Here is a 250,702-nt window from a genome sequence, read left to right on the forward strand (position 1 = left end):
GACACTGCACTTAGAGAGGGCACAGAGAACATGAAGCGTTCCCTCTGACTTTTACCTCAGCTGCTCTTTATGTCGGGCTGTATATGGAAAAAATGCAGCCGTTTAGCAGCAGGAAAACGTGCAAATACAGCTGCAGCTTCTGTGTATTCAGTCCTCAGCATTTTTATTATTTTTTTGCATTTGCAAGCTCCGGTTTGCACATAGAGGGCACTCTTGGCTCGGTTTTCCTCTCCTGCAGCCCCTCCATGCAATACCACTGGGAAGTTATTTATAGAGGCTGGCTTCAAAGGAGGAGAGAGCAAGTTTTTACTGAGGTGATTTTGCTGTTGTGCGAGACAGAAAAGGACAGCTCCGTGTCTTTTGTGTTCCACTTTACACGCCGCCTTCACGTTTCCCCAATCGGTGTAATTTAGGAAAGAAGATTATGCAAGGCCTGGATCCTGAGACGCCTCTGTTGCAGCCAGTGGAAGTCCAGTCTCTTGATTTAGATGAAGAGGCTCCAAAATGTGCTGTCATCTCATGCAGACTTTTCCCTGCTTTTATTGACAGCAAGTGGGAGGCCAAAATTTGTGGACTCCTGTCAGTGCTGAGGGTGAATTTTTTTTTTCTAGTTTATGGGCAGATTTTTGTGCTGCAGAACTGTCAGCCTGACTATGAAATAAGCCTGGAGTGTAAAAGGCTCCAAAAACAAGAGGAAGAACTCGGCTGTGGTCTGCAGCAGGTTCTCAAATCACTTATTACACTTTAATCTTTACCAACTCGGCTAATTTACACATTCAGTTTTAGGCACAAACAAACAAGGCCGTTGCACGAAGTCTGGCAGCTTCTCCCTTAAAAAAAAAAAAAAAAAGTGTCCTTGCTTGGCAGCATCCTTGTTTTCCATCCACAGTGGGTGTCGGTTCTGTGCTTCGGAAGAAGATTTTGAAGTTTATTAGCTAACGAGTAGATTGTACAACAGAGTCTGACACGTTTCTCATGAAGCCCTTAGCTTCTTGTGTGTGAGAAATTAAGATTACAAATGGGTTTGATCTCTGGTAATTCTGCACAAACAAGCAGTTACTTTCATGTCTTTTTCAATTGTTTTTCATTTCTTATCGAGCAACGCAACAGGATCAGTTTATCATGTTCCAAAGTTTCAATGTTTTACTCAGAGGTGCTATGCAACTAATGCAAGTCCTGTAATTTATACACAGCTGTGAAGTATTTGAATATTTCCATATTACACTGCATTTCTACAGCAAAATCTGCCATTTAAGAGCTAAAAGGTACTTCACCATTAAGACTTTACATGTAACACACATTATCAGCATGTAAATCCTGATAGATTAAATGATGACAGCAATAAAGTAACATTTACAGAGCCTATAGTAAGTATTCTATCCCTTTGGAAATTTCCTACTTTTAGTGCCTTTCAACATTGTTCTTTGCTTATAATGTTCTTTCATGTCAGAGAGAAAACAGATTTCTACAAAGTAATCTCGGTTTATTTCGTGTTTGCAAAAGCATTCGCCCTCTTCAAAGTGATTCACCTAATTCAACACAGATGTAGCCAATTAGTGCAAGAAGTCACACAATTAGTGCAGTGAATGACTGTAGTGTGAAGACTCCTATATCTGGAAGGACCAGTCACTGGTGAATCAGTACTCCTGGATAGAACTACACCATGAAGACTAAAGAACACTGCAAGAAACTCTCTGAAAAGGTTATAAAACAAGCAAAGCTGCTGAATATCCCTTGGAGAACCTGTAAACCCAACATCAAGAAATGAAAGGAAATGGCACATGTATAAATCTGTCTAGAGCAGGTCATCCTCAAAAACTGAGTGGCTGTGCAAAAAAGAAACCAGTGAGGGAGGCCACCAAGACACCTATGACTCCTCTGAAGGACAAGCTTCACCAGCTGAGATAGAAGAGACTATGCAGACAACAATTGTTGTGTGTTCTTCACCAGTCAAAGCTTTGTTGGAGAGTCGCAGAGAAAGCCACTGTTGAAAAAGTTCATGCTAAATCTGGACTAGAGTTCACCAGAAGACACGTGGGAGACTCTGAAGTCAACTCGAAGAAGGTTCTTTGGTCTGATGAGACCAAATTGGAGCTTTTTGATCATCAGACTAGATGCTATGTTTGATGGATACCAAAAACACTGGACATGATTACGAAGACCCCATCCCCACCGTCAAGCATGGTGGTGGCAGCATCATGATGTAAAGCATGGTGGTGGCAGCATCATGATGTGAAGCATGGTGGTGGCAACATCATGATGTAAAGCATGGTGGTGGCAGCATCATGATGTGAAGCATGGTGGTGGCAGCATCATGATGTGAAGCACGGTGGTGGCAGCATCATGATGTGAAGCATGGTGGTGGCAGCATCATGATGTGAAGCATGGTGGTGGCAACATCATGATGTGAAGCATGGTGGTGGCAGCATCATGATGTGAAGCATGGTGGTAGCAGCATCATGGTGTGAAGCATGGCAGTGGCAACATCATGGTGTGGGGATGTCAGACTCTGGAGGCTTGTAAAGTTAGAGGGTAAAATTAATGCAGCAAAGTATAAATAAATCCTGGAGAACAACCCGATGAAGTCTGAAGAGAACTGAGAGAAGATTTGTTTTCCAGAAAGATAATGACCTAAAGCTACACAGAAATGTTTTAAAGACTTTTTACATTTTATATTTTTATTTTATTGCCATTACTTTGTAGAAATCTGCTTTCACTTTGACATGAAAGAGTCTTTTTTCCTGTAAATCCTTATTATAAATTATACTGACTATGATTAAATGTTGAAAAAAAAATGAATTCTCTTAATTAATATTAATTTATTGATTGACTTCTTCCACCACTTGTAACCTTAGGTCTTCCACTGATGGAAATGTTTGCTTAAGTACTGTGAGTACAATTTTGAAGTACTTGTACTTGAGTGTTTCATTCTACTTTATACTTCAACTCCTACATTTCAGAGACTATTATTGTACTTTCTGCTCTGCAATATTTATCTAACAGCTTCTGAGATGAAGATTTATGCAATGGATAATATAACAAGCCTTAAAAATACAACATACTGTTAAAGATTAAACCAGAGCGTTTTGGTTTCTTAGTTTTAAAAAAAAAAAAAAAGAAAAAAATCAGTGTGCAGTGCATGTATCATTTCAGTCTTTTTATTTTCCTTTTACTTTCCACATGGTTTCATTTCAATAAATGGGGAAACCATCAAATATGTCAGAAAAAAATCAGAGTAGAGAGCAAGTGAAAACCAACAACCTCAAAAACTTTTACTTTAATACTTAACTAAAATTTTGCAGCTAATATTTACATCTTTTATGTATTATTCAATGCTGTATTGGTACCTTTTAACACAGATTCAAGCAACCGAGCCAATTGGAAATGTCTCAAAAATAGCTTTTAAAAATATGAATATCTGTTTAAAATAAGAGCGATATCTAAAAAAGAAAACAAAATGAGGGAGACGACACAAGACGGTGTAATAAAAGAATCCTACGACAAACACCAGGGACTGTAGAGAGCAAACAGCAGCGCAAATAAGAGCAGAAACAACAAAAGGACGTCATGAAGACGCTATTAAACATAAAACTCAACTATCTGCTGAAAACACAGAGAAAAAAACTCTACGGAAATTCATTCTCAAATACAATGCAGCAAAAACAATGTTTTTTATTATATTTAATTTAACCTCTGAGTAAATAAAGTAGTAAAGTGCAGCACAAACAGTCAATGCCAGTGTGAGAGAAAATGGGAATAAAGAGAATAAAATAAAAGCATCCCTGGAATCCTTTTCAGCTTGTCTTGCTGCAGCATTTCAGCATCCGAGGTGGACGAGCTGCTGCTTCTTTTTACTAAATTAATTTTAGACAACCCTGCACACAACTGGGAGATAAATCACAGCTGAGAAACCCCCCCTGCTGCCTCATGCACAGAGGAAGAGAAAAAAAACGCCAGCAAACAAACAAAAACAATAGATGACACTGACTTTTGCCTTCGTTTCACGGGGCGATGTCATTAGTCACGTCCTTCAGCTCGGCCACTCTGACTTTATTTGTTCAACTGCCAAAGTTGGGCAAAAAAGTAGGTCACCGGTTTTGGTATTTAATTACAATCAAAGTGCTGATGTTCAAACTAATATGCTGCAAGTCACAGCAGTTTCTCTGACGCTCGTGTCTTTCTCACCAGCGGGGAAAAAAACACCTTGCAATGTCTGTTTCTGCTATAATTTATTATTCACCTGCTTTTACGTAACCACAACACTGTGATCCAGCTTGACTCACAATGAGAAAGATATTAACTGGGAGTAGATGGATCATAATTTACTAAATAAACATCGTGTATTGAAGGAGGAGACTTGAAACTACAGACTGAGACCATAAAGTCATGAGGAAAATGATTACTGAGTTAACAAGTGAAGTGAGAAGTAGACTCATTTGATCTACAATCTGACTTCTTTTTGCAACCAGAGGAGTCGCCCCCTGCTGGCTGTTAGAAATAATGCAGGTTTAGCCATCTGAACCTCAAAACCTGTTTTTAACGTATGAAAGCACAGATGTACTCAGCAATTGTGCACTTTGGTGGTGTTGTACAATAATGAACAAAAAAAGCATTCAGAGAGCGCAGAATCATGAAAAAATTCATGCCAGAAATCACCACAAAATATAGATAAATATAGAATATAGATTTAATAGAAATGTAACCACAAACAAAATGACCTTGCTCTGAGCACAGGCGTGTGTTCTACATGTGTACGTTATGTACAGATACCGGATCATGTGACCTAAATATGTAGCAGGTGGCAGGAATTGATGGGACTCAGAAACACCCCCACAATTTAATCAGTTGTTCCTTGGATCATTTCTGATGGATAAGTCCTGATAAGTCCTCAGTGGTGGATTTGTAGCAGAATCACAATCATGTGATCATCAGCAGGCAGCTGATGTAGTGTTCACTTGTTGTCATGGTTACAGTGACGCCGTGCTGCTATCTGGCAATGATACAGAAATCTTTTACCAATCCGTGGATCCAGACTATAAGCTGCATCACTGCCACAATCTAATCACTTGGTCCTTGTGTCATTTCTGACCGTCCCTGGAAATTTCATCCAAATCTGTTTCTCTGTTTTGAAGTAATGTTGCTAACAGACAGACAGACAGACAGACAGACAGATGCCAATCATCACAGAACTCCGCCGTTCCTTGGTGGAATAATAAACAGATTTTCTAGGAAGGGACACCTCACACCCCTTCAACAAACTGTTTTCCCTCCTGTCCTGAGGTGGACAGTACTGCAGCCTGAGGTTAGGGTTAACCCTAACAGGCAGATTCAGGGACAGCTTCTAGCCAACCGCCATAAGACAGCTAAATACAATACCTTAGAATAGAACTGTGAAATATACTGTAGCATCTGGTAACATCTTCATGCATGCAATATCCATTACTTACTGTGTATACATACACTACTGTCTAAAAGTTTGAGGTCACCTAGAAATATCCTTATCTTTAAAAGAAAATCTTTTTTTTTTCAATGAAGATACCATTAAATGAATGATAAATCCAGTGTAGACATAGTTAATGTGGTAAATGACTACTGTAGCTGGAAACAGCTGGTTTTTAATGGAATATCTCCATAGAGGTACAGAGGAACATTTCCAGCAACCATCACTCCTGTGTTCTAATGCTACATTGTGTTAGCTAATGGTGTTGAAAGGCTCATTGATGATTAGAAAACCCTTGTACAGTTATGTTAGCACATGGATAAAAGTGTGAGTTTTCATGGAAAACATGGAATTGTCTGGGTGACTCCAAACTTTTGTGGTCTAACCCACAACCCAAATATAGCATTACAGTGGCGCTTCCAAAGTTAGACCAAAACTGAAGTGTGTTTTTGTAAATCTAAAGACATTTTAGCAACCCATTTTCCTATTAACCCTCTAAAACCGACAGGCAGGTTTGAAAGGAGTGCTATCTTTTTTAAAAGACTGCTATAATGACATCAATTGTAAGTCAAAAACTGTCACGTATAAATATTCAAGAAAGGTCTCGAGCTGAATCCTGATTTATAACGAGAATCCTGCAGCAGTGGAAGTTCTGGGTTCATTTCAGGATCAGGTGCCATCACGTCTGCAGCCTCTTTTCCATCCCATCCTGCTAAAAACCCATCCGGCTTCACTTAACGTCACTTCACATCATCATATAGTGATTCCTGACCGTGCGCTCTTTGCATGAATTCTGGGTGATTTAATTTTTTAGCTGATGGCGTCCGTGTCTTCCCGAGATGCAAACACGTTTTCAAGCAGGACAGAAGGAAACGCTTTAATCAGTGTCCATTTTTCTTCTGTCTGAGGCCACCTCCTGACCTATCACACTCCAGGCTGCTAGTACTGTAACGGTGTGTTGACTCTGTGTGACAGTGAGGTAAATACAGTGTGACCAGAGACCATAGCAGGGAGCCTTGTTAGCGCCGTAGCCCGTGGAAACGAGACAAACTCAAAGGACAGCCAGCACTGAAGGTGAAAGCAGCAGCAAAAGAAGACGTTTAATATATGCTGTTTGAAAGGCGTCTCTCTCCTCCCCTTCAACAAACTTCCTTTTGTTGTCACAGAACTCGGCGTGTCCACAGGCCAAAATAGCACCACACTACAAACAGGTTCCCTGAAGCCAGCCAAAGTCGAGGGTCTCGGTATTCCTCAGAAAATCTTTCTGAGCTCTGAGAGGCTTCACTTCTGTGTCCATTGTGGAAACATACTATACTTTAACTGCCAATTTCCGTCTTCCTGAAAGATGCTCACTTTGTGCAGCTCCATTTTCTTCTGTGCTCATCAACAAACCCTCCGTATAGCAGCTATCCTCTTATTATAGCTCATGAATAATTTAGGTGCTTTGTTTCCAACACACAACTTTAGTGGTGCAGCTGGGCAATAAATCATCTTTCAGAGAAGATTCATGCTAATGTTATGCTGGTGTTTTTCAGGAAGGACTCGTGTTAACATGCGTGCACACTTTGTGCAAGTCTGGTTCGATGTATAGATTAATCTCACAAACCAATCAGTTTTAATATATTCTTTGTGATTGTCTTTCACATGACTGAAGGTGATGCAGAAGGACTGTTCTTACATGATAACACATGTACTTATGTTATCTTACTTAGATCCTCCAACAAATAACTTCCATTGAGCTTAAACCGGCAGTAAAATGATGATACAAATGTGTTTATGTTTAGCAGGTATAATCTTCTCAACATGTTTTTTTTTAGCATATTAGCAAGAAATAAACATCTTGACCCACTGTTGGCGGTGGAAGAAATGTTAGGAGATCACAAAATTGTTGAGATTATCTATTGTCTGGTAAAAACGGGGCTAAATTTCTCGCCAATTGATCCAGTAGATATGGAGATATGTTAGTCGAACCAAAGATCCAAATTCTTAGATCAGGACTGGGATTAATTAAGGTCATTTTGAACTCTTTTTATTGGTATTCTGTCCACTGTTGCATACGTATTGTAAATTGAATAATCTAATTGCTATGTGCAGCGATATGAATCACTAGTTGATCACATAAATTTAGCACATTTTATTGGTAATATGCTAATATTCCTGGAAAAGCTGTAGAAACATAGAGGTCACCAGAGCAGCCATTACACATGATTCTGGAGCATATTAACACTGCCTTAATTGATTTCAGTTTGATTTAATTCATGTGTGCTTGTTAGAGGTCATTAAGCTTCAACAAAGTCTTTGTCATGATGCCCCTTTATGAGCTAAACCTCCACAATGCTCCCTGATAGCCAACACAAACCTCTGCTGTTTGCTCCAACGTTTAACAGTAAGAAGCTTCACCTGGTGGCACAATCAGGTACAATAGCTAATCTACACTACCTTAAGTGTGTATTATCTAAGAAAATGGTGTCGGGTATTGGCAGGTTCTAAATATTAAATGGCCAGGCCTTCATTTTCATCGCTCTGACCATTGGTTCTGCTGGTTATGATTAAATTTTACTCAACAAAATCTGTTCCTCAGATCCTGAAAGGCTGCAACACTCCTTAAAAAGAGGGAAATCTGATTGGTCAAACACCCATGTTGTAAGCAAGCTAACACTTTAGCCAAATTAGTTTCTACTTTGTTTTGAGATTTAAAAAAGGAGACATAAGGGCAGCTGTAATGTCACTAAAAATATAGTACATGGAAACCCCTTGGTATGCACACCAGTACACATGTATAGTAGGTCAAAGCTGATTTTTACAATGAACAGTTTGACTAGTTTTACCATTAATCACTGTGGTAAAACCCTGAAATACTAGAAAAGGTGACTTCCAAGAAGATTTCATTGACTGGGTGATCCCAAACTTTTGAATGATACTGTGGAAAAATTAATGTATTTTTTTAAATATTCCTAATTTAAAGCTATGAATGTGTTGGTTTTACACCAAAAAGAAGTATGATGGTTGCTTGTGTATTTTTTCAGTTTAGGCTCATATTGTTTTCAGTTATCGGTCAGTTAAGCAACAAACTAAACTTCATCTTGTATTAAAGTTTTGTCAAAACCTGGATTACATTCATGTTAATCTGACCTGATCACAACATCTTCTGTTTGATCAACTTCTCACTGTGGAATTAGACTAAAGTTGGCTCAAAAGCAGTCTGAGATTCTTCTTTTTAAGCTGTTGGAGTCCAGTTAATTGGTTCACACTAACGTTTTAGTGATAGCTTTGATATAAGCCCAAATGAACTGCAATAAATGGATAAAAGCATCAAAAGTCATCTGGCTAACCTGAGAAGAATCGGTAGAAAGCACTAGGAGGAAGCCTGGAGAGGGAAGGATGCTGGAGGCAGAAGCTGAGTGATTCCTCAGTGAACTCTCAGCTGATGTTTGATTGAAGTCTTGCAATGATCCTGTCAATATTTCACCGTATGATGGACACTGGGAAGGTCACAGGCTTCTCCTGGTAACTGAATCTGGTCGGGTTCAGGAACAAGAAGCGCTCAGCTCCTCCATTAACGGCTTCGTAACCCGATCGAGTCACAACTTAACATGCCAGGACTGATTCTGTGATGTACAGGTAGTTCTGTCACAGGAATGTGAGAAGCTAATGAGAAGGAATGAGGCCTCCTTTGATATCCCCGTTTGTTTTTCCACCCCGGTTCACTTTGGTGTTTGTAGCTCGTATTATCGGTCGGTTCTCCATTTCTTTTGAAGTGCGACCTTTTCGTTGGCCTCTTGGATTTAAAAAAAATGTGCTCCTGCAATCTGTTGGCTGTTTTTTCCCTCTCTTCTGGGAAACATAAGTCAAACTTTCTTGCTGATCTCGGAAAGTGTTTTTGAAGAAAGAGGCTGGGAGGGTAAAGGCTTTGATGGAGCGAATGGTTAATTTTACTCTGATCAACAGAATCTGCGCTGAGACCTGAAGAACATCAGAATGGAGCTATGGATTCTTACTGATTAGTAAACAGGAACAATCAGATTCAATTAGGACTGTTAGAACATTTGGGCTGAAGAAAACAACTAAAAGTAAGTGTGCAGAGCTAATTATGGTCTAAATTCAGACCTTGTATGTTCTCCCTGTTATTGTTGACTGAGTTGTTTCTGCTCCATGAACATTTTTTTTTGACAATGCCATAAATAATTAAAAAAAAACAAACAAAAGTTTAGTTTCTTTGATCATCTATTTTACAATACTTGAAAAAAAACATGTACAACATTTTTCCAAGTGTGCACAGGCATTACTAATGTCTCTATATCCTATAGATAGTTTTACAATTTACATTTTTAATTGTTTCCATACTTGTCTCTTATTTACACAGCCTGCAGTTCAAGATAGCTCAACTGAAAAGTCTGTAAATTTTTGTCACCTGACTGTTGGTCACATCTGAGTCACTTGTGGCTTCACGTGTTGTGCCGAGGAGCACAGAATTTTTCATTTTTTACAGAATCATGTGAATGCAAAAGCTTTGTTTTTGCTAAATGTTTGAGTGAGACATGTTGAATAAACTGACTTTGATTAAATATCATAATTTCAAGCTTAGATTTGGATCATTGTTCCAATAAAACAGTGCATCACAGAGTTCACAGACCAGTAGAAAGTTGAAAATCTGATGATTCTTTCTGTTTTTTTTTTTAAATAAAGGGTGTTATTTTGGCTTTGTTTTTATAGTATAACATGTATTTCAAACCTGGTCTGGAGGTTCAGAGGCTTACATTGTGGCGATGGCACAGATCAGATGCATATATATATGATCACTAAAATCTAGCTGAAATCCACAAACTAAAAATGGAACAATAAGAAAGCTTTTCAAATTAATTAAATTTATTAAATTAATTAATAATTAATTCCAAATCATTTCCAATGATCTTTGAACAATTCATCTGTCACCTGCAGTTCCCCTGGAAAGCTTAGACTAGTGTTGTGAAATTGCATTGATTGTTTATTATACATGTCGCATTCAAAGATTTACTAAAAATAAACTTTTCACTGAAGGGATTATGTAAAGAAAATGAACATTTGTTTCAGAACAGCTATGAAGCCATTAGTGGCTCAGCTGCGACCAACAATTGTGACAAAACATCTGGAACTTTCAGGCAGGACGTGTAAACAGAGCAGAGAAAAGACAAATATGGAAACAAATTAAAAATGTAAATAGTATAACATCTACACTACCGTTCAAAAGTTTGGGGTCACCTAGAAATGTCCTTATTATTGAAAGAAAAGCAGTTTATTTCCAATGAAGATAGCATTAAATGAATGATAAATCCAGTGTAGACATTGTTAATGTGGTAAATGACTATTGTAGCTGGAAACAGCTGATTTTTAATGGAATATCTCCATAGAAGTACAGAGGAACATTTCCAGCAACCATCACTCCTGTGTTCTAATGCTACATTGTGTTAGCTAATAGTGTTGAAAGGCTCATTGATGATTAGAAAACCCTTGTGCAGTTATGTTAGTACATGGATAAAAGTGGGAGTTTTCATGGAAAACATGAAATTGTCTGGATGACTCCAAACTTTTGAACGGTAGTGGATATTTTGTCGAGTGACCATCGTTTTTTCCAGCCTTAAAAACACCTGTGGGGACTTGGAACAATGCTGTACATGTGGACATATTAGTAAAATAAATAATTGAAGAATTCTTTTTTATTATTTTATGGCACTGATAATTTCTGCCTACTTTGAGTCATTGTTATTCTGTTTCCATAGAGGTGCAGGACTTTATATTGCAGAAAAAAATGAGCCTACAGTGAATAAAAATATGACAGGAACAAAGAAACGCCCAGATGCTGCTTTGAATTTCAGATTGTTAAAAGCAGCGCCCTGAAATAATTCTAATTCTGCATTTGGATTATGAGCATTATGGAGAGCTTCCTGATGTGAGTCTGTGAGTTTGGCACTTGGATGATGCTTTTTTGGGGAGAATTCTGTTCTCTGTTCTCTCATCCTTCATCCTCCGTTGGCCTTGAAGGAAACTCTCCAGTGTGACCGTTTCAATTGCATCACACACCATGTGGACAGTTGGCATCTGTCTTGTGTCCCAGGCAGTGGCTGACAGCGAGCCTGACAAATGAATCTCCAGACACCACGTCCCCAAGAAGGGAAAACAAAGCCATAGATGCTCACTTTACAAACAGGTATTTACTGTCTTACACTTTAATCTGCAGCACTGAGAGTCACGATCAGGTAGCAGAAAAAGACATGCAGCTTCTTCTGTCCTCACAACATGAAATACGACTAATTCATGGAGTGAAACAGGAGTTCATTACAGTAGAGATTCTGAGTGCATTGTTAAAACTGGAGCATCCAGTATATTCCACAGCCATTTTTTCATTCTACTTGTTTAAAGTCTGTTTATATTCTGAAGTAGTGACAGGTCTGTACAAAGAATTGCTGCAATAATTCCTGCAACACCTTGCACTGCTAAACTTGCTGTATGTTAGTATATTTGTGTCTTTCAGTGCTCTTTGTGGCTATAAACTCTATATAAAACATGGATGAAAGGGACACCAATATGGAAGTACCTTCAACAGCCAGCAGGGGGCAACTCCTGTTTACAAAAAGTGGTCAATGAGAAAATGAGCCCATTTCTCAATTCATTTTCTACCTCAATAAACTTTTTTTCCAATGAGTTTATGGTCTTGATTGCTAGTTTGGAGACTTTTTGAATACAGCATGATGTTAATTTTGTAATTTATTGCCCCATTCAGAATAAAATACATGATAAAGTTTGCTTTTTGCCGTATAAAATGAAAAAAAGTTGACAGAGTGTGTTTCTCAAAAGATTTGAAGTGAGAAATAAGCCATGGAGCTTCTGAATCAATCATTAAACTCAATCTTCAAACTCTGGGAACTTCAGGAGTTTCCACAGGTGGGAAGTGTCGACTTCACGCCTCTGGAATTGCATAAATATGCCTAGAAATAAACTTTATGCAATAAGAAGCTGCCAGTGTGACACTGCCTCTCACAGTGCAACACAAAGCCACCAGGCTGCATAGCGACTTACATAGACAATATATGTTTGACATGGAAATGACAGATCTTGTGGACATTTACCATCAGTCATACTCTCCCTTCGCTCATTGCGTGTCACTTCAAAAGATAACAGGCAAATTCCAAACTAGATACTTAAAAATCATCCATCTGTTATATAGAGTTTATGCTGGTGATCTTCATCCTCCTCCATTATCATTAGGACATTACTAGACATGTCTGTGTGTGTTTGTTACTAGTCTGGATTGTAGTTTAGCTGTGAGCAAGTGTGGTTGGATGGTTTTTATCATGTTACTATTACTGGCGTTGAATGGGACGTGTTGCAAGCGTGTGACTTTTCTTCCATCATGCTTCTTCCCCCATCAGTCCTCCTTGGAGAGTTCATATGTTTCGGAGAAGTGACTTTCAAGGGAGACCTGAACAGATGGGATGGTATTGTCTTGTTGTATGAGGGTTTATTGAAAAGTTTCAAGACTATACCTGATGTTTGTGTAGGACCTTGGTGATACATGTTTCTGCAACCACTGCTAGGTGAAAATTCTTAACAATCCTTAAACTGGAGTAGAAAAGAAAACATGGTCCAACCTTGATGTGGAGGGTCTTTCTGGTTTTAAGAGGTGGGTCTGTGGCTACCGTCAGGAGAACAAACAACATTTTCACAGTGGAAGAGCTACAGTTTATTTCCAAGGCGCATCACAGCCTTATTGTTTTTTATTGTGTTTTTTCCCGCATTCTCAGGGTTGTGCAACGCAAATGAATCTTTCAGGCTGTCAAAGTGGAGTTTTAGTTTAATGTCTTGGGGTGAAGGAAAATATTCTGAACTGAGGTGCCCTCTATGATGCATTGTTCGACTGGCGATTATCCACAACAACATGAACATCAGTCCCTTACTCATCAGATTTGCCTCCCTGTGTATTCTTTGCCTTCCCCAAAAAGAATTTCAAGTTGAAAGGTTGATGTTTTGACACAGTTTGAGCGATTTGGCACAAATTGCAAATAATGCTTGACATGTTTACATGAAAAGACTTTCAAGGAGCGGTGCAATCCATGCACTGAAACAGGGATTTTGATTCAGTTTTAATTCGAATTGGCTGTAAATTTTTATAATCTCATAAAGTTCAGATCAGTTTATTCTTCCTGGTTTCTACAATCCTGCGTACTCCAGCTTTAATGTACGACTATGACAAACTAACATGTCTGACGTTTGATGAAAAAGTTCCAGATGAATCTGATTTTCTTATTTGGATAAAGAAGGAGATTTGGAAGAAGATAAAAGAAGGGCAGACCTTTCATATAAAACTGGTGATTCTAATCTTCCAAACGTAGCAATCTATTTTGCTCTTGCAGGCTCTTGTGACTTTAGATTAAAACAAATCTTGGAGTTCTGGGCCACATTTTTAGCAGTAACATGCACGATGTTATTTGTGGTTTAGCCTGGATCTCTGTGCGGAGCAGCAGAACAAATTTATTGACATGAACATGCCAGAGATTATTACTTTTTGATAAAAGCGGCACACATTCTCGCTGTGATATTACTAGTAATATTGTAGACGTTGTCCCCCTGCAATGTGGCTGAGGGATGAGGATGGCGCTGGCTGGTAATCTGCCATACTCCCCGAGTATCTGCTGTCCACTTCATATAACCTCCCTCCCTCTGCAGGTTAGATCTTCATTATCTCCATGCCACATTAAAGCTCATACTCCTGGGGTGACCTGGCTGCACACACCAGTCCAAATGCACAAAAAACCCACACATAAGCACCTTTATGCACAAGTTTACAGCCACCAAGATGTAAATCCACATCAGAAAAACCAGCTGTAAACACAAAACTTGTGCATCTGACATAAATTGGACATGCTGGAGCTGCTAGCCGTCCTATTTGTCCTCTCTCCCTCCACATACTGTACTATTGCCCTCCCCTCCTCGCTAAAGCACTGCGCCACTCTGACAAGATACATGATGAACGCATCCACAGTGATTTATAATAACTCACTTCACAGTGACGCCATTGCAAAGGAGGAAACTGAACAAACAGGCCATGTTATCTGTCACCAGATGACCCAGTTCAAGTTCAAGAAGCTGCCTGTCAAGTACAATTGACTGCACAACTGATATATTAGACCTTAATGGCAGCAGAAAAAAGAAGCTCTTAACGATTGCCTTTGCTGGGCATGTGAAGGTCCCACAGAGGGGTGGATTGCAAAAAGGAAACAAATGATTTCCTGAAGCAGCATCTTCCTTCCAAAAAAAAAAGGAAAAAATCCATCTGATACAGATGCTAGTGGGACACCGTGATCGCCAGTTAGCCTCCAGTGGATTAAAGGGCATCTCTTGATGAGAGGAATTTGATGGTAAAATGGTTCATCACCTCAGCAGAGGACAGATCCGCTGATTTGTTGATATTGCATGAAACTGGAAAAGTGCTTTATTCTGTCTGAAGAAAAAGATTTATTTCAACTCAAGATTTCTTTTTCACAATGTAAAGATGTTGTCAACCACGTTTTGAGAATAGTATTTTAATGCTATGCTATCATTTAGTAGAAAAAATGGTAGAGTTGTTTATATTAACAGGCTCAATAACAGTTACTTAGTAAAATGGCATACTTGCTAACATTAGCTGATAAAAACATCAACATTTCATCCCAAAATAATGTTTTCTAACATGAACTAGAAAGATAAAAATTAGCTAGTAAAAAACATAGTCGTTTATATCTTATAAATAACATAGTTGTTATCATTAGTTAACAAAATAACATTCACTCATCTAGTGAAGTACCAGTGATGCTAACATGTTAACACTGTAGCTATTAAAATAACATAGTTGTTTGCATTTGCTAGCAAAATAATAAAGTTGAAAATCTTAGCTCGAGAAATAATAGAGTTGATAACATTAGCTAGCAAAATAACACAAGTTTTAACATTTGCAAACCAGATAACACATTTGCCAAAATTTGCCCTCATAATAACATAGCTGCTAACAACTGATAGAAAAATAGCATCGATGCTAATGATAGTTAGGAAAATAATATAGTTGCTAACATTTGCAAGTCAACTAAGAGTTGCTGACATTTACGAACAAAATAAAAAAATTGTCAAACATTACCTAGCAAAATAATATCCTAACTTTTGCAGCTTTTCATTTCGATTTAAGATGTACAGCAACACACCACATATTGTACATGTTTTAACAACTTTACGCATCGCTGAGTAAATTTGTGTATCAGACATCAATGCTTTGATAGCAGCCGAAGAATGTTTGTTTTATCTAGAATCAAAAACTCTCAAGTATGGAGCTATCCTAAAGAATGAGGCTACAGGTGCCTGCTATATTATTATTATTATTATTATTATTATTATTATTATTATTATTATTATTATTATTATTATTATTATTATTATTATTATTATTATAATAATTATAATTATAATTATTATTATTATTATTATTATTATTATTATTATTATTACTATTAAGGGTTAGTTCTGGAAGTTGATGTGTTGAAAGCAGAAAAATGGGCAGCGTAAATGTACCTAAGCTTCATACTACCTCTGGTATAATACCTATGTATAAGTGGTATTTGTCTGACTTTACAGCCTCTCAGAATACAAACACCACTGTCTATTTACATGTTTCCAAGCTCAGATTAAGAGCTGAGTTTTTGGAAAATGTGAGGGAAATTTGATCCCAGATCCCACTGCTGACTAAATTACTGATGATAATTCATGTTTTCCAGGAAAGAAAATCCTCAAACTTCTTCATCTAGTCAGCCCACTAAGAGGAATGAATCTGCAAAGTAAAGCTGTCATGAGCGATTCCTCGTGTGCTGAGAATAAAAGAGCAGTTGATAAGATGTCAGCAACAAACCAAACACAATGCATCGGTGTTATCAAGAAGCCTGTGAACCATATGCTGCAGCATATGGTTCAGAGAGATCAGGATCTGATCTGCCGTCAGACAGTTTAAGTCGTGTAAAAAGTTTGAAAAATATCCCAGCACATGGCTGCTTTTTGGAAAAACACATTAACCTTTTCGCCGAGCGAGGAGGAAGTGAAGGCACAGCTGCGAGGTGAAGGCGCATTCAGATTCGCAGCGCTGCACCTCAGACCACCCCCGACGTAAATAAACCGCTTTCTTTTTTTTTTTTTTTTTTTAAATCCTCTCGTCAGAGTGAATCTAATCATGCACAGGCCTTCCCACAGTGGGAGCAATCTCCACTCGCCTGCAGGGGAGGTAAAATTGCAATCAATCGACATGGCATGCGATCCCCAGTGTTCAGTTTACAGTTTCATTAGAGCTGCAGCAGAGAAGCTTCACGGTGGACTGTGGATTTCACACCACTAAATTATCCCCTGTTTAGATGACAAAACACACTTTGTCTTATCTGCACTGATACCTGAGTGGCCGTCTCTCATCCTGCCTGCAGCGTCATGTTGATATAGACACCAACAAGGCATGTTTAATCACTTTATGCAGCAAATAGTTAACCTGTTGTCATTCCAAGCACATCACATAGATGTTATTTTGTGTTGGTGCCTCCCATTCCAATATTTAACACCAAATGATGCATAGATGTGTGTTTTTTTTCCACTTTAAAAGAAATTCATGAGGAGGTCGGATAGGTTTTTAGTGGTTTAAGTCACAGATCTTCACCCAGCAGACTGAAATTTGCATGCTGTGTTGGATTATTGCTTTGTTCACTTAGTTCTGTGTTATTTTGTGACTTCAATGCCAGTTTTACTTTTTGTTTACTTTTACTTTCACTCCGTTTTTGGATAACATTAGCCACTCTGTCTCAAAAAAATTACAATCCTATACAACTACACTGTATTCGTTTAAATTTGGTAAGAAAAGTATTTTTTGTAACTCTTAGTCCATAAAGTAATTTTTAATCTATTTGCACTACTTAATTAAATGCATGGTTGCAAGAAACATAATATAATTTACTGATTTACATGAACTTTTTAAGTTGCAAACCTATTTTTAATATGTTATGTTGACCTCATATCGCTGGTAATTGCTTCTACCTAATATTATGTGTAACTTCAACTTAAATGTCTGCTTTTAAATCATACTGGCTTGCTAACTTAATTTGTTTTCACTACAAGTACAATATCTGAGATTTGCAATTTACAGGACCTATAATATCTGTGCTTTTGTTTGTTTCTTATCAACTAACTGCAGAACATTAGTTATATTTATTATTATTTAAATTGGCTCAGAGGAGTCACCAGCTGTAGTCGACTGTAATCACTCTTGAGAAGTTAAGAGGTCATGCCATTAAGAGAATTTAATTAAGACACATTGCTGTCACCAAAACTGATCATTAAAGTTGCTGTATGTATATTTTTGACTTGGAAGATTATGTCATATTTCCAGAAGACCAATAATAAATTTATGAAAGTTTTCAGTGATCCCATCGTAGAAAATTTAGAGTTACAGGAGTCATTGGAATCTAAAGACTCTGTGTGTATTGAAACATTTGTTTTCGACTGTATATGTATATATGCATCTCTGATTTCTAGCAGTTAACTCCCCTGTCATAAAGCTGTTATAGTTTACTCATGAGGCTATATGAAGCTAATACTGCTCGTCTAATGGGATCTTAGTTTTACCATCCAGAGTCATGCTGTCCTGCTCTTTAGGCTGTTTAACTATGTTAGCTGCCTCTCTCTCCACTATGTACCTTTTTCGAGATGAGCTGCAAATTAAAGTCAACAAAAGCAGGCGTTGAAAGTCAACAATGAAAGTTTCCAGCAAAAAATATTTTCAGACACGTTTATCAGTTCATTCTGCAGTAGTTGCCTACAGGTGATCTGGGATCTGTGTTCAATGTGTCCACTTTAAGCATTTTCTTTTGTAAATTAACATCATATCAGTTGGTATAAAAATCAGCTGAGCAGAACTGTGTCTCTTAATCTACATAAATAAACCAAAAGCATCCATAAACAGTCAAATACAGCAGAAAAAAATACAACGAAACAGCTTTCATTAGTGAACTGTCAGATATTTACACTGTCAGGACTGAAACATCTGTACAGGTAGGATTTTAGTGTTGTTGAATACTGAGGGACTACATCAGCTCAGTGTTAATATAAATCAGAATAGAACTATGTGTCATATACAGTTCATGGTCTGTAGTTTGAATGTATTCAACCTCCCTGACAGAAAAACGCCATCATCAACCACATAATGAGTGTTCCAATAACAGAGTAAACCTTCAAAATGACATTAACACAATTTAATTCAACTAAAATTAAAAGTCTCTATCAAACATCACATTGTTGAGTCAACAAATAAACCATTCAGCTGTTAGTTCAGATGAGATGTTTCCCATCATGCCCTGAGGCTGTGTATGCTTTTATGACCATTTTTTTTCTTTAGGGTTTAATTTACTCTTGTATTACAGACATTTTAGTCAATCAAATGCTCAGAAATAACAGAAAAATGCACAGATTTCTATTAAATAAAGCCACACAGTACAGACTGATCACGCTTACTGTAAACGAATGGATTATAATCATCAACTCATGTCAAAAACTGTGTAAATTATGTTGAACAACGGGTCAAATCCCCAACAAGACTCACTTAAATATTTTAAACTACCTCATTGCATTTTAAACACTGAATGTCACATTTCAGTCTTTATTTAGAGCGACTTTATTTTCCTTTTTTCTCAGCTTGTTAACACCTTACTTGTCAACGTGTAACTCACTGTTTAAGCATGTAAATATAATGCGGGCGATTTAGAAAATGTCAAGTTATTAACATCAGACACTATAATTAATAATAACTGCAGCAGTATTTGTGGTAAACACTCTTAAAGCTGTGACTGGTAATCGAGCCTCTTGGGGACGTGTGAACATGAGTCAACAGGGCCACGTTTCTACACTGACGAGATAAAAATAAAGATGCAAAATGAAGCCTTGTAAAGCTTTCCAAAGCCGGATCAATAATAAGCTTAAAAAATGAGCTTCCTGTCAACTCTTTTTCTGTCTTACATAATTCTGAAAGCTCTTTAAAGAGAAATAAATGCAGCTGTCTGGGATATTGCAGACACCAGTAGATGCAAATGGGATGTACTTACATTGTTTTACAGTAACGCTGCTATTATTGCACTCATTAGTCTAAATTATTGACTCATAACACAACATTTCTGTGCAGCCATGGCTGGGTTTGGACTTTAATTTATATGTAAATGCATTTGTACCCTGCGTGTTATTTGTCAGCTCATCATTTGTTGAAATGAGATGTGGGATGTTTGGTTTGGAGGGATGTTGATTATAACTCAGATAGTTAAACTCCAGGGAATAAGTCCAGTTTCTTTAAGATTGTTGAAATAAAAGGACAAATATGTTCACATTTATGTGCAGAAAATAGGAAAATGCAGTGATTTTGTGGGTTTGATTGGATTGATGTGGCTCCACTAAACATAGGTGACTCATGAGCTGAATGAACGTTCACTTGTGAAAAGTGGTAATTAATTATCTTCCAGCTGTAAGGGTGAGACACAAATATCTATTTACAGTGTAAATAGTCAATCATTCACCTAATTAAGCCATTCTGTATGGCATTATTCCTGCTTTGCTATGTAAAGACTCCCCAGAGACTGAGATTATACTGCGCTAATCATTAGCAGTCTGAAATACAACTTGTGACAGGCCTGTTGCTGTAAACAATTAGGAACTTTTTAGAGAGAATAAGAAGTGACACTTCAGAACTCGATGCAAAAGAGGGTTTAGCGTTTCAAAACAACCTCAAAAACAAAACCTCTCAGCACTGCAATGTCTTGATGAAATAGAAAAAAACAACGGAGAATCATTAGCTGCTGCATCTTCATCCAGATTTATTAAACTCACAAAAACACCCACAATGAAGCCAAAATCACCTGTGAAATATCTCGTCTGATTCAGCTCCAGTGCCTGGTTGGGATTGTGCTGTTATTTGGTGACCTTTCATTAAACCTGAGTTATTCCAGTCATGTTGTTACCATAAATGAAGCTTCTAGAGAATAAAAAGTACTTCTGGTAAACAAGTAATCACTATCGAACCCGTCATACACTGAAGTCAAGTCAAGTCTGCATAGCATGTTTTAACACAACGAGGCACTGAGCAACGTCCTCCATGAAATCTGACAAAGGAAACTATTAAAAAACCTGAAGAACTAGTCTAAAGCATTCAACAGTTCAACCCTGTGAAACTCGAACCATCAGACAATCAGCCACAGGTGATGTTTGTGCATCATAAATCAGAGAAATATCAGAAAAAGGCTGAGGTCAGTCTGACAATGGATGGGAAAAAAACACCTAACTGAACGTACATGTCTGTATGCAGTTTAAATGAGGACATCAGTATACTTTACAGAAATTGTGCAGAGGTGTCTGTGTAGTTTCTCATTCATCCAGGTCATGGTTATCCAAAGTTGTTTAAATCAATCCAACTGGACTTTAAGAAGGTTCCTTGAAGACGTTTCACCTCTCATCCAAGAGGCTTCTTCAGTTCTGGTGGTGGTTGATGTTGCCTCAGCTTATAACCTCTGTGAGGTGTGGTCAGTGTTATTCACATTCTGATGACCATTGCCAAGGCCCACCTGGCTAGACAGGTCACCAGTCTGTCGCAGGGCTACATATATAGACAAACAATCACTCTCACATTCACACCTACGGGCAATTTAGAGTAATCAATTAACCTCAGCATATTTTTGGACTGTGGGAGGAAGCCGGAGTACCCGGAGAAAACCCACGCATGCACAGGGAGAACATGCAAACTCCATGCTGAAAGATCCCGGGAAAGCCGGGACGCGAACCAGGGATCTTCTAGCTGCAAGGAGAAAGTGCTAACCACTACACCACTGTGCAGCCCCGTCGCATATAAGCCTGATTTAGAAAAGATATGGAAGTGGTTAGTGAAGGGTTGGTGTCATTGTGTGATTCAGTAGTAACAGTTGTGGTGTCTGTTCTTGTGTGAGTCAGCTGTGCCAAGTGATTGTCCATGACTCAGAGGATTGTATTAATAGTGAAAAGCAGGCTGAATGTCTGCTCATTATTGAGCTTGTGTGTAGAAGTAGTCATTAAAAACAAAATGTGTTGAACACCAGTGACATCCAAGCATCTCCCAGACAAACGCCTCATTATGCAGCCTAAATGCAATGGGATTTTAAAAAAAAAGATTTTGGCCTTATCACTTGCTCACTGGTGTGGCAACTATTAAAACGTCACTGGGGCAAAGCTAACATAGGCTGGCTGCTTGGTAACGTTCACATGAAATAACTTACAAATTAGTTTTCTTAGTTAAAATGTGTTGGAACCAGTGGCGCAGTACTGAAATGGGAGCTAATGTTTTTTTAAGGAGATTATTCAGAAACAGTCGCCAGATTTGCTGTCTGCCTTGTCTCCTATGTCTTGCTTGATTGTGTGTTTGCATGTCTTTGCTGTCAGATCACCTCGTGGGCGCCATTTTAAGGGTGTTATATAATTAAAATATTATCATTATGTTATTATTAATTCAGAGGGGAAACTAATGAGGGTTGAATGGTTTGGTGGGACTGTCTGTTGCGCTAACGTTGCTGCTTTGTGCAAGATTTGACAACACAAGACCTACATGGACACAGTGGAATAAAACTGATGCCACAGTAAGGGAAGCCATCATGAAACCAAAAAATGTGCAATCTAACCTGTGCCATGGCAAAAAAAAAGCTGTTTAATTTCATAAATATAGAGGATTTACTGGGGTGTTTTGGCCATTGAGCTGTTTACAGGCTGAATGCAATAAAGTTCCTGTGAGGTTAAAAGTTGAGTAAGATGTTTTAATTCACTAAAGGTGAATTTCTTCAACAGAAATTTAAAAAAACAACAACAAACTGGAATCAACATTTTTGTCAATATTGGAAATGAAATGTGGTCTCTAAATACTATAGAAATGTATTATTTGTATTTTTAGCTTGTTTCCATCCTTATACTACTCTCTGCTCTGTGTAAACACTGCCTGCAGTTCAACCAAAAAGTCACTGAATTTTGTCATGTGACTCAGTTGGTTAGAATAAACGATTTATATCCAGCAAATTGTTAAATGAAACACACAGAATATAGTGATTTCGATAAAATATCTTGATTTTTAGATTAACTTTGGCTGAATTTCTGACAAAGCAGAAGAACAGTTTCTGGTTTTGCTGATTGTATAATTTTTGCAGCATTATAACTTTAAAAAAAGCCAGTCAGAAATTAAATGTGCTTTTAACACCACTCTTATAATATCTGTAGGAGGATTTTTCTATTTGTAATTCATACCTGACTTCACTGCTTTACTGAAAAATGTACACACTGAAAAACTGAAAACCCACACGTAAGTTTTTTCCCAGAATGTTATAATGGATATGGACTGTCAGTGATTTACCATAAAGAAAAGTCCTCCAGCAGCAGACTGAAACTGCTGCGCTGCTCTAAAGTAACCTGCTGGCAGAGAACCAAACCTGGCAACCCTCAGTAATCTGCTCTGACTCTGCACCTCGAGTCCACTTCAGAGAAACACTCCGGAGAGTCAAATGCACAAGAAATGTGTGTTTGTGTAGCGTAGTCAGTGTTTTTAAAGGCTTTTCAGGCGGATCTTCTATATTATATCATATATTATCCATTACTGTCATTGTCATCAGAACACACAGTGTAAAAGGGGAAAAAAGTAATATTCCAGCAGCTGGAGCACCAAAAAATACTCTGAAATAATGAAAAATAACCATCTTATAAAACCGCATACATTTTTCATAATTAAAATACATTTTAGCCTTCATTTTACATGAGTTAATTAATTGTTTAATGTTTAAAAAAGATATTTATATATGTAAAAGCAATAAAATTACCTATAATCTATAACATCTTGCTATGGTCACAGCCTCTAACTGTTATTAGTGGCAGTGCTCTCCCTCCTCTGGTCCTGGGTTTCCTCCTCTCCTAGGTGTGTGTTGTTACAGAGGCTGGCAGCAGGTGTACCTGCTGTGGAATCAGCAGAAGCAGAGCAGGGACAGGTGTTACTGATCCAATCAACTACTCCTACCTCTCCATAAATTCACACACCACTCTTCATTTGAAGCTGGACCGTGAACTAGCAGCAGTTAGTGCTGTGCGCTGTTCAGTCTGAGCCTTTTTCCTTGAACTCTCAGTAATCCTGTTTCTCTTTGTCCAGAACTCCTGCCTGTTCGTGCCACCTGCATCATCTGCTTCCACTACCTCCAATGCTCCAAAAAACCTCTCCCTCCTGGATTCTCCTGGCTTCCTTCTGGTCCATTACATCTCCGTTCCCCACTCCCATTCCCTGGATAAATACCTGCTGCCTTCCTCTCCTACCCCGGAGATCAGTCATGCCTCCACAGACACCATTCTCACCACACACCTGTCTATAACGGACACCGGCTTCTCCAGTCTAACCATCACGGACCCAGCCACACCATTGCTGCCTTTTCCCAGCTGCTGGGTCAACTCATTCCTCTGATTGCTTGAAGCCCGTGTTCTACCTGGACTCATTCTCCGTGACCCAGTCAGCTAAGTTCCTAACCCGAGCAGTACCAGACTAAATAATTTAAGACCAGTTATTGTTAGTCTACGTTAACTATTTCCAGTTGGCTGTGTAGTTTAATACTGTTGTATTATCTCTAGGTTATACTATCCGCCTTCAGGTTCGTAACCACCTATCTCTTGCTTCGTGTAGAATTATCTTGTCTGGGGTTTTTCTGTCTTCAGGATTACAGTTATTCAGGGTTTATAGTTGTTTTGTCTTGTGTAGTTTGTCCTCCTGCCCAATAGAGGGTTTCTCGATCTAGTCCGAGTTTCGTGTTTAACTTCCGGTTTCTAGTTGTAGTTATTGTCTTTATCTCTGCATTTGTAAATAAACGAATTCTAAAATCTTTCTTGTCTGCAACCTCCTTTCCTGCATCGGAGCCTCTGCATCCACTGTAACACAACTTTAATTAGACAGCTGGATAGACAGATGATCTGTATAATAATTAAAACTGTATTTTTTCACAAATTATCAATGCTTATATATATTATTCACTGTTGGAAACAATTTTTTGGGACACTTTTGTTGTGAAAAGATGTGCAATTATACAAGATATCTCTCATTTAACCAACAAATTTGTGTAAAATTTCAGAACTTATGCAATTTTTGATCAATTTGCACTGACTGTATTTAATTGAATTCAATCTAATAAATTTGTAGCGTGGAATTTGAATTTAACAGTTTCAATTAATAAATTAAAATGGAAATATTTGTGAAATTGATATATTTTTTAACATATTTTATTGGTCTTATGTCAAATAATTTTTAAAAAATTATGGTTATTCATTGTTCCAGTTTTTATTTTATATTACTTTAATCATGTGAATTCTGTCTATTTTTGTAATTTAGATATTTTTTGTATAAACATACAGAAAACATGTAGCATAAAAAATATGTAGAATTACATTTTAAAATATTTGCACTGTATGAAAGTACTAGTCTTATACAGCAAGTAATAACAAATAAAAATTAAAATCAATTAGACAAATCAAACAAACAACTGATAGACACAAAACAATGACAGAAATCTCTCTGGAACAAGGGGTGTTTTATATTAGTACTGACAATTACCATGATATATGGAATACATAAATGAAATATTAATACAATCTGCGTAATAATACAAATAGGATTATAACTATTATGAATAATTCAGTGTTGGTCTAGTTATGGTTACAATTTGATAAAACAGACAAAAGACATAGTTAAAGATGAATTAGTTTGGTAGCATTAGAAGTTTTTTTAAAATTGCTGCACTCAACATCAATGATTTGTTCACCAACAGTAATTGTGAAATAATAATCTGGTACAGTGAACAAGTCTGGGCTCATTATTATGAACATTTTCTAATGTGGGAGCAACTGAATTGTCCAACAGGCACAATTTTCCCACTCTGATAAGTCGGTATGTTGGGAGCTTTTTCCACCATCGGCAGCTTTCCTTCTTGTTGCGCTGCTTTCCACTTTTTCTACAAGGCTCGATATTCAGACTGTGACCTTTCAGAAGTTGATAAATGTTGTGTAACGCAGTTAGACAGGGACAGGAGGGAGCAAAGAGGCTCCTGACCTGTATTTGCCCCAAAACTTGTGACTCTCCTGATGCTCCGTCAGCAGCTGCTTGTTATATAATCACTTAGAGAAGCTCAATGCAGCAACCAGCAGCTCTGACTCATAACCCCATGAAGCTGCAAACACCATCAGCTGAACTTAAAAAAGGTCTAAGAGGCTTTAATAGTCGATTCCTTATTGTTTTCTCCCTGACGTATAATCGATGGATGGCCCTCGATGAAAGCTGTAATATTGGCATTGAGAACGTTTGATTATCGCCCACCATGTGAAGGACCTTCAGGAGGCTTCATGAAGGATGGAGCTGTTTTTAAATCAAAGTGGAAGCCATTAGGAAGCGTATGAAACATGAGGTAATGATGCGTTTACTGTTGTAAGAGCAAAGAAGAGGGCAAAAGTCACACAAGACTAACATGTTCCCAAGGATGAATTTTTACATTTTTTTTTAGCTCAGAATACCTCAAAGATGGTTCATTTCACTATGACTTTATAACTCCTGGTTTTATTTATGTTTTAAATGGTCTGTTTCAGTGTCTGTAGCTTTAAATATAGCTGCCTTGCTGCTGTCTCCACCCCCTTCAGGAAGAAGACTCTCTCTGATGTGAATAAGTGTGTGAGAAAAGGGCTTTCGATTACCTTACATGGAAATATCATAGAATTTATGTGTCTGGTTTTCTAGATGATGTTGTGATCATAAAATTAGCAGCTAAGTGGTGCAGAGCAGCAGTTTGGAAAAGAAGCTTGAATCTGCAGTGACTGCTGGTTAACATGTAGTCTGACCTGGTCGCATTCCAGTATTTCATACTTTATTTGTTGAATGACAGCAAAAACAGCAGAATATGTAAATAGCATCAGCTTTATTGTACAAAATAAAGTTAGAAGATTTAATAGATAAATGGAATGTTATAGAATGTTAATAGATAGAAGCTAACCAATGTAAACAGTGTTTGAGTTTAGGTTGGACTGAAGCACAACAGCTGACGTGAAAACACAATAACACACCCAGTCAGTGTTTATTGGTTCCATATAGCTCTGACCTGTGGGCATACCATCAAAGCTAATGGCAACGTTAGCCACATTAGCCACTAACACTAAGGGTTTTCCTGTTGTTGTGGGAACATTGCCACCAATAATAACAGTAATCCACTGGATCTTCAGCTCCTCAAATGCTCGGATGCATGAAGACTCTTGTGTTCACTCTTTCAGACAACTGCAGAACATCTGGTGTTTTTTGGTCGTTGCCACAACATTTCAGAGTTTAGCAGAAGCAGCTGTAGAAAGTGATTAAACTTTGTTGACTGAGATTCCCCTGGTCATACTGTATGGATCATCTCTGCTAAACAACTATTGTAAAGGTTGGAGGTCATCTAGTTGAGGAATATCAGAAATTGGCAGCTTTTCTTTTACACCTCCAAGTTTTTAAAGACATACCAAACACAAGAATGGGTTTTCCCACCATGGGACCTTTAAACCCAACTAGAGTGCTCAATGTGACCGCATGCTTTGTCTTCACTTACAAAAAAACAGTTCTTATTCTTGGCATTCTGTGGCTTTTGTCTGTATTTGGGTTCAACCAAGAGATCCTAGCAGTTTCTGAGACATACAGGACAAAATGTCCTTATTATGAACTGTAATTAACACATATTAGTTACAGCTTAATAAAGGGACTGTTCATCACTCCGTTGACACTTTCCTTCCTTAAAAACACAACTTCATTCATGTTTTATTCATCTTCTGGTACCTACAGTAACGTTTCATAGTTACAGCTCCCTCTAGTGTTCTGGAGGAGGTCGGGGTGGATGGATGGGTCAACAAAACATTGAACTTAATCACACTGATGGAAACATATTTTTAAAACTTTTCTCTGTATTTGATGGAAAATTTAATAGTTTTATAGAAATCCAGGAGTCAGTTAATTCAATGCACTGAAGTCTGGTTTTGCCTAATTAATGAGCTGACTAAAATAAATTAAAATATATTCAGTTTTGTGGACTCAGGATAATGCTGTTGTTTATTGAAAATGAACTGAGAATGCAAAGTGATGTACAGACAATTTGTGGTATTAAGATTTCTTTTTTGCATATTTTTCACTCCTGTTTACTTGGTAACTCATATTTTTATTTAGTGAGTCATCATGTATTGATGAATTCAGTAATTATGATTCATTATGTATATTCTGTTGGCGTTTCCATTTTCCTCTCTTTTAAAGAAGTTATAATTGGTATTGTGTTATATGTTCATGCTGCTGGAAGAGTGTCACTCATTTGTTCTGTGTTTTTATCTTATTAAAGGATGTTTTATAACCACATAATGGAAAGTAGCTGTCTTTAAAATAAAAATACAGCAATTTTTCATAATTAAAATATTTTTCTAGCCTTAATATGGATGGCCTTTTGGGTTTGAAATGTTTAGCAAAAAATATTTATGTGTACAAACAGTAACGTTACCTGTAACACATTAACAACATTGATTTATAGTATATAATTATATAGATGTCATATACGATGAGAAAAGTTGTGTTTTGACAGATTATTAGTGCTTATAGATATTATGCACTGATGAAAAATTATACACAACATTTTTGCTGTGAAAATTATATAAATCTCTCAATAAACTAACAAATTTTTGCAAAAGTGTTGAACACACTTTTGTTTTTCTGCTAATTGTAGAATTATACTTAAATTCAACAATTTTTAAATCAAAAAAGAAATATTAGTGAAAATGTGATACATTTGCAAATGCATTTTAATGTATAAATAATAAAATATACCGGAAATAATAATAAAAAATGAATATTATGTGGTTATTTGCAGTTACGGTTGTCTAATTCAATTAAATTTGTAATTTTAATTATATGATTGTATTCTCCAAAGAAACCGAAAGGATCTGCAAAAAATCAAAAATAAATCAAATTAAATAAATGTGTAGATTTTTGTTACACTGCATTACAGTAAACATCTTATACAGCACAAATGGACATACTCCATATAAAACAACTTCAATTCTATTTTAAAAAGATTAAATAATTAATAAATAAATTTAATAAAATTAAATGATCAATAGAAAGCAATATTATAAAAACATTAAAATAGCAGAATACACTGCTACTGACAACAACCATGATAGCTCTGGGGTTCAGGCATATGGGTTCTGTAAAGCATCTCGAGACAATTTGACTGTAATTGGCGCTATATAAATAAGATTGAATTGAATTGAATTGATATTAAAAATAAAATATATATGAAGTCTATGATAATATGGTAAAAATACAAATATGATCATAACATAAATAATCCAGTAGCAACATCCAGTGTAATTACAGAGAGAATTTATTTTCTCAAAAGAGACAAAGAATAAGTGCATTTGGTTTCATGTGTCATGAGATTTTAATTCCTTTGCTGTGTTGTGTTAATCTTTTAAATCACTTCTGAAAACCCACTTTTATAGAGTTGCTTTTATGTGAATTTTACTTTTAGCTTCATTTAGTTTTAGCATTTTATTTTGTATTATGTCCTGTTTATGTTAAATGTTCTCTCTTGTTTTAATTTTAGCTGCCAGGTTCTTTGGTGTGAGGTCGTCTCACTAATTCTTTAAGTCTCATTTTTTATATTTTTTTTATTTTTAAGTTCTAACTTTAACCCTTTAACTCTTATTCTTAATTTTTTAAACTGCATGCCTAGTTTCTTGGTTTGATATGAGTTCTAATCTAGCTGTGAAGGCTGTTCTTAAGGGTGCTACATAAATAAAGTTTTTGTTATTATTAGATCTATTGAAGGATGCTGTGTAACCACATTCAATGCAATGAAAAAAATACTGAGAAAAAAGCCACACAGGACCTTGAGGGAATAAATCCAAAATTATGAGACAAATGTGTCAAAATGTTTTTATTTTTTCTCAGCAGGAATGTGACTCCGTGAGAAAATGCCCTTTACTTTAGTTTCTTCATCCTGATAGGCAGACGGCATTTTGGTCGTCCACATCTCTGCAGCACAGCGAGGATGGTGGAACCACAATGTATTTTTTATAAAAAACACAAAAAACCAGGAGCAGCAAGGGTTGGCGTTCGCTGACATTCAGTCTGAAGGGCTGCAAATGTGGAGAATTCCCCAGAAGCGACTATAAAACAGGAAGAGGAAACTATTAGCTGACTTTCTGAATGTTTAACCAGCTGTTTGGGTTTGCTCCACAGCTGCCACGTCGGACCAGCAATGTGTTGGACATTTATGTCTCCAAAGTGTGACTGCGGCCCAAATTGAACTTTTCCACTTTTATGCTTCCTTAAAACCACTGGTCCAGTTTATTTTTCTCCTCAGCAGTCATAATATACATTAAAGGTGCAGCTTCTGTCTGCAGGAGGCAAGAAAATGAGTATGAATTTCTGTAAATCGCTCCACAAGAACTAAAAGCCCAGTTAGTGACATCAGGAACCATGAAGATGTTTATTAGAGATACATCGATTATCGGATTGTTCAATTATCATGGCCGATATTTGGAATTTTATTGGTATTTTATTGGCAGATTATTGATACATTTAATATTTCAGGTCTGATCTCTCCGTCTATTTCACTCTGTGGTCTCAGAAACGTCTCTGAACAAGAAACACAAACCAGGAAATTTAGCTAGCGACTAAATTAGAAGACAGCCACAGATTAACCAGAAACAGAATCTGGAAAATAATAATTAATAAAGCTTTAAGATCTGGATCTTAGTGGACAATAAAAGTGATAAAACAGTAAAAGATTGAGAAAATGGAGAAGAACAGCACGAGACAAACTGATCGATCCCACATGATCAGAGAAGGGCATCTGAATTTAATCCCTCCTATTTATTTTTTACATGTTCAGTTATAGTCAGCCTTATTAATGAAGAAGACTATCACATGCTGTTGAAACATCACGTTTAATGTATACTGGATCCATATATTAGTAATCGACCTTTCTTGATAACCAATAATCAGCATCAGTAAAAAACCAGCAGCGTTTTCTTAGTTAAGCAGATTTCCTTCATCACAGCTTCTTTCTTCTGCACAAAATGAAACAATCTTGTTCAGCTGCTTCAGTCAGCAGGTTGTTTTAATGGAGAATGAAGAGGAATATAAAAATGTCTGATGGTAAAAAGCGGCTGTTGCTGCAAATGATGCAAGACAGGAATGCTGGTAGAAAACTGTAAATTGTAATATATTTCTTTTACCCATTAGTGCAGCCAGCACAGGCTGTGTTCAGCGTTTCACATTTAAACCGGCTGTAAGAAGCGTCTCCCTTTAGCCAGATTGTTTCCTGATAGATAGATAGATAGATAGATAGATAGATAGATAGATAGATAGATAGATAGATAGATAGATAGATAGATAGATAGATAGATAGATAGATAGATAGATAGATAGACAGCTGTTTACTTACAGTATCGCACACTGTATGCATCGCGTTGCCATGGGAACATGTATTCAGCTGGTGATGCAGAAATCATATAAATATGTTAAGTTTGGTCTGTTTACACTGTTGGTACTGCAGCTGATAGAACACAGAATAGAACACTGATTGTTCTAGTGGTTTTATTACAGAGAATATTCAATCAGGAACATCAGTTTCACTTTGATTTGGCCACAAATTAAGGTGACTTCCTTCATTATGAGACAGTGTCAGGCCTAAATGCACTTCAGTACAATATCGTAGCTGATAGTTAGAAATAATCAGCTGCATTGATCTGGAAAATAAATATATTAACACATGATTAACAGTTTTCTACCAGCATTCCACTTCCTATCATCATCATTTCTTATATTCTTTTACAGGAGGTCCTCGACTTACGTCGGTGTTCCGTTCCTACGGATCTACAAAAGTCTAATTTCACCGTAAGTTGGAACTCCAACGAAAATGTAACCAAAGCCGTTACATGAATCATGATATCGATCAGTTCCTCATAAAGTCATGCCAACTTTCATGCATGTATGAATCATTTTACTAGAAGACAACAGAATATTGTAACAGACTGATATTGTTGTTGATGTTGAAGTTTCAATGTTTATTGTTCAGTTCCAGATTTACCTAATGTCAGTGAACGTGCCATGTTTAGTTAGCTCACCTCTGATTGGCTGAGAGTCAGCAGTAGAGAGAGCTGGGAACGGCGGCTAATTCTGGAGCTAAGTTATGGGGTTTTTCAAGCTATTCTGGCGTTGGCTACGGTCCACAGTAGCCTGTATGAAGGTTCAATAAACCAGCAGAGAACCAGATAAAGTCTCACTCATTCATCACAGAGGGTCACTGCAATATGTTGACCTGTTTTTACAACTAGACCCATGTTGGTTGGTGTTTCTTCCTGTTCCCAGCGTTTTATTCTATCTAATTTCACTGTCATGGAGACGGCTTTCCTTTTCTTCCAAGCATCAGAAGAGTCTGACTTATGCTGGGAGCCATAATGAAGGACAAAAAGTTAGTGAATGTAGCACAATCCAAGGTGGCATCCAACCAGAGAATGGAAACAAAGCTGTCTGATAGCACCGTGACGACGTATTCATCCGCTCCACTCATCAACTAGTTCCAGTAACCAGTTCTGATGTAACGATGAAACACTGTAGGTCAAGGACGTCGTAAACCGAGTACCTCCTGTATATTGTTCTCCATTAAAACAACGTATTGACTGAAGCAGCTCAACATGATTGGTACATTTTGTGGAGAAGAAGAGTCACATGATGTGTTCAACATCCCCAGTTTGAAGCAGGAAGTCTAAGTTAACAAAGAAAATTGATCACCACCTTTGTGACATCTGTTATCCCTGACTCGGATTTAGTTTTAATCGAGCCGAGTCACACAAAGAAAGCCTGGATATGTTAATCTTGCTTCATAGTGGAGCCCTCAGGTTAGCTCCACAGCATCAGCTACCATGGTGATCTAGAAACCCACCTTCGAGATACTGACAACTTTATACTCAGCATTCCTCACTCTGAAGTACAGTAAAACCACCGGCCCATTTTCCTCCCCAACAGTCTGATATGCAGCTTCCCTCTGCTTGTTCAGGTTTACTCAGCTTAAAAAACACACAGAGACAAAAAGCTGCAACAATCCTCCACGGTTTGACCGTCTCGACCTGCACCAGTCTGTTGTCACATCGTCTCGTTCAGCCGGCAGAAATGGAGTTTGACTCGGCCTGCTCTTGGCCCCAATCCTCCGGGGGCTGTATTAAAAAGGCATCGCAGCAATGTTGACAGGAATACATTTATCGGGATTGTGTCTCCTTTCAAGGAGGGGGAGGCTGGCTGCCACAGGTCGCCTCGGCTCGGCTGGCCGGCCATTTGATCTCCACCTGCAGTGGATGGACCAGTACCAGGCCGGCGTTTCACATGACACATCAGGATGAGAGCACTGAACTAATTCTTTGGCAAATAAATCCACCAGTTTCTCCTCCCTGCAGTAATTGCACGCCCGCGAGGCGTCTTTCGGAATATGAATGTAGCAGCTAATGACATCGGCTTCATAGCTCCTGAAGTTCGCTCGCTGTGTTTTAAAGCGTCTTTGCGGGAGCGTTCTGCATCAGCGGCGGCACATTTCTACCTCCTCTGTGTTTCTGTACCAGCAAACTTTGTCACAGTTTGCAGCACCTGCAAATCCCAGTAAAACGCAAAAAGCAATATTGTCCCGGCGTAACTATCAATCTTTATTTTTTTACTGCAAATGAACACTTCTGCACAATCCCATTTAAACTGGGGATTAGAGCGCGTGCAGGGCTCCGCTGTGTATATAACTTAGGAGGTTTCAGTCCATTCTTTTGATGAGGTTTTTCAGGTGATGTCTTTAATCCCAGCATCGATCATCGCCTCCTTTCTAATTATTCTCTTTTAGAGCCACTCCATCGCTCTCGGCGGGGGAACCCAAACATCTGACAACGTTTTTGCGGCTCGGTGGTGGGAGATTTTCCGTGGTGTTAATGGTTGGTCACATGCAGAGCTGCTGCGAACAAACAGGCTGGCAGATGTGTGGCTCGCAGGAGTCGAAGCAACCGATTGTGTATGAACCCACATGTGTAGTCTATCCCAGCTGACTCAGGTGAAGGCAGGGGACACCCTAGACAGGTCACCAGTCTGTCACAGGGCTACATACAGAGACAAACAATCACTCTCACATTCACACCTACGGGCAATTTAGAATGATCAATTAACCTCAGCATATTTTTGGACTGTGGGAGGAAGCCGGAGTACCCGGAGAAAACCCACGCATGCACAGGAAGAACATGCAAACTCCATGCAGAAAGATCCTGGGAAAGCCGGGACGTGAACCAGGGATCTTCTAGCTGCAAGGTGACAGTGTTAACCACTACACCACTGTGCAGCCCCTCTTTTCTGACCTTCCCTGAAATTTTCATCCAAATCCGTTGATCTGTTTTAGAGTAATGTTGCTGACAAACAGACAGACAGACAAACCAACACCGACCATCACACAATTCTGTTGCGTTCCTTAGTGGAGTAATAATCTGACCCACATTGAACAGAAAACCTTCATCCTCCATCTTAGATAACTGTTGGAATAAAACTTAGTGTTCAAATAAATTGAAGCACATTTTTCATTCAGGATTTCTATAATATTTTAACTGAATACTGAGTTGTTAGACTTTGTCAGAACAGAATGAAGCAGAGAGGAGACACTACCTGTGCAGTTTGAATGTCAAATAGCACGAAACAAACATCTGAAGGTAAAAACAGCAGGATTCAAGTAAATCAGCTCAAACCTTGCTGCTTGTGAACGCACCTCGCCTGCTCTTTGTCGTCTTTCACCCTAAAAGGCCCGGCGGCGTTATGCCAACAAGGCTGGGATGAAACTTGACTGGAACACCTTTTCTGACAGCGGAGTCATTACTGGGAGATTATGAATGAAACATTTAGTCAGGTTTATGAGATGGATAGCTCTTTTGCATTTAAATAACCTCTCATAGCCCACTCAAACTCTCCCCTTTATTAACGTTCACCCAAACTAATGATGTAGAACGCCCCACTAATTGGTGAAAAACGTTGGCTTCGGATCCCCTCGTCACTCAGCCTTCCCACCTTTTTTTTTTTTTTTGCAAGCGAGATATATATTTGCTGACATGGTGATCAAAACCGAGCGCTGATGGCACAACTTGAGTACGAGTTGACGAGGAAGGTTCAGCTCAGGAGGATCACGAGTCTTTATCACAGAGGAAAGCTGCTGAATTCAAAGTGACGCGACTCCGGCTTCTTCTCTCTGGTTCTGCTCGGTGTTTGGTTTTGAATCAAATATCCAAACACGACGTGAGATCCCATAAAAATGTATTGATCCCTGTGGGGGGAAGCGGGATGCTGCAGTGACAAGAGTGATGGTTTCAGCATGAAGGAACAGGACGGCTAGAACATGAGCACAAAAATAACACTGGTATAAACCGTAAATGGCAGCAATACGCAGAAAAGCAGAACACAAGCAGTTGAGGAGTTTGACTATATTTCATTTCCACCTTAAAATCACATCTTTCCTCCTTAAGAACAGCTCAGAATGGAGCTCTTATGAAATATTTACACGAACAAATTAGACACAGCATAAATAACTCATGTAATTATACGGCAGTTTAAGAAGTGATTGGCACCGAACTCGCTGTTATGAAATGTTATTTCATCATTCTTACAGCTGTTCCTATCAGACTTCATTTTTATTTCATAAGCATCCAATTTCACAAGTCTGTTCTTTTCCTGCTATGATGGAATTCCCTCCAATTACATTTTCATTTCGTAACACGTTTTCTCAATTTCATAGTAGTCCTTTGGATTAAATTTGTTAAAGGTCCCATATTGTGCTTCTTTTCAGCAAAATTATTAAAGTCTCACATGTCCCCAGAGTGTTTTTTTTTTCCAATTTTCAGCTTAATATACCACAAGGATGTCAGTCACCATGACTGTACAATTACTGGCTTTAATCCTGTTTCGGTCTGTAGCTTTAAATGTAGCCGAGCTGCTGCTGTCCCCGCCTTCTTCAGGAAGAAGACTCTCTCTGCAATTGGGATTAACAGTAAACATTTTACACACAACTGAGAGCACAATTTTTTGCAGGACGCTAGGGTTACTAATTATTAACAACATCCTTAATAATCAGCAGTGTTGTTAATCAATAATCAACTGGTTGATAACAAACTGATTACATAGAAATTTGTTCTGTGTTCATAGTGTTGTTTTGGTCAATTTATTATTATTTTATTTGGTAGGGTATAGTGTGTCTTAAACACATGATCGCTGTCCGGAGGTCATTAAGCACCACATAAGTCTTTGTCATGGTGCCCCATTGCCGGCCAACACAAAGCTGCCTGTAGTTCAAGTGGCGTCCTCTTTGTATTATTAAATCCTAAAAGGCTCCACCTGGTGGAACAATCAGACACTACAGCTGATCTGTGATACATTTTCTGACATGCATGTAGTGAATACAAGTTTTTGCTGTCTTTAGGAGCTTGTGGAGCCACAGTGCACCCTACCTTCTCCACACTACATTTCACATTGTGTTCCATTGGAGCTTTACAAGATTTGTGACCACCTTAACTATCGTTCAAAAGTTTGGGGTCACCCAGACAATTCCATGTTTTCCAGTAAAACTCCCATTTTTCTCCATGTGCTAACATAACTGCACAAGGGTTTTCTAATCATCAATGAGCCTTTCATCACCATTAGCTAACACAATGTAGCATTAGAACACAGGAGTGATGGTTGCTGGAAATGTTCCTCTGTACCCCTATGGAGATATTCCATTAAACATCAGCCGTTTCCAGCTAGAATAGTCATTTATCACATTAACAATGTCTACACTGGATTTATCATTAATTAAATGTTATCTTCACTGAAAAAAAAAGCTTTTCTTTCAACAATAAGGACATTTCTAAGTGACCCCAAACCTTTGAACGGTAGTGTATGTAACGTTAAGGATGCAGAAATGGACCCTTTTTGCTGTATTTGCTGAGCTGTTCAGCTGCCAAGCATATAAATTGGATTAATTTCAATAACTTTAATGTCTTTAAGGTGTGTATTACGAATAAAAATGGGACTCGGTACTGGCAGAGACTATGTATTAAATGACCCGGATTGGGGTAGGAACAAAAAACTTGATGACATACTGACATTCCTTGTGGAACGTAAATGACATACAACATGTTTTAGAAAAAAACATAAGTCATCAAATCAGGCCACCTTCTTCTATTGATCCATTTATGTTGGTGTTCTCATTTTGACAGCTTTTTTCATATCAACATTAAGGTTTTAGTAATGACACAATAAATAGTTGTTAATCTGTATTTTTTTTTACACATTCTACTAATACATTCACCAGTTTCTATTAAATAATGTCTTTTTCATTTACTCAGTATTGACCTCTTCGGGGCTCCACAGCACTAAAGCAAAAAACTCTGAAGCGGATCAGATACTATTTGAAGCTTTGACTCGGCTGAATATTTGAAATCAATATGAAGGAGAAAACGCTACATAGGTGCTGTATGATCTCAGCCTGCATCCTGATCAATATTACATCCTCGTTAGCGAGACAAATTATCCCCCCGTCTCGGTCGTTCGGCTCGCCCTCACGCTGCCTCTCTTCTCAGTCCAGCTCCTTTCTAATCACACCTAAAAGGGGAATTTTGATCGAGATTAATTGCATCCCTTGAAACCCGCGGCTGCCTCCTGCCAGTTTGGGCTGTTGCCACCCTTCCGGCCCCTGAGAGGATCGGTTTAACCCGGCTAAAACGCCAGGGTGGTGTAACGGTGACGGCGGATGGGGAGTAACGCTGATGGATTTTGGGAATTTGAGCATGTGTGTGTGCTGCTCCTTCATACACTATGCCTGACTGGCTGCCAGATCTGACAGCACAGCTTCCCAGAAATCCCGCGTGGCCGGCCTCTCCAGGTTGGAGGGGTCTTGTTGCCATGCGAACCACACGGTGGAAGGATGCGCCGGTTTACCCGCCGCACCTGCTGTTCATTTGCTTTTTGCTGGGAAAAAAAAAGTTGATTGTGTTGTAGTTTTTCGTTTTGTGTTTAATTTAGTCCGACACTGATCAATTACAAGCCAAGGAAGGCTCACGAACAACTGACTCCAGCTCGTCTGTTGGACAGTTTTAGTCGCAGATGGCCCACATTTTAATTAGATTAACTTGAAATGAATTCTTTGATTTGCATATTGTGTAGGACTTTTTATTACTGACCATATTTCTGAATCCTATATTGTATTTGCTGCGTATTGATGAGCTTCAGATATCTGCAGAATTGCTCATTTTATCAGACTAAGTCAGTTTTTTTTTAGTTTTTCATACAACCTCATCAACAGTAACACACTTTTTCTCGTTTAAGCTACTCTTTTCGTGGATCTCTGATGAATTGAATCGAGGTTTTCTCCAGAGCAAACACTCTTAACCACGGTTTGTGTCTCTGGGCGCCGCCGATCAATGTATCCGTAGCAAATTAAAAATGCAAATGCAGCTTTCCGTGCCAAAAACTAATTTACACAGCAGCATATAATCAGAGCAATGCATGCCTCTGCAAGATTCCACATGTCCAATTACACTCTAATGGATCCATTCTGGATGGTGTTTCTGATGGGGTTTGTTCCTCCAATCAGCCCTCAGCTTAGTTATCGTGTTTTGTTTAAAAGGAAAAATCATCTTTAATGTTTCAGTGGCAGCTTAACATCTGTAAAAGGCCACAGATTTACCTGTTTGGTTCTAAAGATTGACTGTGTTCATCTGCTGTAATTTAGATTTATAGACATCGATGGATGTGTTTTAAAATCCAAATCCAGTGGAGATTTTGTTGCCATTAGTTAATGTTTTCTGAGTTCAGCATCTATTGTAGCTGAATCAGGTCAAATTTTTGCCCATTTTGTGACAGATTTCAGTGACAGCGAAGTTAAATTGAAGTAATAAATGACCATTTGGTAATAAATCATCTTCTTTGGGAGCAGAACTGTGATTATCAGTGCTGTGTCACTTCTGGTACCTACATTTATTTTGTCATTCAAAAGCAAACCAAAAAACTAAACTTGTTCTGTTTCAAAACCACACATGGAAAAACAGTATCAGAAAGCAAAACTAAAAAAAAAGCAAAAAAAAAACAAAAAAAAACAAACAAGCAAATACAGTCTGTTATTGGTTTATGGCAAATCTTGCTTTTCTTTGAAAACCAAGGTTCTTTTTAAAAACAAAGCCACACGGTTTATTAATTTAGTTTGGAAACAAACAAGAAAACCAAACCCCAAAATTACTTAAATTTTGGTGTTTGTGATTTCTTTTTTTCTTTTCTCCTTTGGGACAGATGGTAGACCAGTTGACAGAAAAAAGCAGAATGTCCCAGCCACAGTTTAAGGCTGTGGACTGTGGTAGTGCTTCCTGTTCTCTCTCTCTCCTAGGTGTGTTCATGGTGAAGCTGGCAGCAGGTGTGGTGCATCGTAATCAGCAGATGAGCTGCAGGTGGAGCTGAGTGATTGGTCTCTGAACGTCTCTATAAAAGCAGATGGCACCAGTCACTTGAAGCTGGACCGTCGTCTAATCTCCACTTAGTGCTGGGAGTAGAACTGTCTTTGCCACCAGCCTAGAATTGCCAGTAATTCTGTTTTCTGTGTTTAGAAAGCTGATTCCTGCCTGCTGAGTTGCCTGGGTTCCTTCGTCCACTGGTTTTCCACCCAACCACGGATTCTTAATTGCAATTGCAATAACTGAATTGTATTTCTCCCTCCCCCCATTGAAACAATAAAAATTTGTTTTTTTCAAAGGATTTTCAGATCATTTGTCATCTAATCTCCAGTACCTAAATCAATGTTTTCCATTTCCCTGAGATTAGCTGCAGTACATGGTTGCACCACCAGGTGGAGCCTCTTACTATGAAGGTAGTTGGAGTTCAGGTGTGTTTGCTGACCGCTGTAAGAGCCCTGGAAGCAAACACACCTCCCTGTGTCTAACTGTTCACTGTGCAGCAATAAGTTGTGATAACGATGCCTGGTTTAACGAGCTCCCTTTAAAATAATGCTGATGCTAAAGTAGGTTTGTCAAATGCTAACAGACTAGTTTGAATTTATGGCTGTTAAGCTAATCCTTGCAGTTTGGATTTTTTTTTTTTTTTTTTTTTTTTTGAGTTAAACTTCCTTTTGTTTTTCCAAACCTCAAATGTCCTTCAAATATAACAGCTTGTTCACACAACTAACATTAAGCTGTAGTGGTGAAGATGTTTGCCATTCACTCATCCAGCAGACATTTTCTTGCTCCAGTATACTCCTAAATCCTTCATCATGTTGACCAAATAGTCACTGATTTGTCTGTTTTTGCTACAACAGCTGGACTGAGGCTGGAAAAGAGTGAAACCAGTTAAGCTTTGGTTCATAAAACCAAAACAGCTTACTGACAGGTCCTAAAACACTCCATAGAGCTGTGGTTTGCTGCACAGTCGGGTCATATAGTCTCCAGGATTTCAGGCGGATTTCATTTCAGGCGGTTCCTTTCATGATACATGTGGTACTTTGATGCATTATTAATGCTAAAAATATAGATTCACACAGCTTCAATGTATTTCCACAACATTTAATTCCTAGTTTCTTTTGATATCTAACTAAAAAAATGAAAAGAAATCCACAGACTGTAGGTTGAAAGCTGTCAGACCAGTGAGGTAAATGTCGTCTTCTTGCTCATGTACAACAAAGATTTAGTGTCTAATGAAAATGTATTGATCTCACCTTAAACCTGCTGCCTGTCAGTGAACTCAGCCAGCTCTCCGACATTCTGAGCTCCTCAAAAAACCCAGGATTTCTTTTAAGAAGCATGAAAAAGCTGCAAGAGTGTAAAAAGAAAATATAATAGAACACATAAGCGAGCAAATATTCCACATTTTAAAATTGGAGCAGCTCCGTGAACCAAACAAATCACATTTTTTGCTTCCACCAACCTCTGATTCGTTGCATTTTGTGGATATTTGGGTTGGAACTGCACTCTTCCCTCTAATGATTTAATGAATCACACCATGGTTTCTCTCTTCAATAAGTCTAGCTTTCATTTTGTGGCTCTGCGTTCGCTGGAAATTGCAGCGAAAAGAAAAAGCAGGAAGCACTGCAGAGTGAGCCGCTAAAACCAAACACACAAATGGACTTGCTGAACCCTGACTGACGCCCACAAATGTGTCGTCCCACAGGAATGAGATAAACAGACGTGGCAGGAAGCTAATATGGGATATATCCTCTGCTCAGATTGTGGTTCATGTCTCAGTTATTTGTCACAGTCTCTGTAACCTCTGACCGCCATAATCTTTTAATATCTGGAGATGCGGTGTGCTGTGGTGATGCCGGGTCAGTCCCACTGGAAGGGGACGATGTGAGGTCTTACTGCCGGCTTCGTTTCACCCTCGGAAAATGAAAACACGCGAACGGTGTGCTGAATCCCATCGAGCAGGCCGCCTTTAAAAATCAGATTTTTAATTCTGCAATTTTCATTCATTACAGCACAAAGAGCTCCTAAAAGTTTGAAGCGATTTGCATGTAAAGTGTCCTGACTGGGTTTTTATTTTGGCTGTAGGGAAGGTTTCCGATATCTCCGTCTTCCTCTCACATGGAGATGAATGAAGCTGCCCATCCAGAAATCCAGACTTCTTCTTAAAATTTGCACGTTTCTGTCAAACCTCTGGAGTGGGACGGTGAAGGGGAGCCAGCGTCTCTTAGTGGGGGGGTTTAGGAGCTGATGCTGCTTCCTTTAAGCCTCGTTCAGCCCCGTTCTTATCAATTCTGGGGAGAAACCAGTACAGCAGAAAGAAGCGAACGACGTGAGGAGGACTGATAGGAAAAAAATCACGTTAGCTGGTTTCACAGCTGTGCTTCTAGATGTGATGTGTGATAGTTCTTCTTTTTATACATCTGGCAAGTTTTATTTGGGAACTCTGCAGCACCGCTTTGACAGGAAACACACAACAACTGTTGAGCTCGATTACCTCCGACTTAATTTGGATGAAATAACTGAGCATGAAAGCGGCTGAAATGGCAACAATAACTCCTCAGCACACAACTGAAACTACATCAGGTAAAGCATAATATGGAAGGTCCTGCAAATTGTGATTTGGTCATAATTTTACAGTTTGCAAAAAGGAAGCAAATGTTGACCATTCGGTTGATGGTGGCCTCACAGTCGCACTTGGGACTCCATTTTGGCCACCATTTCTTGTGCTTTTTCTTACATAAATGGTTAAAAAAAAAAAAAAAAAAAAAGTTTTAAATCAATTTTATCAGTTGTGTTCAAGTAAAGAAGAATTTCTTTGTGTCCGGAATGTGGACTAGTTGAGAAAAAGTGGGACAAATCTTGCATTTCAATGAGAATATTCCAACTGCAGTCCTAAAAAGCAAAAACCTCATTTAATGGCTCCTATACTGTTTCCCTTTTCAACAAATGATTCAGTCTCAAAATGATTTTCCATCTTTCAGCTCAAAATACCACTAAGATGGTTCACTTCACTATGACTGTATACCTCCTGGTTTTATTCCTGTTCTAAATGGGCTGTTTCAGTGTCTGTAGCTTTAAATGTGGCCACCTTCAGGAAGAAAACTCTCCATGTCTTTTATCGACAGCATGGTGTGTGAGACCAGGACTTTGTATCACTTCTAACTTTCCCTCTGACTGTTTATTTTACATGGAAATATCACCACTTTCACAACACAGATGGTGTTTCGAACTCATGGTGAGAAAATCAGTTGATGTTCAAAGCTGCAGCTTGGAAATGACTGAAGGGATTTCTGGTTAACAGATATCTGTCACTATTCCATAGTAGTTCTGCTGTCTGACAACAAAAACAGAAAATATGTAAATGAGAACATCTTAATTGGTAATTCAGGTGTATTAAAATACAGTTTAAATTAGCACAGAGAGCAGGACAGAAGCTAACGGATGTAAATAAAAGCTGAGTTTAGGTTGAACTGAAGAACAACAGGCAACATGAAAACACAGTAAACCACCTGGTCCTTATTTATTAGTCTCAAATGAAAGTTTCCACCATTTCTGAATGTCCCTCAGTGTTACAGATTAGACAGAACTTTGAATTGTGGACAAACGATTAAAGCTAATAGTAGCTTTAGCCACGTTAGCCACAGAACATGCTAACACCGAGGAGTTCCCGATTATTGTGATGACAATGCAATCAATACTTTAAGTAATCGGCTGGATCTTCAGTTCCTCAGATGCTGGAGTGCATAAAGACTCTTGTGTTCACTCCTGCAGCCAACAGCAGAACATTTGGTGATTTTTTGCTCGTGGCTGAAACATTTTAGAGTTTAGCAGAAGCAGCTCTAGAATATAAATACACCTGGTGGACTGAGGGGCAGTAATTTATCTTGAAAAGTTCATCTGAAAGCAGTAAGGGGGCAGGATTATAAACATATGTTCATACTCTACTTCCTATCAACACAATGAAACAGGAAACAACATTATTCAACAATTTTATGGTTATATTTAGGAACCGGAGGCACCTGGTTAAGGTTAATAAAAGACTTTGTTCTGGTTTAACACAGAAACTGTCCCCTGTGACTTCAGAATGCATCGAGAAAGCTACTATTTACAGTTTCATCCCTCTTTTCTGCATTTATAGTGTAGTAGGGGGTCACTATTCGGCCAGTCAGGGTGGAGAACCTCACCTTTTGGTAGGGGCAGGTAGCTCAGGTGTATCAGTCTCTGTGTTTTAATTAGTATTATTCAGATTTTTAAGTGAATGTAAGAGTGAAAATCCAGTCTGGGATACTGAATTTTGATGCTTCATAGAAAAAGTGTGGATTAGAGAGAAGTATTACAGGTGAGCTGGTGTGCTTGAGCTGCACATGTAAGACATTTTAAGCCAGGAAAAGATCATTTTCATGGAAAAAACTCATAGATATGTAAACTTCATACACAGAGATGAGCTTTTTTTCTGAAGCGGGAACCCAAACGCCACTTTAAGGAGCCATATGATGCTCACATCCAGAACATGTTTCATTTCATTTGGTGATAATTGCCTCATTTAACCGACTGAAGGGAAGCTGCTACAATTCCAGAGTGTACGGAAATAAACGGTGGCCTCGAGTCTCAAGACAACCAGATCAATTTATTTTGTGGCGTAATAAGGTAATTCAAAAACTAATGAGTGCATTTGTTCTTCAACAACTTAACAACAAAGCAAGGAAAATAGATTCGGGGTTGCGGTGGGAAGTAATTACCCTGTTAGGTTCCAGCTGGTTCTCAGGTGACGAAGGCGGATTAATTCAGGTTCATTTTGCTGTTTTCTAATCAGGGCGAGGATGTGCACAGAGGCACACATCAACCCGGACATCACTAATTTACCGCGGTATTCCACCTGCACTGGAGTATTTGAACAGTGGAAGCCGGAATATGTTAGTGTTGCCATGACAATAAGTAAATCTCATGCAGCTCACCTGAGACGGAGGTGGCAGCGAGCACAGCAGATAAGATGAGAACCATCGGCTTTGCCACTTCTCTCCTGCACCATCATGATGCAGTCATTACTGACTGGAGAAACTAAAGAACAGACAGTGTTGGAGGAGCAGAGGCCCAGCAGGGCAGCGTGAGGACTTCAGCTGGACCGATTCTTCACCAGCACAATTCATGGGTCTGGTGAAGTCTAAACAGAGCAGCTTTACTGTTTGTCACTAAGTTCTCATGTGTTTTTTTTTACTTCAAATCCCTCCCAGCGCCACAGTAAATCTATTTTTACACCCTCAAAGCTTTGGTTAATGTCTGAATCTGGAGGTCATGTTGACTGAAGATTTGCCACCCTGTTCTCATGAAGTTTTATTAAAACGATATTTCCGACATGGAATAAAAGTCGATTATTTAGATTTAAGCCTCCCCCTGCGTTTTCTCTTCGCCTCGCCGGCTAACTCTGGCATCAGCACAAAAAAAAGAAACAGAAAAGCACATTTCATCAGTGGCAGAGCTTTGCCAGGAAATCATTCACCTATATAATTACCAATCGACAAAAACCAATATGTACAGTGTCTGATTGCAGGTGAAAGACACAAAGGAATCGATATCCACCGTCATTCTTTTCTGGTAGAATTAAGGTCTTAGAGGGCTTCTTTGTCCCGGCTCAAACACCATGTGTTCCTTTTCTCTTTCACCCTTTTTTAGTTTATACTTGATTATATTTCTGTCGTCTTTTCAGCTTTTATCCTGCTTATTCATCTGATTTTTGGGGCTTAAAGAGGACAAAGTTTGTGTTCTTTTGGGGGTTTAGGAGAAATAATGAAGAAAACAGGGATTGCAAAATGAAGAAATTATCACAAATGATACAAATATTAAGCGTTGATGACCAAGGAGCTCCAGAAAAAACACAAATGGAAGATATTTAAAATACTTTGGTGCTACCAGATGGTAAATGCACTGTTTAGGGAGCTGCAAGCTAGAAGCCAAATAAATGACGACCAATGTCTCAACCCCTTTTTGAAGTACAAGAACATGCAATCTGATCTAATTATATTTTTCCATTGTGGTTGCAGCCACTTTACTCTTTATGCTTGCTGCTGTATCAACAGAATTTCCCCTTTTCCCCATTTTCTCTTGAATATGTAGTTTGCCATAGCTGAAGTTGACTATTTTTAATATTTTTTTTGCAGATTTGAGGAGCTTCCGCAGCCAAGTTTAGCACGAGTTGACATTAGTATCACTTCCAAGGCCTTAAAGGAACTTTTATGTTCAACAACCCAAAAAAAGTGGTTTCTTTCTTTGGTTTCCACCCACCAAACTCATTTCTGCATCCAAAAAATTGGGGAAAAAGGGTCAGCAACAAGAAACTAATTATCAGGAATCAGTATCTGGCATCGTCTCTGCAGAGATAATTGACATGAACAGAAACAGCCCACGTTTCATAGATGTTAAATAAAAGCCTGTTTTTGTGTGTTTTCTGGTGGCGTGTGAAACTTTAACCTCTGGATATCGCTGAGTTTGTAACGCAGCTTTTTGGGGTTGTGGGACGTCAACAGCTCTTTATGACACAAGACAAATCTCTCTACAAAGATGCCAAAACTGCAGTTTGATGTTTTATCAGAGGAGAAAATCGGGCTTCACATTTGTAACAATAACTCCTCGTTTACTGTAGGTTCTCAAAAAAAACACCAGTTCCAGCAGAAAACAGCAGCAGATACTTTAAATAAGCAGATTATGAGATATAAACTACTTCTTTCTTTGCATAGTTTACATCCCCCCGAGCTGTTTTTTCACTATATGAAATTAAATTTGCTGTAAATTATGTGCTGGTGTTTCCTTCCAGGTGACTGATACCCAGCAGAGAGCAACATTATGCAGCTGCTGATATGAAAGCAGCAGAACCTGGCTCAAAGAAACGAGGATAAAACAAACATCCTTCTTGTTTTCTGTGATTAATTGTCTCCTTCTGCTGCAGCCGTTTTTCATGCTGAACGAGGATATAAAAAGCAGATTCTTCTGGAGGAGGGAAAAGTCCTACAGAAGCGTTGTACAGTATCTCTAACACCAAAACAACCAGCTGGCACCGAGTGTTGTCTCTTAAGATTCCCTCTCAGCTGATTAGTTTCGCTTTATTTATCTGATGTGATGCTGGAATCCGTGGACGGCAGTCAAGTGTCGCAGCCAGATATTATCCTCGACATGAAATCCGTGAAGAATTCACTCGGTCCTCGTGTTTTCTCTTGTTTTCACTCACAGTTTTGCTTTAACTTTAATAGAGTGAAATGTTTCTGAGCTGATTTCCTGACAGACTGCAGCTGCTGCTGATAGCTCCCTGATTCAGAAACTAAAGCAACTAAACAGTGGCAGCAGTTAGACTATACTGTAGAAAATTCATGTTTTTAAACCATTTTAAAGAAATTTTTACATTTATTTTTACAGAATTTAAGGGCTTTATTCAATTAATATCTAGTACAATTATAGAAAAAACATACAATTGTATGTTAATTACAAAAAAAACACAAACATGCACATCAAATATCTGTATTTTCAAAATGATATTTAAAATAAATTAAAAACATAAAGAATATTTATATAATATAAAAAATTATAAGTTCCTCTTTCACGATGTCTGACCATAAATTTATGGTATTTTACTGTATTTAAATGAGCAGAAAACATTCTTATGATACAGATACACTATATTGCCAAAAGTATTGGCTCACCCATCCAAATAATCAGAATCAGGTGTTCCAATCACTTCCATGTCCACAGGTGTATAAAATCAAGCACCTAGGCTGCAGACTGCTTTTACAAACATTTGTGAAAGAATGAGTCGCTCTCAGGAGCTCAGTGAATTCCAGCATGGAACTGTGATAGGATGAGTGTGTGACCTCACAAATACGCTTCTGGAAGAATGGTCAAAAATTCCCATAAACAGACTCCTAAACCTTGTGGACAGCCTTCCCAGAAGAGTTGAAGCTGTTCTAGCTGCAAAGGATGGACCAACATCATATTGAACCCTATGGATCAGGAATGGGATGTCACTTACGTTCATATGCAGGTCAAGGCAGGTGAGCAAATACTTTTGGCAATATAGTGTATTTGCTGTTGTTAAAAAAAATGTATATCAAGTATTAAGAAATGATAAATTATTTTTAAAGACATAATTTTACAGATTTACCCAGATTTGTTTAATTACAGATAATAAGTTGTAAAATTGCAGAAGAAAGTATTAATTTACATGTTAAATCCAAAAAACAGGTCAAAAGGTATCAAATGTCCACATCAAAGATCAGAATTTTTAAAAATGGTAATTTGTTCTTTTACAACCTTTTTACATTTCATATTTACATTAAATTTTACATATTTACATTATTTTTACTGTATTCAAATCTGTATTTTTACAAATGATAATTTGCTCTTTCACAATGTGTGGTCATAAATGTAAACTGGTGTCTCATGTAAGTCAGCGGAAAATATAATTGTTATTGCATTTTTTATTTTAGTTTTTGTTAGAGCTTTGAATGTTTCAGTATACACCATATTTTAACATATTTTTGGGCTCCATTGCTGCCAGACTTTCACTGAGTTGTTTTTTTTTTCAGGGCATTCAAAGCAATATTCCTCAGCAGCATGTTTTTTTCTCTCTTACTACAGTTTTTGAACTCTTTTATGGTTTTCAGTGACAGTTTTATATATATATATATATATATATATATATATATATATATATATATATATATATATATATATATATATATATATATATATATATATATTTACACAGCACTACCACCACCCCAAACAATCTGGAGTCTTGAAAAGTTGTCTCACTACTGTGCTAGAAGGTGGATTGTCCATACCCATCATGCTTTATCGCTCGTCATTACGGACACGCTCTGCGTACATCATGAAGTTTTTTTCTTTTTTTTCTTTTTTTTTGTAATGGTTTCCAGGAATCTAATGATATTGCGGTGTACTGTTCCCCAGCTACACTAGGATGGAGCTCCTCTAATCCCACAATCAAACATCTGTTCTGTTGCCTGTCAGCATTTGGTGTTTACGTGGCATTGTGTGATTGTAGTTTTTAAGTTTTGCTTGTTGTGTGTGTGTGTGTGTGTGTGTGTGTGTGTGTGTGTGTGTGTGTGTGTGTGTGTGTGTGTGTGTGTGTGTGTGTGTGTGTGTGTGTGTGTGTGTGTGTGTGTGTGTGTGTGTGTGTGTGTGTGTGTGTGTGTGTGTGTGTGTATATATATACATACATATGTTTTATTTTTTTTTAAATTTCCACAGTTTTGGTCTTTTTTGTTGTTGTTTTCACCGTAAATTAATCATTTTTTTCACTTATTTTACTACATGTTAGCTGTAGTTTAGCAAAACAGAAAAATATCTGTAAAATAATAGTAAATTCATCATAAAAAATTATTAATGACAGAGCTGCATGGTTATACCAAAAAATAAAATAAACCCAGACAATTCATTCAAAATCCAAAATTAAAGAACACAAAAAACCCCAAAGGAGTTTAAATCTAAATTTTTAAATCAAACATTAGTTTTTCTCAAATACAGCGTTCTAATGTGCATTGTTAACATTTTACCAGACAACTTCCATCGATAAAAAGCTCTGAGCCAGAAAAGTTCGATATGTGATAGTTTGAGTCAAATATCAATCAGGTTTCAGTTCCTTTCCTTCTTTTGTTGAACAGTCCCTAATATCCAGTCGTCACCTGAACCTACATGTGATTTGTGACGCCTCTGGAGCAGCTAGAAGATGAAGAACAGGTTAAAGCTGCCTCAGGTTTACAGTGTAAACGGTTTAGAGCTGGACAGAAATCTGACACTGAGTTCACCGACGTGGGCGAAGGAGGTTTTCCACGATCGACACTCAGCTCGATCGAAATCTGACCTCAACCCGAATCTTTTTCCCTCATGTCAACTTGAATCTCAACCATTAAATCTTCCATACAGTAAGAGACACGGTAAAAATCAAATATTCAGCTGTGACGGCGTAAACTTTCTCCAGTTCAGCCTCTGAGCCACGCTGAGCTCAGGTTTTGTGCTGCAGTCGACCAGCTGACCTTTATCCATTATATCACATATAATCAGAAAGCTTTCTGATTATATGTGATATAACAGCTCAGAGTGCTGCAACGTGGCGCCCTCGTATTGATAAGACAATTTATTTGAGCTAACTTCAGAGCTTTTCTCTATTAAGAGCAAAATAAAAAGTGACTCAATGTCTTCACTGACAGTCCGCTTCAGTTATTGACAGACTGTCAAACAGGGAAAGACTCTGTGGGCGGCATCATTTTTAACTTGTTTTACTTATATAACACTGTAAATATATATATATATATATATATATATATATATATATATATATATATATATATATATATATATATATATATATATATATATATATATATATATATATATATATATATATATATGTGGAAATTATTTTGCTTTGTCTTCCTTTTTTAACAATTGTTTTGTCTTTTATCTATTTATTTTGAACATTTTTAACTGACAATTTACTGCTGTTTTACAGAGTTTCCCTGCTTTGTTAAATTACAGAAAATATCTAGTAAAATCACAGAAAAAAGGGTTTTAATTTATATGCTAATCTCAAAAATACAGGTCAAAATTTCCTACTGTATTTACAACAAAAATATTATTTTAGATATATTTGTTACAGTCAGTGTGCAAACATATATAAACTGTTATTTTACAGATTTCCCTGTTTTGTTCAACTGTACACATTTAGTAAAACTAAAAGACAGAAAAAATATATACATAGATAATTTTTCAGATATTTTCCATCATTTGAAATTGAAAAAAGTGCATTTTCAGCATTGAAAAAGAGTAACCCTGTATTTAAAACAGTAAACAATTTAAACATTTAATATTTTTTGCAAACATTTGCTAGAATTTTCAATAAAAAATATTTTCAATAAATAAATTGTAAATAAATATATGAAAATACATTTTAAAATAGTGAATAATTTTACATGTAATTTTTTTCAGATTTTTAATGTTTGTTTAATTTACAGATAGTGAGTAAAATCACAGAAAAAAAACATATAAAGTTACATGTCAAGTGTCAACATCCCAGGCCAAAACTGTAAATAATGTCCATGTCAACAATCTGTACTTTCAGAAATGGTAATTTGTTATTTCACAATGAATGATTATAAAATGAGACTGTTTTTAACTACATTTATTTTAGAAAAATTTTAAATAAAATTATTTGCCGATATTTCAAAATTGGGTATAATAAGGATTGAAAAATGGTAAATTATGTTTTTTGACTGTTTCATGATAGATTTTTTCCTGTTTTGTTAAATCACAGATACCATCCACCATCGTCCTGCTGTCCTCTACAATGGACATGCTGTGAAATTAAAATAAAAAATATTTTTAAAAAAATGAAAATTGTAAAGTGTTTTTTTAGGCCCAAATGGATACGACATCACACAAAAAGAGAAATTGTAAGACACTTTTTTCCCTTGGTTCTCAGGAGGTTAAATAAGAAAACATTAAGTTTTATGTCTTAAAATGGGTGAAACAGCGCCCCTCTGGGTTATAATGGCTGCTAAGGTTAACCTGCTTTAGTGGCCAAGCGTGGTACTGCACCCACAATCAGACGTAATCACTAAGACAAACCAACTAACAGGTGAAACTGATTAAAACCCCACAAGCCCACTGCGTTGGAAACGACAAACTGAACGGACCAGACTGTGGAAGAGAAACCCGGAGGTGAATTAGAGTAAGTTAGTTGTTCTATGGCCTCGTACCAAACATTAGAAAGTTAACATTTTAAGGACAAGCTTGTTTTTCAGTTATGGACAAGCTTATGGCGTCAGAAGCTGTTGGATATTACAAAAAAGGACCAGAAATATGGACCCGGTCATCTCTGTGGGAAGAAGAATTACCTTCAACCATAAATCAGGTGAGTCAAACACACCTTCTGTCTGAGGATGATGAACGTTAGCGTCCATTAGCAGTTAAGGGGAAAGTTACTGGAAACTCAACCAACAGCTACGTGTTTCCACATTTTAATGATAGAATAATTTAGTTAAACCGTAATTGCTGTCTGAAACCCATTTTCAAATGTGTTGAATATTTATTGTGTTAGTGGAAATGCATTTTTTAAAATGCTTTTTGTCTTAAGTGGACCTCATTAGACCAGTTCAGATCTAAAAGACGTATATTCACATTATACTCTGGTGAAATGTGGACTAAATTATCCCAGAGAGAGTAAAGACACATTGAAACACAGCTTCTAATTTCTGATTTGTGAAACATTGATGCACTTTTTTCTATTGCTTTTTCTCACGTCTGGACCATGTTAGATTTGAAACCACTATAGATAGATGGGTTGAATGTGGAGAAAGGCTAAAGAGTCTTTAAAACACACTAATCTGTAAACTCTGTACTGTATTTGTGAACATGAACAATGAATATTTCAGTGCTTCTTTTTGTAATTAGACCACATTAGATCAGGTCCAAATCTAAAAACCACAGAACGAGTGGTGAAATGTGAACTAGATTAGGGCAGATATTAGACCAGGTACTGATCTGAAACAACGATGTATGTTCTGGTGAAATTTGAAATAGATTGTCTGAGAGAAAAGTCTAGAAATCACAGTTGCTGATTGTGGAACCTTAATTCTATATGTGAAAATGTGGATTTTTCTGATCAGAGCTGCTTTAAACTAGGTCCAGATCTGGATTCACTACTTGTAGGCTTGACAAATCTGAACTAAATTACTTTAGAGATGCTAAATGCTACCATACGGCTAAAAACCACTATTCATACACTATATATAGACTGGTTAAATAGATTTAATTCTTTAAAGTATAATTTCTGATTTGTGAAACCTTATTCTAGTTCTAAAATTGCAAAGAAGTGCTTTCTGTGCATTTTTTTTACATTGTGTATCATATTACCTGCCGAATCAGAAAGCAGTTAATGATCCTCTGTGGCTGTCAGTATTTCATTCATTTCACTGTGTTTGTTATTTTTGTCCCTTTCTATGGCTTACCTGGGCTCTGAGGCTGTTGTGTTGCGCTGATGTCTACTCACAGAGTTAATCATTTAGTATGTTGCATTTCTTATTTGTTGAGTTGTGGAGGTCCATATGAACCTGTGTGATGCTCTAATTGCTGCTTTTGAGACTTGATTGTTGTTCTTAAACTGTGCAGAGTAAGTCATGTATGAGATGCATGCATTGATTCTTTCATGTAAATGTTTACGTCTGTGAATGGTTTTCACTCTTAGTATTCATTACTGATGTTATTTTGCAGGACACTGTATATGTCTTTACATGCTATAAAGTTACACGTGAAAAGAAAGTCATGTACAGTTTTATCATTGGACTGTTACATGGGTTAATATATTCTGTTAACCCAGGACAAAACCACACATATGGATTTATAACTTCCTCTGACAAACTCACAAACACATGAATTAGAAACTACAGCTGTGCTGGGAATTCTGCTATATTTTCATAAAATTTGAAGCTACTACTAAAGTTGGAGAACAACAACACAATAAGGAGGTTTTTTTTTTTAGATGCGTAATGCTTGTAAAAATATCTACCATGTCCATGTTGCACTTTAATACACAGACTTTGCTCAGAGGTATAGTACAAACTCGTATTTCTTTTGGAGTTCATGTTGGAGTTTCCAGTTTAACTCCACAGTTTAGCACTTTAATATGCAACCCTTTTGTTTATATATTATACTTTGCTGCATTATATAAAGACATACAGTTTCAAAATGCAATGAACCTAAATTAAATGTGCTTTTTTTGGAGGAAAACTTGTCATTTATATACTTTTATGTAAAGTGATGGCTCAGAAAAAGCTGTAGGGACTGAGAGAGCAGAGACAGTTTTCTTCCTGAGAGGAACTCATATTTAACAGGGATAGAACCAGGATTACACAGTCGTGGTGGAATTAATAATCTCTGCAGTATTTTGAGCTGAAAATTAAACTGTGGGACCCTGTGAGACTTGAATTAAATGTCTAAAAATGGGAACAATATGGGATGTTTAATTAGTTTTAAATAATACGGTCTTACTGTGTCCTTCTCTGATTCTCCTGCCTCAGATGAATTTACTGACTTCCAAGATAAACACTTTGTTGTCTCGTCAGGACGGATTCAAACAATGTTCTACTAGCTGTCAATCACAGATGCAGAGAGAGTCTTCTTCCTGAAAGGGGCGGGAACAGCAGTGGCTCATTGGTTTTCAGAGCAAAACTTTTAATAGGGCTAGAACTAAGAGTCATACAGGTGAAATGAGCCATCTTTGCAGTATTTTGAGGTGGAAAATGGAAATGTAAGACTTACTTTAATTTGCTGAAAAGGGGCGGAATATGGAACTTTTGAATGAAAAGCTGGAACCAACAGAGGTGGAACCTTAGCTGTAGCTTGCAGCACTTTTGTTTTTGTCTGTTGAATGAGTGGATGTGTAGCAGAGGTGAAGCGGTGTTTGGAACAACAGCTTACTCCTCTCAGAGACATAATTCCTGATTTAAAGCTGTGACACACTTTACATGAGCTGTTACTTTGTCCTTCCCTGCCCGTCCTGCTTCAGATGAATTTACCCGCTCGGGCTGATTTCCACGCTAAACACTTTCCTGTCTCTTGTCAGGACGGATTTAGACAATGTTCCGCGACTATATTCATTTCTCTCTAATCGTCTTTCCTCACCTGTCCTTGTGTTACCTGCCCTTCTACCCTCCCTGCCTGCCTCTCTTTCCTTCCTCCCCCTTTCTTTCTCTCAGCTGAGCGACTCGTTGAGATGGACGTAATGAGACAGGTCCATGCAGGGAGGGAGATGGAGGCAGTGCCATGGAGGAGCCGTAAACAAGGTGAAAAATAATCAGGTGACGGTGGACTGCAGCTCTCTGAGGGCCTCCAGCAGCCGCTGTGCAACAATGCATCACTTTCCCCTTTTAGAAATGACTTTTTTACCTGCAGTCAGTTCTTGTTAGCTCCGTCACACTTTAGCCCCCTTTTTTTTTGCCTCTATTTGTTTTCATGCCTGTCTTGATTTAGCACCGACTCGCCTCCGTACATGTTTGCTGTCAGCAGATTTGATTATTCTTATAAATAATTTCTTACATTTTCAATCTGTGACCTTTTGCGAGTGCAGAGTTTCAGTTTTGGTGTTTAAGATCGCACCTTTTCAGATGCTGTTCTAGAAAATGCATTCGATTTAAATAAGATTGTGGGAAGGATTTTACTATATTTAAACAAACCATATTTCTGTTGTTTAAAAAATTATACTGAGATTATTATTAAAACCCACAGTAGCCGGAAAATACTGATGGATGGATGGATGGATGGATGGATGGATGGATGGATTGTATATTTTAGATTTAAGAAAAACAATGAAACGAATGTGCAAATTGAAGAAAAAAGGTGCAAATATTGCTGGTATTTATTATTGTATTCATTTCTATTTACTCTTTTGTTCTTGTAAAGTTTTGTATCTGAGGAATTTCCATAAAAGCAAAGATTATGACATTTACAATTAAACAATAAACAATACTATAAACTATACAATGCACTCTGAACTACGGGAGCCCAGCGGGAAGGCGTTGGTGGCGGATGTTGATGAGAAAATCAATTTTCATTAAAACAAATCGACATTAAGTACACACCCGAATTAATCGATAAAATCGATTTATCGCCCAGCCCTAACTGTATCTAAACAAGCCATCTGTCTGTTATTTAAAAAATACTGTAGAATTATTTTTAAAAACAAAAATAGGTCAAAAATGCTGAGTTAACCATTAAAAGGACATCCTGTCTTATATAATCTAGTTTATATGAACTGATAAGTCAGAGGAACTTAGGTGAAAACTAAGAATTATGAATATTTACAAGGAAAGAAATGACTCTAAATGATGCAGTGGGATAAATTTCTATTAATCATCTGAGTTTCAAGCAGTGTTTGGCCATTTTAGCCTCCTGTCACATTTGTACTCACTGTGGACTCATTTTTTACTCTACTATCAAGATATGATCATTTTAGATGTTACTGCTAAAAATGCATTAAATTTAAATACTAAACAAACCATCTGTATTATTTAAGGATTGTAGATTATTTTTAAAATCAAAAGTAGCTACAAAATGCTGAGTTAACTTTATAGAATCTAGTTTTATATATGAGCAACTCCAAGGAATTTCAGTAAAAGCAAAAAAAAAAAAATTACATTTACAAGAAAACAATTGACTGTAAATAATACAGTGAGATAAATTTTAATTAATCCTCTGAGCCCCAGGCAGTTTCTGGGCATTTTGGCCTCCTGTCATGTTTTTACTCACTGTGGACTCATTTTTTACTGCAGTATAAAGTCCTGCACCTCTATGGAAACAGAACAACCATAACTAGAAACAGAGAGAATTTAAAAATGCTGTGTCTCCCGATGTGTCGCATGTTTTCTTCCTCGAGCTGTAAGGCAACGGTGATCTGCCTGGGTTGTGGTTTCCTCTTCAGATGGTTTGATGAGCTGCCCTAAAGCCCCCCTAAGGCAATTAAAACTGGCCACTGGGCAGCCTTTCAACTAGCAAACCCACAGAAATGTTAAACTTCAGAAATGTCTCCCAGAGGCACTGTTTCCCTTCGCACTGTGGCAGACGGAGAACGTGGGGAGCCGTGGAAAAAGAGGCGGCAGTGCAACCTCAGACTATTTACACTCATTTAAATTAGTATGGTTTTTAGTTCAAGTTAGCTGAAAAAAAAGGATCTGAGACTTTTATATAAAACTCATGGGAACAAAGTTTCAGAGCAGACTTTGTTTGGCATCGCTTTATTACTTCAATATTTAATAGCTTCGAAATGGTTGTTTGAACTTCTCCAGTGATCAACATATTACAGTGTGATGTGACACAGACTGCATAGTTTGTTAAACACTCACTGTTCTCATTTCCCAGAGAAGTCTGTCTGATAGAACTAAAGGGTTCTTTTTAACTGTATTTACAAGACAGTTTGTTGACATGAAGACTTCGCAGCAAAATGACCAAAGAACAAGAAAGAAACATTGAAAAGGAAGGTTTTATTGCAAAAACAAAAGCAACAGTTGTACGGCTGCATAATTAATGGTCTCTTACACATTATTTTGGCTTCTCACAGTTAACATGATCGACTGTGGTATTGATGTTTATAACGGACTCATATAGCAGCACATGTAGATAAAATGACTTCAGCTTCAATAAATCAGATATTAGAACGCCCTACTACACTCTTTTTAAACTATTTTCCAGAACCTTCCTGTCATGTTGCAGGTCAAACTGAATAATTTTAAAGTAAAAATGTCTAAAAACCTGTTTTTAGTATGAAACTTCTTCTGCTTGGCTTCATAAGTGTGATCAGTATATAAAATAAGAATGGTTCATTTCACACATTCACCCTGAACAGAAGAGGCGTCTCGTGATCAACATCCCTCTAAATATAAAATAAAATTTAAAAAAATCAATATCATGTAAAAATATTGTAACGTATACGTACATCATTCCAATGTACATTTAAAAAAGTTTAAACATGCATTTATTTATGAAAAACAAATGAATTATCCTCATTGAACCATGACCTGTGAGGTACAGAACACCACTGCACTAAATATTAACAGAAATGATTAATAATGGAGTTAATAATGATATAGAAACAATATTTATTAGGATCTTTTGGTTTCTGACATTTTTGGATAGTTAAATATGATCCAGGAACCTCATTGCTGTTCCTGAGAAACCGGCATAACGAGGGTTAAATTCCTGCGATGCTGTAAATGGCTGAAAACTAGAGGTTTCTCTGAGTAGCCGTCTGATCAGCATCCATCCAGCCTGGACGTGAGGCGTTTAAGGAGCGTCTGTAAATTCTAATGTCTACTGATCAGCATCCATCCAGCCTGGACGTGAGGCGTTTAAGGAGCGTCTGTAAATTCTAATGTCTACTGATCAGCATCCATCCAGCCTGGACGTGAGGCGTTTAAGGAGCGTCTGTAAATTCTAATGTCTACTGATCAGCATCCATCCAGCCTGGACGTGAGGCGTTTAAGGAGCGTCTGTAAATTCTAATATCTACTGATAAGGAAGTCTGGGTCCAGTTTTGTTTATGTTTATCATCAGAACAGGCTCTGAATTCAGGTGAGAAGTTCTACTGTGATGGAGATAAAGACAGTAAATGAAATGTAGCACAACATCCAACCTCACAGTCCCACATCCAACCTACATTTCATTAATATTCGCTTGTCCGTATAAATAAACAAGAAAATATCCATACCTGTCAGGTATGAAAAACTGAAAAGTGTGTCTCACTTTGATTGCACTCCGTCTGTGATGTGTTTAGTAGCCTGTAAACCCTGAGAAGTGTTTTGTAGAGGAATCCCATGGGAATGCAATCTTTACTACATAAAATGTTATAGTCTGTTTAGTGACGTATCGGCATCAAATGGTTACTTCACCAGTCGTCATAACAGCTCATCTTTGAATTTTTTGCATAAATTATACAAACAGGGTAAATTGAAAGGATGCACCTGCATTCTTCATGTCAGCAGAACGGCATCATCTTCTGAAGTTCAGTTTGTTAAGCAGAGATCAGCTCACAAACCAGATATTGGAAGATGGTCGTGTTTAGAATAAGAACCCTCAGGTTTTTGGGTCATTCAATTTCAAATGTTTAAATTTCCAAATTTCAGTTTCTGCTCTATTATCTCTGATGGGCCTAAAAATGTTATTGCATAAAATGTGGATATTTACAAAGATATTTGCCATGTTTTGGTTCAGTACAGCGAGCATTTCTGAGATAATTTTTTAAAACTGCCCGTCGACTCACTTTTACACTTTTATGGTTGAATGACGTTATCTCAAACTATTACAGATAAAAGCTGTAAATTTTCACTGATATTCCTCATCATGACATTGATTTATAATCTGTAATGTAGAACAAATAGATTAAATAATCTTTGATTATGCTTGAGTTGAAAAATTAAAAATAATTAAAGCTGTCATGAAAAGTACCATTATTGAGTTCACATTAACAAAAACCTTTAGAATACAGAAGTCAACCAGTGACTGTTTTCTGAACCGTATGTAGCTGTCTGACACATTAATCTAAAGTAAAACAAACAAAATACATTTTAATACGAAATGCTGGGTCACAAGAATGAAAAAAGTTATTTTTGTTGAACTTTCAGAACTGAACAGGTATGACAAGTTGTACCACAAAAGTACTGATAGATAGCCAAACTTAAGTAGGACAGAGGCAATTTCAAAAAAATGTCTCAAAATATTACACTTATCTAGCTAAAATTTCACAGATTAAATATCCACAGTTGATGATAAAGTTTCAAGCAAATCAGAGACTGTCGAGGAGAAGACTTTTCTGAGGGTTTTTTTTTTTTGGGTCAAATAATGTTACGAGAACCAAACTTAGGTACTGGGTGATACCAAAATTCTGAATATATTATTTTCTATTGTACTGAAGGGCCCAGAAACACTGCAGCTGTCACGTGTAGCCTAAAGGAGACTGTGTTTTCTCCAGAATGGCATTGGGAAGTGCAGCTGGACCAACAGGTCTGCTGCTACTTGTGTGGAAAACAGTACCTCAGATTATAAACAATCAAAAGTGTCACATTTAAAACAGAAAGAAAGAGGAAACGCTTCTGAAACATCCTCAAAATGTTCAGTGTTTGTGACCTGTGACAGCTCCACTATTTCACACATAAAGCATTCACTAAAGCTGAAGTTAACTCATTTAGACTAACGCAGCACCAACTCCTAATGTGATGGCTGCAGCTGATAACCGGTTACCAGCATTACTGTTCATCCTGTCAACGTGGAACTGTGTGTTGTTGCTCTGTGGTTTACTTAATGGCTTCTACAATATCAGAATGAGGAGGATGCTGAGCAGGAGAGACGGATGAAGTCGACCAACACACCCACAGCCGGCTATATCTGAAGCTTTTCAACAAAAAAGCTCATTACAGCCCTCAGAAGGAGACTGTATGATGACTTTCATAATACAGTACTGTCAGTTTTAAATACTTGGAGGCTACAGTCAACACTTTATTGTTGTGTTAGAGACTCCATATGTGGGAGTCCATTTCCATTTTTATTGTGCTTTGCAAGAACAAATTTAAGGTGTTTACTACTGGATTTGGTCTTCCAGCTTTACAAGCCAGCAAGAGTTTTAATCAGTGTATAAACAGAAACTGGGGAACCAATAGTCATGTAACACAAACACTGTACAGCCCTACCACCTCGCTCCAGGTGAAACATTCAGGATGAGCAGCTACCTCATCCTCCACCTGGTTTGTTTACTGGCTACAGCTGCTTCTGTTAACCCTGAAATGTCTGTGTTCTCACACAAGAGTCCTCATGCACTCCCAGCATCTGAGGAACTGAATATCTAGTGAATTATTATTAAATTATTATTTTTATTATTATTTTTATTTATTATTTTTATTTTTGATGGCAATGTCCCCACAACAACAGGAAGCTCCTTAGTGTTAGCATGTGTGCAGCTAATGGCTAACATTAGCTTTGATGGAGGTTTGTGAGGTCTGAGACGGTGGTAATTTCAGGAGCCATTTGAAACCAATAAAGAAGCCTGGGAGGGTTAATTTGCTTTTTATCTAGTCTGTTGTGCTCCTAAACTCAGCTGGTGTTTACATCTGTTTGTATCTCTCCTTTTAATACAGATGGATGTGTACAAATAAAGCCGTTCTCATTGACATATTTTTGTTTTTCTGTTGTCAGATAGGAGTATAAAATAGTGGCTGAAACACAACCAATTAAAACTGCGTGTTTACCAGCAGTCACCTCAGAGCCATTTCCAGACTGCTGCACTAAAATACTATTTTATATCAGCAACGTTGTCTAACAAACGGCACCGTGTCGGCTGTGCTGCTCACATCCTGTAATATTTCTATGTAAAATGATCCCTCAGAGAAGGTTAGAAATGATAGAAAGTCCTGGTCTCATACACTCATTCATGTCTGTCCGCTGCTGTGTGGCTAACTGCCAATCACAGACACAGAGAGAGTCTTCTTCCTGAAGGAGCTGTGGACAACAGCAGCTCAGCCACATTTAAAGCTACAAACCATGAAAAATCTAATTTACAACAGAAATTAAACCAGGAGTTATACAGTCATAGTGAACTGAACCATCTTTGTGGTATTTTCAGCAGAAAAATTAAAAGAGGAATGTGCGAGACTTGAACTACTTTGTGGAAGAGGGGCACACAGTATGAGACCTTTAATACGTTTTCAGATTTTTTTTATTGTCCCTAGCTTATTTATTATTTGCATTCTCTTTTCATATATCCAGCAGGCAGACACTGCAGTAATAATTCCAAAATGAAAAAGGCTTTTTTTGGGTCACAATAATGTTTTAAACACCAGTAATGCCTTCTTTCATTACTCAAAAGCTCCCTCCAAGCTCTTTTAGATGTTAAAATGCATTAATTTCATGATTTCTTTTGTTTTAGTAATGGAATTGGTTTCAAGGATCATAGAATTTCAGTGTCATTGGTACCAATTCCCAAATTTCTAGTACTGTAACATCCTTATTCCCCAGACCTGTTGGCTGTAGCTGTTAATTTGGTACTTTTTCCTCTGTATTGTATGAAACCCGTCCAAAGTTTGGTTGCTTTCTAAGTTTAAATGTTGGATTGCATGCTTACTGATGACTGGGATTTGGTCACTCCCCTTCCAATTCTGAGCTGTCTAGTCGGGTTTAATTTCAAAGTAGCAGTTGTGCAAATGCATCTATCCAATGCCTGAATTCAAACAGTTATAAGCGCTTTTGGAAATTAACAGAACAAAAGATGTCAGATGTTGAGAAAAACTAAGTGAAAGGGAATTATTGCTGCTGTAACTTTTGAAAACTCCTGTGTAACTGCTTTGTTGGGAAATTGCTCTAAAGTTTTAAAAAGCAGTGATCACAGTCGGCTGCATTTTGATGCCTATGAAAACATTTTGTGTGGGAAATGTCTATATGTATTTTTCCATGTTACTGTATTTTCTGCAGTGTTATAAGATATACAGTGAGGTGTCAGTTTTCTTCCCGTTAGAGGTAACTGAGCAGTGTGGTCGGCTCTGATCTTCACCACGCTGCTGTTGGCTGTAAGCGATAACGGTAAAGCCTGGCCACTGCTTGGCGTGTCCCGCTGCTACACTGCTGCTTTTTCCTCCAACTCGTGCTATAATCAAGGTTGCGGAGGCAGAATCGATTCAGTCATCCAGTTCTGCTGTAAAACCATTTATTAAAACATCAAATACTCCGCCCTGGTGGATGTGTGCCCACTGATTACCTTTGCAAATCAATTAAGCTACTGAGTAATTGATTGGATACGAGTCCACGGTTCCTGGATCCTTGTGGGTTTTTTGGAGCCAGTGAAGGTCAGCACGTTTGGACCAGCTTTTCCCTCAGATTCCTCTCTTTTCCGTTGAAAGGAGTAGAGTTAACATGAAGGGTGGAATCAATAGAGAAGGGATTCAGTTTATGTTTTGGGCCCTCTCTGCGGGTAGAGGAATGGATTGTGAGGTTGTATTCGGCAATCGAGCTTAAACTGAACATTTCTGCACGGCGAGATTAAGATCTCAGTTTTCTGACTGTAAGAAGACTGTTTTTTACGATCAAAGTAAACGTACACACAGAAAAAAAAACTATATTTGAGAAAGAAAATGCCGCTTAAAGTCTAAACCTGGTGCATTTCCATTGTGACAGTGTTGTGGAAATCAGTTTGACTGAGCGCTATTGTAATGAATTTGATGCACAGAATGGAATTCAGCGTTTTGTTATTCATGTACTGGGTTTTATTTTACAAATACTGATGGGAATTAGTGGTGAGTGGCCTCTATCAAGCTGGGAAGATATTAAAGCAGACGGTCAATGACCCTCCGTCGTCCTCTGGTGTCCGAATTGGCAAAAAAAGTGTCAGATATTCCAGAAAACCTGTTTTAGGACGGCCGAATTCCCGGCAGCATGAAGATGTGAACATCAGTGCAATTAAAGGCAGTCCGTCATGAGTTTCATTTTAAAAAACTGAGCACCGGTTGAATGCCGGTGAACTCGGGCTCCGCATTAGTGGCCTCATCCTCTGAGGCCTTTGCCATCGTACAAGGAGGCAATTATTCATTAAATTAGTGTGGAAACGAGCTTCTGGTGGTTGTGTACTGATGAATTACAGTGGCCAGTAATTTGCACGGTAATTAAAGATTGGAGCTCCTCGCTGCGCTGCCAGCATAAATCACATTTGCAAAGATGTCCGGTGAAATCTGTGAAGCACTCCACCTCATTACTGCCCAAACTCTCTGTGTTTGAACTTAAACCTTTATCACAAAGACTTTTCTGGAACCCAGCACCAGTTTTCCACCTGCAGTAGGATTTCAGGGGGAAGTTTTCATCAGAAAGGAGGAGGTGTATATCTCACTAAATATGTTTTCATACACCAATAATTGCCTGAATTAAAATAACAGTCATTACTGAAGTTGTCACACCAAAGGGGAGGTTCCTGATTAGTCACAAGGAGCTCCTGTACAGTCTCTGATCCATTCATTCATTTATTCACATTTTCATCTAATTTTGTGTTCCACATGTGTAGCTGTCTGCTAATGAGAATGTGTTCATTAGCGCCGCATGGCTGCATTATGAGTGCAGGGATTGTAGTCACACTGGACAGCTTAAAATGCTTTGATAGTGTCGCTGTCTGTTTTAAAAGGAAGAAGAATGAATGAAAATAAAGGCAGCACTGTGTGTAGAACAGCTATTGTGTAAAACTGGCTGCTGCTAGGCTGTCAGTGCAGTCTTTTCACTGAATCTGGCTCCAAGAGGTTGCAAAAAACTGACACTGCAATATTTTGTTTTTCTGTGGTGTGAAAAAATGCGCAAGTTTTCACCAGGTGACTTTAAAAACACTACTGAAAACACTGGAATTAATTAATCATGAATCTAGGGGTGTTCTGTTAGGCTCCCCTAAAACCACCAGCTGCAGCTACATAGAAGATAAAAATAATTTACTTTTACAGCAAAGACCTTTTTTTATTTTGTGCAAACTGTTTTTAATCTTTCTCATTTGGTTAACACTGTTAAAGGTATCCAAATTATTATCTTTTGGTTTTGGAAGGCATTTAAATCTCAGAACTTTGTGGTGCTGATTTAAATGCTCAGACAAACCAGTTGTGTTGCCTCATGCAGTGAAAAACACAGAGAAACAGAGAAACTGTTTTTGGTCAACATCATGTCTGTAGTTGAAATAATTCTAGACCTGCATGATTATGGCCAAAATATTGAGATCATAATTAGAAAATATTTTTAATGCACTTTCACATTTACATAAACAGAGCACTGTTTTCACGTCTATGCTGTGCTACATGCTGCTAATATATAAATCTGTATCAGAGAAAGTCCTAAAATAATCTTCACCTAAATTCAGTCCACTGTATCCGAAACACTATACTTCTGAGTATCTGCTTATTGATTGACTCCAGCAATTCACAGATGTTCTTTAGACACTTCATATGTAGGCTATGAAAGATGCTAGTTGGTTAGCTGTGCACAGAGAAGCCTCTAGTCTCCACTTAGTTACTGCAGGACAGCAGTTTAGACAGGTGTGTGACCTGAAGCTACTCTGATAAGGGTGAAATAAGATGTTTTTATAGCAGATTTATCCCGGTTGAAATGAACTGACCTTATCTACAGAGGCTCTTCAGTAGTTGTTCATCTGGCAAGAAACAATCAGTTTTGTTTTTTCACAAATGAAGATGGTCAGCTATGATCATCAGCATCATAGAGGCTCATCTTCATTTCATTGTGAGAAACCAAAATTGTGATCATCATTAATATTCCATGAAGTGTGCAGCCCTACTCCTGACGTTTTTGCATGTGGAGAATGTCAATAAACTGGTATCTTCTAAATAAAGTTAAAAAAGAAGTCGGCGTATTCAAAAACCCAGAAACAACAGTAAACAACACTCTGTCAGTCGGACTTCTGAAAAACGCAGCGTTTGTTGCCTTACTTTACTACTTAGCTGCTGTTTTTAACTCTCTCAGTGACATTACCCATCAAAACTTTCTTCAACTAAACAAACTCTTAAGTTTTACTTTTTAACCCTCTAAACCTACACAGCAATCTCACCGCCAGCAACCTCAGTCCTTTATCCACCAAAGTAAAGCTCGTTGCCAGAAACCTTGACGTTTTAGTTTACTCAGACCTCAATTTCGCTTCACATATCAAAAAGTTATCCAGTCTTTCTTCCTCCTAATCAGACCAATCCCCAAGAAAAACATATTCATACACTCATCTTTTCCCGTCTCGATTATTGTAACTCCCTCCTTTCTGACATTCCCAATAAGTCCCCCTCTCATCTCCAAACTGTCCAGAAGGCAGCATCTCGGCTTCTTTTAACACACAGCATCACATCACACCTGTCCTGACTTCCCTCCACTGGCTTCTTGTCTGCTTTAGAGTTGGTTTTAAGATGTTGCTGATCACTTTTAAAGCTCGCCAGGGTCTCGCCCTGAGCTACGTTTGTGATCTGCGGACTCCTTATGGTGTCATGTCGTTTATTCCTTTAGTTTTAGATTTTTTAATTTCTAACTTTGAATCTTCAGTCTTATTCTTCAGTTTTTAAACTGCCTGGTTCTTTTGTTTGATATACGTTGCAATCTAGCTAATTATTCACTTAACTTATTATCATTTTTACGATTTATTTCATTTGACTTCTTTGCCTTGACTCCTTTTGCTTGATTGATTGTCTCTGACTGTCAGAGCACCTTGTGATCGCTGTCCTTAAGGGTGTTATATAAATAAAATCATTATTAACATTCATGTAACTGTATTGCACAAGCGCACATCTGAGTATCAGTGCTGACATGACATATCGTGCACTTGTAGTCGAGTAGAGTTAAGTGTAGAGCTCGAGCCAGGAGATGATTAGCTTAGCTTAGCATGAAGCCCAGCAACAGGAGGAAGCAGTTAGTCCTGCCATCCACCTACCAGCATCTGGAAAACTCACTGGAGGTGGCGAAGAAAAATGTGCTGTCTACATGTTGTGGTTGCAGAGGGAATTATGGTCTGTAACCACCATGAGGTTATCAAACAACTAAAATTCCAACCACACAACTCCACACTCAGTTTATGCAATATGTTGACAAATGCTTCCCAAAATGTGGTGTGTATTTGAAGCAACTATAGAACAGTACAAGTAAAGGGATTTAGTTGGTGCTCCGGGGCTCCAAACTGTGACCATTTAGTCGCATTTTGTGGCCATTTTTGAACACAATGCTGCTGAATTTTAGAAGCAGCAGCAACAGTGTGACTTGCTGATATGCTTCTTTTTAAATGTATTTTTGTTATAAAACTGTCGTCATATGTCGTGAAACACCAGGAGGCGAGTGTTTGTGTGTGTGAGACAGAAAGTGATTCGAGTGGAGAGCGAACATCAGGCTCTTGTTGTCATAATAATACAGCATCGACACGATTCCTCACAGATGTCAGCTACCTGCGTCTGGTTTGTGAGTAAACTCACTTTTTCTTGGCCCTTTGTAGAGAATGAAGCAAAGTTTTGATTCATTTTTCAAAAGAAGAGATCTTTCAGACCCTCCTGTGCCACTACAGTCCCAAATTTCTGATGAGAACAAATCAGATGGGGAGTCAGAGGGTTGAAAAAAGTAGAATTAGTCTTTCCAGCTCATGCAGTTTGTGCGGCTGAGATGCTGCAACGAAAGGAACACTGTGTTCTGTATGTGCTGCTCTCAGTGTCGCCCAACATTTGTGGAGAAAACTAAGTCCCCCGACATAAACATGGAAGACTTGTGAAGCAGAACTTATCCACAGACAGCTGCACTGATGTCTCTTAAAGCACGACTTGTGAATTTTTCCTTTAAGATAAAACAGCAAGTTGTACTTTTCTGAAACTGTATTTACTACCAAAGCATTTATCAGTAATGCAGTTCAGGTGGAAGATGGTGCTGCTAAATCTAGTCTGGATTCTTGTATGCTCCATCTGAAAGAAAAGCCTCATTGTTTTTCATGCATTCATTGTTTTTCATGTATTCATACCTTGCATGGCACAGCCTCTGGTCTAGATCACACACAGTCAATCCCAATCCCCCCATGGTGAATAAAAGTTAAAAATAGTACGCCATGATTACTGGGAAAAATAAATATGATTAAGGGGCACAGCGAGCACATTTAGTTCCCACTGAAGTGATGTTGGCATCTGGAAGAGATATCAATACCCAGATCAATTAAATCCTTATGTTAGTGTTTGATTACTATTATTTGTGGTTGTACTAATTTATTTAGACTCCTCCTGTCTTTGCACTTTTGTAAAGTAAATGCTAAACTGGCTAATAAAGTCTCTCTTGGATCGTTGACTAAACCCCTAAAAACTCATCTCGTCTCCTTAGAATTGCACATTTAGAAGTTTTTCTGAGCCTAACAATGACTTTGATGTAACTCTACATCGCTGCATCCTCCTGTATGTGCAGATCTGTTGAAGATTACACAGCTGTCCTCATCTCTACCTCCACACTCACCTGCAAATCAAATACACCTGCACTCCTTTGACGCTTTTCAAAGACTTTACAACTACGCCACGCTGCACAGTGCTAAGCTGTAATACTGGAGTAATTCAGCTGCACGTGTTTGAATTGGAACGAGTTGTTGTGGGGCGCCGACAAATCTGTTATAGAATGATATATGTTTGACTTTATGGGGATTCACAATGATAGCAGCATGCTTTGTGTATCATTCGATATAGGTTTTATAATGAAATATTGGTATTGTACCCCAGTGAACGCAACCCTTCTTAGGCTAGAAATTTACACATTTGATTGAAAATACCTGAAAACAAGTGTGACATGTTTAGTGACAGTTTACATGTCGCTGAAGTAGCTTTTCCATTTCTCCAGTGGTTCTGTATATTTCAAAAGCTTTTCATTTAATGTCTTTAGCTGTCAGTGAGCACCACAAGAAGAACAGAGTAATATGTTAACTGTCTGCAATTAGGTGAACAACAAAGTCTGAGCACGTATATCTGTCTTGATAATCAACCAGAATGAGTTATAGGAGCGTATCAGACACTGGCAATAATTCAAAAGTGTGCATCAATATTAGGAGTCCATCGATATGGTGACAGGGCTGATAGTATATGTGTGTGTGCACACACATACACACACACACATATATATATATATAAATAAATAAAACTTGGGACTTGTCTTCACATATTCAAAATAAATATCTCAATTCATCAGTCAGTAGTCAGTTAATCTGAATAATAATTGAAGAAAATGCTCTAATTTCTCTGCTTCTTAAATATAAAAAAAAAATCTGGTTTCTTTCCTCCTGTGACAATAAACTCAATATTTTTTAGTTTTGGACAAAACAAGATGTTTGAGGATGTCATATTGGGCTTTGGAAACTACTCATTGAAGAAAGTGAATAAACAAGAAAATAATTAAAAGAATAATTCACAATGTAAATAATCATTAGCTGCAGCCTTAATGTGTTTTAATAAAAGACAGTGTCTGAACATTTATCCTTCAGTGTGTATAGGCTACTGCTTTTTGTGTGTAACCAACCATTTAGAGGGGAGGCGCCTGCTTTATAACCAAAGTACCAATTAATGAAGAAGATAAGATCAACAAGGAAGTTGAGTACAATAAACAAAGGTTAGTGAAATATACACAATTACAAAGAGGCTAGTAAATAAATAGAAATCAAGAACAAAACGCAAAATGTCTGAATGTCTGTGCCTAAGTGGATGCCAAGGAATAGTCCTACAAAGAAAAAAATGAATAAATAAAAGTGTAAAATGTAAACTAAATAACAAGACAGATAAACAGAAAGTGAACTCAAAGTAAACAGATGTGTTGCGTAGAAATATGGCACTTGACTATGATAATACAGATATTGAGACTATTGTACCTGATAAAAATTGCAGCAGATAAAGAAAAATACATGTTGAGTGTCAGATCTGCCAATTAGCCCACCTCATAATCAGTCTTTCTTTGCTCTCTGTTGCTTTGTACAACATTAATACTGTAACAGTAACAGACAACAGGAGCCCTCAGCTTCACTACGTTGTCAAACAGCTAATAATGTCGTACGTTATTGGTTTGCATTGTCTTCTCCTGCTGCAGCTGAACATCCAGTAGATCTTCTTCTCTTGTACCCAGCTCACAGACACGTCTGTCATTGTTCCACTGCAGTTTCAACATGGAAACACTCCTCTATTGTAGTGACTGTTTATTTCACTCATGTTGTGTCTTCTAGCATATAAGAAGCACCATATGAGCTCATTAACAAGGTAAAAAAACAAAAAGATTTTCATTGGAGCAGTGTGCTTTGAAGTGGTGAACGTTAGACCATTTATTACATAATTCCGATTAAAAACTGGTTCATTAGAAAAATCACATTACTTTGAACTGCGCAGCATTCAAACACTGTAAACAAAACATAGCTTTAAGCAGATAACTGCCTGTCATTGGGGTATACAGTGTGTGTGCATATTAACGCGCTCAGTGTTGCAGCTAGTTTTTATTCCATGTTGACTGCACTGATAAAAATATCAGGATTGTCGCTGTGTTTGCAGGACTTTGTGTGCATTTGGACTCATGATGACGTGATGTCCAAGTATTCAGAAAGCACAAATCCAACGTTCTCTGCTTAATGAACTTCCATCCTGTGAGATTAGCATCTTTTGAGTGTTTTTATATTTTCCTCCCTGGATGATAAAGTTAATTTCCACCGTCTCCGTCAAACAACATTTTCAGCGCTTGCCATTGTTTAATTAAGAGGAGGTGTGTGCTGCATAAGAGCACGCTACACTCTGGATGGATGAAGGAACTCCTCCGCTGGGACTTCATTTGGTTTGAGAGACTCGCGTGGGTGGAAGAGAGGAGATACGCTTGCCAGAGAAACGTACAGCACTCCACCAACACACTGAACGCCCTGAGGGAGTTAAGGCAAAGAATTCCTCCTGGATTTTTTCTTTCAGTCTCTTGCTCTGTCGCTTTTCTTGCTCTTCCCCTCTTCCTCTCTCTCCTTCTCATTTGGTTGTGGTAATTCATCATGGAATATCAAAACCATTCAAATCTCCAGTGCAGAAATGAAGGCTTCAGAGCCTGCGTATAATTGCTTTCCGTGAGGTCTCGCCATCCCTATTGAACCTTCCTGACTTTCCTGTCCCTTGCAGTGGCACTACGTATGATAAAGAGACAAGAAAAGCTCCCCGGGGACATCGAGATCATGACGTGCACAAAAGGAATGTGAGAGGCCTTTGCTTCGCTGGAACATTCATGAAATTACAAGCTTTTGTTTTGCTTTGGTTCCTTTTCATCTGGTTGAAGAACATGCATTCACACAGCGTCCTTTTTAACACACAGTAGTGGAGATCCTCGAGTCGCAGGATGACCTGAAGGCATGAAATCTGAAAGATGGCCTTTGGGACCAACTTTTGTTATGTTTTTCAGAAGTTCAAATAAAATAAATGATTATAACGAACAATAAGCGTCACATTTTCCATATTTTTCACTGAGTTCAACCTTGGTTAAGCAGGACAGGCAAGTAAGTTCCAGTAAATGCTTTTGCTTTCAATGCTTTAGGACATGCATTAATTTATTCTTCTTCTGTTTCAATGAAAGACTCATAGTGTTCCAGGGTTAAGTTTTGGCTCATTAGCCTGCAGTACATTTTAGCAGAAAACATACCCTGCATTTATATAAAAGCTCAAATGAAGCATCTGTCAAATCTGCCTCTGAGTTCACTTAACCCTCTAAAAGGCATGCTATTTTTAATAAATCACCCAAATTACACCATTACTCAGAGCCAGAAACTGTACAAACAGAATCTTCAGTTTTTCCATTGTCATACTCATCTGTGACATGACGTTTGGTCAGAAACCTTAACTAAACCTGAGCTTAAAATCTTGATATTTCACATGCCTTGTTAAAAATGTTTACCCACAATAAACTGTTAACGGCAGATTCAGTCACGTGGAAAACCTCTGTGTTCCTCGGTGCAACCATGAAGCTTTTAGTGACTCAGCTGAACTTCAGGCTGTTTAGAAACAAATCATGTTATAAGTAATAAAATATCTGGTATGCAGAGCTGCTGTATGTTTCCAGTGTTAGTATCACTGGTGACTACATAAAATGTAGATTTTTTTTTATTTTTGTAAAAATAAATGTTCAGAGAAATTCAACTTTTTTATTTTTAAAAAATTTTTACTCCGCCAAGGTCTGTCTGTCTGTCCGTCTGTTTGTCCATTTCTGAGTAATGTTGCCAACGGATTTGGATGAAATTTCCAGGGAAAGTCATAAATGACACAAAGACCAAGTGATTAGATTTTGGCAGTGATGCGGCTTATAGTCTGGATCCACGGATTAGTTAAAGATTTCTGTATCATTGCCAGATAGCAGCACGGTGTCACTGTAACCATGACAACAAGTGAACACTACATCAGCTGCCTGCTGACGATCACATGATTGTGATCCTACTACAAATCCACCACTGAGGACTTATCAGGATTTATCTGTCAGAAATGATCCAAGGAACAACTGATTAAATTGTGGGGGTGTTTCTGAATCCCATCAATTCCCGCCGCCTGCTACATATTTAGGTCACGTGATCCGGTATCCATACATAATGTAGACATGCAGAACACACACCTGTGCTCAGCGCAAAGTCATTTTGTTTGTGGGTACATCTGTATTAAATGGACACATTCTATGGTGCCGGGATTTCTAATCATCACTAACTAATTAACAAATGCTGCATTTCTAAAAAAAAAAAAAAAATGCTGCATTTCTGGCAATGCCATATGGGGGAATGAGCAGCCTTGGAGGAGTACTGTGCTCTCTGAGTGCTTTTCTAGTTGCATTATGCTATTCTGTACAAAAGACGTTTGAGTTCTCTCTGCTTCTAGAAAAGGTTGTGCTGTTTCCACAATGTTGCAGAACCGATATGATCTGTAAGTACAATTAAACACCCTTGTACACTTGTCTGCTCTTCATGACATTGATGTAAAACTACACCAGACAGTAAGTTTGCAGGTAGGAAAACCAAACTAAAGTTGTGTTTTCATACAATTGAGAAATTCATTTGATGCCAACTTTTGAAATGCTGCATGTTTCCATTAGCTGCTTTGAAGCCAATAAACCAGGCTGCATAGGAATGTCAGAAGAACAAAACCAGTTGTTTACCAACCACCAGATAGCCTTGAAGAAGGAACTAAATTTGGTCCGTCTGTGAGAGACAACTGTAGAGAAGTCTTGTTTTCATTAACGCAAGTTGCTATTCTTCTTTAAGGTTGGGTTGTACTGGTCGTGTTTTGTGCTGTAGAAGCGAAAACAGCTGATCAGTCATGTGATTTGAACATGTCAGAACCTATTGGGAAAAGGCATTTCCATCTCCCAGGAAGTACATCATCCAGTTGTGAAGAAAGAAACCATCTCAAGTATAGTGTAAGAACTTTGTCTTTTAGCAAAACTGAAGACGTTTCTTTTTAAAACTGAAGTTTTTCTCATGTGATCCATCAAAATTTGCAAAATTTGCACAGGAAATAAGGTAAAACATTGAGATGCTAAAATGTTTAATTAACAGAACTCCCTCTGGGTTATAATTGTTTGCGCCGTCAGTGGTCCATCGATAAAACAAACATTTAGACTGGTGCAATTTTAAGTAGCTGGCTTAAAGGAACAAATAAAATCCCTAGCCAGTCAACAAAAGCAGCACAAAGCTAAAAAATAAAAAATCCGTGGAAACCCATTATTTAATTTGATTTAAACTGGATTTAATCTGGTTTTCCCCACAGAAGTTTTTCAAGTTAGACCTGACCAACATGGCAGTAAAGCTGCTTTGAAGTAGCTGAACTGTGTTGTGTAGCTCTGTGTGATTAACTGCTGCCTCTGTATTTAATCACAATAAAGACAGCATTGGAGGCCAGAGCTTCTTGAGCCTTTGTGACTGCAGAGCGCCAATGGCTCCAAACGCCATCTGTAGCTTTGGCCAGACAGTTCCTGTTGTCTGGCGCAGTCACACACATCACACACTCAGCACCGCTGCAGCGACACTTCCAGTCGAGATCCGACAGTCATCTGCAGCCAACAGCCGGATGAGGAAGGGGAAGACCTTCTGGTTTTAACTGAGAGCGCTGCCGAGATGAGAGGGCCTCTCAATTTACCGTGGTATCTGCTCCTTCAGACTGTCCACGTTCAGCCTGCAGGCCAACAAACCAATCCATTCCCTTCTCCTGGACAGGTCCAGTTATTAGAACCTGACCGGAGAAATGTCTTGCTCGCTAGTGACACTTAAATGATAAAAGTGGAATCACCGATGGCCGAGTCAGAAGCAGAACTAACTGCAGATTGATGAATGAATAAATAATTGCTGAATATCCCTGAATCAGTAGATAACGACCAACAGGCTCCAGGATATGATAATGAACACAAGACTAATGATTGGAAGCCGCTGGTGAATCTGCATAGTAACCACTTTCTAAGGAATTGTTTCTGATTCCCTTTGAATTAGTTGTGTAAAGGCACATATCCGATATCCAATCATTGCTACTGACTAGATTTGTTCTCCACTTTTTCGGACAAATACGGAATCTTTTCTCTCCTATGCTGCAAGTTCACACCTTGTAGGAACTAGCTAAAAGTTCATTTTGGTGAGTTAACTGTTAAAAACCAACTAATTTAATTTGTTTAATCCAATTCAATCTCTTATGATTTCACTAATTGTCGCTGTTATCTACATTAATGTCCTCATCTCTGGAAAACAACATTAAAGATCCTGGTTGTTGATAGCTGATTGGAGTTCTGAACCTGGTGTTGGACCCAAAAGGACCGAAAATCCTTGAACTCATAAAATGGTGAAAACAAGGGTTTAACTTTTTGCTGCTTTTTTTTTTTTTTTTTTTTAAAGTTTTATTTTTGTAAAGTAAGACATTAACCTCCAGCCAAGTCTCTCTCTAGTGTGGAAATGATGCTCATGTTTGCATTTTCTAGTTGCAAATGTATATGTTCAACATGAACCAAAAACATACATGATGTAAGGGTTAAAACATGCTGAAAGTGGGTTTTATGCCTGAAAAATGTACAAATACCGTGACAGATAGTCATATTTTATGCTAGAAATGAAATATCAATTGAGGGTTATAAATGTAGAAACTGCTTTGAGCCGTGTTCAGGCTCAACACTGCAACTGTCAACGTAGTTTTTTGTTGAAATTTAGCTCCAGCGCTACATGAAAACGTGGAAGACTTAAGTCTTGCACTTTGAGAAACAAATCTTCAGCCATTTCTGACACTGATTGTTGTTCCTTTCCATCTTCGCTCATAGGGAACCCAAAGGCAGCTGTGGATTGTTGGGTTTATTGTTCTCCGTTTATAATTCGGATGGTCTATACCGTACTATGCTAAGCACTGTAAGATGACATATGTTGTGAATTTGCGCTATATAAATTAAATTTAATTGTTGGCTACATTAACAATCGATGAATTGTTAAAATGAACAAATGGAAATTGGTCCATTTGCTGATTAAAATCATTTTTAACCACGGTGTTATCAACATGATACCGCAGTTACCTTAGGAGATTGAAGAACAGATGAAGTCAACAGCAATTAAACAGCAACGCACAACAGGTCACTGGAACTATTAATTAAACTGCAAAAACAAACTATTGTTATTCAATGACTGGCCTGACAAAATCCAAATGATTAAACCCAACATGCTGTAGAATGAGGTGATTTTGATGAAATATCACAATTTTAAGCTTAGATTCTCAGTGGATTCATGTTTGCACTGAGGAACACAGCATATTTTTATTTTTTGCATAGGCAAACACTTTATTTTTGGCTAATTTTTAAATGGGGCATGTAGAATAAAATGATTTAAATGAAATGTCATTTTTTTAAGCTTTGATTTGGCTAGGTTTTCTGATGGAACGAATGACCCTAACCCTAGACTGTAAGAAAGTAGAAAATGACATTTTTTTTGTGCTTTTACAGTCCCTATCTCTGATAAAGGATGTCATTTTAGCATTTAAAGAAAAAGATAGCACACTTTTCAAAGCTGCTGGTGAATCTTTCGGGTCCAGAAAGTTGAATGTGATGTTACCACCACCAACATAGCACCAGTATTTTATGTTCTGCACCTCGTCCATCTTGCATGTCAAGGTCACCTTGCAGTTTGCTGCAGCTGGTTGCATATAATTTGACCAACAGGTTTACAACAAAACAAGCAGCGATGGTTTGTGCTTCAGCATAGTTGTTACACGGACTTAGACGAGTGCCGGGGAATTGGTGTCATTTTCACAGGTTGTATTGGACGAATCCTGGTGAGCTTTATGGAGATGGTAAACCACCAGAAGGCGTTTTGGGAGGCCAGGTTAGTTGCTGGTGTTGGTGTATTTGTGAAGATGAGGGGATGTCCGGTGATTTGGCCGATGCTCGCAGACACTTATCAGGCAGCACTCCAGCCTCCCAGTGAGAGATCCTCAGTGGGAGGCTGCCCTCTCCACTCAGTGGAAATGAGCGGTCATTCATGTATCGCCCTGGCAACCTGGTGTCCACTCGAGCGCCGCTGCTCGCCAAGGTTTCCTGTCAGCTAAACAAACGGGCTGTCTGCTGGAGCGAGGTGATCGGCACGCCTCTAATAAATCCCACGGCTTCACGCGCTCATGAATACACGGCAAACAAAGGGTTAGTGAGAAGGGGTCGGGATTTACTGTCATTCCCCCATATGTTGATTTGAGCAGCAGGGGACATGTTCATTAGCAGCCCTTTTATCTGACTCATCCAGCACTGTTAATGAGGTGCTGCCTGTTACATGCTTTAAATAATGGCAAACATACTCTCGCTGGAGTGCGTATTCATGCTGACATCAGTGCGGCTCTTCAAATTAAATGTGTGAAAATGCCGTGCAGTTCCATGTGGGTGCAGCGCAGACTTTAAAGTGCATGATGGTGTTTAATGGCATTTATGCAGTAACAGCATAAATGACTAATATACAAGTAAGTTGTAGCATTCAGTAATATTTGTTCAGCAACATGTCACTGAGTTTCGAGCCTGCAAACACAAACGGTGATCTGAAAAAGGAAAATTTAGGCCTTATCATCTTTAAACAAGAAAATATTTTAGTCAGACATCATTTTAAAAAGATATAAGACCAAGAAAGTGAAAAAAAAGTAAAAGAGAATTTGACATTTTCAACATTTTATCCATTTTCACAACAAACTTCTGCAGTAGCGCTGTCAATTAACCTATGGGCTGTTTTACCAATGAGCTGAATAATCTAAATGATCAGTTTTCCTCAGTAAAAGCAAAGTGATAGTTCCATTTCAGTTAGTTTTATTTTATCATTTTAATTTGTCAAACTGTATGTCTTTGTGTAGCACAGTACGAAAAAAAATGTTTACATGTTAAAATGCAAAACTGTGGAGTTAAACCGGCATCTCCAACATGATGAAAATCAATTAACAGAGGGCTTATTATTCAAGTCAGTAGTGCAGCTCCAAAAGAAATCCAGCTTTCTATCAAACCACTTAACAAGAAAAGGTTTGGCCTGTATATTAAAATGCTCCATGGGTGGATTTTTACAAACACAGAGCAGCTAAAGTACCTCCTTTTATACTTATTCTATAATTATTCTCTGACTTCAGCATAATTCTATGAAAATACAGTCAAATTTGAGTGTATGCCGAGTTTGTCAGATAACTGGGTATTCAGCTGCTCAGATGTTGGGAGTGCATGGAAACTCTTGTGTTCACTCTTGCAGGCCACAGCAGAATATTTCACCTGTAAAAATGCAACGGCTTACTGTAATTTCTTTGAACAACTTACTGTTATTTTACGGATTTCCCTTGTTCTCTTAAAATACAGATACTAACTAGATCATGACTAAAATAACAGAAAAGATGTATATAATGTTCACATACATTTTTTACAAATAAGTTGTTTTACAACGCTTGACCATATGTTTTTTTTTTTTTACTGTTTTTAAATTAGCAAAACACATTATTTTATGGATAATTGCATATATTCAAAAGAAAAATTGATATTCAGTGCTGGAAAATTTGTAAAATTTTCTAACTTTTTTTAGATTTTCCCTGTTTTGTTGAATTACAGCTATCTAAAAAAATTACAGAAAAAAGTATTGATTTACATGTTGGCTGTAAAAATTTTTAAAAATGACCCAAACTGTAGACAATTCCCACATCAAAAATATGTGTATTTACATATAGCAAATTAAAAAGACACTACTGTTAAATGAATGTTACTGTATTAGAATCAGCTAAAATAGCATTATTTAACAGATATATGCCATTATCTTTTACCAGTTTCGAATGTTTTTCTGGCACTTTGCTGCAAAGATTATCACTTTTTTCCAGAATTCTTTTTTATAGCCTGTGCTTTGCTCAACAAACCTCAAAGCTGCATGCTCTCACCTTCCCTTGTCTGCTTTTTTTGTCAGATATATTTCATTTACCCAGCAGGAGTCAGTGATTAGGCACATAGTGAACTTGATTAAGTGCTGAAGTATAGCTCACCTCTTTCCTTTTCACAGGCATAATGAACACTTTGGTAGAATTAACTTTATATTTTACAGCTCATTCTCATGCTATAGCTTGTTTATGTTACATTTAGTTAGTCAGGCCTGTGAAAACAGCTGATCAAAGTCCCAGTCCACTGGGGTCAACAGGATGATAGCAGCAGTGTGTTCCTTCAGAGGATGTTGAACCTCAGCTGCAGCATCCTCAGCCCTCCCCTCAGCAGAAACCATCTCTGCGTCCAAATAGAGTTGTAGAAACAGGAGAATCCAGGGCTTAAAGAACAAAAGGAGAGGCCAAGTTTGAGTGAGACGGAGACAGTTGGCGAGATTAGAGCCGTCAATCCCAGAATCTTTAGCGCCAGCAAGGCCTCCTTGTGGGATCAACCACAAAGTTGTAATAGAGGCGAAGGAACTTTTCTAGTCCGCCGCCACACTCGGCCGGCCAACCCACTCCCCTCCAGCGCTCAGCAGCACCGGGGCTGGAGGTGAGAGGGGTTTAGGCAGGGTGAGTGGGAGGGAAGGTGGGGCGCTGGAGAACTTTCCCTGAACTCTCGCTGGCTTTTCGTCTCCTACTTTCATCTCAGGTCACTGTCAGTAGAGGGTTTATCTCACTAAAAGCCGCCCAGAGATAAAACAAGGACTGCTGCTGCTGAGCTCTAAGGGCCAGGCTTCCAGCGCTGCTTTTCCTTCTCCAGCTGCCTCAGAGCAAAGTTTTTCTTTGTGTTAAATATGGGCCATTTAGTCCTGAGATATACTAACCCCGGCGTCGCTACCTAATTAATTCACTCGTGACTGAAAAAGTCCACAAAGCATGAAATTGTAAGGAATAAAATGGACCGTGCACGGTGGAAAGGGATCCCTGGAAGTTTCTAATTCCATGTTTTATTCTTTGTAATTGAATAACTAAATAAGAAAAGCCACCGCAAGGGAATACAGAAAGAGAAAACTCTATTATGATTCTGCAGCCCGCAGATAGAGCAGCCAGGCATGTTGGGAGAAAATATGCCAGCTGGGACTTGATGAATACAAACGCATACCTAGACAACACGTTTGGATCCATCAGATAAAGACACTGTCAGGAAACAAAGACACTGACAAAACTGAAAAAAGACACATTTGTTCAGTTCTGATGTACCACCAGAAATCTGACAGTTATTGAAATGACTTGCTTTCACCAAAAAGCCTGTGTTTTCTCACTCGTGTTATTTGGTTATTGTCAGTCCCCTCATGCTATTGTTGTCGCAGGCCTGGTTTAACGATAGCAGATTCATCCAAGGCTGCCAGATCATAAAACTGTAGCAGCGGAGCGACAAAGCAAAAGACTATCAGAGGTTTTATGCAGCGGCTGCCTGCCTCGCCGAGCCGCACAGGTAAGTCTGATGACACCGATGGCTCACTCAAATCATCAATGCCATCCATTTATCTGCTCCGTTGTAGTCAATGTAATGCTCAGCAGCATCTAATTTGCTGCTGCTTTTACCAATTTTCAACCAGTTTTTAGCTTCACAATGGAATCAGAAATTTGTGTCAGCAGCAGACAATGAAGAGACAGCTTGGAGGGAAAATGATTTCTGCAGACATTATGTAGCGCCAGATGCCTTGGTGCGCATTGTCTCTTTAATTTGGTTGCTGAACCTTGCTGGAACATAATGCAGAGCTGTTCACTTGTTTGAAAGCAAGGCTTTGACAGCTTTTTCCCCCTCACAAACCAGTGCTGATATGAATAATTGTGTGAAAAAATTAACATTAATGGTGCTCTAAATTTGCTGATTTAGTCACCAAAGCACAGTCAGTGTTTGAGTTCAGCTGAAAGGGCTCAATGCTCATGTTATGTCGTAAATAACAAAATGGCTGTTTACAGTAAAGAAGAAGAATATATTCAGATCCACCCAAAGAAAGTGAGACATGGTTGGTGCTTCACTTCATGATGCTGCCACCACCGTGCTTCACATCATGATGCTGCCACCAACGTACTTCACATCATGATGCTGCCACCACCGTGCTTCACATCATGATGCTGCCACCACCGTGCTTCACATCATGATGCTGCCACCACCGTGTTTCACATCATGATGCTGCCACCACCGTGCTTCACTTCATGATGCTGCCACCACCGTGCTTCACATCATGATGCTGCCACCACCGTGCTTCACATCATGATGCTGCCACCACCGTGCTTCGCATCATGATGCTGCCACCACCGTGCTTCACATCATGATGCCGCCACCACCGTGCTTCACATCATGATGCTGCCACCACCGTGCTTCACATCATGATGCTGCCACCACCGTGTTTCACATCATGATGCTGCCACCACCGTGCTTCACTTCATGATGCTGCCACCACCGTGCTTCACATCATGATGCCGCCACCACCGTGCTTCACATCATGATGCTGCCACACCATTTATTTATACCATAATTATTTGAGCCAGGCTCCCTGCACTCAGATGATCTCCAGTTCACTTATTGTGTAGCCTCTAGCACCAACTGACTGCACCTGTGTTGAATTAAGTGAGTCAGTTTAATGGTGGCGAATACTTGTGCATTCATTTATTTTACTTTTTTAAAATTATCTGGTGTAACTTTGTAAAAAAAAAAAAAAAGTTTTCAGTTACACATGAAAGTCCTCTTTTAAAATTTGAAATTCTTGTCAGAAAAACCTAATTAAATTGACAATAATAAAATAGGAAATCTTCCAAAAGGGCTGAATATTTCTTTAAGGCACTGTAGCTGAAAAGTCTTTAAAATAATCCTGATATTTTAGTTCTGGTTAATTTTCAAGGATGCGATTACTGATGGGAAGAATGAGTTCCTTTCAGAGTGACATGTTCGTGAATTACTGGTAGCAGAAAAGTACTTTCAGCAGCTTATCTGTTAAAATTACAGCAGAACAAGACAATAAACTCGTGTTCATTATAAACCATTATAACCATCCTTGTAATGATGCAAATGTATTTGATTTGAAAGTGTCTTGAAGAGGCTCCTCCAGACTACACCTTTTCATATGGTTTATGTTCTCAGATCAGCCACAACAATAAAACTCTTGTGGTTGTATGAATTAATGTAATTGCTACTTACAGCCTTGGTGCACATCCCTTTATTGGACGTGGTGATGCAGACTGTTGGGTTTGTTGTATGAAGTGAGTCTCTCCTGGTGTTTGAGAGAAGTAGCAGCAAGCCTGTGCAGTCACAACATACCTTAATAAGTATAATTACTGAAAATCGGTGTGTTGTGTTTGCTGTCACACAAGAGAAATGAAGTCTTCGTTCATGTAATGCTACTACGGCATCCTCTTTTATTCTTCTCTTGTAAAACATTGCTTACCATGTTAGGAGAAGAAGCATAGATCTGGATGAAACAGTTATCTTTGGTTTATATTTTTCTGTTTACTTCTGCGAGTCCAGAGTTAATAATGGACTTGATACTGTCTGTGTTAAACACAGCATTTGCTACATTAAGGTAAAGGTTATTAGACAATCACTTGATTTGTGCTGTTTACCTGCTAATCAAGTAATTCTGCATCAGATCAGTAGGTTATAGTAGTAGTGTAGTAGTGTTTGCACTACAGTTTCTAAATGAGCGTGAATGAGATTTGATTAGAAACCGGTGAGCAGAAGCCTAAATAAACTTTCTTCATGATTCATTTGGAATCGGAAATATGGAACCAGCTCTTCAGTTGGTCAATGATTTCATTACAGTGCAATGTTCTGCTGGGAAACCTCAAGTCTTGTCATTCAGAGGAACGTGACAAAGAGCCCAAGATCTCCCCAGATCCAATTAGGCATTCATGGCAAGCACTGAAACAAGGCGGGTCCTGAGAACCCAAACGATCTGCTGCTAACATCCTGGTGCCACCACAGGACACCTCCAGAGTTTCACTGTGTTTTCCTTAAAAAATCACAGATATTTTGGTGGCAGTCAGTGTACATGCAATGTGAGTATGTTTGGCTTTTGCGTATTTATTAAATAAGTGTACACTGTGTGAATGCACCACATAAATAGCGATTCCTTCCACCAACAAACAAACTGGTATACAGAGACGTAACCAATCAGTGTAAATACATTACATTGGTAGTAGGGGTTTAGTTTCTGATAAACAGTGTTATAAGCTGGGATTGATTGGGGATCAAAGTAATTTCCAACAATCTACAGGTACCAATTTAAAACAAATGATAAATGATCACTGCTGTGGCTATGCCCAAGTTAACTCCAACCTCAGCTAGATGCTAACGGTTGCTGGTATACATCATCTGTTATGTAGGGTGCAGCTCCAAAAAAAAAACAGAATATGAGAGGAATAATATAGTAAGTTCTGCATATAGTAAACAAGTTTGGAACTGATGTTGCTCTGAATCCATTTTTTTGTCATTTGAACACCAGTGTTGAGGTGTTATATGATTCTGGCCATTTAAATACAAGTATAAGGACCAATCCATTGTTTTTGTTCAGTGTGGTTTTTATGGTTGCTCAGGCAAGACAAGAAAAGCATTCACATGAAAGTAGAACTTGCTCTCAGCAGGTCTTTTTAATTTGGAGGTGTGATCACCTTTGGTTTCACGTCCAGGTGAATGATTTCGCCATAGAGGGTTTGTTGTCTGATTGCTGTATCTTTGTCCTGTTCCATCCTGTTGTTGTAGCAGAGGTGGCTCATGTCCAGATTCCTCCAGTTGATGTGTGAAAGGTTATCATAATCAATAGGAATGATTTGACTCATGTTTAACCTTTAACCGTTACTGCTGATGCCTGGGGTCTTTGACATGAAGGAACAGGAAGCGAAGCCTTGTATGAATCACTGGGCTGAATCCCTGCTGCTTCCTTTGTCTTATCCATGTGTAATCCAAGCCCTTGCTGGGAGGGATGTTTCAGGGAGCTCAGGGGAACACGGCAAACAGGCGTGATCCATCTTGGTGCTAATTAGAGACGTCCCGGTTTCATTGGCGAGAGAAGGACCGGAAAACGTCAGCTCTGGTCGGCGTACGTGCTCGGGGATCTATTCCTCATCAAATTTCCAATAACTAAATACAGCCATAATGCCCTGGAGGGCAGTCTTAATGACATTAATGGACACAACAGTGATGCATCACTGTAGCACCTATAATAACGGCAAAAAATATCCTCAGGGCGGTTCAGCATTTATGCAGCGGTTACCAGTATGTGTGGTCTGAATTAAAAGTTTTCTGTTGTGCATGGCAAACATCACAATGATGAACACGTCTTTACCAATTACACCGACTACATGAAACCACTGTAGACACCTGTTGATTTAACAGAGTAGTGCCTCAGATTTTTTGCAGTTACAGTAAGACTTCATTTGCTGCTACAGCATAGACTACAGATTCAATAGTGTTGATTTAGGTTTTTCTAATTTTTTCTGTTGACAGAAATTCAGTCTTATTCACCACAAACTTTTAAGTAAAATATCAGTCCCACTCTTCCATTTGAATTCTGCAACATTTAGTGCAGAAACAGTGACAACAAATCATAAATCAGCTTACAGAACCCATGAGTAAAATCTCAAACTTGTTTTTATCAGATTTTAGAAAATCTCAAACAGAAAAAGTTCTGTTCAAGTCCACATAAATCCACTGCATCTGCCAGAGGTAATTACAAAGTGCGAAGTAAGTGTTGTCATTTTGGCACACTAATTTGCAAGATGTATGATGTGTCGTATTAAGAATTCATTACTGAAGCTGTAGTTTAATATATATAATATAACCATTTGTTTTGCATTGAAAGCATGTAATGAAAACAGACACCGTATTGATTTGCTTTACTCAGATACAACCTGTTACAGGAAAGAAGTGATTTACAGGATTCTGCAAAAGTTTTTAAACTTGTGGATGTGTCTGAAACAGCTCTACGGTGTCTTCTAATGCGTGACAACAACTGCACCCCAAACATTTGTTAAAATACTGCAAATATGTGTGATTTCACCATGACTATAAAACTCCTGGTTTTAGCCCTGCTCTAAACTGGGTGTTTCAGGAAGAAAACTCTCTCTGCATCAGCGCTTGTCACTGTGGGGCAAAATAGGGCTGTTGACACAAACATGAATGACTGTGTTTTTACATGGAGTTATCACCAAATTAAAGCACAGATGTTTAAACTCATGTTTGGTCAGTTTCTCAGATGATGATGTGGTGATACAAATCAGTATTTTAGCGACGTAAAGTGGTAGGAAATTCCTCAGAAGTAACTGCTCATTAGCTTGCGGTCTTAATTGATTGTATTTAATGAAAACTGTTTAATTGGGAATTCATTTGTATTAAAATCCAGTTTTATGTGAGCACAGAGAACAGGAGAGAAGCTACCAGTGACCATCCAGTCCTTGTTTAATGGTTTTAAAGCACTCCTGAAGTTTGCATCATCTCTGAATGTCCCTCAGCTTTGTCGTTTCCCCAGAGCTCTGACCTGTGGACATACGGTCACAGCTAACGTTAGCCACATCGACCACAGAACATGGTAACACTAAGGATTTTCTTTTTGTTCTGGGGACATTACCATTAAATGTAAAGGTACCACTGGCTCTTCAGTTTCTCAGATGCTGGGAGTGCATGAAGACTCTTGTGTTCACTCTTGCAGCAGAACATTTAGTGTGTTTTGCTCTTGGCTGAAACATTTTACAGCTAGCAGAAGCAGATCTAGAAGGTAACTAAACCTGGTGGACTGAGAGGCAGCTGTGCTTCTAGAATAGATCATCTAGAAACAGTGAGGGGGCAGAATTATGCTAAATCATTCCTCAGGTGAAACGTAACATTTTTGGAAAATTCTTACTAGACTGTAAACCTGGGAGGTTATCTAGTGTTGTATTTAAGGACTGGCAGAAAAAAACATCTTCATATCGTATATCTAACAACTATTGCTTGACACCTTCAGGTTTATAACCACAAAACACAATAAAAATGGATTTTTTACCATATAGGACCTTTAAATTTAAGAGAGAGGGAGAAGTGATAACATAAATTTAAAAGAAAGCCTTTGACCTAAGATTCAATAAGCTGCTGTTAGCTTGTATTCTGGTCACGACTTGAGTAGCTGTAGGTTAAACAGCTGAGACAAAGCAAAGTTAGAGCTGCAGTTCCCAGGCTTTACTTAAAGGGTTTCAACTCACAGCAGAGACAGGACTGCTGTGAATCAACACTTCTCACAGCTATAGCCTTTATTAAACCCACGGAAACATATAAATAATTCCACTACAGCGAGTGTCTCTTTTGTTTTGATGGCTTGATGAATGCTTCAGAGGGTTGCTGGATGCGAGGCGCATCAGTAAAAAAGCTGCATTCATTAGTTGTATATATCACGCATGCACTGAAATGTCACACAGACTGCTACACTGCACCGGGAAAACAAATTACATGATCAGATGAAACATTTCCTTTATGCTGGCACCTTGACAAGTTACATTCTCCACTTTTTTTCAGTACATCTCCTCTTTGTGTGGAAAGTTTTGGAAGATTCCGTATCAGACGATTCATATTCACAACTGTAATTCTCTCTCAAACATGTATTTCTGACAAGTCCTTTTGTTACGTAAAACGATTAAATGAATTTAAAGTACAAAGCTGTTGATAGCATCAGTGGGTTTACAGTGGGCCCGTGTAATGAAATTTCTTTTCCCAGAGAATCGATGAGCTCCATTCCCCTAGTGGACTGTGTAATTACAAAACCCTCATTAGATTATGAAATATACAGCATATGGAGAGAGGAGGAGATTCCTTTGATGTGCTCTTGTAATGACTGCAGCTAAAAGAAGAAGAAGAAAAAAAGAAAAGTGAGAATTTCCTGCCTTTTACTTCATTTGAAAGAAATCAAAGCTTTGAAAGTGAGGTTTTTCTGTATTTGTTGCTCCCCTTCCCCCAAATCCTGGACACTCGGATACCAACAGGGAGTTTGGGATTGACCCTGGAAATTTCAAACAGTTTTGACACACTGAGGCCAGCGGTGTCACGGCCTTTTGATTCACAGCCAGCATTTTTTCATTTTGACAAAGGATGCCTTTGGTGGAGAAGAATGAAGCTTGATGTTTGAAGGAAGCACTCATTCCTCGCAGAACATGAGAAAGGCGCTTTAGGCGGCGCTTGTCTTCTGTTCTCGCTGTGTTTCACAGACTCACTGTTTGGAAACGAATAGCAGTCATTCAGTGTAACTATGTTTGACAGCAGAGACAAGCAACAGCGGCTACAGCAAACGCAGAGCATGTAACAAAATGAAAACTGAGGTCTATTTAAAAAGCCAAATACACAAGGAATATCCCCTTTTTCAAATTGTCTACTTTGTCTGGTAAGCATCTGCGGCTCAATAACCTCCTGATTACACTATCTTCTCTGTTGTGGAAACATTTTTGTCTTTCCAAGGAAAAACGGGGAGATGTCAGCAATGCATCAAAAATAGTGTGGAAAATCCTGAGCAGTTATCTGGAGCAGTGCCGCTTAAACTGTGGGTTGAGATCCAAATTGACTTACAGGCTTGTTGCTGGCGGGTCCCTTTATGACGAGGATATGAAATTTTTTAATAAGTCTGTTTCCCAGAGCAGGGAAAACTAATTTCTCACTGGGGTCCTCAGCTAAAAACATTTAAGAACCTCTCATCTAGACAACAAAATTCAGTGTAATATTGGGAAATCTGTGGTAGAGATGCTGTTAGGAGCCATATGTTTATCTAAAGGAAGAATTTAACATTGACATTTTTATATGCACAAGACTTTATATAGTGTTTCCCAGTTCAGAGCTGGATCAGGCTGCAGGTTCTCTCTAAATAATCTCATCCAATGTTGTTCTCTTGGGATTCTTTGCTATTATTGCACTCAGTTTAAAACTACCGTCAAGCAAAGGCACCATGGACAGTAATTTAAATGATACACAGCCATACTATCAATGATTAGATAAACTATGAATGATAACTGTGCAGCGACAACGTCATAAATGAGAGGTTACAGAAACATTTGATTTACTGTAGTCCGGGGGTTTTCATTGTTGTGACACTGTTGCTACAAGAGTTAATTCACATAGTTTTGCAAATAATTGTATTTTTGGACAAATAAACTAGATTAAAAGTATTCTAAATCAATGTTTGTATTGTACACGTGCATGTACACATCCACCACCGTTCAAAAGTTTGGGGTCACCCAGGCAATTCCATGTTTTCCATGAAAACTCCCACTTTTATCCATGTGCTAACATAACTGCACAAGGGTTTTCTAATCATCAATGAGCCTTTCAACACCATTAGCTAACACAATGTAGCATTAGAACACAGGAGTGATGGTTGCTGGAAATGTTCCTCTGTACCTCTATGGAGATATTCCATTAAAAATCAGCTGTTTCCAGCTAGAATAGTCATTTACCACATTAACAATGTCTACACTGGATTTATCATTCATTTAATGCTATCTTCATTGAAAAAAAAACTGCTGTTCTTTTAAAAATAAGGACATTTCTAAGTGACCCGGGACTTTTGAATGGTGGTGTAGGGTGGTGTAGTTATCACGGAATTGCTTTGATCATGCCTCTTCAACTTCTTCACCTCTTTGTTTGGAGTTCTTTGCAGTAGCTTCATTATTTGTGTGTGTTACAGGCTTCCAACCCTAACTGGAAAGGGTTGTGAGCTAAGCTAGCAGTTACAAACCAAAGCTCCAAAACACCAAGATTGCAGTCGTGTTTAATTACATAAGAAGCTACTTTTAGAAATATATTTATGTTAGATTTTATTCACACAAATTCTAAAATGTGTTGCTGTTGGCTGCAAGAGTGAACACAGTAGTATTGATGCACTCCCAGCATCTGAGGAGCTGATTGTCCAGTGGATTACTCTAATTTTTGTTTGCAATGTCACCACAACAATAGGAAAAGTACTCACATTTTGTGCGACTAATATGGTTCACGTTACCATTAGCTTTGATTTTATGCCCATCGGTCAGAGTTCTGTGGAAACTGTAAAACTGAGGAACATTCAGAGTTGCTGAAAACTTTAATTTTAAATCGATAAACAAGAACTATATGGGTTGTGTTTTCATGTCACCTGATGTGCTTCAGTGCAACCTAAATTCAGCCACTGCCACATTCTGGAGACATGTTGGAGAAGGTGCACATATGGGACCTGTGAAGAAGCAATTTGATTCAGAAAACGGGAAAAAGTTAAGGGTGATGTCACTCCTAATTACGCTAATTTTATGCTGACCTCATTTCTTTTGTTCACACAGAGAGGGGTCAAGAGGGGTCATCCATCAAAATTTTGATGGATGGATCCTTTCCATGACCACAGGATATGTCTTCCACCATGGTTGTTTAGAAATAAGAAGCTCCTCCCTGCATCAGCTAGGGTTAAATAAGTTGTTGTCATCACTGCAGTAATTATCCAATGGAAGGATCTTACCTGTTTGCTACCTGTTCTGCAGCCATGTGTGAGGTTATGTGTTAAATCCAGGTGGAGACTTTCTTTGGACAGACAGTGCATGTTAGGCTTGGTCAGAGATGTTAGATATAAAGATCTAGTTGTTGGTAACTTTAATAATGTGTCTTTTCAGTGTAATGATACTAAAACCAACCTTCCAGTTTATTTACTACACATAACTCAATCCAATCCAAGAGCCTTGCAAACCCTTATCAAGGCTATCACATTCGGGCTTGGATGAGATTGTTTCCCCTCTTTGGTCCTATTAACAGTAAAATGTGTTTTCCAACATTTTTAGCCACCGTCATATTAGAGAACAGCATTCAGTGCAAATCAGTTCTGTCAACAGTGTTGGTGGAGCTTCCACAATTACCAGCTGAATCAACACCTCATTGACACAAACAGCGACAAGAGCCGAACACAATAAACTTTATGAAACGCTGAATATATTGCAAGGCTGTTGTACTGGATTAGAGTAAGATACATTAAGTTTGCTTAATAACCCGGCAACCTGGAATGAATTACTTAATTTGGCACTGTGAAAGACAAATAAAAACAGAATATAAAGCGTAAAAATCCAGATTTAAATGCAGAGCAGTTCTTCATAACAGCATGGAACCTATAACCTGTGCCCCCATCCCACACTGGTGGAGTAGAGATTTTTCATACACATTTTTTGCCACAGCAGGAAAAGCATAACTGGAATAAATAACATTAATGATGACTCGGTTTGTTTCAGGAAGCCATGACAGTGAAGCAGCGAGCCAAATTGCAGGATTTCCCTCTAAGTGGGACGCAGCCATTAATAATACAGCCGATGTATTTTTTCTGCTGTGACATGTCAGAAATGTCAGCTGTGAAAATGGCTTAAAGCCCCAGGATTTCAAATCAAGTCTCTTCCAGTTGAAAGTAGGTCTTAAACATACATTTTTTAGCAAGTCTGCAGCCATATGTGAGGTTGTGTTGTGGTTCAGTAGAGCTTTGAACTCAATGATGCTGCAGGCATGTGAGCAGTTTAGCTTTTAGCTCTACCGACATATGGATATTGAACAGGTGTGATGGTTTCCTTGTGCAACATTTTAATGTCAGTCATTGGTCAGCTGCAGTCAGCGCTATGGTTTTAGCGAGTGGCGGTTGCAGCTAAGACTCAGTTCAGGGAGTACTTCTAAAACAAAAAGGTGGTTTTTACACTGTAAAGTTTCAGATGCCTTTATCACATCAGCACAGCACAACATGAACAGCTAAAGACAGAACACAAGCTCTTTTTAGCATGGAGGCACTTTATATCTATTAGCTTCTCTCCTGCTCTCTGTGCTCACAATTACTGTATATTAATGCAGGCAAATCTGCAATAAAGCTGTTCTCATTTAGATATTTTTTCAGTTTCTGTTGTCAGACAACAAAGCAAATATAAAATAGTGACAAATTCGTCGTAAACATGAGTTAGAAATGGCCATGTTATGAATTTGACTATAGTTTCATAGAGTTTGAAGCTACTACCAAAGTAAAAGCTGATCTGTCTGTGTAATTTAAAAGTCCTCTTTGTTATTTGTGTCTATCTGGTTGGAGTTTCCAGTTTAACCCTATAGTTTTATACTTAAGTATATAAACTTTTATTTACATTTTGTACAATGCTACTCCATATATACAGATTGACAGAATAAAACTAACTTAAAGGAAATCTTAGAGGCACATTCATTTAGAATAGTTGACTAATTAGTGAAATTGACAAAATATTCAATAACATAAAGAGTCATTAGTGGTAGCCCAAATGTAGAGTATAGCTAAGGCAATGGTATTAGATTTGCAGGAATTTCGACATACATAAGTCAAACTAAAACTTTGACCCAATGATGGTGCTGGACACAAAGTCAAGGAATCACCAAGGTTATTTGACTTAAATCTGAGAGGTTAGTAAATGTTCAAACCAAATTTAATGGGAAGGCAATGCTTCCAACCATAAATGTCAACCTCATAATGTCTGTGTAGTTTGTCATTCATCCAGGTCATGGTTATCCAAAGTTGTTTAAATCAATCCAACTGGACTTTAAGAACCTCATGGCGGCACAACAAAAAAACTCAGGATCACCAAAGTAATAAAAATTACTCCTCTCGGAACCGTCAATGTCAACATGGGATGTTCAACCAATTAATTTAGTAGGCGTTGAGACATTTCACTGGAAAAGTTGAAGGTTTGCTCTGCTGAATCCACCCTCTGGGATCGTTGTGCTAAATTTCATAGCAAAACAAAAGAAAAATCCAGAATTCATTGGTGCACAGATGGTCAGAAGACTGGAGGCTTTAGTCACACAACCATAGTTTATTACTGATGTCATCACTTACACAGACGAAGGAGGTGTCAGCGATACCTGCTGAGAGGTGATCAGCAAATCATCCTGGAGTAACTAGTTTGAAAAACAGTTTTGGGAACGATGCTGCCATCACCCAGCCGGTGCCCAGATGCTGTGCTTTTAATTTGCACTGCTCTTGTCAAAAAAAAAACTGAACTCCGGAGCTGCAATACAAAAAAAAAAAAAAGTCTGAAAAAAGTGGCAGAGAGTGATTTTCAGGGGGAAAATAGACCATAGCTGGATTCAACTTTTCAGTCTGTTAACAGCTGGTAGGTTTGATCAGTTCACACAGCTTTCAGTAGCGGCTTAGTCAAGCAGTCCTTGAATTCTCAACAGTATCTGAGTTGAATGGAACACCTAATACACAGATAATGATGAATGTTCCTGTATTCCTTTGAAAATCACTCTGAATGCCTGCTACTCGGCCGCACATTTTCACCTGTATTTGAACTTTTTGAAAACAAGACTTTGTTAGAGAAGAAAGCCACAAACCGACTGATAAAACAAAAGTCACATTTTGTGTTTGAGTATCAGCAATTCTTACACCAGATACTGACCTGCCGTTCACCCTGGACAAAACTTGTGATGCAGAATCCCTCCTGAAGGACATATTACTCTAGAAATTAACACTGAGGCAAAGTTCATTGTTGTGTTCCACTACAAGTAAAGTCAGAGATTAAATCTTGTCCAGTAAGGCTAACCATACGTCGAGTCCTTCAATGAGAACTCCACTTGTTGATGTCCATAGAGTTCAGGAAGAAGCATTCAGAGTTTTTTCCAAAGAATAATTGCAATCCAGAAGAAAGGAAGGCTCTATTTACAGGAAGGTCCTTTGCATTATTCTTCTCCTTTTAAGATCCGACAGTCCAGAGCTGTTGGTTCATCTGCGTCAAGAAAAAGATTAAATCAATAAAAAAAGTCATGAAATCTACGGCAACACCACAATACAATCAAAGAAAGTCACACACAAGTATTACAGTAACAGCATTTCCTGATTTCTTGTACAAAAGCGTCTGCATAGCATGAAAAAGCACAAATGGAGCTGTGCATTCAACGTACGCAAAGAAAACAGAAAAACAAAAGGGCACGGCCTACAGTAGCAAAACTGAACTTTATCAACCGAAAACTCCCGCCTACACTGACTGACAAGTCAAACATGTTGGCAGAGCGGCTACAAAATCAGATGCATAATTCAACACTGAAGCCCATTTTCGTTCTTGCAGTTTTATGCTGGCTACAAAACTCATTATCTTCATAGGAAAAATATGACTAAAGGTCTAAAACCCCCACAAGTGACCCTCAGATGAGAGAAACTGTAGAAATGCTGGACGAAACAAAGAGTATGTGGGCAGTTTTGGCTGTTTGAAGAGTCCTAACAGTGGTTGGGTTTGGAGCTAAAGTTTATCAAAAGGGTTTATCCCACAGGAATCATGAATATTTAGCAAATTATCTCCCCAGTAAATAGATTGTGTGAAGTTGATACCCTGAAGGTGACACTGAGGGAGAGATTCTCTCCAGGCACCAATCTCTGCTCATGAAAATTACATATTTAGACGTTTTCTCCATAAAAAATATTCCCTTCATGCCTTAAAATATCTTAAATGTGACTCTGCCTCCTCCAGTGTGTGTCGATCTATGAATATGTAATTTTCGCTCAAAGACTGTAGAACTGCTCTGAACTACACAATGGCAAGTTGTAATACTGAAGTAATTCAGCCTGTTTAAAACTAATTCTAAAGAAGAATAATGGAATCTTGCAAATTGACAAGATCAATTCCTTATGTTTATTATGTGTGAAACCCCTGCTGTCTGATTTAGAACCTGACTAATATACCAGTTTCACCAGTATTAAAGGCCGCAGTGGTGCAGAGTCAAGTGGCATCTTCACAGTAGCCTGCTAAGCTAACGAACAAGAACCCCATCATTCTCCTTTCTTTCTTACTCTAACCTACAGTCATTAACAAAAGTTTACATACACTTGTAAAGACGATCACCAGTCTTGAACTTCCAGTGACTCCTATTACTCTATGACAGAATCCTTGAAACCCATGATGTGTGTTTGGGGTCACTGTCTTGTTGAAACACCCATTCTGGCTGATGATTTTAGGTTTACCTGAAGGATGTGGAGGTAATCCTTCTCCTTCATTGTTCCATTTACTTTGCGTAAAGCTCCAGTTCCACAGAGCATGATACTACTACCACCATGCTTGATGGTAGGTTTGGAGGTTTGGTGTTTTGGGGCTTAAAAGCCTCACAGTCTTCCCTTCACACTTATCTGTGGTCATTGTGGCCAAATAGCTATTTTTTGTTTCTTCTTGCCACAGAACTTTCCTCTAGAAGGCCTTTTCTTTGTTCATGTGACCAGCAGCAAACTTCAGATGGGTTTTAAGGTGCTGCTTCTAGAGAAAGGTTTCTCAGCTCATACTAAAGTGAAACATCATGGACACTGATTGTTGTGTTCTTCTGATTTGTTACTGACCTACTTTTCGTGACTCTTGGTCGACTCCTAACCATCCTGACTAGTTGTCTCTCAGCAGCAGATGATAGTTTGTGTTTTCTTCCTGATCGCTGCAGTTCCACAGCTGTACCATGAACTTTATACTTCCACTTTATACCATAGTTTTGGGATTTGTAGCTGCTTTGAATGGCATCAAGTGACTTTCCTGACTTGTTCACATCAACAATTTACTTTTTCAAATTTGTGTTGTACTCCTCAGGCTTTTTCCCTTTGTAGTGCTTGTGGCTGAGTATGAGTGGATCAAATGGGCCCTATTTAAATTGGCTCAGAGGAGTCAGCAGCTGTAGTCAATGGTAATCGCTCACGAGAAATTAGGAAGCCGTGCCAGTAAGAAAATTAGATTAATGCAGCCTTCTACATCACCAAAGACTGGTAAAAATGCAAGTTACTACCAAAGTCAGGTAACGTTTAAATAATCAATTGTTTAATATAATTAAATTGTAGTCTTTGTTAGGGGGTTTAATATTGGCTTGGATTTCTTTTAAAGTTGCCCCACTGACTGATATAATAAGCCCCCTTTTAAGCCCCCTTTTAACTCTACAGTTTTGCTCTTTAATATGCAAACCTTTGTTTAAATTTTGCACTGTGTTGCAGTATACAATAATATACAGTTTGTCAAAATAAAATAAACTTAAATTAAATGATGATTTAGCTTTTTCACAGCAAACTCAAATGTTTAAATCAATCGACTAGTCAGTATAATAGTTGATAGGTGAATTGATTTAAAAGAGAGTTTTTACTGGCAGCCCCTGTTATGTAATAATATTGAATAATCCAGCAGTTTTAATGAAAAATATTTTTCTTCTTAACAGACCGATATGTTTCAACTGACAAAAAAACACTTCAGTGGCTCTTTTTGACTCTGAGAAAAACAATAACTTTACAATTAAACTAGGTTTTGTAAAACACGTGGAATTCTTTAAGATTCATCTGCTGAGTAACATCATCACGTATCCGCATATTCTCTACCCATTAGAACTCTGTACAGTATTTGGGATGAAGGTTTGTGGTCCACGCTGAGGCTTTTCCTCTCTGAGTTCGCTGCTGTCAGACACTCTGTAGACCTCCCTTCTCCTTGAGATTAAATTGCCTGTCATGAAGCTCCGTGGCTGACTGGCAGCTCCTCTGCTCTTCTAAAAGTACATTCTGGAAAAGACTCTCGAGGAACGTAATGCAGAAACCTTCATAACGGCGTCCGCTATCGATTCCAGCTGTCTGTCAGCCGCATGTTTGACGGACTGAGGGAAGCCATCGGCAACCTTGTAAGGCCCCCATTATCGATGCTAAACTTTTGATAGAAAACAGACAGTTCTGATAGCTGGTTAGATTAATTCACAAATGGGCTTTTTGACACACAGTGGGGCAGAGTAGCAGCATGCCAGTGCATCTTGTCATATAAATCATCCTCAATTATACAGAGAAGAAAACAATCCGCGAACCATCAGGCCATCACTTGTCAAGAAAACCTGCATAATCATATCAAACGCAGGGTAAAGAGTCTTCATAAATTTAGCTTGTTGCTGCACTTTGCTGGTCGCTGCACAGGCTGCAATAAATTCCTCCCTTTACAGAGTCATTTACATTCAGAGCTGTCACTGTGATTAATGTCGTACCAATTTGAGAATAATTTCAGGCTGAAAAGACAAAGAGCAGTGCCGCTTCTTGTCAGAAGAGAAAATGTCTTCAGAGATGGATCTACGCTGTGACTCACTTTAGGAGGGGGGGTAATCATTAACAGTATTTGAGTGACTGTCTGAAACAAAGCTAAAAATACTGGGAGGAAACTCGAAGTCTTCCCCGGGTGTTGCATTCGCCTAATTGGTGGCTGACAAGTGCTGATTTAACTGGCAAAGGCTTCATCTCCATTTAGTGCCTCCAGTAAGGTTGGCTGAGAGATGGAACAGCAGGTGCAGGGCTTGTGTTTGTGTAATTCAGCCGTGTAATTGGCACACCGCAGTGTCCTTCTCAGCAATATGTTTGGTGTTAGAACTACCACGCCTGGGCCTTTCTGAAGATGCACGGGGCAAGATTTTTATGTGTGAATGCGCTGGTAAAATCAGCAAAAGCAGAAAAGCAGAGGCACCGCAGATATGCTTTTCTCCAAATTAAGTTTTACAGTCTGGACTAAAGCGTTTTTTTTTTTTTTTGCCACAATTCAAAAACATAATATTTCTGTTCTTCTGGAATATTTAGAGGTGAGATGCTGCTGTGCATTCATTTGAAACTGGTGTATAAATATAGCAGATTAGCATCACAGAAAAAGGAAAGATCGCAGAATTTATTCAGTGTTAAAGTGTCGGGTGTATCTGTGGCATGAAAACCTCCATCTGCTCCAAACAGGTTATCCAAAAAGTTTGAATTGTAAATACTGGATGCCTGAGGTTGTTTCTTTTTTGTCCATATTTCTTCAGCTCCTTTGCTAGCAAATCTATCATCAAAACTTCAATCTCCTTTTAATTTCTCTTGAACAACATAGAAAACATTTTGGAAAGAGGGATCTCATTTTCAGGGCTGCACAGTGGTGTAGTGGTTAGCACTTTCGCCTTGCAGCTAGAAGATCCCTGGTTCACGTCCCGACTTTCCCGGGATCTTTCTGCATGGAGTTTGCATGTTCTCCCTGTGCATGCGTGGGTTTTCTCCGGGTACTCCGGCTTCCTCCCACAGTCCAAAAATATGCTGAGGTTAATTGATTATTCTAAATTGCCCGTAGGTGTGAATGTGAGAGTGATTGTTTGTCTCTGTATGTAGCCCTGTGACAGACTGGTGACCTGTCTAGGGTGTCCCCTGCCTTCACCTGAGTCAGCTGGGATAGACTCCAGCCCCCCCATGACCCTAGTGAGGATTAAGCGGTGCATAGATGATGGATGGATGGATGGATCTTATTTTCATTGAGGCCTGAATGTTGCTTTCAGGGGTCAAAGTGACAAAAATCCTACAGCTAAATGTGCTTAACTCTGTTATATCACAATTATTTTTCATTGCTGATCAAACTGTGCATTATTTACTCGGGGGGTGGGGGGGATATTCAGATCTCAAAAAAAATATTCAGATACCACCGTCACGACCGCATATTCAGATATTCAGGTCCAGCCCTACTGCAAAGTATTAACATTACAGGAAGTTGTTCACATCTGCTTCCCTTTGAGATTAGGGGTGTTGATGATTACTGGTTAAGCGTGAACAGATTAAAAATGTTCTGTGCATTAGCTGTAGTACCTGGCTGAGCCACCAGGTGGAGACTTTCTGTTTGAAATGGTAGCAGATAAAGAGGTCACCTGGACTACAGGTAGCTCTGTGTTGGCAAGCAGAGATGCATTGGTGGAGTTTAACTAGTAAAGGGCCACCATGACAAAGTCTCCTGTGATGATTAACGTCTGCTGGCCTGAACTCTCGTATTTTAGAGCTAAAGTGCTCTAAAGTAGCATCACTGTGGTCCAGTTGTTGATCAGATATGCCATTTAAGTGGCCAGTGACCTGTGTAGTTGAGTATGTTATGTTCCTGTGTTCAGATCGGCTTCATTACTGAGCTCGTTTTGTGTTTTATTATCAATTATTGGTTGATTGAAGGCTGCTATGGACTGATTAAGAAAATCTGCATCCCTAATTAAGATCACATGAGGTGATGCACTGCTCCCTGATTGCTAACTCGATAATCTTAATTATATCCTCTAGTGTTTGATGCGCCATTATTTTCCAGTCTTGTAGTCATGTCTGAGATTACAGAAAAGAATATCTGTGAAGTTTCTCCCTATATGAGTGACGCAACTCGATTTCAAACTCTGTCAGGACTTTAAAACTCCTGTAGTGTGAGCCTGGCCTTATTGCAACTTTAGGAGCAAAACACAAATCTTCCTGAGGAATAGTTCTCCCCGAGCTGAGACTTCCTCATCTGCTCAAACTCAGCTGTGAGTCTGGTATGAGCAGGTTATAAAACTAGCAGAAGTACAGTCTAATAAAAAGCAGCGCTGTGTACACACCAACATTAGATTTTTATTCTCTCTCATCCCTCACAGACAGTGCAGGTCTCTGATGTACCTCTGAGAATTCCTGTATTTATCAGTCTAAAAGACGTTGTTTAAACTGTTAGCTCTGGCTGCCGTTTGTGGCTTCAAATGTACAAAACTCAGCAGCTCAAACACTTTGCATGTCAGGTTGCTCATCACGCTGAGAGGCGCTCCACACGGACTGTATTCCCTGCTGTGTCCCGGGCTTTATAGTAGCCACTCTCAGCTCTGTTTACACCTTCGGTCCTCGGCATGTTTGTATTGAGTATGGATGCATTTCCGATGTAGCGCCACAAAGGTCAGTGTAGCAGGGCTTCCAGCTTTCTGTTGTTCTGTTTTCCCCCCAAAGCTCAGCACAGGTGAAGAAGAAAGTGCGACCCCCCCCGCTGCTTCAAGCAGTCTGCAGAAAGATTTGAAACTTAAGAAGCTTGTTTCTCTGGCTGAGATCAAAGGTGTGCAAGATAAATCAGCTGGGTAATGCTAGATGCTTTGAACAGGCTGCTGTAGTGTGTTTGAATTGTATCCCTCTTCTCGCTTGTCTTTCCATCTCTGGTGTAGCTACACTGCTGGGAAATGCAGTTAATAATACCCTTAGACAATGAAATAGCAATAAGCCGATGATTCATGTTTCTGTATGTTTCAAACACTAAACCTTGAAATTTGAACATAATAAGAACAGATTAATCACCTGGACTCCGCTGTGAAGCATCTGACGTTACCAAAGCTGGTCTCTGTCAGCAGAAATCTTTCCAGACGTTTGCGTTAAAGAAAAGAGAAGACAGGTTTAGTTTCCTTACTTTGAGGTCTGATAATTTGCAAAAATCCGTTCCCAGACATCACTAGACGTTCCCACTAAGCCTCCTCGGACCACTAAAAGAACAAAACGATTATATACAGATATATATGCATCTCATTTTGAGGTCCCGACAACTGCCCTGAATCAATAGCCCCAGACTCCCGGCTCCAGGCAGGTGTGGTGCAGGCAGTTTAAATAATTAAGCACATGGAGAGAGACACAGCTGAAGTCTACGGGTCGTCATAACACAGGGAAGGATACGGGCCTCGGGTTACAATGTTAAAAGCAGGTAATTGGAGTGAGTAATTGGCCAGTTTGGGTGCTCAAAGTGGCCTGAAAGTGCTAAGGAGACATGACAGCCCATTGATTCGAGGCCCCTGAGGGTCCAGCTGCAAACATTAGTTTTTAGGTAAAGTGGTAACAGAAGCCACAGCCTGTTGACCTTGCGGAGCCGGAGTTGTGTCAGGTCAGACTCAACAGGTTTACAGACGATGAAAGTGACGGATGTGTTTGTGAAACTTACCTTCGTAGTTTTGATCTTGTTCCCCGTAGCACAGCTCCAGCCCTTCAGATCAGGAAGAACTTTGCATTCCTCCCCATCAAGGCACGGATGCATCTGACACCACCACTTCTGTTCCACTATCGAGGCTGGCAAAAGGACGGAGAAGGTCAAAGAACAAACTGTCAGAAATGTCTTTGTTCACGCTGTCGGCAATGTTAAAAATCCCTAATACATTCCAAAGACAAGGCCAGTTTCCCAAAACCCACGGTAACTTTGATCACTGACTGAGCATCGACGTTTAATCAATGATCAATACAGTAATCTGATCAGGTGAGATCGTATAAAGAGCAACAAAAGGCTGTTGTAGACTGTAAAAAAATGTGTTTAACTCAAATATTTTTGAGTTAAGACAACATTTAATGAAATTATGTTCAACAAACAACAAAGTTAAGGGAATTAGCTTTTCTTCTTCAGTCTCAGGTATTTTTCCTACTTACCTAATGATGGACAGTACAGTCAGAAGGCGATAAATGATTTACTAAAATTAAGTTGTTCGGAATAGTTTTATGGGCAGAGTTTGGGAGTTCACCTAAATTATTTACCTACAGTTGTCTCACAATTTTATCTACAGGTACAGAGTATAGTTCATAGTCTGTATTAAGCTCAGAAAGAATTCTTCATTAAATATTTCCTTCAATAACCTGGATATTAACACAGTAAAACATCCAAAATCTGGATAATAATGCATCAGATCATTAAAAATCACCAAAATTTCAATAACCTGTCGAGACAACAATCTAGATATTGACGCCCCAAAACATTTAAAACCTGCATATTAACACATCACAACATCAAAACCTGCATATTAATGTATCAAAAAAGGGTATTGGCAGACCAAAACATAAATAAAATTTGGATATTAACACAGCGAAACATTCAAATCTTTCATATTTACATTATAAAACAAAACAAAACCTGAACAATAACACATCAAAACCTCAAAAACATGGATATTCATTCATCAAATCATTTCAAACCTGGATATTAAGATATCAGAACATCAAAAACCAAGATATTAGAGCACCAAAACCTTAAAAAACTGGATGTCAATGTGCCAAAACATTAAAAACCAGAATTTTCAAGCACCAAATCACAACCACCTAGATATTAATGCACCAAAACATTAAAAACCTGGATATTAACATGCCCAAACATTCAAGTCTTGGATATTTACATTATAAAACATAAAACCTGGATATTACCACATCAAAACATCAGAAAACCTGGATACTGATGCACCAGACAAAAATGTGGAAATCAAGACTTCTTCACCTCCAGATCAAGTGAGATGGTATCAAGAGCACCAAAAAATAAATCAATGCAACAGTTTACATATTCTTTTTTCTTAATGAAATTATGTTCAACCATCTATGTTGAGTCAGATGACTTTTCTTTTTTTTTCTTCAGTCAAATCCATAAACCCAAGTATTTAAGGTGGAACCAAAGGACTTTTTTCTTTGTTATGTACTTATTTACCATAATTATGAACAGAAGTGATGTTTTTCTCCTGACATTTGAAAAATTAACTTGCTACAAGTAATGGATTCACTGATGATCATTCCCATCCTTAGAAAAGCATCATCTGGAGCCAGTGAGTTGTTAGAATTCTATCATGGAAAGTGACTAATTGATTTTTCACCTTGTAGTTTCAGCTCTGCACCAGTTAGTTGAATTTAAATTTCCTCTTGACGTGAAGAGCCTGAAATGAGGCGTCTCCTCAGATATCCGTCAAATCGTTGCCGCCGTGTCTCATCGGGCCCCATCACATTCTGACAGATGAGTGATGTAAGATTTGCTTTTTGACTGGTAATGCTCTCATCTATTTTGAGGATTCAAACGGATGAGAGGATGGGATGTGGAAACAGGTGCGACTCCACTCACAACCTTCAGCTGCAATAAAAACACTGCCTCAGAAAACATCAAGCCGCTGCAATGTACAAGACACGAAGACATTTAAATTTGGCATATTACAGAGGTCGTTATCCACATCTCCCTCCACCCGCATTAGGGTTCCTCCTAATGAAGAGGATGGTTATTATAATCCACACATACCAGCGGAGCCTCACTGGACTAAACTGCTCAGAATGAAGACTTTATGACATGAGGGAATCAGTTTGTTTTATACAGCCGTGGTTATGGCAGCGGTGCGGTGTAAAAAGTGCATCAGGTCAACTGCAAGCAGATGGTGGTTGTATAACAGCGGCTATTAAAAAGCCACAAAGGTATCTCATGAAATGAAATGGACTATTGATGACCAAACATACAAAAAAGTGCATGGGATTCATTCCACTTAACGGTTAATGATGCTTTAAAAAGGGCAGCTCAGGCTGAATACATCTGGGAGCAAGAGGTTGACTTATGCTCTCATGTATTTATTTTAATGTTTTATTTTTTCAACTGGAGCTGTAAAACCTGCCGCTAAATCTTTGCTTTGACCTTGAGCTCATATTCATAAACGAGCTGGAATGTTTATTTTGCATGTCTGTGGACGTTCAGTTCTTATGGGGCCAGTACATGATGACAGCACATTGATATAATCTGTTCCATACTTAGAATAAAAGGAACTGTTGAAATGTAGAATAATGTAGAATGTTATGACTCCATGTTGGAGTCACAACATTAAACGCCTTAATTCTGCTTATGTGCCGGTAAGAAAGTGAGATTTTTCAGGTACTTTTTCTTCCCCTGCCATGAAAGAAGTGCTTCCAAATGCAGAATTGCAAGATAAAAACACACTACTTTTGTTTAGTTAAAGTAGATAAATCATTCACTTTGCAAATATGAGTTTGATGGGTTGACTTGACGTGATAATGTTGCATCAACTTAATATTTTGTGTAATTTCAACTTGAATTTCTGCATTATAACTAAACTCAAGATGTAGTAACAGAATGACGGTTAAGGTTGTGAGTTAGAGGACCTATAGTCTGAACAAGCATGATACAAAGGACATTTCATAGTGACTATAATGTCTTTTTATCTTTTTTTTTTTTTTTTTTTTTTTTTTTTTAACAAGTAAACTCCATGAAAACAATGAATTCGGTAATATTTTCAATTGTTACAGTCCTGGCTGAAATTATTGGCACCCCTGGAATTTTTCCAGAAAATTGTTGCAATTACAAATGTTTTTGGTGTACACGTGTTTATTTCCTTGGTGTGCTCTGGAAAAACACAAAAAAGCAGGGGGAAAAAAGCCAAAATTGACATAATCTTACACAAAACTCAAAAAATGGGCTGGCCAAAATTATTGGCACCCTTTTAAAACTGTGGTGAAATCATTTTATTTCAAACGTGATGCTCGTTTAAACTCACCTGTGGCAGTAACAGGTGCTGGCAATATAGAAATCCCACCTGAAGCCAGTTAGAACGTATAAAAGTTGACTCAGCCTTTGTGTTGTGTGTCTATGTGACTCACACCAAGCATGGAGAAGAGAAAGAAGAGCCCAGAAGTGTCTGAGGACTTAAGGAGCAAAACTGTGTAAAAATATGAACAATCTCAAGGTTACCAGACCATCTCCAGAGACCTGGAAGTTCCTTTGTCCACTGTGCGTAATATAATCAAGACGTTTATAACCCATGGAACTGTGGCTAATCTCCCTGGACCAGGACAGAAGAGAAAAATTGATGAAAGAATGAAACCCAGGATAGTCTGAATGGTGGATAAACATCCTCAGTCAACTTCCACACAGATCCAGGCAGATCCTGCAGACTCAGGGAGCAAAGTGCCAGCTGGGACCATACATCATCATCTGAATGAGAAGAAGATCTATGGCAAGAGACCCAGGAGAACCCCACTGCTGACAAAGAGACATAAAAAGCCAGACTGGAGTTTGCAGAAATGTACCTGAGTAAGCCTCAGTCCTTCTGGGAGAACGTTTAGTGGACAGATGAGACTAAGGTGGAGCTTTCTGGAAAAGCGTGTCATTCTACTGTTTACAGAAAATGGAATGAGGCCTACAAAGAAAAGAACACAGAACCTACAGTCAGACATGGTGGAGGTTCAAAGATGCTCTGGGGTTGTTCTGCTGATGGTGTGAAGGAACCATGAAATCTGGAGACAATCTAAATATTTGGGCCGCATTATAGGGCCTAGTGTCAGAAAGCTGGGTCTGAATCAGAGGTCATGTGTGTTCCAGCAGAACAATGACCCCAAACATACCTCAGATACCACCAAGAAATGGTTGGAGACAAAGTTCTAGAGAGTTCTGAAGTGGCAGCAATGAGTCCGGATCTAAATCCCATTGAACACCTATGGAGAGATCTCAAACCTGCTGTTGCAAGAAGGAACCCTTCAAATCTGAGAGACCTGGAGCAGTTTGCCAAAGAAGAGTGATCCAGTATTTCATTTGAGAGGTGTTAGAAGCTTGTTGATGGTTCTAGGAAGCGACTGGTTTCAGTTATTTCTTCCAAAGGGTGGCAACCAGATATTGAGTTTAGGGTGCCAACAATTTTGTCCGGCCCGTTTTTTGAGTTTTGTGTAAAATTATGTTAATTTTGGCTTTTTTTGTGTTTTTCCAATGCACATCAAGGAAATAAACACGTGTATACCAAAAACATTTGTAATTGCAGCAATTTCTGGGAGAAATAGTGGATTTTCTGGAAAAATTCCAGAGGTGCCAATAATTTCGGCCAGCACTGTATATGACCAGTCTTGGATTCGGATACGCCTGTTCAGTACACTTACTAATACAGTTGATGGAATATGTTGTACTACACCATTTACTTAATGCTAGTTATCTTTAGCAGTGAAAGTTGTCCACTTTTACCCAACAGTTTAGCAAACTAGTGAACAAGGATCATAAAGCTGCATTTGCTAGAGGGCCTTTTTTCAATAGTTGATATCATGTTGATTTACCCATTTTGTTGTTGAAATAAGTAGTTTCTGCAAAACTACAAAAACAGGAAGGGGCATAAAAGTACTGAAGAAAATCCAATCTAAGCAACTTGTGTTCATAATTATGGTAATTAAGTACGTAATAACCACAAAGAACCTTCTCAATAATCTGGAAAACATGTTGGGGCAACTCAGTTTTTATGAGTAATGACCTTAAATGCTACCAATCATTGGGTAAGTGGCAATTAAATATACCTTTGATTGGAGAAGAAAATGTAATTCAACTAACTCAATGCAGTTTGTTGGTTGAACATAATTTTGTTAGATGTTGTCTGAACTCAAGAAGATTGATGCAAGCTGTTGCCTTGATTTTTTTTTTTTTTTTTTGTTCTTGATATTATCTCACCTGATCTTGGTGAAAATACTTCTGATTAAATCTGAAAATAGAGTCAAGAAGACGTAAAGAAATCTAGTTTCCTCTCGGATCACTTGAATTACAATATACTGAAGAACCCTTCATTATTAAGGATTTTATTCAGGATATTTTGCCCAAAAGACACTAATAAAATACTGCCTACTACAGCTTTAACCCTTCTTCGCTGTCATCACATGACTGTGACAGTAGAAGCCCCATGATTGTACAAGAAGTTGAAAACTTCATTCAGTAAATTTTGCTTGTATTTTCTGTGGCTACAACTCATTCAGATCACTTCAAGTTTTCTCAGATGTCTGGAGGTTCATTTATCTTCATAGATAAAGAGGTTGTCTCACACCGAGTGCAGCTAAATGTAATCCCTGGTTGTAGAAGAAAGAATAATTAAAAGGTTAAGTGCTGATCTTTTTTTTTTCCTGAGATCACCCGTGGAGCTTTAAACCGAGGCCAGCGGCTCACAGCTCTAATTTGCAGAAAATGTCAATAGGAAAATGTCAAGGAATAGGTCAAACATGCCTGGGTCTAGAGTTTAGCCAGAAATCCGCACTTTTCAGACCAAAGTGAAGCAGCCACTTGTTGTAGCCAGAGGTCTGACATCAGCATGCTAAGAGATCTTCCAGGTGGTCGACTCTACCGTCTGCACCGGACAGCCAGTCGTTTATCTGTGAATTAAAACCCTCCACGAGCATCTTTTATCACACAGCTTTCAGTTCTGTGTTCATAATGGCAGATATAGTAAAGCTGTTGCAGACTGTCGTCACAGAGGACAGGGAGTACTTCTTATGCTGCAGTATCACTTAAATTAGTGTTCGCACTGATGCAGCTGCTTTAGTGCTGAACAAGACGTCACTTAATTCTACAACTACTTCTGCTACGTTGTGAGTCTACAACTAGTTCTATGCCTTCTGGCAGTATTAATCACACTGTTGTACATTTTAAAAGGACAATAGCAATGAAGAATTAAGAAAAACTAGAACAGCATAAAGCTGTACGTTTAGATAAGCTGGAATTCTGGAATTATTTGACTGATTTTTGAATTCTGAAAGCCAGTTGTGGGGAGGTTTGAAGAAAATCATATCTGTGATGAATTTTTTAAAGATTCCAATTTGGGAGTTTCTCTCAAAATATATTTAAGTATAGATGTCTAACAGTTTAATATATATATGCAGACCTGGATGTGGACATGCCAAAACATCCAAAAACTGAATCTTAACAAACTAAAACATACATAGTATGGATATTAATACACTACAACATAAAACAACTGGGTATGAATGCATCAAAGCATATAAAATATGTATAATTATACACCAAGATACCAAAAACCTGTCTAGTAATACACCCCAGGGTACCTAAAACCTGGATAATTATACACCAAGGTACCAAAAACATGGATATTAATGTGCAAAAGCATAAAATAAACTAGATATCAATGCTTAAAAACATCAGAAACATTTATCTTGACATACCAAAACATAACAAACTGGTGATTAATGCCCAAAAACATTACAAACCTGCATATTAATACACCATGACATCATGAACCTGGATGTTAACACTATAAAACATCAAAAACATGGATCTTAACATGTCTAAGAATCCATAAATTGGACAATAATGCACCAAAACAACAAAAACTGGGTAGTAATTCAGAAAAACAATAGAAACATGGAAGTTAATGAGCCAAAACATAAATAAACAGATTAATAAACCACCAAAATATAAAAAAGCATCAATAACCTGGATATTATTTTACCAAAGTATCAAAAAACTTGGAAAATTCCAAACATACTCTGGCTCCAGACTCTCTAATGTGGAGATATGCTCTTTTTTTCAGTCTTTTATCATTGTAAACGTATTTGGGTGGTGTTCTTCGGACAATACAAGCAATATAAACAGTCCAACTGGGGCTACATAAAGTAGTGATGGACATTAACCAAGGTTTCCTGACTTTTATAGAGGCTGAAAAGAGAAGAAGCTCGTTTATCTTCTCATCTTCTCTCTGCATTGTAAACGTTGTCCTTCGTAGGACTGCAGCATGTTTTCATGTCAGGGATATAGGGAATAGCTATTAATTAATCAACAGATTAATTAAAAACCCACAGGGTAGCAAGATTTCAGTGAATAATTTAGGTATTTAGATGTAGATATTTAAACGGGAATGGCAGTTATCACCAGCCCCTTCCTTTCATTACTACTTTATTACCTTTTTTGGATTCTGTCAAACAATAAACTCCATTCAGTTTTAGTTTGATTTAAAATACCTAAAAAACAAAAAATGTCAATTATAGCACCTTTTAGACATCAAACTGTGTGTGTGCTGACACTTGCTGGTGATTTCAGCAAAACTATTCCCTAAGATTGGTGGAAGGGAGTATCAGCAAAAAAGAAGAAGACAGACAGGAAGGATCTGCCGTGAAATATCCTGGTGTCTGGGTCGTACCATCTACACATGACGGGGCCGCTCTGGTGGTTCCGGCCACTTGTCCAGGGAAGCAGGAGCACTTCACAGTTTGCGATCGTTCCTCGATTTTGTTCTTGTTGCAGCAGCGGTGCAACGCCACGACCTCACAGGTGCCCGTTCGGACGTAGTGCGCTGCTGGAGAGAGAAAAGAAAACACAAATGGGATAATCAGCTGTAGTTGATAACCAGCCGTAGTCGATAACCAGCTGTAGTCGATAACCAGCTGTAGTTGATAATCAGCAGTAGTTGATAACCAGCTGTAGTTGATAACCAGCCGTAGTCGATAACCAGCTGTAGTCGATAACCAGCTGTAGTTGATAACCAGCTGTAGTTGATAACCAGCCATAGTCAATAACTAGCTGTAGTTGATAACCAGCCGTAGTCGATAACTAGCTGTAGTCGATAACTAGCTGTAGTCGATAACCAGCTGTAGTCGATAACCAGCCGCAGTTGATAATCAGCCGTAGTCGATAACCAGCTGTAGTCAATAACTAGCTGTAGTTGATAATCAGCCGTAGTTGATAACCAGCTGTAGTTGATAACCAGCCGTAGTCGATAACCAGCTGTAGTCGATAACCAGCCGTAGTCGATAACCAGCTGTAGTCGATAACCAGCTGTAGTCGATAACCAGCTGTAGTTGATAATCAGCCGTAGTCGATAACCAGCTGTAGTCGATAACTAGCTGTAGTTGATAATCAGCCGTAGTTGATAACCAGCTGTAGTTGATAACCAGCTGTAGTCGATAACCAGCTGTAGTTGATAACCAGCCATAGTCGATAACTAGCTGTAGTTGATAACCAGCCGTAGTCAATAACTAGCTGTAGTCGATAACCAGCCGTAGTCGATAACCAGCCGTAGTTGATAATCAGCTGTAGTCGATAACCAGCTGTAGTCGATAACCAGCTGTAGTCGATAACCAGCCGTAGTTGATAATCAGCCGTAGTCGATAACCAGCTGTAGTCGATAACCAGCTGTAGTCGATAACCAGCTGTAGTCGATAACCAGCCGTAGTCGATAACTAGCTGTAGTCGATAATCAGCCGTAGTCGATAACTAGCCGTAGTCGATAACCAGCCGTAGTCGATAACCAGCCGTAGTCGATAACCAGCCGTAGTCGATAACTAGCCGTAGTTGATAATCAGCCATAGTCGATAACCAGCTGTAGTCGATAACCAGCTGTAGTTCTGATCTGCACCCATGCTGCTGCTGAGTGTCCGCGATGATTCAAAACATGTCCAGAATAACGAAACAAAAATGTCCAGAATGATCCAAACTGACTCAAATATTGTCTACGCAAGTCCAAAATTACTTTAGAATAGTTGAAAATTATTCTAGTCGTGTTTGAAAGACAATTTTTGAGCCGTCATGAACAAGTTGATCTTGGTTTGAAGTCTGTGCATATCAACAGTAGAAAGATGTTTCACCATGAACGTATCTTCCAACATCTTCCATCCATCACAGAAGGTTTAACCTGATTTTTCTCTCTTTACGTGTTTATACATGGAACATTCTGTAAAGTTGTTGGACTGAGATAAAAGCAGATTTATTAATTTAACCTTTATTCAAATGTGTAGGAGTCACTGAGGGCGTGCACTCATTGGCAATAAAGTGGAGCGTGCATCAAAACAGAATACATAGGAACAGAATAAATAGGGCAATAATGAGAAAACAAATAGTTTCAAGAGTGGAGTAGTTTGTAATAATGGATTTAAATTAGTGCAGTCTGTTAATGTTTGTTGGAAAATGTAATTTAAAATGAATTTTCACAGTGGAGGCAGCAGAGGCCAAAATATCCTGAGTTTTAGTCTGTAGTATAGGTCCAAAAAATGCTGGATCTGACCCTGTAAAAAATAATGCTAAATGCTGGGGCACCACCTAATAAATCATCATGATAATGCAGCAAGTTTCCATTTTTTTGTTATGTTTACAATTATTAGACTTAGTTTTACTTGAGATCATACATATTTCTTTAGATTTTCATGTTTAATCAAGAATATTTGCACCAACACACACATCAGTGAATCACAGGAAAAAAATCATTATGAATTTAAATGTTAACTGAAAAAAGCAACAAAAAACAAACAAATAAACAAACAATACAAACCAGGCCAAAACTTTAAATAGCATCCACATAAAAATAGACTTTATTCCACATGGCAATTTATTTATTTTACAAAGTTTGATTGTAAAATCACATTTTTTTTGGACTGGTTTAAAATAAACAGGAAACTGCATTATTTTACAGATGTTTGCCGTAATCTAAAAGGACCATTTTGTGCCTTGAAGACTGAAAATTGATTTTAAAATGTTTTTCTTTTTCATATTTTCAATATTTTCTTATTTAATATTTCACACATTGACTAAGAAAAATAAGACTGCAGCCAAAAGTGTACATAGGATCCACATCAAAATCTGAGTTTTTCCACATTTTTTTGCAAAGTTTTATTGCAAAATCAATGTTTTTTGAAAGGCAAGAAACACTGATGATTTTACAGATAATTTTGCTGTAATTTTAAAGGAAAATTTTGTTTACTGAGGACTGAAAGTTGATACATTTTTTTTGGTTTTTGTTTTTCAGATTAAAAATGTTTCAATGTTTTCTATTTTATTATTTCACATGTAGACTGTTAAACAAAAAAATAGAAAGCAAGCCAAAACTGAAAATAGCATTCAACATCAAAAATCTGAGTTTTTCTACATTTTTTTTTCAAAGTGCGACTGTAAAATCAGTTGTTTTTTTTTACTGGATTAAAATGAACCAAAAATTTCATTATTTTACAGATATTTGCCGTAATTTAAAAGGAAAATTTTATGCCTTGTGAACTGAAAAATTGTAAATAATTTTTTTTTACAGATTTTGCGACACTTTATTTATTATTTCAGACATTAACTGTAAAACAAAAAAATAATAAAACAGCCAAAGCTGTAAATAATGTCGACATGAAAACAGTATTTTGCTATTTCATAATGTGTGAACATAAAATTCCTGCTTGACTCCATTTAAATCAGCTAAAATGAGAATTCTTTTACAGATATTAGCTGTTATTTTTACAGATTTTTACAGTTTATGAGTGTTCCACCATTATACACACTGTTAAGAACTGTTTTTATCACAAAGGTGCCATTTAAATGAATAACTCCTCAAGTGTGATTTCAGATTTCTCTCAACAAGCAGCAGCCTTATAAAAAGAAACAAACCCTCAGATATGTGAAGGCGAAAGTGCAGCGCTGCAGTATTTAGAGCCAGTTTCCAGATCATGCTCCATTGTCTGAATTATTTAGAGCCTGAGGTGCTCCATTCTCTTTTAATTGCATGTGACATTTTCATGAGGTGTCCTTCTGCAGTAAACAGTAAATCTGAAATGACTGCATGAAAGCGGTGCTAACTGTCTGCACTGGAGCAGCTCCACTACACACACTTCATTTCACTTTCACAACAGTTTCTGGCTGCCGTAACGAGAAACTACTGATACTAAACAGCTGCTTTTTGAGACCAATTGATGTTAAATGTGATAGTATTCAACACAAACATGCACATCTTTCATTTGAGCCGTGGAACTCATTATTTTTATATCCAGATTAACTGGAAATCTAATATTCTTTACACCCTATTGTAGGTTTTCTGCTGTGTGACTGCATAGCATCAGATATTTTGTCTTTCACTGCTGCTAGAATATGAAAGAAGTGAACAGCAGGTAGGAGAATACAATATAAACAGCTGAGAAACATGCAAAAAAAACAGAGAAAGGATGCTAAGTTCTGATTATGCAACCTTTGATAGCTGCCACAGTCCCCCGTCCTTCCTCATGCATCAGAAATAATGCAGTTTGTGGACGCTCGCCGCCGCTCTGCCCCGAACAAGCAAAGATATGAAACACAAACCCACAGCAGGCTGAGCTGTGTTAGAGGTTTGTGAGGGAAGCTGCTGCCAGGAGCTTCACACTGAGAGTCTGCAGCGTTGCTGACTGGATTTGGAGTTCTACTTGGACGCCTGCTCGGCCTCCCCTGCCAGCGCCGACAAAGAAAAACATTTCGCCCAGAACTCAGTCAAACCCAGAGTCCATCTTTAAACCCGCTGCCACTGAGGGGATCCTTCCTGCCCTCAGCTGCTGCAACAGTTGTGTTTTGCTGCTTCAAAGTTTTATAAGACGCGGTGGCGTGAAATTTGAATAACAGGATGCAGAGGCACCCTGGTGGCAGAACATGACGTATAACTGCGACAGCCCCGGTTTAATTCTGAGTGGGGAGCTTTTGTTGCATGTTGCAGCCTTTTCTGCTTTTCCCATCTTTACTGTCAGCATCTCAGCTGTCTGTAGACACAAAAAGCAAAATAAAAACTTCCCTGCATGAAAAATTAAGGACATATTTTGAAGAAAGACACTTAAAAGGGAATTTTATTTCTATGCAAAGATGCCTGAGCTGTCAGTACTGATACTGAACTGATATCACAGCAAAGAACTAAAACTATACAGGGTTTATGATCTAATTACTATACCAAATAACCCATGGCCTGTCGTATTTTAAAAAGTGACTAGATTGTCTTCCCATCACTTCCGACTGTGCTCCTAACAACTCATTTTGTTCATTAAGAACACTTTTTTAAAAACTAGAAAAGCACTCAGAGGCTGTGTGTGTTCTGCATATGTATGTTATGTACAGATACTGAATCACATGACCTAAATATGTAGCAGGCGGCAGGAATTGATGGGACTCAGAAACACTCCCACAATTTAATCAGTTGTTCCTTGTATCATTTCTGACAGATAAGTCCTGATAAGTCCTCAGTGGTGGATTTGTAGTAGGATCACAATCATGTGATCATCAGCAGGTAGCTGATGTAGTGTTCACTTGTTGTCATGGTTACAGTGCTGTGCCACTATCTGGCAATGATACAGAAATCTTTATCCAATCCGTGGATCCAGACTATAAGCTGCATCACTGCCACAATCTAATCACTTGGTCCTTGTGTCATTTCTGAGCTTCCCTGGAAATTTCATCCAAATCTGTAAGTCTGTTTATGAGTAATATTGCTGACAGATGGACAGACAGACAAGCCAGTCGTCACATAACTCCACTGTTCATTGGTGGAATAATAATATTAAAAGTATTTTTTGTTATTGTGTTATTTGCGAGGTGACCGGTCCGTAGAAAACTGTCTTGCTTAAAATCGGTCTGTAGAGCAAAAAAAGGCTGGAGACGCTGATTTAGGAGATGAAAGTTTATTTATCTTCAGTTTATGGAACATTTTGATGATTTTTTTGAAAGTAATTGGACACTGTTAATAGTAAAAAAGGGGTAGGGATGCTCTGTGTAGTTTTTCAGACTTTCTCAGACTGTTGAGTATAAATCATGGATGTAACGGTGTTTATTACTGGAAGTGGACCAGCGCTACACAACATCTAGTTTGACACCGTAATGTTTGTTGAGTACAATATGAAGTCAGACCAATTACCTCAGACTTCACCAACTGTTTTTGCTATTTAATGCAAAAAGAAAACTCGTTTCCCATTTTCCGTAACTAATCGGAACATAATTTACTCTGATTTAAGAGTCCTTTGATACACAGAGTTGTTCTTTTCTTTTTAAATTTTATTCAGAAGACTTCACAAGACTTAACTCCACGTGCACCGAAAAATGAGCGAGAAAAGGAAGATTTGAAGGCAAAAAGAAACACAATGTCACTTGTATAGAAACAGATGGAAATATTTCAGCTACAGAAAGCATGATGTTGAAAAAACAGGTACTTTTCCTGCAGTGTTGTACAGTTCTAAATTATTTAGTATTTTCAATGCAGATGCACTACAAAATCACACCAATTATTCAAGAGTAATTATTCTTTCCAATTTAAGTCAGCTAGTGAAAATTCCTGTTATTATATATATATATATATATATATATATATATATATATATATATATATATATATATATATATATATATATATATATATACACATATATATATATATATATATATATATTGCTATTAACACATTATATAACACATTATATAACATTTATTTGATCTGTACAATAAACTAAATGTAAACATCTTTGTGAGGCTGTGAGGTGTTATTTCAGGTCATTTAAACCCCAACAGCAGCTTGGAATCAAAATTACTTTCAACCCTGAGATCCAACTCCAACGTGAACTCTCGACACTCAATGTCGACGATCAGACGACATTATGTTATTTTTGTTAACAGCCGTTTGTTTCTTTTAGTGAGTCTTTGGAACCAAAGCTGCTTTCAGTGTGAAGTGATGGGCTTTTTCTGTGCCGACCTGAAATTACTTTGCTGGAGAAGCGTTTATACGTCGGCCTCTGGAGACGCAGAGGAAACTGCAAATGATGCATGCTTTGTATCATTCATGAAGCTGTTGTGAATGATAATGTAATCATTGTGTGGTTGTATGCAGCCAAAGGGAAAAAAACACCACCTCCCATATATAGAGAAATTATCTGTGACGATGAACTCGCTGAGAATAATTCCCTCTATACAATCGTACATAATGAGGAGTGGAAGCGTCGTGTTAATAGTGATGAACAGCTTTTCTACTCAAAGTATTTGTTGTTAGCCGCACTTTGGGGAGTGACAGATGCCGAACCACTTCAGTCGATCTTTTCAGCCGCCATCACAAATCAGATCCAGCGAGCCAAACCTGGTGGATTGATTGTTATATTTAACATGGGGCTCCAGTAGTGTCTCTGACTTTTAGTTACTGGCGCTCTCAGGGATGCAAGCGGTGTTTTCCTTTCTTGGCAAGATGCTTCTTATGCAACGTATAAGTCATTTTTATTGCAAAGTGCAGAAAAGTGGAAGGTGCAGAGCAAGCAGCAATCTGAGGTCACACGTCAGCGTAACATTTACAGTGGTACGGGAAAGCAAATGATGTACTGCAAACTGAATGTGCACCTGAACCACCTGCATGCTGCCGCCGTCTGAAATTACAGAGTTCGAGCTGTGAAAAAGTATTTATTTCATCTCAGGTTGAAGTTGCCCCCTTAGCAACACGTGTGCTTTGATTCTTGCTAAGTGGTTTCCCATTGTTGATGCTGCAATTCAAGGCTGTAATGCGTCTGCAGGGATCACGCTAGCGCACCGTTTCAAGGTCAGAATTTAAACCTTCTGCACCCACTTGAGCACCTGTAAGTACTGCGAGCAGAGCAAAGGAATAGAAAGTTTAGGTGGAGATGTGCCCCTGCCGTTTCTCTGATAAAGCTGTCAACGTCACAAAGGGGTTTTTTTATACGAATTATTTAATATGTCTTCATTGACTTGGAGCTTCACTGAGGATTAACTCTTACTCAGACCATAGTCCAAGTGACCGCCATAGATAGATAGATAGATAGATAGATAGATAGATAGATAGATAGATAGATAGATAGATAGATAGATAGATAGATAGATAGATAGATAGATAGATAGATAGATAGATAGATAGATAGATAGATAGATAGATAGATAGATACTTTATTCATCTCCTTAAGGAAGTCCAAGAAATTGTCCAGAATGAGATGTTTAACTCCGTTCTTGGCCCGTTGTAACATAAGCAGGTCGCCCTTTGTGTGCGCTATTCTTCTCCCAACTACACACAGGGTTTCCAGTAAACTAAAAACTACAGACACTTTAAAACATTTGAGAAAACATTCAACAATGCAGCTAGGTGGACTTGCTGCCACACAGAGGGGTGTACAGGAAGAGCTCTGCTATGTTATTAAACGATAAAAAACAGATATTGCAGCTAATCTGCAATACATTTACCATTAAATCGGTTAATTTATTAATGAAAATGAATCGATTAACTGTTAATAACATCCCTAGTTAGCGCATGAGGGGGATTAGGCAGGTGGTTTTATTGTTGTGGCTGAATGACATACATTTAAAATACCAGTCGAACCCGCTGAATCTGGAAGAAGTGTGTAGAAGCACCTGAAAAAATAACTCTAGGGATCAGTTACAATAGACGATAGTTGCAAGTATCAAACGTCCCCTCAAACTTGGAGCCAAGCCGCTCTGAGACTAATCCCTGCCGGATTCCTGCCTCTGCTCTGCTTCTTCCTGGTCAATAAAGGACAAGCGAGCAGAATGACCACAGACACTTATTAAGTTTGTGTTGTAAACATCCCACTAGTAAAGGATGAACTCCTCTGGCTGTGTCGCTGCCTGACAGGAGAGTGCAAAGGCAAACTTTTCTTTTCTTCCTTATACACCAGAGGGGAAAACAAAGTGAATTTACATAACTGTCAGAGGAGAATGTTTGATGGTGAAGACATGATCCATCTTCACTGACACAAACAGAACTTATAGAAGCTCACATGTCCTTGTTGAAATGAACTAGATTTGCCCTCTTCTTCTTCCTTTTTCTTCCTTTTTTCTTGTTCTCGCTGTGAAGAAATACATTTTCTCTGTTTTGGACATGTTCTGGGTTTGTTTCATCTCTTGAATGATAACAGGTTTACAGCAACAGAAATAACACCCGGGGGAAATTAGAGGTTTGTGGTGGCTATCAGAGAGAAATTGAATGTGTGCGAGACTATTCTGATCCACTTCCTGCTGAAATGATGAGCACCTTGAGTGGGAATCGCTGCCAATCAAAGCCACGCAGCATCAAAGCGCCGCACTCCCGTCTAATTGGTGGACAAAGGGAACAGAGGTTTGCATGATTTCTATCATGCTTACAGTTGGATGTCCAATCTGGTGGCAGCTCTGACTGTACTCCACCAATTACCTCAGGCTTTTCAGTGGGACTTTTGTTGATGAAACACGTGGGCCGGACTCTATTTGTAATGTTGCTGAGTTGCCATAATTGATCTCGGTGGGTAAAACCCACCGAGATTGGGTAAAAACCAGTGATGACTCAACAGCATTTTTAATTAGACACCAAGTTTGACTCGTACTCTTCAAAATAGCTGCTTCCATCCAATCACTCCTTCATTTACTGCCTTTTTTTGTGATGCAGAATGTCAAGAAACACCTCACACGAAAAGTGGCAGCATTCCTCGATTTGCCCAAAACACAGTGACACCTAGCTAGCAAAGGGCACCATGACAGAGTCTTATGTTTCAACTAATGCCCGTCAGCAGGAGCTCAAGTGTCACCGTGTTTTGGGAAAATCAAACAAGCCTCTGTGGGTCTAGCTGCTTCCTGCCAAGCCGAGCGAACAGATGGAATGAAACTTGTGGAGAGGGAAATGTTCTATAAATGTTGGCATTGATGAAGACTTTATGTTGAGCCTGTCCGGGCCACCTGGCTCTTTCTTTACCACAGTCTAGTCTCCATAAAAGTACGATTCTCTACAACGGAACAGCAGTCTCAGTTACGTTAGAGGGAAACTATTGATGACAAACATGTTTCTAGTCAACAGCATTGATTTTTTTATTTTTATTTTTTTGCTTTGCTGTTGCTTCTTTTCAGCCAATCAAACAAATATTTGAAGTTTTGGTACTAGAGAAATTAGGAAAATAGATTTCCTGTTTCTTGTTGTTTTCTTGCAACATAAACGTTTAATTTTTTGCTATTCCCAATCCAAAAGAACATAAATGATTTAAGTAAGAAAACAGATGAAAATGTTTTGTTTTAATGTCATTGGCATCAAGAAAGGAGTTTTATTTTTGTGATCTCCATTTAAAGTGAGTAAAATTAATGATATTATACCGTCATGCTTCAGTAGTATCTTTATTTAAGGGGACTTCAGGTCAGTTTAACCTGACAAATTTCACATTGATGTGGCAATTTTGGCTCCAAGTGTCAAGCAGCTAATTTTTCCTTCTTCCCTTCTGTTGTAGAGACTCAAGGAGATAAGAAATCACACAAATTATCTTGAAAAATGGTGGTGTTTCTGCGCTAACTGCTGCCAGATGAGGAGGAAAGCTGCTGCAAACAGTTGACAAGCCAGGAAAATTACATGGAACTGCAACTGATGAATCTGCAGCTTGTTTCAACTCCCAAACAGAAGACCATCCAGTCTAGACGCTCAACTCTCCATACAGTAAGTAAAAGCTAAAATAGTTTGTTACACGTCTGTTCAGGCAACTGATTTCTGTGTTTGCGTTCCATCTGGCTCCAAAATACATACAGAATCTGCTTTATTTGGAAAGTTGCAAAGAAAAAACATTTCAATAAGCTCAGTTTTCCCGAATCTGTACAATAGAGGTGAAGAATGCCAAGTTAGCAAGAAACTTAAAGCCAGGTTAATGTGAAGTATGCAAGTTTAAAATGTACCAAAATCATCCTTTTAAAGAGATTTTGCAGTGAATTGCCCTCATGCATCGACCATACATCAGCAAACAGCAGCAGGTCTATTAGTCTACGTGTCTAAACACATACGAGGAATTTAACTCTGCTGTTTTATTTGCTCTCGAAATATTAAAACACTGGAAACAACGGCAGCAAATTAGAGGAAGAAAATAACTAGTATGTACAACCATTGACGTGAGTTGAAAGAGTATGCTTAAAGTGAACCGGAGTTTTACTGCAAAGTACAGTTATTACTAAAAACGCAGGATCCATGATGACCAAGATGCAGAAAAATAGCTAACTATTTTAGAGGACTTCCACCCCAAATATTGTAAATCATGTTTTAAGGGGAACTTATATCCTATTGAGAGAAGCTCAGTTCCTCGTGACATCTCTGTAGTTTCACTTTTATTCTTACAGTTATTTTTCACAGTCAGAGGAACCTTTGCATGTTTCTGAATGTCCAAGAATCTGTACAGTATCAGAAGTATTTAACTATATTTATTATATATTTTTTTTTTTTAACATTTTTTCTGATGTTCACTGCATTTTTACGCGCTGCAAATCCCGCTGCTGTGGGATCAATAACGTCTCTTATTGTATCTTGCAATAAAGCAGTAGTTATATGTGTAAACCATCTATTTAATGCCAAAGCATTTATCTCTGATACAGTTAAGATGGAAGAAATACGAAAGCATTGTGTTACATGTTGATCTACGCAATGCTTGTGTGATTTGTGCTCCTAAAGTTTTCATCATTGTTAACTTTCTGGAAGAACACTTTGTCAGCTTTAAATTGCAGTAAATGACCAACTTTATCCTGTAGTACCACGAAAGAGGAAACAAAATCTGCAAAAAATGCATAATTTTGTGTAAATATGTTTGTTGTTTTGATGTAAATCTAAGTCACACCTCTACATATTGAAGAAGTGTGAAAATTCATCAAAAGTGGCACAAACTGAGCTGCTCCCTATAAATAGGCAGTAACGTAGCCTGATAAACAGGTTTATAGGAGACAGTGTCCAGATGTTGACATCCACAAGCACTTTTAGCTGCACCTGAGAAATCACAGCAACATGAAAGCAGATGCAGCTTTTGTCTCACCTGTCGTTCCTTCTGTCGGTTCGGACATCTCGCAGACGCTGATCACGAGCGCCATTAGAAGTAGAGCTGCTTTGCTTCCGATCTGCGTGTATCGCTCACTCATCCTGGAAGTAAAAAGAAAGAAAAAGAGAAGCTGTGAGTGGAGCGTTAACACCAGTTGGTAATTATCTCCAGCTACATTTTTTGTCCCAATTTGAGGTGAAGACAAGAACAAGAGCACAACATCACACTTTGGTTTATTTACATTTACAGCCGGCAGCACCTATTAGCGTCTCTGTCAGCTTTCACTTTCATTTTGTCACGTTGAGAGCTTGAAGGCTTCGTGGCACGGAGCAGGTTCCACTAACTTAGCGTGTTTGCTCTTATAAAGTATCGATACAGGATTTTATCCTTCTTCTTGCCTTTCCAAACAAACTTCAGCTGAGAGTGCACCCTGAGATCATCGTCTCCAAATCTTCCCCTGCCTCTGCTGAGAACCCCCCTCCACTGCTCCTGCAGTGTGAACAGAAGGTGAAGACCCTCCAGCGGCCCACTGGGCTTCAGGAGCCTCTCCAGGAACTCCAGTGCAGGGTGGGCGGCCTACAGTTCTAATCCGTCCCTCCGCAGTACCTTTTCTCTGCACTGCCTCTCCCTAATGAAGTGGTGGAGCCGAGGCCACACTGGATCAACCGTCAGTGTGTTATCACTGACAGACGACGGTCGGGTTTCAAACAGGGGATGCAGGAGCGCTACAGTAATTACTGGAAGAGGCCCCGGTATCGTATGGCGGCAGCGTACAATGTTACCAGCTGCGTTTACGCCTTATTTACAGCCTCCCGCCTCTTATCTGCCTGCCGCATTGACATATAGATTGGCTAAACCTCATCGGGGAGCTCAGATTATTTGTGTAATTAAGTTTATTTTTGCAAAGCAAACATGACCTTTATGGAGGTTTTGTTATACCTCCCAGTGTCGCAGAGGAATTAGAACCCAGCGATGTGGCAAAACAGCACAGACGAGACTCGCATGTTTAGTGTGTCCTCTAGAATTACAGCTAGATTCTATCATGAAGACATGCTGGGTACATGGACACAAGGAGAACAGTTTCTTATACAGACCCTGTTCCTGTTGATATATTTATCTGGAAACTGTTGGCTTTTCTGACATAATTAGAACAGTGCCTTTAGATAGATATGACATACTTCAACAACACCATGAGGAAAGTTCACTTTCCAATCATATATTCAACAGAAATATCAATAGATGCAATATTTTCTTATGGAAAATATGAAAAACCAGCACTTTTCGGTGCAATCATGAAGCCGTTGTTGACTCCCAACAGTGACTTTTTGTTTGAACTGGGTTGAACTGCAGGCTGTGTTTGCACAAAACAGCTAGAGACAAGTAGGGAAATAAAATAACAATCCAGGGAGTGACATATCTATCGTATGCATAGCCAGCTTTTTTCCAGTATCAGTAACATGTGTGGGTACTTGGAAAAATGTTGTATATGTTTAATTTTCACTTTTGTACTATAAATAATCAACAAAATCTAACTTTTTTAAATGATTCATAACAATATAACTGTGAAAAAACACTCTCTCAACGTCAAGGACTGAACAGGACTTTATATCAGTCAACAATGAAACAACGGTGAGGAGAAATGAGCTAAAAATGCTCAGAAACTGCCTGCAGTTTAATCATGCATGTTACAAATTACTTAGCAGTTATTTGGATTAGAAGGAGGAGTTGAAGCAGTAGATGCAGTTTTAAGAATTGTGAAATAAGTTGTTTTATTTGTTGAGTATCCCTGCTTTTTATTTTGTGTACCTCAAAGTATCTGTAGTTGCAGAATTAAAGTTACATATTTTGAAGTTTTATCCATCAAAATGATCCCTTACTGCCTTTAAATGTCTCAGTTGTAACTCTTGCTTTCTCTTAAATGGCAGCTCAAGCATACCAGCTCACCTGTTAGTCTACTAAAACACTGCATTGCACAAAAGACATTTTTGAGTTTTCTCTGCTTCTAGCTATAGTTGTGCTGTTTCCATTGAGGTACAGGACGTAAACATGAGACACAAAGTGGCAAAAATGAGAAACAAAATAACATGAGACACAAAATGACAGTAATGAGACAGTAAATGGCAAATATGAGGCACAAAATGACAAAAACCCATTGTCCCGTTGTCCCATTGTCCCTTTGTCCACCAGTTAGACGGGAGTGCGGCGCTTTGATGCTGCGTGACTTTGATTGGCAGCGATCTCCACTCAAGGCGCTCATCATTTCAGCAGGAAGTTAATCAGAATAATCTCGCACGCATTCAATTTCTCCCTGATAAAAATGAGTCCGCAGAGAGTAAAACTGTGGTGGGAGCAATAAAACAACCAGAAAGTGTTTGGGTTTTAGAGGTTTCAGACATATTTCAACATGAACAGTGTGTGTTTTGTAAAGATGATAAAATCTAAGCTGTGCTCTGGACCATTAGGACTCAGTCACATATTGAAACAGATGAGCATTTTGTCTTTCGTGCAATCATCCTGCTGCCTCCAACAAAAAATACAGCAGCTTGAAAACCTTCCAGTGGACAAAGCCGACTGCAGCGGAGCCTGTAAACACAATTAAATGTTGTCTTCCTCAGCTATGAAACAACATCAGGTGATGAAGCGTTGAAATTAGCTTCATTTTCCCAACCTGCCTCGCTTCCATTCCTATGTTTCCCAGAACACTGGCTGAGCCTGATGGAAACATCTGAATGTCAGGTCATTACGCCACTTATCCACAGGAGGAATAACAATACATCAAGCGGCTAAACGGACCCGGGCGCTCCATTATAGCTTCACAGTGGGTTTTTTCTGTGACATACGGCTACGAGAGGCAGCTCGGTGTCACTTAACGGGGAATTCAAGGCATCCGGAGAATGAGATTCACTCCAACGTTGAGTGTGATAGCCGTGTAATGGTGAGCTTTATGTATTTCCTCAAATGGAGCTCAGATTGTATGCCCAGGTGCTTGTATTAGAGTGCTGGGTGCTAATGTTCACCTTCAGCAGGGCAGATTTATCGCCGCTGGTTAGCCGAAGAATTGCAGGCTGGGTTGAAACGGTGGCCAGTCGACGTCGCTGCCACAATTCACAGCAACCAGCGTGTGAAAAAAGGGTCATTGGTGACGGAGAGTGGGCCACAGCACTACAGCATCATTTGCTGGCCGCTGTCTCAGGGTGCAGTTCCATAAACGACACCTCATTGTCCCTGAATGCAGCGTGTTGTCATTGGTGCAGCCGTGTGCTCGGCAGAGCAGAGCGCTGAAGATTTGTTACAGTTTGAGGCCGTTTCTTGACCTTGACTCGGAGGTCTGTGGCAACTTCAGAGAAAACAACAAAAACCATCTCCAGTGATACAACACAACAAAGCCATCCAGCCTGTGGTCCCCCTGCCTCTTTAAACAGCGCCTGGTAATTATGGAAGTGGTCGGATGTTATAAAGGTGATTGATGTGACAGTGTAAAGTCATTTTAGTTCAGGGGCCACAATCAGCCCAGTTTGACCTCCAGTGGGCCGCACCAGTAAAATCAGAGCAAATTAACCTAGAAATAAAAACAACTCCAAGTGTTTGTTTTAGTGCAAAAAAGTACATTTTGTGTCTTTTTATAAAACATTATGAGTATCCTGACATTTCTTAAGAAAAACAAGTTAAATTTGAACAACATTCAGCCTCAGTTTATCATTTCCACATTACAACTTCCAGATCACAGAGTGTCTACAAAGGAACACAACATTCAGTCACAGATACCTGGAACTGAACAATCTAGTATTTTAATTGTATGTATTTTTGTTTAAATAGAGGCTCAGAGTCCCAAACCCATGTAGAGTAATCATCCAGTTTCCTACAGAATATTTTAAAACTAGCTCATTCTGGGTTTTTACAACCTTCTCATGGTTCTGGATGAGTTTTACAGTACTGTATGTTACCTGTTCAGCACAAAAAAGCCGACACTTCAAGCTTTAAACTTCATGAACTGTTTTAGAGCTAAAGACCAAAGCGAAACAGGAACATCACGTTACTGATAATGTTATTTCATGACGGCTAGCGTTGCTACTAGCGACCGTATTGATTAATGCGTCTCTTTTACAGATTAGAAGGTCAATCCAAATGATTAGTTTCCCAAGAAAAAATCATAACAACCATTTCATTTAAGTTCATTTAATTTAAAAAGAAAAGTATGTTATGGTATAATGTCCAGGATGAAATTTTATTGTATAAAAATGCAAAGCTGTTATACTGGAAATTTCAACACGATGAAAATGGATAAAACAAGGGCCAAGTTTCTATTAAATCTCTTAAAGTGAAATATTTCTGTCATGTTAAACACCCGGCAACATGAACATTCATTGTGCTCCAGTCTTGGTAGTAGCTTCAATTTCTATAAAAATACAACTGAATTCACGGTTCAGATGTTTTTTAATCTGGAGTGTATAGTTAGTTTATCAGACGGATATAAAATCTGGACCATGAAACAGTGTAGGTGGTGGACGTAGTAAACCCAGGACCTGGTGTATATTGTGCTACGATAACACAGTACTTCTGTTCTATTCTATTGCTGTGTGCTGCTGTACACAACGATTACACAGTGATACTGAAGAAAAACACTCGTTTGAATTAACTAATGTTAGTAAAAACACATTTGTCTGATAAAAATATTTCTGTTTGCATTTTGAGCGTCTACTTCATTAATTATGCAGAAAAGCTGTAGCCACTTATGTCTGCTGGATGTATAATTTAGTCATTTTTTGCAAACAGGATCAACTTAACAACATTTTACTGTAATAATACGTCAGCCTGTACAATATGTGACAATTCCTGCAAGGTGTGATAGCATCATTCAGTGCGTTCGCTATAAGTCTTTCTGCTTTAATCAGTACAGAATTGACAGGTTGCAGACTGTAACTGTAATGAATAGAATCACATATTCCACCTTTAATGCACAAACATGACATTAATATCAGTGTTTCATCTTGATATCGGCAAGAAAACAAGAATATTTTCCCAAACTGTAGAAATATTTGTTTAACTAACAACAGCATCTGCATCACACATTTTCCTTGAATATTCCCTGAAATTTCATTAGCCAAAACAATAAAGAACAATAAAGATGATTCCCTCAACAGTAATCGCCCTCAGCTTTAATTCTTTCATTTTATACCTGTTCTGCTGGTAGAGCTTTTATTGGCAGTGGAGATTTTATATAGCAGATTATAACTATAAGACTCAGATGGGCATTCAAGAAGAAGCAAAGTCTGACTTGGAAACTGTGTGCAGTGTTTGGAAGTTTTCATTATCATTAAGTCTGACAATATTTTATGTAAAATGTCCGCCTTTAGCCACAGAATAGGCCCTGCGGTGGAACACATAATGTATGCAGATGAGTGCCATGAGCAGGAAAAACTGCACAGCTAAGTTACAAAAGACAAAAACCAAATGCTAATAAACTGGAGCTTAAATGAAATTGTGTAATTATCCTCTGATTGTCTGGAGAGCTTTATTCCTCCTTTGCCAGCAGAGACGTTTTCCTATCTACTGTATATTGTGCAACCACACTTGAGGATGCTTTCAAATGCAAATGAAAACCTTTTATTGAGGAATAATGCATATTCTTTTCGGTGGCCACCCCAGTCCTTCTCCTGGATTTGTGTGCTCAAATTTATCCGGAGATTGGACTTTTATCCCTTTGTTATGAGTTGGCTCTGTTGTGTGGCGTGCGAGCCCGCCGAGTAGATCATCGGATTTCCTTTTTCAAGAGCACAAAGTGAATTTGTTTAAAGCCGAACCAAGCAAGAAATCCCCGTCTCTGACCAAAACTCCTCTCCTCCTCCCACCAAAACAGAACAGAGTGAATGGCATCAGATCAATGAGCCGGATTTTAAAAAAGGCTCCACTTTAGGCCTGACCTTGGTGAGAGGACACACCAACTGAGGAACCTTGGCTTTTAAAAGACCCACACAGATGAAAACAGCTTCAGTACAGTAGTGTTAGCATGTTAGCAGCATAGAGGCTTCAGAAACGTAATCCTCAAGAAGCAAACCGTAAAGACTGCATCCATCTGCTGATATCCCTTTCTCCTGCTCCTGAAAGCCACATTAGAGCAGACTACAGCATTAACTGTCACCTCTTCTTCCACACTTAACATAAAGTCAGAATCAGAAGAACATTTCTTTTTTCACATCGTGTTGATTTGGTGCCGTACTGAGAGTTTTTAAAAAGATTCAAAAAGAAGTATCGCTCGTCAGTAGACACTAAATGTTCCGAGACAAATAAACAGCAAGTGGACCAAATCCAAGGCTATACATAGGGCTGGCAGATATGGCTGAGAAGTTTAACCCCACTAATTTCTATAAACCAGATGATATTGATAATTATTACAATTTAATACCATAATCATTAAACCAATAAATGCAAGGAGGACAATGGTTTAATTTCAGTTTAACCACCTTACACTGATTTCAACTGGAGATGTCCTGATCTGATTTGTGTTATTTAATATCTAGTATCTGCCAATATCCAATACCATTTTCTGAGATGATACACACTTAAGTATCATAAATTAGCTGTAGTACCTGGTTGTGATACACACTCTATAGCGACCACAGGAGGCAGGCAGTCCTGAGAGAGCATTGTGGGAGGTTAGCTGGTAAAGGGGCACCATGACAAAGTCTTCTGTGATGCTCAATAACATTCTGCCAGAGCTTAAGTGTGACAATGAGCCAAAATCGATTAGAATCGTGTTCCCATACCCTGATGGAACGACAGCCTTTGCAGCTTATGTGTTTGCTACTTAAAACATCAGTACAGGACAGGTTAATAAATAATGACTGAAAATGCTGTAAAAATTATTCAAATTATGACCGATGTTGACAAAGGTTCAGGTTTAGCAGCAATACCGATCAGTTAAAGTTTGCCATGATTGGTTCATGAATTTAACCATTTATTAGCCCCATTTATTCAGGTACATAATTAATCATTTTAATGGTAATACAGAGTCATCTACCTTCTGAAATAATCTCACCTGGCTGTTCTATACAGACACACCGTGACAAGCTGCTCAAGCCAACGCTCTGTTTCTAACATAATACAATAAAAGCCATTTTCCACATATTTTCCTGCTGGACGATTTCTGATGTGTGTTTTCAGGCAGGTGAGAGCTTAAATACGAACACAAAAAGCTTCAACATCTCTAGCATCAGTGTTGAAAGAACAGTTACCATCCTGATTTGGGATTGTGTCAAGACATGAAAAGAAAAAGTGACTATAAAGCACATTGGATTTGGCAGAACAAGGCTGAGCACTTTAGTGAAATCAAGGAGTGGAAGTAGATTCTGACCCGTTTTCTCCTTGTTGTCCCATTTGTGTCACTTATTTTTCTTACTTTGATGGGCTCGCACAGAGACACAACACTTTTCATTAGCGAAGTGAAGGACTCTATCGACCTTGGCCTATTAATAGCAAATGTTGTTATCAAAAGAGGTGCAAAAAAAGGAGAAAAAAACGTGTGGAATTAATTTTCTTCACCTGCTCTCTGCTGGCTCAGAAAGAACAAATTGTCCAACATGTTGACCATATGTGAGTAGATGAGGAAAGGTTCTCGCTAAAGTCAAACAAAAGACTAAACAACAAAAACATAATATAGAGACTTTTGGACTAAAGTCACCAGTAAATAAATGTAACGCAGCATTAAAATGTTCTGTATTTTCTTTAATCGGTGCTGCAGATCAATTTTGGCAGATTTTTTCCACCTTTAGTAAACTTTGTAGAAACACTCATGATTCGGTCTGTACATTACATTACATAAAGTAAATATTCAACATCTTCAACACAAAAAGGTCACTCTGAACTGAAACCCTGCAGATCACATTCTGTTTATTTAGTGCTCTATACAGAAACAGCTCAGCAGCAGCCATGTAAACATACTTTATGTCACTTTAGATTAAACTTGAGAATAATCTACATCTTTCTTAACAGTTGCATTAATGCCTGAACTCGTAAATTTGAGTTCTAAACTCTCCTCACCCTCCTGAGCTACATGTCTTCTCAGTGTGGAGGTGGTGAAGAAGCTCCAGAGTTCAGCTTTCTTTTTCGTCTTATTGAGGCGACTATTCAATAGCTTTCTTTAGAATAATAGTTTAGGTGTAAGTTTAATGTTGCGGAAGTAAAAAAAAAATGATAAAGATCTAAGTGAGACATCTCTTACAGATGTGTTTCCATGACCCTTTCTGATGAAAATTAAGTGTTTCACCTTGTTAACAGTGTCCACATTTGTTACCAATACTGGGGGAAAAATACCGGCTGTACATTCAGTATATGTTTATATGTTTAGCTGCTTAAATGTCTAATTTGTTGTCATGCTTGTTTCCCATTTATCTGTAAACACTGCCTGCAGGTCAACCAAGAAGTCCTTGAATTTTTGTCATGTTACTGTTGATCAGTTCCATGGTTGCACATAGGTTTTTTTTGTTAGTTTGTACAGAATCTGATAAAAAAAAGAGTATATTTTTGTCAAATTTATATATGAGAGGTAAAATAAGGCGATTTTAATTAAATTAATTTAATTTGAATATTTATTTTACAACATTTTAATTTTAAAATTACACAATTTTTACTGTATTTAAGCCAACACTAAATACAGGTATTTTACAGATATTGGCTGTAATTAAGCATTGAAAAATGATGAATTATTTTTTGATTATGTTACAAATTTTCCTGTTTTTTAAGTTACAAATATTTAGAAAAATGGCACAAAATAAGTGTTGCTTTAATGTCTATTTTTCTTAAAAGGCCAAAACTATGTTTGATCTCTGCATCAAAAATTTGTATTAACTGGAAATTAATTTAGTTAATGCATAACTGTAAAAATGTTTTTTTTACTCTATTTAAGGCTGCTAAAATATTATTATTTTGCAGATAATTCCCATTATTTTCATACATTTTGCAATTTTTGAAAATTACAGCTGGCAGATTTTCACTTTTTTAATTTAGTTTATGTGTATAATCATGAAATGTTTCTAAAAATACAAATATGCAAACTATAAGGAGACTACAATGGAAAAGTAAGAAGTAATGCTGAATTACACACAAAATGGAATATTGCACATAAAAATCTAATGACTGATCAAGAAAATAATCAACAAATGAATCTAGAATGCAGCAGGATTCCAGATTTGGATTCAAGGTGAACGCTGAGAAACTTTCCTCATTCCAAAGATGACTGTCAAACCAAATTCTGCACTTTCCTCGTTCACGGTGAAGGTCAAACATTTACTGAAGAAACACATTTTTTAACCGAGACTCCAAGTGTCTCTTTGTTGCTCTGTACTAAATTCTGTCCTGTTTTGGACACTTTAAGGCTCATAAGTCGGGTGTATTTCTGCATAAACATCCAGCATGTAAGCAGCTTTAACATTTCAAAAAAAGCTATTTTCCTTTCATGGCAATAATCATTTTAAAAGATTCAATTTGCAGTTTTTGCTCCGTTGCAGTGAGTGTGTAATCCTCAGTATCACAGAGATTGCAGTTGGGGCCGAGGAGTGTTACTAAACCATGAAGAGCTGGACTTCCTCAGTGTTCCTGCAGCTGGATTGGATGCAGGGATTTACTCCCCTCTCCTTCCCCTCCATCTCCATCTAACTCTTTACTTAGACCGTGACAGAGTCTGTCACCTCGGACGGCTGCAGGGAGCCGATTGCTCCGTCGCAGAACAAACATCGCTCATCCTCCAGAACACAGATGTTCCCCGCTGACAGTGGAGGAGGGACCATCTCAACCCTGTCATCCCAACAAGGGAGTTCGCCCGCTGTTTGTCACGCGTTCCGCGGAGCATCTGCCACAAATCCTGCTCAGTTCGCTTCATAAACAAGACGAGACATCTGTCAGGACGGCGCTGAAGTTGATGCCTGAACTCGGGGCTATAAAAGGAGCAGCGCTTCAGCACATTGTCCTGACGACTCGCTAATCAAATCATTATAGAGCAGCAGATCCACACACTGAGAGATCATCGCTTCACTCCTGATTATTTCTGCTGTAATTTATATCCAAAGGAGCTGACAGCACCGAGAAATACCCACATGCAACACAGATAAATATATCTTTCATTCTCAGCTCAGTCTTTGTCACAGAATCAACTCCAATCAGAGTTTCTTCTCTTTAACTGCAGCATCTTCTGCTGAACAAGCTCTAACTTTTTCAGCAAACTCTGCACTGAAGGCAACGCATGGAAAAAAATAATCATTTATGTGACCTCGACTGTTATAAATCGATCTTTATGGAAATTTTCCTTCTTATTTCACTGATTTTTGAATTGAAATTATAAAACAATAGACTGAATTTACCCGTCTAATGTAACAAAAATGAATTCTGTCCATTGAAAAGTTTAAATACTGACATACAGTTATTGTAATTTCACAAATATTTCTTCAGTAGTTTTATTTATTATTTACTTGAAGTATTCATGTCTGAATTCTTCATAAAAATCATGTGACTGTTTTGGATCAAAACACAAACTGGAGTTTTTAAAATCAGCATTTAAGTGCTAAATTCTGTAATTAATCGTTTTTAATGGAATTTGTCCATCCAATGTATGGATAAAAAATCCTGTCACTACACCGCAATCTGAAAATCTGAAAAGTTTTTCTTTTTATTTCACAGATTTTTTTTTTAAATTAATGAAAATATCAGTAAAATTAAAACAAAATAGACTGAATTTACAGTAAAAATTTATTTATTTTTTGTTGAGAAAATGAAAACTTTTCCACATTAGTAAAATGGTAAAATTTTAATTATTTTAATATTAAGATAATATGTATTGTATGTAATATTTAAATATTGTTTTACAGTATTTATGGCCAAATATCATACAATTAGTGACAATTCACAGAAAAAGAATTTTTTTGTGTAATTTTACATAGATTTAATTGGTAAATAAAATATTTTGTACAATTACATTTAGATGTTGAATGTTTTCATCAGTATTTATTTATTTATTTATTATAAGTTATTAATTTTTTTTACACATCTAAATATCTTTCACTGAACATGAAAAAATCCAAACTAAACAAAACACACACAATTTAATGTAAAATTACTAGAAAGTGTGTTTTAGTTACAGAAAATTACTGTTTTTTTATTAAATGAGTTTGTTATACAATTACACAATTTACAGGAAAAGAAGAATTTTGTCGTTTCATGTAGATTTGTTTGTTAAATAAATAATAAATAGATATATCTTGCATAATTACAGCCGTTTTAATGTCATGAATGTGTTTCAGGCAGTATTTATGTATTGTTATATTTATTATGGGTTATTTCCTTGTTTATCATATTTAAATATCCCTCAGTTAACATGAAAAAAACCACAAAATCTCATGTAAATTAGTATAAAATATAGTTCTATAAAGCTGGTATTTACCATTCATTTACTGTACTTGGACTGGAGTATAATTGTTGTTTTTATATTTTATTAACCAGTCAAGCTGAGTTTTTCCAGTCGCGTTCAGCTCTATTTTACTTAAAACAACTTTATAGGATTCACTTTGATTCCAAAAACTTTGTGCTGCTTGTGCCGATGAGAAATCTCTGGAGTCTGGTGTAAAAGAGGTTGAAGCTGATCGGGACGTTTCCAGCCGAGCGATGGAGGCCTTGATTTCACATTTCACCAGAGAAGAAGAAGAAGAAGAAGGGCCAACGTGAGCGCTGTTACCCGACACTGAGGCTGAGTGTCCTTTCAGAGCGTTAACCACCAGGACGACCTTCCGTAACGACACGTCCAGATGCCATCTGAGAGGCGGCGCTCATCAAAACCGCAGCAGCCAAATGGTCTCAACCCGACTTTTCCTTTGATCAGAGTGTCCGAGCATCACCGGCTGCTGTTTCAGTCCCTCTGTGAAGCCGTCAGCAGGTAGCAGCAGCAGCGCTCTTCACTAAAATCCGGCTTTTCATGGTTCACATCTCATAACACGCCTGCTATTGTTTGCCTCGCTGGAATTGCTCTCTCAGCTGAGGCTCCGATGAATTATCGATGAGCACATTCCAGACATTTTAGTGACAAATAGGAACATTTGTGAAGCATTCGAGCTCAGAAACATGATGTTCGGAGATTTAAAGCGGCTGTGGTGGAGTTTAATTAACAACTTTAACATAAGGAACTTTATTTCACTTGAATATTTGAGTTTTATGCGAGTTTACTTCACAATATATCAGAGAAAATTCTAGCTTTTACTGCACTGCATGAGTTTAGTGGTTTGGTGTTACTTTATTATGAGAGTAATTTATCTAAATATTCATAAAATATGACCTTCACCAAATTAATATACAGAATAGAATAGTATGGAATAGGAGATTTTTATGATTACAGAGCAGGGATGTCAACCTCATTTCAGTTCAGGGGCCACATTCAGCCATAATAACCCATAGATAAACAAAACTCCAACTTTTTTCTTTGTTTTAGAGGAAAAAAAGTTTACATTTAGGGATTTTTTTCCCCTCAAAACATTATGAACAAACTGAAATTTGTTAAGAAAAATAAATTTATTTTCAACAACATTATGCCCCAGTTTATCATTTCCACATTAAAACCTACAGACCACAGAGTGTCTACAAAGGAACACAACATTTGGTCTCAACTATCTGGAACTGAACCATACACTGTTTTACTTTATGATCAACACAGCAAAAGTCAAACACGCAAAATTAGAAAAAAAATGTACAAAGGAACAAAAAATGGTCAATTGACAAAAACGAGACAAAACATGACAAAAGCGAGAAACAAAATGACGACAAAATAGATGAACAACACAAGCGAGACAAAAAATGAACACAAAATGACAAAAATAAGACGAAAGCACAAGTGAGACAAAAAGGAAACACAAAATGACATAAACGAGAAACGACAATAACATGAGACAAATGTAGAAAGTCAGACAACAAAAGACAAAAAACAACCAAAACAAGATAAAACATTACAAAAATGAGACACAAAAGCGAGAAACAAAATGACAAAAAATTAGACAAACGACATGAAACAAAACAAAAAGAGACAAAAAATTAGACAAAGAAAGTTACAAAGGGACAAAAAAATGGACAAATGACAAAAACAAGACAAAAAATTACAAAAGCGAAAAACAAAACAACAAAAAATAGACAACACAAGCGAGACCAAAAGGAAATAAAGAACAACAAAAACGAGGAACAAAGCGACAAAAACACGAGACAGTTGACAAAAGTCAGACAAAAAAAGACAAAAAACAAGACAAAATATTACAAAAATGAGACACAAAATGACAAAAGAATAAGCTAGTATTTTACTTTCTGATCCAAACAACTTGTCATGGTCTAGAAATTATTTTAAATTCATAGTTTTACTAATTTACAACCTGCAGTTAATGTCTTCTCTGGAATTTTTACACTCTGAGGGCCGGATTGGACCCTCTGGAGGACCACTTTTGGCCCACGGGCCGCATGTTGGACACCCCTGCCTTACAGAGGAACTGAAAAGACATTTATCTCTCCCACTATACTATATTAGTGACATGCTATTAAAAAAAGGATCAAAATCCAGTATAAATAAAATAAATGCATAAAAATCAACCTATAACTGGTGGTAGTGCAACATACTGAGAGCTTATTGAGGTGATAATAATAACGTATTATTATACTATTGGATAGTACATGTAATGTTAATGGCTGTTTTTCTGCTTTACTACTCTTTAAACATTTAGCACTTTTGTAGTAGCATTTGTGCAATAATTTTACTTTAAAAAAATTTGAACTATTCTTACCTGGAGTTCCAGTAAAATACTTCATATTAATATAGTTAAGGTAATAATTATTTACTAATAAGTTTATTTGAATAGCAGTTTAAAACAAACACACAAATTAAGTCGGCTAGTTTTTTGTAATAGAATTTGTATTTTTTTGGTCAAAAAATGGTTTTATTTTGCAGAAATATGCTTCTTCACTTTCTCCGAGCTTTGATAATGGTAGTAATTATGCTGATAATAACTGTATTTATGTAGTAATTGTAAAAACCAAGGGTTAACTGCAACTGAAGATGCAAAATGCAATACATCAGTCTTCATAAATACACATAAAATAATCATGAAGTCAAAGTGCTTTCCAGTAGAGAAATGAAATAGCTGTTACAAATTCACCAAACAAGTTTAAATATTAAGGTTAAGACCCTGAAATTCACATTTACTCCACTAAATTGAGTTTTAAGCTTAAGACTCCACCATAATATTGTATAAAAATCAAATTTATCTGCATACATTCCTGGACAGTTGTTAGTGCATTACTAATTCCGTGGAGCATTCAGATTTATTCATCATATTTTTATATTTTGTCTTTTATTAAAGAACTCCAGTGTGCCCAGACTGTCTGTCTGTGCACAAATGACCAATAAAAAGTCTTAAATCTTGAATAAGTCAAACACTAAGCTGCCGTAATTAATCCTCCAGATTACTGAGGTCATATTTAACCCTCAATAAAACCTCAAAACGCAACTTTTCTCACTTCAGTTTCTGTGTAAATCTGATAAACAACAGATTTGACAGATGACATGTCAAATATCAGAGAAGGCTGTTGTCTCGTTGTTTCTGCTGACCAGATGATGTTGAGTAAAGCAGACAGAACATTTAGTGTGTTGGTGAAGTTTAATTAAATTTAGTTGTAAACTCGTAGCTGCTGGTGTAAATTTAAACTAACTTGTCTTCATATCTGTTATTGTTGCTTCAGTATGTGCTGAAAATGTGCTGTTGAGCTGAAATATCATCAGACTTTCTGTTTTACACGTTCCACACGGATACACATAAATCTGAGGTTTTAAAAATCTACACTGTAAAACAACAAAAAATCTCCATTTGGTTGAGCTACACTGTAAAAATAATCAGAATTTAGCATTTTTATTTAATAGGTTATTTTCAGAACTTTTAAAATTCACAACAAAATCAATAAAATTACAAAAACAGGCTGCATATTTACATCTAATGTACAATAATATTAAAAACCTGGAACTTTACAATAACCAGAACGTAGTAAGATACAATAAATATTGTCATTTCACAAAGATTTTCTTTTTCTTTATTAGATAAAATGGTTCAATTCCAGTTCAATCCTATGAATATATTTAGAAAATTAGATGCAATTATTTACAACTAATAGAAAAAGAAGTACTGATTCTATAACTTTACAGATTTATTTGTTAAATGGGAAATATGTTTTAGAATTACAGAAGTTTTCACAACAAAAATGTTAATTAATTTGTGTACCATATGTATAAGCACAAATAATTTACCAACACAGAGTTTTTAGCATTTTATATGTACCATTTATTTATGCATCTATCCATATAATTTGAAATATAAATATTTATTATGTATTTTCGGTTATTTCATGGTTTCACATGTGAATATTCTTCATTAAACATTACAAAGCCAATGATCTCGTAAAAAATTAAGACTAGAAAGTGAATTTTACTGATAGAAAATTGCTATATTTTTGTGTCAGTTGATTTCCATTATTTTACAGTATTTATGTTGAAATATCCTTGTTTTTTACAGTGTAAAACACCATATTAATGTAGATGAGACCCATATGTAGAAGAAAATGTTCATTTTTTCAGAATACTTGTATTATTTTGAACAATAGTTAGACATGGTAACTGAAGGTTCCTGCTAGCTGAATGGTTTTATTACTTTCTGCTTCCTCCCACATCAGGTTTTTGTGTTAATTTAAGACAATCAGCTCCAAAATTCTCTTTTTTTAGTGTAATTTGCTGTTAATACTTCTGTACTAACTTCTTCCACATCAGTGTCCTCCAGCTTATTCTGTGTTTTTCTTTTCAAAGCCAGAGGTGAAAATGTTTTATCTTTGCAAACTAAGACTGCAGTGTAGTTCTGTTTCATTGAATTGTTAAAATAAATGAATGATCCCAGTGTGTTTTGGAGTAGAAGCAATAAAAAGAACAACTAAACTACTTTCACGGAGGTCAGAGATGAGTTGCAAATTCTAAGTGTCACATTTCATAGAGCAGTTTTGTGAAGGACGTGCAGGAAATGAAGTCAAACTGTCAAAAGTGCATCAAGGTTAGAGGATTTTTTTTAGTCGGAGCTGTTAAAATGTACAGTATATTAGACTAAGATGACAGCGTGGTGTCGGCGTGTCTTCGCTGCTCCGGGGCTGGAAGGTCGCAGGTTTGATTCCCTCCAGCTCGGTGTGGATGGGCTCCACAACAATACGCAGGATAATAAATAAATGACGGATGAAGAATTATCTTTATCCCCGACAGCCAGTCAGGTGCGTGGGAGTCAGCAGGAAGCGCCACGTCTGATTTCATTTCACTTTTGTGGGTCACAGTTTCATGCTGTTGCAGTTTCCAATGCGTCAGGAAGTTTGATTTGATGAACTTTAATTGGCTGCATTGTCTTCCTGCCGCCTCAAAGAAAAAACAGATTATCACAGCCGTTTGCTGTTGTTCCTGGAGGGATGAAAAAGGGGGATAACAGGACATGGCAACCTGAGCCGGAACCTTTTTGGCCGTCCCTCGGCTCGGCTGTCAGCTACACGATAAGCCACAGCTTTGATTTTTACATGTATCAGAATATTAAATGCCTTTTTTCTTTTGTCCCAGTTTGATAATGGCGACGTTTTCCAGATTACTTCTACGGTTTGCTCTGTTTATTAACTGACAAGGATAGAAAAGTACTAGTTTTATCGGGTATATTTGTTTTAACACTAAGTTATTTATGTACTAAACTGATAAAGGGTCATTTATTTGTAAGACATATGTCATAATATGTGTTTTTACAACACCGTCCACCTCTGGTTGCCTACAGAAGAAGTTACTGTGGTTCATAAATACTTCTTTACATGTTTACCCAAACAGGAGAGTTGTCATTTATGTATTTAACACTTAAAACTATGGAAACTCTATGAAACATTCCTACAAACGTATGTGGGTTGTTCCAGAATGGAGGACATTTTATCCATCAAATTTCAAATAATCCATGTACAAAATACTAAAACATGCAGTTGTGTAAATGTACTTGTCCTGAGACCAAATCTTTTTTTTAAAAAAACTAAAAGAATGTTTGAAAATATTTTAAACACCAAATAAGTCTGCAGTTCCCCTAAAATGTCATTTTTCTCTTGTCCCCTGATGACCAAACTGAGTCTCTAATAAAACAGTTTAAATGAAATTTAAATCTCCTTTTTTTGGTTTTATTTTTTTCATTGATGTCTCTTGTAATTATGGGAACTTTTTTTCATCAACATAATATTTTAAATAATAATTATGCATGGAACGTGTCCCACAGCAACCCTGTCAGCAGAACCTTTTTATGTGAATGTGTTCCATAATGTAATCAATAAAATAAGCACAAAATAATGTCAATATCAACAGCAGCAATGAAAACACATTCTGTTGGACCATAACTTGTTCTAGTTTAATAAATCACTCATGGACAGAAGTTTGTATTGAAATCATAAATAAAATGATTTGCCTCTAGATGAACTTTTTCTCCTTCAAATACAGCAGCAGCTTCTCTGTTTTAACCGTATCAGTCTATGCACATCAGATAATTATTGTATATGTAGCAATATTAGCTGGAAAATATGTAAGCATGATTTCTTTACTCAATTCATCATCATTTTCAGTTGATTTAATATTTAAAAAAAAATAAGCATATGTTTCAGATTTTGATGTTTAAAAAAGTAATATACAATTTCAAAAAAAAAAAAGAAAACAAATAACCCAAAGATTTCATTTTGCAGTCACATAAAACAAGGAAAATATTCTCGTTTCTGAATGTTTTTGTTGCAGTTTTTAAACACGACTCATTTTCAGTCTCCTAATGAAAATAATTGAGTTGGCAGCTTCAAAAAGATAAATTTACTGATGAAAAATTTCAGTTCAAACACTTGAAATAGATTCCTGTAATTCAGTTCTGCCTTTTGGTTTTTGTTTTCCACCCTAAGATTTTCAGTGCATCTGTCTGGCACCATAATAATATTTATTTATCTATTTATTTATATTTCTGTAGGCGTCCTGCTGCAGATTATTAGGGCCTTGAATGTTAGTCTGAATCCATTAGAATACCCGTGACTTGGCTGATTATGTCTCAGTGGCAAGTTCCCCCGTTTTTTCAGACAAAAAAGGTGCTTTTGCTCGGACAACCCTGATAAGATCAGTTTTGTTTAGCAGCAGCTTTACATTTTTTGTGCATAAAGAACCGAAAACACAATCAGATTCCAGCTAAATCATGTCTGAACTGTGAGGGAGCCATGGCTGCCTCTATTCATTTTTAAACTCTCAGCGGAGCTTCCTCACAGAGGTGAATAGGAATACATTATACTGTGAAGTAGCCAGACATTTATCATCATTATTAACCAAACGCCTGAGACGGAGCACCTGTACGGATACTTCCTCTCCCTCTGCACCTTCTTTACCTTCATCCTGATAACTTAAAGCACTTACAGGAGCTTTTCGGCAACTTTTCTTTTCGCTCTGTGAAATAATAACACACCAGTCAACGCTCTCAACTTACGTAATTGGCTTTAAATCCTGATTTTTTAATTTATTTATTTATTTATTTTTTGCTGAGGAGATGTGCAGCAAACATGGAGCAAAATGAAAAAAACCTAAACACTTGGGAGCAGAAATGCAAAGTGAGGCGAGCTCCAGTCCAGACACTGATATCCATCATCACAGCTGTCAAAGCCGCCTCTGTAAAAGCTAAATCACTAATAAAGTGAGCGGATTGTGAGATAACGCCACAAGACGAGGTGAAATGTGAAAAGACCGTGAGAAGTTTTCCAGCCATGTTTAAGAACAATGACAGAAGCTTTTCTCTCCTTCCTGACTGCGACTATAAATGCACTTCCTTGGTGACGGTCTCCGGCTCAGTGCACTTCCTTCACTGCGTGTGATCGGAACCCCTAAAAATTCCCACCTCGGATCAGTTGCAACCAATAAGCGTCGGGGAAACATGAATAAAGTCGCGCTTTGATGGGAGAGAAGAGGTGAGGAGCGAGGTGTTGGAGCACAGGGGAAATCTATTTTTAAGTGTCTAATGAAACTTCTCAGCGCCGCACCAGCAGAGACATTGACAGGCGATTATGATTCTCTTTAATTAGCTCCGAGCTCTGGTTTATATATGTTAGCCAATTATCATCACTCAACACCGTGTTTCATCCTTTTCTACCTAGGTTTTATGTCAAACTATTAAGAAATATGCACTGAATTTGTATCTGTGCGGGACTTTTCATTTGGGACAAAGTGGTGCATTTCATTAATCGTCGCTGTCAACATGCACATGTACGACACATTCAACAGCAAAAATGGCGTAGAGATATTTGCAGCAGCAACAAAGGAGCTAATTTTTCAGATGCTTGTCAGACGTATAAAGAGGAATCCATCATCGAAGAGTCAGAGAGGCCAGTTTTTATAGAAAAAGAGTTGCATGAATCTGTCTGTCTCACTGTCTTCCAGCACTTCCCTGATGAGCATTGTGGGAAATGTAGGAAACCGTTTTGATGGGTAATTCTAACAGATTACAACTCGAAAGCTGCTTTTTATGGCTGCAAATGCAATAAGTAGTCAACCATCTGAACCACAAGCAGTTTCTGGGTGTGGTTTTTTTGCTACATTCACATTTTTACTCACTGTTGGCTCATTTTTCACTCCAATTCAAAGTAGTGCACCTCTATAGAAACAGCACCACTATGGATAGAAGTAGACAGATGTTTTATAGTCCAGATGTGGTGGAAACGTTTTGAAGTGAGGCACGTTGAATAAAGTGCTTTTGATGAACTATCATGATTTTAAGCTTTGATTTGGTTGGTTTTCCTGACACACAAAGCACACGATTGCTTCAAAGCTGTCTGAAAGTTAGAAATCTGATGATTCCTCCTGTTTTTACATTTTCAGACTCCAATAACTCATAAGAAAACATGTTTTTCAAACCCACTGGCAGGTTTTGGGGTTCAGAAGGTTAATCTTGTAATTATTTTGGTAATTATTTGAATATCGTTTGTTCTTTTAAACACCAGACTCAAAGATCTTTTATTTTGCAGAGAAAATCACCACATCCTTGTGTTTGAGAATGCTCTCTAATCTCATCAGGCAGATGTAGATATCTCAAATTGGATTTCTGACTAGTCAAAATGTAATTACAGATATATTGAGTTACAGTTTTGACTGGGTGAAATTGCATTGCAGATATCTGTTATTACGTCAAAGGTACGGTAAGCTGGAGGCAGAAACAACTTTCCTTTTAAGCACACTACTGTAGATGTAGCCTCGACTGTTCTACTGCCACATTAGAGCAGCCTCGAGTTCATGCCAACCAAGTTTCCACAAGCTCTCGCTGATGAGCTGTACCTATTTCACGGCATATTCTAACAATCTTAACCACAGCAGCAGCCGTCATTACTCCTGCTAACACTGTTCAAATACTTTGCCAGACTAATATCCGATGGGGATTGAATGAACAGCATAATGCACAGGAGTTTGGACAAATCACAATGAGATATCTGCAAATTATATTTTGATGAGTCAAAGCTGAATTACAAAGATCTTTGGGTCAGAATGACATTACAGTTGATAGATGTCCCATATGCTTCTCAAAGATCGAAATCTGGGGCAGATGAAGGCAATTTTAACTGATCAGCATTGGCACAAATCTAATTCAGAGTCTTTGTTAATGTCTGATGTCACACAGAGGTCATAAAGTGAGAGCAGAATTTCAGGATGTTAGGGATGCTAATTTTGCCCAATTTTTAAAAAATGATAATCGCTTAATTGATAGCAAAAGTGAGCACAGGCGACAATCATCCAGTGCTGATATTGCTGTTTTCGTTGACGGACACTTGGTGGCTCCGTTATATACATCACTGGGATGTAGAATGTTGTTCTATTCGATTCCAACTCGTCTTGAAATCTGAGCTCCGGTCAGAGGTCATTAAGCGTTCACAAAGACTTTGTCATGGTGCCCATTTCTAGCTAAAACCCCTAAAATGCTCTCTGCTTTCCAACTTGAACTACCTGTACCTCACATCTCTACTGTTTTAGACAATAAGAGGATCCACCTGGTGGAACAGCCAGGTACTGCAGCTAATCTGCAATACATTTTTTGATATGCATGTCGAAAATATGGGTGTTTGGAGCTTGTTTAGCCACACTGTCTAAATACGTTTCAGATAGCATCCTGCTGGAGCTTTATGACCACATTCATAACCTAAATAACATTAAGGGACAGCTTGAATCCTGTTAAGTTGTCAAACACGTGCACTGGACTGATTGTAATGTACCTGAAGGGTGTGTTATGTAGAAAAATGGCGTGAGATTGGAACTTGGTTTTAGCATACACTAAATATTAAACGACTTTGATGGCACTGGGGGCAAAAACTTGATCTGATATTTGGAATAAAGTTTGGACTAGTCACAGTTTAACTCGTCTAAATTACATTTCTGATATGTGTAATATTAATTCTAGACAGTGAAACTCCTTAAACGTGAAAACAGCCATACAGACAGTAATCAGAGGCAAACTGAGCTTTAAGTGATTGTTACTGCTTTGGAGATTTAGAGGCGGTAAAGTTGCATGAGTCCAGCTAACTAAATGTTTTTGTAACTGTAGTAGGATAAATGTGTGTGTGTGTTTAAGTAAAAGAAAGGCAGACAGGATGAAAAATAAAGAGGAGAGAGGACAACCCTGCCAGCTTTTCAGAACTGATCCCTGAACGCTGCTGCAGGTTGTATTTACATCCCGACCGTCTTTTGCAGTACAACACTGACGACGTTCCCGAACGCGCCTCGAATGACAACCTCCACCGACACGAGCCATAAATCAGCAGCTCCTCTTATCTCCTGCTTTCTCGTGTCGACATCTCTCGGGTGTGTCCAACACCGGAGGCCGATTAGGTGGCCAACGATTCCCTCCGAAGGCCGGCGGAAGGCTGCCGGGACGGGCCAGAAAAGAAAAAAAAAATCTATTTAATTACACAAAGCAATCGAGCAGAGCACATAAGCTTTAACTTTAAATTGCAGCAGTTTTTTTCATCCTTTTTTTGGGGGGGGTTCTCTCCCTGCTGTTTTACATCACGGAACAACGAGGCTCAAGTTATTTTAGCCATGGCCCTCGTGAGGCTGATAATCCAGGCTAAGTGACAGGCTAATTTGTGGTATTAGATTGCTTTCATCGGGTCGTTTGGGCCTGCTTTGAATGATAGTGCTATGAAAAGGCTGCTCTGCCTCAGCGGTCACATTGACTCGTATGCTGCGCGACTGCTGGGGGGTAAAAGCGGGAAAAGAGGCGGCGGCAGGGGGGTCGCAGTGACTCTCAGAGGCCATATTTCCTCAGTCGTGTTCAATCTTCTCGCTGCAGATAGAAAACCAGCGAGAGGGAATCAAGCCGAAGGTAAGAAACCGGAGCAGCGTCGGGGCGGGGGGGACGTCCAACCAGCCGAGAGCAGCCGAGTGTTCAGTCTAATCATAATGTGAATTTAGACTGTTTATAATGAGTGTTGAGAGTTAAATTGAACTAAAGGTCCATGGAATGAGAAAATAGGTTTTCCGCAGGAGTGGAAATCCATCAAAAAGGGACAAGAGGCGACTCTAGTGGTGTTAGCATGGCTCAATAGTGAGACAAAAACATCCAGCTGAATGGGAGAGAAATCAAAGAGTCTGAGTGTTTGGATGGCGTGTTAATGCCCAGCTAAAGCTGCAAGATATACCCTTAAACACAGACACAAGGCTGTTTTTGTTTAACAATAAGATGGGACCCCTGCTAAGTCAACTGATGACCATTCAGAGTGTCAGAGGCCGGAACAAGTAATTAAAGGCAATAGAAAAATGAGGGATTAGCTGGAATTAATCTGCAACTTTTCCCATTTTCCTGCAGAAAATGCTGAAATGGAAGGATATGGAAATCTAGCAGAGCATAGCAGAACTAATGGGCTGGCAGCTCTTCCCCTGAAATGAGAAGGGACTAATGGATCGGCGGCCCTGGCTGAGATGGCTGAGCCAGATTGCATGTGGATTTAAGTGATTAAGAACACGGTGGCCCTGGTCCTCCTTTGTCAGAGCAAATGTAATATATGAGAATGAATGCTAAAATATGAAATTCTTCATTTAAAGAATTCAGGATACAATCGGGATGTGCTATTTGAATGCACACGGGGGATGACATGGATGCAGAAGGCGTGTCGGGCAGGACAGACTTACTCTTCCACAGTCCGATTTAAATAACAGTTTTGAGAAGAAACGCTCTTTGCTTGAAAGGAGTTTTTCAAAGTAACACGACTTTTGTTCAGTGGAAAGTTTGGGGCTGAAATGTTTCTCAACAAACTTTAGTAATACCCGAAATCCCAATATTGCATCATGGCCTGTTTACATCAGCAACGATTTTTCAATAAAGGGTAAAATATGTTACAACAAAACATGTTAAATGGATTGTGGTGCTACAGAGACTCCCCGGAAAACAAATTTTGTCTCCAGACCTGACCTGAAGAACCACGTTTGGTGCAGATGGTTCTTCTCTAATTCTTCTCGATTGCAGCAAAAATCTAATAATTTTAAAAATGTTGTTTTGTCATGACCATTCCCACTAAAACTGACTCAGACTGAAATCGCTTTAACATTTTTATTCTTTATTTTGTCATGTTGTTCAGCCAGTGGCTCAGTGGTTAGCACCGTCGCCTTACAGCTAGAACATCCCAGTTCATGTGCTGACCTTCCTGGGATCTTCCTGCATGGAGTCTCCATGTTCTCCTGTACATGTGTGGCTTTCCTCCAGGTTCTCCAGCTTCCTCCCACAGTCCACAAACATGCTGAGGTTAACTGGTGATTCTAAATTGTCCACAGGTGTGAATGTGAGTGTGATTGTCTCTATGTGTAGCCCTGTGATAGACTGTTACCTGTCCAGCTGTGATAGACTGTTACCTGTCCAGCTGTGATAGGCTGTTACCTGTCCAGCTGTGATAGGCTGTTACCTGTCCAGGTGAACCTGTGATAGACTGTTACCTGTCCAGGTGAACCTGTGATAGACTGTTACCTGTCCAGGTGAACCCTCAGTCAGCTGGGACAGACTCCAGCCCCCTATGACCCTTATGAGGATTAAGTGGTGCATAGACGATGGACGGATGTTGTTCAGCCATACTTTGCTAACTAACTATATTCAGTTTCACTGTGTATCGTAAAATGGTTCAGGGACAGAAAATAGCGATGCTATGTAGCCTGTGACAAAAACTTTTGTTTTTAACCTTATTTCAGCCCCAAGTGTGCTAACTTTGAAGCGTTTCACATCAGATTGGAGAGGAGATTCTATAAATGCAATTTATGTCCTGGTGATCATTGAAACTGCAGGTGTAACTCTCTCCTCTTTCATTTAGGTAGAAGTCTGATCTAGTTTGCACAAAAACCCTGCCTGGAAGTGTTACCAAGGTGGCTGTCAAGTGACGAAACCTGCCTTTAAGAACTTTAACGTTAACTGGCAGCATGAAACTGTCACCTGTTAGTTTGACAAAAGCTGACTTAACAACCAGCAATAATAAACCCGAAACCCTAACCCTGGAATATCTCCATAGGGGTACAGAGGAACATTTCCAGCAACCATCACTCCTGTGTTCTAATGCTACATTGTGTTAGTTAATGGTGTTGAAAGGCTCATTGATGATTACAAAACCCTTGTGCAGTTATGTTAGCACATGGATAAAAGTGGGAGTTTTCATGGAAAACATGGAATTATCAGGGGACGCCAGATTATTGAACGGTGGTGTAAATGCAAGGTAAATTTATCTAATACTGCTCAACTAGTTTGTCTCGAAGCTCATTTATTCCAGTCTATCAGCTGCTAGCTGATTGCTAACGCCAGATCATTTGTCATAGGTGTTGTGCCATTTTTTTGTATCCCCGTCTGATTTCGACAAAAGTCCTCCCTGTGGAGGTTATTTTGCCTTTATTTCTTTATGTCCTCTAAGTTTGTGTAGAAGGTTAGTCTCTTGTGTGAACTCTGTATAGGACCTGGTAAAGCTGTGAGGGCATGTAAATAAATTCTCTGGGTGTTTGCTCTCGTTACATTTTTACTCACTGTAGGCTCAATTTTCACTGAAATATAGAGTCCTGCACCTCTGTGGAAATAGAACAACCATGGCTAGAGAGAGAACAAACTCAAAAGTTACTTTTGTGCAGTACAGCACAGTTATAATGCCACAGATCATAAAAAGATGAATTTCTTCAATTTGTTATTTTACAAAATAAGGTGTGTGTGTTTTTCTAACGCTGCACAAGTGTTATCAGTATTGAGGGAAAAAATAGTGGCTCTCCATGCTGAAGATATTTTACAATGTATATTTTTATTTTGTGTCCTTATTTGTGTAACACAGCCTGCAGTTCAGCTGATTTTTTTGTCATGTGACTGCTGGTCGCAGCTGAGTCATTAAAGGCTTCACAGTTTCCCCAAGAAGTGCAGAATTATTTGTTTCTCACAGAATCTGGTTACAACAAATTTCCTATTTTTAGAGAATTTTCAAATGAGACAAGTAGATTAAAATTATTCTGATGAAATATCACAATTTTAGGCTTAGATTTGAATAGCTTTCCAAGGATGGGTAGTTCAGTCTGCTAGAAAGTTTTCAGTTTCTGGCTCTACTAAATGGTGTTTTTTTGGCAATTTTTACAATAATTGGGTGTTTCAGATGGTCAAGCAATACAATTAAATTATTTCTATAAAGGGAAATAATTATTAGTCATGTTCCGTATTTGCTTTTGTATATTTGCGATTGCTTCCTCATGAAACAAAAGCATTCTCTATCTGATGAATCTATTATTCTATGGAATAATTGGTGTATTACTTGAAATAATATAAATGATAAATAGAGATAATATCTAACAGCTGCAGTCTACACTGGATTAAAGACAAACATTATTATCTCATCATATTAGCAGTGTTTATTTCAAGTGTAATTACGAGTGGAATTAATAGTTGTCACAGGCAGCATTTTGTCATGAAGACTGACGTGATTTATTCCAATAATTAAAGCAGATAAAAGTGAGAATCTGACTGTCAAGTTGTAGAAACAGTTTATTGATTAATGCTGCTATTCATGTCAAAGTTCTTCCACGTTTCTGACTGAGGGCATGATTATAAGAGTATGACAGGAAAAGAAGGAGTTGGACAGTATTGGCCCTCATTATTGCTTTTAATTTTATTGGATCATCATTTAACATCATCTCACATGGCAGCATAATGTAATACTGTGATGTTATGTTATCTGAGAATTGATTGCCTGACCAGACTTTATTGCATTCTCAAGCCATGTAAAGATGCAATTTATCGCACTGCACCGAGTTATTACATAATCTATCAACAGGTAATGAAACACCAGAGGACATTCTGAGCGTGTGTCAATCTGACAAAGCAGAAACTGAGTTTAAGTTTACAAATTAGAAAGTTACAGAATTCATATGCAGAAACAGAAAAGAAAGTTAGAACCGTGGTTAATACTAGATCTGTACAAAATTTCAGAAAACTACCTGATAGAGATCAGAGAAAGATCACTTGGTGCCTCTTCCCCATAACTTTTTACTTAAACAAAGAACGTAGAACATTTTAAGCTGTGAACAAACAGTTGTTATGTTTTCAGAATTTTGTCTCATATCTTGACTGAAACCTGGGTTTTATCATAATGCACCAGCATTACCCAAACATTTTTTTAAAAATGAAATGGTGACATAAATGTTAAAAATTATTACAAAAGAACTTATACATGTGACAAAATTGTTAAAAAAAACTCCGGTGCCAATAGCTACCTTATTCATACTCCCAACATAGGAACAATATACAGCACAGTTATGGTTACAGGCAGTTTCTAGGCATTTTTTTGTTCATTTTTATTCACTGTAGGCTCATTTTTCACTGCAATTATGGTTAGAAGTAGAGAGTGAAAATGCCTCGTTACATTTCTTTTTTAATTTATTTTAGAAAAATGGACTATACATATATATATATATATATATATATATATATATATATATATATATATATATATATATATATATATATATATATATATATATATATATGTATATATACATATATATATATGCAATATTTTGTGCCGATCAAGGATGTTGTAAACCGAGGACCTGCTGTAGTGAGTTTCTAGTGACGTTAAGGGGTGCAGTAATTTTAGTTTTTTACAGAATTTGGATAACGTTTTACTTATTACTAATTTTTGAATGATTGAATGAAATTTTAAGCTAGGATTTTTGTCTTTTTTTTGCCACTTCACAGATGAGTGGATCATCTAAAAGTTAAAAATCCAACAATTTTTTTCTGTTTTTACAGTTTTTAGTTGAGGTAAATAGTGTAATGTTGGCAGTTTTCTTGAAAAATAAAATATCTTTCAAACCAACTGGCAGGCTTTGGGATTCAGATGGTTAAAAAGGACTTGGACTGATAGTATTTAGATTTTTTCTTTGAATTTGCAACACACTAAGAATAGCGCTAACACAAGTTGCTTTCGCCATAAGAATCTGATATATCCACACAGCAGTAGCTCAGTTAATCAGGAAAGAGTTAATCATTTTGACAATGTGTTGTCCGATCAAGTTGGGAACGAAAAACGTTTGTTGTTGTAAACAGCAAAGTGCAGAGCCATCGGAGGGAGCGTTGAGAGCATTTAAATGTCTGGGTAATGATGCACGTTTCCATATAGTCACTCTTGGAAGACATTCACTGTTTGGAGTGACTGAAATAGAAAAATCCAAAAGGAAAGACCATTTCTGCAACTTTTCCAAACTCACATTCACACAATCATTGAAAAAGTTACAGAAACGATCAGAATGTCTGCAGCTTTTTGACCCAACAAGCAGCTTGATCACCAGTTTATAGTGAAAACTGTGTTACTTACCGACAAACCGGGGTACATAACAGTTCAGTCAGGTCATTTTAAAGTGCTGTAGTTGCCTGGCTTCTGTCCTTCTGCACATACGTGGCTAATTCAGGTATTTTTAAACCTGAGCAAGATGCTATAACCAGAAACCGTGAAGCGGCTGCGGCATAAAGCCACCGGCTTACCGACTGTTTGTTTGTTCCGTTTTCCTGCCAGGCTTTAGTCGGCAGCGATGCCAGGTCAACAAAATAACTTTACCTCCGCTCTGTGTGCAGCAGGTCTCTCTGCTCTCAGAGAAGCAGTTGTTGTTTAGGAAAGGCTGCTTTAGTTTTCAGCTTCTTCTGCTGTTTGACTGGCAGCAGCCGACCAAGACAGAATAGTTCCACCATGGTCGATGGTTCTGAACGGACGCCGGTGTTTTTATCTGTTTGCAGCACAGCTTTAGCTTCTCCATGTCCACCAAAGGCCGTTTGCAAAAGTTTCACCAACCGTTTTTGTTTTGGTTTTTTTGCCACAATTTGGAAATTTCTGTTTTTTGGACCTCTATGAACATCTGGCAACAACAGTTCCAAAAAAAAAGTAAAAATAAAATGGTGGAATACTGTAGCATTCAAAGATTGTATAAGCAGCGAAAACAATGTTAAATATCTGTCAAATATGGACATATTTTACTGATTCAAAGACAGTAAAATTGTGTGATTTTATGGTGAAACATTGTAAATGAGGGAATTAGTATTTGTAAAAATACAGGTTTCTAAAGTGGAAATTATGTAAAGTCTGTTTTTACGGTCAACTTGTAAAGTAAGAATTTCTATCTACAGTTAAACAGTGTAAAAATCATGTTTTCTTACATTATTATTGATAATATCTACCATTTTCAATCTTTAATGTACATACATTTTCTTTCAAATAACAGTAAATATCTACAAAATCATTTAAATACAGTAAAATAGAGTAATTTTACGATGAAGTGACTTACAGTTTGTACAATTGCACATTTCTAATATGGACATTATTATTTACAGTTTTGTCCTGTTTTATTACGCTTAACATGTAAATTCATACTTTTTCCTGTGATATTACTGGTTACTAGCAGTAATTTAACAAACCTGGGAACGTCTGTAAATGAACTGCCAATTGCTCCAAAAGTCAGTTCAAAACTGTTATAAAAAACTAAGCTGTTACACAGCTAGTACACATTTGAATCATTTACATAATGTTTAAAATTGAAAAAATAAACCCAGCATTTTTATTTTGACGTGGAAACTGTATTGCAAATGTTTTGCAGTTGCCAGTTTCTAGAGTTTTCACTCAATATTAGACCAATTCCAAATGTTCTGTCCTGGTTAAATACTTGAATTATGGGAAAATACGGCCTTTGGTTGGACACGGTAAGGACAGGATCAGTAGCAAAAGTCGTAATTTTACAAATCGTCAAATGTTCAGCATATTCAGCCTTGCAGAAGTTTATACTTTATCTATTCTAAGTTTTTTTCATACACATGCTGACATAAAAAGAGCTTTTTGGGAGAACGGTGGCCAAGAAAATCTACATTAGACATCACATGAATACATCTCTGGACTTGGAAGTAAACAGCAGCTCTTTGGACTCAAATGAAGTAAAACCTCCTGAGTGAAAGAGCTGAAAATGTGTAATGTTCGTCTACAAATCCTGGAAAAAAACTCAGAAATGAGTGAACGTCTTTCAAACAGCCTCTTTTAAAACAAACAATCCGGTGTGTTCGTTCCACAGCAGCCCCTTTCTCATTACAGGAGCTGAGGATGTAGCGCAGGGGTGGGACTCCACGTATGCCGTTTGAAAGCACCGTTGCGTTACGGCCGCGACCGACTTCGACAGGTGCCGGCGGATAATTGGGCACCGTGCCGACTACAACAGCGGCGCTGCTGTCTCCTAGAGCTCATTACTATCACTCAGAAGTTCCCCCTTAAAAACCTCCACAGCCACATGACTCGAGACGCGTTTGCTGAACCGACGACTGGAATCTCCTGAAAATGCCGACATTAAAGGAGCCTGTGAGTTATTGACGCAGCGTCCGGATGGGAAATGAAGGCCTCGGGGGTTGATACGCAGGTTCATGTGCATGCAAACACACATCTCACCAGTCATTTTGTAAAACAGGTGATTATAGGTTTAAAACAGCACTTTTCTCAGAGATTAAACACTTAGATGTACATTTTGGTTGCTTGTCAGTGATGTTTTCTGCACTTCTGCCTTCATTCGACACTTTAAAGCAGAGATATGATTGGATTCCACTAAGAGAGCAGCATGTTATTACCCCTCTGACTAACTGACCAGGCAGAACGCCACCCACAGGGGCTGTTTGGACCCAATATAGCCATCAGCAAATCACCGTCTGCATTGGTGTTGTTGAGAGAGTCTAGTTTAAAGGCTCATCAGATGTCATGACAATGCATGAGTGGATGTTATGCTCCATTAGTGCAGGTCGTTTTTTGCAATAACGAGCAATAACTTTTTCTCCACCGTCTTGATCTCTGTGAGGTAAATTGTGAAATTTAAACAGAAACAACAAAAGCTGCTCTGCCCAGCGGAGGTTTGCACATAATTAAAGGGCTAAATGACGTAACGTTGCAGCAGAAGTTGAGCTGTTTGGTAGAACACTTCCTAAACTTCTGTGGCCTTTTCAAAGTGGTCCGTGTTCACTGTGTTCCCAAGAGAAGTCCATGTAAACGCCTTAACTTTTGTACTATTTGATCCTTCTGCAATTAGTTGGCAGAAACTGAGCCTGTTAGTGGAAAAAAACTGCATTTTTACATTGACGTGGAGAAGTATCCCATAGAATTGCATTGTAGACTTTTTGCAGTTACCAGCTGTAGAATATTGGATGACCTGTTAATATTTTGTCCCATTTAGATCCAAAAATATGGGACAATATTGCAGTTTTTAAAATGCTGAGGACACAGTAAGAGTGCAGGGTTTGTAGTGGCAGACAGAATCTTAAAAACAGTCAAGTGTTCAACATAGTCAAACTTGCAGATGTTACTTAGTTGGTATAAACGTCATAGATATTTTAAACCCATTCACGTTTTGAACATTTTTTTTTTCAAAGTCCATCAACTCATTGTAAGTCGTCTGTATCTCCAGTATCACTGCATAATTGCGTAGTTATTTTTGGCTAGTTGTTGGTTTGCAGTCAGAGCTACAGTTTCAGACAGTGGTTGTAGCGTCTGACTTCAATGTTAAAGTTTTGAGAGACCCGAGGCTTCGAAAGTGTGAGATTACTTCGAATTATCACAGAACAGAAAGGGAGTTGGAATATGTTACCTGAGTTTGGAAGGTTTTGACTAAGTGGTAAAATAGTCGATGGATTCATTGATACAAAGTGAGTTGTTAGTGGCAGACCGAGTGGTTTTCACATCCTGTGGAAAGTGGAGATTGTCTGAAAAGTTCACAAGTTTTGACAAGTTTACTGATGGTTTCAGAAATAAACAGAAGCCTCAGAGGTTCCTTTTTAAGTGGACTGTAAGTTAATTAGGTTCTTATTTGTAATTTTATGGTGGTTAAGAAGAATGTTGATGTTCCCAACAGCCTCATATTTTCATTTTGTGTTTGCATTTCAAACATTACGTTACTTTATATTGTTAGCTTGCTAAATGGTTAGCTTGCTAAATGGTTAGCCTAGCAGCCGTGTTTTCACTACATACGGCTGATGCTACTACTTGAATGCCAAGCATTTTGATTGAGTCCCATTTGAAGGCAGCAACAGCCTGATGAACTTTTCTTTCAAAAATCACTCTCTTCATGACGATACGTTGTCATAAATGAACTTCCATTCTTAAAGTCCTCAGGTGAGAACTAAACGATAGCTCAACAGTGGGTATTTTGTTAGAAACCTGTTGCTTTTCTGGTAGTTTTGTTTTTTCTCTGATTAGTCTTTTTCTGTTGTTTATTGTCAGCTCAGGGGAATGAGAGGAGGTTGTGGTTTAGAGTTTCCCAGAGATAAACTTTATGAATGTTGTTGCGGCTCCCAGCTGCTACCTAAAGCAGCCAATAAAAGCTGTAATTACTCAGCGCCTCTGTGACATCAGAGCTGTTATTGAGTCACGCTATTCCGATAGCTGATTTGATTTCACTACACAACTTTGTGACTGGGAGGTATCGTTAAGCTTTAGAACACACCAAGCCTGAGATCAGAGAGCAGACCTCCACGTTCACAAGCCACCGCCTCTTTGGCTGTGATTATTTTGCTCTGTGGATGGAAGCCAATGTCTGGAGGTGGACAACTAACAATGTCCAAGTAAGCGGTCAAACTGTGAGGTGGAAGAATTAGAGGATTCGATCTGAACCCTATCAACAGCTTCAAAAATGCTTATTTTACATGTTGAAAATAGTTATGTAAGCAGATATGTCTCTAAGTCTGTATTTTGTTAGTAGTTTGATTCTTTGGAGAACAGTTTGTTCTAATTAGCAGACTTTGAAACCTCTGAATACTCAGACCTCGGTCTCATTACAGAGTCCGAGACTGAACAGTATGTTTCAGAACTTACACCTCTGAGTAAAGTGTGGTGAAAAAGAAAACCTGCACCTCAGGAAGCCACTCTAAGTTGTTAGAGTGCTGATACCCTGAGTGCTTTCATAAAGAGGAAGCTAGCAGAACATTTACTCCTTATTAAAGCTTTCAGTCTTCTCACATCAAAGCGTTTCGTAATCTGAACCCAATCTGCTCATTAAATTAAATAAATATGAACCCTCTGAATCCCAAAAGGGCAAAAGGCATCTAATCTTTTTAAAAAATTGCAAAATTACATTATTTAATAGAGCCAGAAACTTTAAAAACAGAAAGAATCATTGGTCATAAATTATCTTTTGGTCGGAAAAAATTTTGGTCCTTGAACTAATCATTTATGAACTGAGTTCTATTGGGAAAATTGTAATATTTCTTCAAAATTAGCTTAATTCACGTCTCATTTGTAAAAAGGCTGTTTGCTCAAACCGGATTCTGTCAACACCAAAAATTTCTTTGCTTCTCTCTGCTACCAGCAGTCAGGTGTTGGTTGCATTCCAGCACTGGAACCAAGTTAATCATGTAGTAGAATATCTATAGAATGCCACTGGTTTTTGCTTGTTTGCAGTATTGGTTACACTCATGGACACTGAAAGAAAATGTTTTACACATTGAGTCCAATTCTCTCAATTTTGTAAAACAGAAAATCAAAGAAGTTCAACTGTTGTTGAGGTGCAGGACTTTATATTACAGTTAAAGTTAAAACGTGACAAGAGCAAAAAAAAAAAAAAAAAAAAAAACGCCCAGAAACTGCTTGGAGTTCAGAGTTACGTGTGAAACAGCTTCTTCTCAGTGCAGGTATTGCTTTGCTAAATTTGCATTTCCACATATGTAAAAACTGTGTTAATTAGCAATATTCATGTAGTTTACTGTAGGGTTGGACCCGAATACCTGAATATTCGGTCGTGACGGTGGTATCCGAATATTTATTTTGAGATCCGAATATTCAGATCCCTCCTCCCCGTCAGAGGATGTTGCACCATCGGTATTCAACTCATCAATTCATCTGTCCCCCCGTCAGATGTTACGATACAAACCAATCCTAATATTCAGCTAGTTCCTCCGTTTTACACCTTCACATTACTTGCAGAGAAGTTCTTTAGCACGGCAGAAATAAAGTTGGATTTATTCTTCTCTGTATTCTTACAAATGGTGTCCATCAGCAGAAATAATATTTGGACCAACATGGTGCATCTTTAGCGTCTCACCTGGTCAGTGTCCTGTGCTGCAGTATAACCTGATGAAGGTTGTAGTTTCACACACAGCTCTGCCTGAACATGATGACTCTCAGCAGGCCGGTGTGCTGTCTGACCAAGACAGAATTCTCTTTGCAAGTGTTTCCTCACTCTGGGTTTTGTAATTAGCTGTCAGCACCTTGAGCTTGACGACATAATTGGTTCCTATGCTGTTTTAAACTCATTAAAGCGGACTGCTTGACAACTTGATTTGCACTGTGTCCTTCAGAGTGACTGAAAAGGAAACATTCAGTTCACTGCAGTGTTTGAGCTACGAGGAGCAAAAAACAGTCGTTCACCACTGAGAACGTCTCAGAGGTCAGGGCTCGTATCGTATTCACGACTACTGCAAAGACACTGTAGTTTTTACATATTTGGAGGCCAAGCAGTGAAGCTGCACGGGCATCTATTGTGGTGTAGTATACACCGACGAGCCACAACATTAATACCACCTGTCTAATATTGTGTAATCTCTCTTGTACCACCATAACAGGCAGGACCGGAGTGGGACTTATTTTCAGCCCTCAGTTTAGATCACGACCTATTGTTATTAAATCATGTAATTATAACCTTACATGTTGAGTCTACAATAGCACACTGTTCTGTAAAGCCTTGTAATTCAGTGTATTTTTCAAAAATATTTCCAATTCAGTGCAGTAAGGGCTGCTTCACAGTGAGGATTTATTTCAGCATTAGTGCACATCGCCAACATTATTCTATACAACAATATTAGAATCTATATTCTGTTCAAATAAGTGTTCACAGATATCCAAACTTTAAAAATGAAATAAAAGAATAAATAAAAATATGAAATATTAAATTTAAAAGATAAAATAAAAAGTGTTGAACTTTCTAATAACACTATCATCTCTTTCTCCTCTGCAAGGAAACAGTTCCATCACAACTTAGATTTCACAAATATGAGAACATGAGTTAAAGGGCAAATCTCCAACACTATTCATCATACATCAGAATTTCCTTTTTTGCAATATCAAATATCAAGCAAATTAGTGTTCACAAGACAAAGTTTTCCAGCTATGTGGCGTCTCATCATACTATTATTTAAATTATATAACATTATGGCATATGCCACAACGTCACACGGTTCATTGACTTGATAATTAATGAACTTGAACGATGGATTGAAGGTAGAGTTCATCATCTTGCCGTACCTGTTTCATTGTCCTCATTTGTCATTTCAAATCGCAAGTTTGTTTTAGGAAAAAAGTTGACAATTTTAGCACACTTGGTTGGTCTGTTTCCAGAGCTTTCCTGTGTTTAATTCTTGGTCCTTCTATTTTCCATCTTTCAAACGCTACTGACCGTGTGCACAGGCATGTTATGTCAGGGTGCCTCTGCAAAAAAAAAGAAAGAAAAAAGAAAAGCGAGCTGCCAGTGGAGGCCCAGGGACAGCGGTAGCAGCGTAATGATCAACCCAGTACCATGACTGAACACCCTCTTTGTTCTTCTTTGTTTTTTTAAACTTAGAATAATTTGCAAATATAAACATATATGACATAAAGTAGGAATAACAGTTTCTTGGATATAAATCCAGTCAGTCAGATATGAAAGAACACGAGCTGTGATTTGGAGTCATGTTTCTGGTCACCTGCCAATTGTGAGACTAGTGCTGACTCTAATTTTAGCTCTGGTTTTGGTCGCCACCAGCTTCTACATGTTCACCAGCTAACAACTCAGTTTGCCTCAAGGACTGGCATATAGATTCAGAGCGACATTTTGAGGAGCACTTGACCACTAGGTGGTGCTGCAATGAGAAGAAATTAGCTTTTTCTAACAACCTTTGATAATAATAATAATATACTTTATTTGGCAGCGCCTTTCATAACACCCAAGGTCACTTTACAGAGGATAAAAACACAATAAAATAAAACAAAACAGCAGACAAAAGTAACACAACAGTTAAAAGAAACAATGAAATTACAATGAATATGCGGATTTAAACAGATGAGTTTTGAGTCTTGACTTAAACTGGGGTAAAGAAACAATGTTGTGGATGTCTGGTGGGAGAGAATTCCAGAGTTGGGGAGCAGAGCGGCTGAAAGCTCTGCTCCCCATGGTGCTGAGGAAGGCAGAAGGTAAAGAGAGGTGAAGGGAGGAGGAGGACCTGAGGGAATGAGACGGAGTGGCAACGTGGAGGAGATCAGACAGATAGGGGGGAGCGAGGTTGTGGATGGATTTAAATGTATACAACAGGATTTTGAATATGATGCGGAATTGGACTGGGAGCCAGTGAAGCTGCTGGAGGACGGGGGTGATGTGGTGAAAGGAGGGAGTACGGGTGATGATGCGGGCTGCAGAATTCTGACCCAGTTGGAGTTTATGGAGGGATTTGTGGGGGACACCATAGACGAGGGAGTTACAATAATCAATATGGGAGGTGACGAGGCTATGAACTACAATGGCCGTGGTATGAGGGGTGAGGGAGGGGCGGAGATGATTAATGTTGCGTAAATGGAAATAAGCAGACCGAGTGATGTTATTAATGTGGGAGTGAAAAGAAAGTGAGCTGTCGAGGATGACACCCTGACTCTTTACCTGAGGGGAGGGGGACACCTTGGAGCTGTCAATGGTGAGAAAGAAACTGTCAGCTTTGGATAGGGTGGATTTAGTGCCTACAAGGAGAAGTTCCGTCTTATCACTGTTTAATTTGATGTGTTCGACTTTCATTAGTGTGGAATGTCTCAAGGCCGAGATACACTATATTGCCAAAAGTATTGGCTCACCCATCCAAATAATCAGAATCAGGTGTTCCAATCACTTCCATGTCCACAGGTGTATAAAATCCAGCACCTAGGCCGCAGACTGCTTTTACAAACAATTGTGAAAGAATGGCTCGCTCTCAGGAGCTCAGTGAATTCCAGCATGGAACTGTGATAGGATGCCACCTGTGCAACAAATCCAGTCGTGACATTTCCTGGCTCCTAAATATTCCACAGTCAACTGTCAGCTGTATTATAAGAAAGTGGAAGTGTGTGGGAACGACAGCAACTCTGCCACCAAGTGGTAGGTGGTAAACTGATGGAGTGGGGTCAGTGGATGCTGAGGAGCATAGTGCCAAGAGGTGGCCAACTTTCTGCAGAGTCAATCACTACAGACCTTCAAACTTCATGTGGCCTTCAGATTAGCTCCAGAACAGTGCTTCAGCAGAGAGCTTCATGGAATGGGTTTCCATGGCCGAGCAGCTGCATCCAAGCCATACATCACCAAGTGCAATGCAAAGCGTGGGATGCAGTGGTGTAAAGCAGCCACCACTGGACTCTAGAGCAGTGGAGACACCTTCTCTGGAGTGACCAATCACGCTTCTCCATCTGGCAATCTGATGGACCAGTCTGGGTTTGGTAGTTGTCAGGAGAACCATACTTGTGGGACTGCATTGTGCCAAGTGTAAAGTTTGGTGGAGGGGGGATTATGGTGTGGGCTTGTTTTTCAGGAGCTGGGCTTAGACCCTTAGTTCCAGTGAAAGGAACTCTGAATGCTTCAGCATACCAAGACATTTTGGACAATTCCATGCTCCCAACTTTGTGGGAACAGTTTGGAGCTGGTCCTTCCTCTTCCAACATGACTGTGCACCAGTGCACAAAGCAAGGTCCATAAAGACATGGATGACAGAGTCTGGTGTGGATGAACTTGACTGGACTGCACAGAGTCCTGACGTCAACCCCATAGAACACCTTTGGGATGAATTAGAGCAGAGACTGAGAGCCAGACCAAGCTTGCAGATCCTCAACTCAATGTACGTCATCTTGTGCAAAGCAGTCAAACCACCAAAACCAGAAGTTCTGGTGGTTTGTCACTCAGACCACATCTCTAAATTTTAACGTCAGCGCTTATAGCCATGCTTTTACCATGATCAGATCAAGTTGTCATGGCAACTGTGCCCTGTTGAGCTGCTTTACCCCTTCATTGCTGCTTGCAGCTATATTGTCTTTCACATGTTTTTTTAATTACCACTAATTCATTACCATTAATTAATTGCCATTGCTATGTTTCACACATTTAATCCGATCCAGTACACATCCTCACCTACTCACCCTGTCTTCGCTTCTTTACTTTTCATCCCTGTAGCCTGTGCTTAATCTGCCTCATTAAGCAGATCATCTGATTATTTAAAACATTTTACAGGGTGGTAAATAGTGTGATTAAATAAGCTGCTTTTCCTTCAGTAAATCAGGCGCGAGCAGCTATAATAGTAATTAGAATAAACCCATCCCTCATTTGTGCACTCTCCGGCTGACACTCATTAAAATACATATTCATCAGCTCTGTGGCTCAACTTGATCAGCAGGGAAATCCTTGCATATAAGCAATAAATAGGAAATAAGTAATATGTGTTTCTGCATTATAGCAGAGACAGTGGAATGATGGTGGTGTCGGTGTGGACTGGAGGTGGCAGGGGATCATGATGCTGGGCTCAGCATCCTGTTGATTGTCAGCCAACGGCCCAACGCTAATTAGAAACTCTTTGGAAACACTGCTGTTGTTGTTGTCCAAATAAAACAAACAAAAAAAACATCTCCCAGAAAATATAAACCCAGCATGTAGTATTTTACAAATTCTATTAATTTAACATAGGGAAAAGAGTATTTCCAACACACAGCAAGTCTCTACAACAATTTGGATGTCATTATACCGTACATTATAATAGAAATGATAATGAGCAAATGGATAGTGGAGTCATAGACCAGCCCAAAACCAAAAAATGCATCCACCATTTGCTCATCTATGACTCATAGAGTTATTAAGGCGGCTTCTGCTAGCTAATACAAAGCCATCCCACTCTTCCTGAAGGGCTTGGCAAAGTTGGCCGACATTTTTGTGTCAAAGATCACGCAGCTGGACATTAATCCAGAGCCGATTTCTTTGACAACAAATGGTGAGATTCTGGTTGTTGCACCAATCTGTATGTCCATCTCATGCTGCATTTTCCCGTCACTCATGAACATTTCAAAATACCACCAAGTTCAACTGGCTCTACAGGATAAATGGTTTTGAAAATCTGAAATCCATCTAAAAATTTTAGTAAGACTTAGTCTGAAGATCATCTGCACCAATTTGGGTAAAGATTCCATTGACATAACAAATTGACACATCTCGGTTTTGGGATGGTATTCCACAGTATTACCAGACACAACTATTTGTTTCAGGTGAGCACATCAACAGTTATTAGGAAAAACACATTTGGGCTTATTGCAGTGCCCCCTTAAGGTCAAATGCTGCAAAATGGTGTCCAGAGTCCATGTGTGAAGTTTTGAGAGTACCAGGCTACAGCCCAAACTGACATCCCAGCAGTCAACAGCTTGTTCTCGTCTTTCTCTCATCATCTGTGGCATCATGTCATTTGACTAAACCTGCATTTTACGGTGGTCTTTTATAGTCACACTGTCTGATTATTGTCCTTTAATTCCACACATGACTAAGATGTGGATTACCTCAAATGATTAAGAACTTCTAGCAACTTGAAGAGCTCAAAACTTTTGGTTTAACTACATAACATTAGCAATTAGATTTGTTACTTTTTCTTGAAGACCATTGGCATTCTGCATTTGTTTTTTTTAGGTGTACAGATCTCTAAATCTGTTTACGAAAATGAGTTATTTCATCCAGTTCAATCCAGACAGCCACTATGTATTTTTTTAACTTCCAATAATTGGCAGATCATCAGTAAATGTAAACGCACATGGTATAAAGTAGTATTAAATTATAAAGTACATGTGGTGAGCAAGTTTGCAAACAGTTTCTTGGATACAAATTCAGCCACTTCCATTTGGAAAAACACTAGCTGTGATTTGGAGTTGTGTTTCTAGTCACCTACCAATTGTGAAAATAGTGTTTGCTCTTCTTTTAGCTCTGTTTTTGGTCTCCACCATCTCCTCTGCTTCAAGATATTCACCAGCTAACAACTAAGTTAGTCTTAGAAAGTGTTTTGCAAACCCAGTGGCCTGCTGGGATTTTTTTTAAAAAAGTACATTTTAGAAGATGCTTTTCAACAGAAGTTGGTGGTTTGGTTGAAAAGTTCACTGTTCTTTACTGTTGTCATGCATAAAGTGACATTCAGCGCTTAACACTTCCAACTCACAACCTTAGTTTGCTAGCCAAAAACTTAAGACTTGCTGTCTTTGTGATATTTAGGGAAAATGATGATATTTAGAAAAAAACACTGCCATTTAAGGATCATGCTGACTCTTCTTTTAGCTCTGTTTTTGGTCTCCACCAACTCCTCTGCTTCTAGAAGTTCACCAGCTAACATTTTGGTCTGTCTTCAGAATTTCACTCTCCATTTGGCAAACCCAGCAGAATACCAAGATTTATTTATTTTTAAGTGTTTTAGTGGATGCTATCAATAGTTAAAGTTGGGTAGCAACATCTCTTGATTAAAATGGGTTCTTCAAGCGTAGTGAGCTTTAAGGTATGCTACAAGCAGTTAGCTAACTAGCCACTGGATACTGTTTTTGTGATATTTAGCAGTAATGTTGAGAGGGGAAGCCAAAAGTCTCAGGTTTTGCAGATGGTCAATTACTAGTAAGAAACTACATTTGCAGTTCCCCCAAATCAGACATGTTAATCCAGTCTTGGGTCGACTGAAGGCGGCCAGCAAGCATTTCATCGTCAGTAGCTGCTATTGGACCCTAACTTTGCCAGCACCACAATAAAACATGACAAATAACGTACTGGTCATTGAACATACCATGACAAATCTCTGTGGACTGTCACAAATTTCCTATAATATATTAGTTCTATGACTTCTTGGCCTGAAGGCACTGGATCTGATGGTCTGCAGCTTTTACTCATTTCAGTAAAACACTATTAAAATTCCACCTTTAATGTATGATACTGTCCACAGGCCAAAACACACTGCTAACTGAATAATTTCAACACGGACCTGTCCGGCAAACTATAACAAATTGGCATTGGTCCCGGTTGGCACCTGGAACATCTGGCTCGTACATCAACAAATCAACACGTCCTGAAGCCTTGAGTCTGGAGTTCAGTGGGCTCTGCAGTCTGGACGTTTGCTGTTACTCAAATTTGGCATGTTACTTGACTTGCAAGCCAACGCGACTCCATTTCTCTCTTCTTCTTTTTCTTCCCCTCTCTCTCCCACAAGTGTGTCGTAGCCTGACATTCAGCCGGAGTGGATGGGGAGCTACAGAGGCAAGGACGTGATGTAGAGTTTATTCATCAACGCCTCCACTGCTGCTTATTTCTCTTTCAGACTGAAAGAAAGGCAGCTGATATAAGACTACAGGATCACACTTAGATAGAGAAGGCACTCTATGTGACATTTAATTTAATGCTACAGGCCAGCAGCGCAGCAGATTTGGTGCAGACTGGTTTTAATTTGACATTGATTTCTCAGAAGCAGAGACACAGGACTGAAGAAACATGTTCCCATCAAGAAATACAAACACAGAAGACAAACCTGGTTAACATTCTCTGACGTCCAGCTTTGTTTCTGGTGTTGAGATTAGCATAGCAAAGCATAATGTGTGGTAGGTTTGAAAGAGGAGTTATCATGTGAAGCTGGTGTACATGCATGTGATTTAGTAGCACAAAAATTTAAAATTAATGCTTAAAGGAACAGTTCAACATTTTGGGAGTTATTGATTTTAGATGTCAGTGCTGTACACTGTAAAAAAAAAAAAAGTATAATCCTGTAAAGAAAATGGTGAAATCTGGCAGTAAGGGAGCCAGAAAAAATACATAAAAGATTTTAGCTGAATCTAAATACAGTAAAAGTTGCAAAGTTTTACAGTCAAATATTGTAAGAGGACAAATTACTATTTCTAGAATACAACGGCTGGACGTTGAAACAGTTAAAGTTTTCAGTTCTTTATATAACTAATTTTTCATTGAAATACCAGCAAAAAACTGTAAAATAATGTTTTGCTAATTTAAATTTAGTGAGAATAGTGTGATTTTATGGTCAAATGTTGTAAATGAATGAAGTACCATTTATAAAAAATACAAATATTTAATGTAGATGTTATTCTTAGTTTTGGCCTGTTGTTTAACAATTAAAATGTAAATTAATGTCTTTTTTTCAGTGATTTCATTTGTTATTATCTGTTATGGAACGTAATATGATTTTTTTTTCTTTTTTAAATGTACTTTTAAAAACTAAAAGTAGATTTTTTTACAGTGCACACACAATAACAAAAAAAGATTCAAGAATTAGTCCCACACATTGCCTCCCATTAAACCACAACTTGTTATTTTTTCATTTCGTTTTTTGTATGGACGGACCCAAATATGTTACTCTCATTACCAGTTAATCTGTTGATTAGTTTCTTGATTATTGATTAGTTGTTTGGTCTATATAATATGAGAAAATGGTGAAAAATGTCCATTAGCACCAAAAGCCAAGATGACAAATGTCTTGTTTTGTCTACAACCCAAAGATATTCAGTTTACTGTCACGGAGGAGAAGAGAAACCAGGAAATATTCACATTTTAGAGTCTGGAATCAGAGAATTTTAACAGTTATTTTCTTTAAAAATAACTCAAGCAAATGAATCCAATATCAAAATATTTGGTGATTAATAGCTGAATTGTTGCAGCTTCGCATGTTAACTAATTAGCTTTAGAGGTGATGGTGGGCAGAGAACGTTGCCTTTCATTTCTTAGTTCTTCTTCCAGTTTTTAAGTGAAGCTAAGCGAATGGAGCACCGCTCTTAGCTTCATATTCTCAAGGAAATATTTCCCAAAATATCGCGTCAAAGTATGCCGTAAATGTTTGCTCAATCATTTGGTGGGTCTGAAAATGCATTGGGAGCCTGTTACTGAAGTGTTCATTATTTTCTCTGAACAGTTTTTCCACAGCAGACGTTTAGTCTCGTCATGGCTGGAGAAGCTCTGGTATAATTCATATATTGAAAAGGACTGTCTTCCATGAAGGTGAGGTGGTTGAAGGATCCTCGTGTTGAGCAGTTTGGCTCACTGTCGTGGTTCACTGGGAGATTGTTAACCAAATCTTCCTCACCTGTGCTTTTCCTGCTGTGACAAGTCAAAACCTCTGTTAGCCATCAGATAGCCAATCACAGACCGGAATGATTATTTCTCTGCTACTATTAAGGAATACGAACGTCTGAATTCTGAAAATGTGATGGTATTTGGTGTATTTGTGGTACAGTAGGTGTTAGAGATACTGGACACCAACATTTATCATGACAGTGGTAAGTGCAGTTGCAGTAATGAGTCCACTGCAGCATGTTGGGGAAAAGAGACTAAAGACATGAAGATACTCGCAGCATTGAGTCATACGACTAGTGATAAGTTAAAGAAAACCACAAGTCAGTATGCAAACAATGTGGGAGCATTTCAAACACAACTAGAAAACACCTCAGACCTACCTAAGCAGCTCAAACGCATTTACTGATTTCATTCATTTCCATAATACATGCTGACGAGCATTTTGAAACTTGCATTTGAATAGTTCAATAAAACGTCAAAATTCTCAAAAAAAAAACCAAAAAAAAACCAAACAAAAAAAAACCTACAAAAAAACTGGTTGGCAAAAATGTTTTTACAGTCACTGAAATTGTTTTTCAGTTTTTTGGAAAAACAGTTCATGTGCTTTATGTGAGATGAAAACACCTTTTCCATCATCTTTTTTGACAGAATTTATTAATAAACACTTGTTTGCATTTGGGGAAATGCTATATGTGTTAGTTACACTTTTTTCAACTTCTGTAAAATAAATGATCAGTGGAAATTCAACTCTAATTGTTTCTTTTTTGAACAGCTGTGTCACACTACATAAAATACGTATGTAAATTCTGTTTCTAGCTATGGTTGTGATGTTTCCATAAAGCTGCAGGACTTTATGTTGCAGTGCAAAATGAGCCACCAGTGGCTAAAAATGACAGGAGCAAAAATGTCTCGAAATGTTGTGGAGGTCAGAGGGTTAGTGAAGTGACTGAATTTTCTACCAGCAATTTTTGACACTCACAATGTGACAGATAAAAGTACAGATAATTGTAAATTACTTTTTATTAGTGAAGTGTTGTAATTGTGGCATTTGTGGTCTTATCTTGTGATACTATTTAGAATCTGATCAAAACCACATTTTTGTGTAACTTTCAACCCTTAAAGTTACTTAAACCTCCCTTCATGAATTGACTTAGTTTTTGACCTGATGGGCCAGTGGCCATTAATATATTTTATCACTGTAATAATTGGATAGGGAACATGTCCAGCTGACTTGGAACATCAATTGTGTTTATTTGCAGTGGTGTTTCTGGCCATCAGGTGAATGTAAAGCCCATATCACCTTCTGTTTTCGCTCTGTTTTGTCCTCCACCAACTTCGGAGGGAATTACTGGAGACTAACAGTTATGTTCACCACCTTTTCCTAACTATTGGAGATAGTTTATTAGATTTTTTGCAGAAAGCAGCTGCCTGGCAATGACAGCAGCAACAAAATGGCCTGAAAGATGCTAAAATGCTACGTAGACCTAAGAAGAACTGCAGTCTGGTAGTGATTTTCTTTCTGTTTTATTGCATGTAGTCATTTTTGTCCAGTGTTAATGTGAAAATACTGCTTTGTTGAGCTTTAGCTTAAAAGAAAATATCCATTCATGGTCCCACGCTCTGAGGTTTAACTGAACCAATGACATCAGTTGTGCTTCTGAGAAATATTTGCCGACCTAAAACCAACATGTTTTCTCCTGCTGCTTCATTTTTCCAGCTCCCTCTCTGCTCTGCCTCTCCCCTCATATCTCCAGCTGTCGCCTGGTATAATGTAAATGAGGCTGTCAGCACAGAGCCTGTGATGGTGTCAGCCCTCTCCTTAGTCTCTGGTCTCATTAGAAGCCTAGTGGAGCTGACATTTACCCGCTACTGTGTTGACTAGCTCTTCATGTGGGGCACATGGGTCAAAACAATACACAGTAAAACTTCAACAATCTGAATCCCTCGGGATAGTGGGAGGATGCTGATTATGTGACGTGCAAATGCTTATGAAAAGCCGTGTAATTCTAAAGGACCCGTGTGTGCTAATAATTTGAAGTGAAATTGAAATTTCAAGCCATTCATGCCGTGTCCTTGCTGCATTGTCAGTGTTTGTGCTCTAGTGGCGAATTCTTGGCAGCTGGACTGATTCAGATTCTGAATTAGCAGCAGATACTCCACATTTTTGTGCTTTTTATCAGCACAAATGCACTGCAACCTCCCGGCCCGCCCAGTGATAATGCCACACACTGCCAACTTCATTCAGATTTGCTTTGATTTGGGTGAACTACATCTCCTGAGCCCCGTAGTAAGGTGCAGCAATGGCGCTGTGAGTTTGAAATTAATAGGATGGCCGCAGCTATTTCCTGACTCTTGGTTCTCTCGGGAGCCTGCAGCCCTGTTTTTTTTTTTTTTTTTTTTTGCGGTCCTTCATCCTGTTACTAATGCCCCGACTCTGTGTAACCCTTATCTCCATGCTGACTACACGGCCTGATAGGGCTCTGTGTGTAAGCAATTAAAACGGCTTATTTGCCAGATAAGTGAGGGAGAGCGGTCGGATTGAAAGCCACAGGCTGCAGTATCAGGTCTTTAGGTTACAGCCCCCAGGTTAAATGGCCTGGGGGGCTCACAGGGAGCCAAACGAGGCATACAGCTCAGCCAGATGAAACTCTGCCAGGGGGAAACACACACAACACACTCTGTATGTTTTCCACATACACCAGGATGAATATTTAACCGTCATCGTGGAAAAAGGTGGGTCAAAAACCTGTTTGTGTGCGTGGGTTTTGTACAAATAGAATAGAATATATTCATATTGTATGCTCATATCTAATGAGTGTAACAAATTCCGTGTGAAGCGGTTTATTTCTGGGCATCAAAGCGTGTTTCCACCTCAGATTTCTGACAAACAGCTGCAATATGATCTCGACACACACTGGCTTCAGGGACTCCAGCGATCTGCACAGCATTAAAACCACCTGCCTTATCTCGTGTAGCTACTCACTGATGCTGTCCAAACATCCGAACTGTGAGGCCATGGACAGGTTCTTTGGAGGTGTCCTGTGGTGTCAGGTTATTGGCTGTGGATTCTTTGAATGGTGAGGTCTCCATAGATTGAACTTGGTCTGGTGCAACCTACAGGTCAGCATCTGGGGAGTTTGAAGGTCAGGTCAATGCCTCAGGCTCTTCGCTGTGTTCCTCAACCCATTTTTGAGTGGGTTTTTATTTGTCACAAGGAGCTTTGTCCTGCTGGGAGAAACCATTATGGTTAGGGGTTGTAATTGATCTGCAACAGTATGTAGATAGGTGGTCCGTGTCCACGTAACTCCTACATGAACGGCAGGATTGAAAGTTCTGCTAGCAGAACTTTGCATTGTGACTCGATGACCAATGTTTACCATGTCACCCGTCAGTGGTTTTAGTGGTATGGATGTGAAGTACATAAGATGAACTTCCTTCATCATCCATCCATCCATCCATCCATCCATCCTGTCCACCCATCCATCATCCACCCATCCATCCATCCATCCATCCTGTCCATCTATCCATCCATCCTGTCCATATGTCCGTCCATCCATCCATCCATCCATCCATCCATCCATCCATCCATCCATCCATCCATCCACCCATCCACCCATCCATCCATCCATCCTGTCCATCCTGTCCATCCACCCATCCATCCATTCATCCACCCACCCATCCATCCATTCTGTCCATCCATCCATCCTGTCCATCCACCCATCCATCCATCATCCATCCATCCATCCATCCATCCATCCATCCATCCATCCATCCTGTCCATCCTGTCCATCCATCCATCCATCCATCCTGTCCATCCATCCATCCATCCATCCATCCACCCACCCATCCATCCATCTTGTCCATCCTGTCCATCCATCATCCATCCTGTCCATCCATCCATCCATCCTGTCCATCCGTCCATCATCCATCCATCAATCCATCCATCCATCCTGTCCATCCATCCACCCACCCACCCACCCATCCATCCATCCATCCATCCATCCACCCATCCATCCATCCATCCATCCATCCTGTCCATCCTGTCCATCCATCATCCATCCTGTCCATCTGTCCATCCATCCTGTCCATCCCTCCATCCATCCATCCATCCATCCATCCATCCATCCATCCATCCATTTATCCATTTATCCAGGTTCGGGTCTCGGTGTCATCAGGCTAACCAGGTCATTCCATACGTCAATTTTCCTAGCAGTCCTTTCCAGTTCTTCATGGGGGATCCCAGCCTAAGATATCTAATCCCTTCAGTGAGTTCTGGGATATCCTCCCAGTTGGCCAGAAAACCTACTAAGGAAGTCACTCAGAAGGCATCCGAATCAGGTGACTGAACCACCTCAGCTGACTCTTTTTGATGCGATAAAACAGCAAATTTACACCAAGCTCATCAGATCTCTAAGAGTGAGCCCAGCCACCCTACAGAGAAACCACCTTTCAGCTGCTTGTATCTGCAGTCCTAATCTTTCGGTCACTATTCAGAGCTCATGACTATAGATGAGGGTTGGAACGTAGAGATAGGCCTTCTGGTACAACTCCCTGCTAACACTGACCAATCCATCTTTCTATCTCACCCTCCATTCCATTTGTAATCACCATCTCAAGTTACTTAAATGTCTTCTCTTGGGGCAGCAACTCAAGCCAAACCAGGGATACAAAATTTAAGCAACTTTCTTAACCAATGTCAGCAGCATTGTCAGTCAGTAATCGACTAATCATTAATGTGATGATCCCGGCATTAGGAACGTTGCTCTAACAGAGTAAGTTATATCTCAGAAGGATGAGTGCTAGTCTGACTAAAACAGAAGTCTTTGCCATACTGCCCCATTACTAGCTAAACAACAACAATGGAGAGCTTCACGGGGAGTAATTAGTCAGTACAGAGGACATTATTTCAGCTATAGTCAGTTTATTTTTTTATTTTTTTATTTTTTTTTTGGGGGGGGGGGGGGTTGTTAAACTACGACCATGTGTTTGCCCCGGTTTAAGAAATATTGTCCTATCAGAGTAAAGCTTGACTTGAAAGTGGGGGCGCTAGCTACAAGCTGTTGGCCATAATAGAAGTCTTTGTCATGGTGCCCCTTTGCTAACTAAATCTCCACACTGCTCTCTACTTGCCAACATGAAACTTCCTGTATTCTGAGTGACCACCTCCTATGGTCACTGCAATGCTAAACATTTAGAAAGGAAGTACAATCATTAGCATCCTGACAGCCGACCCTAAGGGAGTTCCTTCAGATTTATATATCGCAGGAAAATCTCCACAGTCATCAACTCTGGTGGTTCTTTAGCGCTAATTGTTAGAGAGCCACTGGCAGCTGCACAGTTCATCCATCCTACCTCGTTGGGCTGTTTATTTCCTACCATGTCTGAATTCTATATTTGAAATTCATCCCTTCCAAACTTCCCACAGTGGAACAAAAAAAATGCAGCCTTCATGCTATTATTGCCAAAATACCCACAATGCAAAGCTTTGCCTCCGTGTACAGTATCTATATGATGGTCCAAAATTGCTGAAAAATACATCAGTAAGCTCCTACGCTGATGCACTGCTTGTCATTTTCCTTCATTACTGTAGTTTATTCTGCGTCAGTCCCACATACGCTGTCCGGCTGCCAGAAATCAGTCGCTACAGCCCCAGACAAAAAAAAATTACTTCAGTTTCAGTAACAGCTGCTAAAAACCGCAACTGTGACCGGAAGTTATAAAAAGGAACATTTTTAAAGAAAGACAGAGACGATAACAGACCTCCAAGAGCTGTGTCACATGACTAGTAGCAGATTAATTAGTATTAGCCGGATCTACATGGGGTTTTCTGTGGTGCTGCTGCATACATTGAAGTTGTACATGTTTGACTTTACCCCTTTTTACTTTTGTATTTTTTCCTCCTGTCACATTTTATCTCACTGTGGGGTCTTTTTTTCCTCTGCGACATAAAGTCCTGCACATCTATAGAAACAGTAAAACCATGACTAGGAGTAGAGGGAACTCAGACATATATTTTGTGCAGCGTAACAGTTATAGTGCCATAAATCATAGAAAAAGAAAAAACTAAAGTTGACTTTCTTTGATTATTTATTTTACAAAAATGGTCAAAAAAATAGAATTAACATGTTCAACATTCCAACAGGTGAAACCAATACTAGAAAAACAGTGGCTCTATATAATATAGATATTGTACTACTGAGGTTTGATTTTTACCATTCTATATTTTATCTACTCTGTGTAAACACAGTCTGTAGTTCAGCCAAAAAGTCTCGAATTTTTTGGTGTTGCTCACAGCAAAGTCACCAAGTGCAGAGAAGTGCAGATTATTTTTTTTTTTTTTTTTTTGTTGCACAATCTGGTCAGAGCCAATGGTTTATTTGTAGCAAATTTTTAGTTAAGACATGTAGAATAAAGGGATAATTGATGAAATATGATTTTAGGCTTAGATTTGGTGAAGTTTTCCAACAGAATCACACATCAGAGAAGATTAGTTCAAGGACTGTCAGAAAGTTGAAAATCTGACAATTCTTTCTGTTTTCAGGGTTTCTGGCTGTTATAAATACTGAAGTTTTGTCACAGAATATAGAAATATATATAATAATCCAACATGCTTTCAAATCCATGGGCATGTTTTTGAGGCTAGATGATTAATACAAGACCTTCCCATATATTATACAGTTTGTACATTTGCCAGGCACACAGACATGGATATTACATTTATTTCTTCTCTTTTTAGTTATATTTAGCCATATCTGGGAAGTCGCATTATGCTATCATTCTTTTTACGTCAGATTTTTGAAAAACTTTGACATTTCTGTTACAGTGATAAACATTTTTCCACAAATGCTTGAACAAATGATGTTACGTAACTGAAAAATAATATAAAATGTTTCTGAGAGACAATCGAGGAACTACAAGAAATGACTAACTGAGGGGGATCACTAATTTTAAAGCAGATTCACCACATCAGATTTATTTATTCTTACAATAAAGTTCCAATCAGTCTACCAGCAGTATAAAAAACCTCGCTGTTATCTGGTGGACCACCAGGACAGCCTTCAGATGTGGTTGCAAGGAGATTTGCTCTGAAAGCGTGACACGAAGACATCTATAGATTGGAAAAGCAGAAAAAATAAAAAGCGGCAGCAGAGTCTGCTTTCTGAAGGCGACAGAGCAGAGTGACGGAGAGGCAGAAGACTTCGACCTTGCCCGTGACCTGAACAAACTGTAATGAGTTCTGAACTTCTGACTCAGCTCCGTATTGTTGTGGTTTTCAGAGTGCTGAGAGCTGGTAAACAGGATATTGAGTCCCAGATGGGTTTTGGCTCACATCATGAAAGTACTGGAGGCCCACAGCTCTGCACACACCGCCGGCCGTCGAAATGAAACGCAGGGAAGAGGGATGGAGGAGGGAAGGATGTTTCTGCTGTCCAACGTATGAGTTTGTTTGGAGGCTTTCGGAGTTATCCTGCGTGACGGGCGCATGTTTCTGAGCCACCGGTTCACACGCTGAGCAACACTAAGACGCTGCTGAAGAGATAAAACAGCCACATGGGGGAAAAAACCTGGACACGGACCAGCGGATCTCCTGTTTTTCCCCTCAACATCTTCTCTTCTTCTGCTGTCTCTCCGCCTTCTTTCTCCCTCTGCATGAAATAGGATCAGATCTAAGTGGAGGAGGGCTGCAGCATGAGGAGGAGGACAGCATGGAATGAGGAGGACCAGGGAAATCACAGTACAGAGGAGGAATCCTGGGATGGATGTAAGAAAAAAAAAAACAAAAAGGAGACAGCACAGCAGCTCCTGTAATTTGTCTTTTTTCATCACTTTACCTGTATTGGAAAAGCTAAATGCTTTCATAGAGGAGAGCACACTTCAAATCTACTCAGCATTATTCCGTTATTTTTCAACCTGGGCCTCGCTTTGGCAATTTTGCCGCCGTTCCAACAAATTCCACCCACATTGGACTCCACGTCTCACGATTTCCGTCCACAGCCAGCATTCAGTGCCAGTGCTGGAAGTAGTGTGTCCCTTTAAAGGTTCTGTTTGTTCCTTTAATAACCAGCCATTTTTATTTAACCACGAGGTTCGGTTGTCTTTCCTCGGTGACCTCAACTCTAAATTAGTCATGCAGCAGATTAACAGGAAGAATCAGAGTTGGAAACTCAGGCAGGAAATAACCAAGTAATCCATCAACTATTTCACCAGTTAATAACTTCATCTAAATAACGACTCCACTTATTCTCTGCCAGTTATGTGACGATCGGCGTCTGTCCTTCCGTCCGTCCGTCTGTCAGCAACGTTACTCTAAAACAGACCAACAGATGTGGATGAAATTTCCAGGGAAGGTCAGAAATGACACAAGGACCAAGTGATTAGATTGTGGCAGTGATGCAGCTTATAGTCTGGATCCACTGATGTGTTAAAGATTTCTGTATCATTGCCAGATAGCAGCATGGCATCACTGTAACCATGACAACCAGTGAACACTACATCAGCTGCCTGCTGATGATCACATGATTGTGATCCTACTACAAATCCACCACTGAGGACTTATCAGGACTTATCTGTCAGAAATGATCCAAGGAACAACTGATTAAATTGTGGGGGTGTTTCTGAGTCCCATCAATTCCTGCCACCTGCTACATATTTAGGTCACATGATCCGTCATCCGTACATAACGTACACATGCAGAACACATGTCTGTGCTCAGCGCAAGGTCATTTTGTTTGTGGGTACATCTATACTAAATGGACACTTTCTATGGTGCTGTGATTTCTTTTTCACATATACAGGGTGTCCCATAAAAATTTGACATAATTTTAAAAGCAATTATCTTGAAAAATACTAAGTCTAGCTCAATGAAATTGAACAGTTTAGGTGTTGAACATCATAAGTTTATTTATAAGTGACTGTGTGCGAGCATATTCCAAGACACAATATGACTTCTCTTTGGGAGTGAGCGGCAACCTGAAAACAGAACAAAAATGAAACATTAAATATGAAATCTTGATCTGTTTCTATACATTCTGTGAAAATTTGAGGTTATTTCAACAAGAACTGCCAAAATCATTGGCCTGCGAAATGATGTCACATTTTTTTGGGACACCCTGTATTTCAAAATACAGAAATTGCATAGCTGTATCCCTCAAATTTGTAAAACAAAAAAAAAGTTGCACAATATCCCGTGGTCTCGTTTCTAAAGATTCTTGTTATGCGTGTTCATTGTGTATTTTTACAAACCCATCACTGCAACAAAAAAGTGCACTGAGACCTGGTGAATGTGTGAAATGTTAGTGGAACTCCCCAGATTTACCACCAATAAAAAATGAATATGCAGTCGTAGCGCTGGCGCTATGCTGGGCTCTATAGGGTTAAAGTCAGTTTTGCAACTGAAAGAAATCCACGTTTCTTCCAAACCAGTGAACAAGTTAACAAAGCTTCCAACTAGTTTGTGAATGCATTCCTGGATGGTTAATAAACAACGATCAGTCCATTTTCTCTTGACAACATAACTCTAACTTGCTGTATGTCTAAAGAACAGCAATATCAGGATCTAACTGCAAGGATACTAAGTTGATCTAAAGTGTCTGATTGGAAATATGAAGACCCTTAAAATTAGATCTTACAAAAATAAAAACAAAAACATCAAAGCTATAAAAGAGCAAGGATGGTTAACGCTATCAAAATGTGATCAAGGTAGACTTTTACTCCACATTTCTTACTTTCAGCTGCCAGTTACAGACTGAATTAAGGGTGTTGCTGATTTCTTTTCTCTTGTTACTGGCAGTTGGTTCCTTTCTGTGCAAAGTTTAGGTTTCCTCCCTACAGTCTGTGCAGTTTTAGGTTGTCTGGCTGCTAGTGTCAGCTCTGTGATTGATAGGTGGCCTGTCCAGCTGGGATCGGCTACCAGTAATGGATCATTTTCAGATATGCTTCTAATTTATCAATGCTGGTAGGTCAAGATGCATGTCGGTTATCATGTTCTGCTGATGGACCCCTTTTTCCAGTCTACAAATCTTTAACTGTGTAAAAACTAAACATTTTTGTGCTCAAAAACAGCAAAGATCATTTGTTGTTTACAAAACTCCCACCAAATCTGCATCAGTACAGTCATTCAGTATACAAAGGAAGCCAGCACACCACTGTGTAATATCCTTCAGACGTCACTTCATTCAAAATTGTATCTCCTCTCAAGAAGAGAAATAATGAAAAACAAATACTTCAGGAAGACAATATTGAAAATACAGGCCGTGAAATAGAAACTGAAACACAAGTTACACAGTCTATTATCACTGGAACAGAAGTCCACCTGTGATCCCTTGTTGGTCTACCTGCATGAACACGGTTAGAAAATACTGTGTTTATCTGCATCATGGCTCCTTAAGAACTGCTGGAGGTACTGAAAAAATCTGATTGTTTCACTTCACAAAGAAGGAAAATGATACAGGAGGATCAGTGAGCAACTAAAAGTCAGTGGAAACAGTCTATCAGTATTAGCAGATATCAGGAGGTCTAAAACGAGCCATGGTGCCACTAACCAGCGCTGCAGTGGTCGTCTTAATAAAATGATGCCACAGATTACCTGCACACTTTAGCCCTTACAAACAAAAGCTCCAAACTTGGCACTGGGTAATCGGTAAAAATCAGTTTCTGTGACAGTTCAGTGTGAAAAACGGCGCATAATGTCAAACTCTGTGGACAGCACTGAAGAAAAACACCCTTGTTTGCCTTCTCTTTTGCTAAGTAACACAAAAAGTAACACAAAAAGAAACCTGATGAATGTTACGAGCTCATTCTTTGATCAAATGAGACCAAGATAAATTAGTGTGACTCAGATGGAGTCCACCATGTTGGTGTGAACCTGGTTAGCACTACCACAGTGAATGCATAGTCCTGACAGTGAAGCACAGAGCTGGGAGTGTGAAGATATGAGGATGTGTTGACGTTTCTCGATGGCACTATGAATATGTGTGTATATACCAAAATCCTATCTGACATCCTATCAGTCTGCAGAAGCTTTACAGAAGAAGAATATTCCACACAAAAGTTTTTACAGAAGAAAAAAAAAAAGCCAAACTGTGACCTGGATGAGGATGTTGCCTGACTTGGGTCCAACAGAACACCTTTAGGGTATTTTAAAGAGAAATGTAAAGCAAATCCCACACCAAAACATCTTTCCAGAAATCTGATTTTCTTCATGCAAAGGTGGATCGAGTCATCTAAACTAAAGGTGGACACATGAAGTATTGACAAAATAAAAGGTTTAAATCTCAGTACTGACTTTAGTTGCATTGAGTTCCTGCTGTGGGGGCTGGTATATTTTAATCTGGTAAGTTTAAACTGTTAATTGTTCATTTTGCACCAAAGCAAGTACCTACTATTCAACTTATGCATTTCCTGTAAGGTGATAAATTCTGCTCTTTACTGTAATACTCAGGTGAAAGGGTTAAAACCACCAACATCTACCGTCACAGCCTGAGGTGTCACTTTTTAGCAAAGGTAAATCCAAACCTACAGCACCAAAAATGAAAACCAATGAAAGGAACAGTGAAAAGAAAGCCCTGCCAAAAACTGTCAGCAGACAAGTGTGGAGGGGAAAAAAAATCTAATCAGACGACAAAGACGGAGGTCAAAGTGAAAAATGTACAGGAAGGCTTTGCTGTTATTTTATCATTTAAGCTGAGCCGCTGTTTATTCAGCCACTGGTGAGTTTGCTTCACTTCAAATGAAACAGAGAGAGAAGCGAGCGAGCTGCACATCAAATAGAATGTGAAAGAGAGTGAGAACAAAAAAAAATAAAATAAAGCCCTCGCTTCCTACTTACATCAAACGCCGGCACTGTGGGTGCCAATCAGCCGCCGATATTTTACACAAATTCCACTGGTTTTATGTTGAGGAGGCAGAAACTCGCTTGTCGAGGAGACACATGACCTCCTGTGAAGCCTTTTATTTGGATCGCAGAGGATAAAATGTGCTTTATGCTTATAACTCATACATTATAAAGGCTTTAACCGCAAGAAAATGCCCACTTTGTCGTATTTTTATTACTTTTTTCCTGAGAAAAACGAGCTGCTTCTGTATTTATAAAGAAACTGCAGAAAGAAGGTTAAACAGAGCTGGGCAGTGTGGCCAAAATAAAAAAATCTCAACCATCGATTTTATTATTTGCATGTACGCCACTGTTCAAAAGTTTAGGGTCACCCAGGCAATGCCATGAAAACTCCCACTTTTATCCATGTGCTAACATAACTGCACAAGGGTTTTCTAATCATCAATGAGCCTTTCAACACCATTAGCTAACATGATGTAGCATTAGAACACAGGAGTGATGGTTGCTGGAAATGTTCCTCTGTACCTCTATGGAGATATTCCATTAAAAATCAGCTGTTTCCAGCTACAATAGTCATTTACCACATTAACAATGTCTACACTGGATTTATCATTCATTTAATGCTATATTCACTGGATAAAAACTGCTTTTCTTTCAAAAATAAGGACATTTCTAGGTGACCCCAAACTTCTGAACGGTGGTGTATGTTTTTGCCAGAATGTGTCTTTCTACTCCACTAATCTCTTTTGGATTAACTTGTTAGGACCTTGGCTGCATGAGGACATTATTTGGTGTGTTTTTATGCTTCACGTGGTCCAGCATGTGTGCAGTGTTTATGAAGGAGTTTCTTTAAAGGACTAATTCCCTGAGCCTCCCTCTGCTTGTGTCACAGCTGCTCAGGTTCATCTCTAACTCGGCCGGTCGGTGAGGAGCAGCGGACCGCGAAGCCTTCGGTGTCGTCGCTCTGGATCGATGGCGAGGCAGCGCCAGGACGAGGTCACGTGACCCGCCGGAGGAAAGGTGACATTGGCTGATCCGGCGGCGCTAGCCAGACAGTCGGCACCAGTTGGCCCAGCTGGACGGGGTAGGTGGTGGTGGAGGGGATGGAGGGGATGGAGGGCATGGAGGGGATGGAGGGGATGGAGGGGATGGAGGGGATGGAGGGGATGGAGGGGATGGAGGGGATGGAGGGCATGGAGGGGATGGAGGGGATGGAGGGGATGGAGGGGATGGAGGGGATGGAGGGCATGGAGGGGATGGAGGGGATGGAGGGGATGGAGGGGATGGAGGGCATGGAGGGGATGGAGGGGATGGAGGGGATGGAGGGGATGGAGGGGATGGAGGGGTCGGTGTGACCTGAGCCAGGAGGCCTGGAGCTGCTGGAGCTGATGCTGATGCTGATGCTTCCAGCTAACTGGGGACCGACTGGCTGCCAGTTCTTTTCTGAGGGAAGTAAGTGTTGGCTGCGAGAAAAGTTGCTCGGAGTTGCCAGGTGACGTCATAATGTGTGAGAGACAGCAGCAGAAGAGGCAGTCGGATGCTTTATTCAAGTCATAGCAGAATGTAAAAATATATGGTTAAGTGGCTATTCAGTACCAAACAGATCTACTATTAACCCTCCGACCCCTTTTCTGCTGTTGCCACATTTTTACTCACTGTGGGCTCATTTTTCACTGCAATATAAAGTCCTGCACCTCTATGGAAACAGTCAGTCATGACTAGAGGTAGAGAGAAATCAGAAATATCTTCCCTGCACTATGACACAGGTATAATGCCATAAATCATAAAGAAAAGAAAGAGCAAAAACATAATTGCTTTGATTACTTATTTGGCAAAGATTTGCTTTAACTTCCCACAAGTGTCACCCATACCGGAAATAAGTACTAACTTTACATACTAAAGATATTTAACTGTAGATTTTTTATTTGGTTCCATCCTGTCTGCTCTGTCTAAACACTGCCTGCAGTTCACCATTAAATAAAAACAACATTCAACTCAACATGTCCATCCAATGTTTAATTAAAATAATTACATTTTTAATTTAAATCTTATAAAAACAACTTAAAGTGCAATATAAGGCATGATACCTTCTTCCTTTAAACATGGACAGTGAATTAAAAACGAGCCTATGTCCACATCGTCAAACAAAGAAGAAAAGACAGAAAGCAAAGCAGACCTGACATGACACAGAAATGGAACAAACTGGTAAAATTCATAAAAATTCAGCAGAATGCAGAAAATTAAATGTTTGATGCTCAAAATTTCCTTTGAAAGGACACCAGGATTCCTGTTTAATAAATATTGTGTAACAAAAAGCATTCCAAAAAGTAAGCAGAATTATAGAATATCATCCATCCATTATCTATACACCGCTTAATCCTCACTAGGGTCATGGGGGGGTGGAGTCTATCCCAGCTGACTCAGGTGAAGGCAGGGGACACCCTAGACAGGTCACCAGTCTGTCACAGGGCTACATACAGAGACAAACAATCACTCTCACATTCACACCTACGGGCAATTTAGAATGATCAATTAACCTCAGCATATTTTTGGACTGTGGGAGGAAGCCGGAGTACCCGGAGAAAACCCACGCATGCACAGGGAGAACATGCAAACTCCATGCAGAAAGATCCCGGGAAAGCCGGGACGTGAACCAGGGATCTTCTAGCTGCAAGGCGAAAGTGCTAACCACTACGCCACTGTGCAGCCCTATAGAATATCATAAACTGGAAAATACTAAACTGAAGAGCAAGTATTTAAATACAGTAACTGAGTCAAAATACTTGGTTAATTTGCGCCACTGAGAGACAAAAGTGCTTTTATTTTTTGGGTTTGTTGAGCAAAAAGTTAGTTTTTCTATTTTTATTTTGTTTTGGGGAAATCTTGGAGTGTGAAGCGGAGATGGAAGCTGCTGACAGTAATTGGAGCTTCACAAACAAATGTTTCATGCAGCGTTTTTTAGGGAGGAATGTTCTGATTGGTTAAAGGTCAGCAGGTGAAGTCGCAGGTTTTCTGGATGTACAATGTCAAAGTAAAGGTCAGGAAGAAGGTGAGAGAAGAGGAAGTAAGGAAGCAGTTCTGAGAATCTGAGAGCATTTGTGCATGAAGTCTTTTACTTTTGTTCTAAAATATTACAATGATTGTAATTAAAGTCAGTTGTTGGAAATTCAGTGTTTTTGGAGCGTGTTAGAACTGAGAATTGACCACTGGCGATCACAGCACAATGAATGTCAGTCAGATGTCAGTCTGACTGGCTCTAAAGTTGCATTTATCAGTCAGAGAGGCTGAAAACATTCAGATTACACATTATAAAATGAACACAATATGGCAAAGCAAGTTTTTAGCAACACCAAACCCAGCAGGAGAAGAGAGGATTCTGAAAACATCAGAACAGATGTTTCAGCCCTGATCATCCAAATATCTGACATGTCAGCAATAAAAACTCACTGCAAAAAAAAGTAAAATCATGTTTAAAAAAAACTTCAAGTCAGGCAGAAAGGGTTTTGGAGAAAATATATTCAGAAATAGTAGAATATTGTGACACTCAAACGCTGAAAATAATGAAATAATGGTAAATATCCACATATTTAGTGGACTTAAATACAGAAAAAACTGTAATTTTAGTCACACATTTTAATTTTTTTAAAAAAAGCTACTTGTAAAAATAAAGATTTTTGACTGTTACAGTCAGCATGTAAATTATTACCTTTTACTAGATATAATCGAACAAAACAGTGGAAATCTGTCAGTCCTTAATATATACAATTCTTCTTTTAAACAATGGCAAATATCTTTAAAAAATAATTCTATTTTTTGCTGATTCACGAATTATCTTTTATTAAAAACCTTTTTTTTTGTGTGGCCTGTTTTTCAAGGTTTACATGTAAATGAAAACATTTTTTTCTGTGATTTGAATATGGATTATGAGTAGTTTAATGAAACGGGGAAAATTCTGTAAAATAACAGTAAATTATTCAATTAAAAAAACTGTTTAAGCTGATGTAGTTGGCTCTTTGTCAACATTTTGAACTTTTTTATGTAGTTTTGAGGGACAGCTGGTTTACATATAAATTAAAGTTGATTTACTACATAACTACAGATTGCAGATCGCTCAGAGGCCACTGTCATAATTTAAACTACTGTGTACAAGTTGAAAGATGTGTCTGATAACATTTTAATAAATCGGTGTGTTTCTGTAACTTTCAGGTTTAATAGCAAATGAGCTGCAGTTACTTAAACATGAGTCAGACATTTAGATTTTTCATTCATATTCTCTGCAGTTTCCTTTCAGTCATTGGAGAGTCTGTAGCTAAACTAATAATAATAAATGACCTTAAGGAACTCATTGTTTTTAGTTTTCTATAGTTAACAAAAACCCTGTAAAATGTGTCAAATCCCCTTTTTCTTGCTGCTTGATTAGGTGGAATTAAAAGCGGCGTGGCAGCAGGTGGAGCTGGGAGATGCGCCCAAACCTCCTGCCACTGTGTCGCTGTGTTTCATCATCACAGGACTTCTTATTGTTTGCTTCAGGTGCTTCTGCTGACATTAGACTCAGCGCTGGAGGTCAAGCCGGTAAATAATAAAATAAAATTCTGCCTGCTGTCATCCTGCCACACCTCACAGTGATGCCAAACTCAAAATAAATGTATTTTAAGGGCTGCATGAGAGCAGCTTTGGGCAGCAGTCAGACTTGAAGCATCTGTTCCAGACTGAGTTAACCTCCACTGACTCCATGTCAGCCCCGTACACATCTAGAAATGTTTATTTCTGTATATTTATATGCAGCCAGGACTCCCAGGAAGGCAGCAGTGATTTATGTCTTACTCAAACACTTTACAAGAGTCTGCAAGTTTTAGAAACAACTAAGAGGCATCACTGTCAGAAAAATGACGCTGCGATGCAAATCAGAGCATCTGATGTCTATTAGTGGAAGCAGTGAAATGAATACATTAGTATGTTATTTTAGGAGTGGATGAAGGGATATTTTGCTCCACTCTGAGATAGATTCAGGACTGATCGGCCTCCACCCCTTATTCCTGGAATTGTTTCAGCCTTGATTGGATATTGACTCGACCCTGATGCTCCACGCACGCAGCGATTCGGTGCTTTTTCCGGACCGTGCGCACTCACCGGCTGAAGGGGTGGAAAACTCTCCCCAGCACCCCGGAAACAGAGCAGAAAAAATGAGGCGTCGCTTGAGCGGCTCTTACCTGTAATTGTCCCACTCCCTTCCCGCACCTTAACGCCCTTTTTAAACCATCGGTGGGCTTCTGCTGCTACTACAATCCAGTGGCGAGTCTGTGCCGTGGAGACATTTGCGTCCTGGACTGGCGAAGATGGGGAAAAACGGGAGTGGTGGCTTTGTCTTTTCTCTCTTCCACTTAAGAAATCACGATTATTCTTCTGCTAGCATCTCATCCACCATCAGAACTGAAAGTCTCCCGCATCCGAACCTCCTGCTTCTTTAAATTCCGGCGGTCCAAACAGAAACCGATCAGACTCTGGCTGATAATGAGCGTTAATTGCGTCTTGTCGGTGCGCCTGTTTTAGGGGCGACCGACACCCAGCAGATCAGATCTCACGCTTAGAATGAATGAATTGTCAAAGTATTGGATCCGGATCGATCACTTGAGCTCCGAGTCTTTGCTCTGCCGCGTCTCTTCCAGTCTGACAGCTCCGCTCTGTGCGCACGAACTTTTATGGAGACTCCAGAGCGCACGGCGCACCGCCACTACCTCACCAGTAATCAGATTACTGTCACGGATTTCTGGCGTTTTTTTAACTACGATTTACTCCATCTGTGAATATCACATGATAATCGATTATTAAAGGTGTGTAGTTAGATTAAGATGAACAGAAGTTCAAAATGATATTTTCGTTTCCAAGATGAGTTTAAAAAAGCCTAAATTATTAAGATTCTTTTTGTTTCAGACCAAGACAAAAATCACCAAAATAGGTATTATAACGAAAAAAAAGAGTCACTGGTTCTGGATTGGGCGCATTTGGTGAAGCAGGACACACAAATGATCAATTAATCAGTGATAAAGAACATTAATTAGTGAGGCTCAGTGGCAGTAATTCCCATGAAGACATCAGTAATAACAGCAAAAGCTTTACAATCCCAAACACCTGTGTCCATCTTCTAGAAGCTCTGACAACCTCCTGAACTCATAAAACACTGTAATCAGGTGAACTGCAAACATACGAGCCTTCTCCGTTCAAATCTTGTCCACTAGTGTCATCATGTGGATGTTTGATGCAATAGCAGGAAACTGCTCCACTAAAAACATACAGTTTGATCAAAAATGTTTATTCCATGGTCAAAACATTCCTATCACACGTATACATCCGATTTTCTTTTTTTGTTTTTACAAACAGCAAAATTCCATGGTATAATGCATGTGAGGAGACAAAAAAAAAACAGAAAAGTGACATTAAGCACAAAGTGATTGGCTTTTGCAGCTCAGGAATAAAAAGGAAACACTTAAATCCTTTCAGCTCCGTCCGTCGGAAAAATCTAAACTTTCTTTTTACTTCAGAATAATATCATCCGAAGGCAAAAAGAGTTTTAAGAGAGATGGGGTTCATTTCCCTCTCCCATGGTGGACTGATACGACTGAATGTCCTCATGTTCTGGATTAAAAATTGATTCTTCAAGCTGCTTCTGAAAGGCATCAGTGGCTGTAGTAGTAAGTAGTCCATGGACTCCTTTTCCCAGAGTTCCTCAGCATTCCTCCTTGATGTAGATTTGTTCGTATGAGTCCGTCTCCAGGTGCTCCAGACGGTCCGTCTGTCCGTTCATTATCTCGTCGGGGGTTTTCATGAACCTGAGGAATGTGACACAGATGGAAATTCTGTTTTTACTTTGTTTGGTCTGTAGTTCAAACCCAACAATAAGACCAGCTGCGTAACCACTCGCAAAATAGCATCACAACCTGGACTCCGCAGACCTCTCAAGGAGTCCTGTGGTATCAGCTAAGATGCTAGCAGAAGATCCTTTATGTCCTGGAAGCTGTCAGGTGGAACTTTTATGGATCTGACCTGTTTTTCCAGCACATACCACAGATTCTCTATCGGATTGAGATATGGAGGCGATTTAACACCTTGAACTCTTTGTCGTGCTCCTCAAACCCTTCCTGCACAATGTTTGCAGTGTGGCTCGGACATTATCCTTTTGCCATGAAGAAGTGTAAGTGATCTGGGATAGTGTTTAGGTAGGTGTTGAAGTAACATCTACACGAACGTAGGATCTCTCCGACTTTGAGGGATGGTCTGATTAAATGTATGAATCCTCAGGTTTGTCCCACTGTCAGATCATCAAGTGCATGAAATGTACCAAGCATAGTGGGCGGACATGGCACGGGATATCTGGAGAATTTAGAACTTCCCACTGTGTTTGGGCTTCGTCACTGGAAATCATGTACGAATCAAAGTTCCACTAAAGTCCTGCAGCAACTTCTTCAATTAGTGATGAATTATAAAGGTGTGGATGATTGAGAATTTCGAAAGCAGAAAGCATGAATTGGCATATAATGTGATTTTCCTGCACCCTATAAGATGTAAACGAACCAAACATTGATGGTGTAATGAAGAAATCTGCAGTGAAGTTTATCTGTCAGGAACAGCGTCGGCCAACTCGCTGTTATGGTTAAAGTCAGTCAAATGTCCATGTAGGATTTACAGATGTTCATGGCTTTCCTAATTTTTGGTAGTTTGCCACAGTCTTCTAAAGATATTCTCTATGTGCATCAGTGAACCTTGGGCACTGTTGACCCTCTTGCCAGCTCCTTGGTTGTCCTTCCTTGGACCATGGAAATTGCTGGATACTAGAAACACCCCACCAGACCTACTGCATCTTGTCAAAATCATTGAGATCCTCCTGCTGCCCATTTCTCCTGCTTCCACCATGTTCCAACTTCACAAACTAAATGTTCACTTGCTGCCTAATACATCCCATCCACTCACAGGTGTCGTTGTAACGAGATAATCGGTGTTATAATCAACGTTATTCACTTTGTTGTGGCTGATCAGTGTCTGCCACAAACAGTTTAATAGATTTTAAGAAGATCTTGTACTTCATCTACCTGAATAGAAGTCTTTGTCCAGGCTCTTTCCTGATAATGTTGAGTTTGTAGTAGTGTCTCAGTGCTCGCGACATCTTCTCGTACGTCATGTTGGTCCTGTTCTGTTGGAGTTAAAAGGAGCCCAAGTGTCATTAGCGATAATAATAAAAGCGACATTTTCAGCACTTCTACGCTCTCGGTGCCATTTAAAGCTGCATTAGATAGAAAAAGAGATCTGACGTTTCATCTTTCACCTCATTAAGTTACAAAGGCAATTACGTTGGAAAACATTTTCACAAATAACAGCCAAAACAATGAACTAAACAAAGTTCAGCGGGTTGAACAGTTGTAGCAAAACCCTTTTCTGTTGTCTTGATCTGTGGTTTTCCTGCTAGCTGATGGAAGACAATAAGCAAACTCCTGCTGATGGTGTGTTTACCTTGTGGTTGCCCCAGAGCCTGGCCAGGCCGTTAGGGTCCAGGATGCGGAAGACTTTGTTCTCTGGATCCTCCCAGCGGATGTAGTTCTCGTACCTGCTGTCCGATAGGAGCTGGTAGACGTAGTCCCACAGCAGCCTGCAGTCTGAGAGCAGCCGACAGGGAAAACACTGAGTGGGCCTCCAGAGACCGTGGATCTCTGAGGAAACTCTAATGCAAGTCAGCGTTGAAGGACTGAAGCCTCACGTGAGAAGATTTTCAATGCTTTGTGTAGAGAATAAGATAACTAACATCCTGCTCTGGCATGGTGAAGTGTCTCAGCATGCAGTTTATCCTTCAATTTAATATATGTTGTAGTTTATTTATGATGTTACAAGTATTCAAAGCTTGAAATTTAAAGGATATAGATTAAAATCCGACCAAAAAGCCCTGAATGTTATGGAAATATGTTTGATTTTTGTCATATGTGATGCTGGAAGACAACTTACTCAGCTTTCCTAGATACCACTAACTTTACACCAGTAGCAACCACCATCGCTAAATGCTAAAGCTATAATATCAGACACCTAAACTGATAATACTGAAGGGACTAAAAAACATTACGTGAAATAGTTTCTGGTTTACTAGTTTTGCCACAAAAAAATTACAGTTTAGTAAAAATAAAAGAAATGCAATAGTCGGGCTTTTGTTGGGCTTCTTTGCTAGCAATGCTAATGCACAAGCTAGCTAGTCAAATGAAACAAATTAAAAATGTCTAATTATAAGTTAATATGTAAATCATAACATTACATTCATTTATGATAATACAAGTCTTTAAATCTTCAAATTTAAGAGCTTACATAGATAGCAGTACTTGCTAACTTTGTAGATGGATGCTAAAGCTAATTAGCACTAAATGCTGGTAGATAATGGCTTTAAAAAAAGCTCAGAGTGTAATAATGTCACTCAGAAAATGTTGCATTTTCTGAAATAAATATAATTTAAAAGCTTCCTTTTTAATCTGTAATATAAGGTCTAAGTAGCTAACTTCAGCATCACTTTCTTTACCTCATTTAGCTAAAAATAATTACCTAGTGCAGGAACCATAGACTGTACTTTAGGGACCTCACGACTGCCTACCTACAGCTGTGCTCAGTACCTGATGGTGTTTTGGACCACCTCCTCTGTTTAGAGATGGTCCACCTTTGAAGACATAAATGTCCGCATTCCGAACAGAGATGTTTGGAGAGAGGAGCTAAAGAAGCTGTCCATGTCGAACTGGAGCAACCATACAGAGGTCTATGACACCACTTACCAGGTACTTATAATAAGGTGCTGAGATGCCTTCTGAGACAGTTTAATAATGCCTAATACCTTCAGTCCATCACCTGGTCTGCTTTGTGTTGGGGATAAGATGTGATTAACATCCTGCTCTGACGTTGTGAGGTGTCGTGTAGCTTTAACCTTCTAGAACTTACCTGCTATCCGTCCGATGGGCATCTGCTGCTCCTCTGGAGGTGACACCGGCATGATGACGTGGTTCCTGTATAGCGCCTCCTGCTGCTGCAGTAGATGCTGCTGCTGCTGCTGCTGCTGCTGCTGAGCCAGCTGGTTGTGATGTCCATAGGCTTTCTCCTCGCGGCCGTTCTCCAGCGTCGCCTGGGTCGGGGGTCCTCCTCGGCTGTGCCTGAAGTCCGTACCGCCTCCACCTCCACCGCTCCGGCTCGGGCTGAGCAGCAGAGGGTTCATGATGGCGCTGGGCATGAGCTGGATTACTCGAGGAGGGTTGGCCTCCGGGGCCCCGGGGCTGCCCGGGCAGGGGGCATCTCGGGGCGTCACACAGCGGCCGTTGGCTGCAATCGGGGACACCGAGAGAGGGTACATCTCCTCCGGCAGGTGGTGGTTGCTGTCGGGCAGCTGGGAGAAGGTCTGGTGGGAGTCCTCGTTGGCGGTGCGAGGATGGTTAGGGTCTGGAGGGGATCGTCGTGGGGTGGTGTGGTGGGGGGAGCGGGAGCGGTGTCGCAGTTCGATGGTTGGTGGATGCTGGGGGATGGGTTCTGTACCACGTGGTCCCCGCCGTACCGTTTCTGAGAATAAAAAGGGCATTTATGAACCTTGTGAAACACAACACCTACAAAATTGATAAAATTACACCATTTATCAGAGCTAAAAACTGAGAGAATCGGCAGATTTTCAACTTTTCCACGGTCCTTCAACTCATCGTCTGTGACATGCTGTTCGGTCATGATGCCATATTGAAGCATGAAATTATGACATTTTATCAAAATACATTTTTTTCTTCATGTTTCATTTACAACATTTTTCATTTAACCATTTATTTGAATTCAAAGTTCAACTAACCTTTTGATTCCCCAAACCTGCTGGTGGTTTTGAAAGACTCTTTAATCCTAGGAGCTTCAGTAGAAAGTAACTGTTTTCTCTTTAGATCCTTGAACAGTTCACCTCTCATTTAAAGAAGTCCAGTTGCTTTCTACCGAAGCTCCTATAATTACCCTGACTTGCATGACTGAGAAGGGCAGCTGTGGCTCAGGTGGTAGAGCGGGTCTTCCAATGATCGAAAGGTCGGCGTTTCGATTCCCTCTCTGTCCTAGTCATGTGCTGTTGTGTCCTTGGGCAAGACACTTTACCCACCTGGCCTCCAGTGCTGCTACTCACACTGGAGTATGAATGCGTGTGAATGCTGGTGGTGGTCAAAATTACCAAAAAATACAGTTAATTAGAGCCAGAAACTATACAGAGACAGAGGGAGAGAGAATTGTTGTATTTTCAACAGGCCTTGAACTGATCATCTGGAATGTGCTGTCCAGTCAAAAAGCCAAACTAAAGCTTAAAATGGTGATATTTTATCAAAATCACTTTATTCTACCTGCATTATTTAAACATTTACTTGAACTGAAAAATTAGACTTCAACCCTTTGAACCCCCAAACCTACCAGCAGGTTCAAAAGACACGTCTTTAAAAAAAATCACCAAAAATGTACAATTTATAATAGGAAAACACTGTTAAAACAGGCTCCTGTTTTCAACTTTCCGACTCTTTGTGAGCTACTCGAATGAACCAAATCGAAATTTTAAATGTTGACATTTTATTAAAATCACTTCATTCTATGTCTCATTTAAAATTTAGCTAAAATAATACCTTTGTTCTAATCAGATTATGTAAAAAACAAGAATTTCTGTGGTTCTCGACAAGATTAGTGGCTCAGCTGGGATTAATTGAAACGTGACCAAAATTCAGGCAGAACTGCAGGCCATGTTTACGTAAAAGATAGGAAATAAGTATGGAAGCCAATTAAAAATGCAAATAGTCAATTATAAGCAGTTCATTTTTGTAATAATCTGAGAAGTTCAACTTAAATTTTTTCCCTTTTTTTTAATGATTTATGACATTATAACTGTGTCATACTGCGCAGAATCTATTTTTAGTTCTCTCTGCTTCAAGTCATGGTTGTTCTGTTTCCATAGAGGTGCAGGACTTTATATTGCTGTGAAAAATGAGCCCACAGTGAATAAAAAAGAGCAAAATATACCCACAGACTGCCTGGGCTTCTGCGGGTTAAATATCTAAGTTACAGTTTAGCATGAAATAAAGCAGATTTAGGCTTACTTATTGCTTTTTAACTTTACAAAAGTAATTAGAAGGTTAATCAAGAGTGAAAATTATAGTAAATTCCAGTCCAAAATTGCCTCAAGTGCTGGTGTTTACAGTTTCCAGTGTTTGCTATAGAGGTGTGCCCACAGTAAAATAAATAGACTCTGTAGGTGGCAGAGCAGCAAACCTCATAAAGAAAGAAAGAAAACTTGGAGAAGATCTGGCGTCAAAAATGATAAAATAACTGAAGCAGCATCTTTAACAGGGTCTTAAGTGACACTCAAAACCGAAAGCATTTGAAAAGTTACACTAATTTTATTGCCTCGCATTAAAATCTAGAGAGTTGTGATTGTTTTGACCACTCATTTAAGGTTGTCTTTCCTTTTAAATGCAGCAGCCTGAGCAGAAACTGCAACTAGCAACGCCTGAAAGACTTTTTTCCTTGTGCTGGAATTCGTTCGCACTGCTGGAAGTTGAAACTGAACTTCTTATTCAGCTGTTCCCTCGCGATAAAACCACTAGGTGTCACTAATGTCCTGCTGTTTGGCTAAATGTGCAGCTTTCATTAGATTTCTGATGAGTTTTGGTGAGTTTGTGGTAGAAGCAGCCTGAATTTGACTCTGATTCAGTAAAAATATCTCTCCAGTGTGGAATTAAAAACAAGGAAGTCAGTGGTAAAAATCAACCTGCAGTTTGTGCTGTGTTGTCTAAATAAATAAAGCAGCGTTTCCTCGTGGAGCAGGTTTTAGTGTCGGTGTTTCAGGTCTGTAAAGTTACCGCTCCGTCCACTCTGATTGCTGCTGTGTCACATTTCCTCAGATCAAAGCCTGAAAACAGTCTCAGGTATTTCTCTGAAGGAACCTTCTTAAAGTCCAACAACTTTGGATATGTGGAGCCACTGTTTTGTTTTTTCACAGTGTTTGTACCATGTGTGCAAACAGATTTTTTTATTTTTTTGTTGTTACCATAGCAATACAAGGCTTTATGAGCCCACAATGAGGAAAAACGTGACAAAAAAAGGCCCAGAAAGTGCTTTGAGTTTAGAGTATTAAACAAGGAGAGCTTTAATTTGTGTATTCTTATATGCTGTATTTTCTACTTCACTGAATTATTGTAAACTGTTATGTTTGGATCAAATCAGCCTGACAGTAAATCACTCTGCAGTGTTTTTGTGATTTACTGATTTACTGAGAACAAATGTAATTAGCATAAACTCTCATTATTATTAAACAGCAAACAAATCACTGTAACAATCTCCGCTATTATAAAAACATGAGATTGTGTTAAGTAGCTTAAATGGAGCCTAAAAACTGTAATAAAATAGTGAAAAATGACAAAACTTTTAGTTTATTGTATATAAATCTGTAACTTAGCTGAAGATATTTCACTTGCAGATCTCCAAGCAGTTTTTTTGCTTTTTCTTTTTACAGTTTTACTGACTGTGGGCTCATTTTTCACTGCAGTATAAAGAGTGTGATGTCTTTTGTGCAGATGATAGTAGTATTAAGTTTCCATACCTGCTTTATCTTTGCTCTGTAAACACAACCTGCCGTTCAGCCGAAAAGTACCTGAATTTTTGTCTTTTGTGGCCGTTTGTCGCAGCTGAGTCACTTGTGGCTTCTTGGACTGCAGAAGTGCAGATTTTTATTCATTTTTTACAGGATTTGTTTAGCGCAAAGGGCTTAATTTGGTGAAGGTTTGAATGAGATGGATAGAATACAGTGATTTAAACCGAATATCATGATTTCAAGCCAAGATTTGGTTAGTTTTCTTTTGTTTTTATATTTTGTGGCGCTGATAAATCATGTGATTTGGGCAGTTTTTTAAAGACAACACCCCTTTCAAACTACTTAGAGCTGCTGTAAATATGTGTTAATTGTAGATACGACACTAATTTCAGCTGTACATCTGTATGTATGTATTGTAGTGTCACATCAATCACTATGCGACATTCAAAACTCTCTCTTTATTTTGGATTTCTGGCTGCTTTTTAAGTTTGAAACAGTCCTAAGAGGAATCAGTGATTTAGTTGCAGAATTTTTGGAGGGATTTGTGTAATAATTTCAAGAAAACTCTAAAAATAGAGGTCATTTTGAAGACGTTTTAATGAAAATTCATTCCGGCGCTGCAAATGCATGAATGGGGAATAAACTGCTGGTTGTACCGACCTTCAAGCTTCACGTGCGGCACGCCGTGTTCGTGCAGCGAATGGAAGGAGTTCCCAGGGAAGTAAGCGGATGGGTAAAACACATGGGACTTCCTCTGCTTCAGGATGTGCTGCAGCAGCTCATAGAGGACGTCTCCTGCAGAGATGCAAATGTCAGAGGTTATCAAACGGCTCCTGGTTGCATCAGTGCCTGCATAAAGTGAGACATTAGCGTTGGCGTCATCCACACAGTCGGGTTCCCCATCTTGTTCCCTTCGCTTTCCAGGCAGCGAAGGCCTTAAGCAATAATGGAAGAACCACTGAGAGGACAAACACCCTGACAGAGTAGAGTAGCACAAATCAAGACTGGTTTGTTCTTAGATATTTAATAGTTAACGCTGACGAGTACAGAAGGTGCCAAAAGTGCACGTTTCATTTCAGGTGATTTCTTAGTAAAACATGCTTTGCTTCCACAGAGCAACACGACACGTTAAATTCACTGAATTGGCAGTTTAGTCTGCTACGTCCCTTCTGGTGCATTTTTATTCATTTTAGGCTCATTTTTCTGTGGAGTATAAAGTCCTGCACCTCTTTAGAAACAGAACAACCATGACTAGAAGTAGAGAGAACTCAAAAGTCTCTTTAAAAAGTAAAAGTTGAATTTCTTTGATGATTTATTTTACAAAAATGCAAAAGCCTAGAATCAATATACACTTTTCCAGATGTGTTACCAATACTGGAAATAAAAAGCAGTAACTCTACATACTACAGATATTTTACTACTTTCATTTTTACAATCTTTACAAACCAGGTATTTTCAACAGTACTAGACAGGTGTTTACTTTTTTTTTTTTTGGGGGGGCCATGCTGCATTTATTTTATTAACTACAATTTATTTTGTGCACACAGGTGTTACCAATGGAAAAAATATGATGTTTTTTCATACTATAGATACATGACATCTTAGATTTTTAATTTAAAACACAACCTGCAGTTCAGCCGAAAAGTCCCTGAATTTTTTATCATGTGACTGTTGGTGGCAGCTGAGTCCCTGAAGGCTTCACGATTACACAGAAGACTGCAGATTGTTTTGTTTTTCATACAATCTGGTTAGAATGTTGTTGGGTTTTTTGGCCAATTTTTAATGAGACATGTCAAAAAGGTGATTTTAATAAAGTATTGCGATTTTAGGCTTAGATTTTGTTATGTTTGATTTGTTTCCATGTGGTCTAAACACAGCCTGCAGTTCAGTCGAAAAGTACCTGAAGTTTTTATCATGTCACCAATGGCTTCATGGTTACACTGAAGACCACAACATTTTATGTTTACAGAATCTGGTTCGAGCAAAAGTTTCTTTATTGCCAAATTTAAAATAATTCATAAGAGAAAGTGAGTTTGATTAAATATAATTTTAAGCTTAGATTTAGTTAACTTTAGTAGTTTACAGACAGTTTCTACCTATAATAAATGGAATTTTTTAGTTTTTTGCAGTCTTATTCATTTTATTTTTGAATTTGTAAGTGAGACACGTAAAATAATGTGACTTTGATCAAATATCCCGATTTCAAGCTCAGATAAGAATCTTCACAGTGAGTAGTTCAAGGACTATCGGAAAGCTTAAAACTCTACAGTTCAATTCAGTTTTATTTAGATTGCTCCAATTCCAATTCAGATTGTCTCAAGACACTTTACAGAACCCATGATGAACCCCCAGAGCGACAGTGGCGAGAAAAGTTCAGTTCTGTGTTTTTTGCAGTCTCTTGCTCTGATAAATGGTGTCATTTTGGAAAAAATTTAAAAGATAACTTGCTTTTCAAACCTTCTACTAGGTTTTAAGGTTCAGAGGGTTAATCTATGTTGTGCCAAATTGAAATATTATCTTCTTTTTGCACTAAAAAGTAGAATTTTACAGGAAAATGTAGGTTCATACTGTAAAGGCTGGAGTTAAACAGCTAGAAAATCTAAATACGTCTGCAGATGAGCTACTGCAGGCAGTTTGTAGTAGATGATCCTGGCGTTGTGCTCTAAGTGGTGGCGCTGTCGCCAGGCACCACGCCTGAGCAGGAAGTTGGATAAATGATTTACAGCCGTTTGTTTAGCCTCAACATCGACTCTAACCGCTCAGGGTCTGGCATGACAAAACATTTCCCCGGCTAACGAACCACCGCAGGTACAGTTTGTTAAAGACTTACCATAACAGGGAAATGATTCTCATAAAGGAAGTGATGGCGAACACATGCACACAAACAAACACACGCCCCTTTCACTTCTCGCTTTTACCAGTCCTGCGGCATCAAACTGGAAGATTCCCACTCTGACTGTGTTTAAACTTCCCACTTCGCCTCATAGCTGCTCACAAAGGAGCAAAGTGGTAACCAGAAATCAGGAAATTTCAGAAAGAGCTGCTGTTGAGCATTTTCAAGTCCAAACAGGCCGCTGTAACGAAGCTGTAACCGATTACTGGAAGTGAGGCGAAGACGTTCCAGGAAAGAAAACATGTTGTGTTCTATCAGATTATTCTTCTCAGAGCCTCTACAAAGGAAAGTGTGCCACGCAGCTTGGACTGATGGGAACTTACAATCATGCAAATGTGGAAAAGGAGCCAATTAACCGTCTTTTTCACTAAGCTGACACAAGGCTGTAACAAAAACTGACGCTGAAATATAATTTATCCAAGTTTTATCATTTGAATTTGGGGGGAAAAAGTGATCAGAACCTGCTGATGCATGAAACACCCACAAACATTGAACAAAACCATGAGTCACATTTTCCAGATTTTTTCTCAGACGTTTCTCGACAGGATGTGAATGTTTTGCATAGATTTAACTTGGAAACATCCTGAAAACATCTGTCAGCTGGATCACATCAGTCTATAGCTGCAGATTAATCCTGACAACATGTAGTGTCATTTAGAAATCACACAAACTGACCTGAACAGAGCAACTTTTACTGACTTTAACAGATTCACAGATGACTTGTATAGAAGATTTAACATGATTCATTCAATTAATCATTAGAATACATCAGTAAAAGCTGAAATAAGTAAATGTCAAGAGTTAAATAGATGAACACAATCAAATAATTTCACACACAATCAATCAATAAATAGATGCTGCAGATAATGCAATGTGGAAAAACAGCAATTTAACTCAAATATGTTGTTTTTTTGACCACTTTTTTAAACTTTTTTACTGCTTGATACAAAAGAAAACCAGAACAATTCTCATTTTCAAAACTAATCTACAAGAGAAACCGTCTAATAAAATATAATTTAGTTGGATTTAAGAGGTTTTTTTACTTAATTTACAAAATATGGAGGTTGTTAAAGTGGATTATGCAATATTATTTTAGCTTCTGACAATTAAAAGAACAATATTAACGCGTAAAAATGCACAACTTAAAGAAAACAGTCAGTTTAGATTAAATAATTTGGTTTTATTGTTGTTAAATCTGACATTTGAATGCCTTATTTTACTCTTTTTAAACTAAGTTTTGGTCGCACGGCTGTCTGAGCTTCTGTGTGAAGAAAGAATGACTGAATGTTTAAAGAAATAAAGATTTTTCAGTGGACATTATGTACAATTTTGGCCTGTTTTATTAGAGTCAACATGTAAATTAATATTATTTTCTATATATATATTATTCCCTAGATATTATGTGTAATTTAACAAAACAGGAAAAATCTGTAAAATAACAGCAAAAAAATCTGAATTTTTCAATGTTTAATATGCTCATATTTCTGTAATGTAACACCTGTAATTTAATAATATTTTAGCTGATTTAAATACAGTAAAAGAATAATAAGCGAACAGTACAGTGCAGCTGATACTGGTGTGTGAAATGAAAGCATTTTAAGCATTTAAACGCTGACGTGTATTAATAAAGTGGTTGTCGTGTCATGGCGGTGTTATCAGGTTATCTTTTTATAATATTTTACTCGTTTCCTCCCATTCATATGACCGTCATCCTCATCTCTGTGGGTTTGGTGTAAAATTTAAAATTTCCAGGTTGCTTCATTCAGTCGTCAAATCCTGTTTCGTGTCTAAAACCGAAATTTAAACAAACAAACTCAGTGAGGAAAAGAGTTCACTTATTTTTTTGTTGGTTTTATTTTGGTCTGCCCGGCCGCTGGCGTTGCCGGGGTGACGGTTGAGGTTGCTTTGTGCTTCCTGATCAACCGTCTGGTACTTCCTCCTCCTGCAGCCTCTAACAGTCGCTTCCATCCGTCCAGCTGACGGCATCGACTCTTCAGTAGGCTGGAATTTCCGGAAACACGACGGTTTTAAAGATGCCTCTGCGCCGGTTTTAATTATAAAACTGGTCGAACTAACAGAGCAGGGCTGCTTCTATGAATAAATGTGGTTATTTTTCAACCGTTTCACTCTTCTGTGGGTATATCGGGTTTTTATTTTGCTTTTTGCCTTTAAAAAGTGAGAACTGTACATAACGTCCACATCAAAAATCAGTATTTTAACAAACGATAACTTCTTCTTTTGGAATGTTTGACCATAAAATTGCAGCATTTCTCTAAATAAAAAGCAAAAAATATTGTAATTTTACAGCTATTTGCCACTATTTAAAAGAAAATATGTATATTAAAGGTTGAAAAATGTTAAATATTTTTACGAGTAGTTCCACAGATTTTTCCTGTCTTGTTAAATTACAAATAACATAATTAAGAACAAAATAAACTATTAATTTACATGTTAACTGTAAATAATGTCCATATTAAAAGGCTGTATTTACACAAATGGTAGCTTGTTCTTTTGCAATGTTTGACCATAAAAATCACAAAATGTTTTATAATATTTTACAGTTATCCGCCATTAAGTTAACAGATTTTTGCTCTCATGTTAAATTAAACATATTTAGTAAAATCACAAAATAAAGCATTAATTTACATGTCAACTGTCTTCAAAAAACAGCAAAAGCTATAAATGTCCACATCAAAAATATCTATTTTTACAAACAGTGGTTAGCTCTTACAACAATTTGCCACAAAATTACACTAATTTTGCTGCATTGAAATTGGCAAAAATATGATTATTTTATAAATATTTGCTGTTATTTGAAAGAAACATTATATATCATGTAAAAAGAAGATTGGTTAAAAATAATAATAACAAATTAACAGGTATTTCACAGATTTTCCCTGTTTTGCTCAATTACAGATAATTTCTGGTAAAATTATAGAAAATAAGAATACATTTATGTGTTGACTGTAAATAAAAATAAAAATATCCACATGAAAATATGTTGTTAGAAGGAGAGATCGGTTCTCAAACAATGTCTGACCATAAATTGCACAATTTTACAGTATTTAAAATTAGTTTAAAAATAGAATTATTTGACGGATATTTGCTGTTAGTTTTACAGTTTTAAAATGATACATTACTCCACTGTGTTTAAAGTATTTTTTACAGGTTTGTTGTGTTTGAACCAGTAAAAAAATACAGAATTTTACAGATTTTTGTTGCTATTTTCACAGTTTTTACATCACAGTATTCCACCGTCTACCTTTTTTTTCCCAATATTTTGTTTTGCTGCCTCAGTTGGACTATAGAATTATCAACTGCAATTGATTGCAGTAACTCAAAATTGCAGAAAATAAAAATACATTCACGTGTCAACTGTAAATTAAAATAATAATTTTAAAAAAGTGGCCAAAACTGTTAAAAAAAAAATGTTAGGAGTAATTTGTTCTCTAACAATGTGTGACCACAAAATTACACAGCTATAGCTATTTAAAATTAGCTCAAAAGATAATTATTTTACCAATATTTGCTGTTATTTTTACAGTTTTAGAGTGTTGCAATATTCCACAGGTCTTAATGATTTTTTTTTTCTAGTGGCATTTACAGGATTGCTGTGTTTAAAACAGCAAAAAATTTCATAATTTTACAGATTTTTGTTGCTATTTTTGTCCAATTACAGGTAATATCTAGTAAAATTACAGAAAATATGAATTCGTTAATGTGTTGACTATAAATTAAAAAAAACAATTTTAAAATATGGCCAAAACTATTAAAAAAATGAAGGAACAATTAGTTCTCTAACAATGTGTGACTGTAAATTACACAGTTTTATGGTATTTAAAATTACCTAAAAATATCATTATTTTACAGATATTTTCTGTTGTTTTTTTACAGCTTTAGAATGGTACAATATCCCACTGTTTTTTAATGTATTTTTTTCTGGCATTATTTATAATTTTGCTGTATTTAATCAGCATAAAATATCACCTTTGCACTGTTTTTGCAGCTTATAACCGTTGCGGTATTCCACTGTTTCTAAACGGGGTTTCCTGGCATCTCTGCTGCCACATTTTTAGTTTTTTACAGTGTGTTAATAGGATTTTTTTGTAGTTTGAGTGCAGAAGTATCAGCTGCAGTTAACTGACGTGACTCATTCATGAGACATCTCCAGTTTTATGAGGCCGGACGGCTCCTCTAAACCAGGATCTGTAAGTGTGAATACCAGAGTGGGGGGATCGATAGCGGAAGTCCTCCTTGGTGAGCAGCAGCAGGGCTTTGCCGTTCATCTGGAAAGAGCCGCTGGTGATGGGCCGCAGGGCGAACTCCTTCTCGGCCCATCGCAGCCACTGGGCCACGTCCTCCCGGCTCCAGAACACCGGCTGCAGACCTGGAGGACGGAGGAGGAAGAAGATCAGGGCTTGGTGAAGGAGCAACAAAATGGAGGGGAAAAGAAAAAGATGAGATCAGTAATGAAGAAAAAGCAGAAGGATGGAGGCGGCGGGGGTTGGAGGGAGGAGGAAGGAAAAAGAGGGGAAGGCAGGAAGGAGGGGAGGGAGGGGGAGAGGAAGGAAGGAGGCTGAGGCAGTAAAAAGGATATTGAGGAAGTGGAGATAAAAGCCAAAAGGAGGGAGTGATTACGGGAACGGCAGCGGAGATAAAGCAAAAAAAAAAGATGAAGAAGGAGACAGAAAGGCAGAGGAGGTTAGAATAAAAGATTAGAAAATGATAGGTTAAGGGGAAGAATACAGAATAAATCAGAGGCAGAGGCAGGCGAGAGGAGAAAGCCGGTTTTTATTTGATCTGTTCTGATCTTTGCTCTCTGAACTGCAGACACTTTATTGGTTTGTGTATAAAGAGGACAAGGACACATGGAGGGAAAAGAGAGCAGAGGAAACAGCAATGACAGTATCTTCTTTTATTCTCCCTCCCTCGCACTCTGAAATGATTCTGTTACTGCCGTGGGAACAGCAGTGTGAAACATCTGCACTGGTGACCAGTTAGAAGACAGCAGAAACGACTGAAGCCACGAAGGAAACCAAAGAAAAGCTCAGAATAAAGGTTTACTGGTAGAAACATTCTTCACACAGCAGTTGTGAAGAATGTTTCTACCAGTAAACCTTTATTCTGAGGCAGCTTTGGTGAAAAAATAATAAACTAAAGATAGAAATGCACTTAATTTCTCTCATTTGTGAAGGTGGCAGACAACTTACCGAGCTTTCCTAGATAGCAACACAACCATATTATTAACTTTACACTAGTAGCAACCATCGCTAAATGCTAAATCTAAAGAGACACTATTGAAGAAACTGAAAAACAAGATTAAATTCTTTCTACTTTTCAACTGATAGCTGAAAAAATTGCAGTTTGAATTAAAAGAAATGCAATAGTTGTACCTTTAACTGGATTTTTTTTTAATCGCTTTGCAAAAGTTAGCTAACCGAATATAATGAAATACATTTAATTTCTCTCATTTATGGTGCTGGAAGACAACTGACCGAGCTTTTATAGATAGCATCACAACATAAGTGAGGCTAGAGAGACGCTACTGAGGAATCTGAAAAAAAACAAGAAATACTTCTACTATAGTTTCTACTTTTCCATTAGCATTACTCGTTGACCCTCATTCATCCCAGCCGACAAGAGATACACCACCTCATCACATCATTTTGAGCTCTTGGTGTAACCCAATGATTTACAGCATGACTCAGGCACAACTCCCTTTTTCTTCCCCTCCCTCATCCTATCGTCTTCTTGCTTTCACATGCAAACCCAGACTTGCAACAGCTCCGACCAGAGCATCCGTGACACCCACCGCTACTCGTTTCTTGCACCCAAACTTATCGCCAGGCCTCAAACATTTCCCCCGGGAGTCGGACGGCTGTTATCTTTGGCCACCAATGTCACTGTCACACAAGTAATAGGAACCTTGTGCTCAGCCTCCCCTCCACCCGTCAAACAAAGGAAGTTTTCGCAGCGAGCAATCAATATAAAATGAAACCCTGTCTAGATTGTCGGCTTCCCATTTCTTCCCTTCCCCTTCCAGTCCGCTGTATTCAGATGGCGACGCGAGCGCCGCTGATAAGCCGGGGAAGGCCTAGGTTATCTGAAGCACAGCTCAAAGCCTGTCAAAGCTCTGACCCTCAGCTTGTCAACAGACGTCCTAAGAAAGTGTCGGGGAATGGGATACAGGTGTTCCACTACCACAGGAGCCAGTGGAGGGCAGATAAGGAACTAAATAATAATAATAATCTTGGTGTTTTTACTGGGTGTCTACCTTCTACAGGTCGGCTTCTTGGCACAGAAACACAAATCGACTTTATCTTAGAAACATACTGTATGCAAATGAGTAAATTCATTAAAAATCTGCTTTTCTGTACAATATTTCTACTATATTTACTATATATATATATATATATATATATATATACACTATATTACTATATATACCTTCACACGATGTGCATTTTCTGAGTCACAGGCCTTTAAGTTCATATAGGTGTTCGTATATCACACTTTTTAATAATTTTTTTCAGCATTTTTGAGCTCTCATAACTTCATAAGTACAAATGATGGAAACATTACATTTTCAGGGACAATAACCCCACATGAGCTCTGCGAAAAACTGCAACCAAATTGATTTTACATCCACTGATCCACTGCGGGTGCCACAATTTAAAGCCAAAATCTTTTTGTTGTGCGCATTTTTTTTCTATCATTAAATTTGAGTGTCAGTATCTAATAGGAATATATTATGGTTTCAATAGAAAGTTTAATGTCTACGGTACAGAGTCCTAGAATCAAGATCTATGTTCTAAATTGCACTTTTTCTTTTTACTTTATAGCTGCCTTACAAAGCACATAGTGTTTCATGCATTATGCATACACCTATGACATACTACTTCATCATAATGGGCCTTCAACTTTACCCTTGCAGTCTGTATTGCAAAATGAGAATGCAGGCTTGTATACTGCAAAATCCAACCAGATGCAGTAGAACGTTCAGGCATTTTTACTGTGTTTCACATACTACGTACTGGAACCTAATCTTTGTCTGCCTAACTATATAGTATGGTAGTATGGGCAGTGGAACACATCCAGGCATTGGTACCCTGGATGTCTTATGTGTGTTTTTTTGATAATTAACCAGAGAAAATGTTTTTTAAAAGTGCATTTTGGGTAAATTTTCAAGGGTCATGGAAAAAAGACAGTGGCTCTACACACTAGAGATATTTTACTGCTCACATTTGTCTGCTCTGTGTAAACACTGCCTGCAGTTCAGCCGAAAACTCTAATTTTTGTCACATGATTGTTTCAACCGAATCAGACACACAGCGACTTGAATTACCAGTTTTGGTCTTGTAGAAAGTTGTGTTAAGTTTTCTCAGTGGCATGACCTCTTACTTCTCATGAGTGATTACAGTTGACTACAGCTGGTGACTCCTCTGAAATAGAGCCCATTTCATACACTAAAAACACGAAAGTGTCAAAATGTACATGGTTTTTACAAGTGGTTGGTCAAAACAAGTTATAGCAAATTAAATGTTTAATTTTTAGCTGCATTTTGATACCAGGCTCATCTTCTAGCCATGAAATGATTATATATTCAATGACACTGATGATTAAAGTTGGTTTTAAAACAAAAACCATGCTGAACAAAAACAAGATTTTGGCTTTGGATTAATGGCACCTCTTGGGGAAATTGATTTGGTTGCAACTCAAATGTGTTTTTTGCCACAAAAAAATTCACATCTGTGTCCTGTATTAAGTTATGAGGGCTAAAAAATGCTGGAAAGACATTTGAAAAAAACACTAAACTGTAATCCAGCCCCATGTACCTTAAGGATCTGTAACTCTGAACACATTTATAGTATGAAAGTAGAATTTCACATGGCTTCATTAAATAAGGTTAAAAAACAGCTGATTCTAATTTGATCTAAAATGAAACAACCCAAATGTGTTTATTCCACTATTTGACGATTAGAAGTGTGTATTTACAATCAGTAGTGGGAGAATTCTTTGATATAACCCCAGAAAATTAGCGCTAATGTGTGAGTTTAACTGGACTACATAACAGGAATAGAAGCAGCCTCCACTGGAGTGCTACTAGCCAACGACGTCGCCGACTTTCTATCAGTATTGAATCAAGCTGCCATCCACCAGCTGTACGCTCGTCTCTCTTAGCCGACTTGTGAGAGCAGGAGTCCGGGCCAAGCAGCAGTGCAGTCCGGGTCGAGAGGTCGTGGCTGCGGTATGCTTTCTCCAGGGCCGGAGAGAGGTGATGCGCTGCCAAAACCCCTCCGAGATCCGGTCTGCCGGCTTCAGCCATCTGCACAGAGCCCAAAGGAGGAAGCAACAAGGGGAGCCGGGAGGAGGAGGAAGAAGGAGCCTGAACAAATGTGTCCCACAACACACTTTGGCAGGAAGCAATCCAGCGTGGGCTCAGTTTCAGCACAGGAAACTTCCCGCGGTAAAGGTTAGAGAGCAGAGCCGGGAGGTTTATTAATCGACAGAGGCGGATGGTGTGTGGCGACAAAAAAAAAGAAAAAATCAAGGTAGATCAGGTAAAACAAGAGGATGAAACAAAAAAAGGGGGGAAGGAAAAGCAAACGGGAACGGAAACAAAGCTGGTACTGAGATGAAGTTCCCAGAGCAGGACAGCTCTATTTTCCAGGCCATCTGTATTTATTCTTTACAAAGCAAAGAAAAAAAGCTACTTCAGGCCATCGGCTCCACTCACAGGACATTTTCAGGAGTATATTGAGAGAATTTAATGCAAGTAGAGACAGAATTGTCGGCTTTTATTCAGACTTTCAAAACCAGCATCCACTAGTTTGCTCTCCATCATCGTCTCTCCCAACTAGAGCTGCATAAATTTACTGAATCCTGTTCAGTATTGACTAAAGCATCTCAACTCCAATGCTACATCTTTTTCTGCTGCTTGACACTAAAAGAAAACTCACACGGTTCCCATTTTTCATGATTAATCCACAGGAGAATTCTGTCTGTTATTTATTCTGATTTAAGTGAAGTTTTTTTGTAATTCTATTGATGAGACATGGACATTTTTTGCTATTTTTTTCCCAAATGAGTGACAAACTGAAATGTACGCTTTTCTTTCATAATAGACAGTTGTACAGCAGCACAATCAATGCAGCTGTGATCATGATTTTGGCTTCTTATAACTAAATAAACATGTCTGACTATGATATTGGTGCTTAAAATGCACAACAGTCACAGCAGAAACCGCTCATGTAGGTAAAATTATCTGGTTTCACGTTGAGTAGATCAGACTTTTTCACTTCTTTTGAAGTAATATTTGAATATATTGAATTTTTAAAGACAATACACAAAGTATTTTCAATTAGCTCCATCTTTTTGTCTAAACTACTGCAGCAACCAGAGGAGGCAGTCAGTGTTGGCAAGCAGAGAGCATTGTGGGAGTTTAGCTACTAAAAGGGCACCATGACAAAGTCTTCTATGATGCTTAATGACTTTCAGTCAGCAAAGGAGTATTAAATCTATGCCACAGCCCAGCAAAGACAGACAGTTAATTACTTTAGAACTCTTTTTGGTCTAAGGACTGAAACTAACCATTGTTTTAACATGGATGACTGTGATGTTTATGCTCAAAATGAACAATCATAGAAAACAGCCTCTGTAGATAAAATTATTTGGTTTCAAATTGACTAAATCTGACTTTCCTCATGCCGTTCAAAGTAATTTTTGGTCACACAACTGTTTGAGCTTCTGTACTGCAGTACCTGAGTGCAGACTAGAAGCTTCTCTGTGCACAGCTAACTCAGCTAGCTTAGCATAGCCTGCATGTGAGGCATTTAGAGGACATGGGTAAATTATAATGTCTGTCGTTAAGCAAATGTAAGGCTTTTTGGGTGCAATTTGCTTCATATTTTGCCTCTCTGAGAGTCTCTGGATTCAAGCAAACATTAAGTGTTAATTAAACACTGATTTGTACGTTAGCAGGAATGTAGCGCGACATGGACGTGAAAAGTTGTCTTTTCCAGAATTATTCAAGCCATCTGGAGAAACTTTGCTATGTTTTCATATCTCGATATATAGAGGAAAATCAAAATACCGCAATGTCAGTTTTTTTCCAACTTTGTGCAACCCTGTTACAAAATAAACCGCATAAGCAGATTCAAAATCTGGAAATCTGTTCCAGTCAGATGTGATTGTAATGCTAAAGATGAATTAATGCAGCAACAAATCTGTGCAGTTTCTGTTGCCGTCTAAACCAAATCTTTTGGTTTTATCTGAAGTTTTGGCTACATATAGATCATATCATTCGTTTTTCTCTCTCTTTGTCCTCCGTGCGAGTCGAGTTGAACAAATCTGATCCTTGTTCTGCCGTCTAGTCGATGCGGATCAGTTCTGATTCTCATTCAAGTTGCAGTTTCAGGATCTCGTTATAGCGAATATCTCATATCTGTGCAGTGAAGACAGGAACTGATTCTGAACATGATGGGAAACTCTGTTGCAATGCAGCCAGTGACACACAAACATCCTTTTAGCTTCCTTGGAGGTGGAGGGAAAATGGATGGACGGATGGTGAAGGGAGCACAGAGAGAAAGCACCTCTGACCCTGACCGTCTGTTCACTTTAACACATTCACACGGGTTCTGTAGCTGATAAATTTGTCCTTTCTGGTTGTTTTCTGACACAGAATCTCCAACAGATTTGTTGCAGGAGGAAAATCAATTTCAGTCTCTCTTGTCACCATCCTGCCTTGTTAAACACATCTCAGGTTCACTGTTCATGATATATGGAGCATATATGTCTGTGTGTGTGTGTGTGTGTGTGTGTGTGTGTGTGTGTGTGTGTGTGTGTGTGTGTGTGTGTGTATGCGTGTTTGTTTTTGAGCATGTGTGTGTTTACGTTGAATAAAACCCTGAAGCACGACAACAGCAGGATCCCAAACCCTTGACTAAACCGTGGGCTCCTAATCCTCTCTGATGACACATAATTTTCACTCTGTGGTTTCTCAGGCCCCCGCTAATGCTCGCTAACACACACACACAGCGCACAAGTTGCCAAGGCAACTCATAAGCGCTTGGGATGAATGAAAGGAAGAGGAGGATGAGATCACTGGTATCTTGTTTCGTTGTTGCGGTACAGAAGCCCTCGACTTCCCCTCTCAGCCAGACAAGTTAATGAGGTTCGTCCTGCGGCGAAGCTGAACGGTCCCGTCCAGAATCGCAGCTCGGATCACTGCCTCCGCCCGTGCTGCTTACGCTTTCCTCAGCGCGATGAAAACTTAAACGACTGCTTTCTGACTGACAGAAAAATGGCTTAAAATCGTAACCTCCCCCACCAACAGCTGTGTAGCTACCCACCACAGACCAACCATGCATTTCTTTGACTATATTTTGATTGGGAACTGATGATAGGGATGTCCCAAACAAGTTTTTTCCTTTTATGTTTCCAATCCAATCCGAGGCATTTAATATTTGTCAATACAATTTTCATAGATAATACATACTTCATGTTTTGTAGATTACCTGTAGTGCCTGGTCAAGCCACTCATTCTTTTTGTTTAAAATACTGCAGCAGCCAGAGGAGACAGTCAGAGCATTATGAGGGTTTAGCTAATAAAGGGGCACCATGACAAAGTCTTCTATGATGCTTAATGACATCTGGCCAGGAAAGGAGTGTTAAATATGTGCCGCAGTCAAGCAAAGACCAACTGTTCATTTCTTTCGAACTCTTTTTAGGTTAAGGGCTGCGACTAACTATTGTTTTTAGGGTTGTCCCAATCAAGTTTTTTTTTCCTCCCAATCTGATCCAAATTATACATTTTGTAGCATCAGCAGATACCATAATGTACACTAAAAGTATTGTAGATTAGTTGTAGTACGTGGTTGTGCCACCTAGTCTTTCTGTTTAATAGTGTAGTGACCAGACGAGGCAGAGCATTGTGGGGGTTTAGCTACTAAAGAGGCACCATGACAAAGTCCTCTATGGCGCTTAATGATGTCCGGCCACCAAAGGCATGTTAAATCAAACTGGGATTACTTGGATGGCATTTTTTTTGTGAATGAAAAAAGCATGTGATGAATGAGGTATAGAAGGACAAATAAGGGCTTTAAAAAAGCTAATTCTATTGAATTAGTATTTAAAAATGTAAGAGCATTTTGCAGTTAAAAATCTTTTCTGAGTAACAGAGACACTAAAGAAAACAATATTTAATGCATTGTGCAGCTGAAAGACAACTGGCAGTTACTGTCAAGTTTTAAGGTGGGATTTTTTTCTTGCATTTTGCTAAGTGGATGATGTCATAAATCAATCAGCCTTCCTTAAAGTATCAAACGTTAATTCTGACTCGTTTTTATTGGCTCTCTTGGTTGATGTATGCTTTCATGGTGGCTGGATGTTAAAGAGCATTTAAAAAAACCACACACACACAGGATACATTAAAGCATATTTGGAGAGACACATCTAGGACTATTCCATTATTCTGCTGTATTGACCAAACAAACATACATTTGGGGCTTTAGCTGCGAACTCCTGGGCCCAGTTAGCATTAATAAAAGTGTTTATCCTAGTTTACAGCAAAATAAGCAGTTAAACTGATGTGTAGCTAATTTCATAGCATTGGTGTGCCTTAAAAACTGATGCATAACTTCAGAAAAGTTAGAATATTAGTATTAATATTGGCCAAAGTGTTAATTTATTCTGGTATAGCTAAATTTACAGTACAAAGTAGTGCAGAATTGGGGCACAATGTAGGAGAAGCCAATATTCAAAATTAGCTTTAGCATCAGGGATTTTTTATTAACCTTGACTTTTCTCAAAATTGAGGGTCTTTTCTGTCTCCTTCCATGTTGTTTGCTTGGCTTTGTTGCAGTTTCCTGACCAGGTTGGCAGATATCTAATCATGAAATCCATAGCGCTGACTGAGGAAGTGGTTTGTTCTCTGTATGAGATCACTTTCAGTTACACTTTCCATTAGCATCTGGACTTAAAGGAATACATTTAACACAAGTTTCTTATTGTCTTTGTCTAGCATGAAAACCAAAGGTCATAAGTATGAGTTTTGTTTCCAAACAGCTGCTTGTTCACTGTTCAGAGCTTCTTGTGCGTCACACATTTCTGCTTCCTTTCTCCTTACTTGCTGGAAAAAGAAGCTGCACAAATGCTGTATTTGAGTCACACTGAGGATCTGAAAGTCAGATATTTTCTGTCCGAAACTCCTTTTTTTCCCGTGTACAACAGTCTAAATATACACCAGCGATGCACAAACATCTCAGACAAAAGAATTTCAGCTTTTCCTGACCTGGACGAACTGCAACGAAATAAACAAAAAAAGAAATCTGGCTGCTTCAGGGAGGCTGAGGGACTTTGCTCTCAAAACTCAGAGCTCCTTAGTCACTCGGTTCTTCAGTAAATGTTTGCTTTTTCTCTCAAAGCAGAAGTAGGCGGATATTGGTGTTGCTATCTCAGTAGGGTTTTTTCTCTCTCCAGACAGCAGAGGAGGAGGAGGAGGAGGAGGAGGAGGAGGAGGAAGAAGGAAGGAGGAAGGAGGAGGTTTAGTGGTGACCTTCTGACACCTGACTCAGGGACATGTGGGTCTGAGAGTGACGTTATTTCCTCCCCTTCGCTTTGTCTCTCTGCATGTCGATTTCCAAGCTAAAACACACCTCCACATCTCCTCATGCACTTTTACTTTTTCCATCCGGAGAGAGAAATCCCCACCCTTCCCCCTAAACAACTGCATATTCATCCTCTGCTTCCTCCACCGGCATGCACGTGCCTGTCCCCGTCCAGCAAGAAAAAAAACTGGCCGCCATCCAGTCAAAACAAACATAAAACAGATCATCAATCACACTCAGCTTTTATGGCCAGGAAGTAGCACGACCTGTTTTTGATAGTTTGCTGTCGAGCGCCGGAGCAAGCCGGCTCTTGTAGGTTAGTTCCTGAATCCAGCGTCAACTGCCACTCTTCCTTTTGTTCAGCAGCCAGTTTTCTTTCCTCTTCCCCCTCCTCTCCTCCTCTTCTTTTTTTTTTTTAGAAAATGCTGCAGCTTCAAAGACATTTGTTAACTAAATCAAAAGGCCTTTGCTTGTCTACTCACACACACCCTGCGAGCGCTCAACAGTCGCTTCCTTCCTTCCATGTGCTGAATGGGAAGTCAGTGTTTAACGGAAGTGATTATATCTAATGCAAACCTTTCTGTTTTAAAATTAAACAATGTCTACCGCGGTTTGCATTAACCCTCCGAACCTCAGGCACTTTCTGAGCTTTTCTTGGCTCCTGCCACATTTTTATTCACTGTGGGCTCATTTTTCACTGCAATGTAAAGTCCTGCACCTCCATGGAAACAGAACCATGACTACAAACAGAGAGAACTCAGAAATGTCCTCTGTACTGTATGACACAGTTATGATGCCAAAAGTTATTTGTAAAAATGGGGGGGGAAAGTAGATTTTCTTTCAATTTAAATTTTACAAAAATTTTGAAAAACCTAGAATCAGCATGTACAACATCTGAATGCTCCAAAGTGTGCTACAACTGGAAAAAAATGTCCTCTAAATACTATAGATATTTAACTACTTGTATTTTTAAGTTGTTCCTATACTATGCTCTCTGCTCCTTGTAAATACAACCTGCAGTTCAGCCGAAAACTCCCCGAATTTTTGCCACATGACTGTTGGTTGCAGCTCAATCACTAATGGTTTCACAGTTGTGTCAAAGGCTATAGAATTTTATGTTTTTTACAGAATCTGGCTAGATCAAATGGTTCATTTTTGGCTAATTTTACAGTGATTTTGTTGAAATCACATGATGTTTTTTTCCTGACACCATGGTATGCCACAGATGAGGACTATCACAAAGGTGAACTCTTTCTGTTTTTATAGTTTCTGGCTCTGATTTTAAAAAAGTGCAGTTTTAACAATTTCTGTAAAGATACTCGACCTTTCAGACAAATAAGTTGGTGAATTCTTTGTCTCCTGAGAGCAGCCTAGATAATGATTTTCTGTTTTATTTCTGCAACAAAACTTTATAAAATCAGGATATTTCAAGAAAAATCACTTTATTCTGCATGTCTCATTTAAATGTTTGCCAAAAAAATTTACCAGATTTTGGAAAATTCCGCTCTGTCTACTGGTGTTACCAATACTAGAAGTAAATGTTGGCTTTACATACTGGATTGTGATTATGTTTGACTACAGCTGCTGACTCCTGAGAAAATTTAATTTGGGCCCATTTCATGCACTTAAAACTCAAAACTGCCATGAGACATATGGTTTTTACAAGTGTATGGGAATTCAGTTTTGGTGATGAAGAAAGTTGTGTTAACATGATTTACGTAGTGGCGTGGCCTTGTAACTGCTAGTGAGTGATTATGATTGACTACAGCTGCTGACTCCTCCAGGTAAATAATAATTAGGGCACATTTGATACACTTAAAACACAAAACTACCATGATGTACATGGTCTTTACAAGGCTATATCAATGGTACTGCACAGATTCTTTCATGCACAGAAATACTTCTAGAAAAGTGTTAATATTGCACAGATTTGTACTGATATTAGTCAGTCATCAATTCTAATTAGTTCTCTTTTCATTTCCTATAGAAGCCTCAGATCAGCTTTGTGATGTTTCGAGTGCAGCCGCCCCCTCGCTAGAAAAACGCCATGTGGAGTGTGTCGCCAACAGGAAAGAGAAGGGGGCTGCACTCAGCTCAGTCGCTGGCATGTGAAAACAGTTTCCCTTTCAGAGGAGACTTAAAACACACACACGGACACACACACACACACACACACACACACACACACACACACACACACACGGACACACAACAACAACAACAACATTTATTCAGGAAGCGCCGTCTGCCCACTCAGGAAATTCCTGAGGACAAGAGCTGCTTCCAGGGGCAGGAAATTTCCCCTCAGAAAGACCAAACACACACACACACACACACAGGACGCACAAAAACACACACACAAACAGGACGTACAAACGCACATGCACACACTTTGTAACACCGATTCCCCCGCAGTAAAATGGGTAATATACCACAAAGAGACCAAAGGAAGCTTGTGTGTGTGTGTGTGTGTGTGTGTGTGTGTGTGTGTGTGTGTGTGTGTGTGTGTGTGTGTGTGTGTGTGTGTGTGTGTGTGTGTGTGTGGGTGGGAGGGTTGTTGTGCGTTGCAGTCATGTACGGTAACACACACACACTTACACACAAACACACACTAAATCACACACTGTGTACACCTACACTACCTCTGGCAAGCTTTGCACAAAGACACAAGATTCACTCACACTCATCCACCCACTCGTACAAGCATGCATAGTGCAAACCCAGCTGTGAGCACGCACACACACACACAACACACACACACACACACACACACACACACACACTAAGGAAACCAGCCAGTCTTGTTTCCATGGACATAGATATTTTTTTTAATCATCCAAGAAGATATTTCTGCTCTCACAGTCACTGTTCTTTTGTATTTTCGTGTGTTGTAAAAAAATAAAAAATAAAATTTAAAAAGCACACAACCGCATTGTGTTGTGGACGTTAAATAACTATTTTTCTCATCGGAATCACGCTCAGAGTATGCAGGTGCCTGGACTGAGACTGAATTCAAAACCCAACGAATCCAGTTTTATCAGTTAAAGTCAGTGTGTGTCTGCTGAAAGTCTGTTAAGAAGTCGCACAAACGGCTACACAAAACAAAGTGACACAGCGGTTGACAGTTAACTCCTCCGCTAACTGTTTGTCGGCTGTGTGATTCTTTTAATGGTTGGATGTTTATTATTTTAAAGCCACAGTGGGATGCAAAAATTAATTTATGGCTCAGTCTATTTCCTGAAAATTCTCTTTTTAAACTAAAGCGCATAGTTGACACGTACTTCAAACAGACGTCTCTGTTTCAACCTTCTTCTAAATAAAAGGAAAGATGTTTTCAGAAAGATAGTGGTTCTAAATTTATTTAGAAGATGGTTATTGGTGTTCTTTGTGTGATTCTTTAAAGTTCTAGAGGTTCTTCATTTTTATTGGGGTTATTTAGTTTGGTGGCAGCTAATAGCATAAAATTATTTCCATTGTTGATGGATCATTTGGTCTATAAAAACATCAGAAAATGGTTTGGAAATCCAAGTTGGCATCTTGTAGTTTGTTGTTCTGCCTCACCAACAGTCCAGAACCTAAAATACTCAATGTGTTCTCATAGTAGGGACTCAGAAATGCTGCAAATCACCTACATTTGACTCGTTTTGCTCAAAAACTACTTAAACGAGTATCAAGTTCGAAGTCAAACCAGCTAAATCCACAAAGAACTGTCCTGAAAATGGTTTCTTAAAGCAGCTATTTTCGCTAAAGTTCTTCGGAGGGCCATTTATGGTGCCTAAAGGAACCATTTGGTTCTTTAGTTACTTTTAAAGAACCTCTTGCTAAAATGTTCTTTGCGTGATTCTTTAAAGTGCTACAGGTTCGGCATTTTTATTGGGGTTATTTGGTTTGTGGCAGGTAAAGCCATAAATTTATTTTCATTGAAGATTAATCATTTGGTCTATAAAACATCAGAAAGCAGTTTATGAAATCCCATGTTAGCGTCTTGTAATATGTTGTTTTGCCTGAATAACAGTCAAGAACCCAAAATGCTAAATGTGAGCTAATGGTAGGGACTCAGAATTGCTGTAGATTCCATACATTTGAATTTTCTGACAAATTAATTACAAAATTATCAAGTTCTAAATCGAACCAGCTCTATCTATAAAGAACTGTCTTGAAAATGGTTCCCTTATGTACCTATTTGTGCTGAAGTTCTTGGAAGCACCTTTTATGGGGCCTAAAGGAACAGCTCAGTTTCAGAAACCCCAAGTTGGTATCTTGTAACATGTTCTGTCTGATCAACAGTCCAGAAACTAAAATATTTAATGTGTTCCAATAGAAAGAACACAGAGCTGATGCAAAGTCTTACATATGACTTATTCACTTAAAAATTACTAACATGATGGTCAAGTTCAAACAAGAACCAGCTGAATTCACAATGAACTGTCTTGAAGATGGTTCCTTAAAGAACCTATTGTTGCTAAAGTTCTGGGAAGCACCATTTATGGTGCCTAAAGGAACCATTTTTGAGGCAATTTTGGTTGTTTTTTATAGAACCTCTTGCTAAAAGGACTTTTTTTAGAACTAAAAATGTCTTTTTTTCTGTAGCGCATCACTGGAAAGAGCAATAGTTTGGTTCCTTTAAGTGCTTTTTTTGAGTGCAGGGTTTATTTTTGTCAGAAAATACAAAAAAATTATGACGTAATTGTCCGAACACAACTCTCAAGAGGTGAAGCATTTTTCTTTTTCACGTTTTTTCTGTCCAAAGTAAAGATCGACTGATTACTGAGGCTGATATTTAGCATTTTTATTATTACTGGTATTGTTCTATTGACAGATTATTGCAAAAATCAGTTCTCTTTTCATTAAACTCAGAGAAAACGCCAGTAAGGAAAAGCAATTCTGTGAACTTTTGTGCTAGAGTTTGTGTTGTAAATTTTGACACCACAATTCTTTTATATATATATATATATATATATATATATATATATATGTATATATTTATATATGTATATATATATATATATATATATATATATATATATATATATATATATATATATATATATATATATATATATACTAACACAGATGCAGTTTATTCAGGGTTTTCTTTCAGATTTGACCTTTAATTTAATTGGATTATTTTTGAACTGTAGATGCGTGTTTTATTATAAATGTACATACAGTGCATCTATACTGTAGTATGCATGGATTTGTTTTATCATGACTTGATGCATTTTGAGCACAAAAAATGTCTCTCGTCATGTACATTGCAGATAAAAAGCACTGGTAACAATTTAGCTTTACAAAATCTGAAGTCTCTTCTAAAAAATGATAAGAACAACTTTGCTGCAGAGATAATAACAAGAGCAACAAAAATGGAAGCAAATTTTGCACCATCACTCATGAATTTTACCTGCACTATTAATTATTATTGTTCTTTTGCAGTTCTTGCTGTGCTTCTTCCACACCTTATCGTTATCTCGCTGCTGTAACCAGCCCATTTCCTCTGTGAGGAATCCAAGTGGCTGATTTTATCTTAACTCTTTCACTGTAGACACGTGTTTTAGTGCGTCGGCACATGTAGTCTATTTATACTGTAGCATGAATGGGTTTGTTCTATCATGATTTAAGGCATCTGGAGCACAAAAAAAGTCTTTTGTCTGGTCTAGATCTGTTTCAACAAACCGCACTGTTAACTACAGTAAATCTGAGGTGTTTCTATTGAAAAGTGTCTTCTAATGAATTAAAAAAATGACTTGTAGTGATAAAAACAAACAAAAAGTAGAAGCAAAAACTCTAAAAACAAGGTAAAAGCAGGCCAATAAAATGCATCTTCACTGGTTTAGAGTTTGTTACGTCTGACTTCTGGCTGAAAGGGTTAAATATAAAACATAATAAGTGCTAAATATTGGTTAGCGATCTCTTTGATTGCTAATTATTAGCATCAGCCTTTAAATACAGATCAGTCGACCCAAACATACCAACATAGATGCATTTTATTCATTTTGCACATCTATTCGGTGTTTTCCTTCAAATTTGACCTTGAACTTATTCTATATTACCAAGAGTGTGCATTTTATTTTGTGTGTACATAATGTGATAGATTATATAATGTCATATTTGATACAAGTGGAGCACAAAAAATATCTCTTGGTTCTTCTAGACATACACTACTGTTCAAAAGTTTGGGCTCATCCAGGCAATTCCACGTTTTCCATGAAAATTCCCACTTTTATCCATGTGCTAACATAACTGCACAAGGGTTTTCTAATCATCAATGAGTCTTTCAACACCATTAGTTAACACAATGTAGCTTTAGAACACAGGAGTGATGGTTGCTGGAAATGTTCCTCTGTACCTCTATGGAGATATTCCATTAAAAATCAGCTGTTTCCAGCTACAATAGTCATTTACCACATTAACAATGTCTACACTGGATTTATCATTCATTTAATGCTATCTTTATTGAAAAAGAAACTGCTTTTCTTTCAAAAAATAAGGACATTTCTAAGTGACCCCAAACCTTTGAACGGTAGTTGATGGTTTAATATACTGCACTGCTAAGAATTTATCCACATACAATCTGATGGGTGACTTTGCTGCAGAGATAATAAGAAAAATGAAAAAATTACGGCATTGTAATGATAACACAAACAAAAAGTAGAAGCAGCTCTAAGAACAAAGTAAAAGCAGGTGAATAAAATGTGTCTTCAGTGGTTTAGAGGTTGTGACGTCTGACCACTGGCTGAAAGGGTTAAAAAATAATGATGGCTAAATTTTGGTTGGCGGTCTCTTCAATTGATTCAATTTTGCATCAATATTTGTACAGCTATTCAGTGTTTTATTTCAAATTTGACCTTTACTTAATTCTATATTACCACCAATGTGTTCTATTATAATACATATATATCGTAACAGTTTCTATACTGTCATACTTGATGCATCTGGAGCACAAAAAATATCTCTTATCCTGTAGATAGAGGTTTTAAATACTGCACTGCTAATAGTTTATCCACACAGGATCTAACGTGTGATTTTGCTGCTGAAATATTAAGAAAAACATTAAACATTGGAAGCAAAAGATGTAAGAAGAAGGAGGAATTCGATGTGTTAATTGTTGAACAGTGTTTGCTGCAGTGACGTCTGTCTGAAGGGTTAAAAATGGAGTCTGGTAGCATTCTTTGGTGTGAGGAGCAGCAGGCTGCAACTCTCCCCGATCTAATCCACTTCCTCCTCAGGAAATGGAGAAGGCGGATTTCTGCCCACACTGCAATTTCCTCCCTCATTCTTTTTCTTTCTGTCTTTTTTTTTCTCTTCCTCCCCTCTCCTCCTCCCTCCTGGTTCTCTCTTCCTCCCCCCTTCAGGACAAATCTCTCTCTGAGCACTGAGGGTTAATGGACGGTTTGTTCTGCAGCACGTGTGTTTAGATGAACGGAGAAAGACGAGTCTCCGTCCGTCCATCTGTCCTCGGAAAAAAGAGAAAGATCCTTTAAACACCGAAGAGGCCGAGGAGAATCCTGAGCTGCACAATGACTGAGTTTGACATCTGATTAAAACAAACTTCCACATGTCTGCGGATGTGAACCGACCCATCAGTCAGGAAACCCGACGCGTTCTTCCTTTTTCTGCGACAATGTGAAAAGAGGAAGCGGGTCGAGGGAGTTTCCTGAGCGTCCGCCGAGAAGGACCTGAACTTCACACTTTGTGAGGAAGAAAACAAACAACTGGTTAATTATTGACGGCGCACACGGCTGAAGCAGCAGGCTGATCTTTGAACCAAACTGTGGAAGCGATTGAGCAACCGACCAAACCAAGGACTCCAAACGTTGCTTCAATTTGTTTCCCTAAACTCATTTTTCCATCCTCTTTCAGTTTCTGCAGGTAGCATCCAATCTAACACCTGCAGTTGGTTTCAGTCGGTCTGAAAAAACAGCAGAAAAGTTGTGTTTCTGCTGTTTGTTCTGAATCGCAGCAGCCAATTAATACAGACAATCATGGAATCCAAACAGAAGCCACATGACTCCCAACTGTTCACTGGTCTCATCAGAAACAGGATTCTTCTCTCCTCTCCACTATTCAAACCAGTTTCAGCCTCCAAAAAACAAGCAAATCTAAAAATAAAAAGGTGCAACATGGAGTTATCATGTAAACAAACATTTAGGTGTTGAATGCACTGCAGGCAGTGTAGCGCGTCGGACACATTAGCTTCATCATTAAACATTGCAAAGCTGATTTTAAAAAGTATTTATGTCCTGTATTATTTATCATGAGAGACCAATTGATCGTAACAATTAAATGCCATTCAGATCATCTACATAACCGATTACCATGGAAACAGCAAACAGGACTACATTTAAAACCCAACCGATATGTCTGTTGGCCGGTATCATCAGCCGATATTGAGGCTCAACAAAACCTAAAACTCCAACCAGAGAAAATGGTTGAATGGTTGAGTGTTAACCAGGTTTTCTTAATCAAATTCCAAGTATCATTTGAAGCATCATGTGACTCTTTTTCTGCAGGAAATGCACCAATGGTGTACCACCAACTGTAGTCTAGAGGAACAGGTTGTGTTAAAATGGAGATCTAGCAGAAATATTGAAAAATTCTACAGTAAAAAGTGCTGTTCAGAGGAAGGTTGGTGAACAGATTTAAACATGATAACTTAAGAAGTGCATTCGTCCCATAATGAAGGAGACGTAGAAATCACTTTAGTTTTGGCCAAATCAAAGTGAAATTAATGCTAGAACTTAATGATCCAGTAGACTAATCTAATCTGTGTCTAAAACAGAACCAAACATTAACACACAATTGTTCATTTTCTGCATCACCAACTGAATGCGTGGCGGTTCCCGTGGCAACACAGTGTATATAGCTTGGCAGCTTTAACTGCATGGCTTCATTCAGCTGCATCACTAACTTGCAGGTTTGCAGATAGAACCAATCAGTCACAAGAGAGGAAACGAATCAGTGAAAGGAAGACGATTCTTGCAGCCGATTTAAATCCCAAACTTTGAACAAAACCTCACCTTCAGCAGGTTAGCGACAACAAAATCCATCTTTGTGACACCAAAAACTCCAACTATAGGCTCAACATGCACCACTAACCTGCTAATCTTGATCCACAGTACAGCAATTAGCTCTCAGTGAACCAAAAGCAGCAAAAAACAACAGAACTGATATAAACAAAGCTCTACAGTGCTACAGGTTGCCCTTTAATGTTCCTGATAATCAGACTTCACCACTGACTAGTAGGTTTTGCTGAACAGCTGCAGGAAACCAGAGAATGTGAACAAAACCCAGCAGCACACGCTGAGAAGCTAGCTAGAGATGCTAACATTAGCGGCCACATGCTACTTATCAAAACAGACCAAAACACAGTCGCATTGTTCGATTTTTTTGCTGTTAAATTCCACTTTTCTTTTATAAGACAACAAGTATGTTTTTTATTCTTTCAGAATTTCTGATCGATGGCGTGTAGGAGTCGCTGGTCATTTTGTGTGTGTGTGTGTGTGTGTGTGTGTGTGTGTGTGTGTGTGTGTGTGTGTGTGTGTGTGTGTGTGTGTGTGTGTGTGTGTGTGTGTGTGTGTGTGTGTGTGTGAGAGAGAGTGTGTGTGACTCACGCAGGTGTGCAGGCAGCCTGGCAGGCTCGTCCTCCATTCGGCTGGCTGGCCTCGCGGCGGGAGCATGGACGGGGGAGGAAGTGGAGTTTGGCAGCGGGTTCGCGGAAGGACTGAAAGAGCTCCTCTCCTGCTATGAATAGACACAGAGACACAAAGCATGGCTCACAAAGCTCCACGATGCACCGGCCCTGAACCCAAACAGCCCCACGCCGCCTCGCCTTCACCTCGCCGTGCCCCACAGCAGCCACTCGACATGCAGAGGAGGGCCGGCGCCGCTCATGAACTGATGCTGAGCCGACTTCTGGAGGCCCGAACGTACAGGAAGCTTCAGGAAATGTGTCAGTATACATCCTAAACTGCTGGACAAGATGTCAACATGGTTCTCTTCGATTGTAGGGTGCATTTATATCAGAAAACATTACAAAAATCTGCCATGACTTACCAAATCTATCCAAAACATTTGAGTAGTACATTTACTACCGTTTAAAAGTTTGGGGTCACTCAGACAATTTCATGTTTTCCATGAAAACTCCCACTTTTATCCATGTTCTAACATAACTGCACAAGGGTTTTCTAATCATCAATGAGCCTTTCAACACCATTAGCTAACACAATGTAGCATTAGAACACAGGAGTGATGGTTGCTGGAAATGTTCCTCTGTACCCCTATGGAGATATTCCATTAAAAATCAGCTGTTTCCAGCTAGAATAGTCATTTACCACATTAACAATGTCTACACTGGATTTATCATTCATTTAATGCTATCTTCATTAAAAAAAAACTGCTTTTCTTTCAAAATAAGGACATTTCTAAGTGACCCCAAATTTCTGAATGATAGTGTACATGATATATGGCAGATCTAAACCGCAAAAACTTGCACGTAGTTTACGTTTTTTGTTGTCAACATGTAGAAGCTGCAGCTGTTATGGATCGATCTGTCCTTTGTTGTTTAAATGAAGCAGTTATTGACTTGAAAAATAACTTGATGCTTGACGTATTGGAAGATATTCAGCTTAAACTGACAGAAACTCATCTAGTTTCATTTTTACTTCATTAGTCAAAATCTGAACAGTGTTTTCACAGTTTGTATTTTTGTTGGTGAATCAGCTAAACAATATCACGTTAATCAGCTGTTGTGATGATAGATTTATCGTTCAAAGTCATTTTATCAGGCAAAACCGCCACATAATGTTATATCTCTGGCTTTTTGATTGGTCACTGGGGGAAGAAAACACTTACTGAAGGTTCAGTTTTCAATTAATGAGTAGGAAATGTAGGAAATAATCAGTGGTAATTAAGTTGCTTGTATTTATGAACATGCAAGTGGGAGAAAGTGAGACGATGTAAAGCCCAACCGATATAATGGTTGGTTTCTAATCAGCAGATATTGGTGTATACACACCAATATGGGTACTTTCTTAGGATAACGTAGAAACACAGTCACAGAGTTTGTCCAGTTTATAGTTTTATGTCACAATAATACAAAATGAAACACATAAAGTACATTAGATCATGAAATACTTTTCACATATCACAAAAAGTTTTTACAAAATGTATTTTTGTTAAACTTTTCTAACTGATTGAGCATTTTTGACGAGTTGTACCACAAAAACAAATACAACTGTAGTTCTGGACAGAAGTATTTCATACAACAGTACTGTGTACTTTCAGTTTTGTATTTTTGTAACATGCAGCTTCTTATGGTTTGGAAAATATCACCAGTTGACTTCTGTAGTGTAAGTTTTTTGTTAAGGTGAGCTCAAAGATGGAGCTTTTAATATTTTTTTGTCATGCTTTAACTCAACCATAATCAGAAAGTATTCGATCTACTGGTTCAATGTTGCAGATTATAAATCGATGTCCTGGTGAGAAATAACAGTGAAAATTTCAGTCTTTTATCTTTAATAGTTGCTGAGATATCGTCATTTAAACGGACTCAAATTTGTAAAAACGTGTGAAAAAACGTGCTAAAAGTGAGTCGACTGGCAATTTAAAAAGCATTTTATCTCAGAAATGACATGATATATGAGGCTACAATTTCACAGATATCTTCATGAATATCCATATTTAATGCGGTACAAATTTAAGGCAAGTCAGAGATGAAACTTTTGTAAAAACGGGATAATTTGAGATGATTCTTAATGACTGAATCTCTCCAGGAAGCTCTAAACTCGACCTGCGTCTAGATTAAAGCCTGGAGGTTTTCCACTTTGTGGTCGGCCGACTGCTTTCCTTTCCTGCAAACGAAGGCGGCGCATGAAGTTTCTGGAGGAAATGCAGCGCAGGTTTTTTTTCTTTCTTTCTTCTCTCCACCCTGCTGCTGTGAAACCTGCACACCAACTGCATGTACCAGGAATTTCCTGTGGAAGCCGAGCGGTAATCAGCCGGTCGTCTATTTCCTCCTCCTCTCTTTCTTTCCCCACTCACTAGTCATTCATTTTCTAAAAATCTAGTTGGCCGTGTCAGTTTTGGAGGAGTTAAGCTCGTGATAAAGACAAATGCCGGCGCTGGAGGTGAAGGGGAGGCATCCTCTCGCTAAAACGTCTCTCATCACTCTTCAGCCATCCAGCTCTGACATCAGACTCAGTAATGAGCCGACATCCCTCATAAACAAGACACCATGTTTCACTTGCAGTCGCCCAACAGCTTGCATCGCTTTCAGCTATTTCAAGACTGACCTTGACATCCCAAATAATATTCCTATAATTATATGTCCCAATCAGAGCTGCGACTGGCCAAACGTCTGTGTTTTTGAAGAACAAAATGCACCAAAAATGCCTCAGATGTCTTGTTTTCTTCGAACAAAACGAGCGAAAAAGCTGGAATTTCTGAAACAATTAAAGGATTAATCATCTTTTTTTTATAGCAAATCCACTGATCAATATTTGCTTTAATCTCCTGGTGTTTTCCTTTTTCCTTGGAGCTGCGACTACGGATTATTTTCATTACTGATTCATGGATGAATCACTGGGGTTACGACACGTCAAACGTCCGAAGCACAAAGTGGCTCGAAACCGTTTACACAGTCGGAGGCCAGAATATTCATCTATAAAAAGACATTTTAATTCTTCTTTGACTAGGTAATTGTGGAAAAGTCAGAAATTTCTCAGAGGTGGTATGAGGAACGCTGGCTGTCACATCTCTAGATAATTATTTGAGCTTATTAATCAATCAGTTTCTGATCAGATGACTAAAGTTCAGCTGAAAAACAGAAAAGTTTAGGTCAGTTTTCAATGAAAGCATGATATTTTATTACAGGTAAACCGGGGCGAGAAGCCCTTCTTCGCAAAAATGTTGATTTTCTTTTAATATATGCACATTTTGAATTTTAATTTAACATTTACATGAAGTAAGTCAACAAATTTAGATGTTAATTCTATCATAAAAGAGTATAATTATAAGATTAAATGTAAAATCTGATCCATACAGACATGTTTTTATGCATAAGATTAACTTCTATCAGTTTAACTGCAACATGAATGTTGAAAAACAAACAGAAATCATTTTTGAAGTTTTTTTTAGCCTTTTTGATGATTTTTTTATGCTCCTGTTTAGCTATTCTGTTACTGTATTGTAGAAAAGTGATCATAATTTATCAGAATCATTGATTTCCATAAAGTGTCTCCACACTTTCATATATTTCAAGCAAAATATTTTTTTTTAGTTCGAACTAAAAGATAATCCTCCATATGACTCATGTAAACACTAAAAATATATTCATATACGTATATTCTAATAGTAAAAACACTGATTCTTATCTTTCTGTTCCGTCTAAATACTGCATCAACATCCCCTAAACCTCTTCCAGTGGAATGATTTCAATACTATTTAAAGATTAGAAAAGAACACTAACATCCAAGAAAAACTCTGAAATGAAAACTGATTAAATCTAATAGTCAGGAGGGAAATCATGAGGAAGGGGCTTCTTATCTTAGGAGGGCATCTCACCCTGTTTTACCCCGATGTGGTGCCAAAATGGGTTTATCTGCCAAAAACTGACGGTTAAAGTCAGTTTATCCTCATCTCCAGCTGATTTTAGGAGTTTAATATCGTCATAATGCACTAAAACAGTTTATAGTGTGTATTTGGTGTGTCCAGTATGCTTGTTTAGACTGTTATTCACAAGATTTACAGATTAAATTTACATATATATCCAGAAAACTACAACCCTGACGACTGAAATCAAGCAATTTGGATGCATAAATAATAGAGCTGTGACAATTGATTCTCAATGTTGTTGAGGGATACTTTAAGACGAAAAAAAGTTGTAAATCCTCTGATTCTAGCCATGTTATACTTTTTTTCTGGGTTCTTTGCTCTCCTATGATAGTAAACCTAACTACTTTGGGAAACTGATTGAGATTTTTCATATTTTTTGGCATTTTTATAGACTCAGCAAGTAATCAATTAATCAAGCATTACTTAACGTCCTAATCAATATTTCTGTGACAATATTGGGGCTGCAATCACTTTTTTACAAGTCAAAAACCGCATTATGCACTCAAAAAATGCAATGTGTGCGTTCAATAGTCAGTCTTTTTGAGTTTAGACAACTTCTAATGCAATCAGGTTCAACTAACAAATTATAATAAATTAGCAAGACTAGCTTTTCCTCTGCAATCAGTTATTTTTAATTACCAGTCCTGGCATGTTAAGATAGAAGAGGGAGCGTGAAATCCTGAAATTAAGTAATTAAACCAACTCAACTTGGTTTTTGTTATAAGCCAACTAACACAAAAATTTGAGTTAAAATTAAAAAAAATATTAAGTTCATGCAAGTACCAACAGTATTATGTCAACATTACCCATTGAAATGATGTTTGCAACTTAAATAATTTATCTAAATCAGCATACTAGACTTTTATTTGCAACTATGCATTGCAGTAAGTGGTGGGAATCGCTAACAATGTGGATGCAAATTAACTGTTTGAGTTAAGACAACATCTAAAGAAATTAGCTTAAACCAACAAACCATATTCAGTTAGTGGGATCAGCTTCTCCTCTTCAATCAAAGAGTGTTAGGATCATGGTGGTGCTTAAAAAACAAAGTTATTGAGCCAGTTTTATTAAGTTATCTTGACTTGGATTTTATTTTAAGTCAACTAGCGCAGAAATTTTTGTTGAAATTACACAAAATATTCAATTGATGCAATTACCAATGCTATTATGTCAACAAAATCATGTTTGTAACTTAAATAGTTCAAATTGAAATCAGTAAATTAGACAATTTATTTGCAACCATGCATTGAATTAAGTGGTGGGAACCATTAGTTGAACTTTTTTCAATTCAGACAAACTTCTGATCAAATTATGTTCAACCAACAAACTATAATAGGTTAGCGGGATTAGCGTTTCCACCACAATTAAAAGTATTTTCAATCATGCAAAATTGTCCAGGCATGTTCAGTGTCAAGTCAACTAAAGCAGAAATTTGAGTTGAAATTACACAAAATATTAAAACTGATGCAATTACCAACATCATTATGTCAACATAACCCATGTTTGCAACTTAGATTGTTGATCTAAATCAGTAAATTAGACTTTTAATTTGCAACCACTCATTGAATTAAGTGGCGGGAATCATTAGTTGAAGCCCTAATTAGCAACACTTAAGTCCCAACGCTGCTGCAACTGAACTTTTTTGAGTTCAAACAACTTCTGATGAAACTATGTTCAACCAACAAACTAAATTAAATCAGCCGGATTAGCTTTTCCACCGCAATCAAAGGCATGTTAAGATGGGGTGGTACTCGAAAAATAAGTTCTTGAACCAACTGTATTAAGTTACCGCAAGTTGGATTTTGTTGAAATTACACCAAATATTGAGTTGATGCAATTACCAATACTATTATGTCAACAAACCGTATTAAAATAATGCTGGCAACTTAGTTCATCTAAATCAGTAAATTCGACTATTTGCAACCATTCATTGAATTAAATAATGGGAATCAGTAGTTGAAGCCCTAAGTAGTAACATTTTAGTCCCAATGTTGCTGCCATTTAACTTTTTGAGATAAATAAACTTCTGATAAATTTATGTTCAACCAACAAACTATATTTAGTCAGCAGGATTAGTTATCAAGCCAATTTCATCAAGTCACCCCAACTTAAATTAGATTTTAAATCAACTAATGCAGAAATTTGAGCTGAAATTACACAAAATATTAAGTTAATGCAATTATCAGCGTTGTTATGTCAACATAACCCAGTGAAATAATGTTTAGTTAAATCAGTAAATTAGACTTAAATCATGCAGTAATGCATTGGTTAATTACTTTTTAGAGGGTTTGCGTTGAATTGGTGATTTAAAGCTTCTTGAACCACTAAAAATAACTGAATTGTTCTATTTTAAGTCCACAGAGGAGGATAAAATGTAAACATTGAGTTTCACATTTGGCTCAGCAGCTCCATCTCGTATTTATCTCTGTAGAAAACCCTGATCTGTGCGGATCAGACTACACCGATCACAGTCACGACTTGTTCCCGTCAGCAGCAGCAGCGGAGTGGAGGCGAACTGGAAGCGTAGAGCAACAGATGGCGAGCAAAACAAAGTGAATGGCGGCGCTGCGCTGCGCTGCGCTGCGCTCCGGAGCTCCGCGTCTAGAGGCGCCGTCGAAGAGCCTCCGAGCGGCGGAGAGTCCGGAGGCTGGAGGCGGGAGGAGGCGCGCACACGGCGGACAGCCTACCTTGCTCGCAGCGGAGGAGGATTCAGACATTATCTCCCGTCAACTTCTTCTCTCCGTCCACTTTTATGCAGCGCTTTTCTCTTTATCTCCGCGTCTGTCCGCACAGCTGCAGCGGTCCGCCCGCTGCTCGGCTTCTGCTGCTGGGAGAACAACTTCTTGTTCTCATGAATCCGCTTCTCTGCGGGGTTTTCTGCTCTTCTCCGTCTCTATGTGCAGGCCGGGTCCATAGTGCGGCTGTCGGTGTGAAAACTTCTTTTGTCTGCGAGTGTTTTCCTTCACATGTCGGCAGCTTAATAATCCTTCCTGGAAGAGCGACTCTCTCTCTCTCTCTCTCTCATTGATCTGGATGTGTGTAAAACGGTGAAATGACGTGAATTCCCAGCATCGAGCTCTGCCCCCTTTTAAAGGGAAACCCGAAGCAGGAAACCAGCAGCTCACACACACACAGACAGACAGACAGAGGGACGGACACACACACACACACACACGCACACACACACACACACACACACACACAGACAGAGCGACGGACAGACAGACAGACAGACACACACACATACACACACACACACACACACACACAACTACAGACAGGGACAGACACACACACACACACCTACAGACAGAGGGACGGACAGACAGACAGACACACACACACAGAGAGAGACAGACAGACAGACACACACACACACACACACACACACACACACACAACTACAGACAGACAGACAGACACACACAGACGGACGGACAGACAGACGGACTGGTGTTTCTGTTTCTTATTTAATCACAGCTTAATGCGGTTACACAGTGAGCTGCTTTAATTAACAGCCTGTAATTAGACAAATGCAAAAGTGCAGCAGCTGGAAAAAATCTGAAATACTCCACAGTAAACATTAACCCTGATGTCGTCCTGCAGGTCAAATTGACCCGTTTTAAAGTTTGAAAATGTGGGGGAAAAAATTATTTTCACAGCGAAAACCTCCACATTTTCAACATTTTTGGGGGATTTTTTATTTTTTTTTGGTGGAAAAAAAGAAATGTTAAAAAAATGTTTCTTTGAGAACATTCAGATAAAAATATTTAGATTTTTATCTGTTCTTAAAGAAAATAGAAGTTTTACTGATATATATGTAATCACATTGGATATTTTTTGAAAATTTTTTAGATTTTTCTTGCCAAATTTGGGGGATTTTTTAAAAAAACTTTTAAGGGAAACTTTTAAGGAATTATTGGAATTTTCTTCCTGAAGGTTTTGCACATTTTCAGAAATTTGAGGAATTTTTTGATGAATTTTTAAATTTTTTTCGAACAAGGCAACAATATTTTTTGGTGCCCATAAATGAAGACAACAGGAGGGTTAAATCAAGATAAAACTGCAAAATTAATCACAAAACAATGCCTCATATAACTCCATATCGATCATTATTGATAGATTTTTGAATAAAAATGAGCAGAAAAGAGGTTTGATATGAAATCAACCACTTTAAGCTAAACTACAATACATAGAAATGCACTGAAAATGTCAGTAATATTTTTTTAAAATCAAAAAGCAATGATTTTAAAAGTAAAAAAAATAAGTTTCAAAAAATAAATAAGACATCACTGTAAAACAGAGCTGGATGATAAATCTACAAAATTAATCACAAAAAAATGAGGATAAAAGTTGTAATTTGAAATTAAACACTTTTAGATAAACTATAACACGTATGTAAAACTAAAATAGAATAGAAATACTTTATTCACCCCATTAGCAACTAGCTCATTGACACTTTTTAGCATTTAGCAGCTACAGAACCACATATTTACCTCAGGAGATGGTGGAGACCAAAGCAGATCTAAACATTTAGGTATCGTAGGAATAAATTTGTAATATATGTCAACTTTCTAGGTTGGTATTGTGTTGATGTCTGTGCAATCTGCTTTAAATATTTCAGTTACTACACACTCAGGCCATTGAAACCACTTGATACAAACGGCTGCATCAACTAAGAGGTTTGCATCTTCGGCTGCTGCACCATTAAAGTCGCCCCATAAATCTACAGTTAATCTGCAGCTTCAGGTTCGTCTCTAAATCTGGATGTTCGTCTTAAAACAGGAAAAGAAAGAGCAGTGAAATCAGAATAGTTTGTGGTGGCAGCAGATGGTGGAAAAAATCTCTTCCAACATGTTTATTCTCTTCTATGTCGAGGGGAGGGGGAGCAGGAAGTAATGAAGCTGATGGGAAATGTGCCGCCAGTTAACGAGAAAATGCAGAAGAGCGACGCTGAGGGGTGATAAATGTTCGTCCTGATCCCGCTAATGAAACATATCCATCCCCTGTTGAGTCCAGATCCATAAATTAGTTGGTTTTTGATGCATTTTTCTCCAAATCAAGGTCAAAACACAAAGAAAAGTGCATTTTATTATGGAAACAAATGTCTGGAAGTTGATTAAACTCATAATACATGTCAGATTTTTCTCTTTTTTGGATTTTGAGCTACAGTTTGAGCTGAAATGTGGAATAATGGAGCAATTTGGTGGAAGAAATGGAATTAAACACTGTAAATATGTTGAAATTACTGTTAACTCTCTCTAAAAACATGAGGAACCGTACGCAGGTTTCTGACTGGTGGCTGCAGATTACATTAACGGGATTAAAGTAATTGGATTTTAAAAAGAGCCAAATGTGATCTTACACACCTACTGTAAAAACACAGATTACTGAGACTCTGAAAGGAAATAAAAGGACGTCTGCATGCAATTAAAGCAAAAACAAAATACACATTTCCACTGAGTTTAGTTTATGACAATGACAAACAGCTAATATGACGACAAAACATATTTTTTCTGCATAATTTCAGGTTAATTTTACTTTTATTGGGCCTGGATGACAATAAATTAGTGATATTTATTGTTTGATTGCATGTTTGATGGTTTCACTGAGATTCTTTAGGTGCAAACTGCTATGAAAAATTCAGTTTCATGATCAAACCCCAAGCTGATTCCTTCATCTTTATTTATTGTTTTTTATGAGTGCACATTTGTTTATTACTGTTATTTATTAAAATTATTACTTTCATAAACAGAATAAAGTGCTTAAATTCAAACTGATATGTTTTTCTGCTGGTCTTAATTTCAAAATAGGTAATCAAAAATGCAAAATAATTATATTTATTATAAAAATTGACTAAATGTAAAGATGTTAGCGTTATTTAAGGTGCTGTTACTTCTTTAGATCCTCAGATTCTTTGTACCAGAAAAAGACTATATATATATGTATATATATATATATATATATATATATATATATATATATATATATATATATATATACATATATATATATATATATATACATATATATATATATATATATATATATATATATATATATATATATATATATATATATATATATATATATATATATATACATATATATATATAATTATTTTACTTTGTTCACATTTATTCATATACCATTTTATTTAGTTGTATAAATAGATTTTCTGAGGCTTTATGCTGTCTGGTTTCTGGCACATATTTCTGTTAAAATGCTTTCTTAAATTAATTATTAATATTTTGGGGATATTCTGTAAATAATATATATTCTGGCTATTTATATATATTTTTGGTCATTTTCAGTGTCTTTGTATGTGGGTTTAAGTAGTTAGATTCAAATTAAACCTTTGTTTTTTTTTGATGGTCTTTATTGAAAATCCATCAGTAATGAGCAAAATTGAAACTGATTATCACTTTTTAAATTACATTTCTGTTATTATTATATAGTCTGACTATTTATATAATTTCATTTTCATGTTCAGTGTGTGGGTTAACGTAATTAGATTTAAAATACATCATTTTCCTGCTCATTTTTTTATTAAAAATCCATCAATGATAGATTTTGGGTGACATCTCTATTTTTAGCTTATTTCTCGTGTCAATATTTATTCTGATTTATTTTATTTATGTATTTATTTGATCAGGGATCATCCAATTAATCTATCTATCTATCTATCTATCTATCTATAGTCTATCTATCTATCTATCTATAGTCTATCTATCTATCTATCTATCTATCTATCTATCTATTTGTATGTTTTTACGTCATTCAACATGTTTGTGTGGAATTTAATATAGTTAAATTCAACCTTTATTTATGCTCAATCTTCGCAAAAGTCTGTCAGTAGTTATTGATATTGACTGACATTAGATGTGATAACTGTTTTTCTATTTTTTTTTTTTTTTTACACTTGTCCGTATTTGAAGTTAATGTCTGGTGTTGGTTTATAATATGGGTTATTTAGCTCTCAGTGTTTCAGGTGTTGGTTTATAATCAGGTTATTTAGCTCTCAGTGTGTTTCAGGTGTTGGTTTATAATCAGGTTATTTAGCTCTCAGTGTTTCAGGTGTTGGTTTATAATCAGGTTATTTAGCTCTCAGTGTGTTTCAGGTGTTGGTTTATAATATGGGTTATTTAGCTCTCAGTGTTTCAGGTGTTGGTTTATAATCAGGTTATTTAGCTCTCAGTGTGTTTCAGGTGTTGGTTTATAATCAGGTTATTTAGCTCTCAGTGTTTCAGGTGTTGGTTTATAATCAGGTTATTTAGCTCTCAGTGTTTCAGGTGTTGGTTTATAATCAGGTTATTTAGCTCTCAGTGTTTCAGGTGTTGGTTTATAATCAGGTTATTTAGCTCTCAGTGTTTCAGGTGTTGGTTTATAATCAGGTTATTTAGCTCTCAGTGTGTTTCAGGTGTTGGTTTATAATCAGGTTATTTAGCTCTCAGTGTTTCAGGTGTTGGTTTATAATCAGGTTATTTAGCTCTCAGTGTGTTTCAGGTGTTGGTTTATAATCAGGTTATTTAGCTCTCAGTTGGTTCCAGGTGAACTTGTCTCCACTCACTTCAGCTGAATCAAGCCTGATGTCTGAACTACAGATCTGTGTCGCCCCCAAGCGGTCAGAAGCGGCGTTGCAGCTTCACTCGGTTAAGTTTCGGTTTCTGATCATCAGAAATGAAACCGAACTTCCCCTCCTCCTCTCAGCTCACAGCAGCTGCGGTCAGTCAGTCTGTCTGTCGGTCTGCTGGAAGCAGAGATCCGCAGTCTGAGCGCCATGGAGGCCACGATCCTGAAGATCATCTGCGCCAACCAGGGCGCGGTGGGGACCGACGACCTGATGTTCAACCTGTTCCCAGGTGACTCCTCCAACGTGTCGCAGGTCATCAGTAACCAGGACAAGTTCGCCCTGTGCTGCCCGAACGGACAGCCGACGGTGGTGGTCCGGACCCGGCTGAGGCTGTGCAGGGTGAAGGAGTGCCCCGGAACCTGCAGGGGGTTACACCTGTGTCAATTCTACCTGTTCAAGGGCTCCTGTGGCTTCTCTCTGCTCAGGTAAACGTGTTGAATCAGGAGCTTACTGCTGCCGCCGCCGCCGCCGCCGCCGCTGCACAGGAAGGTTAAAATAGTGTGTAAAACACTTTAAATTCTAATTACCATGTCTTTCTACTGTAATTTAAAGTTGTTTTAAGCTGAAATGCGCTGCCACGGATGGTTTTAGTGGTTGAAAATTTAATATGGTTTAAAGGCCTATTCATGGTGCGTTCAAGTACGCGTGGGAAATTTCCGGTGTGACTCTCCCAGTCATTACGTATTGTGTTTTTATTGTGTTTTACAGTCAGCTGGTTTACTTTTACATCACTTACCTTGTAGTTTTAAGTGCGTTTTATGAGTAAATTTAACTTTGACCTGCAGTTTTGTTAGAAAACTGTCCTGAAACAAACACAGACGTCGTGTCAGTTTGATCAGTTTTCAGTTGGAATAAAACTCAGAAAAAGTAGATATGTCCTTTTGAATGAGGAAAGAGAAAAAATTATTTGAAAATGAGTCACAGTTTGATCCACAATGACTTCTGACGTGAGTTTTAACAATATTTTAAGGAATAAAAGTCACAAAATCGAGTTAAGCTCAAAGTTCTGCTCTATATTAGTCATGGTGAATAAACAGGCGAACGTACAACATGCCAGTGGCGTGTTGGCATGTTGTTGGTAACGTGGGTTTTGACTCTGAGGGCAGTGATTCATGTTTGTTTTTCTAAGCAGGCAGAGTCTGTGTTCAGTTGTGACTAACACCAGATAATTTGGGTGTGTTCCTTGAATCACCAGCAGCTGATGAAGTAAATCTAACCTGTATACAGGTAGAGCAAAGACAGAAGTCAATTTACATTCCATCACTGCTTAAAAATAGTTCAGTCTGCCTGTTTCCTGTTGTTTTCTGTGGATTATATTAACACAGAGATGACATTTCTGTGTAACTTTGACTAAACACAAGCCTAAGTCACATTTTTCCCACATTTCAGCACCAATATTCCAACAAAAACTTCCCAAAAAACATTCAAACACACATTATTCTTACAGTTTGCCATTAAATTTCACATCTACCAGGATAAAAATTGAAATGTCCATAATAATAATAATAATAATAATAATAATAATAATAATAATAATAATAATAATAAAAAAACAGAAGGGGAGAGCTGGGTAAAATGAGTCCGTTTTTACTTGAGGGGTCGTTACAGATTCAAGATGTCTTGTCTGAAAAAAATCCACAAAAAATTCCCCAAATTTATAAAAATTTGCAAAATCTTCAGGAAGAAAATTCCAATAATTTCTTAAAAGTTTCCCTGAAAAATTTTATTTAAAAAAAAAAAAAAAAATCCCCAAAATTGGCAAGAAATAAAAAAATAAATAAAAAATAAAAAATTGTAAATATTTTCAAAAAATGAATAAAAATCTTCCCAAAAAATCCTACACATATCTAAAGTGATTACATATATATCAGTAAAAGTTCTAATATTTTCTTTAAGAATATTCAGAAAAAAATCTTTTTTTTCTGAATGTTCTTAAAGAAACATTTTTTTTGACATTTCTTTTTTTCCACCAAAAATTGTTCAAAATTTTCCCAAAAATGTTGACTGTGAATTTATTTTTTTTTTTCCACATTTTCAAACTTTTCAACGGGTCAATTTTGACCCACAGGATGACATAAGGGTTAAATACCTGCAGCAGGATCCGAAGCAAAGTAACTAAATACACCAGGCTAATTTCAAGCACTTTGATAAGCTCCTGTTAATTTAAATTTGATTTTGTTTGTTATTGCATTACACATCAGTTGTTGTCTAATGTCAGCAGACAACATGATGAGCAGCTAAACCGGAACGACTGGATGCTGCTTCTACTACACCACCAAGTCTGGGGTCATCCAGACAATTCCATGTTTTCCAGTAAAACTCCCACTTTTATCCATGTGCTAACATAACTGCACAAGGGTTTTGTAATCATCAATGAGCCTTTCAACACCATTAGCTAACACAATGTAGCTTTAGAACACAGGAGTGATGGTTGCTGGAAATGTTCCTCTGTACCTCTATGGAGATATTCCATTAAAAATCAGCTGTTTCCAGCTACAATAGTCATTTACCACATTAGCAATGTCTACACTGGATTTATCATTCATTTAATGCTATCTTCATTTAAAAAAAAATCAGCTTTTCTTTCAAAAATAAGGACATTTCTAAGTGACCCCAAACCTTTGAACAATAGTGTACATGTAAAAGGGGTTTCAGGCTAAAATCACTGCTGAACAAAATGTGTCTAAAACCTCAAAACCACATTTTTAACAACAAATGCTGTTATATTTATGAATACAACTCCATATTCAATAATGTGTAATTTTAGAGAATTTTAATGTTGTTATGAAACATTATGGAGGAAGTTCTGTGCAGCTAGTTGTGTTGAATGTCGGTCTTGTTTGAATCGTGTGAATTCTTTGGCAACAGGAGAGGCTGCAACTTCTCCCACGAGCTGAAGTCTGACCACAACCAGAGGATTCTGAGGGAAAATGAGCTGGAGAGTCTGACCCTGGAGGAGCTGCGAACGCTGCTGCTGCAGAGCGACAACACACTGCTGCCTCCAGTAAGTCTGGAAACGCACAACTACAGCAAATCAGGTGGTTCTTTTATCACTTTTTCTGTTATTGTTTCTTTTGAAATCACTTTTTTATGCACCTTCACTCTCTGCACTTGACGTTATGACAATAAACCTAAATTTCCTGACACTTTGTCAAAATATATTAGCTCATGCAAGTAACAGTTTTCTCCTAGAAAAATGCCATATATTGGCCATTATATTCAGTCTACCATGAAAAGAAACCACTGCTGTCTTAATTCAGCCTTCAGACAAGCAGTAAGAATTGATGAATAGTGATGTTGAACTCCGACTGCTTTTTGAAGTGTTACATCATATAGAAACTAGGTTTTATCCACTTCAGCCTGTTGTGAAAACATTTGGGGTTTGTTTATGCAACCAAACTTTGCGTTTTCTAACATATTTAAGTGAAACTTTATTTATTGGTAGCACTGGTGCAACAAAAAAAAGAGTCAAATGATGCGTCAAACTACTTTTATCAAGCTCCAACTGTTGTTCCAAAACATTACATCAAGTAGAAACCAGGTTTTATCCACTTCAGCCTGTTATAAACCAGTTAGAGGGAAAGTTTGGGGTTTGTTTATGCAACCATACTTTGCGTTTTCTAATATATTTAAGTGAAACCAGAGCTCCAGACTAACTTTTTTTTACTGGTAGCACTGGTCCAACCAAAAAAGAGTCAAATGATGCATCAAACAAACACTTTTGTAGGCGAGTGCTCAGAGCCTGATGAAGAAAACCTGATTAACGAATAAAGTTGGTAACACCGATATCTCTAATTGGAGTTTTAGGTTTGGTTGAACCAGTTAACTCAAGGAAAGCCTGGATTTGTTAAACTTGTTTACTAGTAAATCCGACAGATTAGGAGTGAAAATGGATGAGAACTGATGTCACACTCTGACAAAATAAAACATCATATAGAAATCAGGTTTTACCCACTTTAGCCTGTTATGAGCCGGTTAGCAACCAAACTTTGTGTTTTCTAATGCATTTAGTGAAACCAGGGCTCCAAAGGAACTTTTTCACAGGTAGCACTGGTGCAACCACAAAAAGGATTCAAACTACTTCTTTTATTGGAGCTTGATAGAGAAAACCTGGTTAAAGTTGGTGAAGATCGTTGTATTACCCGTCAATTCTGATTGGGGTTTTAGGTCTTGTTGAGCCAGTTAACTCAAAGGAAGCCTGGCTATGTTGAGCGTGCGTCACATTAAACCCCTCAGATAAGCGGTGAATGTTACATCAAACAGTATCCAGGCTTTTTCAGTGCTGTATTGTAACTGTCTTTCCTCCTCATCTTATCCTCACTGCACCAGGTCTGCTATGATTACAACAACGGTCACGGAGATTTTGGTCGCTGTCAGGAAGGCGACGCCTGCAAACGACTTCACATCTGTGAGAAGTCCTTCAGGAGTGAGTGCATCTGCTACAGGAACCATGACTTCAATGCTCCACAGCCGCTACGAACCCTGCAGGAAAAAGGCATCCCAGACACCCTGTTCCCCTCCCTGAAATCCGTCTACGTGAATAAAGAGGCTCTGAGGTTCTCCGGCAACACTGATGGAAGAGGGAGAGGAAGAGGAAGAGCAAGAGGAAGAGGTGGCAATAGAAGGGGCAGGGGCAGAGGAAGCCATGACAACCAACCAAGGGAGATACGAGCCGCTTCCCTCAGCGACATCCTCGAAAACATCGACACCTTGGATCTGTACGGCGCCGATGGATCGTCCGACGGCGAGGCGTCCGTCGCGAGTAGCGAAGGCGGAAAGCACAATGAACATCCGAATAAAACTTCTGCAGCTTTCAGAGGAAGAGGTGGCAACCGGGGCAACCGGGGCAACCGAGGCAACCGGGGCAACCGGGGCAACTTTCAGCAGCTACCAAAAACCCGCTCCACCAGTCACATTTTCACTGCTGCCGAAGCTGCAAATGGCAGTGATGCTCCGAACAGACGACCAAGGCCTGTCAGAGGTAAAATAAGTCAGCTGATTTCAACTAACTGCTCTCCATTTGTGTAAAATGTCAAATAAAACTCATACTTGTTTGTTTCTTCCAGATAAAACGGAGATCTGCATGTTCTATGTCAAAGGACACTGCATCCATGAGGGTGAGAAACCAATCATGGGTCACAGATCATCTTGCGAAACAAACACTTAAAGTCTTTTGTGTGTTTGTTTGACACCAGTTTGACCATTAATCTTTGTTGTGTGTTCTCAGATCGTTGTTTCAAAGCTCACGACAAGATGCCGTACAGATGGGAGGTGAAAGAGGGCGACCAGTGGACCAGCATGCCTGAGAACGAGATGATTGAGAAGGATTACTGTGATCCCAAAAACACATACAGGTACTTTGATTTTCACCAAACTCAACACCTCAAGGTTGTTACTGTAGCATATTCCACAGTAGACCTAAAATAAACATGAACTTTATCGTCATATACACAGCAGAAGCACAGTGATGCCTTTAGTAATGAGATTCTGTCGACAAATCACAGCACTTCTGCTTTTAATTCTGCATAGTAAAGGATTTATCACTGTGTTTCTTTAAAGCAGAAAGCACAAGAGGAAAATCATAAGTAGTGATTCTGAAGAACCAGAAACACCTTAGTTTTTAGTCCCTGCTATCTCTGAAAACATTGGATCCTACTGCTTCCTAAATGCTTCCAATTCCAAGCTTCAAGTTTCAAGCCCAAACTAAGATAACCCTGTAAACTGACCTTGATGATTAAAATCAGTGTTTCTGTACAATGCTGGTTTGCTGGTTAACACAGAGACAAGGGGAAGCATGAGCTGAAAGGGATTATTTTGTTGATACACTAAAATGCAAATGTTTCTGTGGTGTTCCAGAAAGCTAAAGTCTTGATTTAACCCAATACGTGACTTTCTTTTGAAGCCTCTAGACTCCAAAACCTCCCGGCGGATTTCATGATATGTTATCTAGCATGTAAAAAACACCATATGGACACATTAACATAGTGAAAAATTTGACTACTGGAGGTTTTTTTTTTAGTTAAGCTAGTTGTATTATTAATAGATTCCCGATTTGTTGTCTTTAGTACCACCAGCCAAGTTGTGCATTTCGACACGATGACCTGTGGACCGAACAAAGTGCGACGTCTTTCCACCATGAACTCTTTGCTTCAGCCGACTTACATCCTCACCACCGAGTGGCTTTGGTACTGGCAGGATGAGTTCGGAAATTGGAACCAGTACGCTTCAGATGTGAGTAACTCCAGACAGCATTGCATGTTTGTGGTGTGGATGCTTGAAAAATGCCAGGAATTGTGAAATATGTGGTCCACTACAAATTCAAACACAAAATCTAGCCAGTTTCAGGGCTCTGAAAAGGGCGCCAACACTCCAGAATCCATATTTTTTATAGAAACAAAGGATCAAACTCAGCAGTTGGGCTCTACAAAGCATTTTAGAGCTTTTCAGCTTTTGCATTTTGGTTGCTTAGCTAGCAGCTTTATTATTTGTGTTCAGTATTACAGCTCATTAGCATTGATTCTACTTGCAACTGGCAACCTTTTTTCAATTTAAAGAAGTTAAAGCTACATTATACACTGCCTGATGAGCACCAAACTACTTAGGTACAAGCTGGGACACATAGTGGCATATTTAACAGCTTTAAAGTTACATATTTCCTTCAAAAACACAGAACAGGACTCCGCATGAATGCTAACGCTGCTAATTGACTGCTGGATATGTCAATAAGCGGCTGTTTGCTAACACGTTCATCACATTAGTTTTTAAAGGTTCCATGTTGAGCTTCTGTCCAGCAAATTAATGAAAGTTGAATGTCCACAGAATGTGTCTTTCAGTTTTTCATCTCAATGGACCACAAACATGATTAATTTTACCATGACTTCTGGTTTTAGTTCTGTTCTAAATGGGCTGTTTTAGTGTCTGTAGCTTTAAATGCAGCTAGAGTTGCTGCTGTCCCCGCCCCCTTCAGGAAGAAGACTCTCTCTGTTCTTATTATTTTGCATGAAAATATTGCTAAATTCTTTGGTGAATTTGTCAGTAAACTTGATTTCAGGAGCGTCTTCATTCTACACTGCGTTTCCATGCAGAGCTGGTTTGTTGGTTAGCACATAGAGAAGGGAGGAAACATGAACTGAACGGTTATTTTTCAATGCTGCAGTAAAATGTAAATGTTTATGGGGTGTTCAAGCAAGCTAATGTATTGATGCAACCCAATAGATGACTGACTTCTTAAAGCAAACAGTTGTAAAATGTGTAGATTAGCAGCTCTGAAGTGACTGCTGGTGAAAATACTGAAAAAATCTATAGAAATTTACTATATTTATAAAATACATTATTTTTTTTCATTTGTTGTTGGCAGAGCAACAAATGACAAAAATGACAGAAATATTAAAGGACCCATTAGGTTAAAAATCCAGCTGTATTGTGTTTTGTTTGTCCTAAAATCTTAATAAAGCTGTTTTTAGTTGCATATTTTTCTGCTTCTGTTGTCACACAAAGAAATAAGTATCGAATAGTGACTGAAATGCAGCTCTTTAAAACTACAAATTAACCATCTCAGTTCTAAAATGCTGAATGGATGCCCCGTTATCTCCTCTCTGAACAGTGGTCAGTCAAAGCCTTGTGATTTCTGCTCATTCTGACACGATCAAAGTTTGAAGTCTTTGCCCTCTGCAGCGCCATGTCACAAAACTTGTGCAACGCTGAAAGATAGCAGAAAATTAGAAAGTCCAGCTGCAGCAGCCCAGAGTTCGGCTGAAGATATGCTCCCTGACAGCACGTCTCTGCCAGCGAACCTCGTGGAGCTGATTTGGGCTAAAAATGGCCATCGCACTTCTGTTGCCGTGACATTTTAGGAGCCTCACCGCAAATCTAAAAGCTGCTGCAGTGGCCGCTGTTTTTATACTCAGTCTGATAAATGCTGCTCATGGTTTAAAAAAGACAGTCAGAGATTTACCTAAAGTGAAACTGATAAAGTGATGCAGTGCTCAGCTCTGAGACTGTGGTTTATGTGGACAGTTTTAAATGCATTAAACACTGAAATGTGGCTGAACTTCCCACTTACGGTCCACTAAACCTGTGATGAACTGACTACTGTATGCGTTTACATAACCCTGTGCTTCTGTATATTCTGATTTATCTGGTTTATCTTCCCTTTTTCTCTGCTATACTCTTTAGCTTAAGCTTCTACTAAGTGTACAGCTCATCATTACAGTTCTAATCTTTTCTTTACACCTTTACATCCACACAAAAACATCCAACCGAGGCAGCCACACAGCTCAGACATCTCTGAGGAGAGATTAGCAGCCGGTTGAATTAGTCATGCTCATATTAGACTGTTGGATGAAACAAAAGTTTGAAGATTCAGTTCTCAAATTCTTGTTCATCTTTTGTCCCTCAGGTTTACATTTTCCAAAAGAACATCTTTCAGACCTTTAGTGAGCATAAAATTCTGAATAAAAGACGATCTAGGAACAGACGACAGATCCTCATATCGACACCCTCTCAAAATAATGGCCTAAGTCATTTTTTCAGGAAACACAAAAAACTGAACCACACCACATTGAACCCTGACCTAGGCCGTTATACTGCAGGGGTAGAATCACATGATCTGTTCAGCTGAGGATGTAGGCGATTTTACCAGAGGTGGCCAGCATCATGAGGAGATATTTAGGCAAAAAAACAACTTTTTTCCAAAACTGACTTGGGCCATTATTTTAGGAAGGTGACAATATTTTGGTCAAATTAGTTCAAGTACTGAACTTTCAGGGCTCAGTTTGAAATTTGATGATGCTCCTACCAACTGAGAGCTCTAAATTCATCATGTTAGAATATTTAGGCCTAAAATAAGTTAAAAAAAAAAAAAAATCTTGATTTAAGGAAGAATTAGATGTTTACATCACACTGTTTGCAGTATCAGATCCACTTTAAAGGCTCCATTTTGTGGACATTTATTCAAGAATGTGTTTTTTAATCTTTCAAAAGCTGAAAAGATGATTTCATTATAACTCCTGGTTTTAATTCTGCTCTAAATAGGCTTTTTCAGTATCTGTAGCTTTAAATCTAGCTGACCTAGTGCTTCCTTCAGGAAGAAGACTCTCCCTGCATTTGTAACTGGTAGCACAGAGCAAGACAGTTGAGCACAGCAGCCAACACAGACTTGAAGAGTGTTGGCTGCTGACCAGGAATGTAATCATTTTATATGGAAATATTGCAGAATTCACAACACAGCTGCTGTTTTTAACTCATGAGTTTGTTAGACGATGTTCTTTGGTGCAGAGCTTTATCTTGAAAATGGCTCTCTGGTTAACATTTAATCTTAGTTAATCTTAGTCTTAATCGGTTGTGTTTCAGTCACTATTTCCAATTTATTTCGTTGTCTGACAACAAAAACAGAAAAATATGAAAATGAAAACTGCTTTATTGGGAATTCAGTTGTATTAAAACACATTATATCTGAGCACAGAGAGCCGGAGAGAAGCTAAGAGATGTAAACGTAGAAACACAGAAACACACCCAGCCCTTGGTTATTAGTTTCAAATTGCTCTTCAGACCATCTCTGAATGTCCTTCATGTTTACAGTTTCCACAGAGCTCTGACCTGTGGACGTACAATCCAGGCTAATGGTAATGTTAGTCACATTAGCCACACAGCGTGCTAGCACTAAGGATTTTACTATTGTTTTGGTGACATATTTATCAAAAATCAAAATAATCCACTGGATCTTCAGTTCCTCAGATGCTGGGAGTGCATGAAGACTCTTGTGTTCATTCTTTCAGCAAACAGCAGAACATTTGGTGGTTTTTGCTCATAGCTGAGACATTTCAGAGTTAGCAGAAGCAGCTCTAGAAAGTAAACAAACCTGGTGGGATAGCTGCTCTTTCTGACATTTTTTTTTTTTAAGTTTAATAGTGAATTTTTAGCTCAACAACTCTTGTAATGCTGGATGGATAGCTAGTTGTTGAGGCCTTAAGGAAAGGAGTCTTTATATTTTAACAACTTTTACTGTAGACCTCCGTGTTTAAAACAACCACAAAACACAATAAAAATGGTGGAAATTAAACATGTCTTAGTCCAGTGGAGTGTTGACTTCTGAAACAATAAAATTGTCTTCAACAACAGGGTTTATCTATTAATGGTTCATTTCTTGTGAGAAAGGTCAAGCAGTTCAACAGAGCATCCAGGTGTGCAGAAGACAAATGACACAGAGCTTTAAAGAAAGAAAGAGGACAAAGGGAAAGGGGAGGGTGGGTTGAAGACTAGCAGGTGTTCATTAGTACATACTTTTGTGAGCTGGATTTGTGAGATATTGTCCCCATCTCCTCACAACTATGACTCCCCAAAACTAAGCAGGATGTAGTAACTATGGTTACGTCCTTGAGCGGTGTAGATAGAACATTAAAGCTGTTACATCTGCAGAAACTCTTTTATGGGATGGACTATGCTGGTCGGTAATTTTCCATTATGATGGATTTTCACCATATGAGACTTTAATTCTGCAAAATTTTTACAGTTTAGCATCTCTTGACTAAAACCTACAGGCAGCAGTCAGTCAGTCTGTTATGTTACTAAACCGGTTTCCTGGACATCAACAACATTTGGCAGATTTTGTTTCCTTCAAACACTTCAAGGCTGTTTTACATATTTTATACTTATTTTCCTAAGCTAACCAGGTCAAGGGAAACAGCAGCTTTTACTTATTTTCAGGTTCTGCCGGTGATATTCCTTTGGTCATTATGCTAATGGAGGTCAGTTTCAGGGTTTAAAACGGACTCTCTTGTCTTGTGTTGCAGACCGGTGCACACAGACCATCAGATGTCGACAGCGCAACTCTGGAGCAGAAGTTTCTGGACAACGACAAAGATGTGGTGGAATTTAAAGCTGGTTCACAGACGTACTCGCTCAGTTTCCAGGGTAAACAAAGCTCTGTTTATTTCTATATTCTGCTGTTTTTTTTTGAAAAATTAAATTACAGTTTAAAATGAAACTTCTTTCCCCTCAGACATGATACAAACAAACAAGCAGTACGACACTCTGAGGATCGTGTGTCGACGTCCTCGCTTTGTTTCTGCTGCCGATGTTCAAGAAAAGAAAGTGAGGTAAAGTGGCCCAAATAAAGCTGCTTCAGAAAGCATTCAGAACAATATCAGCAATAGAGCTAAGGATGTCATGAGAACTGATGCTTTGGTACCAAAACATGCACACTGCACTGCTCTTAGTCGTGTTTCCCACATTTGAAACAGTGTTTTATCCAAACCAAGTCACAGTAATCATCCTGACCTTGATCTCAGCAGAAAACCTCCGAGTCACGCCAACTCCACCCCCGTACCGGACACCTGGGACAAGACTCAGATCCCTGCCAAAGGATGCTTGGTATAGTGAACGCACCACATCCTCAACCCGCATGACAAATACAACTTCAAAGTCTCTGTGGCTAGTAAAAAGTCTATGTAACTGCTTCTAAACTATATTTATTTCTTACACATCGTATATCTGGTTATTTAAATATTTGTCTAAATGTGCTGTATGTCTTATTTCTTTCTGTTTTCCTACTTTCTTTTTTCTTTCCTTGTTAAGTTTATAACCTCTGAATATTCTGGAGGGAAAAAATGATTAAAAATTACAACAAAAGATGATTTGCAAATATATAATTTACATTGTGTTTTTTTTAACAACATATTTTGTGTCTTGTCCATTCTTTATGCAAGTGGTTCTGTTGCTGTAAAGAAATCAGAATCTATTATCAAATCTGAAATCTTCCAGAGCTCATTATGTTTACCTTTAATAATTTTCAGCTAATTGGATTTAAAGGACCTCAAAAAGTCAAAACACTGTTTTTTTTAAAAATGGTACATTCAAAATTTATCAACAGAAACATTAAAGGAGGAAATAAATAATCAAAGAAATTCAACTTTATTTTTTTTTAAATGATTTATGGCATTATAAGGGTGTCAAAAGACATATTTAGCTCTCTATAATCAGATTTTTTTTCTAAAATCCTACTTCCATCACTGATCACTCATGCATTGTGTTTTCTGCATGTTGTTAAACACTAAAATCTGTTTTTCTGTTGTCTTAGCTGTTTGATTCACATATTAGAACATCGGACAGAATCTTTCCTTATTCTTTCCTTAACTCATTCAGTTAATTTTGCTTTTTCACAATTTATAAAAACATAATCTTACTTTCTGAAGGAGGCTCCTGAAGTGTTCCTTAGAAATAAATTCAGATGTGATTTAGTGAATGTCGATCTTGTTGTTTGAATAACTGAGGGTGCAACTTTTCTCATAATGCTGAATAAAATGGTGTCCAATACCTTGGGGCTACTTGGAGCTTTTATTATTTATTTACTATCAAATATGTCTGGAAGCTGTCTTTTCAGATCTAATAAACGTTTTTATTATTTATATACAGTAGATTTTTGAAAAATGTTACATTTTTTTTAAAAAAAAATCAAAATTCAGAGCTAGAAACTGTAAAAACAAAAAAAAACAACACAACTTAAAAAACTAGGAATTGCCATATTTTTAACTTTCTGACTGTCCTGCAACTGTTCATTTATAATGGACTGTTCCAATGAGAAAAAATATACACACCCGAGTATACAGTCATGCTATTTAATCAGAATCTCCTCATTCTATGTGTCTAATTTAAAAAATTGACCAAAAACAAACCATTTGCACTAATCATATTCAGTAAACAACAAAAATTAATTGCATTTCTTTTCTCAACTGTAAAGCCATTAGTGACTCAGCTCTAACCAACAGTCACATGACAAAAATTGAGGGACTTTTTAGTGAATATATTGCAAAAATATTCCACAGAAGACATTCCTGAGTTTTCTCTTCTTCTAGTCCTGGTTGTTCTATTTCCATAGAGGTACAGAACTTTATACTGCAGTAAAAAATGGGCCCACAGTGAGTAAAAACACCCAGAAACTGTATTCATAGGGTTAATTTAGTATTTCAGTATCACTTTTCTCCCTTTGTATTTGAAAATTAGACTTAATTTCACTTCTAAGAGCGAACTTTTACCAGACATGTTTCTCATCAAGTAATATGCTTTATTTGAATTAAACAGGACATCTAAAAGCCTGCAATATGTCTCTTTTACTCTCATTTTAAAGTCTAATTCAATTTCTTCTCTGCTATTATCATTTCTCTAATTCATGCCTTAATGCATCAGGAGATGGTTTATCTAGATCTAGTCTGTGCTTCCTCCTCAAAAACACTAATGTTCTGTTTTCTTTCTGTTCCTACGAGTTCGTCACATCCAACTTTACAACCCAAACACTCTCCACACATTCACATCAGCGTTCTGAGGATATCAAACAGAATAAGAGTAGATCTGATGGTAAATATTTCAGTGTTCCTCCATATGAAGGCTTTTGTGCCTTAAAAAGTCAAACTCTCAAAACTTACAAACAAAAGCTCATTTTGTTTTTCAGCTATTTAAAATGTCCTTAAAAATCATTTTGGCATTCAGTGCAACACATAATTATCCCCTGATACTTTAAATATCTGCCTTTAATAAGTGGCAGTGATGATTATTTTGCCATTAGTCTGTAAATAAATGAAACATTAGCCTGAGCAGTTGGTGGAGACCAAAGCAGAGCTGAAACAAACTAACGAGTTAACATTGTGATAGCAGCTTGTTTCCACAGCCTCTAACTGATGAAAAAAATGATTAAAAATCCAATTTTGCAGCTGATAATGACTGACAATGTTTCTGTCATTGCAGAGAATCACTCTAAAGAGCACCTCAGATGAATTCAAGGAGATTGAAACTCTCTTCTGTAGAACCATGCGAGGCTTCGATATCATCAGCATCGAGAGGATTCAGAACAAAGCTCTCTGGGAAGTCTTCCAGTGGTACATATTGATTTTAACACGTTCTTATCAGCATTGCTTGACCAATTTACGGATACTGGCCTGTCATGGATATATTGGTATCGGCACATTGGTAGTCCGATATTAAAATGATCTTTTACAGAATGCAGAATAAGATCCTTGGGTTAATTTATAGATGGTGTCATCATATAGTTTATTCAGAAGAGAAGCTCCGTTGTTCACAATGCTGTTAGGTTTGTCTGCAGCACATGTAGAAGAGCAGATAGTGGTACGGAGTCAAGCTTCGTCTTCACTGTAAGCTCCTAACTAGTTTGTGAAATACATTGGATGTATAATAAACAATGACCCCCACCATTTTCCATTTTGAGATTGTAACTCTAACATATATCTGAACAGCATCTGCCAATCATCATTCAATCACTTATTTCCCTTAAAATAAGCGATTCTTAACTTCATTATCAATTTGTCTGTACAAGCAACCTCCTGTTTCTGATCAAGAAAGGGAAGCTATGCAACTTTTTAAAGTGAAAATGACACATTCTTGTTATTACAAAGGTAAAATTTTGTGCTTTTGCCGCTACAAGTAGCGTTAAGGATGGCTAATGTCAGCAAACGGTACATAGATATTGCTCAGTGTCCAGACTGTCCTCTACTTTCTGTTGTTTTATAAAATTTTAGCATTGTAGTACAACTTATGATGAACAGTAGAAGCTACATACATCAAACTATTCCATTTTAATTGAAGTTTTCTGATTTACTTGTCTAAACTCAAGGCAGAAGAATCAGATGAAGACCAACAATGGAGGTCGCACTGTGATGGAAAGGAAGCTTTTCCATGGCACCGACAGTAAACACATAGAGGCCATCTGCCTCCACAACTTCGACTGGAGAGTCTGTGGAGTTAATGGAACTGCTTTTGGCAAAGGTGGGTAGAGGACATATTCATTATGAGTTGCTTAATGGATGGAGAACTAAAGATAAGCTTTTGTCTTAAATTACAAACAAAACATGCAGTGATTTGCAGGAACGGCACGTAAAACTCACTTAACACTAACTCAAGTTTGAAGAAACATTTTATAAAATTGCTTCATTTTGCCATTTTTTCTGTTAGAGAATGTTGTGTTTGCTTAACAGTCGCAGCTGCTGTGATAACGGATCAGTTGTTTCTGTTTCTTTGTGTGTCCCCCTTCTGGCAGCAAGGGTTGTTACACAAATGCTAGTAAGCTAGCTAGTGCTTTCGACATACTTGCCGTTAATTGCTATCTTTTCAGACTGTAATCCTTCCAAACTGCTAGTTGCTGTACCTGATTTCATCTCCATCACTGTGGTTGTTCCCTCCTTCAGCTCTAACAGACTAATCTGGTGCACAAGTTTGGGAATTCACTGCATAGTACAGAGGATGTACTAGATGCTAACAGGTTTAACTCCCTTTCTAACATGCTCATGGGCATATAGTTGTTCTAAATTATACTACTTTCCAGTCCACTTTGAAGGTCTCGACATCTTCCACCCTCAGATACTACTGCAAAACATGAACAGTTCTGCCCTTGTATCACAAATTTTGGGCTCCACGTGGACATCTACAGAGGGATTCCTGTGGATTTTGAAGGACTTGAGTAAATGGAAATTTGCATAACTTGGACCCTAGTGCACCTTCTCGTACTCTAATGTGGAAAAATGCTCTTGATCAGTATTACGAGAACTCTTGTCACGAGAATGTCGCCATTTATCTCGCTAAAGAAAGGATTCTACTTCACAGCTATTTACCATAGTAAATCTACTAATTTTGACTTTTTGGGACAACTTGTGCGCTGTGAAAGGATGTTGTCATGATTCAGATTCTCCATTTTCTTCTGTGGGTTGAATCACGGTTGCAGCAGGGGAAGCAGCAACATTCTCCATCTCTTCCTAGGGAATCCCAAGGTGTTCTCAAGCCGGATGAGATATGTAAGCCCTCCGGTGAGTTCTGGTTCAACCCCAGGGTCTCCTTCTAGTTGGAGGTGCCCGAAAAACCTCCAAAGGAAGGCACCCAAGAGGCTTCCTAATCAGACTCCCTCCGGATGTCTGAGCTCCTCACTCTTTCTCTAAAGCTGAGCCCAAATATCCAACCCCAGAAAACCCATTTTGACGACTTGTATCTGAAATCAGATTCTTCCAGTCACTACCCAGTACTCCTGAACGTAGATCCCCTGGCAAATCAAGAGCTTTACCTTCTGGCTGATCTCATAGTACTGCATCTGTCCATCTCACATTTTCTTTTCCCATCACTTTTAAACAAGATACTTAAATTCCATCATATGCGGCAGCAACTTACGTCCAACCAAGAGGAACTAATCCACCAGTCTGCGACAGAGATTTTTCACCTGCAAAAAATTGCCCTTTCAAGCAAAAAATTTGTTTATCAATAACTAAAATATTCCTTTGTTGCCCTTGCCCTAGAATCTTTGCCCACATGATGACATGTTTTCTCACGATCATGTGTTTGTGTCCAAACCCAGGTAGCTACTTTGCCCGGGATGCCAAATACTCCCACGACTACACCGGCAACACCGATGTCAGAACCATGTTTGTCTCACGGGTGTTGGTGGGAGATTATACCAAAGGGGAGTCTGACTACCGCCGACCTCCTTCCAAGGACGGCGGAGACATAAACTTCTTCGACAGCTGTGTAAACGACGTTATGAACCCGTCCATATTTATTGTGTTTGAGAAGCACCAGATCTACCCCGAGTACCTGCTAAAGTACAAGACCACAAAGCCGCCAGTTGACATATTTGGTGCTGCGACACGGTGGGGGCCAAACCCTGTACCAGCACCGAACCCGGTAGCGGCGCCAAACCCTGTGCTGGTACCAAAGCCAGCACCAGCTCCAAAACCAGTACCCATTTTGAAACCAACACCTGCTCCGAGACCTGCTGTCCAACCAAGCATATCAGTTTACCAACGCAACACAGTCTCATACACACCACGCAGCACATCCTCATACCAATCCAGCACCTCGCCTTATCAATCCAGCGCCTCGCCTTACCAGTCCAGCACCTCGCCTTACCAATCCAGCGCCTCGCCTTACCAGTCCAGCGCCTCGCCTTACCAATCCAGCGCCTCGCCTTACCAGTCCAGCGCCTCGCCTTACCAATCCAGCGCCTCGCCTTACCAATCCAGCACCTCGTCTTACCAATCCAGCGCCTCGCCTTACCAATCCAGCACCTCGTTTTACCAATCCAGCACCTCGCCTTACCAATCCAGCACCTCGTCTTACCAATCCAGCACCTCGTCTTACCAATCCAGCACCTCGTCTTACCAATCCAGCACCTCGTCTTACCCACGTAGCACAACGTCCTCTTCGTACCGACCCGCCCAGTTTTCTCCACCTTCCCCACCTCCAAAGAAGTCTGGTTCGTGTGCCATTGCTTAGGGACGACTGTGAAGTGAGGGCAGATGTTGTTTTTGGAACAGATAATAGCATTTGAAGGAGCTGGATGCTTTGGGTTATTGGACAAACAGCTTAGATATAGCAGTAATATCAGTTAAAGTATAGAAACATGTGGCAATGTAGCTGAAAGTGCTTATTACTATGAAGCATCAAATAGCACTAAAATTGTTCATCACAAATTACACTAAAAAGGTTAATATTAGTGACTGCTGCTATGCTTTGCAGTAGCCAGTTAAGCTTCCAAAATCGGTAACAGATAACATGAACGTTATTCCATCCACTGCTGTTAATTCTAATCAGATGGTGGCACTAACTGGTGGGATTAAACCATTTTAGGTTTAATTTGAAACATAAACAATATAGAAAACTTAATATAAATATGGAAGGGTGAATATGTTAGCCACATGCTACCATGATTAATTCATTACCTTTTAGATTGCACTTTGTAGATTTTATCTATGCATCACTTTTCAATGTGAATTAAATGTAAAAAAAAATCATGAGCAAACTTTTTGTCTCAACATTTCCACTCAGGTTTTTTCAACTGGAAATAAGCATAAAATGCTGGTGGAGGTGTGGTTTACAGAAAGTGCAGCACGTCAGTCGGTGTTGTAAAAAGCAGCAGTCGGCTCAAAGTTCCCGAGTGTAGTTTTTATAAATCTTGCTCAGGAATTTTTTTGTCATAAAAAATCCAACATACTGTTTTAAATGTGTCAGATAAGGCTGTTATGGAGTCAGATGTTCTGGTGTTGACTCGGCTGAGACACATGACAGAATACATGTTGGTAACTGACCAGTCACTGCTCAGAAGCCATTATTAGAAACATGCATGTAAACAAGCAGTGTGTTGTGTCTGACGGGATAAACATAAATAAGAAAAACACGATGGATCCGTCGAGTTGCACAAACGTGACAACATGGTGGTCGGTCAGTCCTGTAGCCCGACGGTCACTTTGCCTTATTTGCAATGTTGTGAGCGCTCTGAGCTCCTATTATTTAACGTTAAAGTAAAAAATAAAACGGAAGAAAATCGAGGGCTGCACCAGATGCAGCATTAGTTTACTGTCAGCAGCGGTGAATACTGGCACCACAGCCTCTACCAACAAGTAGAGGGCGACAAAATACCTGTTAGAGGTCACAAATATATAAAAATAATACATTTATTCACAAAATGAGGATGAATGAGGCTATGTAGTGGGTTGAATGGAGTGTTTGTTTTGCATTATGTTTAGAGTTATTGCAAATTGCAGATTTTGTGTTGAATGTTCTGATTTGATGGCAAAAAAAACCATGCTCTTTTTCAAAATTATCTGTTAGCATTGTTGATGTTGTGCTTTGAAAATCAATAAATGTTAGATCCATCTTAAAGGCAATCAAGCAGTGTTTTGTTTACAAGTTCATGTTATTTGGCTTGTGTTTTGTTGAACATTTTGTGTCCTTTCCATTGTAAATGTAAAATTAACACTTTTTCAGCAGCTTATAAATGTTTTTTAAAGCAATTTATGGTTATTTTATACATATTCCCAATTGTGTTAAGTTTTGGATAATACCTAGTAAAATTGCAGAAAAAAAAGTATTAACTGACATACTAACACAGAAAAAAATGGTTGAAGTTCAAATATGTCCACATCAAAAACGTGTATTAATCTTGGGAAAATGAGCTAAACCAGCAAATAAAAAATGTAATATTCATGTAATAAGATTATAGAAAAACTTCTTTATAAACACAGCATAAACTCTGAAAATTTAGTTTTGTTTTTTTTCCCATAGTTTTAACTGGAATCTTTTGAGCAGTTTACTGACATTTTCCCTGGTCTGGTAAATTATGGTAATAAATAGTGAAAATCACAGAAAAAAAAACTGTTGATCAAAACATTCATCTACATGTCACGGTCAAAAATAAAAGCAGAACTTCATTGGACATAACAGCAATTCTTAATTTTCAAATTGCACCATTTTTACTGTATTTGAATCAAAAAAAGATACAATTATTTGACATGTTTTACCAATTTACATGAATATAAATCATTTTTCATTGCTATATTTGGACATTTCTTTTCAAATCTGACAAATAAAAATTATTTATATCCAGAACTGAAACAATTGCTAAATAATCTGAAACTGTTATTTTACTTTTTTTTTGCTATTTTCTTAAATTACATACAGTAAGTAGAAAAATCACAGAAAAATCTCTATTTTTACATCATATTTAGTTCCTCAACATTTGACCATAAAATTAGACATTTTTACTGTAATTAATTCAGCTAAAAATGATTGTTTTATCAATGTGTGCCATTATTTTCACAGTTTTTGAACTCTACGGTATTCTACAGTTTTTTCTTTCCGACACCCTTGCTGCCAGGTTTGTGCAGTTTTTGTTTTTTGTTTTTTTACAGAATTGTGTTTTATAGTGTCATTCGGGCAGCAAATCTACTTGACATGCACACATTTTTTTTTAGCGTGCACTGCAAATATGATGCAGTTACAGGGATGGTCATCTGGCGGTAGAAAGAACTATGGATCTAAGGTAAAAGAAGAAGGATCTCCTGATGCTGCTGCAGTAGATGAGTCAGCATGTGAGAGAGGAACTATTGCTGTGATACTGAGGTTAAACACGGCCTTATAAAGCATAAAAACAAAGTGGGATGACCTGACTTTGCCTTTTTGGAGCCATAATTTGTTTCCTTTTCCTGAAGCATCTCTGCTACTGATCTGGTGATTGAACTACTAACAGATGGAAAAAGAAAGAAAAAGGGAACTTTACAGAACAACCAGAGCAGAATAGAGGAAGGGAAGCCATGAAGACAGATGTTATCAGATGGAGAGTCCACTGATTAGACTGCAGTAAGTAATTAACAGAAACAGAATCCCAAATGATGTGAATTTGTGACTGGAATAATGAGATGTGATCACCCCTACAGGATGGAATAGAGCATTTGCTTTTGTATAATCAGATAATAGTTGGTGTCCAAATGACTTTCAGAGTCTGTGTATAAAATCAGTGGATTAATAACATGTTTATGGTCAAGAGGCACAATTTAAAAGGAGTAGAAGTGGCTTATTTTTCTGCATCAGATAATGACAATCATAATAAAGTCAAATGAGGCTGCTATTTAGATTTTGTGTAGTGAAAGGCAGCCGCCCGACCAAAGCCTTTCAGTTAAGAGCGCAGCGTCTCACCTCTTGTATTTTTGGGTTTGGGGTTTATCAGTTAAGGGCTAGAATAAATAGTAACCTGATGTCATCTGGTTTCATTGCATCTAATTTACCTAATCCTGTGTCATTTCAAAGTAAAGTATTATTATTTTTAAAGGTTGGAGGATTGACAGGTCTGATATATAAGATTAGGTATAATCAAGCATTTCTTTCTCTCTGGTTTAAAACATACAGCTGTTTTTTCCTGTATGGAAACGGCAAACAGATCCGACTGTGCATTAGTCTACAAAAAACAATTCCCAGGGTGAAAACAGATTTGGCTGTCGCTTCCACTGCATCCATTTATCCACCACCCATGCTTCATGATGCGTTTGCTGCCCATTAAGATGGAGCAGTCCTATGGGAAATGCAGCTGTGCCCTACAGGATGCAACAGCCCACCCGGTGACAGTAAATATCCACTGACATTAAGCAGCATGAGCAACCCCTTCCTGCCTGATGCGTGCCCGTGGCGGCTGCCGTTTCCTGGTAGGCCGAGCAGATCCTACAGAGCCGGCTGCCAGGAGCTTCCAGGCCTCAGCATATCGGATGATCTGGTTTTCCTGTACTGCACGAGCTCATGAATTAAAAATGACTCTTTCCCCTTTGTTTGTCTGCACACCTCCTCCCGGTGTTTGAAATGTTTCTGTTTTTGCTGAGTCACAGTGGTTTAGCACCAGCTGATGGAAGAATGCTATGGTGGCAAACCCCCGGGGTGAAGGGAAATGAGTCAGATCTTTATTTGGCCGAAAGCGGGAGAAGTTTTTGTCGAGTTTGTGATGAACTAAATAACAGCTGCAGTCAACAGATCTACTGTATGTGCGGTCTCAGTGGATTAATGAGGCATCTGTTCAGCTGTTTATGAAAGATGGATGGCGACAGCTGTATTATTTGGTATTATTTCTGTTTTTAAGGTGTTTTTTTGTGCAGCATTACGACACCAGTTTCTAGGGTAATTTTGCTGTACACATCGGAAGTGATCAAAATTACATCATCTGTCAATAATTGCATGATTTCAGAGTCCACACGTAGAGCATTTTGACTGATAAACAAACATTTCAAAGAGACTGTAAGCAAAATACAGCCCCAAAGCAGAAAATCAATGCAATAAAAGTGAATACACCTGTGATCACAAAACTAAACTGTGTACACCTGTGATTTCCAAGTAGCCGAACCCGTGAACACCAGAGTTTTCTCAGTTTAGGACCTAGAAGTTGCCAATCTGCATGTCTGCATCATGGCTCCTCATGGGAAACAACTGCAACAGGAAATTAAAAATCTGATTGTCAGACTTCACAAAAAATGGACATTATACAGGAAGACCCACTAGAAATCAGTGGAAACACAGCTGCATGCAGTAGTAATCAGAAGGTTTAGAACGAGATATAATCCCACGAATCAAAGCTGCAGTGGTCGTCCTCCTAAAATGACACCATGTTCAATAACGTACTTAAACAATATAGCTCTGAAAAACAGATGAACAGCTACTTTAGACTTGATTATCAATCTGAGTTTCTGTGATTGCTCAGACAGTGTGAAGGACAGTACGTAACATCAACCTCTATGGATGTAATCTGAGGAATATACCATTGGTGCTGTTTGGAAAAAAAAAACCTGCAAGATGAAACTTTGAAAAACATTAAAAGTATAAAAACATTATAATTGGGAGCACATTCTTTGGTCAGGTGAGACGGTCTGTGTTTTTTTTGGCAATTGGATTTTCCGTTCTGAAACAGGTATTGAAAAACAAAAAACGAGTGGTTATTTTGTTTTTCATTTTAAAATACAAAAATTAAAATTGAAAAACAAGGCGTTTTTCCTTTTCATGATCTAAAAGGGATCTACGAAATTTTAAAAATGCTTTGATTTTCATTTTATATTTAGAATAACAAAAAAGTAAAATTAGTAAGAGACAGAAACGGAAAAAAGGCCCGTTTTTTCATTTTCTGAGACCGGAAGTGGTCATCAGCAAGTGTGGAGCCAAACAGAGTTCGGTGCATAGACTGGATAGAATTTTTTTCTTTAGTTTTCATGGTTAAAATGAGAGATCAGGTGGCCGAACATAAAATAAATCAATATTGATTTTTTTATAGAGCGTTAAAGTTTTGCGAAGCCAGGGGGCGGGGCTACTTGACTGACAGTCTGGTCTGGAATGATTGACAGGTCCTATGGAGGAGGCAGCAGAGACTCTGCTCTCCTCCTTTGGATTAATTCTGATATAATAACTGTTGGTTTATTTATCGGTGGAGCAGCAGAACCTTTTCCACAGACAGTTTTCCTGCCCGTTGGCTTGTTTTAACCAGTTTTCTACCTTCGGCTGATTCTACCAGCAGACACTGAAAGGACTCTGATAGTTTGGTAAGTTAATGTTTATTTTCTTATCGGTGCCGCTTTTAATGCACTTTATATGCAGCTTTAATGTCAGATATAATGTGTGCCATGCACTCCAGATGTTGGTGGAGTTTATTTCTGTGTGTGTTGACCAGAGAAGAGAGTTAGCATCCGGTAAATATTAGTTTTAATGTTAGCGATGCTAACTGAGCTAGCTGCTCAGTCCTAGCCTGATTAAAGCTAACGTAGCATTAAGCTAACGTTGCATTAAGCTAACGTTGCATTAAGCTAACGTTGCATTAAGCTAACGTAGCATTAAGCTAACGTTGCATTAAGCTAACGTTGCATTAAGCTAACGATGTTTTTGCTGAGTTTCATGTAAACAGCTGAAGTGTGTTGTGTTACTGTAATGTGGTGCATTTAGTTAATAAAACTGTTCATGGAGACGCTGGTTCACATTAATGTAATGTTTAGAAAACCTACATGTCATTAAAAAAGTGAGGTTAAGGTTCTGTGTTGTCAGTAGTCCTGAATATCTGCTGAGCAATTAAATGTTCATCAGTGATTCATCTTTAGTGTGAAACTTTTACTTTGCAGCTATATTTTTGAAAATGTAGGTAATTTTAAGGTAAGACATTAAAGGATGGTTTTGTCAGGTAAATGAATTTAAGGTTTAATTGACTGAAATCTTTCAGTCAGTGTTGTTTCTTTAAATTTGAAATATCTCGATTTAATTAATACAGCTCAGTCAGTTACATTTTATATTATTAAGAATTCTTATTCAGTTTAACACTAGATGACGTATCAGTTCATTGACTATTTCAGAGCCAGTTTTTCTTTTCAATTATCTGTATTTAAAGTGATATGAAAATATAATTGCAATGAAACAGCAGCAACATAAGAAACGACCAAATATACAAAGGAAGTGCAGCTATTTTAAGATAAAAAAAATGATCTATCAGAACATGGTGAAAGTGCAGCTAAAGTTAAGTTAGCAAAACTATGGATAAGCAAGGTTTCCTTTTACTTCCAGAAAAATAAAAGCCTCATATTTGCTATTTATTAAATAAATCACTAAAAGCAACACTTCCACCAAGTTTGTTTTAGTTTGTTGGTATTTATCGGTGGAGCAGCAGCACATTTTCCACAGACAGTTTTACTGTCCGTTGTCTTGTTTTAATTAGTTTTCAGTTCAGTAATTCAGTCCTTTGGCTGATTGGACCAACAGACACTGAAGGACTCCGAGAGCTGGTCGGTAATAAATGCTAATTTACTGATCGGTGTCAGTTTTAATGAACTTTATGTTCAACTTCAGAGTCAGATATAATGTGAGCAGTGAACCCCAGGAGTTGGTGGAGTTTATTTGTGTGTGTTGACCAGAGAAGAGTTAGCATCCAGTGAATATTAGCTTTAATGTGAATTAGCAATGCTAACCGAGCTAGCTGATCAGTCCTGATTAGCTGCTAAACGTAGCATCAAGCTAACGATGTTTGTGTTGTTTCCTGTCGACAGCTGAAGTGTGTTGTGTTTCTGTAATGTGGTTCAGTAAGTTCATAAAACTGTGGCTGGTTGACGTTAATGTAACGTTCAGGAAACTGAAATGTGATTAAAACAGTAACGTTGATGTTCTAGTTGTCAGTAATCAGCTTTAATTTGACACTAAAACAGACTCTGATAGTTTTAAATGACATCAGTTTCATAAATTTGTTGAAAATTGTCTCATTTGTTGTTGTGATGTTGCCGCTGATTCATTAAAACCAGATGATCCGTGTTGAAGATCCGTTTAGTTCTAGTATCAGAAGAACAAGAAGGAAAATGGAAGTTTATTTCTGCTACGTCAAAGATTTCAGGAATAAAATAACTAAATGAGTCTTTATGCCTCAAACTTTATTTTACAATAATGAAATAATGAAATAACCACAGATAATAAAAATATAAATAGCAGAGAAAACCTGAGAGAATAATTTCCTGAAAAGTCTGTGAAGGAAAAGCAGCTTTTTATCCTGAAAGATCAGAATCAGCTCCAACATCTGCATCTGACAGCATCAAGTCAACCAGAAAGAAAAGAAAAAAGAAAATGACTTCTTTCTGATCACATCTGTTCCGCTGCTCACAGGCTGCTGCTGCTCACATTCTTCACATTTATTGTCCACTTTTAAAAGTTCAGCAGACAGGTGCTCTGCTTTGGAGTGTGACGATGTCGTCGGTGATGTGGAGAGTGAAGTTTCCGTTTCACCCACAGCGTGCTTTAGGGTCGGACGTGATGTTTGAAATACTGACCGACAGCTCAGATTTAACTGTCTGTAGTTCTGTTTTGATGGATGTTAAACTTTCATTCAAACCAGTGGGTTCCCTATTTTCCTTTCTGAACAATTCAAAGGTCCCTCTCTATCTCCCCACACATCCACCAACCACTGGAACACATCTCCAAAGTTCTGCCGAGCCACCTCAGCTTCCCCTCAGAAGACGTGCCGCCACCTGCCAGATGAAGGAGCCTTTTGATGGAGCCTTAGCTACAGAGACGGCAGGCGGGACGAGTCAACGGAGGCCTGGTGGACGAAGGCATGCAGCTGAGTCAAAAAAAAAAAGTGATTTTTCAACATGTTGTAAAAACATGCCATATGATGAAATAATGTAAAGTAGGCCATGAAAAACACTCCAGAAAGGTTTTCTTTGAAAAAGAAAAAATCATCATGAATTTTGGCGCAAAAAAAACGCCATAGTATACTATGTCGAAAAAAAAGTGATTTTTCAACATGTTGTAAAAACGTGCCATATGATGAAGTAATGTAAAGGAGGCTGTGAAAAAACACTCCAGAAAGGTTTTCTTTGAAAGAAAAATCATAATGAATTTTGGTGCAAAAAAGACGCCATAGTATACTATGTCGAAAAAAAATGTGATTTTTCAACATGTTGTAAAAACGTGCCATATGATGAAATAATGTAAAGTAGGCCATGAAAAACACTCCAGAAAGGTTTTCTTTGAAAAAAAATCATCATGAATTTTGGCACAAAAAATCGCCATAGTATACTATGTCGAAAAATGTGATTTTTCAACATGATGTAAAAACATGCCATATGATGAAATAATGTAAAGCAGGCCGTGAAAAACACTCCAGAAAGGTTTTCTTTGAAAAAAAATCATCATGAATTTTGGCACAAAAAAACCCCACCATAGTACACTATGTCGAAAAAAAATGCGATTTTTCAACATGTAAAAACGTGCCATATGATGAAATAATGTAAAGTAGGGCATGAAAAACACTCCAGAAAGGTTTTCTTTGAAAAAAAAATCATCATGAATTTTGGCACAAAAAAACGCCATAGTATACTATGTCGAAAAAAAAAGTGATATTTCAACATGTTGTAAAAACGTGCCATATGATGAAATAATGTAAAGCAGGCCGTGAAAAAACACTCCAGAAAGGTTTTCTTTGAAAAAAAAATCATCATGAATTTTGGCGCAAAAAATACGCCATAGTATACTATGTCGAAAAAAAATTTGATTTTTCAACATGTTGTAAAAACGTGCCAATAATGAAATAATGTAAAATAGGCCGTGAAAAACACTCCAGAAAGGTTTTCTTTGGAAAAAAAATCATCATGAATTTTGGTGCAAAAAAAACGCCATAGTATACTATGTCGAAAAATGTGATTTTTCAACATGATGTAAAAACATGCCATATGATGAAATAATGTAAAGTAGGCTGTGAAAAACACTCCAGAAAGGTTTTCTTTGAAAAAAAAAAAAATCATCATGAATTTTGGCACAAAAAAACGCCATAGTACACTATGTCGAAAAAACATGCGATTTTTCAACATGTAAAAACGTGCCATATGATGAAATAATGTAAAGTAGGCCATGAAAAACACTCCAGAAAGGTTTTCTTTGAAAAAAAAATCATCATGAATTTTGGCGCAAAAAAACGCCATAGTATACTATGTCGAAAAACAATGTGATTTTTCAACATGTTGTAAAAACGTGCCATATGATGAAATAATGTAAAGTAGGCTGTGAAAAACACTCCAGAAAGGTTTTCTTTGAAAAAAAAATCATCATGAATTTTGGCGCAAAAAAACGCCATAGTATACTATGTCGAAAAAAAAAGTGATATTTCAACATGTTGTAAAAACGTGCCATATGATGAAATAATGTAAAGTAGGCCGTGAAAAACACTCCAGAAAGATTTTCTTTGAAAAAAAAATCATCATGAATTTTGGCGCAAAAAATACACCATAGTATACTATGTCAAAAAAAAAAGTGTGATTTTTCAACATGTTGTAAAAACATGCCATATGATGAAATAATGTAAAGTAGGCCGTGAAAAACACTCCAGAAAGTTTTTCTTTGAAAAAAAATCATCATGAATTTTGGCACAAAAAAACCCACCATAGTACACTATGTCGAAAAAAAAGGCGATTTTTCAACATGTAAAAACGTGCCATATGATGAAATAATGTAAAGTAGGCCATGAAAAACACTCCAGAAAGGTTTTCTTTGAAAAAAAAATCCTTATGAATTTTGGCGCAAAAAAAACGCCATAGTATACTATGTCGAAAAAAAAAATTAGATTTTTCAACATGTTGTAAAAACGTGCCATATGATGAAATAATGTAAAGTAGGCCGTGAAAAACACTCCAGAAAGGTTTTCTTTGAAAAAAAAAATCATCATGAATTTTGGCACAAAAAAACGCCTTACTATACTATGTCGAAAAAAAAATGCGATTTTTCAACATGTTGTAAAAACATGCCATATGATGAAATAATGTAAAGTAGGCCGTGAAAAAACACTCCAGAAAGGTTTTCTTTGAAAAAAAAATCATCATGAATTTTGGCGCAAAAGAAACGCCATAGTATACTATGTCGAAAAACAATGTGATTTTTCAACATGTTGTAAAAACATGCCATATGATGAAATAATGTAAAGCAGGCTGTGAAAAACACTCCAGAAAGGTTTTCTTTGAAAAAAAAATCATCATGAATTTTGGCGCAAAAAAACGCCATAGCATACTATGTCGAAAAAAAATTTAGATTTTTCAACATGTTGTAAAAACGTGCCATATGATGAAATAATGTAAAGCAGGCTGTGAAAAACACTCCAGAAAGGTTTTCTTTGAAAAAAAAATCATCATGAATTTTGGCACAAAAAAACGCCATAGTAAATGTGCCATGTCGAAAAAAAAGTGATTTTTCAACATGTTGTAAAAACGTGCCATATGATGAAATAATGTAAAGTAGGCCGTGAAAAACACTCCAGAAAGATTTTCTTTGAAAAAAAAATCATCATGAATTTTGGCGCAAAAAATACACCATAGTATACTATGTCAAAAAAAAAAGTGTGATTTTTCAACATGTTGTAAAAACATGCCATATGATGAAATAATGTAAAGTAGGCCGTGAAAAACACTCCAGAAAGTTTTTCTTTGAAAAAAAATCATCATGAATTTTGGCACAAAAAAAACCACCATAGTACACTATGTCGAAAAAAAAGGCGATTTTTCAACATGTAAAAACGTGCCATATGATGAAATAATGTAAAGTAGGCCATGAAAAACACTCCAGAAAGGTTTTCTTTGAAAAAAAAATCCTTATGAATTTTGGCGCAAAAAAAACGCCATAGTATACTATGTCGAAAAAAAAAATTAGATTTTTCAACATGTTGTAAAAACGTGCCATATGATGAAATAATGTAAAGTAGGCCGTGAAAAACACTCCAGAAAGGTTTTCTTTGAAAAAAAAAATCATCATGAATTTTGGCACAAAAAAACGC

At 38.2% G+C, this 250,702-nt stretch overlaps 3 protein-coding genes and 1 long non-coding RNA gene across 7 annotated transcripts; 2 read left to right on the plus strand and 2 right to left on the minus strand.

Annotated features, from left to right (window-relative positions):
- The first annotated feature begins 50,689 nt into the window (after nucleotides 1–50,689).
- Nucleotides 50,690–54,542, plus strand: LOC129347829 (uncharacterized). Its single transcript, XR_008600104.1, has 3 exons — nucleotides 50,690–50,755; nucleotides 50,839–50,948; nucleotides 53,791–54,542. It is a non-coding gene; the product is annotated as an uncharacterized LOC129347829 (long non-coding RNA).
- A 34,727-nt stretch (nucleotides 54,543–89,269) lies between these two features.
- LOC111588392 (chemokine-like protein TAFA-2) lies at nucleotides 89,270–176,931 on the minus strand. 2 transcript variants are annotated; one of them, XM_055006560.1, is made up of 6 exons: nucleotides 175,993–176,931; nucleotides 116,268–116,371; nucleotides 104,909–105,061; nucleotides 97,162–97,286; nucleotides 96,531–96,587; nucleotides 89,270–90,204 (listed from the first exon to the last, which is right to left on the minus strand). In XM_055006560.1, the coding sequence occupies exons 2-5, from the start codon at nucleotides 116,368–116,370 to the stop codon at nucleotides 96,558–96,560; spliced, it is 411 nt and encodes a 136-aa protein (XP_054862535.1). In that variant the 5' UTR covers nucleotide 116,371; nucleotides 175,993–176,931; the 3' UTR covers nucleotides 89,270–90,204; nucleotides 96,531–96,557. The 2 variants fall into 2 exon arrangements, with proteins under 2 accessions (XP_054862535.1, XP_023154541.2); XM_023298773.3 differs by having other exon boundaries at nucleotides 104,909–105,064.
- Nucleotides 176,932–177,071: 140 nt separating this feature from the next.
- etv6 (ETS variant transcription factor 6) lies at nucleotides 177,072–217,547 on the minus strand. 2 transcript variants are annotated; one of them, XM_023298772.3, is made up of 8 exons: nucleotides 217,181–217,547; nucleotides 210,494–210,620; nucleotides 191,498–191,662; nucleotides 185,043–185,177; nucleotides 180,740–181,348; nucleotides 179,285–179,427; nucleotides 178,867–178,967; nucleotides 177,072–177,609 (listed from the first exon to the last, which is right to left on the minus strand). In XM_023298772.3, the coding sequence occupies exons 1-8, from the start codon at nucleotides 217,208–217,210 to the stop codon at nucleotides 177,507–177,509; spliced, it is 1,413 nt and encodes a 470-aa protein (XP_023154540.2). In that variant the 5' UTR covers nucleotides 217,211–217,547; the 3' UTR covers nucleotides 177,072–177,506. The 2 variants fall into 2 exon arrangements, with proteins under 2 accessions (XP_023154540.2, XP_023154539.2); XM_023298771.3 differs by having other exon boundaries at nucleotides 210,494–210,623.
- Nucleotides 217,548–222,167: 4,620 nt separating this feature from the next.
- On the plus strand, nucleotides 222,168–240,779 carry si:ch73-252i11.1 (uncharacterized protein LOC553517 homolog). Of its 2 annotated transcripts, none has more exons than XM_023298774.3 (12): nucleotides 222,168–222,551; nucleotides 224,995–225,130; nucleotides 226,456–227,107; nucleotides 227,193–227,243; nucleotides 227,354–227,480; nucleotides 228,192–228,357; nucleotides 232,917–233,037; nucleotides 233,126–233,222; nucleotides 233,415–233,496; nucleotides 235,864–235,994; nucleotides 236,747–236,898; nucleotides 238,472–240,779. In XM_023298774.3, exons 1-12 carry the CDS (start codon nucleotides 222,274–222,276, stop codon nucleotides 239,386–239,388), a joined length of 2,910 nt encoding a protein of 969 aa, XP_023154542.2. In that variant the 5' UTR covers nucleotides 222,168–222,273; the 3' UTR covers nucleotides 239,389–240,779. The 2 variants fall into 2 exon arrangements, with proteins under 2 accessions (XP_023154542.2, XP_023154543.2); XM_023298775.3 differs by having other exon boundaries at nucleotides 233,418–233,496.
- Nucleotides 240,780–250,702: the final 9,923 nt, after the last annotated feature.

Source organism: Amphiprion ocellaris, chromosome 21 (genome assembly GCF_022539595.1).
Source record: "Amphiprion ocellaris isolate individual 3 ecotype Okinawa chromosome 21, ASM2253959v1, whole genome shotgun sequence".
Classification (NCBI taxonomy): domain Eukaryota; kingdom Metazoa; phylum Chordata; class Actinopteri; family Pomacentridae; genus Amphiprion; species Amphiprion ocellaris.

Excerpts from the sequence above, each read along its gene's own strand:
- si:ch73-252i11.1 (XM_023298774.3), top strand. The coding sequence starts at position 222,274 with ATGGAGGCCACGATCCTGAAGATCATCTGCGCCAACCAGGGCGCGGTG. Across the intron at positions 222,552-224,994 it reads TGTGGCTTCTCTCTGCTCAG|GAGAGGCTGCAACTTCTCCC; the intron begins GTAAACGTGTTG and ends CTTTGGCAACAG. Across the intron at positions 227,244-227,353 it reads AGGACACTGCATCCATGAGG|ATCGTTGTTTCAAAGCTCAC; the intron begins GTGAGAAACCAA and ends GTGTGTTCTCAG.
- etv6 (XM_023298771.3), bottom strand. The coding sequence starts at position 217,210 with ATGTCTGAATCCTCCTCCGCTGCGAGCAAG. Across the intron at positions 179,428-180,739 it reads GCCCATCGGACGGATAGCAG|ACTGCAGGCTGCTGTGGGAC; the intron begins GTAAGTTCTAGA and ends GGCTGCTCTCAG. Across the intron at positions 177,610-178,866 it reads GGACAAAGACTTCTATTCAG|GTTCATGAAAACCCCCGACG; the intron begins GTAGATGAAGTA and ends CACATTCCTCAG.
- LOC111588392 (XM_023298773.3), bottom strand. The coding sequence starts at position 116,370 with ATGAGTGAGCGATACACGCAGATCGGAAGCAAAGCAGCTCTACTTCTA. Across the intron at positions 105,065-116,267 it reads ACCGACAGAAGGAACGACAG|CAGCGCACTACGTCCGAACG; the intron begins GTGAGACAAAAG and ends TTCTCTCTCCAG. Across the intron at positions 97,287-104,908 it reads GGCCCCGTCATGTGTAGATG|CCTCGATAGTGGAACAGAAG; the intron begins GTACGACCCAGA and ends TCCTTTTGCCAG.